The 253,733-nt window shown below is 40.6% G+C and overlaps 11 protein-coding genes, 1 long non-coding RNA gene and 1 pseudogene across 15 annotated transcripts; 7 read left to right on the top strand and 6 right to left on the bottom strand.

Moving 5' to 3' along the window:
* Positions 1 to 4,599: 4,599 nt before the first annotated feature.
* On the bottom strand, positions 4,600 to 11,257 carry LOC137267551 (arylsulfatase B-like). The gene is made up of 15 exons (XM_067802028.1): positions 11,182 to 11,257; positions 10,783 to 10,952; positions 10,328 to 10,439; positions 9,957 to 10,008; positions 9,690 to 9,793; positions 8,733 to 8,839; positions 8,290 to 8,354; positions 7,751 to 7,852; positions 7,312 to 7,375; positions 7,051 to 7,148; positions 6,687 to 6,823; positions 6,324 to 6,382; positions 5,680 to 5,803; positions 5,158 to 5,300; positions 4,600 to 4,964 (listed from the first exon to the last, which is right to left on the bottom strand). Exons 2-15 carry the CDS (start codon positions 10,874 to 10,876, stop codon positions 4,792 to 4,794), a joined length of 1,434 nt encoding a protein of 477 aa, XP_067658129.1. The 5' UTR covers positions 10,877 to 10,952; positions 11,182 to 11,257; the 3' UTR covers positions 4,600 to 4,791.
* Positions 11,258 to 14,463: 3,206 nt separating this feature from the next.
* Positions 14,464 to 17,006, bottom strand: LOC137268325 (uncharacterized). The gene is made up of 3 exons (XR_010955027.1): positions 16,899 to 17,006; positions 16,364 to 16,448; positions 14,464 to 15,926 (listed from the first exon to the last, which is right to left on the bottom strand). It is a non-coding gene; the product is annotated as an uncharacterized lncRNA (long non-coding RNA).
* Positions 17,007 to 22,268: 5,262 nt separating this feature from the next.
* Positions 22,269 to 25,130, bottom strand: LOC137268176 (uncharacterized). The gene is made up of 4 exons (XM_067802708.1): positions 25,034 to 25,130; positions 24,738 to 24,801; positions 24,217 to 24,252; positions 22,269 to 23,501 (listed from the first exon to the last, which is right to left on the bottom strand). The coding sequence occupies exons 1-4, from the start codon at positions 25,047 to 25,049 to the stop codon at positions 23,063 to 23,065; spliced, it is 555 nt and encodes a 184-aa protein (XP_067658809.1). The 5' UTR covers positions 25,050 to 25,130; the 3' UTR covers positions 22,269 to 23,062.
* Positions 25,131 to 39,354: 14,224 nt separating this feature from the next.
* On the bottom strand, positions 39,355 to 45,578 carry LOC137268611 (uncharacterized). Of its 3 annotated transcripts, none has more exons than XM_067803183.1 (4): positions 45,504 to 45,578; positions 44,917 to 44,990; positions 41,122 to 41,582; positions 39,355 to 40,508 (listed from the first exon to the last, which is right to left on the bottom strand). In XM_067803183.1, the coding sequence occupies exons 2-4, from the start codon at positions 44,940 to 44,942 to the stop codon at positions 40,150 to 40,152; spliced, it is 846 nt and encodes a 281-aa protein (XP_067659284.1). In that variant the 5' UTR covers positions 44,943 to 44,990; positions 45,504 to 45,578; the 3' UTR covers positions 39,355 to 40,149. The 3 variants fall into 3 exon arrangements, with proteins under 3 accessions (XP_067659284.1, XP_067659285.1, XP_067659286.1); XM_067803184.1 differs by lacking the exon at positions 45,504 to 45,578 and adding an exon at positions 45,172 to 45,487; XM_067803185.1 differs by lacking the exon at positions 45,504 to 45,578 and adding an exon at positions 45,172 to 45,487 and having other exon boundaries at positions 44,917 to 44,985.
* Positions 45,579 to 53,022: 7,444 nt separating this feature from the next.
* LOC137268640 (uncharacterized) lies at positions 53,023 to 74,929 on the bottom strand. Of its 2 annotated transcripts, none has more exons than XM_067803214.1 (4): positions 74,738 to 74,929; positions 55,580 to 55,633; positions 54,470 to 54,930; positions 53,023 to 54,166 (listed from the first exon to the last, which is right to left on the bottom strand). In XM_067803214.1, the coding sequence occupies exons 2-4, from the start codon at positions 55,603 to 55,605 to the stop codon at positions 53,808 to 53,810; spliced, it is 846 nt and encodes a 281-aa protein (XP_067659315.1). In that variant the 5' UTR covers positions 55,606 to 55,633; positions 74,738 to 74,929; the 3' UTR covers positions 53,023 to 53,807. The 2 variants fall into 2 exon arrangements, with proteins under 2 accessions (XP_067659315.1, XP_067659316.1); XM_067803215.1 differs by lacking the exon at positions 74,738 to 74,929 and adding an exon at positions 56,624 to 56,642.
* Positions 74,930 to 80,357: 5,428 nt separating this feature from the next.
* On the top strand, positions 80,358 to 88,339 carry LOC137267946 (arylsulfatase B-like). Its single transcript, XM_067802402.1, has 14 exons — positions 80,358 to 80,534; positions 80,696 to 80,807; positions 82,628 to 82,679; positions 83,071 to 83,174; positions 83,651 to 83,757; positions 83,882 to 83,946; positions 84,071 to 84,172; positions 85,604 to 85,667; positions 85,813 to 85,910; positions 86,517 to 86,653; positions 86,830 to 86,888; positions 87,004 to 87,127; positions 87,299 to 87,441; positions 87,799 to 88,339. Exons 1-14 carry the CDS (start codon positions 80,438 to 80,440, stop codon positions 87,969 to 87,971), a joined length of 1,437 nt encoding a protein of 478 aa, XP_067658503.1. The 5' UTR covers positions 80,358 to 80,437; the 3' UTR covers positions 87,972 to 88,339.
* A 3,880-nt stretch (positions 88,340 to 92,219) lies between these two features.
* On the top strand, positions 92,220 to 99,617 carry LOC137268274 (arylsulfatase B-like). The gene is made up of 14 exons (XM_067802817.1): positions 92,220 to 92,316; positions 93,548 to 93,659; positions 94,135 to 94,186; positions 94,360 to 94,463; positions 94,800 to 94,906; positions 95,449 to 95,513; positions 96,339 to 96,440; positions 96,844 to 96,907; positions 97,534 to 97,631; positions 97,853 to 97,989; positions 98,150 to 98,208; positions 98,587 to 98,710; positions 99,114 to 99,256; positions 99,445 to 99,617. Exons 1-14 carry the CDS (start codon positions 92,223 to 92,225, stop codon positions 99,615 to 99,617), a joined length of 1,434 nt encoding a protein of 477 aa, XP_067658918.1. The 5' UTR covers positions 92,220 to 92,222.
* Positions 99,618 to 109,336: 9,719 nt separating this feature from the next.
* On the top strand, positions 109,337 to 114,521 carry LOC137268406 (arylsulfatase B-like; annotated as a pseudogene).
* Positions 114,522 to 119,074: 4,553 nt separating this feature from the next.
* On the top strand, positions 119,075 to 127,572 carry LOC137268194 (arylsulfatase B-like). The gene is made up of 14 exons (XM_067802728.1): positions 119,075 to 119,256; positions 119,416 to 119,527; positions 119,778 to 119,829; positions 120,167 to 120,270; positions 121,053 to 121,159; positions 121,279 to 121,343; positions 121,553 to 121,654; positions 122,025 to 122,088; positions 122,683 to 122,780; positions 123,167 to 123,303; positions 123,763 to 123,821; positions 125,404 to 125,527; positions 126,466 to 126,608; positions 127,309 to 127,572. Exons 1-14 carry the CDS (start codon positions 119,160 to 119,162, stop codon positions 127,479 to 127,481), a joined length of 1,437 nt encoding a protein of 478 aa, XP_067658829.1. The 5' UTR covers positions 119,075 to 119,159; the 3' UTR covers positions 127,482 to 127,572.
* A 3,856-nt stretch (positions 127,573 to 131,428) lies between these two features.
* On the top strand, positions 131,429 to 143,023 carry LOC137268185 (arylsulfatase B-like). The gene is made up of 14 exons (XM_067802718.1): positions 131,429 to 131,555; positions 131,703 to 131,814; positions 132,739 to 132,790; positions 133,214 to 133,317; positions 133,590 to 133,696; positions 139,950 to 140,014; positions 140,120 to 140,221; positions 140,480 to 140,543; positions 140,883 to 140,980; positions 141,556 to 141,692; positions 141,951 to 142,009; positions 142,162 to 142,285; positions 142,440 to 142,582; positions 142,813 to 143,023. The coding sequence occupies exons 1-14, from the start codon at positions 131,459 to 131,461 to the stop codon at positions 142,983 to 142,985; spliced, it is 1,437 nt and encodes a 478-aa protein (XP_067658819.1). The 5' UTR covers positions 131,429 to 131,458; the 3' UTR covers positions 142,986 to 143,023.
* A 386-nt stretch (positions 143,024 to 143,409) lies between these two features.
* Positions 143,410 to 192,716, bottom strand: LOC137267784 (uncharacterized). Its single transcript, XM_067802228.1, has 13 exons — positions 192,671 to 192,716; positions 189,827 to 189,957; positions 188,479 to 188,649; positions 187,841 to 187,925; positions 180,504 to 180,664; positions 179,911 to 180,005; positions 179,347 to 179,426; positions 178,822 to 178,920; positions 177,972 to 178,082; positions 167,782 to 167,943; positions 166,350 to 166,493; positions 161,316 to 161,417; positions 143,410 to 144,029 (listed from the first exon to the last, which is right to left on the bottom strand). The coding sequence occupies exons 1-13, from the start codon at positions 192,714 to 192,716 to the stop codon at positions 143,410 to 143,412; spliced, it is 2,007 nt and encodes a 668-aa protein (XP_067658329.1).
* A 2,375-nt stretch (positions 192,717 to 195,091) lies between these two features.
* Positions 195,092 to 235,129, top strand: LOC137267783 (heparan-sulfate 6-O-sulfotransferase 3-B-like). The gene is made up of 4 exons (XM_067802227.1): positions 195,092 to 195,183; positions 196,446 to 196,531; positions 202,200 to 202,608; positions 234,502 to 235,129. Exons 1-4 carry the CDS (start codon positions 195,092 to 195,094, stop codon positions 235,127 to 235,129), a joined length of 1,215 nt encoding a protein of 404 aa, XP_067658328.1.
* Positions 235,130 to 247,897: 12,768 nt separating this feature from the next.
* Positions 247,898 to 250,892, top strand: LOC137267782 (heparan-sulfate 6-O-sulfotransferase 3-B-like). Its single transcript, XM_067802226.1, has 2 exons — positions 247,898 to 248,376; positions 250,292 to 250,892. The coding sequence occupies exons 1-2, from the start codon at positions 247,898 to 247,900 to the stop codon at positions 250,890 to 250,892; spliced, it is 1,080 nt and encodes a 359-aa protein (XP_067658327.1).
* Positions 250,893 to 253,733: the final 2,841 nt, after the last annotated feature.

The following is a 253,733-nucleotide window of genomic DNA, read 5'->3' as shown; positions in this document are numbered from 1 at the left end:
GATAGATGCTTATACTGTTGATCACTGGATTGTACGATCAGGACACGATTAGTTACAGACCGCCACACAGGGGATTTTGAGAATATTGGACTCAGTAGCTAAGGCAACAGCAACACAGATATAGCATGTCTTTCCAAAACTTTCCTGTTTATTTTAGAAACGTTTGATAAAATATTCGCCCAGGCCTCATCAAGAAAACATGATAAGTAAACTATATGTACAAGGAAGATACGTGTTTAATTTTGTCATTCGTTTTTGACTGGACAAGAGGAAACAGCCATCCCAAGACTGAGAGTGCCACCAATCGACATATCGCCATAGGCCGCCTTTGATGGTAGGGAGTCGTAGTCTGGGGTTGTCCGACTTTTCAACGTTCTTCAGAGCACCATATCTCGCCTTTGGACCAATTCCGTCCAATGTCGCCTGAGAAGCAGCTGTCCAAGAGTTACCACCCATGCCCAAGACCGCTACACCCAGTTTTGTCATCGTCAGGTCACACCCTTGAAGACTGTACAACCAATCCCTGGTTTCAGAAGTATTTCCGACCAAACTTTTACGGAATCTGTTGTGAGAATTCACTAAGGAAGGCCAGTTATCGCCCGTGTTTTGAGATACGTCTATCGGCGCAATCGCTTGCGGTGTTGCGGTACAGTCTGGAACCTTAGAAACTGGAGGTGAGCCTGGCTCAGTGATGAATCACGATCTCTTCTTCATCAGCGAGAATGGACCTTTAGGCCCTGATTGTATTCGACAGGTCGACAAAATGGGTGGAGAAAGGTGTCGTGGTCTTGGGTGCTACATCCAATACATAAAGGTGTGATTAATGGTGGTTCAGGGTAATTTGACAGCAAATCAGTACATTAACGAAAACCTTACACGTCACATGCGTCCGATTATTTCCTGACGGTGTAGTTGTTCTAGCACGACAACAATATTTCACATACAACACGCGTTACGCGTCTTCTGTGTTGCCAATAGTCATTGTCTTGTTATGGCCTTCCCGAACACAAGATCTAGAGCTGACAGAAAACCTATATGCGTCAACGTCAAACACGCTGTGGACACCACTGGCCATTGCATTCCATGAAGAGTGAGGAAGAATTCCGCAAGAGCGACTTCATCGACGTATCCAGTCTGTGCCGAGACGACTCGGAGCCAATGGTGGCCATACAAAGTATTGACCTTGACGCCATCTTGTGGACTCAAGTAAACGGGAGAAAAAACCCAAATCAACAATAAAGGCTGCTGTTGTGTTGGCGAACTCTTTGACCATAGATGCTTTAAATTGTCACATTTTATCAATCGAAATTACTGGAAGTACGTAACCCAAATTCTAAAACGGCTATGGTGTTATTTTGAAGCGAGTGGCTGGGATATCGCGACATTAAACGACAGCCTAACCTAGTACCAAAACTACATCCATTGTACTGTGGGTTCTGTATATCTTGTTCACGTGATAGAGGTGACCTTGTCTCTTCCAGATTGCGATCAAGGGCGAATTCTTCAACCTGTATCTGTTAAAAGTCTTCCTAAACATCTTGATAACGCTTATTAATTATACCGATTGTGCAGTGTACGCCGCACATGGTACTATGCTTTGTGATATATATATATATATGGTTTATATATATGGTTTATATATATGGTTTGCTTTAATCTGCACAGAGTTTACATGTTTCAGCTTGTGGATGAGTGAAGGGTCCATATTGTGGCGGTTTTGAGTACTGTGGGTTATTTAACATCTGTTAGATAAATTGAGGTGCTGTTCTAGATTTAACTTAAAACGTTCCGTCGTCACGCAAGAGAACAAGGTTTAATTTCCTGCATGGGTACAGTGTGTAGAGCCTACACCTGGTGTCCCCCTCAGTGACCTGTAAAACCAAACTCATTAACTCACTCTAAATCTAACCGTACCCATAACATACACAAAATACGCTTATCATGCAAACACGTTCATAATTCTAATGGTACGTTTTTGCATTGAAAGGACTGTCTTATAAATCATATGAGCAGACAAACATTTGGAGATGAGGGAAACCAAGCATCTGAATACACCGTGGGGTTCATGGTCTCCGAATCCTTTGGTGTAAATGATAAGAGATACATAGCTGTGAGATTACATCATCTCGTGATGGAAGTGATGTCATGTCGGTTTGTCATGTCGCTTTCCTTCAACCGACAGCCTGATAACGACGTCCGTCATGAAAAAGGAATTGCGTTCTGTTTGTCTTGAATATTCCCTCAAAATGAAAACAGTTGGCGCACATTACCTGTACTTTGTCTTCCATTGGGCATTAAAATAGCTGTTCTGTGAAATACGGTGAACAAAAAATGAGACGACGCCTCCTCTCAACGTTTGTGTGCTTTAAATCAAGAACACTTCTGGAATCGTTGTGCATGTGATGATTGTAATTTGTAATGGTACGTAAAGCGGATCACATATATACTTTCGTCTAACCAAGAGTGGCAACTTTTTCCACACCCACCTTACGCGAGTCGTTTAGTGGAGCCGGGCCCAACATGCCAAGATAGCAGACATGAATGACCCTTGGTGGACACATGGTTGGCAATTCCACATTTAAGAGAGGAAATACATTATCGCAGTATGTCATTCCTACAGTCTATGTATTTGCTAACTTTATCACTGTTTTGTACCTTTTTATAGGGGATGGGGTATCGAGATGCGTTCTTTCCCATTAGATGCTGGGAATAGACCTTTACCTTCTGATGAACCATTACCTTGAAGTTTATTAAACAAATGATATACACATTAAAAGAGATCATTCCTATTCACTCACGGTTTTGATTACCCGTTCTCTTACATTATACTGATGTCTTGTGTAATTTCTTATCTGTTTTAAAGATTACATAAAAGAGTCCCTTTACTTTTGTCAATGAACACAAACTAGATGAAACACAGGTACAGAACATGGAGTCAAACTCAGATCAGGCCAGCTGTTTAATCACAAAGGAGGCTTTTGTTGTAGCCTATATATCGGCCTTTCCGTGTCCTTCACTGGACTGATAAAGAATATCGAGTATCCGGCCTCGACCTACATGTCCAGGTATTTGAAATAGCCAAGTTTGCTCAAGTTAAATCACTTACTTCGAGACATCTTAACGTATTGGCGTAGATTAAATAAAACTCAGATTTAACACGAGTGATCTGATCTCTATGCAATGAACGTTTTAACGAAGAATGTGAAATACATTCCTACCAGATAAGGAAAATAGGCAACAGTGACCGACATGCATTCCAGTTTGATAACGAAATTATGACATGTGAACCCTTTCGCAAGGATTAAGAACAAAGATACATAGGCGAATACAGTACATAGTTCAATATGCTATGGTGGACCTTTGTGGATTTGTTGGCATCCACAAGCACGATAGTGATCTATAGACTTTGATCATTGTAGAACACGGTTGAAAAATACTTTCCCGTAACTTGCTGGCGCCACTCAAACATGGTTTTGCATTTTGGTGACTCTTCGTCAGCAGGAGCTTTTGTAGTCTGACTTCATCAGGAACCCTCAAAGGACAGTCACAGATATATCTGGCTTGAACATGTTCAAGTATTTGACAAAACCACGTTTGGTCAAGTTATTTCAATTAATGTAGATTTAATGGAACAAAAAATCAAAATTAGTAACTGACCTTTATGCAAAGAATGCTAACGAAGAATGGAACATGCATTCCTTTGAGGAAAATGGGCACCAGGGACATACCTACATTCCAATTTGATAACGAGAAAATGATGTGCACCCAAGCATTACGTACAAACACATATAACACAATACACACGTCAGTCTGCTATGGTGGCCGGGTCTATTCTGAACTATGTGAATGCGCTTGATGATAACTGCAAGTGATGCCAGTGATCTACAACCTTTTAGTCAGTGAAAATCACGCTAGAAGACTTGCTAGCACCACTTAACTTTGTTTTGCATTTGCTGCGATGAGAGTAATCGTGTTCAGGTGCCATTTTTGAAACATGATTTTATGAGGCACCTTTGACGGACAACAGCAGGCATGTACGGGGCAAGGTTAAGTTCACGAAGACCAAGTAAATGGATAAAGTTGAACACGTCCTCAAGAGATTACCTACCAGCAATATCAGATCTTAATTGTTAGTCCACATATAAGCTTCATCACAAATCCAACCAAAATAATGTGACAATGCCATTACCTATCATATAATGATATTAAGCTGGACAGTGATATTTATATGGTCAGATGCTAGTCCTAGGGTCCATGTCACAGCTATTTATCATTCAGGATTTCCATTTGTTTTAGCTGCTGTCTGTGACGACCATACCTTTGCCAGTGGGTAGAGGCAAAGGGTCAAAACACTTCATGATTCCGATTTGGGATTCGTCCAGTAGTACGCTGGCACGACGTGATGAAACTAACATTTATAGATCTGTTGTACTCCATGTTGTAAGCAATTGCAGTCAACATTCAAACATCCAGTTTTATAAACAGCAGGAAACATGTGCGTGTATTTCAAATAGTATTCAAACTGTGTATCATTACAAAATAGCGACCGTTTATCTAATGGCATACGACAAGTTCAAAGGCTCAAAAATGAATTAACGCTAACTGTAAAAACTTTTTATTTTTTCTGTCTAAAAGAGACAGCTTTACATAGTATATGAACAGACTGAATAATAGTGAACCTATGTTACAACTTGTGGTATTAGAATTAATTCCAGACAACACTGTGATACACTGTGATCTTAGGGAGAAGTGTAACTAACATATTGCTCCAGACTACACCATTAATAAAGGTCAACACCATCCAGGGCTCCAGGCGTTCCCGAAGTTTGTAGGGTTAGATGCAGGATCATTAGGGGGAAAGAGGGCGGGGACCATCTGCTTCCGGTAGTCCTCAATCTGGGCTCTTAGTCTGTCAACAATGTCCGGCATCTGTGCTGCCAAGTCGTGATGCTCAGTGGGATCCTCTGTCGATGAGAAGTGACAAATAGTCCTGTCTTTGAAAAGGATGACGTAATTTTGAATATATATTGTCTTGGCGTCTGACGTTATTGTTCACTGCTCCGTTGTCTCACAACAGTGAACAAGAAATTGATTAATTTTACAAATAGCCGCAAAAGGTATCGAATAAGCACAGATATTCATATCCTCTACACGTACCACGTATATTGAAGAGGTGCACGGGACTATCGCCTTTAAAATATACAGTCTTCTCATAAAGGTCCCTCTCTGTTCCGTTCATAGGCTTGTACCATCCATCAGGTCCACCTGGGTAGCCCATTATCAACTTGTAGTCTCCAACCCTGTGGACAACAGTTTTTACTTATATGATCTGCTGTGCACTAATTACAGTTGATCGGTATCAAGCTCTGTTAGAAACACTTTGCAATGAATTCAGATGGTCAAGCCTATATATCCCACATCGCATTCTGCTGTTACAGACAAGTGCATAAGTGAACAAGTAATTGACTAATTTTACATAGAGCCGCAAAAGGTATCGAAAAAGCACAGATATTCATATCCTCTACACGTACAATGTATATTGAAGAGATGCACGGGACTATCGCCTTTAAAATATACAGTCTCCTGATAAAGGTCCCTCTCTGTTATCGTTCATTGCTTGTGTTGATGTATATTCGTCTACTGGTTGATGTAAAGGAAGGGTGAAGAAAAAACTGATACCTTATTCCAGCATGGCCTTCCACTGCAGGTTCGAAGTCGTCAAGGTTGTATATGAACTCGGTCCTGGAGGACGGAAGGCCATTCCTGATAGATTCCCAGTGGCTTATACCATCTATCGACGTCTCTAGAACATGGGTGGATTTTGTTGACATTAATGCGATCTTCTCTAACAACAAACAGTTAATATAATTAACCCTTCTTTAAAGCTCTTTGTTACCATATGGTATTCTACAAATATTCACCTCCATTCTTCAAGATATAAAAATCTCATATAACACATACATGTCGAGAGAGGAGAGTATATGACTTTATTACGGAGAGGTGTACATGCAATTTTCTGTATTGCTATGCAAACCATTTCATTAACTCTGGTTAAAGTCGTGGTGGGAAGTTGGTGCTTTATGCCACCCGTACGCTCGTGTTAAAGTCGATGACAGGTTTTCAGGTTATTGTGGACAACTGTAAACCAGTGGAAGAGCCTGCGACCTACATAGCTATTGCTGTGAGGGTCAAGAGAAGATGCATGTTAGAAGCAATCTACAACGATCCATACTTGTCGTCTCAGGTCACACCACGGCCACTTAAAGTTGAACCATTGCTAAGTGCAACGCTAAACTACGAACTAAGGAAGATGTCCAGATTACCAGGAGATCCTCCAGCTGCTGACACCAAGGTGGGTTTCCAGTCTACAGCATGCATCATTCTGTAATAAAATGTGATTGCTTCAGTGTTTGTATCTTTTATCCTATCCAATCTCGTTAACGTACATTTCCTGCGTGTCTCCTCTAAAGTAATAACATTCCACTTATACAATACATTGCTGATGTCAACTGACCTATGGTAAGGAAGGGTTTGTGATTGTGTGAGTGGTGATCTTGCATACCTTCCAGTTTCTTAATTCTTTAACATCTTCCACATCTTCCACTCAGACGGCCTAAATATAAACACTGAAAATAATAACATTCTTGTCACAGATGTCTGACAACAATATGATGACGTCAACGAACCCATTGTAAGTTGTCTTTGTTTTCTTCAGCCCAGCACCATACATGAAGGATGTCCCCCTCGTGCCCCCCTCCCAGATGGTGTGCTTCCCTCCTCTCAGGGGCCAGTTGCTGGCATAGTTTCCGATAGGACCTCCATTCTGGAGTTTATGTATATACATATGTTCACAGTGAATGATTCACTATACGTATGTCATTATTTAGCATTACAATGAAATACAATTAATAACTAAAATCCAGCATATCCTGCACAGTCAATAAAACAGAATCTTTGCCGTCCGGGTAATATTACCAAATTAAAAAGTATTTAACGTTTTCTATGTCCTTTCTTTAGGGTGTGTTGTACATGCATTAAAACTGCCCTTACATCGGATGTGAACAGAATCAGTGTGTTTTCAAACAATCCCCTCTCTTTAAGTGCCTTTGTTACGTTTCCAACTGCTTCGTCGAGGGCAGACACCATTCCTGAAGATATAAAATATCAGAATAAAATCCTGGTTAACTGCAACACCTATAAAACCTAATATGTTTGGATGCAGTCTGGCGATCGTGCCCGGACTTCAGCGTTATCAAATGCAAGAGGGAGTTTAGTGTATTACAGTTTGAAAAAGAATTAAAAGAAACTTACCTGAATATGTTCGACGGCCTTCATTTATAACATTAGGATACATGTTGAAGTACCTTTCAGGAACCTGAATATAATAGAACTGGCGAATTGGAATACGAATATGCATGAGTATCACAGAAACAGACGTGTCTGCTAAATTCTACAACTTTTTAATAAAATATGCCACTTAAATTGAACTATCTGAACTTAAGTGAAATTGCTCCATACATATACTGACTAGTCCCGGCTAATTTATTTGGGGTGTTTCATAAGAACTTAAATTCCTGAAAAGTACAATATCTCTCAGCATTTCTGCATACTTTTCTGAGTCTGCGCGGGGTTTATGAACCTTGCGCCAGAGCATTATGTCTCCTATGGGTAAGAACTTACAGTTTTTGAAACATGCATATAAGATGCACACTTGACTCAGCAGTAGCTAGAAGTAAATCTACAACTTTACCTCAACAGGAGCATGTACATTCTGATAGGGCAGGTACATAAACAGAGGCTGGGAGACATTGTGTTGATGGATGATGTCAACAGCTTTCTGGGCGAATGTATACTGAAACAGAAAGATAGAGCTAGAACTTCAAATACAATTTGTTTTGCCAGGCGGATCAGAATTACGGACCACTGGCCTTACTGATTTAAGATCCTTGGTTGACGTCTCAGTTTGATGAATACCAATGATCTGCAGCTGCCATCTATAATTTTCAGGTACTTCATTTCTTAAGGTCTTTGCAAAGTAAGTTCTTTAGATCGGTAGCACATTCAGACACAGGCAGTGAGAGCAAAGGTACCCAAACGTGTTACGATCAAACTTTTATTTTCATTACCATGTCCCATGAGTTGTGCACAGGGTTTGACTTAAAAGGAGACACCTGTGAAATTTCACAGAACACCAATGGAATAATATATTAGGGCCTTTACATTGTAGTGCAATACGTTTGGGTAGGTGAATATTTACGTAGTGTCGGTGCTTTTGTGCACATAACTCACAGCTGAATACTCTCCCCTGTAATCCCAAGCGGGAAGTTTGTTATCCCGGTAGTCCAAATAGGCACCTGTAAAAGATATAAGTCAAACCTTATTTGCACAAAATATGCCTCTACATCACACATTCTCCTTGCGACATTATTTGCATGCAACTATTACAAACTCCAAAGCACATTCATGATTTACCCGCATTGAAGTCTAAATATGTACCCGGAGAAAAATTAATGAGCACTGGCATGTCATGTGTAGGACATTTGTCGCACTGTCTCATTTCTGTGTACTGACATGGTTAGGGTTCATCCTCTTGTTTAAAGGAGTGTTGTCACATTTATTTACAAAGCGATACGTTGTGAACTATGAGAACCTTGCCGATTCACAAATTGTGTGTGTTAACAACAGAAGTCAGGGATAGGGAGTTGTCTTTCTACATGTTGTCATGTACTTGCCCTTGCTGTGATTGAAGTAGTCCTCCGCTGCACTGTAGTAACCGAAGAAAGTATCGAACCCTCGGTACGTTGGTGTACACTCCCATTTACAGAAACCAAGATGCCACCTTGAAAACGTCATTACAAACGTTTGGAGGAAGTGGCGAAAAACATCATTGTATATGGTGACACCATTTAGGATGTGACACTGTTTCGGAGTCGCCCATATCACTGTATGTAAGGTCATAGTAAGTCCCATGATATTCGGGGTAAATTTACACATTAGTATTTTGAGTCGTGGTATATGTTTTCTATTGATTTGTGGCTAGATTATCCAAAACTACTTGTAGCTGAAGGGGTGATATTAACCTAGCCAGTGTCCATGCAGGAAGCAAATATACTGTAAGTCCCCATGGTCCTCTGAATGGTAATCCTTCAGTTGTTGGCAGTCCATATCATGGTTTAATGTTTTATTGTTCTCTTTAAAAATATCGTTGTATGATAGCATGCTAGTTTTACTTAAATACCTGTGATACACATCTAGTTTTACTTAAATACCTGTGATGCACAGCTAGTTTTGCTTTAACATCTGTGATGCACAGGTACCTTACTGTTTATCGTCAACAGATGTTCAATTAATAGTTTTTCATTTGGTATTCTCTAATAAAATAATTGATTGTTCTCCTCACGATATGGCTGACATGTTGCCGATCTGAAGATAAATATCAACTCACTCACTAAGGTTACTGTTAGGCTCACTATTAAACCATTTCTTAATTGTCAACAGGTTTCATTACCAGGCGGAAATATTCATGCACGTGAGGTTTAAAAGACACATACTACTTTTGGTAGTTTGCCTTCATCAGCATGAACTGGGAAAGATGAGGCAAAGGACATACATACCATTATTACATTCACCCACTGCCAATATCTCACTCTCTAGAAATGGTTGTACTTTAAGGAATTTGCAGGACATACTTGCCGACCATGTGCGTAGCGTAGCCAAGTTTCTTCAACTCTTGTGGCAGGAAGGTGTAGTTGAGAGGCACACAAACAGCCTGACCATCGCTCAGAACTGCGTGCTGCAATGTGTGATATATACAACCCCGTTACATCAGAGCAAACAGTATAAAGTCGTAAATAAATTATACATAAGAGTTCCTTCATCATAGTTTTAAATTTGTTTTGCTCAACACGAATCATTGTGGTATTAATAAGGAACAGTCAATCTTTCCTTTCACCCACCTGCATGCCCACCTTGAATGGAAACATTCCACTCATGAAGGCCGTTCGAGACCTGTAAACAATCATAGGGAATTAAGTAGGGCGATCATGTATTCAGTATTCCACATACCAACAACCATAGCGGACATGTTCCCATCTCGAAAATTCTTCCATTATTTAAAAAACATTATTTAAAAAAATCAGCTTTGTAAATATCGAGGCAGATCATACTACAGTCACCCGTTAACAATTTACATACTACACACTACATACACTACTAATTTACATACATGTTTAGAAATATTTATTTAGTTCAATACGATATTATATGCGACATTTGTTAAAAATTAAAAATTAAATTAAACATTAAAAAGAACGGAATGGCTACTTACGGGCTACAATACGGCTGGACATATGCGCTCTCAAAGATGATTCCCTCTGTTGCCAGTTTGTCGATGTTAGGAGTCTTCATGTTTGGGTTTCGGAAACCAACATCGTACCATCCTTAATGGGATAAAAGTAACATGAAATGGTGAGTCACGTTCGTGACGTCTAACATACAATCACGGCACAGAATCAATCCGCCGCTCTTATCTGAATTAGAGTTGATCTTCAGTAACCTATGCTAGTAGTAAAAATCAACTAACGTGATCGGATGGTCAGGCTCGATGACTTGGTTGACACATATTGTATCCTTTTTGCGTAGAACGATGCTCATGCTGTTGATCACTAGATTGTCTTGTCCAGCTTTGATTATTTACAGACCGCCGGCATAATCGGGTTATTTTAATGACAAGGAAATGAATATAACCATTTCGTCATTTTTCAGTAAACACAACATACTCACCCAAATCATCTGCAACTATGAAGACAATATTGGGGGGTTGCGTTGCGGCATAAGACACAAGAGCCGAGAGGAACACAAGGATGAACTTCTCCATTGCCACGGTCACATGTACGTGATTACACCACAGACGTAATATTCATGTTCTGCAGGTAATCTTCGCTCTCTTATCACTTGGAATGATAAGAATGTACATTGCATGTTGTAAGAATAAGGACAAGTGTGTCAGTACCACAACCTGTCTTCATGCAGTCGGTCTAGACGGGAAATATTCCATTACTGTTTTCTGATTACTTTGCCAATCTGGGTCTAACTGCATTAAGCGAAATATTTATTTAGTTCAATACGATTGTATTATATGCGACATTTGTTTTACATTAAAAGAACGGAATGGATACTTACGGGCTACAATATGGCTGTTTCTGATTACTTTGCCAATCTGGGTCTAACTGCATTAAGCGACCCTACGTCTGTTATCAGTTACAGAGAGAGCTGTATAATGTCGCATCATTGATTAAACGTCAGGAAATGTTATTGTTCCTTGGAATTATTTTCATACTATTGTCGTAAGATAATATTCTTTTCTATGTCTTTAACCAACAGCTTGTGATCAACAGGATCCTTCATGTTTATAAAACAGAAGACTTAATTGTCAACCTAGTTATTTTATTTCAATAATACGCCAGTTTAAGAATGTGTTTGCTGGGAGTGCTACATGCATGAAACACTAACACGTGACAGAACATTATTTCACGATTTTGCTGAAAACTCGGACCACATTTCCAACAATTTAGTCTAAGAGCTGTGATGTTCGCAAGGAACATCACATATTCTCAGTCATTGCTGTTTCCCAGAATTATCACAGGGGACCCACTGCGGTAAAATTCCCAAATGGCCATCAGCAGTCTCCTTTGAGTTGGATGTAGCACAGAAACAATAACTTGGTTAGTGATTTGCTTTAAACATATTTTATGCACAGAGAGAAGGATAGGGAACAAGTTCTCCACCTTAGAATACCCTCTCCTTGGTATGTACATAAATATTATAGATTCCGGCAACTAGACATGACAGATGTGGACAGATAGGTAGTAGAAGTGAAAAAGAGATAGAGCTATACGGAATAACATAGAAATGCTATACAAAGTTTTGTCTTACTGATGAATGATTGCACAAACTTGAACAAATTATATTAAATGTATTTTCACATGAGGATAGGTCTGCACTTCCTTCTAACAAAAGTTTGAAGTCAGCTGAAATACTAGCTGATAAACAAATGCGCTTAACAGATAAAATGAAGTTAACTCTCTGTTGTTTGTACAATGAACATTCAAACAGATAGTGATACGAATCCTCAAAAAAAATCACCACATGTACAAATGGGATCAGTTTTCAGTCCAACGCTGTACAAATCAGAGTTCAAACAACTAATAGAATATCGCAATTTGGTATATTTAATTTTTTTACCACACGAATAATACTGATGTGCATGCTCTTGGCTGTCAGTGACAGTTGATTTAAAATTACAAACACGTTTTGAATTACGGACTGTGGTTGGTAAGTTGTTCCAAGGGCATATTGTAGATGGAAAAAGGATTCTTTTGAACGTTCGTCTTGGAGTAAAAATCGATACATTTAGAGAACTGCGTAGATTATACTTAGATTTAGAACCAACATTCAAAGAATTGAGTTCTCTCAGATATGAAGGAGCCATTTCATGTTGAATTTTATACATCAAACATAGACATCGTTTTCTACGACCAACTTGTAATGTTACCCATCCAGTTATAGAACTTCCCAAGACGTATATATTGGTAGACCAGTAACTATTCTCTCTGCTTGTAACTGAATCTGTTCTAGCTTGTTTATTTGTTCGAGAGTACATCCGTCACACTACTTTGAGGAAATGTCTGCTGAAAGGTCTTCTACTCCTGTCACAGCACAATAAGATGAAGTAACATGTACAAAGGTAATTGATTGTTTTGTTTCAGTCTCATATATTTTCACGTAAGCTGAGAATACATTAAGATATCATACCTACAATGCACAGTGGTTGAACATATGCATTCTCGAAGATGATTCATTCTGTCTTGAGTTTATCGATGTTTGGGGTCTTCATGTCAGGATTCCGGAAGCCAAAACTTTCCTGCCTGGATATACACACAGGCTCAGCCGCATTGTCTGACATGGTGACCATACGCCACTGCTATATTTAGAATAGAAATGACTCTCGACCCAAAGCATTAAACGTTTGATACGGTACTGCGTCAGGTAGTAGGCTGATGGCTAATATCGTTCGAGTGAGTGAGTTCAGTTTTACGTCGCACTCAGCAATATTCCAGCTATATGGCGGCGGTCTGTATATAATCGAGTCTGGACCAGACAGTCCAGTGATCAACAACATGAGCATAGATCTGCGCAATTGGGAACCGTTGACAACTGTTAACCAAGTCAGCGAGCCTGGCCACCAGCTCGCGTTAGTCGCCTCGTACGACAAGCATAGTCGCCTTTACTGGCACGCATGGGTTGCTGAAGGCCTATTCTTCCCTGGGACCTTCACGGGTCTCGTTCGGGCAAAATATTGTATTTGTGTCTCATTAATTAACAAAATTAACATTCTCATTTTCAGTTTCTTTTCTACAGAGTACATGAAGACACTGTGCCAACTGCTTAAGTGAATCCTAAAGCACTGCAACTTTGTTGTCGCCGGTCTTCGCAACAGTCCAACAATACCATAGCTGTATTTGATAATAAGCAAAAACAGTAGGGAGTGGTATGGAAATGGCCTTCACTTATGAGTTTAAAATGACACATTATCCAAACCAAACTCAGAGACTGACCTTTGCCTGTCGTTTATGAAAATTATTGTGACACATATCGTAGTCACTGACTTCAGTTTGAAAATTCATGCCTTACTGTGGATGGCTGAAATAACGATGCCAATAGCACACAAAGATATTGTGGCTTTGATCTTAAAAACCAATGTATGCGTAGAATAGAACTGGGGTATTAGAAATGATGATGTGTGACTGATGGATGCCGCCCCCCAACTGCCAAGATCACAATGCCAGAGAACTGTCATGCTGCAGGAATACTCAGTCTGTGTAGTTTAACTCCGTGTACAGAGAGAGGGAGAGAAGGGGTGGGTGGTGGTTTGGGGGTCACATGAAATAGGCTTCACTGTACGCATGTTGGGAATCGAACCAGGGTCTTCCGCGTAACGAGCAAACCACTATGCTACTCCACCCAAACTGATTGTCACAAACGTCGTGAGGACCAAATTTGTTGTGTTAAATTATTCAGGAGCACACAAAAATCTAAAGTCATGTTTGTTTCGCAATGTTGCATAACTTAGTTACGAAACAAGGAAAAATAAGTACGAAACCCCAGAAAGATCCGGATTGGAGTTACCCAAGCTTGTGGTTACCCAAGCTTGTGGTTACCCAAGCGTGTGGTTACCCATGTTTGTTATGGCGGCTAACAGGTTAGGATGGTCAGTTTTGTAGGGTAGGTGCATGTTATAACGTCCGACAGCTTACATCCGTCTGATGATACACTTCACTGTCTTGTTTAGACTCATTTAGGACCTGACCTGAGATGAATACTGCTTTTTACAAGGAAAGAAGCAACCCAAGCCCAAACAAAAACAGGAAAGAAACAATTAACAAAACAGAAACAACAACAGTATCATAAACGTATTTGTTTATAAGTGAAATACCGTCTGGACATTTTTGTATACATCAGATGGACTGTCAACCCAAGTAGGTGTAACCGACATAGTATTGTGTGCATAATATTTATACCTCCTTGGTAGACCAAGTCCTACTTTGATCCTGGACATAAGATCTATTGACAGGATCAAAATCACTGTATGGAATTAAGAAGTGATATAACAAATTAGTAGATTTCAGCTTAGTAGCAATTCCAGCCGTCCGTCATAGCTGAACAGATATATCATATCGATTTGACCAGTATATTGTATGATAGACAGTAAAGTTGGATCTTGCCACCATCTGTAAATATCATGTATCTCATGGATATATGTCAATGTCGTGTACCGCATTCAGCTATGATCCTATTGATGTGGTTATGCAGACCATCACCATCACCACCATCATCATCACCATCATCATCTTCATCATCATCATCATCATCATTACGTCCCTTGTGCTAATGTGGCTATAGGTCACACCTGGGGCGTACATAGCATGGTCGGCCTTTCTGGTTCTATTGGCATACATCTCAATTACGGACATAATTTTCATGAGTGAACATTCTGGTACTGATGGTCAGTATATAACTGGTGCCTGTTATAGTTTCGAGAAGCGTACAGTACAAGTTGAGAAACGATAAGATGTCCCTAATGCTAATGTGGCTATAGGTCACACCTGGGGCGTACATAGCACGGTCGGACTTTCTGGTTCTATTAGCAGGTATCTCAACTACGGACCTAATTCTCTTGCGTGAACATTGTGGTACTACTGGTCAGTCGATGTCTGCTACAGTTTCGAGATGCGTACAGCAAAAGTTGAGAAACGATTAGATAAATACTGCGATACCAAAGTCAGAGAGATATCATCTTTTTGGGTGAACGCTGAAACGGACGATTAAAAAAACTGCATATTAAGATCTTGACTTGTCCTAAAATTCGTCCCAACAATTTAACAGAAACCACGAAGCAGAAATATTATCCATTCGTCCAGAAACATAGTCACCACAGATTGACGAAAGTTCTGATCCAATGGCTGCCATTCTCATAGATCCTCAAGTACCTTTGCAGTGTTGCAGGACGCCACAATATTGTCGCGCTTGTCGGAGCTCCGCCTTCGTGTAGAACTTTGTATACAATCCAACAACAGTTTCGGAAAAGCAAAGCGTAGTGACCTGTGCTTTGCCAGTTATCCCAGAAAGTTTGCATTCTGGAGACATCCAATTTTTCACAAGATATCTTAAAAGTATAATCTGCCTCGAATCCTTCTTTGTAGATATCGTCTTCTGGACGGTCGCTCTTACCCAGAACCTTTTTCATCACTCCCAATTTCCTTTTATTGTCTTCAGGCCATAAGCTGATATATGTACCATTACTCAAAACAAGAGAGGCGTGTCCGACCTGAGTCTTTCGGGGCATCCATATATATACCACGTGAAAACTGAAAGAAATGACAATATGGGTGAATAAGGAAAGGTTTACCCAAACACACAATAATCTGATTTGATGTGACTAATTTCTTTACAGTTTCTGATAACCCTGGCGCTCTCCAGATATTATTAACCTAGTTGCGTCATTTGCCATTAATCCTATTTTTCAAAGCCCAATAAATTCTGTTCTCCCGAAAAAGATTTACTTGCGGAACGTTTGACATATATATATATATATGTATATATTCATGGGCCTCTTCTCCATCACAGTGTGATGAGTGATCGGTAGCTACAATATTAAACACGATAGGAAAGTCGACTCTGTCCTCAGCACAATAAATTAGGGATTATATGACGAGAGAGAGAGAGAGAGAGAGAGGGGAGAGAGAGAGAGAGAGAGAGAGAGAGAGTATACTATAAGCAGCGTTGAAGCTTGTTGTTTCGATACCCAAAGTGTTCTCCTTACCTTAAAGGAACCATTTCCAGATATTCATGGGCCTCTTCTCCATCACAGTGTGATGAGTGGTCGGTAGCTATAATATTAAACACGACAGGAAAGTCGACTCTATCCTCAGCACAATAAATTAGGGATTATATGACGAGAGAGAGAGAGAGAGAGAGAGAGAGAGAGAGAGAGAGAGAGAGAGAGAGAGAGAGAGAGAGAGAGAGAGAGAGAGAGAGAGAGAGAGAGAGAGAGAGAGAGAGAGAGAGAGAGAGAGAGAGAGAGAGAGAGAGGTGCCTGAGTGTTCGTAAACCCAAGGGTGTTGTGCTTCCGGACATTTGTTTTGTTAACACCTGAAAGGCCCAGATAGACAACAGACGCACTGCGAGAACGAAAGTACGTCGCACTCTCATGTTCACGAGACCAGGAAATGAGACATGTCTGCTAATATCATTATGCGGATACAACGGTATTTTTACTTGAATGTCGTCGAGGCAGTCCCAAAAGAATACCCTTCGATTTATAGAAGCAGGACACCTACCGCCGGCGTTCGCCATCAGCTGACCTAGATTCAGTGACGACTTACTGGCATTTTCGCTTAGTGCAGACAGGATGTGTCTGTGATATTGAATATAGGGATTTCTAAAAACTCGTCTCAGGTCGAGGCGTACCGAACCGAGACGACACGAAAGAATACGTTTGTCCCGATTACATAATTGTTTTGAGAGAGACGTGCCCGAGTGTTCGTAAACCCAAGGGTGTTGTGCTTCCGGACATGTGTTTTGTTAACACCTGAAAGGCCCATATATATTACAACAGGCACTCCGACAGATACACAACAGACGCAATGCGAGAACGAAAGTACGTCGCACTCTCATGTTCAGGAAATGAGACATATCTGCTAATATCATTATGCGGATACAACGGTATTTTTACTTGAATGTCGTCGAGGTGAATGTCGTCGAGGCAGTCCCAAAAGAATATGTTTCAGTTTATAGAAGCAGGACACCTACCGCCGGCGTTCGCCATCAGCTGACCTAGATTCAGTGACGACTTACTGGCAAATTAGGGATTATATGAAGAGAGAGAGAGAGAGAGAGAGAAGAGGAGAGAGAGAGAGTGAGAGAGAGAGAGAGAGAGAGAGAGAGAGAGGAGAGAAGAGAGAGAGAGAGAGAGAGAGAGAGAGAGGAGAGAGAGAGAGAGGAGAGAGAGTATACTATATATTCGTGTGACTCCCACAACGTAGTCGGGGCAATACAAAATTATTTTTTATATTTTTGTTGCCACCTGAAAGGACAACATACATTATAACCAGGCACTCTGTCAGACTGTCAGATAGACAACAGACGTACTGCGAGAACGAAAGTACGTCGCACTCTCATGTTCAGGAAATGAGACATATCTGCTAATATCATTATGCGGATACAACGGTATTTTTACTTGAATGTCGTCGAGGCAGTCCCAAAAGAATATGTTTCAGTTTATAGAAGCAGGACACCTACCGCCGGCGTTCGCCATCAGCTGACCTAGATTCAGTGACGACTTACTGGCAAATTAGGGATTATATGACGAGAGAGAGAGAGAGAGAGAGGAGAGAGAGAGAAAGAGAGAGAGAGAGAGAGAGGATGAGAGAGAGGAGAGAGAGAGAGAGAGAGAGAGAGAGAGAGTATACTATATATTCGTGTGACTCCCACAACGTAGTCGGGGCAATACAAAATTATTTTTTATATTTTTTGTTGCCACCTGAAAGGACAACATACATTATAACAGGCACTCTGTCAGACTGTCAGATAGACAACAGACGTACTGCGAGAACGAAAGTACGTCGCACTCTCATGTTCACAAGACCAGGAAATGAGAGATATCTGCTAATATCATTATGCGGATACACCGGAACTTTGACTTGAATGTCGTCGAGGCAGTCCCAAAACAATAATATCTTTCAATTTATAGAAGCAGGACACCTACCGCCTGCGTCCGCCATCAGGTGACTTAGATTCTCTGACGACTTACTAGCATTTGAACACATATGACATTACGGACGATCTGCACTGTTTCGCTTGGTGCAGACAGGATGTCTCTGTGATATTGAATGTCGGGATTTCCTAAAACTCGTGTCAGGTCGAGGCGTGCCGAGCCGAGCCGAGACAATACGTTTGTTCCGATAATTCGATTACTGACGGGCATACATAAATGCTTTGATAAAATATGTAACTATGTTATTCTCATGCATAAGTAAGTACAGCTTGTTCAGTTTGACCTGATCAAATGAATAATACTGCACTGCGTGACCTTGTCACAACTGGTCGGCTCTGTTATTGTTAAGGGGTGGACCCCAACAAGTCCGGACCGCCGAGACAAGGTCGCCATTCTCTATGTTGAGCAATTGTCTACTATGTCGTAACTGTCTTTTAAAGAGCAGCAACAGATGGTTTCATGTATCATCGATTTGGCTTTAAAAGCAGCGAACGTATAAAAGTAGCTGTACGTTTCTGAAGTAAATGCACCAAACTAGACATTATATGTCCTTAAAAACAACCTGGGTAGATGTGAAAGAAAAATAGTTCAAACGACATAGGATTTCAAACCTATGACACGTATCCCAGTGTTGGGAAAGAAAATGTCACCCCTCCTTCTTAGATGTATGTAATTATACATGAAGATAACATGACATAAATTAGGTGGAAATAATTAAAAACAAAATTTGAAAGCTCTTTATGCGGACACTTCTTTGGGAGTAGAAACAGTCTACGTTAGAAGATATTATTATCTTTCACAGATTAAGGTAAATATGCAGCAGAGAGGGTGCGGGTGATCCTGGCAGTCGGGCTTGTAATTCGAAAGCTCAATACAAGCTCAGTTCCCTTGCCCCTCTTGCCCCATCCTAGACAACGATTGGGATTTCTCCCAGGTATTGCTGCCTAGTCGAACCCACCAAGAACTTTCCGTAGAATACGTAGATTTCCCAACACTGCAGCCTTTTGCATTACCAAGACTGTCAGAAGGGCTGTGCTTCCGGTTGAGAACTCTCCTGAACTGCACCAAGAGATCAGGAGCTACCAAAGCATGGGCACTGAGAACAATGGGGAGTCTGACGGCCGTGTACTTGGAATGTAAGCGAGACATTTCAAAAGCGAGGTATATAAATAAATCCATTGCCTTCATAAAAAAGGACAAGATCACGTTTGTCAGCAGGAATTCTCCAGTGGCTGTGTATGGGACTATTACATTGAAGTTTGAAAGCATCACTTCCCATGACGCCCTGGACATGGACAGGGTCGTACCATGGATGGACCTCGGAGTCAAAATCATAGAAACAAGCAACCATGTCATCATGTCGCTGTTTGTGCCAAGGAAGAGAATCCATTGACAAGGTGTTGGCCAGTTTCTGTATTTTGATTTCACAGTCAACATGTTGTGTTAATATTCTGTTTAAGAATCACAAAAGTTTGAAGTCAGCTGAAATACCAGCTGATAAACAAATGCGCTTAACAGATAAAATGAGGTTAACTCTCTGTTGTTTGTACAATGAACATTCAAACAGATAGTGATTTAACTCTCTGTTGTTTGTACAATGAACATTCAAACAGATAGTGATACGAATCCTCAAAAAAAATCACCACATGTACAAATGGGATCAGTTTTCAGTCCAACTCTGTACAAATCAGAGTCCAAACAACTAATAGAATATCGCAACTTGGTATGAATAATATTTAATTATTTTACCACACGAATAATATTGATGTGCATGCTCTTGGCTGTCAGCGATAGTTGATTTAAAATTACAAACACGTTTTGAATTACGGACTGTGGTTGGTAAGTTGTTCCAAGGGCATATTGTAGATGGAAAAAGGATTCTTTTGAACGTTCGTCTTGGAGTAAGAATCGATACATTTAGAGAACTGCGTAGATTATACTTACATTTAGAACCAACATTCAAAGAAGGGAGTTCTTTCAGATATGAAGGAGCCATTTCATGTTGAATTTTATACATCAAACAAAGACATCGTAATGTTACCCATCCAGTTATAGAACTTCCCGAGATGAATATATTGGTAGACCAGTAACTGTTCTCGCTGCTTGTAACTGAATCTGTTCTAGCTTATTTATTTGTTCGAGAGTACACTACTTTGAGGAAATGTTTGCTGAAAGGTCTTCTACTCCTGTCACAGCACATGCAGATGAAGTAACGTGTACAAAGGTAAACGGACAGTCTTCTAAGTCATTGTGTGGAGGTTCTGTCTACAGTAAGTTATCTGAGTCATATGATTGTTTTGTTTCAGTCTCATATATTTTCATATACATTAAGATATCATACCTACATTGCACAGTGGTTGAACATATGCATTCTCGAAGATGATTCATTCTGTCTTGAGTTTATCGATGTTTGGCGTCTTCATGTCAGGATTCCGGAAGCCAAAACTTTCCTGCCTGGATATACACACAGGCTCAGCCGCATTGTCTGACATGGTGACCATACGCCACTGCTATATCCTTCAAATATGTCACATTTAGAATCGAAATGACTCTCGACCCAAAGCAATAAACGTTTGATAAGGTACTATGTCAGGTAGTAGGCTGATGGATAAGATCGTTCGAGTGAGTGAGTGAGTTTAGTTTTACGCCGTACTCAGCAATATTCCAGCTATATGGCGGCGGTCTGTATATGATCGAGTCTCGACCAGACAATCCAGTGATCAACAACACGAGCATCGATCTGCGAGTCAGCGAGCCTGACCACCCGATCCCGTTAGTCGCCTGTTACGACAAGCATAGTCGCCTTTTATGGCAAGCATGGGTTGCTGAAGGCCTTTTCTTCCCCAGGACCTTCACTTGTCTCGTTCGAGCAAAATAATGCATTTGTGTTGAATGTCTCATGAATTAACAAAATCAACATTCTCATTTTTAGTTTCATTTCTACAGAGTACACGAAGACACTGTGCCAAGTGCTTAAGTGAATCCTAAAGCACGGCATCTTTGTTGTCGCCGGTCTTCGCAACAGTCCAACAATACCATAGCTGTATTTGATAATAAGCAAAAACAGCAGAGAGTGGTATGGACATGGCCTTCACTTATCAGTTTAAAATGACACATTATCCAAACCAAATCTCAAAGACTAACCTTTGCCTGCCGTTTATGAAAATTATTGTGACACATATCGTAGTCACTGACTTCAGTTTGAAAATTCATACCTTACCGTGGATGGCTGAAATAACGTTGTCAATAAGCACACAAAGATATTGTGGCTTTCATCTTAAAAACCACTGTATGCTTAGAATGGAATTGGGATATTAGAAATGATGATGTGTGAGTGATGGATGCACCCATCTGCCAAGATCGATGATCACAATGCCAATCATTGTATTGCATTGTTAATACGTGATTGCAGAGAACTGTCACGCAGCGGGAATACTCAGTGTGTGTAGTTTTACTCCATGTACGGAGAGAGGGGGCGGGTGGTTTGCGGGTCACCTGAAATAGGCTTCGCTGTAAGCATGTTGGGAATCGAACCCGGGTCTTCCACGTAACGAGCAAACCACTACGCTACTCCACACACAAAATCTAAATTCATGTTTGTTTCGCAATGTTGCATAGCTTATTTACAAGGCAGAAAAGTAAATAAAGCAAAATAACTACGAAAGCCCAGAAAGATCCGGATTGGAGTTACCCATGCTTTTGATTACCCATGTTTGTTATGGCGGCTAACAGCAAAGGATGGTCAGTTTTGTAGGGTAGGTGCATGTTATAACGTGTGACAGCTTACATCCAACTGATGGTACCCTCCACTGTCTTGTTTAGACCCCATCACTTAGGGCCTGATCTCAGATGAATATTGCTTCTTACAAGGAAAATAAACAGCCAAAACAAAAACAGGAAAGAAACAATAAACAAAACAGAAACAACAACAGTATCATAAACGTATTTGTTTATAAGTGAAATACCGTCTGGACATTTTTATATACATCAGATGGACTGTCAACCCAAGTAGGTGTAACCGACATAGTATTGTGTGCATAATATTTATACCTCCTTGGTAGACCAAGTCCTACTTTGATCCTGGAGATAAGATCTATTGACAGGATCAAAGTCACTGTATGGAATTAAGAAGTGATATAACAAATTAGTAGGTTTCAGCTTTAGTAGCAGTTCCAGCCGTCATAGATGAACAGATATATCATGTCGATTTGACCAGTATATTGTATGATAGACAGTAAAGTTGGATCTTGCCACCATCTGTAAATATCATGTATCTCATGCATATATGTCAATGTCGTGTACCGCATTCAGCTATGATCCTACTGATGTGGCTATGCAGACCATCATCATCATCATCATCATCATCATCATCACGTCCCTTGTGGCTATAGGTCACACCTGGGGCGTACATAGCACGGTCGGACTTTCTGGTTCTATTAGCATGTATCTCAACTACGGACATAATTCCCTTGCGTGAACATTGTGGTACTACTGGTCAGAATATAACTGGTGTCTGCTACAGTTTCGAGATGCGTACAGCAAAAGTTGAGAAACAATTAGATAAATACTGCGATACCAAAGTCAGAGGGACATCATCTTTTTGGGTGAACGCTGAAACGGACGATTAAAAAAACTGCATATTAAGATCTTGACTTGTCCTAAAATTCGCCCCAACAATTTAGCAGAAACCACGAAGCAGCAATATTATCCATTCGTCCAGAAATATAGTCACCACAGATTGACGAAAGTTCTGATCCAGTGGCTGCCAGTCTCATAGATCCTCAAGTACCTTTGCAGTGTTGCAGGACGCCACAGTATTGTCGCGCTTGTCGGAGCTCCGCCTTCGTGTAGGACTTTGTATACAATCCAACAACAGTTTCGGAAAAGCAAAGCGTAGTGACCTGTGCTTTGCCAGTTATCCCAGAAAGCTTGCATTCTGGAGACATCCAATTTTTCACAAGGTATCTTAAAAGTATAATCTGCCTCGAATCCTTCTTTGTAGATATCGTCTTCTGGACGGTCGCTCTTACCCAGAACCTTTTTCATCACTCCCAATTTCCTTTTCTTGTCTTCAGGCCATAAGCTGATGTATGTACCATTACTCAAAACAAGAGAGGCGTGTCCGACCTGAGTCTTTTGGGGCATCCATATATATACCACGTGAAAACTGAAAGAAATGACAACATGGGTGAATAAGGAAAGGTTTACCCAAACACATAACACCCTGATTTGATGTGACTAAATTCTTTACAGTGTCTGATGACAGCACTGGCGCTCTCCAAAAATTGTTAACTCAGTAGTGTCATTGCCATTAATCCTGTTTTCCAAAGCCCAATAAATTATGTTCTTCGTAAATGAAACGTTTGACATATATATGTATCTTGGAGAAGCTCCATTAAAATCTCAAAAGACACGTGACTCACCTGAACCTGAATGTGTGTTGTCATAATGAAAAACACCAATCTGCTCCCCTCCCATCCCACTCCAACACACACACACACACACACACACACACAGAGAGAGAGAGAGAGAGAGAGAGAGAGAGAGAGAGAGAGTACATTCGTGTGTCTCCCGTAATGTAGTCGAGGAAATGGTGTGATGTTGCTCACTGACGTCTATATCTGCGGTATATATGGTCGAAATACTGAGTATCACTGAAAAGGCAGATCTATATCCAAAACATCTGTAACAAGAATTCTGTCACGGTTCAAGGAGCAGCTCTCAAGCAAGTACAGCGAACTAGTGGGCTCCTGGACCACTCCATCTCGTGTCTCAGCCGGACAAAGGGGTATAATTTAAATGTCTCACATTTAGTATTAAGAACGTCTTCGAATTCTCAACCATACAACAAAATCAATTTTAAATAGTCTATTTTTACTTACCTTTCGGAATGTGAATGGGAGTTTTCTTCTGGGTAACTGCAAAGTGATACATAGAAATAGGTGATTAAGAATGTATGTCTCTTGCAATTTCAAGAGTACATTCTCAGTCGTTGCTTAAGCTTGCATAAGATTAGTTGTGAGTGTCGTTGCTTGTATTTGTTTCACTTGCTCTTTATAACGTCATTCTGTATGTTATACAGTCAGGATATTCGGTGACTGACATCTCGATCTTTTTTCTCATGTTTTTATTCCCAGAATTATGTTTACATCTCGAATTGATCTAAGGTGACCCATGGGTTTCTTGATGTTCGTGCTGTTGATCACTTGGTTGTCTGGTCTATGAATTATGAACAGACCGCCGTCATAAGAACAATAAACAAACAAACCAAAAAACATCGACATACATATTTGTGATTCTATGACACAAGGATACACGAATTCCAGCCACCCCCACACTACTCTCTATGCAAGCATCATTGAAACTCGTTGTTTCGATACCCGAAGCATTCTTATCTTCTCACCTTAAAGGAACCATTTCCAGATCTTCATGGACCTGTTCTCCATCACAGTGTGATTGGTCGGTAGCTGCAATGTTAAACAACAAAGTCAGAGAGAGAGAGAGAGAGAGAGAGAGAGAGAGAGATAGACAACAGACGCACTGCGAGAACGAAAGTACGTCGCACTCTCATGTTTACGAGACCAGGAAATGAGACATGTCTGCTAATATCATTATGCGGATACAACGGTATTTTTACTTGAATGTCGTCGAGGCAGTCCCAATAGAATACCCTTCGATTTATAGAAGCAGGACACCTACCGCCGGCGTTCGCCATCAGCTGACCTAGATTCAGTGACGACTTACTGGCATTTTCGCTTAGTGCAGACAGGATGTGTCTGTGATATTGAATATAGGGATTTCTAAAAACTCGTCTCAGGTCGAGGCGTACCGAACCGAGACGACACGAAAGAATACGTTTGTCCCGATTACATAATTGTTTTGATAAAATATGAAACTATGGTATTCACAACAATCATACACATGTATAATTATTGCGAGTAAATCAAATGAAACTCAGCAAGTAGATGAGTACAACTGATCCAAATGAAAAATGATGCACTCCGTGACCTTGTCACAACGGGTCTATTATTGTGAAGGGGTGCAACCTTGTCAGTTGATTGTCAACAAGTCCGAACGGCCGAGACTAGGTCCCCATTCGACATCTCGGTGTCGAGCACTTGTCAACTTTGTCATAACTGTCTTTTGAAAAGGAGCTATACAGATGGTTTCATGTTTCATCGATTTGGGCTTTTGAGCAGCGAGCTTATGAAAGTAGCTGACGTCTGTACGTTTGTAAAGTAAAAAAGCAAACTAGACAGTATGTGACAAACAAATCACTTAACACATGAAATGAATGTTGTTTTCGGGACAAGGTCTGTAACGAATTCATCCATGTATCGCAACAAAAAAAATAAATAAATAAAAAAAAAAAAAAGAAAAGAAAAGAAAAGAAAAATCTTCCGCTCCCCTATTTAATGAAGTTAACTAGACCTGCCATTTCACCTTCTCGGTCATGCAAATGTAGAGTAGCTCAGGTCAAGCCGACCACGCTCTATATGAGTCCGAGTATCGGTCGTCCCTACAAGCGTAGCACAAACTGGGTAGATGTGAAAGAAACATTTTTCAAACGACGTAGGCTTTTAAACCTATAACACGCATCTCAGTGTTGGGAAAGAAAATGTCACCTTTCCGTCTTAGATATGTTTAAATATACACGAAGATATCATGACATAAATTAGGCGCAAACAATTAAAAACAAAATGCGAAAGCTATTTATGCGGACACTTATTCTGGAGTAGAAACAGTCTACGTTAGAAGATATTATTATCTTTCTCAGATAAAGATACATATCCAGCAGAGAGGGTGCGGGTGATCCTGGCACAATCAGGCTGGCAATTAAGGCTCATGACAATCTCAGGGCAACTACCCCTCTACAGCGAATGGGACTTCTCCCAGGAATCGCTGCCTAGTCGAACTCACCAAGAACTTTCCGGAGAATATGCAGACACTTAATTCCCAACACTGCAGCCTTCTGCATTACCGCGACTGTCATAAGGGCTGTGCTCGCGGGTCAGGAGGTACCAAAAAAAGGGCACCGAGAACAATGGGTAGTCAGACGGCCGTGTACTTGGAATGTAAGCGAGACATTTCAAAGGCGAGGTATACAAATAAATCCATTGCCTTCATCAAAAAGGACAAGATCACGTTTGTCCGCAGGAATTCTCCAGAGGCTGGCACCCGTGAAGAGCCACCTCCTCCTGGTGGGTGCTGGGTAACGCCAAGTGCTCTTCTCCCGTGTGGACCAGGGACAGAATGTGTCCACAGCACTCTATTGCTGGTCGTAAGAGGCGACCAAATTGGGCAACCTGTTGGCCATGGGTTGCGTCCCTGTGTCGGTGGAGGAGGGGATCCTCGTGGTTGAGGGTACTGGAACAAGGGCTAGGTGATCCTGTTGCTCAACACTCCACTTTGGCCCTAACTTCACCTAGACGGGTGGTTGAATAGGCCGGATTCAATTAGCTGGTCACGCCAAGCCCTGTGCTACATTGATATACTGTTGCACCAAATTTTGAAAATTGTCATATGATAAGTTTTAAAGTCTTGGCGAATTTTTGGGACTCTGAATTTCAATACATAAGTTAATATCGATTTTGCCTAGAGTTGTATGTCAGAGGGCGGTGGCTCATGGGCCAGTCTGATGGAATCATTAATGTGTTAACTTTTCTACTGGAGTATATCATCCGGGTATCCTTGGTGCTGCAAGCTGGAGATCGTGGTGGGTGGGGAGCTCGGATGATGAAACAATACAAATTCAATATGGCTTATGAAACCCAAACAAAACAAAACAAAAAACAAAAACTAAACAACAAAAAAACAAACAAAAAAACCCAAAAAAACTAAACGTCCACTCGACAATGATGATGATGAACAGCGACCTTTACAGTCTATCGATTACTGGCCAAGTTTTATAGTGATTGAGACTATTGATAAAATGCCTCTGAAATAAAATCTGTTTGCAGTTTCTAAAGGTATTCAGGGCATTGCATGAGACCTAAAAAACAATAGACGCTTATGTTCCGGTGCTTTGTTAGTCGAATGTAGCAAACCGCAGCAAGCATCCAACCACCTTTCCCTTGAATCGTTTGTAGGTGTACCCGTTTCAGTTTCTGCGCACCGAACTCTTAACACCAGCAAAGGTATTGTACAAGATCGGGATCGATTGTTCGCTGACATGACAGAACTGGATATAGTCACAGAAATAAAAGATCAAGGAGTTACGTTTGTGAAACGGTATATCACCAGTTAAAACTCAGAAATGCATCAGACAAACGCATATCTGTTTTCGTTTCCCTCGCCAACTGCACCCCAATCAGTAAAGGCGGGATACTGCAATATCAGGGTTGATACACACATTCCTAACCCTCTCAGATGTTTCAAATGTCAGAAGTTTGGCCACGGCATGAACACCTGTACATTGTCTGTTACATGCGCTCACTGCAGTGAGAAGACACATGTAACAGAAGATTGTGACAGCAATTTTAAAAAGTGCGCCAACTGCTTTGGAACACACTCATCTTCCTCTAAAGACTGCCCGAGGTGGAAACAGCAGATGGAGATTAATAAGACTAATTTCAGTAAAAACATCAGTTTTGCAGAGGCTAAAAGACTCCTACAAACCCCAGGACAGACCGAAACGTACGTTTCAGTCTCCAGAACGCTATCTGACACAACCACTAAACAGGCCAAAGTCCCAACTACGTCAATCACCTGTCAAACAGATTTGACATGGGTGGAAACCAATACTCCCGAGAGGTTTTCCCCAGAACAATCCACTCAAACAACAGTTGTTATTTCATCCCAAATCCAGTCAGAGTCTCAAGGTGAAACATTCATACCACAGGACAAATCACCCTCTCAATCAACAGCAAACGTTCAACAGGCCATTAAAAGCAAACCAAAACCAAGGTGAGATTCAACTAAAAAACTTCAAAGTAGCAGAGCATCAGAGGGATCAGAAAATCAAGTTCAAGCATATAATAAATATGGTTCACTTGAGGATATGGACGTGTCCGAACACTCCCATTTAAGGGTACATAGCTTGTCGCCCTCTAAAAAGGGGCGGGGTAGATCCCTAATTATCCCGCCTAAAAGATGGTCCATTCCAAAAATATAACACAGGGGAACTGTAGAGGATTATGGACCAATTGTAATGAGTTACTGTTATGAGTCCAAAATTTTGCTCCATCAGCTTTCTGCCTGCAGGAAACCTATCTGAACCAGACAGATACTGTTAATTTACGTCAGTTCGTTGCTTATCATTCTTTTTCACCTTCGGGTGACAGGGCCACTGGAGGGTCTTCAATTCTTGTAAAGCAGGACGTTATCCATAGTCCTCTAATACTCACAACTAATCTCTAAGCTGTCGCTGTGAGACTAACTCTTCACGTTACCTTTACACTGTGCTCTTTGCATATTCCGCCTTCTTCGACACTCCAGCTGTCTATTCTTCAAGCTCTCTATGACCAGCTCCCTAAAACCTGTATCATAATGGGTGATCTCAATGGCCATAACCCGATATGGGGCGGTGCAAATACTAACACTAACGGTAGAATATTGGAAGATGTTAAATCCAATAATGACTTGTATATATAATGACGATTCAAGCACTTATCTGCATCCAGCGACCGGCACATACTCTTCTCTAGATTTGTCGCTTGCAGACTCTAATCTACTTAATCAATTTGATAGGTAAGTCCACAATGACTTCTGTGGAAGTGACCACTTTCCAACTATCTTATCAGATAGTCTATCCACATCTAAACTAAGATCCGAATGTTTCAGCGATATTACTGATCCTATTAAGTGTTTTCCTGACGTTTTAAATGAAATTGCTGATGAGTGTATACCAAAAATCCTCTACAACTCCACAACCATGGTTTAATACAGATTGTAGACAAGCCCGGAAAGCGAGGAAAAAGGCCGAAAATTATTTCCGCCATCACACAACTGTCCACAACTTAAATCAATTCAAAATATTGAATGCAAAAGCAACGACAGTCTTGGGGGAACTATGTCTCCAAAATTAATTCACGTACACCAATGTCCAAGGTCTGGAACATGGTTCAAAGAGTTAAAGGCAAAGGTTCAAAATCTGCTGTGAATAATCTTAAAGATGGTGATAATTTAATAACTGACAATTTAATAACAGGAAAAGACAAAACTTAATTTCCACTCAAATAATGGTGAAGATTACAATGAAGTGTTTTCATTACATGAGCTACAAACTGCCCTTGACCAAGCTCATGACACAGCAGCTGGTGATGATAATATCCATTACCAGCTACTGAAACATTTACCTGAACCGTGTCTGATGACGCTTTTAGATATATTTGACCAAATTTTGACGTCTGGGGAATTCCCACCTTCATGGCGTAATGCCATTGTAGTCCCGATACCAAAACCTGGCAGGGATCATACAGATCCATCTAATTACAGACGATATCTCTAACTAGCTGTGTCTGCAAAACCATGGAACGTAGAGTGAATAATAGATTGATTTGGTGTCTTGAAACCAATAACCTTATAACAAACATTCAATGTTGTTTCAGGAAAAATCGTAGTACCATTGATCATTTGGTACGTTTAGAATCCTTTGTCAAAAATGCCACAGTTAATAAACAACATGCTGTATCAATTTTCTTTGATCTTGAAAAAGCTGTGATACGACCTGGAAGCATGGTATTTTAAAGGATTTACATGATTTTTGTTTGAGAGGCCATTTACCTCTTTTTATACCACAGTTCTCAAAAGACAGAAGAAGTCCGAGTGGGTTCAACCCTGTCTGATCATTACAGTCACATTGCTTAGCAGTAAGATCAATAGCTTATCTAAGGTTTTAAATGATTCAATTGATGGATCATTATTTGTGGATGATTTTAATATAATTTTGTCGCGGGAAAAATATGCATACTATTTTACGGCAACTGCAGTTATGTTCAAACAAAAATATAAGCCGCATAAGGACCCAGAAATGCCTACGTGGCTGGGTAACCAACAGAAGACGGTGTCGTATTGGACAGTAGCAAGATCGTTATACAATTCAATTCATGCTTGAAAACGGCATAAGAATCCATGCTGAAACGTCGCCATTCTGAAAATAAAGAAGTTGATCATCCATAAAACTTGTCCCTTCACCTTTAGCTCAGCAACTTCTAAAATGCCTCTAAAACAGTGTATATTGGTTACACCTACTTGGGCTGTCAGTCCAGATTTGAAGAGGTCATTATGCGGCGATGTCGTATTGGCCATGCAAGATATACGCATGAATACTAATTGAAAGGTGAGGATCCTCCGTTCTGCATCCCTTGTGATGAAATAATCACGGTCAAGCATGTCTTGCTTGACTGTGTCGAATATTCCATCACAAGAGATAATTATTTCAAATCACGAACTATGAAGGACCTTTTTCAGTAACGTACGTTCTCATTTAATTATTGCATTTTAAAAAGAATGAGATTTGTTGAGTGACTTGTAACTAAATAAGTATTTTATGATTGGAAGTTAAATTAGTAACTGCGATTGTTAGTGGCTGTATCCTCGAGGGGGGTTGAAGTAATTATTGTCCTCCCGAGAGGTTACGTAAGTCCCAAAACATTTAAAGTCAAATTCAATCTTCCTTCTTTTTAGCTGTAGTATTTCTGTCATTTTAATTTGTGGCTAATCTTGCAAACAATCGTCAGCAGCTGAAAGGATGGTGTAAATTCAGCTAGGGACCATGCAGGTAGCAGAAGTACCGTAAGTCCCCTTGGTCCCTAGTATGGTGATCTACCTTCAGTTGTTGGCGATCTATGGCCTGTTTTTATATTATACTGTCCAAATAGTGATACTATTATTTTTTAAGTTTCCACGCTAGTTTTAACTACTATAGTCTAGTCTAGTTGTTTTACTGTCCTTTGTCGACAGGTTTTTGGTAATATGCATATATATTTCGTTGTTATGTCACGTATGTTCTCGTCACGATATGGCTGCAATATTGCCGATGTGACGTTAAACATTAACTCACTCACTCAATCTGCAGAGACTGTGCATGGGTCTATTCCACTGAAGTTTAAAAGCATCATTTCCCATGACGACATGGACAGGATCGTACCATGGATGGACCCCGGAGTCAAAGCCAAAATCATAGAAACAGACAACCATGCATGCCATCATGTCGCTGTTTGTGCCAAGGAAGAACATCCACTGACAAGGTGTTGGCCGGTTTCTGTAAATTCATTTCACAGTCAACATGTCGTGTTAAGATATTGTTTAAGAATCACGTTTAGGCGATTGCGAGTGGGAAGTGACTGGTCCCGAGCAGCAAAATGGAAGCCCTCAGTTTCACTTCATATCCAGGCAAAGGAGCCGCAGGATTGCTCTACACATAGCATGTAAACACGATGCACTGGCTTCTCGGAAAGCTTCTCCACAAATGTAGGACTCTGGGCAGACTTGGTAAAGGACTTCACCTGGTTTACTCCCATCACTGTACCGTCCAGCAGTACACTGCTATCAACAAAACATAAATAACATTTCAGAATGTGTCCAACAACCTTGACTCGCGTAAAATAGCGGATTACTTTCATCACGAGTCTTCACATACATCACCAGAGGATCATCCGATAAATAATTATGTGCAAAGGTACACAATTCTGTCATGATGACCCTCCACATTAATCAAACCCCGATCTCCAGAACTGATTGGCATATATAAACGATTAAGAGAGGAACGAGGGTGGTGTGCTCTATTATCAGACATGATCCTTCTGGTCAGGCGGTCAAGATCCTGCGTGTCCTGTTTTGTCCACCATCTACTCCATTATACCAACATTGGTATAGCGCCGATATCCAGTTCGGTGGTATCCAGTTCAGCTGCTCAAAGACGCTTTGTTTTCCCTCGGTCACTGAATGTCCATCACAACGGCACATCGTGTTTTCAATCGTAACTCCCTGGGGAACATACAACCCTTGCAACCATTAGGCTCACACAGTTAATGTGGCTTTTCTGTGCTCACGAGGTTCCCATTCACAGCTGGGTGGACTGGGACGCATAGTCAGAGTACTTTGACCAAGTTTGCTGCATGTTGCTGTACCCGCAACTAGGTGTTTGCACATATTCATGCGGCCACCATCTGGTCATCTACCAACGGATTCGTGGGTTCTACACAGAACTGTGTACTGTCCACTAGGGGCTGTGACAACACAGAGTCTGCACACAAAGTTGACTCCAAGGTTTTTACACCCGATCACAGGGGGCACGATCCCGGCACCTCACTCGGTTACCAGCCTGACACCTTAGACAGCTCGACCCCCGTGAGGTGGATTCTGAACCAGGACGGATTATTCATCTTCTAAACACATCCACTTCAGGTATAAATGACGCAGAGTGAACTGAACAGTGAAATATTTAAACATGTTGAAGGTCTGTTGGGCAGTCACGTCGGAGCAAGCAGCTGACGGTGATTGTTAGGAGCAGCCAAGTTTCTACGTGCTTGCTCGTCCAGCAGAATATATAGAGAATTGTGATGTCATTAGGTTAATGACGTCATAGCATTGCCAGGGCATTTCAGCAAAATCTACTGCCAACGCAATATCGCCTCGAGATATCGTCTGATCTCACACAAGCGATAACTCTTTTGGAACACAGTTTTGCATGATAAATCTGTGTTCGAATCACAACATGCAAATACTGTTACCAACATCCTCGCCATGGCAATCAGCACAGACAGTATTTTAACCCGACGGACCGAATATATTATGCAAGGTGGATGCTGACGGCTGTTAAAACTGCATCGTACTGTTCAAGTATACGCTTTATTACTCATGGTTAGCACAGTACGATGCAGCTTTAATTATCTTCATACACAGAGTTTACAGGTGTACAATATTTATTTATTTACTTACTTATGCGCTGTTGTCATTTCATCATTTATTTAAGATTTTCATAAATACAAGCGAATATGGTCGACTTTCATAATCACCACCTGACTACATTTAGACGACCTTTTTGGATAAACTAACATACACCATAAACAAGTGGTTTTAAAAGCCAGTCGGGGTAGCTAGGTGAAAGTTACTTGCCCACAAAATAATTCACTTGCCCGATATCTAAATGTAGAGACTAAGCAAAAGATTTACAAAAAAAACCCCGTAAAACTACATCATTTATCAAGCCATCATGCTGATTTAAAAGTGCATAATAACTTCACAGTTCGGAGATCGGAGAGAGTGACATATTAAAAAACACCCTGCGCCCCTGAAAATTCACCAGCCACTCAGGCCAGTGACTGTGGAGATTGATGGCCCAGTTGAAGTTTTACTAGCCTATGGCAATTTCGCACACTTCAACTCTACACCTTTACCGCTCGCTGTTTACAAGCAAGCAAGCAAGCAACCAATTAAATACGAGGCTTGCATTGTCTAAGGCTCTTGCCTTTTTTTCGCTGATAACCCACGCATACTATTGTACAACGCTCGATTGTGTAACAGGAGCTTTTAACTAGACTCACGCCGTTTACCATACACAGCTGGTAAACAGAATTCTCGGGGAATGTATGCTAACATGTTGACTCTGTCTCACATCTGACCCCTCCCTTCTCATGCCCCCGAGACGTATCTGCAGTTTCATGGGACAATGTATCCCATTGCTTACCATGACTTTAGATTAATCAGTGTTAGGTAGTTCGAATATAAGGTCAGGATGATTCTGTCGCATTCTTATCCCAAAGGACGACTCATTGCAGACACTCCCTGCCTACGTACAATCCGCAATATGGTGGTTTATGGCTGCAATCTGCACCACACAACGCGCGTCCATGTCACCTTGCAATAAATAACAAAAAAGGTGTCTCATATTGTTCACGACGTAACTCTCTTAACTTGGAGAGGCTAAATTTTGAAGGTTATCTTCCAAATCCTAACAATGGATATTTCTTGAAATATGCTGCATTCAGTGATATGTTTAATAAAGTGTAAACGATTTTTATCGACCTACAATTTTGTCAGGAAATTGGTCAAACGTGCGTAGGCATTTGTCTGAACCAGATGTTGGTAACATTGTGATCGCTTTTACATGAATCCTCAACTGCTAACTGCAACTTCTATATGAAAAACAACAACCCAAAAACATATATCTTTACATGTTTAACGAATTCTGCACCACCAACTAAATGATTTATCATATATTTTTCTAAAAATTTCAAACCGACCTCGTACGTCTCGCTTATACTTGTCTGTTTTTTGAACAACAAACAACACATGGGTACATATCATTATCATGGTGGGCATGGTGGGCGAGCTGGCTAAGGCGCCAGGCTAGTGATCCAGCGAGGTTGAGGTGTCGAGATCCATTCCACCTATGACCGGGTGTAAAAACCTTGGAGTCAACTTTGTGTGCAGACTTTTTCCGTGTTGTCACAACCCCTAGTGTACAGTACACAACACTGTGCACTTAATAGAACCCACGAATCCTTTGGTATATAACCAGGTGGTGGCCACACGAAGACGTGCATACACTTAGTTGCCGGTACAGCAACGTCCAGTGAACTTGGACAAAGTGCTGTGTCACAGCCAGCTGTGAATGGACACCTTGTTAGGATGAGACAGCCTCGATAATCTCGATGCGCCAAGTGGCAGCAAGAGTTGTACATTCCTCAGGGAGTTGAGGCTGAAATACGATGTGCTGTTGAGATTGACATCCAGTGATCGAGGGAAAAATACAAGCGCCTTGAGCATGCATTAGTGCGTGGATATGTGCGCTATACAAATATCCTATATCATATCATTATCCGAGGCCTCAAGAGGATCAGTTTCAGGGGCACGTCTGTGTGTGGGTTTATCAGTTTAACAATCAGCTGTGGTATCTTTGTATCGTAGACAATTTAGCAACAGATACTGATCGGACAAACTGTCTATGCATGTGTACATTAGTTCGTAAGAAAAGGTGTTTTTTTCTGGTTAGTAATGTGTACTTATACCAGTCCACAAAACCTTTCTTCAAAGCTTTGTCAAATACGTATTTTGGGAAGGCAATGAAAATTCGTTCATCCGGGCACAAGTGTATGGCATTTTGGTATTCAGAATGGCGTTAGCATTTCCACAAATATGTGTCATCATTCACCTGGCGAAGGAGAATGAATTAGCTCTGAGACGATGCATAAGGAACATATAGAAGTCGTTTGCCATAAAAACGGATCGTCCTCCGTTGAATGCACCCTCGTATCTTTCAAAACTCTGTGTTCACCTTTCTGTGGAGCAGAATGGTGTCTGTTCCGTTACTAAACCCGATTAATAACAGTCCTCCTCTTTGAAGAAAACTCATTGAAAATTATCGGTGGGAGAGCATATAGTCTAGACTAACATCACTTTGAAAAGTATTGTATATTCATGTGTGAAATACCCACCTCTCCGACAATCCCAGACAGTCAATATCGCTGTTAGAGGTTCAGTTTTGAAAGGTTGTCCCCTCAGCATCATCATTGTGTACAAGAGGTACATATGCTGTAAACCCTAAACACTTTGTTTATCCAGTGCCTCGTATGTATGAGGACAATGAGACTGATGTACTTGTCTCGTTCCGTGGTGACATCAGTGGAAGAAATTGGCTAAACCAGATCACTAACGATAATCTAGTGATAGTCCGATATTGCAAATCCAACGTAAAATTCGAACTAAGACATGAAATTGATATGTGGTCGTTTGAGGGACAGAACCAGGACTTCTATCGGGGCCCTTGCAGTGCGTTAAGAAACTTCCATCACCGCCTTTCCATCGTTCTCAGTACTGTTCCAGCAGTGGAAGTCTGAATACCTCTCCATACCAACAGTGTGGCGTGTACACTCAGAAATAGCCGGATGCCGGGTACACACAAGGGACGACACTCTTTGATTAAAATATCAAATCAGATTATGTGCCCAAAACATAAAACCTGGAGAACAGTCACTGTTGAATATTAGATGTAGGGAGGCATCGCTGGTGAAACTTGGCATTTTCCAAAGTTACTTTACTTATCAGCCAGAGGCATCCGCCATTGATATTAAAGTAAAAGAAAAAGCATGTGTAAAATGTTTTAGCTGTGTGATTGCTTTCCCTGCAGTTGTGCCTGCACAAGTGAAGGGTCTGTCAGAAGAAACATTTTCAAGAGATTCAGATAATCACCTCAGCAATGCCTCTGTGTATCCACATACAGATTAACAACAGGTTATCTCACACGCACATGGTTCACGTCTCTACAATGTGACAAGAGTGTGCTTTGAAATCAATGCCAAGGTACTCGTATCACCGACAAACAGATCATGTTGTTCGATGTCCTGGATTTTCTATATACTGTATATTTTGAAGTCCTCTACTTGGCATTAGGTAAGTCGTCGGATCTATTTTATTTTCTCAACCTTGTGAGCAGAGTGCCAGTGGTTGTGACGTTAATGATTGTGTTTACTTGTATACACAACACTCTTACAGTGATTTCCACTGGTCGCAAGTCAATGTTAATTGTCGGTAACAGTAAGTTGCTGTTTACCAACAGATCCCGGCTATTTAAACTGAATGTGAGCTTATGATGAACACATGTACAATGGAGTCTCTGTATTTATTTCAGACTCGGAGCCGTAACCATTAGTTACTTCTATCTTCGAGGACACAGACGTATTTGCTATGTCAGAGGGCAAAAAGTAAGATTTCCTTCTTTGGTCACATTGCGAGAGACGTCCTTGTAACGTCAGCATATATTTAGACAAACCTGATTCATTTAAGATGTAAATTAAGGATAGATGTAAATTATATTGTGGATAACGTTGTGGATTAGATGGTCAGGTTTTCATACTGTCGATCACTAGTCTGTGTGATTCACAGAGGATCGATTTTTACTTTGTTTATCTGTTATATTGTTTAATGAGTCGATGAAGCAAGCATCTTAACGCCTGGACCTTATGGGCTGAACATTGTTTAACACGTGGTTTTAGAAGACGATACCACTACATGCTTAAAGTTCAAGAAAGTTAACGACGGCCTTCTTGTCCATTTCAGTGTCTCTGATATTGGCAAACTATGTTATATTTCAAGGACCCACGATGTCTACATATGGATGCCAACACCGTTTTTGAAGACCGGCCACGTGTCTCTGACGCTGAGCGATGGCACTCACATAAGCTGGTGGCCACGACACAGGAAGGAACTGAAGGACGCAGGAATTCATCATGCTACGAGTGTAACAGAAACCACAAATGGCACTGATCTTGAAGACGACATTCAAACAATGGGGTATACATATGACGCGGGGTTCAAAATCCCCCTAAAACGTTTAAAGCTACAGAAAATGAAGAGCGCCTGGTCATCTATTCTTTCGAAATGTGAATTTAATCCAATGACAGAAAACTGCTGCTGGGTTGTTTACAGCGTGTTACATGCTGGAGGTGCAGCATCTGCAGATGTGCAGTCTCCATGGCGACCGTGGATGATACGCCAGTATGTGTCCAGTTTAGTTGGGGAATAAGGGAACACATATGATTCATGCGGGCTCACCTTTGGCAAGTGAGTTTGCTCAAAATTACCTCTGTTCACCCAGCAGAAAATGGGTAATTGGTGGGATAAGTCATGTGATTATAACCTTCTAGTGTTTAAGAGGCAGCTTTGGTTATCTGGGGTATTAATTTGCCTTGCTTGACTGTTAGCGCTATGAGCTTAGTTCTGGAATCGCGAATTCCTTAGATACACAATTTAAATACGCTATTCGAACACCTGCTGTTCTGGACGCGGTATGGCTTTCTTGTGAAGGAAAGGTAGTGTTCTGTCAATGTGAACTGATTGTTTCATATGAATATATACTATTAGTTTGTTTACATTTGAATACATTCGTACATGCTCGTAATCCTGCTTCCTTCCGTCAGAATATCAACACCTAAATGATGTTAAAATCACCCATTTGTATGCAGACGTTCACGCAACAATATGGCGTGTTAAGGAGTGTGTGAGGTTACAGGAATGGCTGAAATGTTTCTATTATCTTCATATGCTACATGTTATGTCTTTCCAGAGTTTTAAAGCTGTTCAGTGTTGATGAATGAAAGGCGTTGAAACGTTAAAATGAAATTTGAGGATAACTGTATTGAATTAAAGAGCGAAACATATCTCTTGAGAGTTGAATTGAAATTTATCTCCGAAGGTTCAACAAGTTACTCATATTTTCTAGATAGTGACGTCAAAACTAAACGATTGTTTAGCATAGAGGAAACGTTTCGTAATGAGGAAATGTTTGGGTTTCTGAATCCGGATTGGACAGTAATAGTATTCTGTCTTCTTGAGGCTGCGTGCTTGTCGAGAGTTTTGAATGGTCTTTATTATCTACAGAACGGCTCTTCCAGTTACAGTGAGTGAGTGAGTTTAGGTTTACGCCGCACTCTGAATATTCCAGCGAAATGGCGGCGGTCTGTAAATAATCGAGTCTGGAACGGACACTCCAGTGATCAACAGCAAGAGCAACGATCTGCACAATTGGGAACCGATGATATGTGTCAGCCAAGTCAGCGAATCTGACCATCCGATTCCGTTGGTCGTAACTTACGACATGCATAGTCGCCTTTTATGGCAAGCACGGGCTGCTTAAGCCCTATTCTACCCCGGACCTTCCCTGGTGCCTTCCAGTTAAAGATAGATTTGAATTGTAGAGGTAAGTATGTCTTTATCGTTTCACAGTCCTGCCTCTATTTTATACAAGATATACCAGAACTGTAATAATGTTTGACTGGACAAAAATGTCCATGATAAATGTATTGTACAGTAACCCAGTTACACTTTATGTTAGTCGGTAGATGGGAAAATATTGAAACGTCTGGTGATAAAACTCAATTGTGGCGTGCAGTGTGATTACAACTGGGACATGTTTGAAGCATGCGATACTGTCATTTGTCCAGGTCATGTTTCCACTTGGCCCATCGATAATGAAACTATGCATGTCGTGTTAAGCAGTTGTTAGATCGGTAACAAAAGTCAGTAACAAAAGATGTGTGTTAAGGTGAGACAAGATAATCGGCAGATAAACAGTAATGCAGTCAGAAAAAACTTCCAGCTTTACTCTTGTGGACCTCCATGTTTCCTTGCCTCGGTGTTCTCACCAAGGCCCATACAATTGCGTATGTTCAGAGACCGGTATATTTCTTAGTAGTTGGCTTTTATTCATTTGCGTCCCAGGTGCGTTTATATTACACGTACCTGATTGAAACGTTATATATAATAAATCTTGTTTTTCACTTTTAAAGTGTCATGTGCGTAATATGTCTGTCTCTAGCACAATCCATATAATTGCTCCACGTTAATGGAGGTCTGACCGATAGATCAACGATGTGCATATCTGCATTCCATACATGCTCGGGGCGTTGGGGTCGCTTAGTGGTTAAAGCGTTCGCTCGTCACGCCGAAGACCCGGGTTCGATTCCCAACATGGGTACAATGTGTGAGGTCCATTTTCTGGTGTCCCCTGCCGTGAAATCCATGGACCATTGCTAAAAGCGGCGTAAAACCAAATTCACTCACTCACTCACCCCATACACGCTCATACACAGAAGAACATACAGATCGCCGTCATGTAGAAAAGCATACGTTTCAGCTCCGTCCTGTCTGCCTTTACTGTAAAAAAATCGTAAATCTGACTTCAGGACTATGGAGAAAGTCCAGGAGATATGGCTGCAAAATTACCGATATGACGTTAAAGTTTAACTCACTCACTCCAGGAGAGTCAAACCAGAACACGTATGAAGTCTGGCTAATGGTCACCATCCAACTGCATCTGATCAATGATAATGCTCGAATGAATATGGATGATATTTAAATCTTGTCAATCACTTCTACAACATTCTCTGCATTATCATTATTGCCGCTACTTGGAAAAGAGAAGCGCCACCTGCCGTTAGAATTTGTGTTATCACCCATTCCGACGAAACTCCCCACATTTGAGAACGATCATTTTCTATCATTCGCTTCCAACATCTTCTCATCTTGTAGTACTCCAGCGTATTGTTGGGGAAAGTATATTTCTTGTCTTCTACTCTACCAATCTCTCTTCGGTCTTCAGCTAAGTTGGACGCAGCATGCGCCGTTGACGAAGTGCCGGGCCACCAGCTCACGTACACCATGTAATCAAGTAAAAGTGAATAGTGGCGTTTAGTTTCACCTTGGGCCTTCCATATATACAATACGATTTCGTCTGAAACAGAAAGAGTGTGTCTGACTATTCCATGACATAAATCCGTTCTTTCTACATGTTTTGAAATCAGTGATTTAGTTGATACCCACATGCACATAAGAAAAAATATGTGTCATGTGACCTAGTTGGTATCAAGCTGCACCAGTTCTTTTGTATGAGAGTTTTGTTTGTTCTGTAACGCTACGCTCAGCAATATACTAGTACCAGGTACATGACGGCGGTCTGTAAACCATCGAACCTTGACCAGACAGTCCCGTTATTATAGTAAGCATCAAGTTAGGACATGATGAAATGTGCCAACTGATCCCGTTAGTGGTCTTTTACGGCATGAAGCAATATTTCAGCAGTGGCTTTTCAATGAACTTCAGGGACAAGAAACAATTAGGTTCTTCCAACTAGCGTCATGTCTGCTGAAAGACGTAATATAAAACATTACCTGAATACTGAACATGTTAACATGAGTGCGCACTTCCACAGTTTAGAACTCTCTGATCTCGATTTGTCGAAATCTGGGTGTTTATAAAATCATCACAAGACACGGAAGATAATGATGACACCTACCTTTGAAATGGCTATCGAAGTTTGGCATGTTTAGAGTAATGATGACACCTACCTTTGAAAGGGCTATCGAAGTTTGGCAGGTTTAGAGAAGCTCTAAATGTTGATCCACCACCCAGGTAAATGACCAAGTATCTTCTTAACGTTTCTGGTCTCCAAACGATTGTTTGACTTCTTGGGGCACCGCCCGCATGAAGGACCTGATACACGACCCAGCAACAATTTTGATCCAGAAGAGAATAGTGGCCCGTGGTCCTCTGTTTATTCCAATACGTTGTCATTTTAGCAAGGTCCAGTTGTGTGGAGGGTATGTTGAACGTATAGTCAGGATCCATACCCTCCGCTATAATGTCATCCCGGAGGCTGCAGTTGCATTGACTTATTTTCTTTTTAAAGCCACATTTTGCTTTCCTTCCTTTCGGCCACCAGCTTACATATTCACCATTACTCAGACGCAGAGAAGCGTGACCAAACTGATCGATTCCAACTGGCATCCATATGCAGATGACATTGTCACTGAAAAGGTAAATGGTCAGAATCATTTGATTACCTACCTTCGAAACTTGACAACCTCGAGTACTAAAATGGATTGGTACAATTTTGGGCAACACTAATTAAGATGGGCTAACCTTGTGTTCAGATGCTGGTGAACATGGATCAATGATAGCAAATTATGTTTTTGAATTTTCTGAATGCTGTTATGATGATGTGATTTTGTTAAGTATGTCACATTAATTAACTTTAAGTTATTATGGGTCACAAAAGCCTTGAATGTGGACTTCACCTCCTATCTTGAACTTATAGGCGATGTAATTTCACCTCTTGTGACAGTCAGGTTGGTTGGTTTTATAGTTTTACCAAGTTAGCGGCCCACTTGCGTCCGACTTGACATAATATAAATCGTTACATTGCCAAATGAATAACATAAAAGAAACGACAGCACTATTAATATTCGTGATTCTATTAATATTTATTAATAACCCCTGCATCGTGTTAAGGATTAAAGAACTTTAAGTAATCACTTCCATTTCTGAAGCATAGAAACCTGCATAGTATTCTCTGCGTCTCCAAATTGTAATGGCCACATTTGGAAGAGACCGTCTTATCTATGACACTCCTGCAAGCATTTACCCCACGGTGTCTGAGTGTGAGACGTGACAGAATGACCTCATCATGCCTTTTACGACGACGAATTTTATGACCAGATTTCACGATGATCCAAGTCAGAGAGTCAGTTAAGGAACTGGAGTTACCTCCCATAGTTACTTATACCTCTGGGCTTTTGTGCAAAATTTCCCATAGAAATTAGTTAATATTTCAGATTTGTGACGTCATCTTATAGCATTAGAAATCAGTACTGTCATTAATTGTAATCTTGTTTTGGTTTATCCAAAATCTAATTGAAAATATCCCTGAAACCTAGAGGCAAAGGACGACTAATGAATAGTGATGTCGGTTATTACCGAACAAAATTCCATTTCCGTCTTGTTTCATTAAGTTGCCGATCGCTACAGCAACTGTTATGCGAATGGCATTAAAGGGAAACTTCCTCTACAGGAACATGTATCGTCTGCTCCTTTCAAATATTTCAAAAGACGCAGAGAAGAAAACTGACGAAAAGACAAGCAACTGGCAGCACATCCTTGAAGGCTGTGTATAACTATATCGTCGATGGGATGGCCAAGCCAACAAGTCTTGGTCAAAACTAGGATACCCGATTCTAAACATAGCACCATGTCTATTATGCATTACACAGTTTCAAACCCGAATGCAAGGGTTTGCTAGCTACATATGATCGAACTGCATCGTCCGATTAACACCAACCCTTCATTGTGTGGCCCTGTTGTTCTTTACAGAACACGCGGAAGTGACATCGGCAATTATCTCTACTGTACAGTATGCCTATGGCCGTTCGTGTCGCATATTTGTTGATATTAAAACAAACGGCATTAATTCATCCGTCTGGTTTGGAAACCGTCGACACAAACACAAAACAAGATAATTATGCGTATCTCCATTGCCCTGTGTATGTAAATAATTGTTAACTTTGGAAACGTGCCTTGCGGTGATTGTTTCACAATAGAATAGGTTTTATTGTCCAAGCTGATGCACTATTCCAAGCAAAATAATAATAAATCAGACAATAATTCCAAACATTAGTCTGGGGAAGAACTTACTTTTACCTCAGGAATATGTTTGTTGAGGCATGTCAGTGAACGTTTCAAACATAGGACCGTATAGGAATATCAAGGGCAGATAATTTTAAGACTTTGTTGAAAAAACGTTTCCCCTTTGACTCTGCTCCATTACTGACTGCCTGGCACCTTGCAGGTGATTTCATTATTTTCACCCTTGTCACTGTTGAAATACGTAATTCCATTACTTTCCGTGGTCAGTTAATTTTGTCCTCCATAAAATACGTCCACATATCATAAAATATATACACGTTAATCAGGTGTTTAAAAAAGGACTTTCAGTAAATTATTTTTTCTGCATCCTCATCTTCTGTACGAATAATTTTTTTCGTATTCAGACATGAAATAATACAGTGTGTCACTGCCACTGTATGTCTTAGCCTTTATATGATCAGGTCGCTTTGCACACAAAACATTTCACTTTTCTCCATACATATGTATGTATGTATGTATGTATGTATGTATGTATGTATGTATGTATGTATGTATGTATGTATGTATGTATGTATATATATATATATACATTTACTGAAATAATGTTTCAATAAGAAGGATGGCAGTATTTGAATGGTACCTACGTGTCATGTTTTACCTACATGGTTACGGGAGAAGATTATCATCTGGATGTAGAGATAACCTCAAACAATAACATATCTGACCTCGTCTGCAACAGCATGTATGCTTTTTATACATGTATAGCATATGAGTTACGGTTGCACTATTACACTTTACCGTGTGCGTGTGAGTGGTATATCAATATACAATGTATTGAGTGAAGACACTTTTGAATAATAAGGTAAAATAACAGAACTGTAAACCTTATGTCGTTTTATTATTATTCATTCTTTCGAAAATTACAGTATAATGACGTTTATTCCTTGTTCGGATCAAACTCGTCCTGAAATTGCACGCAAATCTATATGAATTTCCTTTTACCCAGAAGGTCGAGCGAAAATAAAATCGCAGGCACCAATTATTGGTTGGCTGGTTGGTTCGATGTTCAATGCCGCACTCAACATTATTCCACCTGTATATTGGAAAGGGCTAAATTACACAAATTTCAGTGAAAATTGGAGATGGGATTACACAATATGAACATGATGACCGTATTTGAGCACAAACACTTGTCACTGAGGTTGTCAGTCTGACGAATAGCCTGGAATAGCCCGACATGAGTGTTCGGCAAAGCCCGACGTCATTGATCGGAATAGCCCGGCGTAACTGTTCGACAGAGTCCACAAGAGCACAAAATCTGACAATTAGATCGTGTCAAATATTTTTCCTGGAACACGTTTACTGGGCGTAAATGTGATACACATTGAGATGTTCGTTGTGTGTATTATTTATTGTAATGTGTAAACATGGTAGGGATAGGGCGGGATGTGGTGTTAGCTGTTTGGTAATATCCGACACCGCTCTATTTGCTTTAGGGGGCGGTGGGTTAGCCTAGTGGTTAAATCGTTCTCTCGTCACACCGAAGACTTGGGTTCGAATCCCCACATGGGTACAATGTGTGAAGCACATTTTCTGGTGTCCCCCGTCTTGATATTGCTGGAATATTGCTAGAAGGTGGCGTAAACCTAAACTAACTCACTCACTATATACTTTAGGAATGAAGAGGTATATTTGTCTTGTGCAGAACATTGAAAACATACCTTGTGTCAGATTGTGGGCGAATCATATATTATAACCGAGACCAATCAGTGCTGTACCACGACCCACATCTGTGCTGAAATAAAGAAAAAAATAGGGATGCTATACTTCAACTGCAGCATAGGTGATCTCAACTGTATACAATAGGCCAACAGACTGAGCGCATAATGAAAGCATTAACATTTTCAATTTGTGCTAAGTCATTTGTTCACTCATGTCGTGCCTTCGCCATTCTCAGTACTTTCCCTGGCACTCACCGCTGTGTGTACTGCCTCTCGCACGCATTCTGGTTTGTGCTGCCCCTCTCTCCCACTCCGGTGAGTACTGCTTTCTTGCCAGTCTGTGATGCCCCTCTCAATCACTCGTCTGTGTAATGGCTCCCGAACCCATTCAATCAACATTGTGAAATTCCCCTCTACATCACATCACTCCGCTGGCCAATGACCTTCTTATTCGGTCCATTCGCTTATAACATTCGACTCTATCATACATACGCGTCTCTCCTTTCAGCTCCTTTCAGCGTCTCAACACTCAGCATATGACCCTTCCCCTACACCAGCTGCTATCCCGAAGATCAACAGATACTAACCTTTGTTTCAGAACCTCACCAGAGGTCTGAGGACCACGGTATGTGAACGTGCAATCTACTCGTTTCACTTTCGTTTCAATACCCTGCACATTTATTTTAGGAAATGAGACTACTCATTTCTGAGTTACAGTGACGCTGCTCTTTTTATAGAGCAGTGACGCTGCTCTATTCATAGAGCAGTGTCAGCTTATAGGAGCTTGTGCATGAGGTTAACAACACAGCCTTGGTCTGAGTGAAGTAGGTGCGTGTGTTGTGCCCTGAAAACTTACATAGATATTTATGACTGGGCGAAGTGTATGTCACTATGCCCCACGTACAACTTCTCTCTTGAACGCGACCCATGTATAGTTGAATAGCGTGCACTGAGGGTGCAACATTTGCTCTACGAACACCCTTTCCATCTTTGTTATCACTTAAATATCAGGGAAAATATATCAACGTCCAAATGCTTGTCGTAAAAGGCGACAAATGGGGTCGGGTGGTCAGACTCGCTGACTTGGTTGACACGTCATTGCGCAGATCGATGCCCATGCTGTTGATCACTGGATTGTCTGGTCCAGACTGGATTATTTACAACTTTCTTAGTCACGATATGGCTGAAACATTGCCGAGTTGACTAGTTAACTCCCAATCGCACATTCTAAAACACATTAAGGTTTACAGCTAATTTTTACACCCCACTCGTACATTCCGAAACATAGTAAGATTTACAGCTAATGTTTTTAATATTTTGCTTTCCTACATAGAACCATGTAACGCGGATTAATACATCATATTGGTGATTGGAATGTCAACCGCTTCACTCCAGGAAAACGTACGCTGCGTAGAGGCAATGTATTTCCTATACGGCACCTAATCACAAGAATATATACAAATTAAGACAGAATCAAGTCGTAGTGAAAATTTAATTCTTTTCAGTTGAGGATTTGTTTTCAAAAGCAATTATGTAATTCATCAAAACACTTGTGAAGTGTAAAGAAGTGTGACTTGACTACGTGACCTAAACGTGACCTGAACGTCAGTCAGCCATCAGTGTCGGGCTAGTCTTCATGTTGAGAAGTGTTCCCTAAGAAGAAGATTCTAGGGACCATTTAATTAGGAGCTGCAAACTCAACAGCAAAGATGAATGTGAATAACAGGGAACTGTATGTCTCAAATAGTTGAACTTAATGTTCTTTATCGGAGGGCGAGTTACTGTAAATAATTCGGCGACGCATTGTGCAGGATGCCAGTGACGCCTTTTCATCTCGGCTTGGAATTCCCACTTGTCGAGATTCGATGTTTATGTTGAAGACTCCACCGAAAATTGGGTCTGAAAATCCAGCCTACAACCTCGAACGAAGACGATTTCAAGCCTATTGTGTTCAGATTCTGGGAAGTGCTTTTAACCCCTACATAAGAAACCACGGGAGGCATGGCAGTGACAATATGTTTGTACGGGAGGACGCGAATGGATGCGGCTGACAGTGACAGTGATAGAGATACAAGAGCGCCGCTCGTCTTTTGATGTTGTGTGTTACTGTGCAGTCCTAACAGCATACACGCAGAATGTATTCAATCTCTTCATAACATTCACAACTCTTCCAATCAATTGTCCGTCAATTTTGACGAAATCAATAACTTTCACGGGCGACGCCATATTTGTTTACACTCATGAGAAGCCTACTAGACGTATTTGTTTACGTATTTTTATAGATTGTTTTATTTTCGTTTTTAATACAGAAACTTGAGTTATCATAGAATTGAAAATAATGCTGGTAACCACAATAAATGAAATAAATTTTTCTAGTCCCATAGAAGTGTTTTCGTTTTACATGCTCTCAGGTGTGAAAACTTTTGAATGAGAATCATGAATCAAATGAGTGATGAATGTAGTACCAGTAATGTCAAAGTTCACGTATTAGTCAATCAAATCACTCGAAGGTGTTATGACACATATGTGTCATAACACTTTGTTATGAAACACCTTTACGGAGTACCACGTGGGTAATAATAATGTTTAACACCCAATTGTACATTCCGAAACATATTAACTTGTGGAACGGTGCACTGTATAGACTTCAGTCTGCACCACACAAAGATAAAGCAGTAAAAGGTGTTACAAGTAACGTCTCCGCTGTCATTTATTACTAAAGTGACCAACATAGGCAATGAGGCTAAACACCAGACTCATGAATTCCGCCTTTTCTTACAGTCGGGTAAGTCCCCCAAAATTTAAAGTCAGTTTAATCTCTATACCCTTTGTAATCGTAGAATATGTGTGTTTATGATGTATGGCTAGGCTTGTCGAAATTGTTAACAGTCAGTTTAATCTCTCCACCCTTTGTAATCGTAGAATATGTGTGTTTATGATGTATGGCTAGGCTTGTCTAAATTGTTAACAGCTGAAGGGATTGTGTATATCAAGCTTTGGTCCACGCAGGAAGCAAAAGTACTCTAAGTTCACGTAGTCCCTATCATTATGAAGAAACTTCAGTTTGTAGCAGTATGTAGACTGGTTTTATATTGTATCGTCATTTACAGCTGAAATGTTTAAAGTTAATAAATTTTGATTTATCTCTGATAAACTAGTTGCTAGGTATTTATGATGTGTCTTAATTTATTATGAACCTATTACTTGTTTTTAGTCATGATGTGACGGATTTGACTTAAAATCTTAACTCAATCACTCAATCTTACAGTCCCCTCGGGATTTATATGTTTCCCACAACTCCTTATTGGGCAGTTGTGATTGTTACATCTGACTAGTTGTAATCTTGAATCTGTTCACATGAACAAAACATGACATACCTGTTTATGTTTCCATAAAGGGAACTGAATTGCCCTGACTAAATGAGTTGATGCTACTTTTTAAGGTAATTTATGATTTTGACGGTTAATGTAAATTCTTTTTTCTAACAACTACACAAACATTAACATGTACTTGTTTTGGCTTGTCCCGAAGACCAGATTATACTTTGTGTGTGTGTGGATACTTTCACGTTTTACATTTTTTTTATCTTAAATCATTTAATTGTGTTCTTCTCATTATTATCAACGGAATCCAGAAGAAACTCAACAGTGTTCTGAGAGAGACCTTGAACAAGGATGTTCTTTCAGTGATGTATTGTGGACGTGAACCTTTCAAAACATTCTTTCAAAGCTCAATACTATCAGCGGAGTGAAAAGACTGGAGTAAAAACGCTTCTGGCGTATAATGAATATTCATAAACAACACAGTAGCCAATGAACGTTGGAGTATTCACGTCACAACAATCACATAAAAGAACATACAACTTCTATAGACGTTTTCAACGACGTAATTCGGTTGTCAAAAACATTAAAAAGTCATCAGTAACAGTAACAAAAGATGTTAGTATAGAAACTCAGTTACATTTTACTTTGTTGAAACCTGAAACTCAAATAGCTTAGTCGGTAGATCAGAAAATATGAAACTTCAGGTGATAAAAAACAGTTTATTACAACTGTCACGTGTTTGAAGCATGTTATACTGTCATTTGTCAAGGTTATGTTTTCACGCGGCCTCTCGATAATGAAACCATGCATGTCGCGTTACGCAGCTGTTAGATCGGTAACAAAAGTCAGTAACAAAAGATGTGAGTTAAGATGACAATACCACTGGTATTATCTGTCAGAATGAATGTGTAATAGCGTGCGAGGCGTTAGGCATTACCGTAATTCCCTTCTGCCAAATAATTGGCAAGATTCTTCAATTTCCACTCACGCTCACGTACACACACACACATACACGCACGCCACGCTGAGTCAAGGTGTGCATTCGAGCACATATTTCAAATGTTAGCCAAATTTCTTTTAACACATCCTTATCTTCAGATAAACATAAACAGAAAACAAAACAAAAAAGCAAAAACAAAACAAAACAAACAAACAAAAAGAAACCCCGCACACACACAAAAAGCAACAAACAAACAAACAAAAAACCCCAAAACAAACCAAACAAAAAGACCCACCCAAACAACAACCAAGTCTAAATATGTCCCTTGTATGATTTATGAGAGAAGTACTACAGAGGATGAAAACATAAACAAACCACACATTTCAGAGGTCAGGGGGCAGACATGATGTGAACTGAGAATGTATGTTACGGGTACGCCATGAATAGGCAAACCACTCAACACGGATAACATGTATAGATAACGGCGTCAGATATATCCTGTTCAGTGTGGCTGAAGAAACGGAGTAGGGTTCGTGCCAACGTCGTATTGACACTTCTGTATTTTATTCTGTGTGTGTTTTTCTCGGGAACATATTTTGAGTGAGTGAGTGAATTTAGTTTTTAATCAACTATGACTGCAGCTGTCACAGCCTCGAATGCTGAAGAAAGGTAGTTAATGAGTCAGTATAGTTTTACACCGCACTCAGCAATATTCCAGCTATGTGGCGGCGGTCTGTAAATAATCGAGTCTCGACCAGACAATCTGGTGATCAACAACATGAGCATCAATCAGCGCAAATGGGAACCGATGACATGTGTCAACCAAGTCAGCGAGCCTGACCACCCGATCCCGTTAGTCACCTCTTACGACAAGCACAGTCGTCTTTTATGGCAAGCATGGGTTGCTGAAGGTCTATTCTACCCCGGAAAAAATTCTACGTGACGCGGAAGGGTCCCGCTATCCAACGACATGCAGGATGCGCGTGTAAGGCGGCGAATGCAGCTCCCAAGGGAGCCGTGCTGAAATAGGTGATACAATCTGGGTGGACCATCACGGGTCACGTAATTTAAATGTTGGAAGAATTTTCCTTAGAAAATATCGCTGAACATGTTCACATGACCCGTGGAAAAACACATGGTTTAGATTTACGAAGTGAGTGAATTTAGTTCAATGCCGCTTTTACAGTGTTCCCAGAAATTATTGAGAAAATCTTTGTTTTTTTTTCTAATGATGCTAAGATTGGAAAAAGGGCTTTCACTATGCACTTAGCATACTAAATAAGGGAGACAACTCTTGAAGGCTTAGAAGGCAGCTCATTACGTCATGAGTTATCTCCCTTGTCTGCGCAGACGGCTTCCTGTGTTGACATGGCAGAATTTACAGCAAGAGAGAAAAGAAAGCTCATTCTAGATGATTTTGAAAGGGGTGAGGCTGATGCTAAAGTGTTAGCTTGTAGACATGGTATTCCTCTGTCTACAGTATACAGAACTTTGAAGACTATTCAAACAGGAACCGGGATAGAGCACAAAGCAGGGGCAGGTCGGCCTAGGAAATTCAGTGTTGTGGATCGCCGAAGACTTGGGCAGATTGTGAGTAGGGGCAAATTGAAAAGTGTTGAGAACTTCAGAAATGAAATGATTAGCAGAGGAAGTCTCGAGGTATGCAATGAAACAGTTAGGCAGGAATTACAGAGACTTAATTGGGTGAAAAAACGTGGAATTCCGTCGCCGTTGATGAAAGATGCACAAAAGGAAAAACGTTTAAACTGGTGTCGGGCTCATGAAAATCAAGATTGGGATAATGTTTTCTTTTCGGATGAAAGTTCTGTTTGGCTTTTCCCTAATTGTGTGAAATTTGGACCAAAGATACTGTCAAACCTATCTACCAGCGACCAAAACATAGCCCGAAGTTTCACATGTGGGGTGGCATATCGGCTCGCGGAGTGACGCCATTGTGTGTTTTCACGGGAAACGTGACAAAAGGAAGATACGTTGACATTCTAAATGGTCACCTTCTTCCGACAGCACAAACATTGTATGAAGATGATTGGATTTTCCAGCATGATAATGACCCAAAACACACTGCGCGCTACACAAAACAGTGGTTGTCGGGCGAAAATGTTCAAGTTTTAGACTGGCCCAGTTACAGCCCAGACCTAAACCCAATTGAGAATGTGTGGGGAGTCATGAAGGACAGAATAAACCAAAAGGGACTGAGAAATATTGAAGATATGAAGGCCGAGGTGGTCCAATATTGGGATACCCTGTCACACGATTACCTACAAACTTTGATGGGTAGTGTGCCTAGGCGTATTCAGGCATGCATTGCTGAGCGAGGAGGTCTAACAAAGTACTAAAACAAGACTGAGACTGTAAAAGGATGATGTTTTAACATGTTTATGTAAGTAGAACGCCAGAAGTTAATAAACGTAATGAGTTACATGACGCAACATGATTCTCAATAATTTCTGGGAATACTATATATCAATATTCCAGCATTGTCACTGTTTATCATTAAGGAATGTTGCAGGGGTATAATATAATTTCCATTACATGTGCTATACAATTCATCCAAATATTTCAGGAATTCTCGTTTTATTTCAAGTGTCCATAGAATTTACATTTGGTTGCCAAGACAACATTAATTTCCAAATCGGTAGTCATGTATGGGTCTTTCCAACTCCACGATAGAACATACCGCAATATGGTAAAGAGCGCAGACTGACATTTTCCTGCAGGCCATGCTTTCATCAAATGGTACCGAAGTAGGAGAAGATATACCGACCATGGGTTACAAGTATAATAACGTTTTCGAGATACCTTCAGGGCGTTTGGATCTACAGATTTCTGGTATTCTGTCCGTACAACCCCAAACGGGGAAACCGCTGGTGGGTAGCGTACAAATGTTCTTCTTGCAGGAGGCACGCCTTCGGCAGATGTGTGGTCACCATTGGGACCAAGGATGATACGACGATACATGACTAACTTCGTTGGAGAGAGCTCCTGGATATATCGAATTATCAGAAATTGTCTTCCTTTCTGGGAGCATGGTTTGTTGTTTATTTGTAAGCTTTACTGAAAGATGGTTGTGATGCCTGGGAACGATGACACCATAACCTCTGACGACGACGTCAATGGCCGTACAAGATGCACTGATGAATATTTAGGATCCTCCGTTTCCAATCCCTTGTGATGAAAGGCTGCTTGACTGTGTTGATTTTTGTACCAAAAATGGATAAATATGTCATTGCGACAACGGTTCGAGAACTTTTTGATATTGTCAATTATCGTTTAATTGTACTTTATTTAAAAATTGTACTTCATTGACTTGTTTTGTAGATACATGCATTTGGATAATTAGCAACTGAGGTTGTTAGTGGCTGTATCTTCAATGAGGTTTACAAAATCGTAAAATTATTGCCCTTCTGAGATGGTACGGATTCATAGTAAATTGAGACCAACCACTATATTTAATCGTAGTTGTATTTGTTTTATTGTAATGTATGGCCAACTTGCTAGTATGGAAGTCAATGTACTGTAAGTGTTCTTGGTCGTAGTTTGGTGCTCTACTTTCAGTTGCTGGCAACTTATAGCTTGCGTTTATACTGTTTTGTCTTCTGTAAAAAACGTTTTAGATTTCCATACAATCTCTAATGGTGATCATCAATGTTCGTTGTTGATACCATTTTAGTTTGAAGTGTATTGTTTACAATAATGGTAGAACTGTATCGTATAACTTGATTAAGTCCAGTGAGTCTTGTGTCTTAAGTCTTGTAAAGTAGTGCAGTACATGTTATTTTGATAAAACATGAGAATGACCAGAAAGGCGGAACAACTAAGAAGTACCGTGCAAAGCCAGATATGTATTTAGACGACAATATAAAGTATACATAAAGAACTAAAGGCGAGAATGTAAAATACAAAATCACACATGGCATTCAGTCGTTTGCATGTAAATTGTTTATATGTATTCTCACAGTATTGTTTTAGGTGTGCAGTTGTGGGATATATGTGTTTCCAGGGGAGCTGGTAATGGGTATAGCATGATGTAAAAAGTATTATGATTTAACAATGAAGAATCAATTTCTGATCAAAAACTGTGACCACTTGCATTTGTAACCGGGAAGACCTGAAGACAATCTTCAAGAGTGAGTGAATGACCACAATCCACAATCTTTAGGAGTACATATTTCTCACAAGAATGAACTAATACATTCAGCTGGTCAGGTCTGCATCATACCTGCGTAGATCGACACTCACAATGTCTGTGATTTGATTTTCTTATCAAGGTTCGATTATCTTGAACCTGATAAGATGTAAATATCGCTTTATACAAAAATACATATCGTCGTCATATAGACAAACGAAGAAAGATTATGTTCAATTCCATACAGAAACAACAGCGCTCAAACACTTCAGTTCCTATTTACCTTCATTGTCAAACATGTCTGAATCTAATACTGATTTGATGCATGTGTCTGTTTTCTTTTTCAGTATGTATGACAGAGTGCATGAGCTGTTGAACCAGAACATGTATTAAGTCTCGATAATGGCCACAGTCCAATCCCCACTGTTTACGGATAATGGTCAAATGAGTGTGGATGATATTTAGATCTTGCGAAGCACTTCTAAAACACTTTCTGCATTATCAATGTTCCCGCTACGCGAAAAGGGGAAGCGCCACCTGCCAGAAGAATTTGTTTTATCACCCATTCCGACGAAACACCCCACATTTGAGAACGATCCTCTCCCATCATTTGCTTCCAACGTCTCCTCATGAGGTAGTATTCCATCTCATTGGCAGGAAACGTATATGACTTGTCTTCATTTCTACCAATCTGTCTTCGGTCTTCAGCTAAGTTGGACGCAGCATGCGCCGTTGACGACGTGCCGGGCCACCAGCTCACGTACACCGAGTAATCAAGTAACAGTGAATGGTGGCGTTCAGTCCCACCTTGGGCCTTCCATGTATACAATATGATTTTCTCTGAAAAAGAGTGCGACGGATTATTTCGTTTGTGACATCAAACATTCAAGTATCCATCTTTTGGAAAATTACTAAGTGACATCGTACCTGACATCCACATGCAGAACAGTGAAAATGCATGGACTTGGCAGATAGGAATTAAACTATCACATGGCGATGTATAAAAACTAACTATATTACGTCAATACTAAACATGTTAACACGAATGCCAGTTCCATAGTTTACGACTGTCTGTTCTTGGTGTGTCGAAATATGAATACTAATGAAATCCTTGAAGACTTGAAACACGGTGATGACGCTTACCTTTATAACTGATATCCCATGTTGGCATGTTCAGATAAATCTGAAATCCTGATCCGCCACCCAGGTAAATTGTCAAGTACCTTCGTAACGTTTCTGGTCTCCAGAGAATTGTCAGACTCATTGGGGCGCCACCCGCACGAAGAACATGATACACGACCCAGCTGCAATTTTGATCCAGAAGAGAATAGTGGCCCGTGGTCTTGTGTTTATTCCAATACGTTGACATTTTAGCAATGTCTAGTTGTGTGGAGGGTATGTTGAAAATGTAGTCAGGATCCATGCCCTCCTCTGTAATGTCATCCTGGAGGCTGCAGTTACATTTATTTCTTTTCTGCAGAAACCCACATTTTGCTTTCCTTCCCTGGGGCCACCAGCTTACATATTCACCGTTACTCAGACGCAGAGAAGTGTGACCAAACTGACTGACTCCAACAGGCATCCATATATAGATTACATTGTCACTGAAAAAACAAATGAAGAATCATTTGATTTCCTTCCTAGGTTTAAAACATGTCAACTTGAACTAAAAAAGTGGTTAGGTCCAATTGACTCCTGAAGACGTGTTAACCTTTGTTGAAATTCTGGCGAACATGGGTCAATGACTGCTCCTCGCCACAAGAGACGGTTGGGGTAAGCTAGTGAGGGTGCGGATTCGACTCAACCTAAAAAGTACTAGAATTTGTACTTTACTAAGAAAGTGAAATCTCAAATATGACATATGTTGCATTTGACCACTTTCTAAATGGCATCGTGTAATCATAGTGGTTGAAGCGTTTTCTCGTCACGCCGAAGACCCGGGTTCGATTCCCAACATGGGTAAAATGTGTGAAGACCGATCCCGGGTGGGTCACTGCGCATTTGGGTATTGTAAACAAATCTCTGAAAGTATTTAATGTGCACTTTCATTTTTTTGTATTGATGCCTTATTTGAAAATAAAATCTATCTTTAGTAGATTTTCGAGACTGTAAATGAAAAAGAAACTATCTCCTGAGACTACTGCATATGACAATGCACCATGAGCTAAAACGGGGAGGCAAAGGCCGCTTGGGTACACGCTTGAGGAGTGAAGAAATATATTTGCGACTATGCGTAGAACATTGGAAACGTACCCGGCGTCAGCCTGTGGGCGAATCATATCTTATAGCAGGGATCCTGTGCTTCACCTGTAACATAGATGATGGAAATATCAATCCCAACTGTCGCCAGTAGGCCAATACACAGTCATAAAACACTTAAATCTCCAATCTGTGTTTACTCTAGTCTGTGCTGCCTTCGCCATCCGCCCTTCGCAGTGTCTTCGCTCCCATTCTCTCCACAGTGTTCTCCCTCTCAAACCCATTCTATAGTCTGTGACGCCTGTCTCATCCAGTCTTGATTGTACAGGCAGTATAAACCCATTCCAGCTTGTGCTCCCCTCTCCTTCCGCCAGTCTGTACTGACTCTAGCATAATTTTACGGCTGATCGTGCTACATCTCGCACACATTCTGGTCTGTGCTGTTCTCTCATTCAGTCTACAATGTAATGTCCCTTCACATCCACGTCATCACAAACGCTTGAAGTATCCGTTTCAGCTAAACATATTTAGCATATGACCCATCTCTTTCCAGCACTGTCATGCAGCAGGTCAATCAATACTAACCTTTGTTTCAGAATCTTGTTCAGTTGTCTGAAAACCACAATATATGACCCTGCAAATGTATTTCTACGACACCGCCTTGTCAAAATACGTTTACATTGGTGACAAACTGGCAAGATCAACAGTGTCATGATTGGAGTTGAAGCGTGATTAGGGTTTGTGTAGAGTGTCATTTTCATCTGTACAAACTGGTTCTGCATTTAACTGAGTCTTCGTGTAACTGGGTTCGCGCGTAACTGGGTCAACGTGGAACTGGGTCTGCACATACCGAAACATGAGGCTCGTTAACCTATTCAGACTGTTACGGTTAAGAATTTACCGTGACAACAATGTAAGAAATCCCCTTGTGAACCAGAAAAATAGAACAATGACAAGTCGTTTACGTTCAAATTCTGTATTGTTATACAACGAGAGCAAGGTATACAAAGTCACATGTCCATATAACAATGCTGATTATAAATACAATTCAAGAGAGAAAAAGTCAATGGGTCACAAAATACAATATGGCAAACTCACCAAAGTCTTGCTGTGAGAGAGAACAGCTATAGCAGAATGTCAACACAGCGATCGGTGCGACAGCAGATAAGGTAGTTCTGGCTTTGACGGGTTTTGATGTTCACGCGTAGCAGAGATGTAAATGAGTGTCAGTGTCACCCTCAACACGGCAACCAGCCTTTATATATATAAACTAAGTCATTCCAGAAAGTTCGTCAACATTGTAGAATGGTCTCGAGACAGTATCCCGGAAGTGAACATCGAAAACTAGGAGCAGATAAATTCCGAAAACCAGAATCATAAAAGTGTTGACCAGCTATTAAAACGAAATGTGACCCATCATATTTAATATTCAAAACACTAAACATGGTGACCCAATAATAATTACTACTGAATTAATAACGAAATATACAGAAAATACACACCACTAACAAGACAATGACCGACTTTTCATCCGATCCGAATTTCCTCGTGTGAAAGTGAAAATATGCATCGCAATAAAGTCTGGTTACAATGAATTCCAATTTCTTGTTTCGTAAGAAAATGGTATGAATTTCACCGTATTTCTAGATATTTTATGGCGAGGTGTAGGTAGCATTACATTCAGTCGTCACAGGCTGTCCCTGTTTGATGAGGTCGTAAAATGATCCACAATGCATCTGGCTCACTGGTTAAACCTGTTACGTGCTTTTTGCGCTTACTGAGTGTAGTTCTATAACGTACAATGAGATTAACATTGGTTCCGTACCAGACCGTCAAATGTTTCTAGCGGCAGAGCCTCGTTTTGACATTTCCACGATTTCAAGGTTTCTGTTTGTCAGAGCTCGCTGTACGACAGAGCACACTGTACGACGTGTTTGCAAGGATTAGAAGGAGTGGAGTGTTGCAAATTCTTACATGGATCAGTTCATACTGATTGATATTTATGCATCCAGTTAAACGAAATAGTTTCAAAATTCTGGACTGGTTATGGCACTAAGTTGCATAATAGGACGGAACCCAGTCAACACCAAACGAGACCGTTGTGGGTCTGCATGTAACTTGGTCTCCGTGTAACTGGTTCTGTGTGTAGCCTGTAACTGAGTCTGCGTGTATTTGGGTCCGTGTTTATCGGGGTCTGCATGTAACTGCGTGTGTGAGTAAATGGACCTGCATGCAACTTGGTCTGCATGTAGCGTGTAACTGTGTCCGCGTGTAGCGTGTAACTGCTCCCAGCATGCATGCAAAGTCATTCTTGTCAAACGTGTTACCTACCACTTTAACTTGCACTAAGTAAATTCTTAATGAATTGTTTTGTTTTCTTTTCAAGGAGAAAGTATACTGTACAGGACACGAAGTGATACCTCCGGGATTTTATATAATAACCCGTGTATTTCCATACAAAACAACAACATAAAAACTAAAATAATCTTCTGTCAAGAAGGATGACATCACCTGAGGTTTATAAGTCTGTGATATTTATAGACTGGGTTGAATAGGGACCTGTCAACAATGTTTACAGATTGTGTCTGAGTGTATTACGGACGTGTCTGTAGTATTTATATCATGTGTCATTGTTTAAAAGGCGTGTCTGTGGTATTTACAGGCTGTGTCTGTGGGTGACGTATGTCTGGTATTTACAGGTTGTGTCTTGATGACCTATCTCTGGTATTTAAAGGCTTTGTGTGAGGGACTTATCCCTTGTATTTACAGGCTTTGTCTGTGTGACGTATCTCTTGTACTTACAGGCTGTGACTGAGTGGCTTATCTCTGGTATTTGTACAGACCGGAACTGAGAGACTTATCTTTGATATTTACAGGCTGTGACTGAGGGACTTCTCTCTGGTATTTACAGGCTGGAACTGAGAGACTTATCTCTGGTATTTACAGGCTGTGACTGAGTGGTTTATCTCTGGTTTTTACAGGGTGTGTCTGAGGGCTCTGGTATTTACAGGGTGTGTCTGAGTGGCTTATCTCTGGTATTTACAGGCTGTGACTGAGTGGCTTATGTCTGGTATTTACAGGCTGTGTCTGATGGACTTATCTCTGGTGTTTACAGACTATGTTTGAGGGACGTATCTCTGGTGTTTACAGGCTGTGTCGTGGGGACTTACCTCTGGTATTTACAGGCTGTGTCTGAGTGGCTTATCTCTGATATTTACAGACTGTGTTTGAGGGACGTATCTCTGGTGTTTACAGGCTGTGTCGTGGGGACTTACCTCTGGTATTTACAGGCTGTGTCTGAGTGGCTTATCTCTGATATTTACAGACTGTGTTTGAGGGACGTATCTCTGCTGTTTACAGGCTGTGTCTTGGGGACTTACCTCTGGTATTTACAGGTTGTGTCTGAGTGGCTTATCTCTGGTATTTACAGACAGTAGTATATACAATGGTTTTAAAACACTTTCAAGAAAAGTCTCTACAAAGCCTTATTTACTAAATAAGGCTTTGGTTGGGCCCTTAGCTCTTGCTACTATTACCCCTACTACTTAACGTGTGTTGGAGGTAACACTGTGCCGTACGGTACGATCAATAATTCTTCTCTTACAAACCCCCTACCCGGCCCATCCCTCAAGTAGTATAAGTTAGGTTCGTCGGCTTTCATATCCACTTTATCTATGTTGTAAGTTTTGACTGACCATATAGGATCGGTGGCCCGCTTACGGCTATCACCCTCGTGTTCCCCCGGCTGGTATAGATACCTCACTAGGGCCCTATCTGGTATCTGTTTCTCCTTCCCACGCAATGGAGCGGCCGACTCTGCAACTATTGATTTTAGTTTGATAGCGTCTGCCGGTTTCTTACCGGTGAGACGGGTGACTTCATGGTTGATTGCCGACACCACCTTGGGTAACCTCGTGACCCATTCAGTCGATCGTTTTCCAGGGGTGGCCATCTCCCTAGCATACTGATGGCCGAACAAGCGCTCAGCCAAAGTCCTATTAAATCTCTCAACTATGGCTTGGCTGCGATGGGCTCTGGCCGTGCCACGCCTGACCTTTGTATCGTGTTTGGCTAGCAGTTGTGACACGGCACCCATGAACTCCCGTCCGGGGTCAACTTGCAGCTCTGTTGGCCACGTCAGCGGGCTGCGTTTGTATATGCGTTCGAATCCTCTGGCTACCTGGGCCGAATCTTTCGTGGTCAAGGGTTCGGCTTCCTTGTAACGACTGGCTACGTCCACTACGGTTAAGGCATACTTGTACCTCTTGTCGTGGGGTAGGAACAGTAGGTCTGCCTGGTGAACGCTATTAGGTATGTTAATACCGAACCTCCTTCTAGGCACGTAGCGTGGTGCCGGCAAATAGATCTGCCACAGGGCTTGTTTTTCAAGCCACGCTTTGGCTTCCTCCGGGGGTACTCGCGCTATTTTAGCTAGCTTATCTACTGCGCTAGCTCCTTTCCAGTACCCACGCGGGCTGTAGTAAATAGCCTCAAATTTTTTCATGTCCATGCGCGTATGGCTATCCAACGTTTCGTGTCCATAGGCGACAGGGACGTCTTGTTTATAGTCAGTCCGTATATCTTATGTCCATCACTTCTAAGTGTGTTCATTTTATGCCTAAAGGTACGGGTCTTGAACAGGGCTTCCTTGAATCTGGCGTGTTTGATGTGTTGTTTCACCACATACTTCTTAACCCCCTTAGCCTTCCGGATCTCACTATTGTCGGCTTTCAGTATGGAGTACATCTTAGGTCTCAAACCTATGTACTCGGCTATGGGCGTGCCAGCACACTCGTCCTTCATCTTACCTAGGACCTTTTTATTTACCGTACTGTGTATGGCATGGGTCTTAGGGTAGTCGCTGGTGTCGTATAAATCGAGGTGTTTTTTCATGTCCTCGTACACGTCCTCGGTTCGAATTTCTATCAGCAGGGAATCCGTGTCAGTGTACAGCACTTCACACCTGTCGCCGTACTGTTTCTTGAGCTCGTTGTAGTAAAAGTCGTACATCAGGTGTTTGGATAAATCGAGGATGCTCATCCCCACGTAAACAGGCCGGTTGAATTTTATGTGGCTTTTCTTCATGTGTAGGGCAACCAGGTTGTCTGTGAATATCTTACTACGGTTGAATGCCGGACTGACTATCAATCTCCTGAGCTTGTCTTCCTCACTCGACCGAACCAGCTTCACGGTCACGCGTTTCCTCAGGTTCTCCATAGTCTTACCAAACACCGAGTTGTTCATGAGCTTGTAGAGATTTTTCTCAAAATCACTGGTGGCTTTTTTTCGTAGGTCTGTGTTCATTCTGATGTAGGGCTCCATCCGTGGGCTCTGGTCGAACATGAGCACCCTGTGTATTTTGGTCAGCCTCATACCCAACGACAGGTACAGCTGTAGGTTGCGATAGTGAACGATGTACTTGGTCTTATTCATTAAGTTAGGCACGAGTTTTTCAACGTCTGTCACACGCCCACCTAACAAGTTATGTTGGTACTCAGACATCCAGTCTGGGTTAACCCTCATACGTTCGGGGGCCAGGGGGTAGCTGTTGTGTGATGTGTGTAATTCCTTGGTATACTCTAAGTCAACCTCGAGGATATACCCTTTGTTCGAATCTGGTGCAACCCCCATAACATCAACGTGGGGTACCCATTCGAATCCCCCTGTAGGTAGATACTGGCTCATGGCCCAGCCGTACAGGTTGTTTGCGTCGAGGTAGAGAATGTGATTGGTTGGCTTGTTAGGATCGTAACCTTTCACGTATTGATTATTTGCTTTCGCGTATCGTTTGGATGCCATGGAAATCCAACCTCGCAAGCCTTTCTCAATGAATAGGTGCATGTCGTAATCTGTGAGCAATTCCAAATTAACTCCGGTCTTTTTAAGCAAGGCGTCCCACGACAGACCTGGGCTGGTGTAATACCATGCGGGGTCGAGTTTATACTGCTTGAAACACGTCCGCCTAAACGTCTCAAACACGTCGGCTAACAGCAGTACATCTGTCCTCAAGTACAGGTCGTGATAATCACCCAGGTTCTTACAACCCAGTTTATTCCATACGTTAGTCGCGTGCGAGTAATCATCTTGTGAGACGGACGCCTCATTCAGCTTGCTATAAAAGCAGTCGATAGGGGGTAGTCTGGTCTCGGTGAACTTGACCCAACTATCCATGTACTCATAGGGGTACACACCCTTCCTCATAAGCAGGGGTCTAGTCTCGGCGTCTGTGTATCGCTCGGTGATAGGGAAGGTATTGTTGGCCTTGACCAGACTGTCGAGTGACGACAGGAGGAACTGAAACGAGTCAATGAACCTAAGTCCGTTTAAGCTGAAGGAGATGTATCTCTCCATGTTGTTGGGGATGCACGTTATATTACCATCGATTTTCGCGATGGCCTGCATGATCAAGTGTGAGTCGTACCCTCTCAAGTTGTGAAAGACAACGGGGATGTTTATTGTCTTAGGGTTGATTTTAAGCTTGAGGTTGCACGCGCTGTGAGCGGCGCCTCTATACTTACCAGTTATGTGGCAGTGATCTCTCACCGAATCACCGTTAAGTGGTGAGTCACACACGTGACAGTTAGTGCTACTAGCGTGAGCTAGCCTGTCGACTCGGGTCATACGCATGGGAGCGATTCTATACAATGTATTCCTAATAATTTTTTCTTCCTCCTGCAAACACTTTAGAAACCTTTCAGCCGCGTCAGGGCCCTTATACACTACCGGAGCTTTCGTTTCCCCGTCACAACGGACGACAATGTATCCAAACCCACAGGCTTTATGCTCTTGTGTTTTGTGGGTAAAGCTACCACTGGGAACCTCGCCAGCGGCACCACTGGGGGAATCCCCCACCACCAAGGCTTCGAAGTCGGCGTATATGATATAAGGCACAGACATTTGGTTCTTGTGGTTACCGAATTTTAGGATATTATCACCTTCCTTAGGCATGTCGACTCGTATGGCCGTCTGCCCCACACCTTGGCAATCCTCCCGGTGGGATTCTAATAAATCAGCTCGTGTGAAGCCATGTAGGCATCGTTCACAGAAGTGGGTCTTTTCTCTGTGTGCCGATTGGTCATACAACAGCCTGCTAAAATGTTTTATCCATGTGTAGTGATACTTGTCACCTCGCTGGATCATGAATATATTGATAACTTGGCGATCCTTCACCGGGCTGACCCTGTGTACTATTGTTGTGTTACCTTTGTGCCCAAAGACATTTATAGCCAGATTATTCTGTTTTTCTACTTTAGTGATCAGGGATATGGGGGTGGGTTCATCTATACCATCCCAGTTGAGCCCATCATCCTGAGGATAATTAGAAGACCTGTTCGGATTAGTGTCAGCTGGAAATAAGGCTGACCTGATAGCTAACCTCAGGCAATCGTTTCCTCTATTCTTAACGTTTACTATGGCATGTTTGTTCCTATAGTAGGGGGGCAAGGCTAGGTATGATCCGCCTCTGAACGGCACGTAGTTAGCTATGTCTAGATAGACATTATCGATTTTATCTACAGCCCACCCGGACCCCAAGTGTGTGTAGCGTTCTAGGTATTCTCGTATCTGCTGAAAACTGGTATCGATTGATGCGTCAATGGTCTCTGTATGTGTGACAACCTCTTGTTTACCTCGGAAGTAAGGCTGAACATATTCAGTGGTACTCCCAACCTGCTTATCGAGCGACATTTTCACTGTGATCTGAAACTTGATACTTCCTAGGTTATTTAGTTCCTGGTTGACCTTATCAGCTATCAGAGGCTTGATATCTGTAATGTCTATGTTTCTATCAACGTGCATGCGCCAACCTCTCAAATAGTTGCCTACAGCGCGCTCAGTGCGCACGAACTGTAGGTCAATAGCTCTATTCTGTCGTAATAATTCTACAAGCTGTGGTTTTCTCATACGGGAATGTTTGAACGGCATGGTTTTCACGCTGGAGTTGTTCGTTAATAAAATCGATCCTCTGGAGGCGTTTTTTAGCGTACTCGGCCTGTGCCTTTTGTAATTTCTCAGTAGCGAGATCGTGCCGCTTCCTTTCTTCCTGTATTTCAGTCGCGTGGTCATCTCGTAGTTTCGAGAAGAGGAAATTACTCCCGGAAAATGCCAGGGCATTCACTAACGCCCCACCGACCATCATAGCTATCGTGGCCATCCTATATGTATTTCATTATATTTTTAGGTATTATCCCTTGTTTTACTAGGATGTCTTTTGTGGCCATCGCCATACCAAGGTTCATTATGAGCATACCCATATCCTGCAGGTTGAAATCTAGCTTGATAGTTGGTTGTTTAAGCACCATTTTAGTCAACCGAGCGTACCCTACGGCTAGACTGGCGACCACTGTGGCGTGGTATGCGTCGTTGACGAACGTTTTCCCCTCAGACATTATGTATATATAAAAATATTTAAATTATAACATGATATGCGGGTCGACAGTGGGGGTTACCACCTCACTGTTGGGGGGTACCACCTCACTGTGGGAGGGTACCCCCACGTATAACCATGTTATAACCACGGCAGCGCCTACAGCCAACAACAGTCGGGTTGGGTTGGTCACTGTAATAATTTTATGTTGGTTACACCACCGTTTTTTACCGGCAGCTACTCTCTTAGGATTCTTCTGCCTGGTTACTGTTGGGGGTTCCTGTATCACTTCCCCCACTGGTTCCTGTGAAGGGGTCACTTCCCTCACTGGTTCCCTGGTCTCCACCGTCACCTCGGGAGCAGCATCCATCTATACTATTATTATTATTTTTTCTCTCAAATTGACAATGCTTTGCCGTGATAATCGCCGCCGTCACTGGAGCCAACAACATGCCATATTTGTGGTACAGCTCGCAGCTGATAGAGCTCACGGCGTGTTCGATAAAAGGGTCTTTCTCGAGGTCTTCCCACAGGTAAAGTCGGCGCTCTGGTGGAATGGGAAGGAAGTATGACACAATACCGGTGTATATCTGGGTCATAGCCGATCCTATTGTCTTTGTCATTTCTGCTCCGAGCCGGGACTCGTATCTAGCGTACAGCTTATCGATTTCTTCGGCTGACATTTTGTGAATTTTATCCGGAGTGTAGTCTCCAAAGTAATGTTTGGCTTTGCCGCCAACAGCCAACGCCACCAGTTTCTCTCGCTTATCATCAGTGGGGGAGACCCCCACACCCTCAGGTACCAACAATTGTTCGAGCAATTCCTCACACTCCATCTTATAATATAACAAGTAAGATTTAGTTTTAACTATATAATACCCGATGCAGACAAAACACAGAGAAATGAAGGTTAAGTTGCACACGACAAACACTTCAAATATCATAGCTATACTTAGCATTTGCTTAGCTTTAGCTTAGCTTTGCTTAGCTTTGCTAAGCTTTGCTTAGCTTTAGCACACTCTATATGCCACTGGTTGGTCGGTCTTGAGCACGAGCTTAGCGTGTTTAGTTTCAGCGAGCTGTTTCTTCACCCGTTCCCGTTCTAATTTGCTCATCACATCGTTCTCTCTCAAACACTCCTCGAACGAATCCCTGTCCTTGCAGTGAAATAAGGCCACCCATCGCGTCTGCTCCCTGAGGTCTTTCAACACCGAGTTGAACTTCTGCGTTAGCACCCAGACGCTGTGATTTGCATGCCGGCCGGAGAAGGCCAGGTACGATAGCATGTCTCTCTTTTTTGTTATCTCGCGATTAGCGCTGCAGTCGTCCAGTATAAACAGCGTCGGTTCCCCTTTAAATTTCTCGTGAAGAGCTTTCAACCAGTCCTGCAGGCGTGTTCCAGGGTCGATTTTGTGTATGTCCGGGTCCGTCATCACCCAAGGTCGCGCGTACGTTTTATTCATGCTCAGAGTAGGGCACATGATAACGATGTTATCGAACACATCCTTGTAGTAACCCTCCAACATATCCAACACGAAAACGGTCTTCCCACAGCCAGTCTGCCCGCACACTATGGCGCAGTGTGGGTCAGTGGGGAGGTGGAGGTCAGTAGATGGCTTGCACGAATCTCCCATTGTCTATATTAAGTTGCGCGTCCATAATAACGTACAGATATAATTTCAACTTACCAGCGGGTTGAGCCTTCTTAGTAATCTGGATGGTTATCCCTTCGCTGCCGTTATCTATACGGCGCCCGCTACCGTGCAGTTTATCATCATCCGTGGATCGAATGTCCAACCATAGGGCGTACTTGGTGGTCAGGTATTCACCGATCTGCACGGAGCCGAGGTCCAGGTCCTTTGTTATATAATGTGGGGTCCCCCCCACTGTCCCTGGTAGCTTTTTTATCTCATCCCACTGCTGGTGTGGTCTCATGCCATGACTGAACAGCTGGTTGGGCACGCCCTCGATGGTCACTTCACTTCTTGAAAAACTTCTCGCTGTCCCTCCGGAATGGCTCGTAATCCTCCACGGGGACGACCAGGATACCTTTCATCGATCGCGCCGGCACGTTCAGGTTGATATTCCACACAGTGTCGCTCTTATCTCGCACGACTGATCTATGCCTCAGTACGCGATCGTACAGGATAGCCATCTTCCCAGAGTACTGGCTTCGAACCTGCCTGGCCAGCTCCGGGCTAGTGACCATGTCGAACTCCAGAGAGATGTTGTCTATGGCATAACTGGCCTCATCACCGTTCGGCGTACGCACTACTTTGCTATAGTCGTTAAACGTGAGCTCGTATTCGAGCCTATCACCCAGCGCGGCCTGGTAAAACGGCGCGTGTCCCGTGAGCAACTCGAAGTCGAGCGGCACGCAGAATCGATTCCCGTATGCTCGAGCGATGGCCTTTTCACCGTCCGATAGCTTGTCTAGCTGGTCTGGCGTGAAGGCATACCCTATGCGCGACCGGGTTGATTTGCTGATGCCCTGGTACACATCATTGACTCGTTCTCCCTCGCTTTTCCAGAGATCCCCGTAGCAGTGAAACACGTCGCTGTCGTCGATGCTCAGCACCTCGTTACCGCTGATTTTGACGGTCGTTTTCTTGATGATAGCTCGACCCACGTTCCGCACTAGCTCGCGTTTGTCGTTGTCGGAGGTCAACGTGATATTGAACGCCAGTCGAACAGTGCCTGGTACAATGAGGTCATTCTCACCAAGGTTTGGAAATCTAACCAGCAGAGTTTGATTCTGGTCTATCTTGCTGGGATTGTTGGTGATGGTCACCGACTGGCGCACGGCTCTGGCTCCTAATGGCTCTCTCAATCTTCTGAAAGGATCTAATTTTCTGCCGTACATTGTTATATATAAATGAAATATATTTTTAATACTAAATAATGGATGAAGACATACCTATGGATGATATGTGGGGCGATAGTGCCCAGGCATTCGATGATGACCAGGAGACCTCATTCTCGCACGGTGACGCACTCATGGAGGGCGCCGTCGACGATTATTACAACGCAGTTGAAAATAAATCCAAACTCAAGCCGTTGGGAAGGGAATATTCCAGGTTTACCCTCGATAGCAATGGCACGCTGCGTTTGAAGACTCACCCGGAGATCGATCTTGTGAATAAACGCACGAGAGAACCGCTTGCCTTATCAACATTGGGCAGTAAACATGGGAGTAACTTTGTCCGCGATGAACTAGGCTTCATAGATTACGGTGGCGCGCGACCTAAGCAGTATCCTCCGAAGGTCCGTCAAGGTCTGGAAGACATCAGGGACGCCACATCGGTTCAAAACATGACTTATGATATTGAAAAGGTGTTGGACGACTACAAGAACAAGCCCTTCCCGGGTTTCGAACTTACCTTTCGGGAACTGCGGGGGTTGGACCTGTTGATGCAAACCATTCGTGGACAGATCGCGAAAAGCACGGCCAAAATGAGTGAGATAGACGACCACATCGCCTATGAAAAGGAAAAACTCAGTGAAACTGAGGACGAGTCTATGAAAGCCACCATCGAGGAACGAATACGTAATTTGGAAGATGAAAGGCAGGTCTGGTTGGAGACAGCGTCCGGCCACAAAGAAAAGCTTCGATCCCAGGTCAACCGTGTGCGGGAAACCATCAATCAAGTCCTCTACCGAGACACCACGTTAGCAGACAGGATTCGGATATTGTTCCGGGAGCAAGGGATCACCATCGCCAGCATTCTGACTGCATTGGGTTTCATCATATCAACCCTGGTGGTGTCACTGACAGGGGCTACCCCTGTGGGGCCTGCCGGCGGCGGAACCCCAAGTGGTGGTGGTGTTAAAGACTGGATAAAAAAACTCGGGGAAGGCCTAGCTAAACTGGCTGGTAAAGCCGCCGAAGCCCTTCCCGGCATCCTGGGTAGTATCGTCTCGTGGTTGTTGGGTGCTCTGGCTAAAACTGCCACGTGGCTCAGTCAAAACCTGTGGGCAGCCATCGTCGCCGTGGCGGGTCTGGTGTACGTAGCGGCTAAGAAATTTTTAACCAAATAAGCCCCAAAGCTACCCCACCAACCACCAGGGCTGTTTTACTATCGATGTGATTGGTGGCCTGAATATGGGGGTGTGTGGGGGGTACCCCCACATGAACTTTAGACTCCGGGGGTGGCGCCACTATACCCGTTTCACGTGGTGGGATGTGTGGGATATAGGGGGTGTTAATATCGGGGTTGATACCCAACTTTTGATCCGCCGTGGCTATGACTATTTTGTTGTTATAACCCACCACTTTTTTTACTCTCAGTTGCATATCACTTGGAGCCATGTACAGCCCCACGCCGAACACGTAATTGACTTTCGATCTGGCGTATTCTAACACGTTTTGGTAACGGTCGATGGCCCGCGGGAGATCAACTGGAGAATTGATAGCATCCTCAACGTTGGCAACGAACTGTTTCTGAGCGTCGTAAGCAGTTCCCTTACCAAGGATGTTGGAACGCGTCATCGACTGCGCACGTTCAAGCGTATTGTACCAGCACGAGTGAATCCTTTCGATGTTTTTGAGATCATTTTAGTCCAGGCTGTGGCTGCATCAGGATTGGTTTGCTTTATGCAGCTGACATGGATCTTTTCATTCGTTGTGGGGCCTGTAAATGTATGACAGTTTGGGTTGTATGTACCATCTGCAGAACCGGCCATATATGTTCCGGACCTGTAGAAGTACACGAGAACTATACCGAGACCATGGTTCACACCAGGAAGGCGAAAGTCTTTATTCGTTGAAATCTCAAACTCCCCACAAACACGTTCATAAGCGCGTTTATCATAGGGGTTATTCGTCATACTCCACGCTTTATCTTGGGGAAGAGGAGCACTTATTTCCTTCAATATTCGTCTCGTTTGATAATAAATATGAAACAAAATGACTGCCTTACTCAGTTCGTCTATACCGTAGTCTAGTGTCACACCCGACCCTGTCGTCGCACACCACACAGCAAAGTTGAGTTGGTTCTGCCAAAACTGCATTGGGTTTTGATTCCAGTTTACCACCGCCTGCGCGTTATTAACGGTCACGATATAGTTTTCAAAGATATTAATAAAGGTTGCTTTAAACCCCGTACTACCTACCACCACGATTTTCAAGTGTGCTAAGTCCATATTATAATATATAAATTATATATTATAATATGTACATAACACTTCCAGGAATAACGAGCGGTGAGGCCGTTCAGCTGACGCACGCGATCGATAACACGTCAGGCCAACTCGAAGTCGCACTCTGCGATATCACCTACCTACCGCAATGGACTAACATCAACGCCAGCAACAATAAGCTGTTCGTCAGTGGAACTCGCAGCCAGATAACTGACGGCTACTACAGCGTGTGCTCTCTAAACGACGAGGTCTTCAAACCCCTGGGAGCCGAACTCAAGATGAACGACTCAAACGGTACAGTGGTGTTAATCAACAACGGAAGAAACCCCTTGAGGCTCGGCCGACCATTAGCGAGGATACTCGGTATGTCTCCTGACGAGATAAAACCAACAACAACCGTCACAGGCACGAAGTTACCCGACCTAGTACCGTACCGAGAGCTGTACATTCATCTCGGTCAGGTGAGCACAACGTACAACATTCAAGGAGGTCACCCTTCCACTATACTGAGAGCAGTGCCGGTGAAAACTGAGAAATACAACGACGGTAGAACCGAGTCGTTTTCACCACGGCAGTATAAGAGATTAACCCAGGGCAACATACCTGAGCTGATAATATCGGTGTTAGATATAAATCATAATCCTGTAAATATAGGATACCTCAGCTTAACGCTTCATGTAAAATGACCAGCGCACAAGGGCCCGGAGTGAAAAAATGCGTCAATATCGGGATCTCCGACCTCGGAGACACGCGCGGTTTCGACGCTCCCGGAGCAGATGGTAAATCGTACGCCTTTCAACTGAAAAACAACATTTACAAACGCGTTGAAGTCACCTCCGGTGGAACCCTAAGTGATATAGTAGATACCACAAGAGCAACAGTCAACACTAAGTACGCCCTTGTCAACACTGGTAATAACTGGATAATATACCCATTGTTCGGGGGTAAACTGTTCGACTTAGACGATGTTGAGAGCACTACCGTCGCCCAAAACAAGCCATATATGCTCGTCTTCACCGAAGATGACAAGTGGGTGTTGTTACCCGATAACGACTGGTTTCTCAATATTAGACTCGTCTCCCCCTACGTGTTCACGGATAACAAAGACAACCACCTAAACAAAGTCGTGAACAATGGAACCCTGCTCGTGGCTTACGTCCCAACTCAGAGACGTAGCATAGTCGTCAGCCCACTCGACACTATGGCAGCCCACATGCTATCGAGTAAACCGGCCATACAAAACGTGACATTACAGTTGGTGTCTGAATTCGAAGGCGTGGTCAGTATACTAGAGAGTCTACCGGCAAACTCAACACTGATCATCAAAGTCTACCTAGGGGAACCATCAGGGAATGATGTCGAGATCGTGAAGGGAATCAAACTCGGGTGGGGGAAACGACACCAGTATCAAGTTTGCAACGTTTACGTGCGGGTGGGTGTCGGCTCCAACACCAGTCTGCAGGGGGTCAACGTGATCGTGGAAAACAAGATATCACTAACCAAGATCTTCCTGCCTGACAACATACACTTCATGGGTATGAAGTTCACCCCTGAACTATTATCAGAAAACCAGTTGGAAATTATATCGTAATAGTATAACAATGACCAGTCATCGTCCCAACACTACGCTTAACGACCTAGGAGATACGGAGGGATTCGATCAGCCTGGTGAGGAAGACACCTTATATATCCTGCACTTCAAAGACAACGTGTACAGACGGGTGTCGTTATCAGATTTTAAAGAGCCCAAATGGCTGATCAACTTAACACTCACCTCACCTTATATCATAATATGCGAAAATGGGTTTGTCACTAAGATTAGGAACAACGGTATCTGGACCGTGGATTTCATTCCGGAGAGGGAATTACCCATGGAAGTTACTTATACCGGAAAAAATAGTTTAAGGTCTGGAGAAAAAAATAAATTAACATATATCAATAATCCTTATAGCAGAAATCTTGTTAATAGAATATTCCCCCCTTTCACACTCATCATAGAAGTCTTATTTTATTTAAGTAATGAAAACACCTCAAGAGTACACCAAATTTTACCCGGGGTGTCAATACACTGGTTTGACGAACACTCAAACAAATATTGTCGTATTGTTATACAACAGGATACCAACATGGATACTATAACCCGCTTAATAAGCCTCAGTGGGGTTTTTATTACAACAGGAAAGTCTATTAGCTTCTCACCTATTACCCTGAGTAGTGATATATCCCTTATTGACTTCAAATACATTGGAAGACTATTAACTGAAACCCAATTAAAATATCTTTCAAAATATATATTATAGGATGGGTCTGTACCCAGTCGTAGATGAAGTAGCGAAGACGTTGGAAACCGTAGATGGGTTCCGCTTGAGGCAGTTATGTGACGTGAAACGCCAACTAGAACAAGACCGTGACACGCGGAAAGCACTATGTAAAAAGTACCATAGGGCTTTCAATATCGTGGACGGGGCTGACACTACCCTTATGGTAACCAGCATGGGACTAGGGGCGGCAGGTGTTGGGTTGTTAGCTACCATCGTGGCTGCACCTATAGTGCTAGGTATTGAAATAACAGCTGGGGTGGCAGGGGTGTTAGGGTTGGCGCTTAAGTTAGTATCACGCAGACTGCATCGTAAGGCATTGAAACACGACGAGATCAGGGTTCTGGCCGAAGCAAAGCTCAACACAGTGAGTGAGCGTATTTCCACGGCACTCTCTGACAGTAAGATCTCAGAAGAGGAGTTTCGTTCAATCCTCTCTGAACTCAAAAAATATAACGGAATGAAACAAGATATTCGATCCAAGTCTCGTAAGTCTGCTATCAGCGAGGACGAGAAAAAAAAGTACATAGAACAGGGGATACAAAAAGCCCAGCAAGCCTTTATTACGAACACCAAAGTGATCATAGGCGGTTCACGTTAAACTGTTTCATCGAGGTAAACGTGACATAGACCGCCAACTTTTTTGTAGTAGGGGTAATAGTAGCAAGAGCTAAGGGCCCAACCAAAGCCTTAGTTAGTAAATAAGGCGTTGTAGAGACTTTTTTTGAAAGTGGTCCAGAGAAACAGATACCAGATAGGGCCCTAGTGAGGTATCTATACCAGCCGGGGGAACACGAGGGTGATAGCCGTAAGCGGGCCACCGATCCTATATGGTCAGTCAAAACTTACAACATAGATAAAGTGGATATAAAAGCCGACGAACCTAACTTGTACTACTTGAGGGATGGGCCGGGTAGGGGGTTTGTAAGAGAAGAATTATTGATCGTACCGTACGGCACAGTGTTACCTCCAACACACGTTAAGTAGTAGGGGTAATAGTAGCAAGAGCTAAGGGCCCAACCAAAGCCTTATTTAGTAAATAAGGCTTTGTAGAGACTTTTCTTGAAAGTGTTTTAAAACCCCCATTGTATATACTACTCAGACTGTGTTTGAGGGACGTATCTCTGGTGGTTACAGGCTGTGTCTGGGGGACTTCTGGTGTTTAATTACTTCTGGTGTTTACAGGCTGTGTCTGAATGTAATAGTGAGGGTATTTACATGCGGCGTCTGAGAGTAATAGGGATGTGTCTATACATACTTACAGGCTGTGTCTGATGGTAATAGCTAAGTGTTTGTGGTATTTACAGGCAGTGTCTGAGAGTGATAGGGATGTGTCTATGGTATTTACAGGCTGTGTCGGAAGGTAATAAGCATGTGTCTATAGTATTCACAGGCTGTGTCTGAGAGTAATAGGGATGTGCCTATACATATTTACAGGCTGTGTCTGAAGGTAAAAAGCATGTGTCTATAGTATTCACAGGCTGTGTCTGAGAGTAATAGGGATGTGTTTATGGTATTTACAGGCTGTGTCGGAAGGTAATAAGCATGTGTCTATAGTATTCACAGGCTGTGTCTGAGAGTAATAGGGATGTGCCTATACATATTTACAGGCTGTGTCGGAAGGTAATAAGCATGTGTCTATAGTATTCACAGGCTGTGTCTGAGAGTAATAGGGATGTCTCTATACGTATTTACAGGCTGTGTCGGAAGGTAATAAGCATGTGTCTATAGTATTCACAGGCTGTGTCTGAGAGTAATAGGGATGTCTCTATACGTATTTACAGGCTGTGTCGGAAGGTAATAAGCATGTGTCTATAGTATTCACAGGCTGTGTCTGAGAGTAATAGGGATGTGCCTATACATATTTACAGACTGTGTCGGAAGGTAATAAGCATGTGTCTATAGTATTCACAGGCTGTGTCTGAGAGTAATAGGGATGTGTTTATGGTATTTACAGGCTGTGTCGGAAGGTAATAAGCATGTGTCTATAGTATTCACAGGCTGTGTCTGAGAGTAATAGGGATGTCTCTATACGTATTTACAGGCTGTGTCGGAAGGTAATAAGCATGTGTCTATAGTATTCACAGGCTGTGTCTGAGAGTAATAGGGATGTCTCTATACGTATTTACAGGCTGTGTCGGAAGGTAATAAGCATGTGTCTATAGTATTCACAGGCTGTGTCTGAGAGTAATAGGGATGTGCCTATACATATTTACAGGCTGTGTCGGAAGGTAATAAGCATGTGTCTATAGTATTCACAGGCTGTGTCTGAGAGTAATAGGGATGTGTTTATGGTATTTACAGGCTGTGTCGGAAGGTAATAAGCATGTGTCTATAGTATTCACAGGCTGTGTCTGAGAGTAATAGGGATGTGCCTATACATATTTACAGGCTGTGTCGGAAGGTAAAAAGCATGTGTCTATAGTATTCACAGGCTGTGTCTGAGAGTAATAGGGATGTGTTTATGGTATTTACAGGCTGTGTCGGAAGGTAATAAGCATGTGTCTATAGTATTCACAGGCTGTGTCTGAGAGTAATAGGGATGTGTTTATGGTATTTACAGGCTGTGTCGGAAGGTAATAAGCATGTGTCTATAGTATTCACAGGCTGTGTCTGAGAGTAATAGGGATGTGTTTATGGTATTTACAGGCTGTGTCTGAAGGTAATAAGCATGTGTCTATAGTATTCACAGGCTGTGTCTGAGAGTAATAGGGATGTGCCTATACATATTTACAGGCTGTGTCGGAAGGTAATAAGCATGTGTCTATAGTATTCACAGGCTGTGCCTGAGAGTAATAGGGATGTGTTTATGGTATTTACAGGCTGTGTCTGAAGGTAATAAGCATGTGTCTATAGTATTCACAGGCTGTGTCTGAGAGTAATAGGGATGTGTTTATGGTATTTACAGGCTGTGTCTGAAGGTAATAAGCATGTGTCTATAGTATTCACAGGCTGTGTCTGAGAGTAATAGGGATGTGCCTATACATATTTACAGGCTGTGTCGGAAGGTAATAAGCATGTGTCTATAGTATTCACAGGCTGTGTCTGAGAGTAATAGGGATGTGTTTATGGTATTTACAGGCTGTGTCGGAAGGTAATAAGCATGTGTCTATAGTATTTACAGGCTGTGTCTTGGGGTGTAAGTGCAACAGGGACGTGTTCAGTCGCTATGTTCTAGTATATATGCTCCGCTACACCCCATATGCACTCCATGGCGTACTAGCTGCCTCTCACAACCACATGTGTCCCCTCTCCTTCCTTTCTGATACAACCCATTCAGCTGTGACATTTGACCCATTATGACTGCTTCTTTCGTTTCCAGCTAAACTCAACTTCAGCACATGACCGTCTCTTATCCCAACTCTATTTCATAAAGCAATGCATACTCACCTTGTATGAGAACCTCCTCCCTTGTCCGGAGACCAAACGAAATGACTGGAACCTACTACTTTCACTTTCGTGTCAATACCCTATATTTCTAGAAAATGAGCTCACATCCTCCTGTAATCTTTGCGTAAGTGGCGCTATTCTATTTATAGCAGTTACGTAATATCGATGAGTACAGAACCGGATGTTGTGATCGATATTCGTCGGATTGTCGCTAACCGCGCAGGGAAGGAAATCTCTATCACAGAGATGTCATTCTCATGTATTGGTTGACTCATCCAATGGCCGATGATGACGGAAATAAAGGACCGACAGTTCGACGTGAGACAGGGAAACCTCCTGAACCACTTAGTTTGGAAACCATGAGGACAAATCTGTTTGTTAGTGTTTCCATGAAGGTCATACGACCTAGGATGTGATCAGAGAGCGAGAGAGCGTTTTATTTCTGATGTTTTCACTCATCCAGCCGTGTGGAAATTCAACCCACTAATGAGTAATGCTACTATTACCGTCTAACGAAATTTTGCCATGTTTATATTTTACGCTAGCAATCGGCGTCACCGCAGCTTGAAGGCTGCAATTGTATCTGTACCATGGGCCGTTGGGCCTACATTCACACGAATAAAGAAAGATTTAGACATCCGAGAGGGAAATAAGTCACCATACCTGCACTTCAGTAATACGGATTTGAGCAAGGCTCTGGCTGGAATGTCTTTTTCATATTTACAAACTGTTTCTCAGTGCAACGTGGGCCTGTTTATGATATATACACAATGTGTCAGGGTGCAGCGTGAGCGAGTGTATGATTATTATACTTGTATAATCAGTAAGTGTGAGTGTACGAGTGAGCGTAAAATGACCGAGTCTATGATATATACACATTCTGTCCAAGAGTAGGATGGGCGGATGTATGATATATTTCACATTGTGTCCGAGTGTAGGATGTGCATCAGTATGATGTATTCACATTGTGTCCGAGTGTAGGATGTGCATCAGTATGATGTATTCACATTGTGTCCGAGTGCTGGGTGGGCGAGTGTATGATATATACACAATGTATCTGAACGTAAAATGGTCGCGTCTATGATATATACCTGTTGTGTCCGAGTGTAGGATGGGTGGGTGTATGCTAAATCCAAAATGTGTCTGAGTGTAACGTGGTCGATTGTATGATATATACACAATGTGTCTGTAATGTGGCCTACTGTATGATATATACACAATGTGTCTGAACGTAAAATGGCCGAGTCTATGATATATACCTGTTGTGTCCGAGTGTAGGATGGGTGGGTGTATGCTAAATCCAAAATGTGTCTGAGTGTAACGTGGTCGATTGTATGATATATACACAGTGTGTCTGTAATGTGGCCTAGTGTATGATATATACACAATGTGTCTGAGCGTAAAATGGCCGAGTCTATGATATATACCTGTTGTGTCCGAATGTAGAATGGGTGGGTGTATGCTAAATCCAAAATGTATCTGAGTGTAACATGGTCGATTGTATGATATATACACAGTGTGTCTGTAATGTGGCCTAGTGTATGATATATACACAATGTGTCTGAACGTAAAATGGCCGAGTCTATGATATATACCTGTTGTGTCCGAATGTAGGATGGGTGGGTGTATGATACATACCAAATGTATCTGAGTGTAACATGGTCGATTGTATGATATATACACAGTGTGTCTGTAATGTGGCCTAGTGTATGATATATACACATTTTGTCTGAGAGTAAAATGGGCGAGTGTATGATATATATACGCTCTGTGTACGAGAGTTACAGGGCCAGTGTTTATCTGTGGGCTATGTATGTGTATAAAATATAGACTGAACGTCACGGGATGTTTGTATGTGCTCATTTGGTCTGGTTGTGTCATTGCTGGGTTCAGACAGACTAGCTGTTTATCATAACCTACATGTGGGTAGCCGAGGTGGGAGGTTTCGGAGAGGAACACTGACATTAGGTCTGTGGGAGGATGTGATTATCATGCTGTTAAAAAGCGCAGTGTTTCCTGGAAAAGTGCTGCGAGCGGGAAGGCGTACCTGGTATACGTGTTGTGACCTACAAATAGATCAAGACTTCACTCGCCTTTTACATGAGTCAAGTCAGTCCTCGGGAATTGTAATTTCCACTGGGGATGTTTCTTTCAGCATTGTGTCCATTGATGCGTTGAATGCAACCGGGAAGATCACAAGGTGCACATCCTGTTAAAGCAGGACCCTTTTGAAATAGTAATATATTGTTAATTAAATGCAGTAAAGAATGTACTAATTGGTGCATAAATACCCTATAAACATGTATACATACATACATCATACATACATACATACATACATACATACATACATACATACATACATACATACATACACACACATACATACATACATACATACATACATACATACAGGGAGACAGAGAGAGAGGGAGAAAGAAAAGAGACAGACAGGCAGAGACAGACACAGCTACACACAGATACAGACACACAGGGGCACAGAGACAGACACACAGAGACACCGACAGAGATACAGATAGAGACAGAGACATAGAGGCACAGAGTCAGACGCACTGAGACACCGACAGAGATAGAGGCAGAGACACAGAAACATACACACTGAGGCAGACACACAGACAGACCCAGCTATCAAGGTTCCACTACACTATATAAATATCACATGCTCCCCGAGCGGACAGAGGCCTGTGACAGCTGTGATTGGATGAAATAGTGTAAGATGTTTGTGTTTTAAAAGCACAACCATCCAGTAATTAAAACTGACCACAATTTTAAGTATTCAGTGCTGAAATTGTTTATCACCATGACTTATGCTTATGTATGCACCGATATTTTCAAGTAGATGACATTTGGTGTGGAATGAAGGGTTGATATGTTCCACTTCCTGTGCTGGGAAAAACAAGAGGACTAGTTGGACAGAATTTGTGTTTTATTGTAGTTTAAAGGCCAGACTGTAACCCTATGTGTATGGCTTTGCTGTTCATAGCCTGGGTGTGTTTTTTTTTTAAAAAAACATAAGGCTACTATAGAAGTCTATGGAAAAAAAAAACATTTCGTGTCGTGTAACCTGAAGTGCTTGGTTTTATTCAAGAGAGGCAACTTCGATAATCCTTTTTCATTACTTCGTGAAGAGTTGACCCCCTTTGTTTACTTGCTAGCAGACGGCATTTTCAGTGATCTTCGGTATGGATGATTTAGAGAAGGGGAAGTTGGTTTTAGAGTATGAGAGAGAGAGAGAGAGAGAGAGAGAGAGACAGAGACAGACAGAGAGAGAGAGAAAGAGATACACAGAGGCACACATATAGACACACTTAGAGGCACAGAGTCACACAGAGACAGAGACACAAAAAAGACACACAGCCACACAGTCACAGGCAGCTATCAAGTGATTGGTTTCATTCAAACTCCGTTAATCCTTTTTCATTAGTTTGAGAAGGGTTTTGTTATTCCTAGCTGACATTATTTTCAGTCATCCTCAGAATGGATGATTAGAGAAGAGGAAGTTCATTTTAGAGGACATGAGATCAGCTAAAGTGATTTCAAGTAGAACAGGCATCCCTTTGTCAAATGCTTATCGTGTTTTGAAAAAACATATTGCACATGAATATGGCACTGAGGACCAGGGAGGCGTAGGTAGGCCCAGAAAATTGACTGTCGATGACACGAGGCAGCTTGGTATTCCTGTTTCTAAAAACAAATGAAGGCGTTTAGGAAATATGAGCGTAGACAGATATTCTCAATGCACATTACTTCCAACTGCTTACGTGTTTTATTGACAGTTTTGTATTCTCCAGCAGGACAACGACCCAAAACACCGTTCAAAGCATTCTCAGGTCTTCTTTCGGACCCAAAATATAGCATTATATTGGCCAAGCTATAACCCTGGCCTAAATCCAATAGAAAATGTTTGGGGACTTACGAATGGAAGTGTCATTACGAAAAATCTGACAAATATTGCTGCAATGAAAGAAGAGGGGGTCCAGTATTGGGACAGCATGGACCACAACTTTCTACATTCTCTGATCAGTAGTATGCCTGCATCGCTGCCCATGGTGACTTGACAAACTAACTGTTCATTTGTCTTTGAACCTGGAGTTATGTTGTGCTAATATTCACATTTAATACGTGAGTAATGAGCGACCAAAATGAAAAAATACAATCTATATCCTATAGAAGTAATATCCATTTCAGCTCCTCATAGTCACATTGTTTTTACCTAGATCATTGTATGTCAGTCTCAACGGCACGTGGTACTGTTGATCTCAAATCCCTGGGGAACATACAATTCTTGCAGTCATTAGGAGTGCCATGTTAATGTAGCTTTCTCACCCTTATCAGCTCACAGGAAATTGTAAATACATTTTAGAGAAGAAGAGAAGTAGTCTTGTTATTGTCGGAACAAGAAACACGCTCTTCTTTACGAAAACACGACATCATGACGATGGCAGTGTCCTACCACATGCCGGTATTCGGAATAGTTCACTGGACTGAATTGGTCGTGATCTTAGGAAAAGGTATATCGTTTTAAGTATCAGACCCCAGGAATGAGCTCAGAAGTAGTCTTTATCCTGAACCAGCTCAATGCTGAAATTAAGGCAGAATGAAGAAATTTACAAAGAAAGAGAATGTAATCACATTAGTTTTTCCTTTCAGCTAAACTATTCACGAAGTGGCATTACGACATACCCCATCAGCTGTTAGGGTGTTGGTTCACTCTGTTGAAACTAACCTATTGCAGTCTAACGTGAAAATCCAAGTTGTTGTTCATCTGAAACATAGACTACAACCATTTGTGGATTTTTTCAAATCCACAAGTCTGTTCAGGAGTCTTGATACTAACGTATGATGTATATGTTTGTCCTAAATATTCTATGACCACAGGTACATTCTGGACCTCATTTGCTTACTCTACTCTCATTACATTTATTATCTTCTGCCATACCTTTCATATTCTAACCGTTACATAGCAAAAAGAACTATGCAGAAAAGTGATGCTTTGTAAACACTGACAAATATTTTCCTCTTTTAATGATCTAAAAATGATTCATCTGATACTTGCAATTTGCAGTGCATAAAAGGGACAAGGAACCTGTTAATAGCGGATGCTGTGTGACAGTTGGTTCCACATCTGTGAGGAACAAATGCATATTTCAAAGAAGAAGTTAAAAAGGAATTTGTAACAATTTCTTTAATGATTTACATTTTATTTTATATATAATCGCAAAAAAGTTTTACTGACACAAAGCAGTGGTAACAATGTTCTGTGGCAGCAAGAGTGGTCAGGATTTAATACAGTATATACCTGTAATGTTATGTCAAGTGAAAGGTTAGCATTGAGTCGTGGTTTGTTTGAAGCAATGCAGACTTGGTTTGTTTTTTTTTGGTGAGCATCAGAGCATTCCACTGAAATGTCCAGTGTTGCATAAGACTGCATAGATCAGCACCTCTGGATGTTTCTTCGGGTAGGATTTCCCACAACAGAATGCTATATCGACATTCGCTACACCTCATTAAACGTGTCAAAATTTTCCGTCTTTATTGATTACGCTTAAGCAAACGTGACTTTATGAAACAACAGATCACGCAGGTCAAGGTGGAACTGGAGATATGCTTTATCGGCCAAGTCTATAATACAGACACACAGTAGCCAACAGTCTCACTTCTGCTGAACGGACCAGCGTGATGGAGCTTCGACAGCTATGTGCTCTGTTCCTGTTTTCCTTACCATTGTCATCTGCACAGCGTCCTAACATTGTGTTTATTGTGGCAGATGACTTAGGTGAGTTAACACAGTAAACGCCATCACACAGTGACTTAATGTGAAACTCTTATGAAAGACTACGTGACCTTTAAAGAGTCTTATCAGGAAGTACCTACCTTTACATAACGGTGTATAGCATACATACCTTGATGTTAAGGGAGTACTGTACATTTTAACAGGTTGGAATGATGTTGGTTTCCGGAATCCTGACATGAAGACTCCAAACATCGACCAACTCGCCACAGAAGGAATCATCTTCGAGAATGCATATGTCCAGCCACTGTGCAGCCCGTAATTTCTATTTTAAATGATTAATAATATATTAGTATATCATCATCGTTTTACGAAAACTTGAGAAAATGCACCCATTGTGTCTAAACTAAGAGGCAAAAGTTATTTTTACATAAGAATTTGTCATTAATATTCTGAATCGACATTTCAGTTTGAACCAGATATAGCAGGGGTTGAAAGCCATATTCGAGAGATGTTAACGTTCAGGCAAGCCAAACCAGGCGTTAGTCCTTTCAACAAAGGAAGTGCAGAAGCCACATGTATACCTCTATTCAACGTTCTGGAACATGTTCGACTTGTTCAATAGTTATGCGTTAGTGTCGTTGCACATAGGCACCATTGGTTCTTTAGTTGATTCAGTGAAACAGTCAAACTGTCGACCGTCCAGGTAGTGGCTGCCCGCACAGTTTCTAATCATTCTTGTGCCACCAGCGCCTGAAAGCTTTTTATCCGTCTCTCAACGTCTCTCCAATGCATCGCTGAAGTATTGGTACAAAGCAACAACTTTGCATGGTCAACAACTGACTTCACTTAACAATGGCAGGTCTGCACTTTTCACCTAGAATCCATTGGTAACATTCGGCAATACCTGCAACTCAAGCCTTTGCTCGAGCTCTGGTTACATCGAGGCTTGAATTCTGTAACACCATCCTCTCAGGTCTCAGTTTCTCACTTTCCTGATAAGCTTCAAAGATCCCAAACACTTCCGCTGGCATCATCGGCAAGACTTCTAAACGTTCCCATACAACGTCCGTGTAGACAGAATTTTCAAGTCCAGACTGAAAATCAGCATATTACTTTTAATTTCAGCTGTGAACACTCCCGGCTAATTGCGCTGCAGGGCTTTGCGCCTGCCTTAGAGTGTGGAATAGGCCCATTACAAATATGCATATATCATTTACTATAATCTCGGGTGGAATATCAGTTCCAGCAAGGACGACATTGATTGGTATTGAGGGGAAATCGAATGCTTTGACGTATTTTGGTCGAGACTTTGCAAATAGTTGCTTTCTCGTGGTTTGCAACAGAACGATACTGCTGTGATGTTTCATCGGGACAACTCCTCCGCACATATAACTGGAGTTGTAGGGCAACAGAATTTGGAAAGAACGAGGTCAGCGTGTCGCCTCTCATTTGTCACCTATTAAATACTCGTGAGATGAAATGAGGCGACATTTACGATGTCATCCGAATCCTCAACCAACACCAAAATAACTCTGCCAAATCCCTCCATTTTGACTCTCATTGACATATATTGGACTCGTGAGGCGAAGGCGCCAGACTGCCCCAATGCACAAGGTGGACACCCGATACTGACCGTTTGGATCTTGTTGTGAACGCGTTTTATGCGTATAAATGTTCGGGTGGACTGGTGATCATTGCCATACCTTGATAAATCTGTCACCTATTGAATGAATACTCAATGTTATCTTTCACAAGGCCGCATGTAATAACATGCTTGTTGGTATATGCTACAATAGCCGTTAGCTGTATACATAGAAACGCATGTATACGTCTTACTACCTTAACGCTCCAAATCATACTTGATGTTGAAATGAATTATTCTTCCCCATTAAATGTAACTATGAATGCCATTCCAAGAAATATATGTTGCAATGGATAGACATTTAGTGCATCTTAGCACATACACACATATATTGAAATTCACAAAGCAATGATGCAACACGAATGTCTTACTATGCTTTGCAGCTTTGTTTTATACACAAAACTGGAGGCGATTCCAGTAACCATGGCTCCGATGGAGTCAATGTCACTGAACTGTCTGTGTAAATGTATTCAATACTGTGCCATTGTTTCAGATCCCGGACTGCTTTTATGAGTGGAATGTTCCCATTCCATGCGGGAATGCAGGTAGTTATGTCGTTGAGTACATATCGCACATATTCATCAATGCAATCCATAGTTATATTAATTATTAATGGTAATGCTTAATGGTATGACTCACGTACCTTACTGCCCATAGCAGTCATGGTACAAATGGGAAGTCACGTACAAGTGGTAAAAATGACGTTGTGTATGTAGGGAATTTCCCTCTGTCCCTGACCACTAATCTCTCCATTGTCCGACTGGATTTGTTTCAGAAAATATCAGCTCTCAATTTTTTTGGGTCAGATTATTTGCTGTTCAAAACGTTGTACAGAATGTGTTTTTTTCTGCCATATGCAATTTTCTCACATAATATACTACGAGTATCTGTCACTAGTGATGGTGTCTAATATTTTACATTCGACAAAATATTCAGCATCTTGTGGTGGGGCCTCCCCAAGCGGTGTGCGTGCCCCTCAACTATACATTCCTGCCCCAGGAACTGAAGAAACTCGGCTACGCTACTCACATGATCGGAAAGTTGGTATAATATTACACTGACGGGACAAGTGCAAGTCGTCCAAAATAAAAATCTTTCCCGACTTAAGAAATGCTGTCTCTAAATAATACCTAGTGACCCCTAGTGAACATACCTCAGTATCACGAGCAGGCATTTCCAAATTTAAGGCAATACTGACTGTGATCAGGTTTGATGCAATTTCCTATTTGGACTTACTAATGTTCTTAACGTGATTAACTCTGCCTTTGTTTTTGACAGCGTCACTGGACGGACAAGATATACTGTTCTTTTCGCGATCATGTTGGTTCTTCTCTATTTGAATAAAAGATAAATGCTAAAGAGATAAATACTAACGATATAATCGTATTTAATTTATTTCTTATGGGTGTGGAAAGATACATACATGATGCATTTTAAGATGCATTAACTGTAATGCAAATCGCGAACAGTAAAATTATTACCTTTACTTTGACCACTCTGAGCTCTATCACTCCAGATGGCACCTGGGTTTCTGCAAGTGGGAATGCACACCAACGTACCGAGGCTTTGACACTTTCTTTGGTTATTATAACGCGGCTGAGGACTATTTCCATCACAACGTAGGTGCGTGCATGTAACATTCAACTTTCTGGTTGTAATGGCTTATCCGACTATCTGTTGATATATACGAAATTATACAGTTCTAGCACATCAATAAGGTTGCATTTTTTCTGTTATCTTTCACCAGGCAGGTATTTAGACTACAGAGACAATCAACTCCCAGCACGAAACTATTCCGGGGAATATTCAGCTGTGAGTATGAAAGGGAAATTTATTATTACCCCTGTTACTGTATTTGACTTGCATGATATCGACCACATGCATACTGTTGATATTAAGAATGTTAGTAATATACCTACATACCATTGTATTTCAGTTCACATTCGCTCAGAGAGCTGTTGACATCATCCATCGACATAACGTATCTCAGCCGCTGTTTATGTACCTTCCTTATCAGAATGTGCATGGTCCTATTGAGGTATGACAATGACAGGAATGTTCTTGTAGGTTGAGTGTATAGCATATCGAGTTGTAACATTCACGTAACTGGTACTAAACTAGCGTCCAAAAGAAAAACCGCCAAACATTTTTTCCTGGTCTTAAACAAAACATAAGCTAAATATGGTAACATTAATGTTTTATTGCAAAAATCAATCATTTGGCAACAATATATATTTAATGAATAACACGACGCAGCTCGTGATGTAAGATCACATGAATGACACTGGGGTACATTATCCTGTATGCAATCACCAACGCATAATTGACTGGGAGCTTTTACAACTTTCTGGGCAGTACATATTGTTCAATGTCGGTGTGGCTACCTCTAGCACTGATGTAAGCCCGAACCCGGCGTCGAACTGAATAGCTGAGTCTTCTACCGTCTTGATCAGGGATCCACCGCCATTCCTATAGCATGGCAGGTGCCAGCATTCCTCACCAATGGCTGATTTTGGCGTTTCCAATATGACTTACCATCTATTCCCAACGGTGCTCATTTGGGGTCAGATCTTTCAACAGAAGAGCTGGAACTTTCTTTCGTCAACAACATTCACGTCAGTTTCGCTGCTGCCAGTGTGGCACAGTCCTGGTCCCTCTCAGTCTGGCTAGTCGGTGTTGGCACGTCAACGTCATGCCCTTGAAAGGTCGATCGGCACGGAGACCATGAATGCGGAGTCGTCTGGTCACAGTCTGTCTGATGTCCAAAGCTGCTGCCGCTTGACGTCACGGGGACGTGTCGGTTGCTCAAGTGAAACAGGTGTAAAAGCGGTCTTTTCGGGGTTATGACCTTTAGTCTACCATTCGTTGGCCTGTCTGCAGTACTGCCAGTCTGTCGTAGATGTGTGACAAGTCTCCTGATGGTGAATTTGCTGCATCCCAGGGTTCAAGCCATCTGCTTTTGTGTCTGTTTTGTTTTCTCTCTCTCTGTACTTTGGTGTTAACCGAGGCATGTTCCTGGTTGTCTATCGATTAACTTGATGTAAGTGAATAAACCTGGTTAGTTTTTATACCCTAATTTGATACGGGTGACTGTGTTCTCAGTTTTGGTTTTGTTCGCGTAAATTCGTTTTCTTCACAAAATACGAAATGCAAGTGGAAGTAATCACTGAGAAAAGATATGTTGTGTTCGAGAGATGTGTTTTAAGCTATTCATAAACAAACTGACAATTTTAACAATTTATAGTCGTTTTTGTTTTGGTGGCGTTTGTTTTGGTCTATAGTTTATGTTCAGAAGACATTTCTGTTCAGTGAGTCACCTAAATGCGTGCTTAACAAACAATACCTTTTCAATGATCAATTATCGCTACTATGCCTGCCGTCTGTTTGCAGAATGGTGATGTTTTGTTTGCTTCAACTGCAATGATGGTGTGATACATGTATGCATACCGTGACCTTTGTCACATCACAGGTGCCTCAGAAGTACGAGGATATGTATCCGAGCGTCAGAAACGAAGGGCGGAGAAAGTACTGTGGTATGTATTTTATTAATGTGTTTACTCTTGTCATATAACACTTGTCACTGAAGTCTCTTTGAAATACTTTCGCGGACTCACATTTACACATCGTGACATATCTGAAGTGCTATTCGCCACACTGATCTGTTTTCATTCCGAACAGGAATGGTGTCTGCCCTTGATGAGGCTGTGGGAAATGTCACCAAGGCCCTGAAGGAAAGGGGCTTGTTTGAAAATACCCTGATTCTATTCACTGCAGATGTAGGTATTTCTGGTAATTCCAGAAGAATTTTTAATATTCTCTCGAACAAGGTCGACAGCTTTGTCAAACACTGAACAGCAAAGAATTTCCGTCGTTGTTGTTTAATTTGTTTCAGTTGCATTCTAGAAAGTGGTTGTATAGAGAAAACAGGACATTAAGGATAATCAACTTCTTTATTATGACAATGTTGACGTTTCGGTATAGATTCTTACACCGTGTTCATCGTGACCATTGCCAAAATATAGAATCTCATCATCTGTACAGTATTGCCATCCTGCAGTCGTTTACACAGAGCATTTATTGCCCAGCACCAGCTAAAGAATAACGGTTTTTTTTCAAATAAAAACGATCCTAAATATTATAATTTGTATGAAGACCTGTATAAACATACATAAAAGAAACTGCGAGGTTACAAAATAAAACACGCCATTAAACAGCTCCTCTGTATGTATAAGTAACATCAAGCATCTTCATTCATTAATGGGATTAAAGATACGTTACACTGTCCAACGTGCCTGGTTTGTTTAGGGTCAAATCCCTACGCAAGATAGTTCTGTTAAATGAAACCGTTCTCTTTTGGACTTAACCATTGCTCATTCATTCAGAATGGAGGTCCTATTGAAGTTTATGCCAACAACTGGCCCTTAAGAGGAGGAAAACACACCATCTGGGAGGGTGGTACGAGGGGGACATCCTTCATGTATGGTGCTGGGCTTCAAAAGACAAGGACGACATATGATGGGTAAGGTCATGTCTTGATTAGATGAAAAGAAATGATACTCTTTCGAATTATTTTATGATATGTCTGTAATAGACAAATGCATGTATAAAAATATTACATGAGAAAGGTACTAGTGTTTAGTTTAGTTTCCACAAGCATTCAAAAATAAAGTTAAACTCTTTTCTGTGTTTAAACAGGATGATCCACGCAGTAGATTGGAAGTCTACTTTAGTGTCGGCTGCTGGTGGAACGCCAGGTAAGGTCCCATTTGTATTACATTGAATTTTGTCATCTTTGCCATAAACAACGCTCGGAACTACAAAATGTTCGTGATAATATTTTTCACACAATTCACCGTGTATTGGATACAGAAACTGACATCGATGGAATGAGTCACTGGGATTCTATCCGAAATGGTCTTCCCTCGTCAAGGACAGAGTTCATCTACAACATTGACGACTTTGAAGTCCCAAGGGAAGGTCATGCTGGAATCAGGTATTGGATATAGGTTTCTTCATCAAGGTAGAATTATTGAAGAGGCCATCAGAATTGTAAACATGCACTTTTTAGACACATAACCCATGACCTATTTTAGATGCATTATCCCTTCACTCTATTAAATACTGTGAAATATCTGAATGATGTAACGGTGTTTTTGTGTATCAGAGTAGGAGACTACAAGCTGATCCTCGGGTACCCTGGAGGCCCTGATGGCTGGCACAGACCCATGAACAGGACCGAGGACGACAAATATGAACAGACAGTTTATACCGAGGGAGATGAACCAGTTCATCTCTTCAACATTCGAGGTGCGCAATTAATTAGCGCAATGTCATGACAGCATTTGGCGACAACTACGTGTTGAACAGCAAGGCTTCAACGTAAACAGTTCTCTGTTTGGATTAGGCCAGTGATTGTGATCGAGGCATAATGTACTATGCAAAAAACACAGAGCATATTCTCTTCTGAAGTGATGGTACATACCGCAATGTAGCAATGAAAATGGTGGTTCAAGTGGTTTCCTCACACGATCAAGATTCCCAAAATGTTGTGACAGCCAAAGTATAGGCAACAAACAGATAAATGCATACCGTTTACAAGGTTCCTCTCTCTCTCTTATTAACATATCTTCCCTCTCATTTTCATATATTTTGATTCCCATTCAGAGGATCCGACTGAGCACAATGACCTTGCACAGCAGATGCCGGACATGGTTGCCAAGCTGCGTGCCCGGTTTGAAGAGTACAAGAAGACGATGGTGCCAGCCAACTTCCCTGAACCAGATCCTGCATCTGACCCCAGAAAGTATGGAGATGTTTGGAGTCCCGGATGGTGCTAAGCCGAAGTTCCTTCTCACGTCTTTGCGATATAGCGCTATACGTCTGTAAAGTGTATTTAGCAGATGGAAAATAAATGATTGTGTTATTCACAAATTAACATTTTATAACAGTTCTAGTTGGCAGAATGAAATGTTTGTTAGCATATTCATGCCGAAACCATAACGACCTTATTATGGTGTTTATGAATGCCATATATTGTTGATACTGGGTGTTCTGTGAGTAATGAGATGTGAGTATCACTACTATAAGGTACATTCCCTAGAAACCCAATGTACGATATTGCCCAATTGACGCTTTTCTAAATGCCTTTAGAATAGTTCTGCTGCCTGTTCTCCTGCAATCAATCATTAAACACAATCTTATGTTACTATTAGTTTCTTGTTCTGCAGCGGTGTGTGACAATTAACACAATGCTCGTTTAAATCCAGTTTGCAACGTCTCAGTATGCCCTTTCTGTGTTTCTATTTTGTTTTACCAGGATTTACTTTGACCAAGACACAAGACCAGCACACAACATACTGACACTTCAGATGAACAGATGTGATATGTGAAAATTGTTGGTGTAATCATATAAATATTAGTAATGACTGGAGTTATTTTTACATATGATCATAATTACAATTAGTCAATTCCAGTATAATTAAAAACATGTTTTATAAAATGAACAAACACTGAGAAAACGGAGGAAAATATAAAAGATGCCGAATGATGATTCCCCTGGCGGCAAATATTATACTGGCTGTTATGTGGTCTCCTCACACTGGAATACGTAATATTTAATACTAGAGAATTTACCCCATTGCATTCTTTGCCAAAGTCATTTTTTAATATGATTCCTGTAGGCAGAATAACTGTAACTATGAAATATTCAAAATGGCCTCACCAATACTATATCTATGGTAGAAGTTGACGATCACTGGATTGTCTGGTTCAGATACGATTTGTTTACAAAGAACATAGTGCAGTTGTTTTACTGCTGAACAAAACATCTACTCATTATATAGTCTACAATGTACCATCGACTCTTATGGATTTCATATGGGCACGTGGAATGGGTGATGTCCAAGTTGATACTAAACATTAACCGTGAATTAGTTGTAAAATAAACTCAATTTTACTCCAACAAACAATACAGCAATAGATACAAAATAAAAAAAATTGTATTCTAAAGTTTATATGTTTACAAATCAATAAAAATCGCTAAAATGTGATTTACAGTGAATTTGGCCATAGAGACACTGCCGCGAATATTCAGCTTACTGCAATGATTATAGTACTAGTAAATAGTCCGCTAATATGGTTCTCATATCCAGGAACATTGCCTGCTCACGGCGCTACATACATTTCTATCCCCCGTCATATGAAACTATCGCACTTTCTGATACCGTTTCAGCTCCCTGGGGAACATACAACCATGCTACCTGTTAAGCGCAATGGAGTAAACACATATCCTCACGGGTACTTACTTTACTGCTGGGTGAACTGAGACGATGTAGATCTAAGTATCTTGTCCAAGTATACGCAAATGTGCTCACCCGAACCCAGGTGTCTCCATGTTTCCAAAATATATCTAGCAAGTGTTGGTCTAACCTGAGATGCGACGAGCCAGCAAGAGTTAGCTCCCCTTAATACTTCGCTCATAAATCTGAAGCTCAAATTAGCTATTCAAAATTATTTTCAAAGGTCATTTGAAACAGGGCAAGTGAAGTTAAAAAAGTAACTTGTCCTGGCTAAATTTCCGCTTGCCTTGATTTTTATGACATAATCATGATGATGTAATTATGAAAGAATATATTGGCCTGGCATTCGTTTTTAATGTTCAGTGGACGATTTATTGAGAAGTGATAAATAGCAAAGAAAGATAACTATACTTTATTATCACTGTGAAGTGAACATCAAAATAAATAATGGAAAAAAACTGTGTTGAATGATGTGTTAAGTGGAGGCTATCGGAGATTTTTTGTCATATATGCTACTTAATTTTATTAGAGTTCAAGCTGGAACGTATGGAATACTGTAAGGGACATTGTCGCGATCTCGCATTCTCGCGATCTCGACCTTTTGAAACAAGCCTAAAAAGACAAAAGTGCGAGAATGCAACATCGCGAGAGAAAATGCGAGATCGCGAGAATGTCCCTTACAGTATTCCATACGAACGATGAGGTGACATTATAGTTTGTTAAAAGTGTTTTCAATGATCTTATTGACTAAAGATTCATAAGTAGGTATGGTCACAATCCCAAAGGAAATCGATGTGTTTTTTTATATTTACTAGATAAGAACTGAATTATTGAAAATGAACGATACTTAATTCAAACAAAGCTACAATTATAGCCTTTCGAAGAAAAGGCTATTTTGCATATAAAGAAATCTCGCCAATACAGAAAAGAAATACACGTTTTCAACATATGCACATTGTCGCGCACTTGGAACAACAATTGCTCGATTGCGTCCATTTTACCATAGGGTCGGTGGGGTAGCCCAGTGGTAAAAGCGTTCGCTCGTAACGTTGATGGCCCGGGTTCGATTCCCCACATGAGTACAATGTGTTAGGCCCATTTCTGGTGTACCCCACCGTGATATTGCTGGAATATTGCTCAAAGAACGTGGAACTGGGCTCACTCACGATTTTATCATATTAACACAGTTTTTCAGGAAGCAGCCCTCTCCACAGCTCCGTTCCAGCCCCTCTGTTGGTACCGCAAAGTCGACGACACCTTCACCACCATCGCCAATGACAACGACCCCAGCGAGCTCCTCAACCACCTCAACGACCAACATCCAAGAATCAAGTTCACCATGGAGACAGAGACCAACCACCTGCCCTTCCTTGATGTGTCCCTCCACACCACAGGCGATGGACTCAGAACCTCAGTATACCGCAAGCCGACGCACACCGACCAGTACATCCACTACAACTCCTGCCACCATCCTCAGATCAAGCAAGCTATCATCGCCACCCTTACCAGACGTGCCAAAGCCCTCTGCCATCCTGATGCCCTAAACAATGAACTGGACCACCTCAGAAAGACATTCACCACACTAAACGGTTACCCTCCCCAGCTCGCCACCATCAACAAGACCCTCAAGGACCGAGAACCACGCCTCAAGCCTTCTCCATCACCCATCAGAGTAACCATACCCTACCTTGGCCCCATCAGTCATCAAATATCACGCCTCATCAAGACCAAAGCCAGCATCGATGTCACCTTCTCCAGTGGCAAGACCATCAAGACCTACCTAAAAGCCAACGGTAAAGGACCCAGCTGTGAACACCCTAACCCGAGAGGATGCATCTACCAGATCCCTTGCAACTGTGGCCACCTATACATTGGAGAAACGCTGAGACCAATCAATACCAGAATGAAGGAACACCAGACCTCTGTCAGCAAACTCGACCAGAAATCGGCCATCTCTGAACACATTCTCAAGAACCCTGGACATTCAATCCGATGGGAGGACACTAAGATACTATCTACCAACAACAACAACTGGCGCCAAAGGAAACTGCAAGAAGCCATCGAGATCCGGAGACAGAAACCAGCAATCAACCGTGACCAAGGAGTGTACCTACCAAGTGCCTGGGACTTATTGATAAATTAATCTCATCTATCTGTGTACATTCTATCTATGTAATTCATGTATAGCCAATCTACCCGTGTACATCCTTATCTACTTGTGTTTGTACATCATCAAACCCCATGTAAACATGCCCATCAACCCTCATGTAGCCATGTACATCATCCTTAATCCCCAATCATGTGTTATGTAAACATCATCCACCATTGGCTTCCATCCTTATCCCCAATCATGTACATCGTCCTTACCCCCTACGTGTGTTATGTAAACATATCCCATCATCTGTGATGTATTACCATTGGCTTCTATCATTGTTATCATAACTATCGGGTTCCAATCAGCGCTTGTTTATACTGGCTTCCAGCTTTCGTTAATTCACTCCACTTGTTACTTTGTTATTGTTTTACCTGTACATATAAATATAGCTCTGTACCCCATTCTCAATCACCTGATGAAGGAGTAAGCATTAACTCCGAAACGTTGTGTTCTCATATAAAGAAGTTGATATCCATAAAATCTTCATTCTTAATTAGAACTGTAATCGCATTCTTTCCCTTCACGTCGCGTTAAAGTACACACATCCCACATGGCTGTATCTCTCTACCTGATAGCTGAGCGAAGGTCACCTGGTAGATATGACAAGGCGTTATCACTTACTTACGACTGTGGCAATGGAGAAGTTCACATTTGTGTTCTTCTCGGTTCTTGTGCTGTATACCGCAGCACAACGCCCTAACATTGTCTTCATAGTTGCAGATGACTTAGGTGAGTAAATAACGATGTCGATAAGATTTAAAATGTTCCATCCACCGCAAAAAAAACCCCCAAAACTAAAGATGTTAAAATATGTACACAAGGCGATCTTACGTATTCCTCTAGGTGAGTGAGTGAGTTTACTTTTACGCCGCACTCAGCAATATCCCAGCCACATGGCGGCGGTCTGTAAATAATCGAGTGATCAACGATTCAGTTATCAACACCATGAGCATCGATCTGTACAATTGGGAACCGATGACATGTGTCAATCAAGTCACCCAGCCTGACCTCCCGATTCCGTCACCACTCACGACAGGCACAGTCGCCTTTTATGGCATGGGTTGCCGAAGGCCTGTTCTACCCCGGACCTTCATGGGTCTCTTCCTCTAGGCCCAATATTGAATGGCGTGGTGGAGTAGCCCAGTGGTTAAAGCGTTCTCTCTTCACGCTAAAGAATGCTTTCGATTCCCAACATAGGTACAATGTGAGAAGCCCATTTCTGGTGTCCTCCGGCTGCGATTTTGTTAAATAAATAATTTTGTTGAAAGCTATGTAAATTCCTAATCACCCGCCCATATGAAAAACATGTTTGCTTTAACAACTTATTACTATAATTGGAAACAAGAGGACTGACTGCATCACCATATGTATATATAATATACTAAGTCTTGCACATGTAACAAAACCTGAGCCATTTATAATCAAAGGCTTAATAACTCGAGTGTTAGTAAAACATTTTCCACATGAATGGACTGAAGAGATTTGTGCCATACTGTTCCACATTGACATGGTATATGACAATTACTCTGGTCTAAGTAGTCTTCTGTTTAATGTGATTGCTCCTTGACCAGCTTGTTAAAATTGATCCTGGCAAGTATTGGCCCCCAGCAACCCGTAAGTGGCGACCATCGGGACTGGGTTGTCAGGATCGCTGAATTGATTGACATCGTATCCCAATTGTGTAGTTCGGTGCTCGTGATGTTAATCACTGGATTGTCTGAGTCTAGACTCGCTTATTTACAAACCGCTGCAATAAAGACGGAATATTTTTCAGTGCAGCGTGATGTTATAGGCAAACATGGTCATTCAGAATGCCGAGAGATCGGAGTATGATCAGAGTTCGAGTATTACCTAAGGCTTCACGGATGCGTGTTACTTCGAAAGCTAATATCCACTCAAGACACACGATCAAAACCGAGACGGTGAAAACTATATTTTCCACTTGTTTGATTACTGATAGGATGGTACGATGTTGGTTTCCGAAACCCAAACATGAAGACTCCTAACATCGACAAACTGGCAACAGAGGGCATCATCTTTGAGAGCGCATATGTCCAGCCGTATTGCAGCCCGTAAATAATATTTGTTTTTATATCACTCCTCATAAAATCGTATCCCATCTTAGTAAGTGCCTCGTATTTATCATCAAAGCAGATAAAAGTAATTTATGAGAGAGATATGCATAATATCAAATTGTATTTGAAAATTGACTTCCTTAAACACCAAATCTTGAATATCAACTATTATAAAATCAGTTTGGCGATGAGATTCATAATAATATTAGCGCTACTAAAGCCCCTTAGTATGTACAATGATAGATACAATCTCGTACCCAGAACTCACTTAGAAGTGGCTGAATAGGTTTCAATGATTTTACGCTACAGTAGGATAGATAATTATATTTCTTTTCGCGATTTTCGCAACGGCAGGTATTCCGCGGTCTGTTTATTTATTTTTCTCTTTTCTCGTCACTTTCACGCCAAACAAAATATCTTTTAAAGTGATACAATCCAGCTATACACTATTGTTTACGTTCTGTATCTACAGGTCTCGAACGGCTTTTATGAGTGGAATGTTTCCATTCAAGGTCGGTATGCAGGTAAGAACTGTCAAAGATTTCTTTCCACTAGATCTATTCAGCGCTTAACAAACACTATTTAACAACTTAACTGTTATCAAACTGATCCTGATGGAGCCCCTTATAAAGCGCAATCAGTGTAGTGACATTTAGTATTATGTCAAAGGGACTCATTTATTCATTTGATATCGTAGCACGCAGTTCTGGGAGATTCCCAGGCCGCTTGTGTGCCTCTCAACTATACCTTCCTGCCACAAGAGTTGAAGAAACTTGGCTACGCTACTCACATGGTCGGCAAGTATGTGAAGCACTGGAACCCATCTGTTTCTGTGTAGCGCGATGTTGTCCTTCTGATTGCGTGGACGTTGACTTCAAAATTCGTAAATGTCTCTAGAATAAGTTAATCCGTATTAACTGTATGTACATCAGACCAGGGGATAACTACATCTCGGATACCTTATATGCAAGTAGATAAATTAATACACTGAATGCTCGCAGAGCACTGAAATTATTGATAGATGCTCGAATTTAATCTACATATAGTATATCTATTATTCTTATGGAAAAAATCACTCCCAAGTTTCATTATGCTGCACAACACAACGCCATGACACTCTTTTATGACGTTTTCCAGGTGGCACCTGGGTTTCTGTAAATGGGAGTGCACACCTACCTACAGAGGGTTCGATACGTTCTTCGGTTACTACAGTGCAGAAGAGGGTTACTTCAATCACAGCCTTGGCAAGTACACAAGTAGCACACAACAACACTCAAACCACGAAACTTTTCTCATACCAGGTGTCCACTAGTTGCAGGCATATCTTACATGGTCTTCCCTTTTCAGACTCCAAGTTCTTGTCCTTACCAAATAACTGTTTTTAACAGGTATAAAATATAATGATAGCAACACCCTTTGTCAAACATTTTCAATTAAGGCTAAACGAAAAGGTTAATAAACACATATATTAGGGAAGCTCTGAACAATATATAGAGTGTTAATACTTACTATTAATGAACAATATATAGAGTGTTAATACTTACTATTAATGACACACACTGTCAGCATATACGATTGCGCATCAGGAAAACACTTGTAAAAGCAAATTTTAATGTCATTTGTCATAAAACACAAGTATGTACAGGTGTATGCAGTATAGGATCTTACGAAAGCACAATGCAATTTATGGGGCATATGAGTAAACAGTTGCATGCATTAGTTTTATCCATATGTTGCGTCTGAACAAAGGATATATTTTGTGGATAGACTCCGTTTGTCTTTCCAGGTGCCTATTTAGACTTCCGAGACAACAAACATCCGGCTTGGCATTACGACGGAGAGTATTCAGCTGTGAGTTGTGTGCAATGACTCTGTCACCATAAGTGCAAGAAGTATATTAAACAACGATGTCGATAAGGTTTAAAATATTCCATCCATCGTAACAAACAAAACAGGTTACGATGTGCACTAATAATAGTGACACCTTTCTCTTCTTGTATTTTTTTTATCAGAGAATCAGGCTTAGAATTAATCGTTAGTAACTCGTGCTTGCCATCGTATCCCACTTACGTAGATCGATGCTCATACTGTTGATCACTGGATTGTCTGATTATTTACAGACGGCCGCCATATAGATGGAGTATTGCTGGGTCAGGGGTTAAACAATAAACCAACGCTTTTGCGCTGCTGACCAACTTTATGGCTTATTGAAAACCACTGTTTTGTGACTTTCGTGCAGGGGGTATCATGTATTCTTAAAGATCAGAGCTACATAAATGACGCTTGACAAACACTATAGGTATTTACTAACTTCAGCAGAATTTTTCATTGAGCTTTGCATGTGTTGAAACGCACCTACACGTGAATGACCCTGCTGAATGAACCCACAACCACCGGACAGTTTGTAAGAATCAGGCAGCAGTTGACCACGGCGCTCTACGTCCGAAAAAAACCCAACCAAACAAAAAAAACAAAAAAACAAGAAAAAGTGAAGAGCAAAAAACGTACTCCCCTTTTAGTAATATGTCAGCAACACCATGGCACCCATATGCGACTGCACGCATTGCACCCATGACGAAGAATCACGCTCCAACCTTTGTAGTAACATGCATTTGGCTATCCAAGACGTGTACAATATAATACTATATATTTCCAAACGTTCTGTCTCTGTTGCAGTACACATTCACAAGAAAAGCTATTGACATCATCAACGAACACAACGTCTCCCAGCCTCTGTTTATGTACCTGCCATATCAGAATGTGCATGCTCCGATTGAGGTGAAGACTTGTGTTAACTAGTTTCTCTTGAACACAAAAACGTGCATCTTACATGTAGTTTGCTCTCACTATGAGAATTCGTATTTTAATGAAAATTAAAGGATTTCGTACTAGAATACATAAGGTCAAAGCCGCTACTTAGGGGAATGGAATCAGGGAGTTTTGGGGGTTAGACATACAGACTAGAGGGTGCACTTGTTTTCAGGATTGTGTGATATGGCGTTGAAGCCTGACTATATTTGGACAGCATGAAGTATGTAGCAATTCTTAATATGTTCTTGATGAAGACGTAACACTTTCAGTTACTGCAAATATCTGCACAAATCATTAGATATGTCATTTGCTGCGATACTCGTAAGTCATGCAGATTCATTTTCTAATTGACCAATCGCATAATATTCAGGTTCCAGAAAAGTACTACAACATGTATCCTAATGTGATAAACCCAGGCCGCAGGACATATTCAGGTACCTTACATTTGTTTTCACTTCTCACATTCCTCCGCCAGTTCACCATTCCATTTCGGTAGTGGGTCGAACTGTAGTCGATGGCCTGATTGCGTCAAAAGACGTTAATAGTCATTACACAAGGTGTTGTCATACCTATAGCCTGGTATTGCGAGGGATCTGTCACCACGGAGTTAAATAATGTGCCAAAATTGAATCCATGTGAAAGTGTGAATACAATGAACAACTCATCAGGGCTGGCCTCCAGTTGTCAGTGTATTGTAAACTGCTCACGCCAGAGCAAGCTGTGAGTGGGATGTTTATTTACCTGGTGACTGACACATGTCCCTCATATCGGACTATGTGGAGACCGCTAATTTAGTTATAAGGTCTCGTTTGGTCAGTAATTTACTTCCAGGGACCATGTAAAAACGTTTACTTAAGCGGTATTGTTTACTTATCCAGTTTAACAGGACTCAAATAGTGATGATTAATGAAGAACTTTGCACTGACTAAAGAATAGTGTCTACTTATCCAATGTGTTTAGTTAAGCGGATTTTAGTTAGGCGGTTTCCACTGTATATTAAAAAATGACAAAATACGTGTATCATTGCAGGACTGCATGCTGATATGATATATATTTTCAGGAATGGTTTCTGCCCTCGACGAAGCAGTTGGAAACGTTACACAGGCACTTAAAGAGAAGGGGCTGTTTGAAAACACACTCATTCTGTTTACAGCTGATGTAAGGAGAGTCGTCTTCATTGTTTGTCAGCTGAAATGCTCAGAAGGTGTACAGCAAAATAACAATGAATTCATAAAAATCTCGGGTGAACATCCTAACGGCATTGGTTTGATAGTGTTGATTGTGCAGCAAATATCAATTCATCGAATCTATAAAATTTGTTAAACTGCTAACGTCTGTGTCCTGTATTAGTCACCGTGATGAGTTTCATTTCATTTCAGAATGGTGGACCTATTATTAGTTATGCTTGCAACTGGCCCCTCAGAGGAGGGAAGCACTCGATCTGGGAAGGGGGCACCAGAGGGGTGTCCTTCATGTACGGTGCTGGACTGAAGAAAACAAAGACAAGTTACAATGGGTTCGTTGGTGCATCAATGCATTGCTGGACAAAGTAAAGACAAGTAGAATGTCAATACTAAAATACCGATGCTACGAATGTTCATCTGCGATATGACGTTAACACGGTTAGTCAGTATAGATACAAACACTGCAGTAATCACAGACTCATGTCAATACAGAATGATACACGCTGTGGACTGGAAGCCCACCTTGGTGACAGCAGCTGGTGGATCTCCTGGTAATGACCACACTCTGCATCTATTTCCCTGGGTTATTTTGTTCCGAGTTTTGCTGTTTTATAGACATTCGAGTATTCGAGCTGTTAATATTCGAATCAAGAGAAGACAAGAAAGTAACTATTGTCATGAAAATGAAACAACGATATATGTTGATAAGTTTTGGTGTTTTGCAAGCCAGGAGTGGACTGTCCACACTTACAATTTGTCCTTTTCTTTGTTACAATTTTCTGAAATAACCCAAAATAAAGAATAGGCAAGGAAATGTGGAGTTTGTCATACAATGACATAATCTGACACGAAATATAATAATATTATTTTATTATGTATTCCTTTAGACGATATTACTTATATTGTCACGAGTAGCCGCATCATTGTAGAGACGTCGATCGATGGCATAAGCCACTGGGAATCCATTAGGAATGGCTATCCATCGTCAAGGACCGAGTTCATATACAACCTTGACGACTTTGAACCTGCAGTGGAAGGCCATGCTGGAATAAGGTATCATGTTCAAGAGGCTTACTTTGTAATATCCGATTTTAACCGAGTATACATCAAGACAAGACACGAACACTTTGACATTACCTCTGTGCCAATAAATTAAGATCTACCTAACCAATTACAGTGGAAGCTGTCTAAACTGGGACTGAAGGAGTGATCCGGTTTAGACAAGGTGCTGGAGTATATAGCTGATGGTAAATGTACAAGCCATGAATTGGGCTGAGACTGTATGCCGGCACTGACCACTTTGCGGAGTGGTCAGATGCCGGTTTTGAAAGCTTCCATTGTATTGAACTTTATATGACGTCTATACAGAATGATGATTAACATTTCTAAAACAAATAGCATACTTTTCACTCAACGAAGAGAGCAGCTGTAGACAAATGAAGTTTGTTGTTCACAGGGTTGGAGACTACAAGTTGATAATGGGCTACCCAGGTGGACCTGATGGTTGGCACAGGCCAATGAACGGGACTGAAAGGGAACTCTATGAGACCATCGTATATTTCAAAGGCGACAATCCAGTGCAGCTCTACAATATACGTGGTAGGTGCTGAAGATATAACACATGTCTATTAAGACAAATATTTTGCTGAAAGAATTGTTACGTTACAAAACGAATTCAATATTGATCGATATCGATAGACACTGAAGAGGGAACAAACACAATAAAAAACAATAACAAAACAAAAAAAAAAAAACACACGTCAATGTCAACCCTTCTCCATCAACAGATGACCCCACTGAGCATAACGACCTGGCAGCACAGCTGCCGGACATAGTTGACAAACTAAAAGCCCGGATTGAGGACTACCGGAAGCAGATGGTTCCCGCCCTCTACCCACCTCCTGATCCTGCCTCTAACCCTAAAAACTTCGGAAACGTCTGGAGCCCCGGCTGGTGTTGACCTCTCAATTAACTTGTATCACATAATGTTTAATTTCGGTTGAAATTCATTAAATAGAGTAGCATGATACAGTACTGCCTAAATGAAGGTAGTATCCCTGAAAAATGTGACAGTGATGTGAAATTATTTGTGATCGTCTCATATGAAAAATAAAAGAGTCTGCTTTGAGAGTCCATGTTATAATGCTCTCCTGTGGCGGAAAGCCTTCTGGTAAATGAAAATATGATGATTAAATTAGTTTAATTAAGTTTGAACTATCTTGAAACTAACCATCAAGAGTACGCGTAGGGATGTGGCCATCACGAAATAAACTCTGGCACCGTGGACCGTTTCGCTTTGAAAACAAGGGATCATCTGTCCACATACCACCATTCAGGTTGTGAGTATGATAAACGTGTCATTATATCATTCTTCGAGGACAGGCTTCCATATGCATGGTCAATTTATGAAGCCAATTTTGTTTGTTGTCCAGATATGTGATATAAGTTATATACTCGAATTCGACAACACACTGGATTTACACACGATGACTTGCACGAGAACATATGGGACAAGGCAAAACAGGTGTGTATGGTGTGCCATCACCTTCGGCTACATACACTGTAAATGTGCAAGTGTTTTCACAAGTCTAACATAAAACGTTTCTAAAACTTCGATGATGCCTTGACTTTAGAAACCTTTTGACACATGACACACTAGAAAGGTAAAGGTAAAATTTAGGGTATATATTGTAGAATATTCCATGCTGTTTGGAGACCGGGTGTATATTACATCCTTCCTTCTAAGTTAAAGAGATATGTATAGAACGTACAACTTATAGAAATATAAGAAAACCCAGATGTTAAATTTCAGAACACATCCAATTAGTAAGCGACCCGTGAAGGTCCCGGGGTAGAATAGGCCTTCAGCAACCCATGCCTGCCATAAAAGGTGACTATGCTTGTCGTAAGAGGCGACTAACGGGATCGGGTGGTCAGACTAGCTGACTTGGTTGACACATGTCATCGGTTCTCCATTGCGCAGATCGATGCTCATGTTGTTGATCACTGGATTGTCTGGTCCAGACTCGATTATTTACAGACCGTCGCCATATAGCTGGAATATTGCTAAGTGCGACGTAAAACTAAACTCACTCCCTCACACACTCCAATTAGTAAGACAACTCATGTATCAGAAACGATAATGTTTTATAATGTAACCTCATGCATTTTGAAGACAAATAAATCACCTCTACAAGCGGCTTCGTAAATGTGTCGGAAACACAAAGAATGTGACACTATTTTAGACGCAACACCATCATTCCACTCAACGAAGAGATCAGTTGTAGACAAATGAAGTTTGTTGTTCACATGGTTGGAGACTACAAGTTGATAATGGGCTACCCAGGTGGACCTGACACATTTTTAGTGTTAACGTCAGTTGTTCTGAAGTAGGTCATAACTAAAGGAAGTAAGTAGATGTTGGTAACACGGTCAGTATATATATACGTAGTTTAACGATATTTCCTGACCTGTTGGCGATTACTAGCCCGGCTCCATAGATAGTTTGCCCTCCTCCCCCTAGGGATAAAAAAAATTAAAATAATGTATCAGATTCGAGATTCGAATCCCCAATCCCCAATCCCCAATCCCGAATCCATTTCTAACTTCACGAGGATGAATATCACTAAAGAAATCAATTTCTAGGTAAACGTTAATTTCGGAGTTTATTGTCATTTTCAGGTCTTTAAGAAGACAGAGAATTGAAATCGCAAGATATCTCTGAGAACAAATATACTGACACTGTTCCAAATAAGGGCGAGTCTAGTCAACGTATTATGTTAATATTTTCCACATGATCTGCCTTGGTCTCAAATTCAAGACTACACTATACATTTACACAGTGTTCCCAGAAATTATTGAGAAAATCTTTGGTTTTTTTTCTAATGATGCTAAGATTGGAAAAAGGGCTTTCACTATGCACTAAGCATAGTAAATAAGGGAGACAACTCTTGAAGGCTTAGAAGACAGCTCATTACGTCAAGAGTTATCTCCCTTGTCTGAGCAGACGACTTTCTGTGTTGACATGGCAGAATTTACAGCAAGAGAGAAAAGAAAGCTCATTCTAGATGATTTCGAAAGGGGTGAGGCTGATGCTAAAGTGTTAGCTTGTAGACATGGTATTCCTCTGTCTGCAGTATACAGAACTTTGAAGAATATTCAAACAGGAACCGGGATAGAGCACAAAGCAGGGGCAGGTCGGCCTAGGAAATTCAGTGTTGTGGATCGCCGAAGACTTGGGCAGATTGTGAGTAGGGGCAAATTGAAAAGTGTTGAGAACATCAGAAATGAAATGATTAGCAGAGGAAGTCCTCAGGTATGCAATGAAACAGTTAGGCAGGAATTACAGAGACTTAATTGGGTGAAAAAACGTGGAATTCCCTCGCCGTTGATGAAAGATGCACAAAAGGAAAAACGTTTAAACTGGTGTCGGGCTCATGAAAATCAAGATTGGGATAATGTTTTCTTTGCGGATGAAAGTTCTGTTTGGCTTTTCCCTAATTGTGTGAAAATTTGGACCAAAGATACTGTCAAACCTATCTACCAGCGACCAAAACATAGCCCGAAGTTTCACATGTGGGGTGGCATATCGGCTCGCGGAGTGACGCCATTGTGTGTTTTCACGGGAAACTTGACAAAAGGAAGATACGTTGACATTCTAAATGGTCACCTTCTTCCGACAGCACAAACATTGTATGAAGATGATTGGATTTTCCAGCATGATAATGACCCAAAACACACTGCGCGCTACACAAAACAGTGGTTGTCGGGCGAAAATGTTCAAGTTTTAGACTGGCCCAGTTACAGCCTAGACCTAAACCCAATTGAGAATGTGTGGGGAGTCATGAAGGACAGAATAAACCAAAAGGGACTGAAGATATTGAAGATATGAAGGCCGAGGTGGTCCAATATTGGGATACCCTGTCACACGATTACCTACAAACTTTGATGGGTAGTGTGCCTAGGCGTATTCAGGCATGCATTGCTGAGCGAGGAGGTCTAACAAAGTACTAAAACAAGACTGAGACTGTAAAAGGATGATGTTTTAACATGTTTATGTAAGTAGAACGCCAGAAGTTAATAAACGTAATGAGTTACATGACGCAACATGATTCTCAATAATTTCTGGGAATACTATACCATCAAGCGCTCATGTATATTGAAGGACGGCGGGATAGCCTGGTGGTTAAAGCTTTCGCCCGTCAGGCCAAACACCCAGGTTCAGTTCCCCACATGGATACAGTGTCTGAATTCATTTCTGATGTCCCTTGCGTGATCGCTATAAGCGGTGTACCAACTAGCTCACGCTCACCCACTTGTATATTGCACATCACCTACACGCCTATGTCACTTACATCGCATACAGCAGAGGACCTGTGTAGAAAAGGGATTGACTTGCCGTCAGCAACCCATGCAGAAGCGACTATCAGGATGAGATGGCAGGCTCATGAATATGAGTAAGTTAATATTAAGCGTCGCATCGCTAATTCAATGATATACTGTGATGCTAAATATAAACTCGCTCACACGCGACCCGTGAAGATCCGGAGTAGAACAGGCCTTTAGCAACCCATGCTTGCCATAAAAAGGTGACTATTCGTGTCGTAAGAGGCGAGTAACGGGATCTGGTGGTCAGGCTCGATGACTTGGTTTTCACATGTCGGTGTCCAGTTGCGCAGACCGATGCTCATGCTCTTGATCACTGGATTGTCTGGCAAAGACTTCATTATTTACAGACCGACGCCATGTAGCGGGAATATTGCTGAGTCCGGTGTAAAACTAAACTCACTCACTCGCTCACACTCATCAAGAGAGCCACATCGTGACGAGAAGAAATTTGACATTCATAAGAAATCTGTATATTTTTATACTGGTCATCCAGGGGTAATGAAACATCTAAAGCATCAAAAAAGCAGGGAAGATTAAAGTTATGGCACTGTTCAGGTAATACACAATACAGGCTATAGATCGCCTGTAACTAAAGATGGATCACAATTTTAGGGTCCATGGGGACTTCAAGTACGATACCTTGCTTCAGCTAATGGTGCTATTTTGGTTGTGACTGATTTTTTGGTAGATTTAAATTTAGTTTGAATGTTATGGGACTTGAAAACAAGTCCCTGCTGATAGATGGCATTCTATCCAAGAATGATGCGTTTGGTTAATCACTGTATTGTCTGCTCCGGGTTAGATGGCTTCCAGGGCGCCGTTGTATGACTTTAACATAACGGCGCCAAAATCAAAATCACAAGCAAACCATTTCGCACATATGATTGCCTTCCCGGTAAATAGTTTGAAAACATCCCAAATAACCATAAAGCTTTCATTTTCCCTGATGATAAAAATGATCCAACAAGCGTCCATGCAGGTAACAAAGTTACTGTAAGTCGCCATGATCCCTTGTATGATGTTCTATCCTCAGTTGGTGGCGATGTAGAGCCTGAGTTTTATATTGTATCGTCATCAATAGTAAACAAAATTAGTTAATGATTATCTGATTGTTCTACTGTACTTCGTTAACAGATGTTGTATTATAATTTAGAGTTAATTATTGTATATGTATAATATGATTTAGTCATGATATGCCGATTTTGACTCACTCACTGAAGGCATCTTGAACAAAAGTGGAAACTTCACTCTTGGGAGAATGAAACATCTATTGAAAACAGGTCGCACAAATAAGTCTTATAATACTAACAAGGTCTTGCACGGCCCATTTCAACGGTGGTGAACGATGCTGGGTACGTGATCACAATTTTCGATTCCTTATACTGTGCAGAATTAAGTTAGAAAAACTTTGTAAACAAGCCTTCAAAGATAACGAATTCTCATGCCAGGTTTTGGACGTGGAATTGCCATGCTCCTGCTGGTAGTCTACTGTTGCACCTTTCATAAGAGACAGTAGGCGACCAGTTCACAAGGCCACAAGTGCATCAAAAGGGAAATGACGTTTGCTCGACCCAAGTCAGGATGGCCACATATGTCACCTCTAGGTATTCGCTTGGTACAACTGCACCTAAATGGCTAAAGTATCTGTAGGATGCAGGTATTGACGTCATGGAGTGACCACCTAGTTCACCTGTCGTCAATTCCATGTACAGAGAACTAGAAGACGTCCCAGAATGTGGAGTCGGCCACCATGTCGGTACAACAATGACGTACAGATGACGCCAGTTGTTTTAAAGTAGGTCATAACCAAAGCAACAAAGTGGATGTTGGTAACACGGCTGTATACATATAGTTTAGCGATAATTCGTGACCTGTGGGCGACTGCCATAGAGAACTATGTGTGAAACACCTAGTGAAGGTGAGCAACATGGAGTTAGGAACGAATTCGGGATTCCAATGCCGAATATGATTTGTTTTTTCGTTTTCGGGATTCGAATCCCGATTCTGAATTTATTTTCTTACTGGGGATTCAAATACCAAATCTGAGTTTTTTCTTGTGCAGATTCGGCAGTCGGCGTCCGGCATTCGGTATCTGAGTTCTTATTATGCATTTCTTTACTCAAGGTCACACAGATATAGAAACGCTTTATCACTCTCATTCTGGTCTAGACACTGGGGGGTCTTCTTACACGCAGATAATAGCATAGGTGCACATTTGTGATTATCAATCAAGCGTGGTGGTGGTTTGGAGGACGGAGCTTATTGCTATGTTGCTGTTTTTCTTGTTTCTGACGTCAGCACAGCGTCCAAACATCGTTGTCATTGTAGCAGATGACCCCGGTGAGTGTATGACCTAGGTGAGTGTAGATATTACAGGTAGTTGAAAGCTGATATGAAGTCAAATGAAAGTGTTCACAGAAAAAATATGTCATTTGAAGTGTTTCCTTAGTTTACGCATTTTCATATAGTGGTGTACGTGTATAGTGTAATATTCCAGTTGTTTCAGTGCTGTCTGTGTCTATACAGATTAGATTGATGATGGTTTCCGGAATCCTGACAAGAAGACCCCAAACGTCGCCAAACTGGCTACAGAAGAAATTATCTTCGAAAATGCATATGTCCAACCTCTGTGCACCCCGTAAGTTTACTTATTATTTCAAATGAATTTCAGGAAAGCACAAAGGCCGACACCACGGTATTTACATGACAAATCACACACTTAAAAACCTTATACAGTCGTTATCTCAAACACTTACGTATACATTTTACACGGTTTACACAGTTTCATGCCTTCCTGAAGTTTATTCTAGGTGGCATATCAAATCATACTTCATATCATGTCTTTGTCACAGATCCAGAACATCCTTTACGCGTGGTATGTGTCCTTTCTGCGCTGGAATGCAGGTAATATGTCTTGTATACGCGGACAACGTACAGTCATCAATGAATTATCTGGCTTCATCCCATATTCAATTATGTATATATAAAACAACATTGAATTCAGCATAGGGCACTGGGCCCCCGCCAAGCTGCGTGTGTCCCCATAAACTATACCTTCCTGCCCTGGGAACTTAAGGCACTACGCACATGATCTGAAACTAAGCATAATGTCACAATGAAAGTACAACTTGAAAAGCGGAATACAGCAAACTGTGTAACATGAAAATCAACAATGCAATCGTAAAGGCACAAAGAGAGGAACAACCTCAGGAAAGAATTATCATTCTTAGGTAACTTACCCAATGCACGATCGTTTTATTCCCGTCACATGTGCATTCTGAACTGTACTCCCCATCTTGCGCATTATCACTCCAGATGGCATATTGGTTATTGCAAGACTTCACGCCAACGTACCGAGAATTCGACACTTTTTGTGGTTATTATGACGCGGGTGAAGATTCCTACACTCACATCGTTGGTGTGTATTATTCAGCTTGTGGTGTTTCATGAACCTAAATTTCAATATCCTGTCGAGCTTTGGTTTTTACATTTTTGAGCTTATAAATCCCGATGATTCGAATCGCTGGGAACCAAGTAATATATTCGACTTATAAAATCGATGTATTCAGAACATAGGTGTGCCTATGACAGTAGAAAAAACGACCGACATGTACTTCATATCATTTTCCAGGCGAAAGCAGAATAATTGGTTGTAAGCTAGTAATTATTGAATGACGAATGACGTTAGTTTACACACATGCAGGAAAATCACACCATTTTCATTAAAGCTGAGTGAAGGATTCGCTGAACTGTATTATTGGAGTGTGCTCTAGCTAATGAAAGGTGAAATACTATTTCTGACCGTGACATATGGCTTCATGCTCTATCCAGATAGTTATGTTTTATCAAACAGCTAGTCATGTCATTTTCAGTTATGATAAACCGTTCATGTTGCAGAATGGATGCACGCTCGAAACGTGTGCAAGCAAATGGCCTCTTAGGGGAGTTAAGCACTCAATCTGGGAGGAGGGCACGAGGGGCATATCCTTCATGCATGGCACTGGACTCCAGAAGACGAGGACCACATGCAATGCTAACGACATAGAACATAATCAGACCAACTTCAAGAATTCTAATTTTGTAAGCGTTCCTTCATAATCACATGGTTTGTGGGCTAACATGTTTCATAGACATATGGTTAGTTCGTAAACATTGTTTTCGCAAAGCATATAGTCTTTGATACAAATCATGTTCCTGTCAACATAACAGTGCTTTATTATTACACAGTTGTTATATTCTAGTTGTATTTTATGATTTTGTTTTTGCAAATGACACCGTTAACGTATTACTAATGTCATACTCCTTACACGGTTACCTCATTGACCAGAATCAACCAAACAAGCCAAGTCTTGCAGTCAGTGTTAGACAGACTGGGTTCTATTCATGTTTAAGTAAACACAGCTTCTACCGATTAACAGCCTGAGGATGATCCACGCTTTGGACTGGAAGTCTACTTTAGTATCTGCTGCAGGGAGAACGCCTTGTAAGGAGGTTCGCATTTACATTTCTTGAGTTTAGTCAACGATAAACAACTATTTGGGGGGCACTAAGGACATAATCGACGTTTTGAATTTAGAAAAGTTTCGAAAAAGCACAGTGTTGTTAAAACAATTTGTTCTGTATTTGGCATAGAAACTACGATTGATGGAATGAGTCACTGGCATTCTATTCGAAATAGCCTTCCTTCATCAAGAACTGAGTTCATCTATAACACCGAAGTTCCAGTCGAAGGGTATGCTGGTATAAGGTATTTCCCAAATGATTTTATGATTACTTGCAATGCCACATTGATTACTGCTACAACTATATCTAATGATGCGTTACTTGTTACGTAAATGACATATTCATTGGTAATAAACATGTCACTTCTCTCTATTGATTTCTCATCTAAAACGTAGTTCTAATATGTATCTCCTGTGTATCAGAGTCAGCGACTATAAGCTGTAGCTGGGATACCCTGGAGCTGCTGATGGTTGGCACAAACCAAACCATTTGACCTCAAACACTGTGGAGACGCATGGGCCCCAGGCTGGTGCTAATTAGCTGCACATTTGTTGATAGACTTATCACTTAAATGATACATGTTTTCTAAAGGGCAATTCGTCTTTACATTAACATAATGATTACAACAAAGTTGATGAAGAGGGCAGGCTGTAAATCCTTTACATTATGTTGGAATGTCAGAAAGTTATGAATTTGCTGTATGTGATCTAGAACTTCTTTCCAGCGGACTGGATCTACGGTCATAAGATGACGTTTGACTTTTGCAACACAATTAGTTGCTGGGAAAAAGAGGATTAGCATTCTGCTGCTATCTACATTTTGACAATTCTCTAGGAAGTAAACACATCGGAAACTAGGAGCAGATAAATTCCGGAACACCAGAATCCTAAAAGTGTTGACCATCAGTTAAAACGAAATGTGACCCATCATAATTATTATTCAAAACGCTAAATATTGTGACCCAATTAATAACAAAATATACAGAAAATACACACTCGTAACACTATCTACATTTCGACAATTCCAGTGAGAATAAAAATCAATTTGAAAACATGCTTCAACGTAACGCCTGTGCAAACGCCAACGGACTCGATCAAATATTGAAGATACTGAGGGATGCAAGCAATGGCATGGACGGCAACGCTAATATTGACAGGATGTGATGTGCATTTTTTCACATTGAAAAGAATGAATTTTGATCGATCTTATAACAATTTGTGTCGACGACGTTGCAGGGCTGTGATGTAGTTGACAATAGCCCCTTACTGAATTGTCTGTTTACTTGAACGTGTAGCTGTCCTGTGCCAAGTGTGAAATATGCATGATGTTTCATAACACCCACAGTGGTAGTGTAGACTCTGAAGACACTGAAAGTATGCACACCGGCTCTGAACTATGGACTGTATCTTATGACCCTAAAATAGGTAGTTCTGTGTCAAGCTTGCGAAACACTGCATATGTCTGCAATGAAATATGCATACTTTCGTTATCTGGCAGGCATGTATAGGTGAACCATTCTTAACATTCCATGGTTCATGGTTCATAAAACATTCTTTTGAGCTGTGAAATAGGCTCTTGCTCAAAATGATGCGATCGTAGATTTGCTGAAATTTCAATAAACATGCTCAAACGCCCCTCCTTGATTGAATACGCTTGATACCGTAACATACCATAGGATGTAGGTCAAAGTAGAGATAGGCTTTGTCAGTCACGACCAGGACACTGAAAGGTTTAAATACAGGGAGAGTGAAGTCAGCGGTGTTATTTTTTTTATTCCAACCAAATGCGATGGAGGTTCAACAGCTCCTTGCTCTATTTCTGTGTGTCCTACCGTTGTCCTCTGCGCAGCGCCCTAATATTTTGTTTATTGTGGCAGATGACTTAGGTAAGTGGACAAAGTAAATGCCTCTGGGAAACAATTCAAGAAAAATGCCTTCTAAAAGAAAATGCCAAATGTCAATTTATACGTCTTAACCTAGCGGGTTATAGTCTACATACACGCACACTAATCGGACTCTTTGTGTCTATACAGGTTGGAATGATGTTGGTTTCCGGAATCCTGACATGAAGACCCCAAACATCGACAAACTGGCCACAGAAGGAGTCATCTTCGAGAATGCATACGTTCAGCCACTGTGCACCCCGTAAATCGCTCTGTTATTGTCAAGTCACAAACATCACGCGAATCCATTTATATGTTACTTGTACATTGCAGTTTAATGCTGCTTAAACTAAGTCATCCATTTAGAAGAGATAAAGTGTGGTAAAACCAAAACCAGCTAAAGGTGACAAATGAAGATGTTGTTTTGTGTACCAGTGTTTTACGGCGCACGTAATTAAGTGACATTGTTACACACATAGTTGCTTTGAGACTTTTCCATGTTTCCCATGTTAGCCTGAAATGCGATATATTTTGAAAAATACCCCCCTGATGTTTTGCATGTATTTGTAAAATTACGGTAATAAAAATGAGGATGATGATGATGATGATGATGATGATGATGATGTTACACACGTGTCTACACCCCCACTGTTTCAGATCCCGCACAGCCTTTATGAGTGGAATGTATCCATTCAACGCAGGCACACAGGTAATTATGTCTTTGAGTATAGCAAAGGTCGAAAGGTATTTTGCGAGTTGTCCTGATTTTCACCACAATGTTTGTTAAAGCAGATCGTTGAATACCCCATTGTTATGTACAGCTACTTCCGGTTTTCTTTAATAATTCACGTTGTGGAATAAAGTAATTTTCATGTTGTCACCTGAGAACATATGATTGTTTATTCAGCAACTTATTTCATTTCATGACACAACTCAAAAGGCAAATCCTCAAGTGACAGCCAAATTTCTATTCTCGTTGAAACAATTGTATATGTATGATTATGTATCCCGTGTTGCGCACACACTTTGAGGGTCGTCATGGCTAATCGTGATAACGTGCATACATATGTGATGACAAAATCCGTGACAGTTACTAAATGGCACTGTGGAGCATCCTCATCTGTTATATCATTCCAGATGGCACCTCGGTTTCTGCAAGTGGGAGTGCACCCCAGCGTTCCGAAGTTTAGATACATTCTTTGGATATTATAATGGGGCTGAGCACTATTTCAATCACTCTGTAGGTAGGTATCACTTTACTTGAATAACTGAAAAAACAAAACTTAGGTGTTGTGAATGAAGATTGTTGCTATTGATTGCTGACAGATGCATTTTGATCAAAGCTATTTTCACTTTTTGTTAGGCGGGTATCTTGACTACAGGGACAATGAACTTCCGGCGAGGAACTATTCTGGGGAATATTCTGCTGTATGTACGCAAATACAATTCGTGGGGTAACTGTTCACTGCATTTAAATCAATCACGAACACGTGTCTGAAAATCTGAACTCTTGTGATGGATTTAAATCCTCATTCGTTTAGTGGTTTGAAATTTGCATACGTTCGTGTTATCATTTCAGTTCACGTTCGCCCAGAGAGCCGTTGACATCTTTCATCGACATAATGTATCAAAACCTTTGTTTATGTACCTCCCTTATCAGAATGTGCATGGTCCTATTGAGGTAAGGAACATCAAGGAATGGACCACGGACACAAGTTCAATTCCTTTTTTGAGCAGCGCGCCAGTGTGATTACCGTCAATAGATATTGTAGTTAAGATAGTCTTATCTATAGTCAGAAATGCATGAATCATTTCAGGGGCACAGATGACCCTGTCTTCTCTGGGCGCGTATGGTCATCATAACATATATTGGATTCTAAACTCCTGCTTTGTGCTTGTTTCACAACAGCGATAAACTGGAACACTTTTTCTTTATTACAATGTAATAAATGAATTCCGTTTTTCAATATATCCACCTCAAATTTGCGACATTATAGGAACCGAAGAAGTACGAGGATATGTATCCGAACATCATTAACGACGGAGGAAGAAGGTACAGTGGTATGCACATTCACGTCACTTCTCCCAAGAAACATTTACGCAGTGTTGGCTCATGCTCAGTCCCAATCCCAATTCTCTACATTGTCTCCAAGACAGCAAACTATTAAGGATCTCTTGAGTATACTAATACTAAATTATTGTTCTTGTGAGTTTCGTCACATTAGAGAGATGTGTCCAGTTCATCCTGTGGGTTCATATTCATTTGTTCTACGTGTCAATGAAACTGTGGCGAACGATGTCGGCTCAAACTACATATGAAATACTGTTCAAATGACTTGTCAGGAATGGTGTCTGCCTTGGACGGAGCCGTAGGAAATGTTACCCAAGCCTTGAAGGATCGGGGCTTGTTTGAAAACACCCTAATTCTGTTTACAACTGACGTGAGTCAATTTCAACTCCAGGCTTAACAGGGAGAAACATTCATTATTTTACTAAAATGATGTGTGTACCATGCTTGCGTACTCGGTATTTTCACTAATTGGATTAGGTTCAGAATGTGACAGACTGACTTAACGTCATTGTAGTCAACAGCGAAAATAGATCCGATATTTCCTGTTCATTACTATCAAACGTGTACATGTATCATGAAAGGAACCTAAAAGCATTGAACATAAAACTGCTTTGAGTCTACATTCAACCGCGATGTACGTTGATGAAGTTAAGGAAGTTTTAAATACAATTATTATAGGTTGCTTTTTTCCATGAAGTCATTCTACCACCAAACACAATGCTAAATTTGCAGAATGGAGGCCTTATCGACCTATATGGGAACAACTGGCCCCTAAGAGGAGGGAAACGCACCATCTGGGAGGGGGGCACGAGGGGGACATCCTTCATGTATGGAGCCGGCCTCCAGAGGATAAAGACATCATGTGATGGGTAACACCAAATAAGACCGTAACTCGTGACTTAATAAACCTATTTTCGCTATGTGTATAACTGATAATGATTTAAATTACATTATATGACCCTAAGTAGAATATAAATATAACAACTGATCAGAATAACGGTTTGAGAAAAGCTAATCTGTAATCTCCAGTCACTGATCTACATACAGATCATAGACATTTGCGTTTCCGACATAAAGACCCGGATGAACACAAGAAACCATTTTCCTACGGGAAAAGATCATTTCAACACGCAGCTGCCAGTCTCTGGAACAACTTGGCCACTCGCATCAAGATTGCAGAATCATTGGACACATTTACATCATCACTAAAAACCCACCTTTTCGTCTTGGCTGTTACTAGACTTTCTACGTTTCAGTGTCTCTCTGTATATCGCTATAATTTAAATACTTTGTTCTCCTATAGTATTGTAGCGCCATGAGCGGGTATTAGTATATGGATGTAGCGCAATATAAATACCCACATTATTTTTATGATGTTAAAAATGTATGTGTCATGTTTCCATAGCATGTCAATATTGCTACACTCTTGTTACTTTACCAGTGTAATTTCCTTGCATGCTAGTATATTCAATTCAACTTCAATTAGGAGATAAACATTATGTGTTGGCCACTTTCCGGGTGTTATTGGGTATTTAAAGCACGGAAATATTTCATTTGAAACCTCCGGCAATAAGCAAAACAGTAAACCGAAGGGTTTTCTTGTCTGCACTCGTTTACATGGAATATGGGTACAACAGTGAAGTGTCATCAGCTGGCCGTTTCAGCTGGTTCCCAGGGTAGCATTTGGAGTTGCTCATTTGTGACGTCATTCTAGCTTTACGTCACAATATGATTTGAATGACCACTGTTGATGACACAACAAATCAATTGTTTGCGATGTTTCTACGTGTTGATACGCAGTGAACAGTCTTCCAGACGCTGGAAATCTAATACCATTTGATCATGTTTTTCAACCAGCCTGATTACAGATCACAGTGACTTTTGGTTTACAATAACATTTCGTATTACATTCGATATAAATTTCTACTTAATAGACTCTTTTGTACATATAATGTATCTGATTAACGTTCTGTAGATAATCTTTCAAGGATTTGGTCTTTGGAAGTAATAATCACTTCTGCCTCTTTGCAGGATGATCCACGCCGTCGACTGGAAACCCACCTTAGTGTCTGCGGCTGGGGGAACTCCAGGTAGTGAGATGCTCCTATTTATACCTTCAAAGAATCGGTGAGATGACAATCCGTTAGTTTGACAAAACGATGCTGCAAATAATCAACATTGTTGCCATCAAACTTCCGTTTTGTCTGTGGTACAGAGACAACCATTGATGGAATGAATCACTGGGATTCTATTCGATACGGTCTCCCTCATCAAGGACAGAGTTCATCTACAACATTGATGATTTTGAAATTCCACTCGAGGGACATGCTGGCATAAGGTATTATATAATGTTTCACCCTCGTATAACATACTGTCAAATTAGCTGTATGAATCTCAGGCAATTATAGACTATCATTAATATAGTCATTTGTCGGGTAAGGCAAGAAGTAAGCGTTTCATGTGTCTACTTCCTTGTGTGTCAGAGTAGGGGACTACAAGCTGATCCTCGGGTATCCTGGAGGTTCTGACGGTTGGGTCAAACCCAAGAACACAACAAAAGCTGAAAAAACTGAAAAGGGAATTTACATCAAAGGAGATAACCCCGTCCATCTCTTCAACATCAGAGGTAAGCAGTGATTAACAAAACAGTAATGGTAAATATATTTCCTTCGTGTCGAGCAGGAAATCGTTGTGAGCACTCGGTTTTTACAGTAATCGTTATCGATGATCCATAGTGCTATACCTGGGATCTGTTCATATCGTGGGCACTTGAGGACCTGAGATAGATGCATTTAGTTCATAAAGTTCTCTTCCATCCTTCTAATCAATATCCTGATTCATATCCAGAGGATCCGACTGAGCACAACGATCTTACACAGCAGATGCCGGACATGGTTTCCAAGCTGCGCGCACGGTTTGAGGAGTACAGGAAGACGATGGTGGCAGCCTATTTCCCCAAGCAAGATCACGCGGCGGACCCCAGAAACTATGGGAACGTTTGGATCCCAGGGTGGTGCTAATCATATGTACTTACGTCAGTGCATGGGGCATTCTGATATAAAATGTGTAAAATGTTTTTGTCGTGTGTGCATAATAAACTGTTTCATTTTTTTCTGCATGAAAAAACAATTATGACAAATGTTTAAGTAAACGCTGACTGTGGAAGGCTTAGCGCTGGTGATCTATAGACGACTGTTTCGCATAGGCATTGTTCAATATAGACTCAAACATGAAAGGTATATGCTAAAGGTCTTTTCTGTGATTTTTTAGTTGTTTTACTTTCCTTCGTCAACAGGTTTTTAATAATTTAACCGAGGTTATCGTGAATTTATAAGTTCTTCTAGTCAATATGTGGCTGAAATATAACCCATGTGACTTCAATCATCCACTTACTCAGTGACCGTCCTCTTAAATTCAGTAATAATCTATGTATGCTTTGTCCGCCACTATATCATTTTCACGTCACATGTAAATACCATTTGATAAACATTCAGTACATGCTGATCTTGGGACAAAGGTTTGCGCCTGATATGCATGCCATTGTGTGTTACGTGTCGACCTCTACATGAACACAATGACTGAAGCTACTTACCTGCATGCAAATGAGTTCAACGTGTGAATGCAAGTTTCTCCGTAGCTGTAACTTTCACACCACACCATTAGATAGTAGTACATGTACTGACAACCAAGTACTATCAAGACAGAATTTTATAAACGTCTGCTCCATATTAACTGAAACAATGTACTGCAATAACACCACTGCTTAACAATATATGACTCTGTCATAACATATTCTCCACATTTTCATCTCCACCGTTTCACCATTTCAGCCAACTCCTTACCATGCGTCAGTAATAGTGTTGACTTTACCATCAATATGTCTGATGTCAAAATAGTATTTCATGAAAACAATACCCCCGGACATTCGCCGTTTGGTTTCTTTGATTACACCAAGCAGTGAAAACAAGGGATTGTGACCTGTGTACCTTTGTGTTACGAGCAAAGTTGTACTAAAACACCACTACTTAGTGCAAATCGAACAGAGCGGGAGTTTGTTTGATTATTGTATCATATTGTATTTGATGTTTGACTGAAATAGAGCAAATATGCAGCTGTAACATCCCATACGTAGAAATGACATACATTCCGTTTTATTTTCTTGGAATTTTGAAACGTTTGCTGGAACGGGGCTGTGTTTGATATATGCCATGATCTAAAATTGTACTTGTGTATATTCTCAGTTCATTACACGTGCAGTCAGCTTGACTGCAGTGAGTCTTTTCAAGACGCGGCTGGCCAGTCCATGGAATGATTGATGACATGGCCGGTGTAATTTGTGAAGCCCTCGAGATGGGCTGTCAAGATGATAACTTGTATAGGTAAAGTAAATCTGGGGTTAAAAAGCTCAGACCATCTTGTCATATTCAATCATCTGAATCTGTCAATAGTCCATTCAGTTGGTCAAATGTGCACACGTAATTGACGTCTTGATGTAGTCATCAATTCTATGTATTTCGTATAAGGCATAACAACGACATTCTTCAATTTCTCTTCTATGCCATATTTTGCAGTTCGTTTCTCTATGCAATGGATCAAACGTAGTTGATATGACAAATTCTGCTGTCATCGGTTCCTGGTATTCACCAATTTCACCTCAGTACATATATTGTGTAACTACCGTCAGACTATGAAGATGCACTCCAGTCAGTAATGACATTGTCCAACAAAGTCCACGGGCACATCACAGACATAAGACATGAGACACGAGTTTCTTTTTCAAGGTCTTTTGCAATTTCAGTGCTTAGTCTTGACTTTAGCATTAGGAATCTTTACTAGGAAAACGTCATCAGAAGATGACAAACCCCGGACAAGGGCATAACGAAATAAACTTACAACCAAAGTAGCACCAGGCACCACCTGCAACCTTGATTTTGAGTTCGCACAGTTTCAGGAAAGAATATCTATTAGTCCGCACAAACACACGACTATGGACAAGACAAACTTGCCCTCATGGAAACAGGAAACGTGGTTGTCACCCCGCTGGGGCTCACGGAACGAAAACAAGCATCCAGGGTACATCAACCCATGACCCCCTCGTGACCAATGAACAACTTATCTTACCTCACACTGCACTACATTGTAACCCTGATGTTTTCAATACACACGGAACAGGACATTGAACGATATGTTTTATGTCAACACGTACTGTAATGTGATCTCTACAACACACGTGCTAGATGCACAAACAATAGCTATTTAATTATGAATAATGGTGTTGTAAAGAAGAAATCACTCTGTACATTCTTAATTGACAAGAAATCAGGCTGAAGCAGATAAATAAAAACACCTTATTGCCGACCTCTCTCCATCAACAGCCTATGAACGGAACAGAGAGGGGGGTTGACTCGCTATGTTTTAAGCTCAAAGGTGATAGCCAGTGTATCTGGACAATATACGTGGTAGATACTGAAGCAAATACCACCTGCCTCTTCACACAAATAACGTTGCGAACACATTACGCCATAAGCAGACTTCGCGTTGGTCACGTTTGATAGACATCGACTTGGCAGCACAGGTGCCAGACATTTTTGACAAATAGAGAGCCTGGATTGAAGACTGCCGGATGCAGTCATCTTCCCTGCCTCTGATCATGCATCTAACATTTTAAACATTGGATAGCATTGTGTTTCTTCTTTGTCTGATCTGGCCCAGTGGTTATTCCAGGATGAAAGACTCTCTCCATCATAAGACATTACCTTCGGCAGGCATGCGGGTACTACTACTACTACTACTACTACTACTACTACTACTACTACTACTACTACTACTACTACTACTACTACTACTCTAAATAAAGGTACAACGCTCTCAAAAGTAGTTATTATTTCATTCATAAAGTTCAAAGTTAAACGTCGTTTCAAATTGTCAAGACATGATGATTCAGCACGAATTCCAGGTTTTAATACGATTCAAAGTCCATATAAGCGCGCTGTCAGGCAAAAGGTAACAAGCTCATCATCACATTCAGGCCATCCTGAGAGTGAATCAAAAGATCTGTCACAACTGTCATCGTGTTTGTGCAACTCCAGGTCCAGGCTCAGCTCTCCTACTTGGCTCAAGAGGGATGGGAGTATGTTCATGAAGTTACGTTGTAGTTGTTGACACAAGCTTACTACACCTCCTGTCTTTCATTTTCAGCCAGTGGTACACTGCCTCTGTGCAATCATATTCAGATACACTTTTCTGTGTTGACCTGCACATTGGGGAGTATGATACAATGGATGGCTTTATTTTGTTTCTCAGCTCAGTTTTTAAATTTTATTGTCTCAAGCTTAGAGAAGCCTCTTTCACAGTCAGCAGAAGAAGCTGGTAGAGTGAGTTTCGGGTCTTTCAACATCAGCACATTTTCACATTTGTCTCCATACAACTCCCAAATTGTGCTCCATGACATCTGATAAGGCTTGTGGCTGTACTATGAAAAATCATTGGAATATCATTTATCATAAATAAAGAATACTATATATAACAACCAGCAACGTCATACAATAATAAAAGGCGCTTTAATTTTCAAACAGTTAACAATATCACTTCACCTAGTCCCAGCAAATAAAGTTTGATAACATTTGGTATATCAGCCAATAACTCTTATTGTATCATATTGTATTTGATGTTTGACTGAAATAGAGCAAATATGCAGCTGTAACATCCCATACGTAGAAATGACATACATTCCGTTTTATTTTCTTGGAATGTTGAAACGTTTGCTGGAACTCGATATAAAATTTCTTTCGTGCTTTGAATTTTCATATTCTCAATCAGATTCCCTTTATTCTTCCACTTTTCTTCTTCTCCTTGTTAACAATAACGAGGCCTTTCAATATCTGCCTGGCGTTTCGGCATGTTTGTCAATATGGCGTCATTTGCAGATGATGAAATATGCGTCGGCTATTTTGATAGGTGCTTATTTCTTAACTCTTCCTATCACGACTCGTCTTAGAAACGGATTAGCATTTCAGTTTCATTTGTAGTTTCAGTGAGATCAGAATTGTCGGCTTGAAAACAAAACAAAAAATACTAAATTTATTACAGGCTGAACATTTACACTAGCAAACCGGGCTACAGTCATTCTTTCATTAGCCAGTGGAAGTTTTATGTAGTATTGGGCTACCCGGCCAGTGGTTATTTAGAACTTTGGGTGTCCAGAAACAAGGCCCACATCCATGGAGTTAAATTCACAGGAAAACATAAGTAACATGGTAATCTGAAAGTGTACGTTATGACCAAATTGTAGTCCGTTGCGTTCCACGCTTGCGAAAGACTGCACATGTCTACAATAAACTAATCAACATATTTTCGTTATCTGAGAGGAATGTATAGATGAACCGCCGTAAACATTCCATGATTCACGGTTTATGAAACGGATCTTTAAACTGTTAAGGTAATATCCTGCACACAACATTGCGATCGTGAACATGCTGAAACGTCAATAAATGTACCCAAATGTAGCTCGGTGATGGTTTAAACTTGATCATGACATATACCAGAGAAGTATGTCAAGGCTGAGATAACATTTGTCGGTCACGTCGATGACGCTGAAATGTCTGTATACAGAGAGAATAAAGCCAACTGTCTTACTGTTTCAATAGCAGACAAACGTAATGCAGGTTCTACAGCTCGTCGCTTTGCTCCTGTGTGGCCTACCATTGTCAGCAGCGCATCGTCCTAACATTCTATTTATTGTGGCAGATGACCTAGGTGAGTTTATACTGTGAAGGCCACTAGAACACAATGCAGATTCAATATGTACTAAAACAAACTGGTCCATGTCAATGTTACATCATAACCTGGCGGTGTGTAGTCTCAATATCCGGATATTAAGGGGTCACTTTATTTACATATAACCTTTTTAAACAGGTTGGAATGATGTTGGTTACCAGAATCCGGACATGAAGACCCCAAACATCGACAAACTGGCCACAGAAGGAATCATCTTTGAGAATGCATACGTTCAGCCACTGTGCACCCCGTAAACTGTTGTGATATTGTTCATTCTTCGTTGTCACGAAATACCAAAAATACCACGTGGATCAGATACACACACATCCATACGTTAAGTATAAATTGCAATTTCTAACTGCCGAGGTCAATGTCGTCAAACAAATATCAGAGACAACTAAAGTTGACAACTGAACAGGTTTTATGTGGACTTGTGTTTTTACCTGTCTATGTGATTATGTGATAGCAGTACACACGTGTCTACGCACTCGTTGTTTCAGATCCCGTACTGCTTTCATGAGTGGAATGTATCCATTCCACGCAGGCACGCAAGTAATAATGTTGTTTGATGTAACATTAGACAAGTCGAAAGTCTTTGGACGAATGCGAGCTGTCTTTAGGAATATTGTCCAGCTCTGCGAATACTAATATCGTTATTCACTTGCTCTTTTCGCGCTTTCAAATGACTCTTCTTGAAACAAGCTCCTATCATGAGATGCTCTGTCCTGATTTTCAACGAACGTTTTCTTAAAGTATTTTGTTATAGACTATATCACTGTGTACATCTACTTATGGCTCCCGTTGTTAATAATTCACATTGCTGCCTGTACTAATTTTCGTGTTGTCAGATGCAAATATCGCAATTTAGTAAAAAGATAAATGTTTTTAGCATGCGACCATTCACCGTGGCCAAGCAGCGTGTGTGCCTCTCAACTATACATTCCTGCCCCAGGAACTGAAGAAACTCGGCTACGCGACGCACATGATAGGAAAGTAGGTACTGCGTTACAGAGAAGGTAGAAATGAACATTGGCATTCACTGGAACCAGTGAAAACATCTTTGGACATAGCTCCATAATGATGCCAACCAAAAAGGTTGTCTCGTGGACTAATTCGTACATGTTTGATTATAGTCGTAGTAATATCGCTCCTGGGTATCACTGAGCAGTGTCTCAGATATTATGAAAGTGAAAAAAAGAAAAGCAACGAAATACAGTGGAGGCTGTCTAAACCGGCACTCATCAGGACTGAAGAAACAATCCAGTTTAGACAACCTGCCGGATTGTAGAGCTGATGATAAATGTCCAAGCCACAGACGGGACTGAGATTTTATGCCGGTTTCGACACTTTGACGGATTGGACAGATGCTCTGACAATGCCATGACGTCATGAACTTGATGACGTCACAATGCTATGGCATCGTAGCATTGCAAATCTAATGTCAGTGCTGATGATGTACATTTTTCATTGGAAACTAATGAAGACTGATTTTGGATGATATATAGAATCTCACCCTCCTGTCCACTGATATCAATTACACTCGGCTATTTGTTACTTTATGAACTCGTGTTGACATATTTGATATCAGTAGACACTTGGGTGAGATTCTCCATATACCCAACTGATTCTACATAAGCAAAGTTCCTGGATGCACATGAAATTTCATGGACATTATAGCTAGGCATGACAAAGTTTTGGTATATGTGATAATGACAAAATACTTGACAGTCACCTAATGACCTTGTGGAGCATCACCATCTGTAGTGTCATTTCAGATGGCACCTGGGTTTCTGCAAGTGGGAGTGCACCCCAACCTACCGAGGCTTCGACACTTTCTTTGGTTACTATAATGGGAATGAAGGCTATTTCAATCATTCTGTCGGTACGCATTGTTCTATGTTGTGATTTCACTCCTTGTGAGCGATATTTCGTGAATTTAAATATTTGGTATGCATTGTTGGCAAATGCATTTTGATCAGAGCCACTTTCACTTTTTGTCAGGCGGGTATCTTGACTACAGGGACAATGAGCTTCCGGCAAGAAACTATTCTGGTGAATATTCTGCTGTACGTATGTAAAGAAACTTTGTCGGTAAGCCTCCGTAGTATTTGTAGCCAATACGAACGTGTTCTTAAATGTATTTTACTCATGGTAAGTATGCACTTCAATGTGCCATTACATTCAGTTGACATATTCACATTTTCGTATTACCTGTTGTAACAAACCTAAATCTTCGGTCGTTTAATGGTTTGGCTCTTGCTTACATTCGTTTCAGTACACCTTCACCCAGAGGGCCGTTGACATTATCCATCGACATGACGTATCACAACCACTGTTTATGTATCTACCTTATCAGAATGTACATGAACCTATTGAGGTAAGGGAGATCAGAGAATTGAAAACGTTTACTGGTGTATTTCCATCGGATTTGTTGTTAGCAGAGTGTGTAGAGTGTCAGTGTGATTACTACAGAAAGACATTGTTGTTAAGATAGTCACATCTGTTGTCACAATTTCACAGAGCTACAAATGGCCCTGTCTTCTCTGGACGCCTATGGTCATGGGTTCAATTGCTAGTTATATGTACTTGATTCTTTGTTCCTACACTGTGCTTGTTAGTTTCACAAGAGCGATGAACTGGAACACTTTTCACGCGGGCGTTACCCTTAAACATGTCTTTATTTGTTTACAATGTAATGAATTCATTCCGGTTCTCAATATATACACCTCGAATCTGTCACATCACAGGTGCCTAAGAAGTACGAGAATATGTATCCAAGCGTCATAAACGAAGGGCGGAGAAAGTACTGTGGTGTGTACGTTCAAGTTAATATTTCCAACAAAACAATATGCATTGAATCTATGTTAGTTTCAGTCCCAGTTTTCTGTTTTATTTCTGACCAAGCAAGTTATCATAGATCGATTATCGAGTTTATTAATATTCAATTCTAGCACGACAATGTGTGGTGCTGGTTTCTGATTGGCTGAGAGCTCATCAAAACCGTTCTTAAATGACAGTTTAAGGACCGCTATTTAAAGTCACCGCGTATGAACACAATGAACAGGTTGACTTTTTTGTTTGTACCCTTTCAAAAGTACATGTCCAAGTTAAATCCAGAAAACGAAGCCCTCTTTCAGCAGCCGCGTCACGTGTTCGGTTTCCATATTACATTTAGCGGTGTTAAATCAACGATAAAGGATCGCAGACTTCAAAGCAGAGTAGCTTTACCTTCTAATTATTGTCACAATTATTCCGCCACTCTAAAGAGTATTACCCAGTTAAGCAAGTGGGCTTGGCAAGAGTATGAAATCCGCTCAATGTATCCAATGTATCTGCGTGGCGCACAATATTCGACTATCTGACGTACTGTTCAAATGGCTTGGTAGTTACTTTCAATGCATACAGGAATGGTGTCTGCGCTGGATGAAGCGGTTGGAAATGTTACCCAAGCCCTGAAGGATCGGGGCTTGTTTGAAAACACCCTAATTTTGTTTACAACAGACGTGAGTCCATTACAACTCCAAGATTATCAGGAAAAAACAACGCAAATAAGAGAAATGCTTTGAGTTTCTTGAAGATGGTAATTTCATGATCAGTAATTGGATTAGATTCAGATTACGACAGTGTGAGTTACCCTCATTGAAAATATATCTCTTATTCCCTATTCATCATTTTTAACATTAACACGTTGCACAATAGAAACATAAAACATTCTTCAAATGACTGCTTGAACAATCAACTGAACCGCTCTGTGTGCATGTTTGGTAAAAATAAGATACAAAAGATATAAATTTTGGTTCTTCAAGGTGCTGGAATTGTTCTTGGATGCTTTTCGTGAAATTGCCAAGTAACTGTTACTTTACTACAAAATACAATGTTAACCATACAGAATGGAGGCCCTCTTGACGTATATGCCAACAACTGGCCGTTGAGAGGAGGGAAGCGCACCATCTGGGAAGGAGGAACGAGAGGAACATCGTTCATGTACGGTGCGGGGCTCAAGAGGATAAAGACTACATATGATGGGTAACACCATATAGGACACTTGACTAAATAAACCTATTTTTGATATCTGTGTAAATGATGGTGATCCAAATTGTATCATAAAATTATAACCCTAAATGGAAGCCTGCCATACAAACAGAATTGCTGATCGGAACTGGAATTTAGGAAAAGATAGAAGTACATCAGTATTGCTACAAACTCCATGTAGCATCCGATAGCGTAAGTTACCCTGCATTCTGTTTATTCTGTATGTGGGCCAGAGGCCAAAGGTACATGACGCTTCTTCTTTTATTTTCAGACGCTAGTTACTTCACCATTGTATTTTCTATGCTTTCTGGCGTGTTCAATAATGCACTGCACACCTTATATTAGATATATCCCTAATGTATTTTTTTGTACTTAAACTTTATCTAACTGAAGTTTTGTAGTCAAGCCAAGAATGTGTTCTTGTAAGTAGGGTTCGCTTCTACTTCTTTTTAGGATGATCCATGCCGTCGACTGGAAACCCACTTTAGTGTCTGCGGCCGGGGGAACTGCAGGTAGTGAGATAGAAGTAACAAAACTCTTTCCACGTGTATAGGAAACCTCTGCAGTGTTACAACTGTACGTATATAGACCGGACCATGCGATACGATGACAGAGATAGTGTTTGTGAACCACTGTGAAATAGTGACGATAGCAGATGTTCGCGAAAAGGTGACCGCATCCGGTCACACGGGTGGCTAGCCCAGCTAATTGTTCACCTGAAATAATTCGGGAACGCATTGTAAAAGTCTAAACAGGAATAGCATCGGACATCTGTTTTGTCAGTTGATGCTATGATGTCGACCTATGAAGAACAAAAAGAAGGTTTATCCATAAAAGATATTGGTCATAGTATAACAACATTAAATGCCACTAAAAGACATCAGCAATATTGATGCCTTGAATGCTGTATCCTTGATCACATAACTTCTGACCAAGAGCGGTATGACGGTCAATGGAATCTTAAAAAATAAATCAAGCTCTATTGTGCTTAAAAAGCAGTGAAATGTGAACACCACACACTGGAGCTGTTGGAATATTAAATGTCTGATCGCCATTCTAGAAGTTGGTGAAAATGTTGAAAATGAAACATTCAACTTAACGGATTTCATCTTCTTGTTTATTGCGTTGAGCGATGTTTCGATGTAGATTCATAGATCGTTATCACTTTTACCTTGACTATTGGAAAACTGAAATCATCGCTTTGTCACTCTGAATCTTTAAGCGTTGATAAAATATATAACTGTTCAGACGCTTTCATTTGTCTTTTTAATTTCCGTCGAAGGCAATTGGCTATTTGACGATTACTGAACGATATTAGTTCATCGATGTGCTGGACGTTTAAGTTAATCTTACTGGCCAAATTGCATTGTTTTGTTTTTTCCAACCCATGCAGATTTACATGTTAGAGGAAAAGTTCTGTACAACTGGTGCAACGGGATGCCTACTTCTTGGCTAAAGGTTTCCCCCCTGAATTTCATGAAGATGTTAATATCAATGAGTCCTCTTCATATTTCACGGGTAATGAAGGTTTATACCTTCAAAGAATCGGTGATATGAGATTTGGTGTTGTATACTTTCCGATAAATCTCCACTATACACTGGATGCATCTACGGTTCGATAATTTTGTTACATCCTTTTGATGGCTACACATTCTCACAGAAGCCAACAAGCTAAAAAACATGACGCCGTTACAACCAAACTTGCCATTGTCAGCAAAGATAGCGGTCGCAGCAGCGACGGTTTGTTTGCGGTGCGACTCAGATTTGGGGGAAATTGACAGGTCAGAAACTTAAAACAGAAAGAAAAAAATCTATGCAAGAACCCTTACCTCTTTCAGAGTACTTTTGTGTCATTTGTGTTGCCATGTTTAATCAGTTAGATACTGTTAGTTTAGGAAGCGAAAGTGAGTTGTGACTGGTACGTTCCACTTTCCAGCGCAGACACCTGATTGGATGAAAAAAGCCCACCAAGGGAGTTATAAAATCGAACCGAACCGTAGATGCATCCAAGGTTAAGTGGAGATTTGCCGTAACCTATGTCATGTCAGTCATCAGTACAGTAGCCATATACCTTTCTTTTCCTTTTGGGAACAGAGACAACCATTGATGGAATGAGTCACTGGGATTCTATTCGAAACGGCCTTCCCTCATCAAGGACAGAGTTCATCTATAACATCGACGACTTTGAAGTTCCACTCGAAGGTCACGCTGGAATAAGGTATTATGATGTTTTACCGTCACATTAGATGACGTGGATCGATGCTCTGACTGTTGATCACTGGATCGTCTTGGTCCAGTCTCTTTACGAGCTGCACTATACAGCTGAGGTATAGTCGAGCGTGGCTTTAAACGAAAAACTAACCAACTAACCAACTAACCAGCCAACCACCGCATTAGATCAAATGCAAAATGCTACCTACTCACCTGTACGGTTTGTTGTGGCGATTTGCATACTTGCTTTTCTGGTTAATAAATTGCCGTGACAAAAGGTACAGAAGGTTAAAGTATTCCATAATATATTGAGCAAAAAAGAACAAATCACATTACAGATTTCTAGTACAATGCAGTTGAGTCGCAAATATAAGGTAATGGATCACAAATATTCACTCACCAGAGTCTTGGCATTTACAGTGAGAGCAGAAATATTAAATGGAGCTTGTTTACAATGAGAGTGGTCAGACACGAAATGTCAGTCTTCAATGCCGGTTAGACGATGTTGACAGACAGACGACGAGGCAGACATGTGTATCCAGTGAGAGTCCATGCGTGTCCGTCAACACCGCAACCTGCCTTTATACATACTGAATCAGATTCTTGAACCTTCCAGCAAAGCGTTGTTGTATCATCATTCACTCAGAATTTTCTCGATCGGCTTCGTGTTTACCACCAGTGAAAACAGATTCTTATACAAGAGGTTGCCTCAAGGGAGGCAATTCTAAAGCGCTGTGTGAAAAGGCGTGCCGCTAAAATACTGTTACCACTGAACATATATGATGCGAAATGTGACCCGTAATAACTTTCACCTAATCAATGATTGTGAAAATTAGAAAAAAACACACCCTCGTAACACTTGCATACCCAATTGAACACAAATTTGAAATAAGATATCATTAATCCAATCATACCCAGCAATGTGCCTGCATCCTTGTGTATCAGAGTAGGGGACTACAAGCTCATCCTTGGGTACCCAGGACGTTCAGACGGCTGGCATAGACCACAAAATGCAACAAACGATGAACAATATGAAACGACGATTTACATCAAGGGTGATGAACCGGTCCATCTCTTCAACATAAGAGGTAGGCATGGCTACACGTAATTATTCAATGGCAAAATCTCACATTTATGTCCCTCATTTGTACACTCCGTTCCAAGTATTATTATTATCGGTGATCCATAATGGCATATACTTGATGAATTCATACCATGGAATTTTCAAGACCTGCCGTACACTCATGGAATCGCCTCACCATACTCCTTAAATTGCCTTACCATAGTCACATAACTGTCACACCACCATCACCCACAATTCATACTGTTACCATTGGATGCAGACTAGAGGGGACTAGTTCAAGAGTACTGAGTGAGTGACTTTAGTTTTACGCCGCTTTTAGCAATATTCCAGCAATATCAAGGCGGGGGAAGCCAGAAAATGGGCTTCAAACATTGTACCCATGTGGGAAATCGAACCCGGGTCTTCGGCGTGACGAGTGAATGCTTTAACCACAAGGCTACCCACCGCCCCGTTCAAGAGTACTGACAAAAATAGATACATGTTAAAACATTTTGGATGCATACTGCTTTCTTCCTCTTTTGACCTGACCATAGTTAAGTGACTCCTGCACCACCATCATCCATTATGCATATTGTTAATGCTGGATAAAGACTAGATTGGATTGACTGAAGTGTACTGACAAAATGGATGCATGTTCAAACATGATGCATATTGTTCATAATACTTTCTTCCATCTTTTAACCTATATTCTGATACGCATCCAGAGGACCCAACTGAACACAACGACCTTGCACAGCAGATGCCGGACATGGTGGCAAAGCTGCGTGCCCGGTTTGAAGAGTACAAGAAGACGATGGTGCCAGCCATTTCCCCCAAGTGGGATCCTGCATCTGACCCCAGAAACTATGGGAAGGTTTGGACCCCAGGGTGGTGCTAATCACACGCACTCATGGACCTATATGGATGATTCTAGAATGGTATAAACTGTTTATGGCGTATGTGTTTAATAAATAAGCATCTGTCGCTAATCAGTGTTGCTGCTACTGCATGACGAAGTATGTTATGAAAGAATAGTTACGGTAAATGTGTAATGAAATAAATGTGTAATGAAATAATGACTGCTTAAGATTCAATGGTTGTCCTTTCACATTGAAAAATATTCCAGGTATATCTTAACGCCCACTGCTTTTACTCTAGGTCACATGAAAATACTAATCATTGGTAAACGTTTAGAACATGATGACACTGGGACAAGGTGCTGGATCTCATGTGTATTCAGTAGCGTGTTACGTGTTGACATCACATTAACACAATAACTGAACTCAAACGTCCACGTGCAAACGGATTTTATGTGAAACTAGCAGGCAAGAAAGTAGTTGGTATGCGGAAATACTTGTGTGGGTGGGTGAGTAAATATATAACGTTACATCTGCCATGCCGTGTGGAGAACAATACATATATTAAAAACCCAAACAGATCCATACCATAAAGTCCGATCGTCATTGGACAGGAAAACTACTCTATGTTGAAGAAGATCTCTTTCTTTCAAAACAGGCATCAAAACTGTTAGGCTCATTAATGGACTAAATCATGGCATGGTTTTAACATCCTCCAGAATGGCTGTACCATTGTTGATCAGACCCTGATTGGTCCATTTGGGGATCAATATTTATTTCACCCCATCGTTGTTAATGAAATACGATTTTTAAATTGGGAGAATGAATTTAATAAGTGAGATTTGTTTAGGTTGTCCTCTCGAAGATGGCTGACATAGGTCTTGGGGAGGGTTACCCACAGCCAAAGCTGTTAACGTGTATTATATCCAGCCGTGGTTTTAAAAGAAATCATAGGATATTTGTTCTTTTAGTTTGGCTAACATTATCATTAACTGCCAAGACGAGAAGGCGTCATGTATATCATGCTGGGGTAATATTGGTTCTGAACCCGTGGTTCCTAGTGAAGGGATCTACCGGTACCTTTAGCTGTTGGTGCAGCAATATCTTGTGTTTATCATGCTCTGTTGTCGTTTGGTCTATTGCTTAACCCCGCACACAGCAGATCTGAGCATATAGGTATGTAAATAGCAAGAAACGTATGGACAAGGCAATCCAGTGATCAACAGCATGAGCATCGATCTATGCAATGTGGATACGATGACATGTGAAAACAAATCTGACCACTCGATCCCGATAGTGAGTGAGTTACTATTTAGCGCCACATCGGTAATATCTCATCCACATCGTGTCAAGGACAGTTTATGAATTAATGATGAAGAAATTTATAAGATTAAGACCTGTCGTTGATGGACAATAAACTATTGGAGTATCACTCAGGTACAACTGGCATATTATTATAAAACATATCATCAAGGACACCAATAAAATATTAAAAGGGCTGTAGATTGCCAGCAACTGATGGAAGACCACCGCACTACTGACCGATCCCGTTGGTTGTCTCGTAGGAAAAGCAGTGATTGGTCGAGACCTTTTACCGGGATCTTCATGGGTTCGCGCACTGTTAAATATAGTGAATCTATATATAGTTACACGCTACTTATAAACATACTTTTTGATTAACTTGTTGATTTTCCTATATAGAGGACTATTAATTAACTAATTGTATTTTACCTTTTAAGTCACCATGCGGTTTCAATACTGCCGATGTGACTCTACACGTCAACTCACTCTGTCCAAGCTCACATTATGGAGATGTGCACTTGTAACACCACATTGTTAAAACCCCAAGTACTTGGTAGCTGATGGCTCCTCAGTATAATGATGACACCCAATGGGAAATAATAAGAATTCAAGCGAACAAGCCTCCACCTTTTGATAACGCCAATGAATATTTTTATATCATTAAATTTTCTGTTCCTTTTTTGACAGAACTGTCATTGACACGATTCAGGAAAACCATGCTTAAAATGCGGATCTTGCCTCTGGAAAGACTCGCTTGCATCCGAAGTCATACTCCCCATTGTTCTCGGTGCCCTTGGGTCGGTACCCCTTGATCTCTTGGCGCAGATCAGCGCAGTATCCGGGTTCTCCACCGGGAGCACAGCCCTTCTGACACTCTGGGTAATGCAGAAGACCACAGTGTTGGGGAGTCTGCATATTCTGAAAGTTCTTGGTGTGTTCGACTAGGTAGCGTTTCCTGGGAGAAATCCTGTTCCCTGTCTTGGATGCGTGTGGAGAGGACAAGGGCTGCTGATGAGTCTTACCAGACTGACTGTGCCAGGATCACCTAAACCCACTCTGCTGCATACTTTCTTTAACCTGTTAAAGAACTTAATCACACAATCAATTTCTATAGCGCAATATCCACGTTGAATGACATGCTCAAAGTGCTTTGAAGTTGGAACGTTTTAGAGATATGCGAACCGGACGAGATTGGTCCCGAGCAGAGTTTTAAAACTTGAGAAGTTTTGTCACCTTTTCAGGTTTTCAATTTGACAGCTGCTGTGTAAGAGAAAATCCGTTCTTCACAGGCCGTATTTTCTTTGAATGTGCAGCAGTTCTTGGTCTGTAATCTCATAGATCTAGATGGAAAGTATGGCTTCAGGCGTTCTTGTAGATAGACTGGTGCTATACCCTGGATGCACTAGAATGTTATGCACAAGGATTTGTATGTGATTTTCTGTTGTATAGGCAACCGGTGCAGACATCGGAGTATTGGTGTTATATGCTCTCGTTTTGGGGACATGGGTACAATTCTTCCTGCTGTGCTTTGTACACTATGTAGGTTGTTTATTTTTTTTCTGAGATCCTGTTTGTAGAACTTTGCAATAGTCCACACAGGATAATACCAATGACCTCACCAACTTTTGCTTGTAGCATCTTTTGAGATCAGCAGCTTGCGGATCTTGGTGATGTTACAGGTGTGCACGTAATATAACTTGGTTAGTTGATGTTAGTTGAGATCGGTCTTTGACTGTAGAACGGGTAAGAATGGTCTTCTCGCGTCTGTTCTTTGGTTTCTGTTTTTTCCTCATTGAGCTTGAGCATATTTATGTGGAAGAACAGCGGTTTACAATATTGAACACTGCACCTGTCAAGTTCATCTAACACAAAATGTTTGCTAACAAAAGGTACGTACTGCGATCTCCGCAAACAGACCTTGATGACCGCTCTCCATTAGCTCATCATTAGTCGGACTACAAAAAGACTGCGACGTTACATTATAAATACAAAGTTCAGAAAATGGTTACGTTCTGTGGTTTTGTTGAAGAGAGCTTGCACGGTTTCTGAAATTTTACGCTTGTTTTTCTGGTCTTGATAGTTAAATGCTGTCGGAGCAAAGCTGAATATTTTCCAGTGCATCGTAATATAACAATCTCTTAGTGATTTCAAAGAAGGGAACATCTCGTTAGCACATACGACCATGTTTCAATGGGGTTTATGTAAGCATACAACCCTGGTTCCCGTTCGACAAAGTGATCATAGCGCTACTATGAGCATAACTCCCATAGACTCACGACAGTCGTAGCGGTACAGTCGCCTTGAGGAACTGGGGTCTGCTAAGTGACATAGTTTTGGTATCTGACAGGAATGTAGATGTTAACATGTGCGTCATTGGAACTATGCAATGTCTGACATACTTATGCCTACTTGCATTGATGTGACATTGCTGGAATATTGCTTGAAGCGGCGTAAAATCAAACACAAGAGAATATTAACAAACAATAAGTAGAGAAATCTACACATCAAAGGCACTGAAATATATATAGTAAATTCCATGTAAGGTTCTTACTATTGTAGGTGTTTCGACATACGCGAATATCTCACAAAGAAACTACAAATCTATGTAGGTTAGGCCTGAGATTTTGATATGCCTTATCAGTCTTTTCTACAAGGCCGGAATCTATGTATAGGCTGACTATGAAAAAGAGTCATTTCGGCTGCATGAGCAAATACAATGGATGTTCCACAGTGGGCTGCTTTGTTTCTGTGTTTCGTTCCACTGTCATTCGCACAACGCCCTCACATCGTCTTTATTGTGGCAGATGACTTAGGTGGGTATTGACATAAGGTAACTATACAGTAATTTAATGGGAAATACCCCTGCAGAATATGCCACACTTAATGTCATTTTATTCTAAACGCGAGATTTTAATACGGTCGTTTTAGCTGAATTTTGGGGACAATGTGTACCTATACAGGCTGGAATGATATTGGCTTCCGGAATCCTGACATGAAGACGCCAAACCTCGACAAACTGGCCACAGAAGGAATCATTTTCGAGAATGCATACGTTCAACCTTTGTGCAGCCCGTAAGTGGAATTTTAATACCTTAAGACTTCAGAAAAAATAGGAACAAAGAGGTCAGATACAGCAGCTAGCAGATATGATACATACTTTTAGAATATATGAAGAATGTTTGACAGAAACAGGAGCGGATTACACGAATATTTGTGGCGTTCCCGTCGTGATATTGCTTGAATATTGTGTTACGGTTATGAATTTTCCGTGACAAACAATTCAAGAAATCCCCTTGTAAACCAGCAAAACAGAACAAAGACAAGTTGTTTACGTTCAAATTCTGTTATTATGCAACGAGAGCAAGGTATACAAACACACAAGTCAATATAACAATGCTGATTACAAATACATGTCAAGAGAGGAAAAGCTAAGTCAATGTGTCACAAAATACAATATAGCAAACCCACCAAAGTCTTGGTGTGAGAGAGAATCAGCTATGGCGGAATGTCAACACAAGCGTGTAGCAGTAACTCCAGTAAAATATGAATGAATGTGAGTGTGAGTGTCGCCCTCCACACGGCAACAAGCCTTTATATATATATTTACTAAGTCATTTGCTAAAGTTCGGGCACAGACGAACATCGGCAACACTGTAAAATGCCCTAGAATAAGTCTCCCGGAAGTAGACACATAGAAAACTAGGAGCAGATAAATTTCGGAAAACCAGAATGCTAAATGTGTTGACCAGCTATTAAAACGAAATGTGACCCATCATATGTAATATTCAAAACACTAAATGTTGTGAGCCAATAATAATTATTACTTAATTAATAATAAAATATACAGGAAATACAAACTCGTAACAATTGGTACATTTGGCGTAAAACCGTACTAACTAACTTACTCACTCTACACAAGATTTTGTTTCATCTGTATTGTTGTATCATTATTTACCGATTAATCTTATACGAGCATCAGAGCACTTCTTGTTTCAGATCACGAACCGCTTTCATGAGCGGAATGTTTCCCTTCCATGTCGGCATGCAGGTAATTATGTTGTTTAGCCTATTGGGATGTTAACGCATCCATCATTGTTATATTGTAGATCATGACACGAGGAAAGTCCCTAAATACGTGCTTGTATCTAGGAACAGTCTTCTACACCTTGACGTTTCATCTATTCACTCATTGTGCCGTTGGTACTTTTGCAAAACATACTGTTTGAATGGCATTTTAGAACGTTGGTAGGCAGCAGAAAACTCAAGATATGTCATTGACAGTTTCTTCACTCCCAACAAAATGAATTTGAGTCATCAGTAAAGATCATGCAAATTCTGTACTTATCTCACTGACTTAAAAGTTGCTGACTTCTGGTTTTCATCAGTAATTACCATCCTCATCCATAAACATGGCTAAAAATATGCCGTCATATATCGCCTTCGAATTTCTTACTGTGACATTCGTATCCAGCATAAGGTACTGCTCCCTGGTCAAGCCGTGTGTGTGCCTCTCAACTATACATTCCTGCCCCAGGAATTAAAGAAACTCGGCTATGCTACGCATATGATCGGAAAGTAGGTATAATGCACTCAAACTATCACAATCACCTGTAATGCGTTTTGTACTAGGGAGGCTCAAGATTACCCATCTAAAGACACTTCGCCGTTAACGTTGCTTAACTTCACCTGACGTGTCCTGAACGCTGCGCAGATGATCACACGCCACCACAAGCTCTACGTTAGCTCTGTTACCTAGGTTTCTGCAAATGGATGGAGAGGGAATGGTTGTGTATTATTTGGATCACCACAGTGGACATGCAAACATCATATATACGCTGTTATTTCAGATGGCATCTAGGTTTCTGCAAGAAGGAGTGCACGCCGACCTATCGGGGATTTGACTCATTCTTTGGTTATTATAATGCAGCTGAAGACTATTTCAACCACAAAGTGGGCACGTATTATTATTTTGACATGTTTAAGCGTTGGACCTGATTTTAAATGACATAAACATCAAGGTTGGAACATGACAGGTTATTGAGAATTATTTTTAGGTCTCTTTTGACTTATCAAAAGCTTAAAAGATAACTGCATTAAGGTTTGACTTGTTAAAAGAAGAGGAAGAGGGAGGAGGGCATTGCATTGCACTTACATTGTAGATACATTCTAGGATGTGTGTGTGTGTGTGTGTGTGTGTGTGTGTGTGTGTGTGTGTGTGTGTGTGTGTGTGTGTGTGTGTGATGGGGTGTAGGGGTGGGGGTGGGGATTCATTTAATTTTTGGGTCGGTATAAAATACTGAATTCACTGTGTATACACTGTTAAAAATTACGTACATATTGTAACTTCATTTTGAATAAATAATTATGAGTGAGCGCGGGGCCCGAAGTATTGTAAGAACTGTCCCCTCGAGAGGGAAATTCAATGTAAGCCCCATTTCAATTTACCCGTTAGTCTTCATCATCCGATTTTTGTCGTAGAAAAATAACATACGGCTAATTACGGTAACAATCAACAACATAAGGTATAGTGTAAATCGAGCTAGGGTCCATGCAGGGAGCATTATGGAATACTGTAAGAGAATGCGAGATCGCGAGAATGTCCCTTACAGTACTCCATGGCGCATGGATTCTCTAAGCACCCTTGGTCCCCAGCATGGTGCTGTACCTTCAGTTGTTGCTGTCCTGTACGTTCTTAAATTGCATTGTCCGTAATAGAGTAATTTCCTTCAAGTACCTTCTTTCTCTGTCTGTGATATTCTATTATTAGTATTTAAATGCCCTTTCTCGACAAATTTACTTACAAAAATTTATTCCATATCGATATGGCTGAAAACGTGATGTACATTTCAGTTATCTTCAGTTGATTTCATTTAATTTACAACAGAAAGTGTTAATGAATGACTGACTGAATGAATGAATTTCTTTATTTCCTCCAGAATTTACATCCGAAGATTTACAGCATCTCTGATGTTACTCAGAGCAAACACATAATGTTGATATATAGAATATGAATGCTAGAATAGAAATATGAATGCTAACGTCATAAGCTGTGTAAATAACTATTCAATAACATATGTACACAGACTGCCGGTTATTGCTGCACAGAAAAGAGAGGACTGTCCAACACATTCTTGAGATGAAATACATATTTACAAAATAATAGTGACACACTTTCCCAAGTGGTCTGGCTAACAATTCCAGGTAATGTTTGAGCCGCTCCCCAGAATAATGCAAGCATTTCATTTTCATCCAAAAGTTCAATTTCAACATAACTGGCAACATCCAGTTGGTCAATGAGGGTGGAGAAGAATTCATTTCGTTCAGGTACATAGTACTCACAGTGTAAAAGTACATGTCTGTCATAATCAAATGCATGTCTACCACATCTGGAACATTCGCTAGATATAATTGGTCTAGATGCTATCTTTAGAGAGTATTGGATGCAATATCTAAGATGTGGATATGCTAGCGCTAATCTCCATAGTATATGAAACGTAAGTTTTGAATGTGTTAACCTGTATCTCTTAGTAATAATTTGCTTTTCCACCTATTTTCCTCATACATGGATATTGCGTTACATACCATTCTTCTCCATTCGGTTTTGCAGGGGAATGTTCCAGTACTGATAAAGATCGAAATGACATTATGAAGGCTGTACTTAGAGGCAGTTGATATCATTGCATCACATATACTGGTGCTAGTATTTGTATTATTAATATTGGCTGTCGCTAGGTACGAACATACTATATGTTTCATGGTAGAAAAACATGAGTTTGTGCAAAGCCTTCCGAGGAGCAGTAGTCTGCACTTGTCAATGAATCCTGTTAGTGACCACATTCCTAGGTTAGCTATTGTAGTGTCTGTTGATGATTTGCGGTCTAAACCTTGAATGACTCTAGCAAAATGCCTTTGAGTATTCTCTAACTGAATGGTATCTTTGGCACGTATGCCGCTAAGCAACTCGCATGCATAGAAGCTAGTGGAGAGAATCATTCGGTGCCATATTTTGACACATACAATGGGATGGAGATCATAGCTATTTAATCCTACAGATTTTAGCGAGCTGACTGTGCGTCTTGCTCTTTGGCAGCATCGCGTTATCATGTTTGTACATGTTAGTTTTGAGTTCAGAATTACTCCCCCATACGTAACACTATCAGATATTTGTATGGGAACAATGCCAAGCTGGAACGTAATGGGGTTTTGTTGGGATATCAGTCTACTAAATACCAGTGCGTGACTTTTGGTGGCATTGTATGTTAATCTCCAATCAGAAGCATATTGCGTAACAGTGTTGAGAGCAACTTGTAGTCCTTTCGGTGTGGCGCTGACTAGTGTAGTATCATCAGCGAGCATGATAACTGGAATTTTGATCCCATATATAACAAGACCACAGTCTTTTCTCCTAAGTTCACGGATCAGATCATTGATGTAAACAAGAAAGAACCATGACGACAGCACTCGTCCTTGCCCTACACCTTGTTTGATAGGATAACTATTTGACATTTCACCACTGTATGTGACATACGCATAGCTATTGCTGTAACTTTGATAGAGAAGATTCCACAGCTTCCCCTTTATACCTAGTTCATATAGTTTTACAAAGAGACCAGCATGCCAGATACGATCGAAGGCTTTTTCATTGTCAAGGAAAGCTGCGTAAACAGGTGATTTGTTAGATAGATAATAATTAATACATTCATGTAATGTAAATACGGACATAACAGCTCCATGTTCTTTTCGGAATCCGAATTGTAAAGGGTCTGGAAAAAATGGACAGTGTGTGTTGCACCATTGTTCCAATCTTTTTAAAATTACTTTTTCAAGTAATTTTCCCATACACGATGTTAAAGTAATGCCTCTATAGTTTTTTGGATCTGATTTTTCTTTTTTACCTTTATATATAGAGATTACCATCCCAAGTCTATAGTTCTTTGGTAGATATCCCGTTTCGAGAATCATATGAAATAGAATAGTAAGCTTTTCAAGAAGGCTATCGCTTGCAAACAACAAATGTTCATTACATATGTTATCTGGACCCGGACTTTTATTCTTACATAGATTACGTATTTGCAAAGAGATTTCACCAGGATCTATAGTTTTGTATAGCTTTTCGTCTGTGTCAGTTTGTTTATCCTTATTATCCATGATTGTCTTTAGTTTTTCGCTTATGTGACTTTTGAAATGCTCATTAAAACTTTCAGAGTGGTAGGGCAGCGACAGGTCGGCGTAGTAGTTGCCCCACAGTTTGCATATGCCAGACGTAGAGGTTTCTGTTTGATCACGGTAACAGAGCTTAGTCACTGATCTGGTTTGACGTTTTTGTTTTCTAACAGTTTTATAAAAAGTGTTAATATCTGCTTCACAGGATTGCGCTAGTTCCGTTCTCACCTCTTTGTTATATCTTCTTTTAGCGATCCTATGCTGACGCCTGAACTCTTTTTTGGCAGTTTTATATTCAACATATGTTGTGGAGTTACGATCTCTTGGCTTACCATCAGCAGACCAGAGTCGCCTGGCAGCTCTCATTTCATAGTGAACATTATGTAAGCCGTATTTTTTCCAGTAGGGGTTTAGGTGGGAGTTGTAGGAAGAAACCGGAATGGTACGTCCAGAGGACACAAGTAAGGCATCGGTGATGGCAGCGTTATATATTTCCACACTTTTGGGAGAAATGGTACCTGCTGGGGAATTTATATCTTTCAAACATAGGTCCAGCTCAGATTTATATCGGTCAATGTGCTCGTTGTCTGCCTTTGTCCATTTAGTGCATAGTTTTGTCCTTACATTTACGTCACTACTACACCTCGTCCGGAGGAGTGATACGTAGCACGCTAGGTGGTCCGATGTACCGTAGCTGCAGTGATCTAGAACAACACATGCTATTACTGACGTTTTCAAGTGAGATGGTATCAATATGTAGTCAATAAGTGACCTATGTAAATTGTCTTTGCTCCTATGGGTGAAACCTGGTCCTCGAGTGCGTACCGTGGACACTGCATTTATCAAATACCGTTGTTTAATTGCGTCAAGGAGTGATTTATCTCGGGGGTTTGGGTTATCTTTGCTCATATCTGAGTTTAGATCACCCAAAATAATTACATCGCCATTTTCACTGAAGTAGTCGTAAGCATCTATGAGTTCATTAAGGGCATCGACATAACCAGATTGAAGTACATTGGTGGATGGGAGGCGGCATGATAGTATATAACTCCTATCAAAGAAAGGTGATTTTACAGCTACTCCAACAACGAAGTGACTACAGATATGAAGTTTTTGTATTTCCCATTTTGACTGCTTATTTGCAAGAATGGCAATTCCACCAAAACCTCTTGTGTTGTTCATATTGTTTTCACATTTGTAATCAACTAGCTGAAATGATGACAACACATCAAAATGATTTACATTATGTTTGTGAAGCCAGTGTTCCTGAATAGCTAATACATCTATATCATTAGGGATTGATGCATAGATCTGATCTGTGTTGTAGAGCAATCCTCGTACATTCCAGGTAAGAAGGGTAAGAGCCATGAGAGATAACAGTGTACACATGTGCATCATAATAATTAGTTTGGTTGTAGAGTAAGAACCTATTAAGTCACAAACGATGGTGACGACTGTCATCTGGTACATTGTTACCTGTGTTATCATAGCGTCTGTTCCGTGGTATGAAGTCTCTGCATACAATGTCTGGAGGCCAGAATGTCTCATTACACATGACACTCTCATAATCAGCAGAGTCAATATTCACTTGTATGGTGAAGGTCTCAGATTTGTCGTAGTGCCGCCTCTGCTTCAACAGTTTAGCATATGTTGCGCGCACATTGCGGTGACGACAGTAGTCAAAGATTATCTTCTTAGTTTCATCAAAAGTTTTATCGGCACGAATGTTTGAAAGAACTATCCGGCTGGTCCTGACACGAAATACACCCTCCAGTGAAGAATATGATTTAGACAGAGATCTGATATTCTGTGGCTTTTCCTTTGTGTTCTTCGTGACATTGCGTTGTTTGACTTGTTAAAAGTCTTTTCTAATTCAATGTAGGGATTCATTTCCCTCTGACACGCATACAGGTCACTCATCCGCTTAGCTGAATCCGACTCCATGGTCATGTATGGTGGAGCTTGCAAAAGCAGCCTAATATTATTTAACAATAATATAGTCTAACCACTACAAAAGTCTGAGTCTGCGCATTGGGTCTTTTCGAACCTCTGTTGACTGCCTTTTCTTAATCAACGACGCATCAAACTCTCTCTTCTGAGATGTTCTCGAGTACCAAACGACTATTCTATTTTCAAAGCCATATCAGCGGATCTTTAGTTATTATATATTTTCATGTAAAACATCCCAAATATAGACAATATACACTATTTTCGGATTCATATTTATTCACACTCGTGGCTAATAAAAGCATATCTTCTACAAATTCACATTAATATATGTATATGATCTTGCTACTGGCCAATTCGACATTGTTGCCCAGCAACGATGGAAATTCTGACACTACTCCTCTGTGTGTGTGATGGTGATGACTAGGCGGCCATTAATACATGTACTTGGAGGGGGAGGGTGTGGGCATGTGCCTAAGAATATAGGAAGAGGGAGGAGGGCATTGCATTGCACTTACATTGTAGATACATTCTAGGATGTGTGTGTGTGTGTGTGTGTGTGTGTGTGTGTGTGTGTGTGTGTGTGTGTGTGTGTGTGTGTGTGTGTGTGTGTGTGTGTGTGATGGGGTGTAGGGGTGGGGGTGGGGATTCATTTAATTTTTGGGTCGGTATAAAATACTGAATTCGCTGTGTATACACTGTTAAAAATTACGTACATATTGTAACTTCATTTTGAATAAATAATTATGAGTGAGCGCGGGGCCCGAAGTATTGTAAGAACTGTCCCCTCGTTGCTGTCCTGTACGTTCTTAAATTGCATTGTCCGTAATAGAGTCATTTCCTTTAAGTACCTTCTTTCTCTGTCTGTGATATTCTATTATTAGTATTTAAATGCCCTTTCTGGACAAATTTACTTACAAAAATTTATTCCATATCGATATGGCTGAAAACGTGATGTACATTTCAGTTATCTTCAGTTGATTTCATTTAATTTACAACAGAAAGTGTTATAATTATCAATTCGCCGATTTACACTTCTCTAAACTTTGTTAAGAATTACATAGTATTACTAATCTAGGATTTTATGATTTCTGTAGATGGATATCTAGACTACAGAGACAATGAACTTCCAGCACGAAACTATTCTGGAGAGTATTCTGCTGTACGTATAGATTGGCTGTTTTTATGAATTGGTAAAATAAATCAAAATGTTGCATTGAGATGTGTATTGGTGTAACCGTTATGTATATCCGTATTATCTTTTCAGTTGACGTTCGCCCAGCGAGCCATTGACATCATCCATGAACATAACGCATCACAGCCGCTGTTCTTGTACCTTCCATATCAGAATATTCATGCTCCTCTTGAGGTAATTGAGAAAACTTACATCAGGCATTCTTTTTTGTCATAGAGTGTGTCAGGGAAGTACACAGCGTGACTACGTCGCAATACCCAGTGGTACATATAATTGGTTTCGTCGTGTGTTTCCAATTGTAACATACCAGTTGTTGCTGTTTGCTGACAGTTCGAGACTGTGACTCATGGGGTGATGATGGGACTCAACCTGTTGGCAATGCATTTGTATGAGTCCTCTCTGAAATGAACGTACCACAACATTTAATTTCAGGTGCCAAAGAAGTATGAAGATCTGTATCCTAATGTGATCAACGAAGGGCGAAGAGTGCTCTGCGGTATGCATGTCTGTATATGTATGCGTTACTTGTTTAATTATTCTATGGTGTCTAGTATAGCTAGCATGGACTTGTGTCACATCTTCTTTGCACAATGTCTCTGAAATGCTCATATTCTGTATCCTAAAAACATATTTACCATGACTCAAATCAATTTAGTTGCTTTTGTTGAGCATGTTGCTTGACCCTTGAGCAAGGAAGGATCATTTAGTCGGGTGACCTCTTCACGGATCAGGAATGAATACCTTTGTGTTCTTTTGATTTCTTGGCCCGCACAAGGTGCGCCGATATATATGTAATATTGCTTAAATCACTGACCCACTACAGTTTTTCATGCAGGAATGGTGTCTGCCCTGGATGAGGCAGTGGGAAATGTCACCAAAGCCCTGAAGGATCGGGGCTTGTTTGAAAATACCCTGATTCTATTCACCACAGATGTAAGTGGTTCAAGTATGAAAATGGAAGAGGACAACTTTGAGTCGATTTTGGGCACGGCGATACGCTTGAATACATCTCGACATACGTGGGGTGTTCAATAAGTAGTCAGCATAACTATGTTCCCGATCACCAGTGATTAAAACGCTTGCATTTCATTTTGAAGAAATCATCCTCAAAACCATATCCAAATTTTCACATGTCTAGGTAATGTGATTAACGAGATACTAATCAATACAACACATCGCACAGCAAGATCGCATGTATAAGCGTAAAACATAAACCAACTGCATTTGTATCATTTTCTAGGTGAGTCTGGCACATGTTGAACGTCCGTGGTTTTTGGTATAGATACGTAATTGATTTAGCCTTTTTCAACACAAGTTATTCATATTACTCTGCTCATAACGTTTGAGTTCTTTGTTACTAGTTAGCACACAGGTTGTGAAAGATTACTGAAATAGACACCAGATTCTTTGCATGTCTATGTTATACATGAATTCGACATTTGTTTAAAAGAAAACCAACAAGCCAATATGTATTATTTACACCAGCTATGTGTTTGTCTGTCATTCAGAATGGAGGTCCTATTGATGGTCATGCGAACAACTGGCCGCTGAGAGGAGGAAAACACACCATCTGGGAAGGGGGTACGAGGGGGACATCCTTCATGTATGGTGCTGGACTTCAGAAGACAAAGACGACATACGATGGGTAACACAATACAGTATATATGATCATTTTGCAGATAGGTGTGCCAGTGATTATGTCCCCGACTAAATAAATGATCACCCTGATTCACATTCGGATGTCAGTCTGCAATCTCACTGCTGTATATGTTACAAGACAGATTAATACGGAGGAAATTTCATACCACTTATTGATTATTTAGCACAGATTCCAAAGTCAACTGAGATATTTCATTCGTGTGGACATTTTCATTTGAATCACTTTTAAATGTATCTTACATAGGATGATCCACGCCGTCGACTGGAAACCGACTTTAGTTTCCGCAGCTGGGGGAACTCCAGGTAAGAACGTATCACCCAGTCTATTGCAGTCATGGAAGACTCCAAAGAACCAGTAGAGATACTTATTATACATGGTCAGTTTCATTATATCAAAATAAACATCAAGGCAGGACAAATAGTGTTTACCACCTTGCTTTGTGTCTGGGATACAGAGACAACAATTGATGGAATGAGTCACTGGGATTCTATTCGAAATGGTCTTCCCTCGTCAAGGACTGAATTTATCTATAACATCGATGACATGGAAGTTCCAGTCGAAGGGCATGCTGGGATAAGGTATTTTACAAACATTTTTTCCATCGGTAAACGAAACAGACTATCAGAGCTGCCTGTATGGTTTCTTATTCACTGACATAATTAAGATGAAACGCCAAATGAGAATGAGCACAGTGAAGACGTACCCCTCTGTGTCTCATTCCTTGTTTATCAGAGTAGGGGACTACAAGCTGATCCTCGGCTATCCGGGTGGTCCTGATGGTTGGCACAGACCAATGAATAGGACTCAGGATGATATCTATGTACAGAGAGTCTACCTCAAAGGAGATCAACCAGTACAACTCTTCAACATCCGAGGTATATATAATATATGTCTGTTTCTTAACCGATTCCGATAATCTAGTTGGTTTTACTGTGCCTTGTGACAGGTTTTTATACTTTGCATTTATTTATGGTGAATTTAGAACTTGTTGTATTCACTATATGGCTAAAATACTGCCGACGTGACTTTAATTTGTAACGCACTTAGTCACTTCAAGTGGTATTAAAACCTTGTCGCATGTTAACAATTTCGATGTCAATCCTAGAGGACCCAACTGAGCACAACGACATTGCACAACAGATGCCAGACATGGTTGCTAAGTTGCGTGCCCGGTTTGAGGACTACAAGAAGACGATGGTGCCAGCTAATTTCCCCAAGCAAGATCCTGCATCTGATCCAAGAAAGTTTGGGAACGCTTGGAGTTCCGGATGGTGCTGATCGGATGTAATGCTGGAAATATATAGACCAAATTCTAATGTATACTAGTATTTTATACGTCCATCCTCTAACCGGCATCACTACTTCTTGAAGGCGTGTGTCATCACATCATGGCCACTCGTGAATTGTTAATTGTTCCTGTATGCTTTCGGTATCATGAACTTTTGGACTAAAATCTACAAACTACTGCAGTGAAAGGATAAGGCATCCGTCTCCTTATTATGGGACATAAATGGCTCTAGAATTGTACTTCAGTAATATCGACACGGTAGGTCCAGGAAAGGAATTCACACGCCATGGGGTGTGAATAAACGAGACAAACTAATGCCAAACCTTAAACGCAAAAACGCAAACGCATCGAAAAAGAGACAACGGACTATATGTATGGGGTGGAGAATTTTTTATAACACACATTCAATACATCTTATAATCGACAAAATTTGCGCAGACATTTTGGAAGTTTCATTTTCTTGATCTTCTTTTCTGCTTTCAACGATTTCTTAACGATGTCGTCAAATACTTCGGATATCCCTCTTCCGGTTTTGGAGGAGATTTCATGATGAGAGTAACCAAAATCTACACTCACAAAGTCCCATAAATACTTTTGGTTTTCGAACCACAGATCTGATTTGACATCAGCTTTTGTTCCAGCAAGCACAATCGTAACTGGTCCTCTTGTTGAGATGATGTCTTCTTGCAGTGTCATGACTCTTTCAAAGGAGAGAGCATCGTCCATGGCATACACCAAGAGAAATGCATCAGAGTTCAGGATCTGATGTTGGTTTGATGCATTACAATCACCTGGGGCGTCCCAGATTTGCAGTTCGATGCGTTGTCGTCTTACTTTTAAGTTTTTTGAATGGACCTCCTCCTTTGGAATCTGGTGTCGGTCAGCAAAGATATGATGAATGTACTGGTTCAGAACTGATGTCTTGCCACATCCTGGGCCTCCCATCACTGCTACTCTCAGGCACAGAGTCTCCTTTCGTGATGAATTGCTGAGAAACATCCTCCTTACAGTGACTGTGCAGGTGATACTCACAGCTGGAAGTCATGAGCCTTTTATACTAATACGTTCATATTTGTCACACATTTGGTGTTAATGTTACTATGGACCTTGACGTTTTTTACCAACGTCATCAACGTTTATTGAAACTGAAAAATCTCTAAACCTAAAGGAAGTTATATGGAATTCAGTGACAGAAAACCTGTTGTTAAGGACGAAATATGGAAACAGTCACATCTTTCACACTGAAAAGGAATATTATTCGTTAGTGACGTCAGAACACTCATGTTTTGGACTTATAACAACATTAAGTATAACTGGAGGCAGGGGTGGAGCTGCTTAACCTTTACAAATATCTAAAGACAGAATACTGACACAAGGGTTAAACAAGAAAACCATCTTATGGCACATAATTTGCCACTGTCATATCTGAAATTAAGAAAATCTACCGTTCAGAATCTGAAGGCGGGTGATTATTTATTAACTGATAAAACCGAAGTAGCAAATTGGTGAAACTCTCGCCAAGCATTCGTCTTCATTCACCCCTTTATGACCCTCAGTATCAGAAATATCAACTTTAGAGGAAAATAATTGACTTCAATTCAGACTACATTTTCACTACATTTCACCAACTTCAAGGAATAATGCTATTATAGCCCCCTTGGTCGTTATCATACTGATTCTTCAGATTACAGACCCATACCTTTAACAAGTTGTGTCTGCAAAATCATGGGACGAATGGTAAATAACGGATTAATTTGGTATCTGGAAATCCCTTGTGACACACATTGTAACTCACAACTCATTCCCTTCTGCGCTAGTTGTTTGGGCTATGCAGGTTACGGTGTGTAGGGAGTTGATCATAAAGATCTTGCAGATCAGGAAGCTTAACAATTTACGAAGACAGAATGCACAATGAACTTTGATGCACATCTTGCCAGATAATGGATGTATGGCCTGAAATATACACGTGGACGATTTTCATTTTCAAACAGAAAACCGGCTGGAAACAAACACTAATTACTGTGTGTTACAATCCATTTGTTAAAATTAATGACCTACGGTGATTTATTGAACATCTTGAAAACCGTCAAAATCAAAAATGACACCTCATGCACGTGTATGGACTAAAATGTTGTGCGTGTGCACCCAATTCATTGAGGTCTGGAGTCGTTATAAAGAGAAATCGTAGTGCGTACATAACACGTCTGTCTTCGAAACGTTTGTCTCTTCCTATCACAGTTGAACGTTCAGGTTCCCGTACTGTGTATGAAGAGTAGATTAGGCATTATGTATGGAACACTTACAGCGTGATCGTTTTTGGAAAATTCTGTGAAAATTGTAAACAGTCGTGTTCGGATAATCTAAATACTGTTGATGACAAAACAATACCTTTGTCCTGAGCAACGTCATATATCCGTAACCCATAGTTTAACTAGCCAAGGATGCCTTCCATAACAGAACATTGAACAAGAAGGCTAAGTCATCAATATCCCCTGCAACGGTGGAAGACACTGAACTGGGCCAGACAGGCCCGGAAAGAGACGAATCTGCCCGGACGGACGGAGTCCATTTTAATATTCCCCGCCAAACGCGTTGCAGGGGATCAAAAAATGTTTCACAGACATAACGGCTTTCTATACAAACGACGCATATGACATTGTGACTGTTCAAAAAGAAACTTCAAAGACATGTACTTCTCATTTATAATATCCCCGTATCTGCGCTGAAGTTTGACAAACCCGTACCTATGTTCAAAAAACACGAAACAGATACTGACGTCAACACACTTATGCAAACTGTCAAACTCATACAGACGTTATCTTTCACACCTAAATCCAGGGCGTGTTAATCTCCGTCATAAGCCATCACTTACACTGAATAGCATACTGATGAAAGTTGTTACGTTTCCGGGTTAAAGGTAACTTTACTTGTGAGCGACATCTTTTGAGCACCACAATCTACTTGTATTAGAGACCACTGGCGCGAAGCCTGTCTATCTACATCCCACGCTGTACCAAGGTCAGTTGACGTGGGTTTGACGTCGCCAGAAAACGACCATGTCATTAAGGAAAATACAAAGCGGGTCGGCAACCACTGGGAATCACCTGACGACTGTTTACGACGTCTTGTTCATCACTGACGTCGAGTGGTAGCAATGATGTACTGGGGCGAGACAACATGTGGCCCTCGAGTATTGATAGTCTGAGTAATGTTAGCGTCGGTTTACAGCCATGTGGATTGCCAGTCGAGATCAGTCAACCAAGCACCTCACGTACCAAGAATTAAAACTGAGGAACGAAAGACTGCCTCCAGTAGCTTTTCTGGAGGAACACTCTCTTTCTATACACGTAATTTTGAAGCATTCAATAAACTAAAAGCTGGGCTTTATGTACATGTCTTGTTGAACCTCTGGTGTTCTGACATTTAATGCAATTATTGACACATTTTCATTTCGGAAAAACATACGACAGAAGACACGAGTTTCATTCATGGACAAAACCACGCAATCTTAGCTTTAAAGTGACAGGGGTGTGGTTCTACGTCATGACACGCTGGTTGTTGTTGGGCGTGTCAACAAGAATGGTCTGAGCAAAGACAAGCTGATTCCAAAGGATGGTAATACTTTACCATGGTGGGCAAAGGAGAACACGTAGGGATGTGACCAAGGTCAAAGAACATACGAGCTCAGACCAGTAAACTTGCTCACTTGGAGCGTAAATAGTCTGAAAAAAATTGTAAATACCAATCTTGTTAATTTGTTAAATACATTGGACATTGTTGCTTTGTATGAAGTTTTGCCATAACAGAAGAAGATGTCTGTGACCTACTAACTCATGAAACTCCACGTGGTTAAGGCTTTTGATGTAAAAGAGTACACTGCCCGAAATGAAAGCAACGGTCGTCGTGCCTGTAGAACCATAGCACTGGAAAGCATCCTCGTTTAAACTGAAGGCATCCAGGTAACGGTAGTAGGCGTCTCGGTAGAAATAGTCGCATTCCGGAACAAGCAGAATGGGGCCTCGTAGAAGATGTAGGCGTTCCCGATTATTTAGAAAAGAGAACGTTTATAATCTCCAAAAGGACAAATATAAGGGATTCTATAGAACTGCTTATATCAAGCGAAAAGTGAATTTCTATTCGCATGTAATACACAATGCTCGTATGTTTAGTATGATGTTCCTGCTCAGATTTGACATCAAACAATACTGACTGCTGTATATTCGTCTGTATGTCGATGCAAGGAATATCCGATCTCCACGTAACTGTTTGATGATTGTACCAATGTTTCTTTATATCGTTGAGGTGTGAGGTTTCAATATGTGTCGTCGGAAAACTAAATGGTAAGTTAAAGTGATGGTGGTACATGACAAAAAAATCCAATATTACTCTGAGTCACCGATTGATTATTGGTCTGGATTTGGGCCACGTCAATTGATAGGCCTTACTGATCCTGTGTTTTTCTTTGTGTACATGTGGCAACAAAGAATCTTACTTCTGTTTCACCTTGCACTGCTTTTGGACCATTTCTTCCCTTTCAAAATCTTTGATGGAGAAAATAAATTGCCCCTCGCTTCCCCTTTTCTTTCACAATCGGGAAGGAACAGCTGTTTAGTTACTGTCAAAATTTCTGCTTGTCCAGCATCTCCAAAAAAAATGAGAAATGTCCGCCCCCGTTTTAACTCCGTACTTGCTTAAAGGCTTTCACCTTCATATAAAAATGTCCACCCAACTTCTATTCGCCGAGATGTTTTTTTTTTTTTCGTTTTTGTTACCTTGAAGAAAGTCAAAATGTTTCTGACCCCACTTTCTTCGGTTTGAAATTTTTTCATGAAGTCTGTCAAACAATCCAGACAACCGTCGCAAGCCTATCCCCGTATGTAGGAACATATGTAGAAACCTCGTCATCCTTCATCTCAAGGATTATCTCGATTCCAAACATTAAATGATAAATATTATATGTGAATCAGAGAACAGTAGAATGCCATCGATGACGCGTTAATGAAACATCAAACAGTAGGAAATTAATTACTGCATGGAAAAAATTATGGTCAGAAAATGTATGTATATCTAGACTTTAAACATTACGCATTACTATTCTGTCGTGATTTTCTTGTCAAACATATGAGAATCTTCAAAACAAAATATCCCACGCACGAAGCAAGGAATCGTACAAAGTCAAAGTCAGACAAACAGTTATGATAACAAGGATCCATGTGACAGACGGTCCGATGGCTTGCGACACGTTGAGAAGGAGGAAAAGAGCTTCGTTTGGCGCAACCGTATAGTTTAATTTAATTTGATTAGACTTTCAAGTCAACATAACTCTTTTCTATAGATATAAATGCATGTCAGGATACACGTACGAAGCATAAGTTGTTTGATGAATCTAGGACAGTTACCCACCCAGGACAGTTGCCACCTGGACAGTTGCCACCCAAAACACTCAAAACATAATTCAGTTTCTTTACCAAGTTTATTGAGTCTGACATGGTAATCCATCACACATGTTAGTATTTTTATTGCATTTGATTCATGCATTATTAGTTTCACAAAACATTTAAGATTTCACGAACCATCTTTATTCTCACAGCACTAGCAAATAAATGTCCAATTACATTTTTCTTGACATGATATGACACACGTGTTAAAGTTTATCGGAAGGAACTCATTACCTCCTTATGATGTGGGCCAAGTCTCTATACTCTCAACAACTAGTTTTGTGTTCTATGGAAAGCTGGGAAAATTCTCTATTAGAACTGCCTTCTGTTCTCTAGTAGAACTGTCATATATATAGTATTACCAGAAATTATTGAGAATCATGTTGCGTCATGTAACTCATTACGTTTATTAACTTCTGGCGTTTTACTTACATAAACATGTTAAAACATCATCCTTTTACAGTCTCAGTCTTGTTTTAGTACTTTGTTAGACCTCCTTGCTCAGCAACGCATGCCTGAATACGCCTAAGCACACTACCCATCAAAGTTTGTAGGTAATCGTGTGACAGGGTATCCCAATATTGGACCACCTCGGCCTTCATATCTTCAATATTTCTCAGTCCCTTTTGGTTTATTCTGTCCTTCATGACTCCCCACACATTCTCAATTGGGTTTAGGTCTGGGCTGTAACTGGGCCAGTCTAAAACATGAACATTTTCGCCCGACAACCACTGTTTTGTGTAGCGCAGTGTGTTTTGGGTCATTATCATGCTGGAAAATCCAATCATCTTCATACAATGTTTGTGCTGTCGGAAGAAGGTGACCATTTAGAATGTCAACGTATCTTCCTTTTGTCAAGTTTCCCGTGAAAACACACAATGGCGTCACTCCGCGAGCCGATATGCCACCCCACATGTGAGACTTCGGGCTATGTTTTGGTCGCTGGTAGATAGGTTTGACAGTATCTTTGGTCCAAGTTTTCACACAATTAGGGAAAAGCCAAACAGAACTTTCATCTGAAAAGAAAACATTATCCCAATCTTGATTTTCATGAGCCCGACACCAGTTTAAACGTTTTTCCTTTTGTGCATCTTTCATCAACAGCGAGGGAATTCCATGTTTTTTCATCCAATTAAGTCTCTGTAATTCCTGCCTAACTGTTTCATTGCATACCTGAGGACTTCCTCTGCTAATCATTTCATTTCTGATGTTCTCAACACTTTTCAATTTGCCCCTACTCACAATCTGCCCAAGTCTTCGGCGATCCACAACACTGAATTTCCTAGGCCAACCTGCCCCTGCTTTATCCCGGTTCCTGTTTGAATATTCTTCAAAGTTCTGTATACTGTAGACAGAGGAATACCATGTCTACAAGCTAACACTTTAGCATCAGCCTCACCCCTTTCAAAATCATCTAGAATGAGCTTTCTTTTCTCTCTTGCTGTAAATTCTGCCATGTCAACACAGGAAGCCGTCTGCTCAGACAAGGGAGATAACTCTTGACGTAATGAGCTGTCTTCTAAGCCTTCAAGAGTTGTCTCCCTTATTTAGTATGCTTAGTGCATAGTGAAAGCCCTTTTTCCAATCTTAGCATCATTAGAAACAAAACAAAGATTTTCTCAATAATTTCTGGGAACACTGTACACTTTCATACACGTTTCGCACAAGATAATTTACCAAGAAGATGTTTCTTAGCTAACCAACTTAATTTACAATTATTTATCACGTCAAACAAAAATAAATGTGAAAGGTAATCCGTGGTTTTCGCTAGATAAAATGCATTAGACAATGCTGGACTCTCGTATGTTTTCGAAAATCCCCTAGTATGTACAATCTATTGACTGAATGTTTCAAACTGTGTCGTGCCCGTTCGCCATTCACGACCTTTACCTTAACATGCCCCGCACTGAAAAAAGCCAGTGAACCCATTGGCATAAATAAAATATGTCTAATCAAATCGCTCACTCTTTTCAGTGCGGGGCAGGTGAAGTCGAAGGTCCTCACTGGCGAACGAGCTTGACACAATTCTGTTTGCGATGAATAAATGTACTGGAACTCATTATGATAGTTTGGTGTAAGTGTCTCCGAAAGAATGGCGATTAGCGTGCTGATGGGTGCCATCCATTCAACATGATTTGGTGCACGTCGTTTGTGTATACAGTGAAATAGAAAATATCTGAGTTACCGCTACGAATTCTGAGCAGGGATTGTGGCTTGGAATCTAGAAATCACGATTGTCGCGAGCCTCCGAAGACCAAAGCTCCCAAAGTACTGTTTCGATTTTTCTGCTGTATGTTTCATTTTCTAGGCACGTCTATTGGTTTGAAATGTGTGCATTCTTTTGATAGGATAGACACAGTGCTCATTGTTGTATTCGCCCAGAAACAAACTTGGTGTGTTCACCTCCTTCAATCCCTTTCCTTTGATATAGTGCTGAGACCCGTTAGTGACTGTACATATCTTGATGGCAGTTTTTGCGTTACAAGCCCACGTGGAAGAGAACATTGCTAGAAATGCTAAAACCCATGATTCCATCTATTGTACTTCCATTAAAAAACTAACTATCCTTTACATGAAACTGTTTGTGCTCACAAATCTAAACCAGAATAATTTCTTGATGTATCTGATGGTATGAAATAAAACCTACGTATCATCGTTGACGAATACATCACAAAGACCTCACATACGAAAACAGGGTTCGACGGTGATTGGAAACAAGCCATGAAGGCACGGAAAAGCTGAACATTGTTCTCGCCTTCTTATGACTCTACTTATGTTTTTATCACAGAATCAGTATTTCAAATCATCATCTATGATGTTCGTTTAATTATTGGGTTTTGAAAGAAAAATGAATTAATTGATAAGTGTTGATGCTTACATTTGAGCATTATATGAAGCGATAGGATGTAATTACAGTGTACACACCGAGACTGTTTGTGATAGTGCCCCTCTACGGGCCAGTAAACGTAGTCAGAGGATATAACCCATGTCAATTATGTTACATATATCGGTATTTTCAATCGGAATGTATTTGGTATTTTATGTGATAACTAAATCTGTGTACAATGGCGGCTGAAGAGGTAATGTAAATCTAACTAAGGTTCCATGAAGGTAGCAAAACTACTGTAAGCCCCAATGGTACCTATTGGGGTGATCTACCTTCAGCTCTATCCAGTTTGTATATTGTATTGTCTTCAGTAGTGATATCATGTTCAAGTTGCATGCTACATGTACAGGATATCAGTGATATGCTATTTACTGTCCTTTGTTAAACATTTTCTCTTTTATGAGAGCATAGAGTTCATAGTCACGGAATGAAAGACTGCCGGTCTCATATTTTCAACTTCAGACAGCGCCAGACATGTAGTTCTGCTGTGCCAGAGCAAACCACATTGATAAGATATTAAGATAACGTACCGTAGTGCGGATCTGACCATCCACAGTGTACATAGCGTTACATATTTAATGAAATTCCTGTCTTGAGAAATATATCTTTTTACTACCGTAGCGTGTGCTCAGAAGTGCGTATGGATTTTCAAACGGAACTTACCACAGTAGAAATAACATCTCAGTTTGAAAAAGAACAAGTCAGTATAACAAAGTAATGTTACTATAGTACAGATATTATTTTGATATTTGCAGGTGTATATATCCAGCTGCACTACGTCATCCATAGATTCCCCGCTATCGAAACAAGGTCTTCTCACTGAATTGCCAAAACTGTGTGACACAGTGCTAATATTTATTTATTTATTTATTTATTTATTTATTTATTTCATTTGGCGGGATGTATTTCACTTTTCGATTACCTTTGCCGACTGAGAAAGCGTTGGCTCTTCTCTGTGTGTGTGTGGATTTCACGTCATTGGTTCATCTGTTTGTCATAGTTTGAAAATCTCCGTCAGATTCCCCGCCATCAAAACAAGTTCTGCTCTCTAAATCGCATATAGAATTTGACATTTTGCCTGTTTACCTACTAGTCTGATATATTCCATTTGTTTATAGCACTAAAGTGACGCATTTCCTGTGTCGATTGACTTTGTGCGTAAATGAGAAGGCGTGGACTCTGCCATGTGCTTCACTGGTTCATGTCAGTGTGAAAAACATTGTTTAGAGCGAGGCGGGGGATATATCAGTAGGTTCCGTCACTCCCCACGTACTTCGTACCTACGTAATACGACTTAGAATATTTTAAGAACCGTAGACTAGATTCCTTTCATGTTTGGTACAATAAAGTAAAAGCCAGGTCCCAGCCAGGTTTGGTGACCTTTACCGTCACTTCAAGGTCATATGAGGACTTTAACATTTACCCGTGTCAGCAAGATATCTCAAGAAGTGTTCACTGGCTTTTTTCACATTCATCATTAAGCTTTATCCAGGAAAGGCGCAGGGCCCGGTCAATTTTTGATGACCTTCAGGTAATTTTCAATGTCATGGCTACACTTTGAAGTTTTCAGCATCCTCCCCGGAATTGGCAGCAAGATGTCTCAAGAGCAATTTTTTTCATGGACTTTCAAGACTTCATTTGAATAAGCAATTTCTTTAGTACAATTCTTTGCTCATTACATACACTATGACATGCATATCAAGGTAAAGTCAATCTTCAAAATATTTGTGTGTTTGAACAAGCAAAGAAAGAGATATCAAGAGACGTTGACCGATCATGCTTTTGTTGACTTTTAACTTGACCTTAAACTTTCAAGACTTTGACAGTTTGATTTGATACACTGCGGCGGGGGATGATGTTACCTTTGTGACAATGCTTGTTTGAAAACCATATAAACGGAAAATCACTAGATCATTAGTGTGCTTCCTTTATTAATTTAATACTAGTTTAACACTAGTTCTAAAGTATTTTGTAAAGCCAAACTGGATGGACAAAATGTAGAATAAAACAAATGAATTCACATGCGTACCAACTTTGAGGTTTTGTTAATTATCAAAATTTGACGAAGACCGTTGAGAAGAACAGACCCAAGTATCATTCCTACTGATATATACTGGAAGTCAAAAGCGAAAGATTCCATGTCTGAATTGATTTGTTACTTGTTTCAGATTTGGTCTAAAGGTAAAAAGAGATAATAAGCGTTAATAATTCCTGTTTAAGTGAGTGCTGGATAACGTTAGAGGCCAACGTGGTTTGCTGTGGACCTGTTTGATAGCGCTTCGGTTACCTGCACTTGGCAATCTATTTGTTTACTTCCTGTTCGTGAAAGTTCTTAGTGAATAGCGAAATTGTCACTCTGTGCTCGAATGTTTCCTACACTGTGTCAGTATATAAACTAGCGTCCAAGAGAAACGCCACCCAAATAAAAATGATTGTTGATTTTCAAACTAATGGTCTGTCTCTTAGAAAATTGCTAGAAACATCTCTCTAATACAACATGCCTATTTCCAAAGAACATTTGCACATGATTACATGATTTTGTATTTTGTTAAAAAAAACCCAAACATTTTCACGCTTAAAATGGAAACTGTTCACAAAGTTACCCGTATCAAATAAGGGTATAAAAGCTGACCGGGTGTATTCTCTTAGATCATATTAATCTACTCACAACCAGGAAAATGCCGCGATTAACAACAGAACAAATGGAGAGAGCCATAGGTATGCTACAGACACACGAGCATTTGTCTAGGACCATGGGATGATGCAAATCCATCATCGTCAACGCGTCACGCGCCTACTACAAACGGTCAGTACGACAGACATGCCAAAGAGTGGTAGACCAATGGTAACAACCCAACAGGATGGCCGGTATTTAGGGGTGTTTCACCTACCGAACCGATAGGTCATTATGAGGTCCAACAGTCTTGGACATCCAGTCATCAGACGGACTGTGGCCAGACGACTCCACCATCATGGTCTCCGTGCCTATTGACATTTCAAGGACATGACGTTGATGTGCCAACACTGACAGTAGAGGAGTGACGAAGAGTGCTCTTTAGCGTCGAAGGCAGGTCCAGCTCTTCGAGATCTGTCCCCAATTGAGCGCCTTTGGGACCAACCGGGACGTCCTACATGGAAACCACAAAATCCACCACTGACGGAAAACGCTTTGGCAGCTGCCCTGTAAGAGAAATGGCGTCGGGTCCATTAGCTCACCTACGTTGGGTTCAGACCTGCATCAATCATAGGGTTGGCCACACCCGACATTGAACAACATGCACTGCCCAGAAAGTTGTAAAAGCTCCCAGCCGATTCTGCTTTGGTGATAGAATACTGGATGATGCACCTATGTCACTCATGAGCCATCAAATCGTGTGCTGCGTTGTTTCTCTTCTTGTCACCATTTCACTATTGTTGCTGAATTACTACTTTTCATAATGAAAGATTTAATGTAACCGTAATTTGCTTTTGTTTTGGTTTAGACAGAAAGAAATATATTCAGTGGCGTTTCTTTTGGACGCTAGTTTATAAAGGCTGGTTGTTGTGTTTAGGGTAGGGATGCACACATATGGACTTACGCCCGAAATAACTGGACTTCTGTACCTCTGCCTATCATCGACTGTTTGCCAACAACATCATCTGAATCATCTGACCTAGAAGACTGACACTTCATGCCTGACTGCTCTCCCGATGGAAACAAGCTTCCGTTAATATATCTGAGCTCAATGTAAAGCACCAAGATTATGGTGAGTTAATATTTCATATTTGTGACCAGTAACGTTGGACTTGTGACTGAACTGCGTTGTACTAGAAGTCTGTATCGTGATTCATTGTAACTTGTTCGTTGTTTGCTCAATATACTATTGAATATTGTAAGTTGTAAGTTGACTTGTAAGTGTTATGTATTGCTGGTTCAGAGGGAATTTCTTATACCTCTTGTCACGGCAATGTATTAACCGTAATATTGATATGCAATGTGGTTTTCTTAAGGAAAAGAAAAGAAAAACCCAAACAAGAAAAAAGACCCAAAACGATACAGGTGTTCAATGAGTGCAATTAGAATATTTTACTAGATGGATATCGTACAAGGATCAGGCACATGTTACATAATGGGTCACTCTTTCTCAGGGAAGGAAAAGGCTGTGTTTTTTGTTGGGTTGAGTTCCACCAAATACTAGTACTACAAGTACAAAAGTGCTAGAATCAACAGTGACTTTGTGTGTTGGCGGTAGAATTCAAACAAACAATGACACTAAAATCTGGACTCTACTGAGAAAGCTTAGTCACAAATATATCGCATTGTGTTGGATTTGATCTCTTTCTTAAATGACACTGTAGTCACTGTCTCGCGTTGCAAAATATTTACTAACTTATTTCATTGAGCCCCTTTCTCTTGAAAACTTGAAGTACAATGTATTTGTACACCAACGATTCTGATATGGTTGTGACATGAAACATTAATAGTTAGACCATTCTATTACAGCATTATGCATCAACAACGGTGTTCTTGTTTTACTTGTGTTCCTCCTGTGTTGGAACTAGCGTCGCCCATGACCAATATGTACTTCTGCAGTGCTAATTTCCACTCACCAGGTGCATGCTCCAAACACATACAGACAGACATTTATTGTTACCCTGGACAACCCAAGCTGTAAGGAACTAGCAAGAAATTGTCACACGCCGTATCCCATCAGGTACCCATTAGTGAACAGAGGCATGACTGCCTAAGGTGAGACAACATGTCACGTGTGCTTTGTCTTGGGGCAGGATTGTCCAAGAAGCTCGCAGAAGTCAAGCTGCTGAACGCGGTAACCCATTCAAGGAGTCCCAACGTCGCTTTACTTCAACTGATCTGTGACTTCATCACTGCATACAGGAGACACAAAACTACGTGTGACCATGACTATAAACTACCCCAGCAAGTTTGGCCGAATTGCGACGTTGTTTCGGTCATATTGCCCTAGAGGTAGTTCAATTGACACAATCCATTGTGATGATGTAAAATTTGCCTTAAACGCCTTAATTATTTTTCACAACCTTAAACCGAATTTGAAGATAATCTTTTGACTGTGTTGATGTCACTGTTTACCGTGGTAATGGACTGAAGTGTTAGTAATCTTGAACAGTCTTGATGCATATTTTTTTCCATTACGATGATAGCATATTTGCTTTCTTAGCCTTAAGGCTGCAATATAGTCCTTTCACCTACTTTACGATTGTGTAAGTCAAACTAGTGATTATATCTTTATTATGGGAAACACAATATTCTCATTACGTGGACATAAGCGGAACACAGATTGATCGTCAAGCATTTTAATCAAACAATCCAATACATAAATTGATGCACAAACTGATTACAGAAAACAGCTAAAATGTGTGGCAGATGCGAATAAAGACGACTGAAATACCCGTTTCATATCGATCACAAAAGCCAGTTATTTTCACAGTACGATCAGTTTCAATGCAGGTGATGTTTAAACCACTGGCTGAACCACAGAGTAAATGATAGTAGTATTCAATAAAAACTACGAATTGATGAAGTGAGTGAGTTTAATTTTACGCAGCATTCAGCAATAATTCAGGCTTATGGCGTCTCTCTGTAAATATGGACCAGACAATCCAGTGACCAACTATAAAAGCATCGATCGAATTTGAGAAAGACTACGTGTGTCAACCAAATCAGCGAACCTGACCACCAGATCCCGTTAGTCGCTTTTTCTAACAAGTATGGGTTACTGAAAATCATAATCACGGACTGTAATGAATAATATCTCAGATCACTTTGAATTCAACCATACTGCAAATATGACAATTTTTAAAAGAAGGTTTTAAGTTTCTTCATTCCGCCTTATTACATGCCCTCAAAATAACAAAATGCATCGATGGGATCATCAGAATGTACATGGTTACAAAATCGCGACTGAGAAACAAACACCAGACCAACATAATCGTCATAACGATTGGACGTCTTTTTTTCATGTCAATGCATGACAAGACTCTGCGTGAGAATTCTCCTCCACTGCCAATAATTTAATCTTTGTGAAAATAAAAACGAGTACCGGTATTTCTGGGCTGACCCACTACCAACCCTCTTTTACTTATTCGTCATCTGCACTCTCTACATTTGTGTGACCATTACCAGGTCTGAGAATCGTCAGACCCTCGAAGTCAGTCAGTCACTTAATTTCCGTCGCCAACAGCAGAGTTGGCGATAAAGATCCCTCACTGTGTGATGCAAAACGTTGGAAGAAGCCTGGAAAAAGTACAGGAACACCTGCCCTTTCATGAGATCCCTTATTTTTTCATTTTGCTTTTCTTCGTAAGGCTGTTAACATGGCGTTTGCCTCTGCTGTGAGGCAGCATAGAGCTGTTATCCGGCAAGCGAGAAGAGATCGTTCTGAATTAATTGACAGTGGCACAAGTGACTGCACCACCATCATTGGGTCTATCGGTGAATAAGGATTTGTATGTATTATATATACTTTTTAATTGCTTAATTTTTTGTTTATATTGTAACTCATTGGTTTCTGATTTTCTAAATGTGGTTAATGTTGGTTGACCTGTGGTCTCTCTCACTGCCAAGGAGAAGAAAGAATGCCGGCAGCAGAAATGATTTAATTCTGAGCCGTAGAAGTGGAACAAGTGAAGATTTTGTAAATATACAGATTCCCATAAAGACGATTAAACGCACAGCTATAAGCAAGGTTGGATGTCGATGTCGTTGAAATATTGCCTGTGTGACTATAAATCTTAACCCACCCACTCACTTTACACGGCAACTGCTGATGCTTAAATTACATGCCTGATAGTTGTAATTGCACACAAGTTACCATATATCCATATCCTGTCTCGTGCCTTCAGGGTATTAAACATGTGCCCTCTAAATATTCATTTTTAATTGAAATCAGTGAACGATTGTATATTTATTTTTCGGTCAAATACTATACCGTCTTCCCTTGATTTCTCAGCCACGTTGGTATCACTGATAACATGAAGGATAAGGCTGCAGCCAAAGCAGCACCAAAACAAATATATGACACTAATTCTTGTTCCATACAGTGATTGCAAACCAGTCTTAAGATGTTATGTCTCCTTTTCAAATGAAAAACAAATGAATCACCTAACAATAAACTACATGAAGTAAAACAAACTATCGCTTGTATCTATTTGGGTAATAAGTCATCATATAATGCTGTCATGAATATTTGCTGAAAGATGAAATATTCCATATTATTTTTTTATCTAAATGTCGTTTCCTGATTGGTTAAGCGCACTGGCAATGTACCCCGCTGCCAATGGCAACTGATTCGGTACTTCGTGGTAGTGCTTTCAAATCGAATAACATTGAGTCACACATGATGCTGACGTTTTTCGAATGAAATCGATAGAAGGGCGATAACTCTACATTTTTTTTGTGTGTGTGTCGTCTGCAAAATCCACCGATGTCTACGAAAACAATTGCCATGCATTCCAATAAATAAATTTTGATTAAACGTTTAAGTATAGCCCCTGTGAATATTAAGAAGGGGAATTACACCCCGGCGATTGTACTAAGACAATACCTGCGGGGAAAAAACAGAAGACGCAAAATTCGAATCGCTTGATCCACACGGGTTGGCTGAAGTGCACGATCCGATAATCATGCTTCAAACGGGTCAAAATTAACATAGGGGTGTTTGGTAAGATCGATACGTTGTTCACTGGTCCCTCGACTGAACAACTTCTTTTATCTCCCCTTATGACGAAGGAATCATCGTCAAATATTTCCTGCTAAAACTGTATTGAAAACATTTTCGTCAAAAACAATAACAGTTACTATATTAGGGCTCTACGAAAAATTGTTTATATAAAGTCTGAAATTATTTCTTTACAAGAAAAAAAGAATCCGCTGATATGAACTGTAAATATATATATATATGTTGTGATGCAACTGGAAGATTGAAGTAGCATTTGAGATTGTCAATGGCTGTACCCCTCAAGGGGGATAAGTACGGTAAGTAAAATTATTGTGTTCCCGATAGGGTATATAAGACCACGGGTTTTGAAAGTAGATTTTAAAATACTGTGTTATAAATGCTAGAATATTTTAAGTCGTGGTTAGATTTGTCTATAATTTCTGAAGTGATGTTCTTAATCTAACTAAAATTTGTTCAGGTGACATGGTGACACCTTCAGATCTATCTTCCTATTTTTATTTTGTTTTGTTTATACAAATTGGGATTAATTGCTTATTTCTATTCTAAATTTATGATATTTCGTTATTCTCGTTCTCCCTGACAGGGCTCATTTTAAGAAGATTGTTTCCATGAATAGCTTTCACAGTCACGATATTGCTGAAACATTGCATTTAATATGAACTTGCTAAGAGGTTGCACTTTAAATAGATTGTTTTGATATATAGCTTTCAGAGTCACGATATTATCAAAATACCTTTAAAGTTTACTTGTTCACAGCTTGGTAATGTCTGTTTATCAGATCTGTCAAAGTGAAATGTCAACACTTCCAATCCTCTACTAACACGAAATGTGGTTACTGTTGCTTTTCAACTGCAGTCTGAGGAATTAATGTTCCGCAATATCAACTGTCTGTTGTTAGGCGGATGAATTTATTTGTTTTGTTTTTTATCTGCTTTTGTCCTTAGCATTTCGCCTTTTTATCCTTAGGCACCGATTGTATTTAAATGACCATGATTGATAATTTAATTGGTATATCCTAAAAGGCAACACAATATTTTGCGGCACAATGATGACTTGAATCCGAGTCAATATCGTCATAATTATTCTTTCTCATTATCATTGTTGGTAACAAATAACTGGTCATGCATTTATGATTATAACGAGAAACCAAATAGTCCATGTGTTGCCAGCGGAAGAGTCTCCTACCCTTGGATAGGTAGTCCTTGGCCATCGATCCCCATGCTGCAACACAGTCTAGTGCCCTGGGGATTAAGGCCACTGCAATAAAGCCCCGAAATACTGACCATGGAGTATATTGTCCGCCCTTACTTAATTGGACTGAGACTGCACCAATGCACAAGGGGTCATCGCCTGCACCAATGTTAATGTTCAGCTCCAACTTGAATTCAGCTGCTGCTGATTGCCGCATATGATAACACTGATAACACAAGCTAACACTAATAGCTGTCAAATACCCAAGGCAACGAATGCATCTCGCAAGGTAAGCTTACACTTCACCACATGCTACATACGAGTCGATAAGAAATACACTAAAACCTATCAAAGCCAAACCATCGATCTCTGGCAACGTGCTTTCAGAAGATCTGTTACAACAAAGAATACCCCGAGTATAATTTACAAAACGTCGTGCGCTTTGACCAACCATCAAGGTATTGGTGCAGCTGAAGACGTTTTATACCTAACTGTCTTGTACCAAATTCTGATGTTAGCTCGTACTAAACGTCTCCGCAAATACCACACAGAAAAGGACATTCTGACGGTACATTAATATACAGTTTGCAGTAGGACAGTCGATAGAGAGTGCAGTGATAAGGGTCCTTTGCTGGGCATTGGGCTGCAATAAAATTGAAAGACACAGTTCAGCGAATGCTTATCATGTTCTGTTGTTTATTTACGTCACACTTAAATTGGAAAATATTAAAATCTACGGTTATAATATTTTACAGCTCTCTCAACTTGAAACATGAAATAGGAGGACTCTATAAATTTCTGTTATGATATTCTACTGATGACCGATGACGAATATCAATATGTTGTTGACATGGAATAACATATGTCATATTCTCGCGAAACTCTAATTGAAAGAAAGATATTTAAGATGACCTTGAAACCTGATGAGTGGGGCTTATAATATCAATCAATGGACATTCACGTCAATACCTGTGTACTTAGAGAGTATGTGTCTGTAAACAAAAACGTTTTTGAATTGGCCTCTATCACTGAGTTCGATATTTTCATGATTACAGATTTAACCTGAATTACGATATATATCAATGGAATTATTGTAAAATATCTTACGTGTCTGGCATGTCGTCCCTGCGTATGGCGGTTTACAGTTGCATTTGCAGGTGTCTGTATCCAGCCGTCCTCCATTCAAGCACCGCTTCCCGCCACATGGCGCTGAAAAGAGATTTGTAGCATGTGTCATGAAATTTCAGCATGAGTAAACTTATGCCGATAAATATCGTCACCATCTTCACGCTAATTGGTGAGTTCGGTTGTTAAATAATTGAATTCAGTATGTGTTTTGTGAGGATCTAATAAACTTAAGACAGAGTGAAAGTTTAGACGCGACGTTTGTTTCGAATTCTTGATACAAGATACTGTTTTCCTGACTTTGTCGCGAACATCTTTTATGAACACTTATCAACTGGTATTCATTGACTTGTTCTAATGGTATATAGCTGTATACAACCCGCGATACGATATATCGGGATACTGCAGGTTTAGTCGTGACGATATATTGCCAAAGTCTTGTGACGTTGCTATACAATACGGATCTCAGTATGAGAGTGGCGATACGATACGTATCGCGATACTAAAATCTTTAATTCTGCGACACACCTAAAGATCAATACAAAACCATTTTTAAAGTATTCCTTCAAATTCCTCCAGCGTTCAATGTTCATGCGGAAACGAAATAATTTAGTTTATGGACGAACTTTGTCAGTATTGATAACATGCGGGTGATACGTCTGTCACAGTTCTTGGCACGAGACGTTCCGAGAAAACGTTTACTTATGAAGGGAAAATAAGTAAGCATATATTCTAATCCTCAAACAAAGGTAAGTCATTTTTCTTGACAGAGATCGCGATTCAGCAATATTCAGAGTAAAACATCGATGTATCGTGGCTCATTTGAAGTATCGTATCGGGATATACAACAATGTAAAACTTTGCATCGATCTATGAATCGATGCATCGATGCGTATTGATGAATCGGCAAACCACTAATGATCGGGTGAGAATCATCATGCATGGATTCATCCTCATGAGTGAGTGAGTGAGTGAGTGAGTTTACTTTTACTCCACACTCAGCAACATTCCTGCTATATGGCGGCGGTCTGTAAATAATCGAGTCTGGACCGGATAATCCAGTGATCAACAATATGAGCATCGATCTGCGCAATTGGGAACCGATGAAATTTGTCAACCAAGTCAGTGAGCCTGACCACCCGATCCCGTTAGTCGCCTGTTACGTTACATGAGCATGGGTTGCTCGTCGACTGTATGCTTTCATATAAAACAGTATTTAACACCAATTATAGACTTTTAATAGACACCCCTGGTTTGTGTCAAAGAGTGAAGTAATTTATCAAGTTTCCCAGGGTGGGATGCATCGTTTACGAACATGAAGTAAGCAACTGAGGTGTCCGGTGTCCGGTGTCCAGTTTTCGGAGGCGAAGGAAGACACATGTAATCTGTCATTCAACGCAAGGATCTTTTGCTCATCGACACGAAGGAGGCTGTAAACACAGATGCATGACACTAGACCTTGTGTATTTGGACATATATACACACGATTAAGTAATTCCTACTACTGCTTGTCGTAAGAGGCGACGGGATCGGGTGGTCAATCTCGTCGACTTGGTTGACACATGTTATCGGTTCCCAATTGTGCGGATCGATGCTCATGCTGCTGATCACTGGATTGTCTTGTCCAGACTCGATTACTTAAGTCAAGTATCTGGACTATTGCTGAGTTCGGCGTAAATCTAAACTCACACGCTCACACTTATTACGATTGAATGTTGGTTTTGAACTATAAAGTCGAAGAAACACGGCCAGCTGTTGCTCGAATGTTGCTCCTGATCAAATGATATGGTTAATACCAAAACAGTGTACATGTTTCTGCTCAAGATAATAAATCACGGTTATGACGCCACATGGCCGTATCAAAACAATAAACCAAAATAAATCATATCAACTTGCTGTCGAAGGACTTCAGAAATACAAGAATATCATAGATTGGGTTTAAACCTAGCATGCTGTAATAATATTTAGTACCGCAGACAGCAATGCAAAATAAAAACAGACTACATATCGCCTACAACTGAAGGCAGATTACCATACTAGGGACCATGGGGACTTACATACGTTTGCTTCCTGCATGGCCCTAGCTGGATTTACAGAATCCCTTCAGGTACTGGCGATATTTTGGAAACTTAGCCGATCGTTACAATAACGAATATTCTACCATAAAAACGATGGTAGATATACTGAAGGCCATTAGAAACGCATCATTGATAGATTAGCATCTTTCCTAGGTGCGGTGTGGCATCCATGACCTTTTTGAGAACGATGTGATAAATAACCATTTAAGAACAGAATGAAATGCGTTATTAAGTTGCACCGCATTTATTGATCAAGGCAACGTGGGTTAAACAGGGACGGGCTAAATCAAAAGTTCACACAGGTAAACGACATGAACGAGGACAACGTCAGTATCGGGTGTGTCCACCAACAGCCACATACCTCCTCCTGAGAGAAAAGATGACCCTCCTCAAGAAATCCTGGGGGATTTGTTGCCATACCCCGCGGAGAAACGCTTCCAGCTGCTGCAAGTTGAAGGACGGTCCATATCGGCAATTCTCCCCATCACATCCCAGACATGCTCGATGGGTGCCAAATCGGGGAAGAGGGATAGTCATTGCATGACACTGATGCTGTTCTGTTGCAGGAAGTCCATGGTAATCAAAGCGGTATGGCGTTATCTTGTAGCAGAATGTGCAGACGTTGATGGTTCCTCATGTAACGGACAAAGACATATCTTAAAACGTCCTGAGTGTACGTTTGGGCGGTATCACGGCCTCGAACGACATGCAAGGGTGTCCTGTCAAACACACTGATCCCGACCCAAATCATCAGACGTCCTCCGCCTATGCGATTTGCCACCACAATACAGCAACTGGCGTAACGCTCACCGCGTCTACGTCACACACGCTAACGTCTATCGGCATGACAGGTGGAATTTGGATTCGTCACTAAACAGGACTCCTTCCTACTCTCTGCGCTGTTTATTATACCAAGCGAGACGTGCCTGACGATGTCTACTTGTCAGAATTGGACCAACATGAAGTCGACGTGCACGTAGCCTTCTTCTCGTAAATGACGTCTCACGGTCAGACTGATTCAGCTGCTTCTCCCACTGACTACTGAAGCTGCCCTCGCTGCTGTTTGAAACCGGTTCCTCAAATGGGTGACCTGGAAGCAGTGGTCATGATATGGGGTAGTGACGCGTGGTTGTCCCGGACCTTGACGATCACGTGTGCTGCCCGTTTGTCGAAGACGTTGCGAGAGTCTAACAATTGTCGATATGTGTCAGTCGAACTGTCCGGTCACTGCATGGATGGCTAATCCAGCATTACGCAAACTCACTGCTCGCTCTCTCAAGAACGGATAATCGAGGCATCGTTACAAATTGAAGAATGGAATTAAATACCAAAAACACGTGATTCTTACAGGAAAATTGTCAAACTTTACACCCGCTTCAATTTTGGATCAGCTGGGTCAATATTCCATGCTTTATAAATTACATGACATTTTGTGATTATGTGATCATCATGTGTCACTTGAGAAATGAAGTTAGAAAGTTGTGGTCCATCCTGCCCTAATATCGGAGCACTTCTTTCATTTCAGCAAAATAGAGTTTTCTTATTGACACTTTCCTTCGTAAATCCCAAAAGATTTAATACTCAATTTAGATCTAGGCTATAGCTTGGTCAGTCTGAAAATGTCACGTTTTGGGTCCGAAACCAGGTCTGTGTATGCTTTGAGCGATGTTTTGGGGCCTTGTCCTGCTGGAAAATCCGAAACATTCGATAGAACGCGTGAGCAGCTGGAAGTAAATGTCCCTCGAAAATACCTGTGTACCGCTCACTGTTCATGTTGATAGTTCACAATGTCTCCGCACAGACAGCCACAGTTCCTCTATCAATCATATGCAGCCTTAAGTTTTCATAACTCCTTCGTTTGTTTTTAACAACAAGAATACCAAGCCGCCTCCCCTGTCACCGACAGTCAATTTTCTGGGCTTAGCTGCGCCTCCCCGGTGCTCAATGCCATATCCATTTGCAATACTTTTCAAAACACGATAAACAGTGGACAAAAGGATTCCTGTTCTACTTGAAATCACTTTAGGTGATCTGATGGCCTTTTTATAATACTCTATAAGCAACTTCCTCTTCTCTAAATCATCCATACTGAGGATCATTGAAAATGTCGTTGGCTAGCAAGTAAACAAAGGGAGATAACTCTTCACAAACTTATGAAAATGATTAAAGGGGCCATTCTCTCGTGAATGAAACCATGGTCCTGGTTGTTAAAACTAGAAAGCCAATTAAACAGATTCCTAAAATTCTCAAAACTTCTATTTCCTCTAACAGTGTTACGAGAGTGTATTTTCTGTAAATTGTATTATTGATTAAGTAATAAGTATTGTTTGGGTCACAGTGTTTAAAGGTGTGAGTGATTGTTATTATGGATCGCATTTCGTATCATAAATGTTCAGTACTTTTCATACTTTGACAGCAGGCTTTAAGGTGTGGCGATTTAGAGTTACCTCCTCTTGACTAAGTGTTTTGATTAGTTGTGTGTACTTCCGGGGGACACACATAGATTAACTGGAGTAGATGTATCTGCCTGTCCCCGTCAACGCTTGACCTACATAACCGCTGCCCGACCGTTCGCTGTGTTGTATTCAGTAAAACTATTTCTCACTCTCACATCAAGACTTTGGTGAGCTGACATTACATTTGTGACCAATTACTTTAGATCTGACTCAGTTACATTGTACATGAAACCTCTATTGTGAACCTCTGTATCTTGCTTTCTGTTTAATACAAGTTATTGAAAATTGCAGACTTCACAGTGTTATATTTTGCTAGTTCTGAGGGGATTTCTTATACCTTTTGTCACGACAACTTGTTAACCGTAACCACATGAAAATCTGAGGGGATTTCTTATACCTTTTGTCACGGTGGTTACCCGTAACCACATGAAAAAGAACGTTGTTAGAAGATCGTTTATGGCGGGATTGGTACACGCACTGACCTTCGCATAGTCCGCACATGACTGGGCAGTAGTCTGTTTTAATGTTGTAGAACTGCTCGCAGTGGGCGCAGGTGATCTGACTCCCACCCATACTTCCACACAGAGACTTGTCGTTGCCATGGTCACCATAGTTCTTACACTCCGCTGGAAAACGACGAGATTGGAACAATTTAGTTATCGTAGTTAGAACTAGGTGATACACGTAGGACAATAGTGTTGTAATGTCGCATATAGTACGAAAACACAAACATTGGCATTAGAGACGAAAGCTATGGTGGCTGATTTGGGCCATCGCTTTCTCGCCTTATACTTCGGAGGCGAGAAAGCGAGAAGGCGATATCAAAAGACGAGAAAGCGATATCGCGAGACGAGAAAGCGATAGCACTAGAAGAGAAAGCGAGAGAGCGATAAAACAAGGCGAGAAAGCGAGAAAGCGATAGAACGAGAAAGCGATACAGCCAGTCGAGAAAGCGATAGAGCGATAAAGGGATAGAGGGAGAAAGCTATACAGCCAGTCGAGAAAGCGATAGAGCGATAAAGGGATAGAGCGAGAAAGCGATACAGCCAGTCGAGAAAGCGATAGAGCGATAAAGCGATAGAGCGATAAAGCGATAGAGCGATAAAGGGATAGAACGAGAAAGCGATACAGCCAGTCGAGAAAGCGATAGAGCGATAAAGGGATAGAGCGAGAAAGCGAAAAAGCGAGAAAGCGTTATTTACGCATATAGTACGAAAACGCAAAAACTGACATAAGAGGCGAAAGCTAACCCTATCTAAACTCGTCTGTCTGTACACAACCCTACTGGGGACTAGTCGATTCACTCAAACGCGGTATCCCGACTTCTGTCATTAGAACTGAAGATCCGGGATGACCTTCAGTCTCCCATGCTTGTCGTAAGAAGCGACCAAAGGGATCGGTGGTAAAACTGACTTGGCTGACACATATAATCGTTTCCTAACTGCTGCGTACGTAGATCGATGCTCATGCGGTTGATCATTGGACTGTCTGATCCAGACTCGATTATTCCCAGACCGAGCCCATATAGGTGGAATATTTCTGAGTGCTTAGTAAAACTGAACTCACTCACTCACTCACTCTATGATAGTACCGACTTTACATAGCTAGAACTTTACCGATTGCGACATTAAAATACAAGTGACAATTCAATTCACGTGCTGGACCCTCCACTGTTGACTGTCGACAATATATATCAGTGGAAAACGAAAGTTTGTTTTTTTTCTCCTGCGTGCTCTTGTTTGAGTAGAAAGATACTGTATTTCATCCGTCAAACATGTGTTTAAAAATTCTTCAGAACAATCATTGCTTCAATCATTAAATTTTCTTTAATTTGACAACGGACTACATTGCTCACTAATCAACTATATATTAACTTATGAGACAAAATTAATGATATAGTGATTTGCTTTGTACCTTTTGAGGCTCTTTTTCCAGCATAGACGCAGCCAAACTCCGACGTGAACTCTCTCCACGTTGTAGAATGTACAACAGCTGTGGGTTGCACTGGTGAAACCTGGCCTGGCCGAGTGATACGCTGGGCTTCTGTTTGGGAAGCAACTGTAGTATTTGGTGTAGCTGAAACAAAATAAGGCTTGTTATTCGGTTAAATAAATCAGGGAAAAATCATGCAAAGTATTTAGCTTTTTTAATAAGTTTTCAACAGTTTGATTTAAGCATATTGAACCGAACAACTATGATAAAAGTTAAGAATTGTATACATTCAGACATTACCCTTACATATCATACTTGACATAAATTTCAATGATATATATTTATTCTGTAATTCGGACAAATGGCCCAGAATACAAAAAGAACACTTGTCACGTGGTGAATAATACAGCAAAATTTCTGTTTCTATTTACATAGAAACACATTTTAAAGAAAATTTGCAAGTGCTCATAAAGTATCCTCATCATTTGTATTTAGTATATTACACAACAGTTTCACTGAATATTGATTAACACTGGATAGGTTTGGCAAGTATGTTAATCTCAGATCATGATACTTTTTACAAACGTGACGTGGAATTCGTCCTTTATAACGTTGCGATCACATTGCAAACAGAGTGATTTATATACATGACCATTTTTGTTTGTATTTATGTTATTAATATAAAATCATGAAGAGATATTCAAAATTTATGTAAAGCCGTTATCAACGACCTATGCGAGAGACACATAAATGTCAATAATCTTCAACACCACTTACATCGGTGAACAACACTAAACACATTTCTCGTGTTAGGTAGGAATAGGTACAAAATCGCTATTAAATCACTCACTCACTAAGGCACCCCTGTGTGATCAAGGTGTGACCATTTGCGCATGCAGTCAATACCAGAATGACAGTTGTATTTGCAATATCAGCCGCAGCTGTAATCCGCACGTTTCCAACGTGCCAACGTATCGACGTAAATTGTGCGATAAGAACGTATTTATGTAATTTTGAAGTGTTACATCCACTTGATAAACGCCAGATGAATATCGACGGGCAACAGCTGACCGACATTGGAAAATTGTTCACTGGTGATGTTCTGATTGATTGAAATAATCGAAGATAGGTCGCAGTTATCAAACGACCAAACAATCGATCGGTGAACACAAACGATTTTATAACAACAGTTTTAGCCTTTGAAATGGTTGGTGATGGAACATATCATCGGACCCCGAAACGTGTTTATTTCTTAGAAAACTCACTTCACTAACTGAAAAGTCATGACTAAATATTTGTTGAGGATTCCAGGACGTTTATGTTCATGATATATTAGTCATAACTTTAACGAAGGATAGGAAAGTCTGAAAATGGCAGTAACCAGTTTCTGTTTTCTATAAATGTTTGTTAGTTCTGAAGCAATCATCAATTGTGAGACTACAACTAATACCCAACACGATTGCTCACAGGTTTGGGAAACCGACAGATCGAATGAATATTAAATTTTCAAAACATTGGCTGCAACACGTTCGACGCCAACGTGTGGAGGACCATGTGTAAGGTGTTGACACATACATCATGTTCTACCTGTTTGTTTTAGCTGATTCAGTGTTTACAATTTCCGCACTGTTGACGGTAAGACACACTTCTCTCTTCCTTTTTACTCTGAATTACGAGATGAGCTTGCATATGACTGACCATGATCTCAATGAAAGTGATGTGTTGATAATGAAGTCGTATATATTATATAAAATGCAAGACAGATCTATACACATGACAGAACATTTTATGTGGCACATTGCTGTCCATGTATAGACGCTGTGTTTTTATATGATCACTTGAGGAAGCAGCTTTTGGTTTTATGCATACGTTGATTGTATGGTTACATTTTTGTGACAATAAATCAAAACCATCTAAATAGAGATCCTGAATTGTCAGATACTCTTATGGTAGGAAAATAAGGTTACTTACATTTACCCCGAGGCAATCAATTTATGTTGTAAGTAACCGTTTGTTTATCGTATTTGAGTGGCATATTGAGATCAGATTGGGGCACCTTTTATGGATGTACTCTCTTCATTCATGTACACTCATCTAATCATTTATTCATCAATCCTAACAAATGTAAATCGTCGTGCACACGCATACACACACACACACACACCACACACACAAACACACACACAAAACACACACACCCCCACACATGCACACTCACACAAACACACACACACCCCACACAAACACACACACACAAAACACACACACAAAACATACAACACACACACACACACCTGCAGGCATCTTGACAACACATAATGGATAACTAAAATGAGTGAGTGAGTGAGTTAATATTTAACGTCACCTCGGCAATATTGCAGCAATATCGTGACGTGAACAGTTAACAATGAACAGGACTATATGTATATTATAAAAAAAACTGTCAACGAAGGACAGTAAAACAATTAGATTATCACAATTTGAAATGAAACTAGCGTGGAACGTAAAAACTAATATCACTATTTAGACGATGCAATATAAAAACAGGCTATAGATCGCCAACAACCGAAGGTAGATCACCACACTAGGGACCATGGGGACTTACAGTACCTTTGCTACCTACATGGACCCTAGTTGGATTTACACCATCCCTTCAGCCGTTGGCGATTGTAAGAAATGCTAGCCACAATTAAAATACAGGAATACTACGTCTAAAAATCCTGGTAAGTTCAAATCTACTTCAAATGTTTTTGGACTTACTTATCCTCTCAGGGGGACAATAATTTTACTGCACTTTAACCCCCTTCGAGAATACAGCCACTAACAATCTTAGTTACTAATTCAAACTTCCAATCATAAAATATATATCTATTTACAAATCACTTAACAAATCTAATTCTTTTAAAAATGCAATAATTAAATGAGAATTTACGTTACTAAAAAGATCCTTCATAGTTCGCGATTTAAAATAGTTATCCCTTGTGATGGAATACTCAACACAGTCAAGCAAAATATGCTTGACTGTAATTCTTTCATCACAAGGGATGCAGAACGGAGGATCCTCACCTTTCAATAGGTACTCATGAGTATACTTTGTGTGGCCAATGCGACATCGTCGCATGATGACCTCCTCAACTCTGGACTGACAACCCAAGTGGGTATAACCAACACAGGGTTTTAGTGCATGTGATTTATTTATGCCCACTTGGGTGTCCCACTTCTTCTGCATCGGATAAAAGACCTAATAGTGGTTTTATAATCTGAGTATGGAATAAGAAGTGGTGTCTCAGATTTGTTGAGTGCTGCCTTGGCAGCAAAATCGGCCATCGTGTTACCTGAAATTCCGACATGGCTGTGTAACCAACAAAAGACGATGTCATATTGGCCAGTAGCAAGATCATTATACAGTTCAATAATTTCAATTAAAAGTGGATGTTTACAAGAAATATTTTTAATAGCCTGAAGGCAAGAAAGAGAGTTGGAATATATTATATACTGTTTACATTTAGGATGTCTTTGAATATATTTAAGAGCTGTTAATATGGCGTTAGCTTCAGCTGTAAAAATAGAGCTGTGGCCTGGTAACCTAGAAGTTATTGTTCTGGATCCAATGACAGTGGCACAAGCTACTGCGCCACCGTCCTTGGACCCATCTGTAAAGAAGGATTTGTAATTGCCATATTTACTTTTTAATTGATTATATTCCTGTTTATGTTGTAAGTCATTTGTTTCTGATTTTTTACATTTTGCCAGTGTTAGATCACCTTCTGGTCTAACCAACTGCCAAGGAGGAGAAGAAAGAAGACGGGAAGGAGCTATAGATTCTAGCTCAATGCCAGCAGCAGATATGAAAGATTTTACTCTTACACCCAAAGGCGGAACAAGAAAAGACTTTTTATTGTATAGATCCTCATGAAGATAATTAAAAACACTGTTAAATGCATGATTTGATTCATTAGAATATAGTTTTGTTATCTACTGTAAGGATAATGTTATACGTCGTTGGGTAAGGGATGGCTCATCGGCCTCAACATAGAGACTATCGATGGGAGAGGTTCTAAACGATCCAAGACAGAGTCTTGGCCCTTGGTGGTGGATAGAATCTAATACTTTTAGGTTACTGTTACAGGCACCCCCATAGACGATGGAGCCATAATCAAGTTTGGAACGGATTAGTGATCGATATAGATGAAGGAGGGTAGCTTGATCCCCTCCCCATTTAGAATTGGAAACGACTTTCAACAAGGCAAGGGCCTTCAAGCATTTAGTTTTAAGGGATTTAATATGTGGAAGAAAGGTTAAGTGAGCATCAAAACTTAGACCCAAGAATTTAGCCTCCTTGACGACCTTGATGGGCGTGCCATCAAGAGATAGTTCAGGGTCTTTATGTGGTTTGTATTTACGGCAGAAATGTACGCAATTAGTTTTCGTTCTAGAGAACTTAAAACCATTTTCAAGACACCATTTATTTATCTTGTTTAAACACAGTTGCAGTTGCCGTTCAATAGTATGTATATTTTTACCACGACAAGATATATTAAAATCATCCACAAATAACGATCCATCTATAGAATCTTTTAAAACTTTAGATAAACTATTTATCTTTATACTAAATAATGTAACAGACAAAATACTGCCTTGTGGAACACCCTGGTCCTGATGGTAAAGATCAGACAGGGTTGTACCCACTCGAACCTGAAATTGCCTGTCTGCTAAAAACTGAGATATAAAATTAGGTAAATGGCCCCTCAACCCAAAGTCATGCAAATCTTTTAAAATACCATGTTTCCATGTTGTATCGTAAGCTTTTTCCAGGTAAAAAAAGATTGATACAGCATGTTGGTTATTTACAATGGAATTTTTAACGAATGATTCCAACCGAACCAAATGGTCAATAGTACTTCTATTTTTTCGAAAACCACACTGAATGTTCGTGATAAGATTATTCGTCTCTAAAAACCACACCAGTCGATTATTGACCATGCGTTCCATGGTTTTACAAACGCAACTCGTCAATGAAATAGGCCCATAGTTTGATGGATCAGTATGATCCCGGCCAGGCTTAGGTATGGGAACAACAATGGCATTACGCCACGACGGAGTAAAGTGTCCAGTTGTCCAAATATTATCAAAAATATTTAAAAGTGTTTCAAGACATGAGTTGGGTAAATGTTTTAAAAGCTGATAGTGGATATTATCAGCTCCTGTTGCTTTATCATGAGCTTGTGCTAAAGCAGTATCAAGCTCATGTAGTGAAAATACTTCATTATAATCTTCACCATTGTCAGAATTAAAATTAAGTTTCAATTTCTCTTGTTGATTTTTATATTTTTGAAATTGAGGATTATAATTAGATGATGAAGAATGGGCAGCTAAAGTTTCGCCCAACTTATTTGCAATGTCAGATTTATTGGTTATTATATTGGAGCCATCTTTCAGATGATGAACACTAGATTTGGAACCTTTACCCTTAATTTTCTGTATCATGTTCCACACCTTCGTCATAGGCTCACGTGAATTGATCTTTGAAACAAAGTTCTTCTAAGACTGTCGCCTATTTTGCTTAAACGTACGTCTAGCCTTGGCACTATTTACTTTTACGTTATTTAAATTGTGAACGGTAGGATGCCGGCGAAAGTATTTCTCTGCTTTCTTCCTACACTTCCTGGCCTGTTTGCAATCGTCAGTAAACCATGGTTTACGAATGTGTGGTGTCGCAGAGGACTTAGGAATAGTTTCATCAGCTATTTGATTCCGTTTATCAGAGAACAACCGAATAGGGTCAACAGCATTAACAAAGTAATCAGATTCTAATTCGTCAGTACAAAGTGTCCTAAATAAATTCCAATTAGCCTTCGCAAAATTCCACCTGGTTGCCGGTGGGTCATCAGTCGGATTTATAGCAGAGAGAACTGTGGGGAAATGGTCACTTCCACAAAGATCGTCATGGACCGACCATTCAAATTCAGTATAAATATTTGGGTCACGGAGCGACAAATCAAGTTCAGAGTACGTACCTGTACCAGGATGCAAATATGTGGCTGATCCATCACTAAATATGCATAACTTATTATCTGCAATCAAGTCTTCTAGGATTTTCCCCCTGGCATTAATAGTATTACTTCCCCATAGAGGGTTATGCCCAGTTAGATCCCCCATGATGATACCGGGTCTCGGGAGTTGGTCAAACAGATTCTGAAGATCGGACTGTTGTGTGGGAGAAGATGGGGAGATGCACAAGGAGCAAAGAGTGAAAGTTATGTGTAAAGAAAGACGAACTGCGACGGCTGGCAGGTTGCATTTTAGGGGCACAGGGCTATGAATGACACCCTGTTTCACCAAAATGGATGCGCCACCTGTGACTTTGTTTCCCGGAGGTGAAAACGAGTGATATGAGTTGTACTGACGTATATCCAATTTATCCTCATTTTTTAGATATATCTCTTGTAAAGAAAAGGCTGGTGGTTTGAAATCCTGTGATAGTAATTGAAGATCATTAAAATTGTTCCTAAGACCCCTACAATTCCATTGTATTATGTTCATAAAATTATTTATGGAGGTTCAACAGTAGAAACTGAGTGCGCGGAAGCACTACTCCTACAACCTGTGTGTGAAGGAGCGGTCTCCACAGAAAGGGGTTCAAATACATTTTAAACCGACACTGGCTCTTCTATATGTTGAAGAGACCTAGTCTTCGTTTTTAACATTTTCTTTTCTTTCGCAGTCGCAGGTAGGTTTTCTGTCTGTGGCTCTTCAGTCTGGGATGCTGAGGAGCGCTGACATGTTTGTGACGTCTGAGTTGTGCCATCCAACATTATCTGAGCTTCACTGACCCAAGATATCACAGTTTGACAAGAAACTGAAGAAGTGTGTTTAACAACAGAAGTTGGTGTAGGAGAAGAAACAGTGGCTGAATACGTTATGCTGGTATTTGGTCTTGTTGGAGCAGGAACTAATTTCTTAGCTTCAAAGTATGAAATATTATGTGTACATTTCAGTTTGAGGATTTTACTTTAATACTCGAATTTTGGGCAGGACATAGATGACGCCAGATGCTCACCACTGCAGTTTGCACACTTTATGGCATTGGTACATTCGGTACTCTCGTGACTACCACTACAGCGTGAGCACACTGACTTACCAGTGCAGGACCTCGCACCATGTCCCTGTCTCTAACTATTCCTCTGCAAGTGTTCAGGGTTTTATGTTCCGAGACAACAACCTGTTTGTTCACAAAATGTTTTAGCCCTAGCAGATTGACTGATTGCTGCCTCCGTACACACTCTATCAAGAGAGAACCATTCCTGATACGTGTGACATTTTTAACCTCCCCGCAGATACCTTGAATACCCTTGGAGATGGCAAAAGGGTTGATGTTTAAAGGACTCTTATCAGCACTTTCTATCACTAAAACCCTTGGCCAGGAATCCTTGGCATATGAAGATATCTCTTCATCAGAGGAAGAAGACATATGTCTGCGTTTTGATGTTTTGACGGAACAAGATGGAGTGTTAGTAGCCATGGTAGATAAATATAATTCGGCAACCCTGCCCCCCACCCGCCATCGAGTGTCAACAAGGACGGTAATACGGTGGAAACCAGACTGCAGTACCAGGGCTACAGGGTTGTTATACTCCAGAAGATACAGACTTGAAAAGCCACGATATCTTAAAGAAAATGTGTCAAGCTGGTTCTGCCTGTGACACAGTTCCAAAGAGCCCGGAATTCAGAGGTCTATATATCCAGATTGGCTCATGAGCCACCGCCTTATGGCATAGGACTCTAGGCAATTAAATATATCAAATTTGTTTGCTAAATATCAAAACGACCAATACCCATAAATATATATGTGCAAATAGTATGCTATGCACAGGGCATGGCGTGACCAGCCGATTGATAGAACCGGGCCAGTTCTACCACCCGTCTAGGTGAAGTAAGGGCCAAAGTGGCGTGGTAGGCACCAGGAACATAAGGTCCTAGTCCAAGTGCCCCCAACCACCAGGACCCCGTCCTCCACCGACACAGGGGCGCAACCCACGGCCAACAGGTTGGTGGACCAAATATTCCCCCGGGTCCACAACGGGGGGTTGGCAAGCACTTAACGTTACCCAGCACCCACCACGAGGAGGTGGCTTGCCACGGGTGCCGGATAACTAAAACTTGCAGATGGTAACAAATTTGGAATTGTCGCCATCCAACCCGACGAGACACAATTTAGTGTCAGCATCCTAGATCACAGTCTCTACCACCGAGAACATCTCGCGAGTACATAACTTGAACACTTGAACATGGCACAGCTCTTCTCGGAGCCAATTCGTGTCTTGCAGAATTAATTTTCATATTAAAGATCAATAAACTTGGCAATTATACGTACAAGTGTAACAGGGACACAAAGATAGAGAAGTAGCATGTAACTTAAAACGTATAATGCATGACAATACAATAAATCGCCAGCAACTGAAAGTAGATCACCATAACAGAGACCACGAGGACTTACAGTACCTTCTCTACCTGCACGGACCTTAGCCGGATTTACGTCATCCCTTCAGTCGTTGGTGGTAGTAGGTAAAATTAGCCAAAACTTAAAATCACAAACATATTGTGAAATATTAAAATATTCATTAAGCTGGATGTTTTGGGACCTACGTGCCCCCACAAGATGAGAACTGGACATAGTGAATTTTGGTATGTTCACATATTGCTGTTGAAATAATCAGGTGATAATTCACGCTGAGCAAGCAATTAGAACACGAGTGAATATGGATACGATTCTGAAATAATCCCCGTCTTTTCTTCAAGTGATTATAGAATTCTCGGTAAATAATCAAGGGAATTATGCTCATTAACTGATAACATCATTTTAAAGGTACAGCATAGGGAGACCAGTTTGCACATGTATCGGCAAGTGAATCTTTAACCAGAAAAATGCGGCAACATATGAAACAGGTCTACATCGAAGTTTTTTTGTCACAGGAAAAATGTATTTATGGTCGTCATATCTCTACCATCAATTATGTATGTATGTATGTATGTATGTATGTATGTATGTATGTATGTATGTATGTATGTATGTATGTATGTATGTATGTATGTATGTAGGTAGGTAGGTAGGTAGGTAGGTAGGTAGGTAGGTAGGTAGGTAGGTAGGTAGGTAGGTAGGTAGGTAGGTAAGATTTGAATATGAATCATACAGACTAGATTTGGATGTGGGAAGGGTCATTGATGAATATAATATTAAAGGAAATACACCCTCTAGTGTCATACACAGGGATATCAGTACCTCTGGAATATACAGATAGAACATCCTAGCTGTGTAAACATACCCGGTATATGCTCTTATACTATGTATTAGCTGATTCATACTAGAGCATATACATAATATTCATTACGTTAACACTTTCAGTTTAAAAATTTGGGCTGATTTGATCCAATGTGAGTCAATGGATCTCCAGTGTCTTAATGCTTCCGACACCTTTGGACACATTGCATCAGAAGTTCTGACATTCTACCACCACACGTGTACGCGTGGTACTCGAGGCTGAAAACGGATCGCATTTATGTCCACAATATGCAGTTAAGCTCCCCACATTTCTCAATGCAATGACGAGAAAGTTCTACAACAACGACAGTTTGGACAGTTTGGTGTATACAAAGTAAACCTCAGTTAATATTCTTAGTGACCCGTGAAGGTCCGGGGTAGAATAGGCCTTCAGCAACACATGCCTGGTGGTGTATGTCGCTCATTTGCTTTTGTCCTCTTTGGAGACATCACACGTGGAGGTGGAATCGGTTTTGTCGCGTATATTTGATAGACATTCAGTTATGTTTATAGCAGCAAGGTAAAATAGGACCAGAAAACCGTTAATATTCTTAGTGACCTGTGAAAGTCCGGGGTAGAATAGGCCTTCAGCAACACATGCCTGCCATTAAAGGCGACTATGCTTGTCGTAAGAGGCGACTAACGGGATCGAGTGGTCAGGCTCGCTGACTTGGTTGACACATGTCATCGGTTCCCAATTGCGCAGATCGATGCGCATATTGTTGATCACTGGATTTTCTGGTCCATACTCGATTATTTACAGACCGCCGGCATAGATCTTGAATATTGCTGAGTTCTGCGTAAAACTCACTTACTCACTCACTAATATTCTAAGTAGGGGGACACAACTCACCACATATCCCACACATATAGGGACACAGTTGGGGAACGTTGTAGTAAGTCCTGCAATCCTTGGGGATCAGACTACGACCACAGTAAAAGGAATCCTTCTCCGGGCAGTTCACTGGAAGTAAAATAAAATCTGTACAGTGAAGAGAAAGGATAAAGGTTAAGTATGTTGTTCTTGTACAGTCTGAATGTATGTCGACATTGTGTAAAGACCTTCAACACACAAGACTGTGTTGATAAGCAATTGCCAATGACAAACCCTGCTATGGGTTTATAACAGGGGTAAAAGATGTGCTCACCTGTCCGGAAACACCTGTTTTCATTACTGTTCGATAGTGATTCATAAACTCTTGTTAATGGTGGTGTATGTCGCTCATTTGCTTTTGTCCTCTTTGGAGACATTACACGTGGAGGTGGAATCGGTTTTGTCGCGTATATTTGATAGACATTCAGTTATGTTTATAGCAGCAAGGTAAAATAGGACCAGAAAACCGAAGTGTCATCTGTTCCGTAACGGTGACACTTGTTGTGTAAAAGGTGTACGTTGTGTGAATAGTTCATTGGCTGGCGATTTATTCCAGCTTTATGCTGCTGGTCTGTGAATAATCGAGTCTGGATCAGATACTCCAGTGACTAACAGCATGACCATCTATCTACGGGATACCGTATACGAGATACGAAGACATGTGTCCAACCAAGTCAATGACCCTGACCACCCGATCACGTTAGTTGCCTCTTACGACAAGCGTGGGTTGCTGAAGACCAATTCTGTAAGATTAGTCCTCTGAGAGAGGACACAGGAATGGACATGACACATGACACATGACACATGACCCATGACATCCTGCACTTACACTGCTGACACGTAGGACCCGAGTAAGGCTTCTGACATGTGCAAGTACACGTGTTTGTGTCAAGATTGCCGCCGTTGAAACACGCCTTCCCTCCACAATCTGAAACAGTATGCATCTATTTTATAAATTGTTTTGTCAGCAGAAAAGGACACTTAATATTCCTTAGGTTGTGTATACCAATGTCTTGCATTTTAGGTCCTGTATCCTGAGTTATAAGTATCCGTTTACATATTGTCGTAGTCTGTCGTACAGACCCTGAAGTATATATATATCCAAGAAAGCCCACGCAAATCTAGGAAATGTGGCAAGTCTAGATTCCCTTTGCGTCAGAGATGTCTCAGGGCTCCATTTCATTATATTACTTTTTTTAACTATGAACGATTTTTTCAGTAAAATATGTTCATTTTAGAGACCAGCTGTTAGTCTAATCTTGTCCGTGTCACACAACCTATACAAACAGAAAAAATAATAACAATGGATCCACACTTATGGTCTCCGATTGTCAGAATTAACAATTAGACTTACCGCAGAGTCCATCCTTACAAGTATTAGGACAGGAACTGCATCTGGGGCCTTTTGTGTACGGCTGGGAAATTCGGTTTTGTCTGACGAAGAAATGCGTACGTGACTGTTAAAAACGATTGTTGTACCGTCGATTGTTTTTCATGGAAAATGTGTAACAGTCAACTTTACTGAAAATCAGACAAAGAATTATCACTATACACAAACTGGTTTAGAACTACTGTTTAGCCTCTGAAACAGTGGAAGATGGAACATATTGACGTTGTCAGGGCCTGAAAACATATTTATATTTTAGAAAACTCACTTTACTAACTGAAAAGTCATGACTGAATACTACTTGAAGGCTTCAGGACGTTTATGTTCATTATATATATATATATATAATAGCAACCTGGATAGGAAAATTGACGCTAACCAACTTTTTTTGATGATGGTTCGCTGGTTATGAAGCAATTACCAATTGTGATTTTTCAACCAATTCCCAACACTTGCACGCCCTCGCCTCACCTTCTCTCTCTCATCCATCATTAGAATCAATACGATCTATCCGTACAAGAGGAACCTCACCCTGATCCGTAATTGCATACGTAGTATCTTCCAAATCTGGTGTTGGGGCAATGGGCATACCCGCATCCTATCAAGAACGTAACGTTCTGGACGATCTGCAGAGACAAAATGTGGCACATGACACTACACAGCGTCAGAAGAATACACACCTAGCACCATTACGAATAATGAATAAGATCCGGGATAGAACTGATCTTCAGTAACCTATGCTTGTCGTAAGAGGTGACTAACGGGATTAAGTGGTCAGACACGCTGACTTGGTTGACACAGTTCATCATCTTCCACTTGCACAGATCGATACTCATTCGGTTGATCACCGATTTGTCTGATCAAGACTCGTTTACATACAGATCGACACCATGCAGCTGAAATATTGCGGCGTAAAACCAAACTCATTCACTTACTCACAAACACATAAGAATTTGCAGTTCCGAATTAGAAACACATCTACTTGATTTGATTCCATAAATTGAGCGCTCTTTTCCATACGTATGATATGCTGTGCAGGCATTCAAACCAGGATCGTAATGAGCAGAAATTTGTCTGCTTGTCTAGATAGATAAGAGATGCAGTAAATATATCCAAAACTGTACCTGGGTATAGTGTCCGATCTTCTTCCATCCGTCTCTCCCCAAGTAACCATTCGGGTTCTGGCCAAATCGATACAAACTGACTTCGTTATACCATGCCATTATGGCGCTCTGCCAGTTCAGATATCCTCCAGCAATGTTTTGTCCAATTTCAAATCCATAGTCTGAAAAATAAGCCCATAACAGATAAGAATTTATATGCGTCATGACATAACAGTGATCAAAATCCATATGCTAACAATAAATGTGACATCTACGTGGAAACATGTCCAAGGCGTTTATCAAGGATTGAAGTTGCATTGTGTTAACTTTCATCAGCTGATGACGACAGTGACTCGCATGACAAAATTCCACGATATGCGAAACGTTGACACTGTTCTAACCCTCTACCCTTTGACGACATAGTCATGACCTAAGACAAACAATCCATTCTGACACCCACTCACTTAAAGCGAACTATATGAATACTGTTTGCTTTTGTTTCCACGTCATCCTAACCAACAATCCATTCAGCCTCATATCAATATAATGGTGTCATCGTCAAATAACATTACAACTCATTTTGCAATTGGAGTTTGTAATTATTAGTCTCAAGACAAAGGGTCCAACTCCACAAATGGCGGCGGTCTGTAAATCATCGAGTCTGGACCAGAAAATTCAGTGATCAACAGCATGAGCATCGATCTGCGCAATTGGGAAACGATAGGAGAGTTTCGATCACTTAACACTATCATCGCTTTTTGGGGACCCGGTATTATTGTTTGACTGCTCAAAATGGAATAATAGTGTTTGATGAACAATGTCTACCTGATCAAAAGCCGGATAGTACACCATTGAGATAAACTCAAATACAGCAGGAAATATACGCTATGACCGGGTTTACGAATGCTTGCAGATAATTTATACCTTCTGGCAACCTCCGGGGTAATAACACCACACATAAACTTCAAAGGTGTCCACATTTGTTTCACTAACGCAAACGGATACGATAACTAGCCATGTCAAATTACATACTCTGTGGGACATGATAATGACAAATAATTTTATCGATTTTTAGCGATTATGACCAGATAGCTCAAACGGGTACATTCATTGAGTATAGCATAGGCATGTTGGCATGTGAGTGCTTTTTGTGAAATTCTTCTTCATTGTCCGGTTGAAAATAATGTTACATAAACTCAGATTGCGAGTAAATTTGACACAAGTAAATGTGATGACGCATTGCCGTAAATTTCCTTTCGGTATGTATCATCATAACTGGGCCAAGACAAAAGTACATATCACCTATCCCCACGTCATATCTCTTTCTTTTGTAGATACGAGGTAAACACTTTCTTCTACTGCTATCTGCCGGTTTCATGCTTCATACATGTATTCAGATTATTCGTGCCTTTATTCGCCGTATATGACTTAACCTCACATCAGGTTCAGACCAGTTGATAAGTAGTTAGAGTGGAGTAAACTGAATCTGCACAACATTATAACAAAAGTGGATTTAATTTGTTCGTCCTAGATTTGTTATGTAGGCGAATTTCGAACCGTGTGCTGTAACTTGATCGTGAATGTACCTCGGGACGCCACTGCGCAATGGTGTCTTAATGTAACACAGATGCTGTGACATCGGCTGTTGCACTAAATGAAGAATAATACAGACCGAGCCACATGCGCTTACCAGAGAATGCCAAAATGGCAGACCAAAGATGATCAGTTTCCAAATGAATACGACAAGTGGGACTACAGTTAAGTTACAGTTTTGGCGTTTGCTTAAAAGTACTGTAAGATAAGCTATTTTATTCTGCAATCACTTGCCCGTCGTTTATCTACAAGGAACACGTGTTGACAGTCATTATCACTGCTATATGACTGCCCATTCGTTTTCATTTTCTGTTTGTATGAACCTTTACATGTGGAACCTAATGCGTTTGCTCATACAGAAAATGTTCAAATACATATAAATTTACTCATTCGTTTATTTTCTCTTACCACGGTCTCTCGGTTGATGGTCAAGATCACACAATATATACTGACAAGCTCAATCGCGCATATAACTTTTGATTGACAATGTTCATCAGTTTGTTGAGTGAGACGTAAGTGGTTTGCGTACCAGCGCACTAACGTTCACGTGTCTGGGGGGATGAAACTAGGAGGTATTTCAGCTGTTACACCATTCTGTAATTTCCAACGGCAGTTTCTAGAAGTTACCAATGAATTATGAAAAATCGCCGAAGACACAGTAAATACGGAATTACATGTGATGTAAAAAGTATCAGCTGTTGCACGATTTTTCGAAAAGGATAATATACACTGAAGAATACCTTTAGCTATATGGCAATTCACTGACAACACAAGTTGTGAGTTGTGTAAGTTGTCAATACCACCTTGTTGATTTGTATCAACAGCTCCAGTAAATGCATATGCACAAAGTTCTAAGGAGGGACCATATGCTTGCATGCATTGATTTGGAAATAATGTAGTTCGATATTTGGACAATTAATTCACAAATGTGTTTACCAGTGCGTATGTTGATGACGAGGTGTGTGATAACTTATCAGACCTTTCAAGAACTTGACAGGATGGTTTGGAACGCCTAGCATCAATTCTAAAAAACCCATACTCAGATGGATTGCATCTTTCAGACGCATTTAATCTTTTTTTCATCTTGTCACGAGCATATACAGGCTGTCGCTGTATAGCTTGCATGTTTAATATAGTCATGGGCCTGCTCAAAACGAAGGGATATATATGTTGTGAGAAGGATGTCTCTGACGGGGAAACTTACAGCAATGCAACATCACATTTACTTGTGTGGCACTAGCTTCCTCGAGCTGGGTTTATCGATCGTCAATTGACACCTGACAATCAAGACAGAGGTAAAACATACCAATTGTACACCCAGAGATCGCACCCGCCTGTAATATCCGGTCATAATCGCTACACGACAAGAACTATTTTTATTTCTCACAAAATATATATTTTGATATGACATTGTTTGTTGTACGTTTGCGTTAGTGTAAGAATTGTGGGCAACTTTAAAGTTTATGTATGGCGTTATTATAGCAAAAGTTGAGCGGATGGAGAAATAACATGTTTGAGGCACTGTGAGACTATGAAGAAAGGTCAAATACAGTGCAATAGTATTCCATTTATGTACTGCCAAACACTGTTTACATTAGTGACCTGAACTGACTTAAGAAACAAGTGTAGAAGTGAGCACAGCTCACATAGCCCCGCTTCCCACTTTGAGACATGGACATGGCTGATATTGATAATTATATAATGTGACAAGGATCAACAGCTTACAAGACTTTCTCCTTGAATCTACTAAACTTTATTGCTAGATAATAGTTTAGCCATGTACTGATTACAGTTACAGTAATAATTTATGGAAACATTATTTTTTGTGTTTTCAGTGGAAACCCAACATAATTTAAACTTGACTGTCTCATGTTGCATACAATGAAGTGGACGTAGGTGACGATTGTTACCGACAACATTGTTACATGTTGCACACACACAATGAAGTGGACGTAGGTGACGATTGTTACCGACAACATTGTTACATGTTGCACACACACAATGAAGTGGACGTAGGTGACGATTGCTACTGACAACATTGTTACATGTTGCACACACACAATGAAGTGGACGTAGGTGACGATTGCTACTGACAACATTGTTACATGTTGCACACACACAATGACGTGGACGTTGGTGACGATTGTTACTGACAACATTGTTACATGTTGCACACTCACAATGAAGTGGACGTAGGTGACGATTGCTACTGACAACATTGTTACATGTTGCACACACACAATGAAGTGGACGTTGGTGACGATTGCTACTGACAACATTGTTACATGTTGCACACACACAATGAAGTGGACGTAGGTGACGATTGTTACCGACAACATTGTTACATGCTGCACACACACAATGACGTGGACGTTGGTGACGATTGTTACTGACAACATTGTTACATGTTGCACACACACAATGAAGTGGACGTAGGTGACGATTGTTACCGACAACATTGTTACATGTTGCACACACACAATGAAGTGGACGTAGGTGACGATTGCTATTGACAACATTGTTACATGCTGCACACAATGAAGTGGGCGTAGGTGACGATTGCTACTGACAACATTGTTACATGTTGCACACACACAATGACGTGGACGTAGGTGACGAATGTTACTGACAACATTGTTACATGTTGCACACAATGAAGTGGGCGTAGGTGACGATTGCTACTGACAACATTGTTACATGTTGCACACACACAATGAAGTGGACGTAGGTGACGATTGTTACCGACAACATTGTTACATGTTGCACACAGTGATAATAATCACATTTTGCAAATAAATATGACATATCTGTCAGTCATAACGTGCGTATTAAGTTTGGCCTGTAGAGTGTTGGTGATATGCTGTAAACCATCAAACACATGTTTACATGGAAGCAACAACAAAACAAATTCTTAAAGAAAAAAATATAGCACAAGGCGCATCAGTGGATAATGACTAACATATGTGTAAAGTTTGGCGAACCTAGCATATACACTTTAAGAGATATGCACCTGACAATAGCATCAAACACACTTGGCACTAGGTCGTATTTCCAGCTGAAAAAACGTCCATCTCGAGTAAATAACACACGCACGAGAATTGCGATACGGGCCCCTGAACCACAGATTCTACGAGACCTGGAGACACATGTGATTGGCGTATGCATGGACGCAGTCTGAGGCAAATATAATTCAAGTCCACGCAAGTCTAGAAAATATGGTCAGTCTAGATTTCAGTTTCAGGAGAAAGTCACAGGGTAGATATTTCCTTTGCTTCCTTAACTGACAGGTTATTTTTCGAATATTTGTAACTCCGGCCAAAGGTGATGTTATGCTGTCGAGAATTATGGCGTTTTGTAATTCTTTAAGTGGTTGCCTGCCTGATAATTGATTGTTAAATGTACATATGATCTTTATGAAGGATTATCTCAACTGACTCGGATACTTTGGACATGTTTCTCCCACACTTTCCTTACTCGTAAACCGAATTTCCCTATATGTCTGTAAGAAAATACTTTAAAGGGGATGGCTGGATTTGGCTACCATAAAGTAGAGACCGCAGCATTATGGTTGCAATGCGTTGAAACAGGACAGAGCTTGACAAGATACAAAGAAATATACTTGTCATTCAAACCTTTATCGGATGTTTGTGGAATGTAATTATCCCCCGCAACGCGTTTTGCCGGGGTATTAAAAAGCACCCCGTCCGTCCGTGAGTGCGTCCGTCCGTACGTGCACATTTATCGTTTCTAGACCAGAACTTTAAAACCATTCAATATTTCTTCGCCAAACTTGGCGCATAGATAGATTTGGTGGTGCATTAGTGCCTTTAGGTAGTTCTCAATAAAATATGTTTCGCGTTTCCATGGCAACAAGTGTGACTGAAATTGGAGGTAATGCGATGGATATTGATGACTGTGCCTTCTTGTTTTATAATTGAAGATACTTCCTTACCTGTAACCCCAATATATGTTTTGTTAGTCTGAAAATCTTCAAAAGTACCTGGTCCCTTTATCAACAGAAATTAGGTTCTTTGTTTTCTATCAAAATGATATATTTTCAAGACACTAAGCGTCAGCCTTAATGTGCCTGTGTTGGGAATCAAACACCGGCTTTTGGCCTGACAAGCGAACGCTTTAACCACGAGCGTACCTCATCATTCTTTGATACTGTTCAAGAATGTACATTGGTACATGTATTATACCTTCAAGATTGAACCCAGTTTAGTCACCAGATATCCATCTGTTTTTTATATTAGTGACATGTATCTGTAAAACAGGCATACACATAAATATTTGCAATCTTCTTTATAGTTTTCCATTTATGTAGCAATTTTCAGTTTATATTTCCAGGAAATTCTGTACGAAGGTAGAATTACAGTTTCACCCATTTACAGATGATACGTTTTGGTACTTTAAGAGTACACATTATATTCCATGATAATGGGATGTCAAAATGATATACTGTTGTAATGTTTCCAAGTCAGACAGCAAAACGTAAAAGAAAAATTGAACAACATTAATCTGTCAGGTAGTAAGTTTTCAATATTATCGAACCTGCTTAGTTATCTAAGATTATAAACTAATTGTAATCACTAAAATTTTCTATAATCTACCCAAGAGATGGAATCAAAATAGGTTTACAGTATACTTATTCGGGTAACTGAATTTTGAGAAATCGTCCGTATTGGACAATAACTGTATTCAAAAAGAGGCCATACCAGGGATGTGCATGTTTACACATTTACAACAGTAAATCATTAATGCACTGGAATCATCATTTTGAAAGCACAGTTAATGGCATTTGTGCAGATATGATCAGTCGGATAACTCATACAAGTGAGCACTAACATTAGGGACATACAAATTAGGTAAAGATAAGAAGTGTACTTTAGGTCAGTTATTTAAACTGTATTGTAATTTCCATTGCAAAAAAGCAAAAACGATATTACCTGTTGATTAGAAAGACCCACTGTCACCACCCAGGCGCGCACGCACACGCACAGACACACACACGCGCGCGTGCGCTTCATTTCAGGATTTAGCATTGCAGAGAGGGCTTGGCTGATAATAACTGTGAGACAGACTAACACACTCCCAAGCATATATGCCGCTCTGACCCATGGACACCGTATATGAACCTTTCAAACAGACATTATGTGAATGTCAAGAAAGACACGCACGTTGATGAGTATCACTTCAACATGTGTTTCTTATTATCTCAGTGCATTATGGAGTGGTCGTACGCGCTAACGAACCCCATTTGACAGTTATATCACACAACCACAGAAGTACATGTTAAAATGTTGTCAATCTTGTAACACTATATTTACCCATTACCAACTGTTCACGCGTGTACTAAATACATGAGAAACCTTCCCCTGGTCATGCGAGATTTCAAAGGTACTGAAGTGCATGTCCTAGAATCACAACATTTACAATTATTGCCCATGTCAGAAAACCTTGAGTGCAATGGCCAGACACCTGTGAAATACATGCAAATGTAGAGTTGAATGTTCGTATATTTCAACATCAATTTAACCCATGTAAATCTGACAGCCAGATGATACGTCGCTTTCAAACATTGTTCAGGATGACGCATATATTTCCTAGCGTTAGTAAATTTGAGTAATACAGTCATTTTGTGTGGTGGTTGACCTGGATGATCTTGATCTAAACACTTAATATGACAATGAACTTATGGGAAATTAATACATGACATATTCACTGTTTGTTCGTGAGGATTATGGATTTGAGGAGGAATGTACCGGGTATGCTTTTGACATTGTCGTGTTCCATCTTGCACTGCCGAGCCCACTTCTCTGATACAGCAGCTAGCTTGTGATCCCACACCTGCGACAGAGTACATGATAATGCATGATGTATGTTCTGTACACACATACGCCTCCATGTATCATAACAAGCAAAATTAAAAAATGCCCGCAGATTCGGAGTGGGTTAGGCAAACTCTAGCGCTGACATTCTATATATTTACGATAAGGACACAGTGTTTTCAAGTGAAAATCTCACTTGACAAAATCTTGACAAAACATTTAAAGGGCCTCTGCTGAAAAATTATTATATCTCATTGATAACGGTGGGTTGTGACATATGTGGGGCCTGGCGGTAGGGTTATAATGCTGGATATTTGAACACAACAAATGTTCTTGTTTTTAAAAAAAATATAATTACATATTCAAATAACCGTTGTTATTAACTACATGATAGCTTTCACATAATTACGCAAAAAGAAGTCATTATTTCGTTTGAATGATGTAAGCGGCTTGGCGCTAGAACCATACCCATGAATTCCCATCTTTATTTTCTAGAAGGTAGACGACAGATAGATATTGCATCACTACAAAATGGCTATCCAGTACGTAGCCTACGAACACATCAGACTTACAAGTTTCCCAAGATCCGTAGCAGGTGGTTCTACCCTCCCTCGTAGTTCATTGTGGAGCGTTACAATATCAACCCGGTCTTGCGCAGTAACACCGTATGACATCACTTCCGAGTTGTCTTGTAAACACATGGTATGCCCTCTAATGGTAGAATACTCCGAGGTACACGTGTGCTGAGGTCCAATAAACAAGTACAGTGTTAATGTGTGCAACGTTTGGATGGTACTCTGTAGTAGGGCTTCTCTGTCGTAACATATGATGGTGTCTACTCAAGACAGTTAGGATTATCCTTTACTCCCCCAAATATATAATACTGTAAATAATCGAGTCCGATCCAGTGATTAACAGTATGAGCATCGATTTACGCAGTGGGTATACCATGACATGTGTATACAAAGTCAGCGACCTTGGCCACCCCACGCCACCCCATACCATCCCATTAGTCGCCTCATACGACAAACATGGGTAAGTAAAGATCAGTTCTAACGCGGATCTTCACGGGTGGTATAATTAGAATTATACCTGCATTATTTCAAGTAATGTCGTTTTTATTTGTAACAGTAAATATAGTATCTGTTGTGGCAGCTGTAGCAATAGTGGCAGCAGCACTTACATTAGCAGTAGCAGCAGGGAAGAGTCGATGTTGTAGCAGTTGCAGTAGTAGTAGTAATACTAGTAGTAATAGTTGTGGTAGAAGTAATAGTTGTGGTAGTAGTAGTAGTAGTAGTAGTCGTGGTGGTGATAGTAGTTGTAGTAATGGTAACAGTAGTAGCAGCAGCAGAAGTAATAGTAGTGGTAGTGGTGGTGGTGGTGGTATTAGTAGCAGTAGCAGTAGCAGTAGTGGTGGTGGTGGTAGTAGTAATAGCACTAACAGTAGCAGTAGTAGTGGTGGTGGTGGTAGTAGTAGTAGTAGCACTAACAGTAGCAGTAGTGGTGGTAGTAGTAGTAGGAGCAGTAGTAGTAGTAGTAGTAGTAGTAGTGGTGGTGGTAGTAGTAGTAGGAGCAGTAGTAGTAGTAGTAGTAGTAGTAGTAGTGGTGGTGGTAGTAGTAGCAGTAACAGTAACAGTAGCAGTAGTGGTGGTAGTAGTAGGAGCAGTAGCAGTAGTAGTAGTGGTGGTGGTAGTAGTAGCAGTAACAGTAACAGTAGCAGTAGTGGTGGTAGTCGTAGCAGTAACAGTAACAGTAGCAGTAGTGGTAGTAGTAGTAGTAGGAGCAGTAGTAGTAGTGGTGGTGGTGGTGGTGGCGGCGGCGGCGGCAGTGGCAGCAACAACAGCAGCAGCAGCAGCAGCAGCAGCAGTAGTAGTAGTAGTAGTAATAGTAGTTTGTTATTGTTAAGTTTATCGACGTTACCTCTGTCCGTTTTGGACGACCAATGCTTTTCTTCGGAAGGACAACGTCATGGGGGGAGTCATTCAGTTCCCCGGTACTGTCTCTGTTCCCCGAGAAGGCAATGTCGGACACAAGGTTGTCGTGACCATCCTCTGGAATGCAAGCATAATGTTGAATAAAATACCAAGCAAGTCCGTCACGTAATATCAGTGTCTACCCTAGACATGAAAATTTAGGAGTCACCATGACTCCCTGGTGTGACCATTCTCTGGAATGCAAGTATAATGCTGAAAAATGTTAACGACCAAGCAAGCCCGTTTTGTAAAGTCACTCTGCCCTAGACAACAATTTAGGAGTCACCGTGACTCCCTTCAGATTTGAAGGGTCATCATGCGACGTTGTCGTATTGGCCACACAAAATAGACTCATGAATACCTGTTCAAAGCTGTGGGTCCTCCGTTTTGTATCCCTTGTGGTGAGGGGCCAAGGTCAAGCATATCCTGCTTGACTGTATTGAATTTTCTATCACAAGAGATAAATATTTCAATGTAAAAACTGTTAAGGATATTTGTACAAATATTAGTTTTCATTTAGTTATTGCGTTTATCTTAAAGAAATTGATTTAATTGATTTATATGTTTTGTAGAGTTTATAACTGGTATAGTTTAAATTAGCTGATATTGTTAGTGGCTGTATCATGAAAGTTGATTAATGTCCTGAAAGGGGATTAATAAAATTATTGTCCAACTCAGTGGGTAGGAAAGTCCCGAAACATTCAAGGTAAATTTATTCGTACCACCACCTTTTCCGGCGCAGAATATGTGCCTTTTTAAATGTATGGCTAGATTTGGCTGCATTGCTAGGGTTGATGTAAATCCAGCTTTGATTTTGTGGTTTTTGGAGACGAGATTCTTGAGAGGCATTTAGAAGTTGGTGAATATAATAAGACGAGTATAGGGATGACAACTTCTTTTTATTGTCTAACACGACGTTTCTGGGCATCTTGTCCCTTCTTCAGGTGATAGAGACAGGAGTACAAGACATATTATATATACCAGTATTTACAGGAAGAAGATAAGTACATGTATATACAAACAAATCACAGAGGACAGATCAAATGCAGTTATAAAAACAATGATAACAGGCATAACGTGAAGCCGGGTGATATACACAGCAGAGTGATATACAGATAGTTAGATTTACAGGAAGCCAGAAGTGTAAATGTGTATACAATCAAAGAGGTAAGTCAAACAGACGTTACATAAATAATAATGATGGGGAGATGTAAACACAACAGAGCTGATTAAATGACATAAGGGGTGGCTTTTATGATGTTCCAGGCAGTGGGGTTAATCTGGGGTTAATCCTCTGACGCTGATGGCTTCTAGTAGTTTTCGTTTACGCCAATCGTGAACATCTCCCCATCATCATTGTTTATAATGACAGGTCGCAGTTTTAGAAGTTAACTAAAATCCTGATTACAATTCATTTTACTATTACAACATATGGGATAGTCAGTGTCTTTGTTCCAATCGGAACACCTACCATTTTCGCATTGTCTTCCATTATAGCATTAACAATGTAAATATCGAACTGGTTGTCGTTACTCAAGATATTAAGACGTAAATGTCTCACGGCAAATACCATCACGTCTGTCTTCCTTTAGTAAGACTGAGCCCCATAAATAAAGTTATCAAGTAAGTATATCTGAAACAAATCCATCAGGAAAACATTACAGTGCTGAAGCCAGTCAGACTTGCAACATATGTTCAGTTGACCTTATTTTCAAAGAGCTTTCCTAGGCTCTTGAAGACCGACTAACGACCGTGTTTGTGACTTAGAGATGAAGAGTTTCGCAAGACACCAAATCGGACCCGAAAATACGGGACTTATTATATATAACCCAAATAACATACAAAAATAATGATGTATATGCGTCACCGACCGAACTTCGGGCTGACCTAACTTACACGTGCCCTGATTCTGTCAGGGGTAGTGTAATCCTCCATTACTCAAATAAGACTTTTTGTGGACCAAGTAGAGAAGAAAATCAAATTAATTACGTGCCATGTCGTCCCGGAATGACCAGGTGTCTGAAATAAACTTCAAACAACCTTTGTGGAGTGGTACACATGAATAAATCAGCCTACGTCGTACGTTACGTCTATAAGTTCACGGCGCGGGCACGTCAGAGAGAAATAACAAGGTATAATTGTAACATTGACGTATGTAAAACGGCTGTATTGAGATAACCTTCAGGCAGTTTCGGTAGAACATGACAAGCCGCCTGTTCGTCCGAAAAGAAATATGTTTTTTCCGTGCAATATGCGAACATGGTTAGAACATTGTTCCTTATATATCACGTCAAGTCAGTCTAACGGGGGAAGAAAACAGTAATACAGGTCTTAGATATTTGTATCTTTTGAGAAATCCATGAACTCCTCAGGCATGGTGTTGAGAAAAAGAAAAAAATATAGTCGGGCGAACCGAGATTCGAACACACAATCTTATGTTTGTGCGCTAATAGTTCTCCTCTATACTATTACACCGTTGGAACACCAGAGTAACAGTTGATGTTTACATTGGTAAACATTGGCAAAGAACGACGATTACTGGTGCAAAATGGGAAACAATATTCAAACAAGTTAAACCTAACAATAATCTGATAAACAAGTATACTCATAGTCTTGGTCCAAGGCTATACCGAAGGCTAAGCCAATGCATGTACAGTGGAAGCGGTCTAAACCGGCACTTACTGGGACTGAAGAAATAATACGGTTTAAATAAAGTCCGGGATTTTAGAGCTGATGGTAATGTACAAGCCATGGATGGAACTGAGCTTTAATGCCGGTGTTGACAACTTGCCGGACTGGACAGATGCCGGTTTGGACAGCTTCTGCTGTGTAGCCATTCTATCCTTTAAAGAGGCACGTTTAGATAAGATGACACTTTGTTAGTTGGATATTTATATTTTTTCAGAAAGTATCATGTAAACTATCAATTATTACATTAGTCTAGTACGCACAGTATGCAGGTAAATTCGTTACCGAGTATGGAAAAGTTAAAAAAAAAGGATTGTAGGTTAATCCGATTGATGGTGTATCCTATAGTTTGCGAAATAGTTTGAGTGTACGTTGAAAACATATTGAATTAAGACATGATACAAACATTCGTTTACTCATTTTCCATGGTTGGGATGTTGTAATAATCATCGCAGGAAGCTGGGCGCGCGTTGCAATGTGAGTAAATCAGAACGTATAAATCATTGACAGTGAGCGTTTTAGACTCAGGCTAACATAACATCTGGACCACAGATGTTATTTCTATAGCTTCCAGTAAACAAATACACTAATAACATACATACAGTCGAAGAGCTCAGAATCTAAAAATACTAGAAATACGAATATCGACCAAGCATACATGACGTGCTTTTTTGTTCCAGTATTTTGAGTGATTGACTGAGTAAGTCGGCGTGGCGATCAGATGCTGTAACAACACAGCTATTCTACCGCCCCTGGATTCAGTTACCAAATAGATGTAGTCTGAAGTTCATTTTCTTTTAAATTGTGCCTTTTACCATGATCTTAAACGTAATTTTATGAATGAATGTACGTCTAACCCAGATGATAGTGATCATTTGAAATTAAGTATGGTAATGAATACTGCTGAAATCAGGGTTCTTGAACTTTTTGCTGATACTATTAACGATATGTTCCTCAGGAGGCAGCTACATTCTTAAAATATTTTACCTACGTACTTTTCACGTATGCAATGAACACAATCCGTCCAGGTAGACTCTTGTTAAGTCTATTTAGTAGTGTCTGGGAACCCAGTGTTATGACTGGATAATATATTTTTCCTAAGTAACTGAAATCCTGTTTTATCTGTAACATATCATGTGACACATAAATGAAATATTTCTGTCTGTCTTCTGTAATCCTGAAAATACGTTAATGTGTAATTAAGGTGGAAGTCACCTTGTACGTCTGTATGAATGTGCACGCTAAACTGCCAGGCATACATACGTAGCAGATATGCAAGGGGTCACAGGGCAACTGACTTTAAGAAAGTAATCTGTCCTAATTTTCCACTTTCCCTGGTCTTTATGGCATTACCATAGTGGAGAAATTATGAAAGAATAAATCAACTTGGTATTTGACGTTAATGTACAGTGGGCTATTTATTGACAAGTGATAAATAAGAAAGAAAGGTAACTGTAGTTTGTTATCATTGTGAAATTTCAAAGCTACATTTTGAGCAGATGAAAATGAACTCCAAGTTTATTTGCAGTTTGAAACCGTAAGCACAATTTTTCATGCAGCGAGCAGAGAAGTAAGATGCCATTATTTGATTGCCCGAAATGAAAACTGAAATGTCCCGGGCGTCGGACGATGGGATTTTTGAAGCCCTGATATGACATCGGCACAATTCATAATGGTAGTGGAACTAAAAAGACTGGTATTGATATCAGTATATCCCAAGTGAGACACGCTTCAGTTAACTATATTGGGTAATGGGTGCTTGTCAACAACGAGGCAGACGAGGAACGAGGCAAAGGTGGCTAAACAATACTCAAGGAAAATAGAATTATTTTTGAAAGATTGAGTTTATAATGAAGAAACGTACGCATGAAACGTACATTTACAGAGGAGTCAGTATACAACTTATGCTATAACAAACAGACTGTTTGTATACATGTGATAGCGTTGATTCCTGATGATTAAAATCAGGTGTAGACTAATATGGTACATACGTCGAAATGTTGTTGCTGACATAGAGCTGTTTTAGATATAACACCGCTTGTATCACACTTTCATCATAATGTGCATGTATCATCCTACATAGGTTTGGCAAGAAAGGTAAACTGATAACAAGATTGTTTGAATTTGTGTTTATGGAGTAATGTGATTGAGACTTGAGGCTGAGTGGACTGCCACCTCTTCACACACACGCACGCATACACAGTGACACATATACATACACTCATACACACATGCACACATATAAACACACGCTAGCACGCATGCACGCACATACATACATACATACATACATACATACATACATACATACATACATACATACATACATACATACATACATACATACATACATACATACATACATACATACATACATACATACATACATACATACATACATGATAAATTGAACATTCGCATGCTTAAAATAAACCGAAAGGTGTCAGTTTATATTTGTAGTAGTTATTATTATTGTGTTTCTCTACTGTTTTCTAGAAAAGTTCAATATCAAGTCAATCGTAAAATGGTCAACAGGGAGCAGCAAAGACACAAGTACTGCATAACTCCCGCTACTGCTATGGCAACGATGAGAAATAGTTGGGCGGAGGTTCTGAGGTAGATGTACTGTTCTCTCATGAGGCGTGGAAGCGTTCAGAAGAAAAATAATAGACCTAATTATTTACTGTCTGGAACGGTTTCAACTATAAGGTTGCATTTATTCTCCACCCAAATAAGAAAATAAAGGAAGCATTGGCACTGTGTATTTTAGCTGCATGGTGGGCGTTGCACAGTAACTGTTGTCTCACATGCGACCTTTTCTGGCTGAGTGTGTTCCGTAGAGCTGTGTCTAGGTATTATATGCATATATATATATGATGTCAAACCTATTTTCTAAATGTCTCTAACATAAAACGTATGACTCTGATAACAGACATCTTGCTGCCCTGTCATGGATTCAATTTTCGTTTTTTGATAGTATTACAGTATGCAGTTTTGTCAATGAATAAGAAATGAAAATATCTATTGTGAATGAAAGTATATGTAGATTTTAATAAATTTTAAACTATGAAGATACTGAAAAACATTTCTCATATTGTCGTTACCCAATATACCGGTTCTCAGAAGAAATATTGCAACCCGTGTCGCATGAAAAGCGTCTTACGATATACCGGTAAGTCGGTAATACCGTAATGTTCAATAATAATACAAGAGTCATCAAGACCCTTGTTGTTAAGGGATCACTATCAAAGCCTTCTTGGTTCGTTGTTATATTTATAACATAACTCTGTGTGCGAGAGTTTTCAATATATGATACCACTGAATGTCAGCAAATCAGCGACAAGCCAGTTCCGCTTCTCGTTTCTTCGTCTCATTCATCATTGTGTATATGATTACAGAAAGATCCAAGCGTGCGAAATGACAAATGTGGACAAGGATACAGATATTATTTTATCAGTCATTCGTGCATCGCATTTCGTTTACTCATTTTCCATGGTTGGGATAGTTTAATAATCTGATGGGATGTCACATGTTTAAGCACTGTTATAATTATCGGTCCAGCATGTGTTTTATGCACGAAAATATGTATGAAATGATAAAGTATAATCTTATTTCAATTAGTTATATTTTATAATCATATATATTTTGCTTGAATTTTTATCTACGAAATATATACGTTATCACGGTTTGATTTTAGTGTCTACATTGGTTATCAGGTAGAAACCGTTCAAATATATCTGTCTCTAGAAATACCTGGATGAGCGGCTGTGGAAAGGCTATACTTTCTGTATTAGGTGTGTGTTACTGTTTGTCAATGGTTGCGTAGACAACCGTGACCTCCTGAAGTGTTCCGAAGCTTTTCCCGTTTGTTTCCGCAGCTGTTTAGGCAAACCTGGGGAAATGCGCGCTCAGATTAGCCAAGACAAAGCTCGGGCAGTCATCTGTCTGCAATCGTCCGTAGATTGTAAGTTCATGTGCGACTTGGCGGAAGTGTCAGTCTTAGAGGTACGTGGCATAAGGCTGAGGTCGTCATCACAAGATATTCGAACAGATTTTGATAAGCAAGACGTCAGGAGATAATTTTATTGTTTTGTGTAATATAGTTAATATAGTTACATAGTTACATAGATCACCCCCCCCCCCCCCCCCCACACACACACACACACCTCTCACCCCGCAAGTGTATGCTAGCTACAATGTTTCGAACAAGGAAATGTCAAAAAAGAAAAAAAACGCGAACGAGAGTGAGGGAGATGAGACTTAACGTCACATCGGTAATAATTCTGCTATATCGTGACGAGAACATTTTTGGCATTGAAATGGAATATGTGTATAATCTAAAAACCTGACGTCAAAGGGCAGTAAAACGACAAGGGTATCACAATTAGAGCTAAAACTAGTATGGAAAGTCCAAATTCATAGCACTATTAGGACAATACAGTATAAAAACTGGCTATAGATCAACTTACACCTTCTTGGAAAAGGAATGAACGGTAAAAAGTATTATGGTTGATTGTTTTTTTTTTTACTGTTTTCACACCAAACTCAACAATCTGCCAGCTATATGAATACGGCGGTCTGTACATAACCGTTCCTGGACCAGACAATCCATTGATCAATATCATGAGCATAGCTCTACGCAATAGTGATAGATGCAAGTATCAATGATGTCATCGAGCCTGACCATTCGATCTCGTTAGTCGCCTCTTGCAAAAGATTCATAGGCCCAATCACATTTTATTAGCCATCTCTGGTCTGACTTTCCTAGAAAACGCTTTAGTTTAAACTGCCATTAATTCTCGACCTCCAACCCATGATTTCTAATGAATGAATTACAAAATTACAATATGTATACATGACACATTTTATGGAAAACAAGCTCTCTTTCATTCTTATTGTTAGCCATAAAACGTGTCATGTATTCGTGTTCGTCCAAAAATGACTTTCAAAAACAGCATTACTACATTCCATCATGGAGTAGCCGAAAACGAATGTGGAATTCTGGCATCTGCCATATCTGGCATATGTCCGATGTTTGATTCTAGTCAACTCAAATGCACTTCTTATCAGATGTGTCGCAAAAATTGTGACGTCGCATCAAAACTACATAAAATCTTCTGTGACAGTGTAGGTCTACACTGACAAAAACGTTCATTACCCACATGCCGAGTAAGTAACAGGCATGGTGTTACGGTTTCCTAAAACGGTATAGCTTTTATAAAACGGCAGCGGCAAACTGTAGAAAAACACTGCAAATTGATCTACAGCCATATGAGCGGACAATGTTCCTTTAATGAGTCAACGCCGTTTGACACAGGTTGGCGAGCCCAGCATGTGTTCATCGTTATGGGGCAATGGACGGAGTTGCTCGAGAGACCTGTTTTGTGAGCTTAGTTCTCCGGAATGTCTAAGTGCTCACCCTCGGCACAAAATCTTTCATCCCACTTGGTTATATATAGCTGAGTCACGCGAAACAGGTAAATAATCCTGTTTGTGTGCTCGAAGAAACAAGCTTAAACTAAAGTTGGCTGAAATTGAGTGTATCTTCTATCCGTGAGCCGCAGGCACACTGGACCACTTTTCATCAGTGTGACTTAATCACCCCAGACACAACTTTAAACAAGTCGGTTGCACTCGTCAGCAGTTTCGGCATTTTCTGCTGTGTTGATACAAAAAAATATTAAAACATACCAATCGAGTCGCTGCTATATTCAGGTTCAAACACTGAGACAATAAATCAATGCAACAGCTTCTATTGATTTATTATTATATTATTCCCCATGTTCATGTTTCTGGATCTTTCTTGTATGTTTATTGTAATGTAATTCGTAATAACGTATTGAGTGAGTGAATATACTTTTGGGCCGCTCCAAACAATAGCGTATATGAGGGCTGACATCCAACGGTGAGCATGATACCTGGGACTTCGGCCTGGCAAGGAACTCTTTAACCAATTCAATAGCCAGGGGCGAGAACCAAAGGTGCCACTGTGGTATATGTATCAGTAATCATCCATTGGGAAATATGGCCCCAGTGGGAATTAATTTAAATTTATTACGTATGAAAAATATAAATTGGGTATAATATATTTCTGCCGAGCAATATTGTTAAACAATCGCATTGTCATCATCAGTTATTAACTTCATATATAGTGTTTTGGTATTAATATTTGCCGTCACGTAATTCAATTTACATTACGCATCAAGTTACATGTGTTAATTAATTGTCTCAATAAGAGCGTTACTAAATGTGTTCAGATTGACTGATATGTATGGATAATTGAAATATAAATAACCGTCCTTCAAACAATTGTACTTTACATATCTAACGTGAGGTAGAAAGGTAAGATGGTGATATAAAATTGTACCCTTACATATATAAGATGATTTAATTATATAGATAAAATATCATTTTTAACTTTGAAAAAATAGACACAGGGTACATGTGAGAAAGGTAACTCACCTTTGGTAGTTCTGCGTGGCTTGCCGTAAACGCAAAGCACAATGCTATAGGACAGGTAGAGAGAGAGGAATACCCTGGTCATCTTGCTGCGCCGGTCCGTCCGGGACAATGACAAGTGTCTGGTTGTTGTCTATTTCGTATAGCTACAGTTTTACAACCCTCGCCTGACCAGTAACACTTCATCATTAGCCATATAGATGAGAAACATCTTTGCAATTTACATTACATCAGCTGACCCGGAAGCACAAGACCAACATTCGTACGTTTCCGGAAACAGTCGGATTACCACTCCCATTTGGTTTCTGTTAGCCGTGTTTCTTGATCAACACATAATATATACAGTCTGTGAGTCATGTCACCGACTAAATGAAAGAAAGCATATATTTAGCCTTCCAAAAGAAATATTGAACCGAACTGTTTTTCTGTCTTTTGTTTTTGTTTTTTATTTGAGAATTAATCACGTCAATCCTACATATATGGGGTCACTTAGTCCACACGCACTTGGGTGCATACGTTACAAGTGTATTTTCAGGAACGCTCGTAGATTAACAGGTCAACATGTTTACAAAAAAACACATTGTTTACAAAGTTAAGCAACTGGCTAGGTTTGTGTTTCAGGTGTGGGGCTAAAGTTTGAGCAACAGGTCTGAATGCGTTTCGCTGTGGTGATCCTATATCTCAATATATTGATACTTCTGTAGAAATTGATTCCTGCATACAATTAAGCTTTTATTAAAATTAGGAAGCATGAAATATGATTGCAGTAGTCACATCTAGAAAGGATCGAAATATTTTGTGTGTGAGTTATCTTCTCTATGGAGACATTCTCATGTATCATATACCTCTGCTTTCTGTGAGTCTACCTATATATATATATATATATATATATATATATATATATATATATATATATATATATATATATATATATATATATATATATATATATATATATATATTATATATATCTCTTCCGTCGTGCATGAAGCCTTATACACAGTTTTTCCAATTGCTGTATCAGGAAACTTAGAGAGAAAGAGTGATTTTGATGTAAGTTTTAATATTTCACCCATGTTGTGGTTTGATAAAACAATTAAAACTGTCATCGATGCACCGAAAAAACAACTAGCAGGTCAGGCATTATTCTCCTTCAAAGAGGTGGGGCAAGTGATTTTTGCTTATATTAGAGATCCTCGTAGGTAGAGTTAACGACACAGCCAAAAAGCGTGATTTCGTAGATTAAATAAACGTTTAGTGATGTATTGTAGAGACAGTTTAATATACTGTTATTATAGTGAGACTTCCTCATCAGTTTCCTCGGACATACTATCAACAGGAGAAGTTCTGAACGCCCCAAGAGTCTGAGATTGTGATGATGGGTTGTGTTCACCAATTATAAAGTACTTTTACAGGCTCAACCATAGACGATTTAGCTATAATCCATTTGGAGAGGATCAGTGATCTTTGAAGTTGCCAGAGGGTTTTAAGACTACCTCCCCGTTTTCAATAAATAAATGTCCTTCAAACAAATGTCCTTATATACTCGTATCTAATGTAAGATAAGATACTGATAAAAAAATACACTTTTAAGAACTTTATTTGGAGCACCAAGCAAACGCAATTTGGAGTCTTCGTGATGTTTATATTTCCTACCAAAATATAATTTTGAACATTTGAATCCATTTCTAAAAAAACGTTTTACTTAGACAAAACTGAAGGTGCCTTTCAATACTATCCATATATTTGCCATGACAAGAAATGACTAAAGACAAACTACTGCCTTGAGGGACACTGCTCCTGATTATAATGATCAGACAAGGTAGAACCCATGCAGACTTAAAACTGCCTGTCAGTTAAAAACTTGCATGTTCAGGCAAACGGCGTCGCAATCCAATTTCAATGTAAATCTAATTACAATTCTCATACAGTCATATACGTATTTCTTTACATTGAGGAACACGCACCACTAAGGTACTAAGGTGATCGTAAGTCACTGATGTGAAGAATGGGAGCTATGGTTAACCTCAGTAATGGTTGTTTGCTGAAAGGAGCCCCGGTTTGGTAGTGGTGCAGCTATTGCATGTCTTGTCATATCTTACAAGTACACGCATGTTGGTTCAAATTTGCCGACCTGTTTGCTGTTTAACATCGAAGTATTCTATCTACATCTATATAACGGCGGTCTGTAAATAATCCAGCAATCCGTTGATTGACACAATCATATTTGTCCATGGCATATGTCATACGATGACAAGCAACAGTCAAATCAGCAAGGTTTCCTTCGAGTTCCTTTCCAGCGAGTTCATCTTAAGACAAATATGTGTTGCTGGCAGTCAGTGTGTTGGTACAGAAGGGTTTGATTGTAGATCATTCCCAATGCTTAAATTTCGTGAAAGACAATTAACAGATCGATAGAATATGTGACATCGTTAACGGCCGGGCTCTGCATAAGATGAATCGTACAGTGACACTGGGTCTAGATGATTATCTGTCATCAAGTTACATGTAATCACTATGCGCCTTTCAAAATAAGCTTACCCGCTTCTCGAGCGACCTTGAGCGTAAAGAATCTGCAGGAAACGATCCCAAAGCCGAGATATAGTGCTCTGATGAACGTTGAAATGTTGGGCAACTGCAAACTGCGGCTCCCCAACTTCAACTTGAGCTGCAATGAATAGGATCCTTCACCATAACAGTAACCAGATTCTCATGACACAAAATATACTGTCCTTATATTAGAGTCATATACAGTTAACGAAAGCGACAGTTTTTTTCTTTTAGTGCTAATAATAACTAATGCCATGAAAGACAAGTGACCACAGTGTTATAATTCACTATGTCTGGTAGCATTACGCTACTTCACCTTGGCTAACTGCTCAGTTTGATCCCACTAGTTGGACAGAATTTGAGATCCAACCAGCTGGTCACGAGGCCTTCTCTGCTTGCATACGCCAGCTGACAGTGCCTGATTTGGTTTCACGTAAACGTCAATACTTCATTGCCAAATCATCCTGCGATAGAACATTTAGTCACACGCTGTATATGTAAGAGGATGCTTATTGGGAAGATGAACTTACGACGTTCAAAGTTTCAGGTTGTACTTATAACTTTGATCACGACTATCACATTCCTCTATATTTTACTTAAACAGTTGGACGTGCATTTTTCAGTGTCATATACAGCTTCTGTAGTGACGAATGTCGACGACCACTCCATCTCCTCGTTGGATGATTATAAGAAATACATGCTAGGAAAGCTTACATGGCATTATTTCCCTAAAGAGGATTTGATCCGAAATTTCAATCTCAGTGCAAACGGAAGTGATGTGATTCTATTTTTGCGCATACAGAAAACTGGAAGTACTACATTTGCGAAACATATTGAAAAAGACCTCAATGTCTCACTTTGGTGTCATTGCAAGAACAACAAGTGTGGTTGTGTTCGGAAATGGAAGTCCAACGTTCTCTTCGAAAGGACCTCAAACGAGTGGCCTTGCGCAGTGCATGCCGACTGGACCTATCTTCATGAATGTGCAGAGACGGCAATGAACAAACGTCACGGCAGGACAATCAAGCAAAGGTACAAGTCGTTATCTCTTTTTCTGATGGCGAATTTTTTTCTGATATCTCAATTATACTGAAAACAAATCTTTCAGTGAAACAATAAACGTATGCTTTATTACAGATACATAGAGACTGTACTGCTATGCTTGAACTATGAGTACTGCTTGTTTTTTATACATGCTATGTGTGTCCTTATGTCCTTATGTCCTTACGTGCATAAACCCCTCAAACTTGGCACAGTTACGAATGGAATCATAGAAGGGATATCGATATTGTAACGCTTACAAAAACAAGTGTGAAAATTAAGCAAAGCGACGCATTGTGAAAAGAACATTTTTTGGCCATTTGACGCCCTTTGAAATATATTTCGTCATTCCATACACAGTTAATGTGTAGCATTGTCAAAGTTTTCGATGAATGGTGCGGATCTGTAGTTAGTGAATTGAACTCAATTTCAAACTTTCCTTAGTTAAAGGGCTTCGAACACATAAGTATAACAGCAGTTTGAGGGTGTTTTGTCTTCTAGAGATTACGACAAATGATTCATGCTGGATTTGGAAATGATATTATCTATCCTTACGGTAGGTGTCGGTGTCAAGAAAACAATCATATTTGCACAGCAAGACAAATTCTTTGCAGAACACCCTCGGTGAAAAACGGATTTAGACATGACACCGTTTGTTTCTCACTCTCATTATAATGTGCATACTCTTAAAAGTAGGGGAACTGTACTTTCAATGTACGACTGTCAATTCAATTCTATTCAGTTTATTACTCAACACCACCAACGGTGGTACATGAGAATACAAGTTCATATAAATATATATATATAAATATATATTTGACAAGATGGGAGATAAAGAGCAAAAAAGAGCAAAAAGTTCAGGTATCTTTGTAGACTTAAATATTACATTAATGTATGTAGAGCCCTTAAACCCCGACAGGTCTTAAGTCCCGACTGAACATGAATAATCATTAGTGGGCGGAGCTTATGTGACCAGGTCGTACGTCTTTCTTACGCACAACTTCTCAGTTGAACAGCATTCGGTTTACTTCTGCTCAGTCGTGTTAAGTTGATAAGCGTGCAATGAGAGTGTATTTCAACCTAACTACCATTTCAATACTACGGAAAATAAAGACATGTCCCAATGTTTGTTAAGAAATCGATCGTAATTATGTAAGGTACCGTTGATAATTTACCGCTGGGGCGGGGTGATGATGTTCTTTATGACACCAAAGTAAGTCTACCAAGTGACCCCCAGGGTTGGCATGGACAAAATCAATGAAAGCACTCCTTGTACATGTTTACCACTGTACATTCATGAAACTGTATCAGTTATGTATCGTTGTATGAAAGAGTTTGACATGGAAATTGAGTGTTGTTGTTGTCAAGTCATAATTACAGTTTATATAATCAGTCAGTGATTCCAGGAAATTCATAAAACCAAAGAATATATAAAATATATACATTTTCCTCAGCACTGAGCCTGTTTTGTTTCCACTAAGCAGTATGGGTGAGCATGTATATGAAGAAAATTTGAGAGCATGAATTCTACTCCTTTAGCATGGGTGGTTATAAAGTGTTTGATCAACATGAGACCCAAGTCCAGTGTCCCCCATCGTGATATTGCTGGAATATTGCTAAAAGTGAAGTAAAACCATACACACACTTTCAGCAGTGTGGTGGGTTCTTTGCAGACTTTCCCAGTGTTGGAGCTGAATTTGGTGTTTGGTGATCAATGCTTGGGTTATGTGTCATGTTCTTTAACAATAAACTTGAAATATAGGTGTGCTTATACATCATGAGAAGCACGTTTTTAAGGACACCTTTAGTACATTTTACAAGAGGTACCACATGCACATGTGACTCTTAAGACATCAGAAGTTTACATGTTTGGGACAGCTTTTGAAAATGTGAATAAAGTGTAAAATGAGAGGTAGTTGTTTATGATGCCTCATATCATACGAGTCACATCACAATCGAGGATATCAACTGTAAATATTTGCATTGAGGTAATATCTGTGGCATCCTATAAATGCAGCTGAACACTGACAGCTGAATCATGTTCTTGGTGAACATGTCACAGTGGACATTTTCTGTCCAGATCATGGTGTTACTTGTCTGTGTATTCAGACATGTTGTAGAGCGTCAGCTGGCCAGGTAAAACATAACCATTGTCACATTTTCCCATAAAATGACAAAAGAAATCAATTTTGTTGAAGGTGTTTTATTACAAAACAAAACAGTGCTGCATATCTTCCCAAGTAGTAGACTTGAAGAATACCATGTTAAACATAATGATATGTAGTACTAAAGTCATTAAGTTGGTATAGACACATACCTGTCGAAAAGAATCCAACAAACAAGTAATGCCATTGGCTAACCAACAATGAATGTGTCAGTATATGGTATTTACAATTCTATGACACTGAACATTATACCCTTTGTATTTGCAAGAGCTTAGCTACCACTATAAAACAAGCCCCAGGGCTATAAAATAATCTGGTATTTTGTTATGAACTCATGATAGGAAGCTACCTGTCACAAAAAGGCCAACAGAAACAAAATATGGAGCACATTCTAATCCTGCTGATTTGATGACTGATTGTCAATATGAGGAGAAAACTGACAGAGGATGTCTGTACAAGGGGTGTTTACATTAGGTACTGATGTGGTAGCCACTGGTGGTTCATACAACTGCAGCCATCAGTACCTAAGAACTGTGACAGTGATACTGCATGTCATGGTGACATAAATAATCTGGTGAAATAAATAATACAAGTAACTGGAATTACTTGTAGTTTCTGGGATACCCATCCTTAATGATGCTGTACCTTTCTTTTTAATTGACTCTACATTATACATGAATCATTTGTCCCATGCACTTGGAATAAAGCATGCAAACCCTACAGTTTATGGAGTTTCAATATTTCCTTTGTACAGATGATAGTAAATTACATTCCAAACTTGTGGTCAATTTCTGAATGTACTGGGTCAAAAGTTCTTACTTTCCGAGGTTTTTAACTATTTCTATTTGTCATACACCCTTGACCAGAAATGGAACATTGCCCTTAACACCTACAGTTTATGGAATTTTGAAGATGTTCTCTAAGCTTATTACAGTAAAGAGCATTTCATACTTGTTAAGAAGTTGTGATTCTACCTAGTCAATAGTTCAAATTTTGAGAGATTATGAACAATCTTATTTGTCACATCACCTTAACAATATATCGAATTAACGCCTTTAAAATTTACAGATTACGGAATTTGGACATGTTCTCTGGGCTGATGATACCAAATTGCATTTCAAACTTGTCATTAACTTCCCACTGTACTTGCACAAGACTTCTATTTTTTACAGATTTTTAACTTTTTTATTCGTCACACGACTGTCATCAAAAATGGATTAATGCCTTTAAAATCTACAGTTTAGGGAATTTGGACATGTTCTCTGGGCTGATGATTCCAAATTGCATTTCAAACTTGTCATTAACATCCCAGTGTACTTACTCAAGACTTCTATTTTTTACAGATTTTTAACTTTTTTATTCGTCATATGACTGAGACCAAAAATGGAATAATGCCTTTAAAATCTACAGTTTAGAGAATTTGGACATGTTCTCTGGGCTGATGATACCAAATTCAATTTCAAACTTGTCATTAACTTTTCAATGTACTTGCTCAAGACTTCTATTTTTGACAGATTTTTAACTTTTTTATTCGTCACATGACTGTCATCAAAAATGGATTAATGCCTTTAAAATCTACAGTTTGGGGAATTTGGACATGTTCTCTGGGCTGATGATACCAAATTGCATTTTAAACTTGTCATTAACATCCCAGTGTACTTGCTCAAGACTTCTATTTTTGACAGATTTTTAACTTTTTTATTCGTCACATGACTGTCATCAAAAATGGAATAATGCCTTTAAAATCTACAGTTTAGAGAATTTGGACATGTTCTCTGGGCTGATGATACCAAATTCAATTTCAAACTTGTCATTAACTTTTCAATGTACTTGCTCAAGACTTCTATTTTTGACAGATTTTTAACTTTTTTATTCGTCACATGACTGTCATCAAAAATGGATTAATGCCTTTAAAATCTACAGTTTGGGGAATTTGGACATGTTCTCTGGGCTGATGATACCAAATTGCATTTTAAACTTGTCATTAACATCCCAGTGTACTTGCTCAAGACTTCTATTTTTGACAGATTTTTAACTTTTTTATTCGTCACATGACTGAGACCAAAAATGGATTAATGCCTTTAAAATCTACATTTTAGGGAATTTGGACATGTTCTCTGGGCTGATGATACCAAATTGCATTTCAAACTTGTCATTAACTTTTCAATGTACTTGCTCAAGACTTCTATTTTTGACAGATTTTTAACTTTTTTATTCATCACATGACTGAGACCAAAAATGGAATAATGCCTTTAAAATCTACAGTTTAGGGAATTTGGACATGTTCTCTGGGCTGATGATACCAAATTGCATTTCAAACTTGTCATTAACATCCCAGTGTACTTGCTCAAGACTTCTATTTTTGACAGATTTTTAACTTTTTTATTCGTCACATGACTGAGACCAAAAATGGAATAATGCCTTTAAAATCTACATTTTAGGGAATTTGGACATGTTCTCTAGGCTGATGATACCAAATTGCATTTCAAACTTGTCATTAACATCCCAGTGTACTTGCTCAAGACTTCTATTTTTTACAGATTTTTAACTTTTTTATTCGTCACATGACTTTAAAATCAATGGCAAGTGGGTGCATGAATTACCCTAACTAAATGCTAAATCTAGAAATTCAACAGTGCCGCTGCACTCAGTTCATAATGCTTCACTTGAGAGCAAGAGTAGACATCAACTGAATTCCAAGCTGTCTGCAAATTGTTGATCTGGACGATCAGCCCAACATGGGATGAATGGTGAACAACCTGTGAACATATGAAGTTAATCATTAACAAAAACATTTGGTTTTAATGTCATGATAACCTGAAGGGAGGAAAATATAAGAAAAATATAATGAATTTAACATCAAACATAAAAATGTCTTATTGGACAATTACGGCTAAAATCTGTCAGAAGCCTTTGAACTGTCAAATATATTTATTCTCTGAATGGAAAAATGACAAATACGTCATTAGCCATGCCACTACAGAGCCGAGGAATTGTCTGATTGTTACTATGGCATATAGTATTGGTACTAAGGGTTCACAGAAAGCTGAGCATATACTGCCTCACCAGTGGAAACGTGCAAGTCAAATACATCTTTTCTGTGTATCTGTCTCAGTAATAATTACATCAACAATAATTTCCTTTATATCAGGCATCAGGAAGATGCTTCTGCATCTGTGACTAAAACTTTAGATATGACCATAAAAATCACATTTGATATCTCATATCAGATCACACATATTTTATTTGATATTTCTCAACTACCTTTTCCTGAGATAGGGAATATTGAGTTTGACTTATTGTTCCCATATCAAGGCATAAATGATTGTGATTACACTGCCATTTAGGAAGTGATCAGATGTAATGTATGTCATATTTGGGATTACACTTTCTTAGTAAAGTACAAATTCTACTACTTTTTTGGTTGAGTCCCACCTGGGACTTGAACCTGCACCCTAATCGCCAGCACACAAAGTCAGCTGTCTAGACAGATCAGCCACTGCGACTTCCTTACTTTTCTTTCTTGCAGGTTGTGCCTGAAATGTATCAATATCAATCATTAGGATCAATTGTATTTCACCTGTTTTTGTTTATTTTTTGTTGTTGTTATCAAATGCCACACTCAACAATATCTAAGCTATATGGAGAGGTATAGTAATAAATAATGTCATGTTTACCATTCTTTTTTTTATCTCACATTATGTGATTAATGTTAATAATGTTATAAAATTTACTGAAAATGAACAAGAGTAGAGAAACACATTCAGTGCAAAAGCCACAGATACTAATCCATATTTATTGACATGTTCATGTACCATGACTGGCTTAGCTATGGATGTGAAAAAATACATTTTAGGTACAAGGACATACTATTCAAAAACTGACTCTTCCTTAATTGTATATTGTTCATTATATACAACAACAACAACAAAAAAAAAGAAAGTGGGAACATCACAGAATTTGATAGTCATATATATACATAAACTGAATCATGGTGAAGTCATTTATACTCTTAGATAAATGTAAGTTTTTGTGCGCTTAATGGTCACTTTAAATATAATTCAATATTCGTTGAGTTTGAGTGAAAAGAAACATTGTCAAAAACAGCAAAAAACAAGGGTGTTGAAACACACCAGCACCAAGTTTGATTCAAACTCCCAAACACAACAGCCTAGTGCATGAAGAAGACAGACTTCCTTACAATGCACAGGTATTGGCAACAGGGCACTGGCAGTATATTTAGTGATAACATTTTTCTATCTCAACCTATATAATGTGTTGACTAAAGAAGAATGACTATTAATCATATATGTCCATGATAGTCCTGGCTGAAAAATGTGTTCCAAATTAAACATGATTTGTACATTCCAAACCTTAGTACAAAAATACATGAGCATGATGATTACTGTTGACTTCTGCACTCCAAATAAGTTTAGCAAGCCTTAACTTACATAGCATGTGCATGTTGATGCTGCTGCACTACTTACAGTGTTGGACAATGACCAAAATGTGTCTATGATCCAATGCACCAGCCTACAGAAAAAGTCTGTTTGTCCTGCTGGATTGCTGGATTCAAATATCATTGCTTCCAAAAAGGAGGACTATAAAAATACTTTACATCTAACCTATACACTTGTTGTTCTTCCAAATTATTGATGTTTTATATCTTGGAAAAGTGGTAATCAGCATCATGTCACAACCACAATGAAACAAGGGTCATCAGAAGCTGACATATTCCCCTGGCCCCCAAATATTTAAAAGAATAGTTACAGGGGGTATGGTAGGTGAGCTGGCTAAGGTGCCAGGCTAGTGACCCAGCGAGGTTGAGGTGTCAGGATCGAGCCCAACTGTGATCGGGTGTAAAGAACCTTGAAGTCAACTTTGTGTGCAGACTATTTGTGTTGCAGACCTCTAATGTACAGTGCACAACCCACAAATCCGTTGGCATATGACCAGATGGTGGCCAAATGGATACTGGCAAACTCCAGTACAGCAACATGCAGTGAACTTGGACTAAGTACTGTGACTATGTGTCCCAGTGTGCTGTTCAGATTGACATCCAGTGATCGAGGGAAGCAATACCAGTGCCTTGAGCATGTACTAATGTGTGGATATGTGTGCTATATAAATATCCTATATCATGTCATATCATATCATATCATGTCATGGCATGTCATATATCATATCTTATCATATCATATCATATATCATATCATATCATATCACGTACCGTACCGTACCGTACCGTACCGTACCGTACCCCGTACCGTACCGTACCCCGTACCGTACCGTACCGTACCGTACCGTACCGTACCGTACCGTACCGTACCGTACCGTACCGTACCGTACCGTATCTCACTTAAGGTTAAAAGTATAAATTATATCTGTAATCAGCAAAGTCACCATTTCAAGATCTGTATCATATATGTGTCAAGATCTGTTGAAAGATATGAAATGGTTTTTGAGTTGTGCTACCATGGTTTACTGACAGATATTTAGAAGTTTTTTGAGTTCTGCTCCGGAAACGAAACACACCTATAACGTTTGAGAAACTTTTTGTCCTAAATGTTTCCACGGAAACCGAGATAATAATAAATCACAAGAGTCATCAGAAGATGACATATCCCCCCAGCCCCCACATATTTGAAAGGACAAATCATCTGACAGTTACTTAATGACTTTTTAGACTAAGTTTGAATTGTTTCCATGGAAATCAAGAAAAATATAAACGCCATATATCTGTAAACAGAGAGGCACCACTTCAAGATCCTCCATTTGATAACTCACACACACCTGTAAACAGCAAAAGGCACCACTTTACATTCTGACTGTCAAAAAAAATTATGCAGAAAAATACTCAACGGTTTTTGAGTTCTGCTCCAGGAACGAACACACTGCACCATTTGACTAAGACCAAAACGTTTCATAGAAAACCAAAAAAAATGCCAAAAATCTGTCACTAGCAACAGGCACAACCATAGGTTGAGATTACTGTATCTATCAATTTTGGTCTAAAATTATGAAACGTTTTTTGATTTATGCTCCGGAAACGAACTCCACCCTTCCTTTTGAGACAAAGTCTGAATTTTTTCCAGGAAAAAAATGACAAAAATCTGTAAATAGCTAAAGGCACCACCAAAATGTATTTTTGGTATATCTACCACTTTTACTGTATAATATTGAACAGTTTTTGAGTTATGCTCTGGGAAGAAAATCATTATGGACAACCAGACGGACAGACAGAAGAGATGTCGACTATAAAAGGCAACTGAATGATACTTCAATACTTTCTCCTGTCCAACATATCCAAAAAGAGGAGATTTGTTGCATTGAAATAGCTGTTAGAGACAAATTAGGTCTATTATAACCCTCAGGTAACATTATTTCAAAAATGCTTTGCAAAATGTATTTCTGCATTAATGAAGAATCTTTTATAATCAAACAGATACCATGGGATTTCACTCATTTGTCACAAAAGAAGGGGGGCATGTGATAGTTCCAAGCAAAGGCATATTTCGAATATCGAATAAAAACTGGTAACTACACAACTTCCTGTTCAGTAATGGTCAGTTGTTTGCCTTCCTACACTGACACAGCAGAGTCTACTACATTAAAGGAATATGATTTTGATACTCATGACCTCATGTGATTGAGATTTAAAATTGCTTCAACAAACCCACATTTCACACATTAGTCAGTTTTTTAAAAAAATGAAGAAAACTTAAGGAGTTTATTGGTTACTCTTCTCAAAGTGAAAAAAAAAACCCCCAGAAATACAAATCTAATGATTGAGGGTAAGTGAGTCATTAAATTTGATATTGAGACAGAGCCTGGACCAGAAGACTTACTAAACATGGTATGTACCTACATGTCCAGTTGTGACAGCATCTACAAGGTGGTAGAGGATATCAGTGCAAAATGAGGGTGCTTGATTACATGCTGCCAGCATCAGACTAACTTGGATGTGAAGGCTTCTGATTATGCTGATTGTGCAAAGATACACCTCCCCTGTCACAACAAGTCTTTCTACAAGTTGAAAATGGTGTCAATATCATGTTAAATGTCAAATAGGAAATTAACAGCCATGAGACAACATACTTGAGTAGTATATACAATGGGGGTTCTGGCTCACTTTCAAAAAAAGTCTCTACAAAGCCTTATTTACTAAATAAGGCTTTGGTTGGGCCCTTAGCTCTTGCTATTATTACTCCTACTACAAAAAAGTTGGCGGTCTATGTCACGTTTATATCGATGAAACAGTTTAACGTGAACCGCCTATGATCTCTTTGGTGTTCATAATAAAGGCTTGTTGGGCTTTTTGTATCCCCTGTTCTATGTACTTTTTTTTTCTCGTCCTCACTAATAGCAGACTTACGAGATTTGGACCGAATATCTTGTTTCATTCCGTTATATTTTGTGAGTTCAGAGAGGATTGAACGAAACTCCTCTTCTGAGATCTTACTGTCAGAGAGTGCCGTGGAAATACGCCCACTTACTGTGTTGAGCTTTGCTTCGGCCAGAACCCTGATCTCGTCGTGTTTCAATGCCTTACGATGCAGTCTGCGTGATATCAACTTAAGTGCCAACCCTAACACCCCTGCCACCCCAGCTGTTATTTCAATACCTAGCACTATAGGTGTAGCCACGATGGTAGCTAACAATCCAACACCTGCCGCCCCTAGTCCCATGCTGGTTGTCATAAGGGTAGTGTCAGCCCCGTCCAAGATATTGAAAGCTCTATGGTACTTTTTATATAGTGCTTTCCGTGTGTCACGGTCTTGTTCTAGTTGGCGTTTCACGTCACATAACTGCCTCAAGCGGAACCCATCTACGGTTTCCAGCGTCTTCGCTACTTCATCTACGCCTGGGTACAGGCCCATCCTATAATATATATTTTGAAAGATATTTTAATTGGGTTTCAGTTAATACTCTATAAATTAATTTGAAGCTTACAAGGTGTAGATTATTATTTATGGTAATAGGTGAGAGACTAATAGACTTTCCTGTTGTAATAAAAACCCCACTGAGGCTTATTAAGCGGTTTATAGGACCCGTGGTATCCTGTTGTATAACAATACGACAATATTGGCCTTGGTGTTCGTCAAACCAGTGTATTGACACCCCGGGTAAAATTTGGTGTACTCTTGAGGTGTTTTCATTGTCTAAATCATTAAAGAAGACTTCTATGATGAGTGTGAAAGGGGGGAATATATCAAGACTTATGTTAAAAGAATAATTGCTAAATGTTAATTTAATTTTTACTCCAGTCTTTAACCTATTTTTTTCGGTATCAGTAGTTATCATGGTTATCCTCTCCGGAATGAAATCCCCGACCCAGATACCGTTGTTCCTAATCTTAGAGATCCACGCATTTTCGTCTATTGTGATATAAGGTGAGGCGAGTGTTAAGTTGATCAGCCATTTGGGCTCTTTTAAATCTGATAACGACACCCGTCTGTACACGTCTTTGAAGTGCAGGATATATAAGGTGTCTTCCTCACCAGGCTGATCGAATCCCTCCGTATCTCCTAGGTCGTTAAGCGTAGTGTTGGGACGATGACTGGTCATTATTATACTATTACGATATAATTTCCAACTGGTTTTCTGATAATAATTCAGGGGTGAACTTCATACCCATGAAGTGTATGTTGTCAGGCAGGAAGATCTTGGTTAGTGATATCTTGTTTTCCACGATCACGTTGACCCCCTGCAGACTGGTGTTGGAGCCGACACCCACCCGCACGTAAACGTTGCAAACTTGATACTGGTGTCGTTTCCCCCACCCGAGTTTGATCCCCTTCACGATCTCGACATCATTCCCCGATGGTTCCCCTAGGTAGACTTTGATGATCAGTGTTGAGTTTGCCGGTATACTCTCTAGTATACTGACCACGCCTTCGAATTCAGACACCAACTGCAATGTCACGTTTTGTATGGCCGGTTTACTCGATAGCATGTGGGCTGCCATAGTGTCGAGTGGGCTGACGACTACGCTACGTCTCTGAGTTGGGACGTAAGCCACGAGCAGGGTTCCATTGTTCACGACTTTGTTTAGGTGGTTGTCTTTGTTATCCGTGAACACGTAGGGGGAGCCGAGTCTAATATTGAGAAACCAGTCGTTATCGGGTAACAACACCCACTTGTCATCTTCGGTGAAGACGAGCATATATGGCTTGTTTCGGGCGACGGTAGTGCTCTCAACATCGTCTAAGTCAAACAGTTTACCCCCGAACGATGGGTATATTATCCAGTTATTACCGGTGTTGACAAGGGCGTACTTAGTGTTGACTGTTGCTCTTGTGGTATCTACTATATCACTTAGAGTTCCACCGGAGGTGACTTCAACGCTTTTGTAAATGTTGTTTTTCAGTTGAAAGGCGTACGATTTACCATCTACTCCTGAAGCGTCGAAACCGCGCGTGTCTCCGAGGTCAGAGATCCCGATATTGACGCATTTTTTCACTCCGGGGCCTTGTGCGCTGGTCATTTTACATGAAGCGTTAAGCTGAGGTATCCTATATTTACAGGATTATGATTTATATCTAACACCGATATTATCAGCTCAGGTATGTTGCCCTGGGTTAATCTCTTATACTGCCGTGGTGAAAACGACTCGGTTCTACCGTCGTTGTATTTCTCAGTTTTCACCGGCACTGCTCTCAGTATAGTGGAAGGGTGACCTCCTTGAATGTTGTACGTTGTGCTCACCTGACCGAGATGAATGTACAGCTCTCGGTACGGTACTAGGTCGGGTAACTTCGTGCCTGTGACGGTTGTTGTTGGTTTTATTTCGTCAGGAGACATACCGAGTATCCTCGCTAATGGTCGGCCGAGCCTCAAGGGGTTTCTTCCGTTGTTGATTAACACCACTGTACCGTTTGAGTCGTTCATCTTGAGTTCGGCTCCCAGGGGTTTGAAGACCTCGTCGTTTAGAGAGTACACGCTGTAGTAGCCGTCAGTTATCTGGCTGCGAGTTCCACTGACGAACAGCTTATTGTTGCTGGCGTTGATGTTAGTCCATTGCGGTAGGTAGGTGATATCGCAGAGTGCGACTTCGAGTTGGCCTGACGTGTTATCGATCGCGTGCGTCAGCTGAACGGCCTCACCGCTCGTTATTCCTGGAAGTGTTATGTACATATCATAATATATAATTTATATATTATAATATGGACTTAGCACACTTGAAAATCGTGGTGGTAGGTAGTACGGGGTTTAAAGCAACCTTTATTAATATCTTTGAAAACTATATCGTGACCGTTAATAATGCGCAGGCGGTGGTAAACTGGAATCAAAACCCAATGCAGTTTTGGCAGAACCAACTTTGCCGTGTGGTGTGCGACGACAGGGTCGGGTGTGACACTAGACTACGGTATAGACGAACTAAGTAAGGCAGTCATTTTGTTTCATATTTATTATCAAACGAGACGAATATTGAAGGAAATAAGTGCTCCTCTTCCCCAAGATAAAGCGTGGAGTATGACGAATAACCCCTATGATAAACACGCTTATGAACGTGTTTGTGGGGAGTTTGAGATTCCAACGAATAAAGACTTTCGCCTTCCTGGTGTGAACCATGGTCTCGGTATAGTTTACGTGTACTTCTACAGGTCCGGAACATATATAGCCGGTTCTGCAGATGGTACATACAACCCAAACCGTCATACATTTACAGGTCCCACAACGAATGAAAAGATCCATGTCAGCTACATAAAGCAAACCAATCCTGATGCAGCCACAGCCTGGACTAAAATGATCTCAAAAACATCGAAAGAATTCACTCGTGCTGGTACAATACGCTTGAACGACTCGATTCGAACGTACGTGTGGGCGCTGTTGGGTGCGCAGTCGATGACGCGTTCCAACATCCTCGGTAAGGGAACTGCTTACGACGCTCAGAAACAGTTCGTTGCCAACGTTGAGGATGCTATCAATTCTCCAGTTGATCTCCCGCGGGCCATCGACCGTTACCAAAACGTGTTAGAATACGCCAGATCGAAAGTCAATTACGTGTTCGGCGTGGGGCTGTACATGGCTCCGAGTGATATGCAACTGAGAGTAAAAAAAGTGGTGGGTTATAACAATAAAATAGTCATAGCCACGGCGGATCAAAAGTTGGGTATCAACCCCGATATTAACACCCCCTATATCCCACACATCCCACCATGTGAAACGGGTATAGTGGCGCCGCCCCCGGAGTCTAAAGTTCATGTGGGGGTACCCCCCACACACCCCCATATTCAGGCCTCCAATCACATCGATAGTAAAACGGCCCTGGTGGTTGGTGGGGTAGCTTTGGGGCTTATTTGGTTAAAAATTTCTTAGCCGCTACGTACACCAGACCCGCCACGGCGACGATGGCTGCCCACAGGTTTTGACTGAGCCACGTGGCAGTTTTAGCCAGAGCCAGTTTTAACCACGAGACGATGCTACCCAGGATGCCGGGAAGAGCTTCGGCGGCTTTACCATCCAGTTTAGCTAGGCCTTCCCCGAGTTTTTTTATCCAGTCTTTAACACCACTTGAGGTTCCGCCACTTGGGGTTCTGCCGCCGGCAGGCCCCACAGTACCCCCTGTCAGTGACACCACCAGGGTTGATATGATGAAACCCAATGCAGTCAGAATGCTGGCGATGGTGATCCCTTGCTCCCGGAACAATATCCGAATCCTGTCTGCTAACGTGGTGTCTCGGTAGAGGACTTGATTGATGGTTTCCCGCACACGGTTGACCTGGGATCGAAGCTTTTCTTTGTGGCCGGACGCTGTCTCCAACCAGACCTGCCTTTCATCTTCCAAATTACGTATTCGTTCCTCGATGGTGGCTTTCATAGACTTGTCCTCAGTTTCACCGAGTTTTTCCTTTTCATAGTCGATGTGGTCGTCTATCTCACTCATTTTGGCTGTGCTTTTCGCGATCTGTCCACGAATGGTTTGCATCAACAGGTCCAACCCCCGCAGTTCCCGAAAGGTAAGTTTGAAACCCGGGAAGGGCTTGTTCTTGTAGTCGTCCAACACCTTTTTAATATCATAATCTTGCATATCTTGACGGATCTTCGGAGGAAGCTTAGGTCGCGCGCCACCGTAATCTATGAAACCTAGTTCATCGCGGATCAAGTCACTCCCATATCGACTGCCCAGTGTTGATAAAGCAAGCGGTTCTCTCGTGCGTTTATTCGCGAGATCGATCTCCGGGTGAGCCTTCAAACGCAGCGTGCCATTGCTATCGAGGGTAAACCTGGAATAGTTCCTTCCCAACGGCTTGAGTTTGGATTTATTTTCAACTGCGTTGTAATAATCGTCGACGGCGCCCTCCATGAGTGCGTCACCTGAGAATGAGGTCTCCTGCTCGGGCCCTGTATCATCCATAGTATCATACCACGTCTCCATAGGTATATCGTCAGCCATTATTTAGTATTAAAAATATATTTCATTTATATAACAATGTACGGCAGAAAATTAGATCCTTTCAGAAGATTGAGAGAGCCATTAGGAGCCAGAGCCGTGCGCCAGTCGGTGACCATCACCAACAATCCCAGCAAGATAGACCAGAATCAAACTCTGCTGGTTAGATTTCCAAACCTTGGTGAGAATGACCTTATTGTACCAGGCACTGTTCGACTGGTGTTCAATATCACGTTGACCTCCGACAACGACAAACGCGAGCTAGTGCGGAACGTGGGTCGAGCTATCATCAAGAAAACGACCGTCAAGATCAGCGGTAACGAGGTGCTGAGCATCGACGACAGCGACGTGTTTCACTGCTACGGGGATCTCTGGAAAAGCGAGGGAGAACGAGTCAATGATGTGTACCAGGGCATCAGCAAATCAACCCGGTCGTGCATAGGGTATGCCTTCACGCCAGACCAGCTAGACAAGCTATCGGACGGTGAAAAGGCCATCGCTCGAGCATACGGGAATCGATTCTGCGTGCCGCTCGACTTCGAGTTGCTCACGGGACACGCGCCGTTTTACCAGGCCGCGCTGGGTGATAGGCTCGAATACGAGCTCACGTTTAACGACTATAGCAAAGTAGTGAGTACGCCGAACGGTGATGAGGCCAGTTATGCCATAGACAACATCTCTCTGGAGTTCGACATGGTCACTAGCCCGGAGCTGGCCAGGCAGGTTCGAAGCCAGTACTCTGGGAAGATGGCTATCATGTACGATCGCGTACTGAGGCATAGATCAGTCGTGCGAGATAAGAGCGACACTGTGTGGAATATCAACCTGAACGTGCCGGCGCGATCGATGAAAGGTATCCTGGTCGTCCCCGTGGAGGATTACGAGCCATTCCGGAGGGACAGCGAGAAGTTTTTCAACCCCGAGATTGAAAAGGTGGAAGTGACCATCGAGGGCGTGCCCAACCAGCTGTTCAGTCATGGTATGAGACCACACCAGCAGTGGGATGAGATAAAAAAGCTACCAGTGGGGGATTACATAACAAAGGACCTGGACCTCGACTCCGTGCAGATCGGTGAATACCTGACCACCAAGTACGCCCTATGGTTGGACATGCGATCCACGGATGATGATAAACTGCACGGTAGCGGGCGCCGTATAGATAACGGCAGCGAAGGGATAACCATCCAGATTACTAAGAAGGCTCAACCCGCTGGTAAGTTGAAATTATATCTGTACGTTATTATGGACGCACAACTTAATATAGACAATGGGAGATTCGTGCAAGCCATCTACTGATGGGGGGTACCCCCCCACACCCCCCAACAATAAACAGTCGTTGCCCCACCTCCCCACTGACCCACACTGCGCCATAGTGTGCGGGCAGACTGGCTGTGGGAAGACCGTTTTCGTGTTGGATATGTTGGAGGGTTACTACAAGGATGTGTTCGATAACATCGTTATCATGTGCCCTACTCTGAGTATGAATAAAACGTACGCGCGACCTTGGGTGATGACGGACCCGGACGTACACAAAATCGACCCTGGAACACGCCTGCAGGACTGGTTGAAAGCTCTTCACGAGAAATTTAAAGGGGAACCGACGCTGTTTATACTGGACGACTGCAGCGCTAATCGCGAGATAACAAAAAAGAGAGACATGCTATCGTACCTGGCCTTCTCCGGCCGGCATGCAAATCACAGCGTCTGGGTGCTAACGCAGAAGTTCAACTCGGTGTTGAAAGACCTCAGGGAGCAGACGCGATGGGTAGCCTTATTTCACTGCAAGGACAGGGATTCGTTCGAGGAGTGTTTGAGAGAGAACGATGTGATGAGCAAATTAGAACGGGAACGGGTGAAGAAACAGCTCGCTGAAACTAAACACGCTAAGCTCGTGCTCAAGACCGACCAACCAGTAGCATATAGGGTGTGCTAAAGCTAAGCAAAGCTAAGCAAAGCTAAGCTAAAGCTAAGCAAATGCTAAGTAGAGCTATGATATTTGAAGTGTTTGTCGTGTGCAACTTAACCTTCATTTCTCTGTGTTTTGTCTGCATCGGGTATTATATAGTTAAAACTAAATCTTACTTGTTATATTATAAGATGGAGTGTGAGGAATTGCTCGAACAATTGTCTGGGGATGATGACAAGCGAGAGAAACTGGAGGCGTTGGCTGTTGGCGGCAAAGCCAAACATTACTTTGGAGACTACACTCCGGATAAAATTCACAAAATGTCAGCCGAAGAAATCGATAAGCTGTACGCTAGATACGAGTCCCGGCTCGGATCAGAAATGACAAAGACAATAGGATCGGCTATGACCCAGATATACACCGGTATTGTGTCATACTTCCTTCCCATTCCACCAGAGCGCCGACTTTACCTGTGGGAGGACCTCGAGAAAGACCCTTTTATCGAACACGCCGTGAGCTCTATCAGCTGCGAGCTGTACCACAAATATGGCATGTTGTTGGCTCCAGTGACGGCGGCGATTATCACGGCAAAGCATTGTCAATTTGAGAGAAAAAATAATAATAATGGTATAGATGGATGCTGCTCCCGAGGTGATACCCCCCACAGTGAGGGAAACCCCTCCCGAGGTGACGGAAGTGACACAGGAACCCCCAACAGTAACCAGGCAGAAGAATCCTAAGAGAGTAGCTGCCGGTAAAAAACGGTGGTGTAACCAACATAAAATTATCAACCCCCGACTGTTGTTGGCTGTAGGCGCTGCCGTGGTTATAACATGGTTATACGTGGGGGTACCCTCCCACAGTGAGGTGGTACCCCCCAACAGTGAGGTGGTAACCCCCACTGTCGACCCGCATATCATGTTATAATTTAAATATTTTTATATATACATAATGTCTGAGGGGAAAACGTTCGTCAACGACGCATACCACGCCACAGTGGTCGCCAGTCTAGCCGTAGGGTACGCTCGGTTGACTAAAATGGTGCTTAAACAACCAACTATCAAGCTAGATTTCAACCTGCAGGATATGGGTATGCTCATAATGAACCTTGGTATGGCGATGGCCACAAAAGACATCCTAGTAAAACAAGGGATAATACCTGAAAATATAATGAAATAAATATAGGATGGCCACGATAGCTATGATGGTCGGTGGGGCGGTAGTGAATGCCCTTGCATTTTCCGGGAGTAATTTCCTCTTTTCGAAACTACGAGATGACCACGCGGCTGAAATACAGGAAGAAAGGAAGTGGCACGATCTCGCTACTGAGAACTTACAAAAGGCACAGGCCGAGTACGCTAAAAAACGCCTCCAGAGGATCAATTTTATTAACGAACAACTCCAGCGTGAAAACCATGCCGTTCAAACATTCAACGATGTCGATGAAGCAATGAAAGAATACTACCTACTAACTGGTAAACGATTGGAACCGCTCAATAAACCCACACTCGCTCAGTACTACACACCATCCAAGGGGCAAATGAATCGTGAACTGGGCTTCATAGTGTTGGGTATAGCAGCTACTGCGTTGGTTGCGAAGCAATTAAACTAAATACCCATATAAGTATGCTAAACATGAGACCCGCTCCATACCGATGCGAATACATACTTATGGGGAAGACCGAGGCCTGTGGTAGGAAATGCAGGAATCAGGGGTTCTGTTGTTTCCATATGGGAAGTCCTAACTACACGTGTTCTGTGTGTGGTATCGGGGTTAAAGGGCACTACTGTCTATGTAAAGCTCACGGAGCGAACGTAGTCAGACATCAACTCATCTACGAGAATAAAAAGGGCTACATAAAAGAACGTAGGCGACTTCTCAAGATAGACTCCAATTAGACATTGGTTCTCTTAGGTGTAAACACTATGACTACTGTACGTGAGCTTAAGCGGGTCGCAAAACAGAGAGGTGTGACCGGGTATTCTCAAGTGCGGAAGTCAGCATTGTTGAGATTACTAGGTTTAGAAGCTCAAGCGAAACAGCTTGGATACACGGGTACACATGATACCTCGCTGAAAGAAGACTTACGAGAATTGGTCCGAATATTGGACGAAAATCCTCACCTAGTTTTGATTGGCGGCTCTCTTAATACCAAATAAAATATTTACAATACTATATCCAACAGTGCGAGTACTGGATTCACTATATTTTTTATCAACTCCCTTTACTGTGACCCAATTAGACATTGGTTCTCTTAGGTGTAAACACTATGACTACTGTACGCGAGCTTAAGCGGGTCGCAAAACAGAGAGGTGTGATCGGGTATTCTCGAATGCGGAAGTCAGCATTGTTGAGATTACTAGGTTTAGAAGCCCCTACGGTAAAACAATTAAAAGCTCAAGCAAAACAGCTTGGATACACGGGTTATTCAAACCTGGGGAGAGCCGGGTTAACCGCATTGTTATCACATGCCCCCGTAGCAAAACCTCCCACTGTAAAACAACTGAAAGCCGAGGCACACGATTTGGGTTTAGGCGGGTATTCCCGTATGAGAAAACCACAACTTTTAGAACTATTACGACAGAATAGAGCTATTGACCTACAGTTCGTGCGCACTGAGTGCGCTGTAGGCAACTATTTGAGAGGTTGGCGCATGCACGTTGATAGAAACATAGACATTACAGATATCAAGCCTCTGATAGCTGATAAGGTCAACCAGGAACTAAATAACCTAGGAAGTATCAAGTTTCAGATCACAGTGAAAATGTCGCTCGATAAGCAGGATGAGTATGTTCAGCCTTACTTCCGAGGTAAACAAGAGGTCGTCACACATACAGAGACCATTGACGCATCAATCGATACCAGTTTTCAGCAGATACGAGAATACCTAGAACGCTACACACACTTGGGGTCTGGGTGGGCTGTAGATAAAATCGATAATGTCTATCTAGACATAGCTAACTACGTGCCGTTCAGAGGTGGGTCCTACCTAGCCTTGCCCCCCTACTATAGGAACAAACATGCCATAGTAAACGTTAAGAATAGAGGAAACGATTGCCTGAGGTTAGCTATCAGGTCAGCCTTATTTCCAGCTGGCACTAATTCAGATAGGCTTTCTAGCTATCCCCAAGACGATGGGCTCAACTGGGATGGTATAGATGAACCCACCCCCATATCCCAGATCACTAAAGTAGAAAAACAGAATAATCTGGCTATAAATATCTTTGGGCACGAAGGTAACACAACAATAGTACACAGGGTCAGCGGGGTGAAGGATTGCCAAGTTATCAATATATTCATGATCCAGCGAGGTGACAAGTATCACTACACATGGATAAAACACTTTAGCAGGCTGTTGTATGACCAATCGGCACACAGAGGAAAGACCCACTTCTGTGAACGATGCCTACATGGCTTCACACGAGCTGATTTATTAGAATCCCACCGGGATGATTGTCAAGGTGTGGGGCAGACGGCCATACGAGTCGACATGCCTAAGGAAGGTGATAATATCCTAAAATTCGGTAACCACAAGAACCAAATGTCTGTGCCTTATATCATATACGCCGACTTCGAAGCCTTGGTGGTGGGGGATTCCCCCACACCCCCCAGTGGTGCCGCCGGCGAGGCCCCCAGTGGTAGCTTCACCCACAAAACACAAGAGCATAAAGCCTGTGGGTTTGGATACATTGTCGTCCGTTGTGACGGGGAAACGAAAGCTCCGGTAGTGTATAGGGGCCCTGACGCGGCTGAAAGGTTTCTAAAGTGTTTGCAGGAGGAAGAAAAAATTATTAGGAATGCATTGTATAGAATCACTCCCATGCGTATGACCCGAGTCGACAGGCTAGCTCACGTTAGTAGCACTAACTGTCACGTGTGTGACTCACCACTTAACGGTGATTCGGTGAGAGATCACTGCCACATAACTGGTAAGTATAGAGGCGCCGCTCACAGCGCGTGCAACCTCAAGCTTAAAATCAACCCTAAGACAATAAACATCCCCGTTGTCTTTCACAACTTGAGAGGGTACGACTCACACTTGATCATGCAGGCCATCGCGAAAATCGATGGTAATATAACGTGCATCCCCAACAACATGGAGAGATACATCTCCTTCAGCTTAAAAGGACTTAGGTTCATTGACTCGTTTCAGTTCCTCCTGTCGTCACTCGACAGTCTGGTCAAGGCCAACAATACCTTCCCTATCACCGATCGATACACAGACACCGAGACTAGACCCCTGCTTATGAGGAAGGGTGTGTACCCCTATGAGTACATGGATAGTTGGGTCAAGTTCACCGAGACCAGACTACCCCCTATTGACTGCTTTTATAGCAAGCTGAATGAGGCGTCCGTCTCACGAGATGATTACTCGCACGCGACTAACGTATGGAATAAACTGGGTTGTAAGAACCTGGGTGATTATCACGACCTGTACTTGAGGACAGATGTACTGCTGTTAGCCGACGTGTTTGAGACGTTTAGGCGGACGTGTTTCAAGCAGTATAAACTCGACCCCGCATGGTATTACACCAGCCCAGGTCTGTCGTGGGACGCCTTGCTTAAAAAGACCGGAGTTAATTTGGAATTGCTCACAGATTACGACATGCACCTATTCATTGAGAAAGGCTTGCGAGGTGGGATTTCCATGGCATCCAAACGATACGCGAAAGCAAATAATCAATACGTGAAAGGTTACGATCCTAACAAGCCAACCAATCACATTCTCTACCTCGACGCAAACAACCTGTATGGCTGGGCCATGAGCCAGTATCTACCTACAGGGGGATTCGAATGGGTACCCCACGTTGATGTTATGGGGGTTGCACCAGATTCGAACAAAGGGTATATCCTCGAGGTTGACTTAGAGTATACCAAGGAATTACACACATCACACAACAGCTACCCCCTGGCCCCCGAACGTATGAGGGTTAACCCAGACTGGATGTCTGAGTACCAACATAACTTGTTAGGTGGGCGTGTGACAGACGTTGAAAAACTCGTTCCTAACTTAATGAATAAGACCAAGTACATCGTTCACTATCGCAACCTACAGCTGTACCTGTCGTTGGGTATGAGGCTGACCAAAATACACAGGGTGCTCATGTTCGACCAGAGCCCATGGATGGAGCCCTACATCAGAATGAACACAGACCTACGAAAAAAAGCCACCAGTGATTTTGAGAAAAATCTCTACAAGCTCATGAACAACTCGGTGTTTGGTAAGACTATGGAGAACCTGAGGAAACGCGTGACCGTGAAGCTGGTTCGGTCGAGTGAGGAAGACAAGCTCAGGAGATTGATAGTCAGTCCGGCATTCAACCGTAGTAAGATATTCACAGACAACCTGGTTGCCCTACACATGAAGAAAAGCCACATAAAATTCAACCGGCCTGTTTACGTGGGGATGAGCATCCTCGATTTATCCAAACACCTGATGTACGACTTTTACTACAACGAGCTCAAGAAACAGTACGGCGACAGGTGTGAAGTGCTGTACACTGACACGGATTCCCTGCTGTTAGAAATTCGAACCGAGGACGTGTACGAGGACATGAAAAAACACCTCGATTTATACGACACCAGCGACTACCCTAAGACCCATACCATACACAGTACGGTAAATAAAAAGGTCCTAGGTAAGATGAAGGACGAGTGTGCTGGCACGCCCATAGCCGAGTACATAGGTTTGAGACCTAAGATGTACTCCATACTGAAAGCCGACAATAGTGAGATCCGGAAGGCTAAGGGGGTTAAGAAGTATGTGGTGAAACAACACATCAAACACGCCAGATTCAAGGAAGCCCTGTTCAAGACCCGTACCTTTAGGCATAAAATGAACACACTTAGAAGTGATAGACATAAGATATACGGACTGACTATAAACAAGACGTCCCTGTCGCCTATGGACACGAAACGTTGGAAGTAATGATGGAAGCTATTGATGGGATAAACACATACGCGTATGGACATGAAAAAATTTGAGGCTATTTACTACAGCCCGCGTGGGTACTGGAAAGGAGCTAGCGCAGTAGATAAGCTAGCTAAAATAGCGCGAGTACCCCCGGAGGAAGCCAAAGCGTGGCTTGAAAAACAAGCCCTGTGGCAGATCTATTTGCCGGCACCACGCTACGTGCCTAGAAGGAGGTTCGGTATTAACATACCTAATAGCGTTCACCAGGCAGACCTACTGTTCCTACCCCACGACAAGAGGTACAAGTATGCCTTAACCGTAGTGGACGTAGCCAGTCGTTACAAGGAAGCCGAACCCTTGACCACGAAAGATTCGGCCCAGGTAGCCAGAGGATTCGAACGCATATACAAACGCAGTCCGCTGACGTGGCCAACAGAGCTGCAAGTTGACCCCGGACGGGAGTTCATGGGTGCCGTGTCACAACTGCTAGCCAAACATGATACAAAGGTCAGGTGTGGCACGGCCGGAGCCCATCGCAGCCAAGCCATAGTTGAGAGATTTAATAGGACTTTGGCTGAGCGCTTGTTCGGCCATCAGTATGCTAGGGAGATGGCCACCCCTGGAAAACGATCGACTGAATGGGTCACGAGGTTACCCAAGGTGGTGTCGGCAATCAACCATGAAGTCACCCGTCTCACCGGTAAGAAACCGGCAGACGCTATCAAACTAAAATCAATAGTTGCAGAGTCGGCCACTCCATTGCGTGGGAAGGAGAAACAGATACCAGATAGGGCCCTAGTGAGGTATTTATACCAGCCGGGGGAACACGAGGGTGATAGCCGTAAGCGGGCCACCGATCCTATATGGTCAGTCAAAACTTACAACATAGATAAAGTGGATATGAAAGCCGACGAACCTAACTTATACTACTTGAGGGATGGGCCGGGTAGGGGGTTTGTAAGAGAAGAATTATTGATCGTACCGTACGGCACGGTGTTACCTCCAACACACGTTAAGTAGTAGGAGTAATAATAGCAAGAGCTAAGGGCCCAACCAAAGCCTTATTTAGTAAATAAGGCTTTGTAGAGACTTTTTTTTAAAGTGAGCCAGAACCCCCATTGTATATACTACTACTTGTTTGAAAGTCATAAATGAAAAAAGTGTTTTTTCACAAGAAAACTATGTCTATTCATATGCAAAAAGGGTCAAACAGAAAGAATGAATCATATGCAACATTGTTTACTTCAATTAAAAAGGTTTGAGACATGTTGTGCCAACAACAGTGAACACATTTCATACTCACAATACTCACATCTTGTGACTTTACACTGAAAAGATAAACTCAGACACCCAAATAGTGGCAGAGGTGACTTTATCCTAATTTGTTGTCAAATTTATCGGTTCTATGAATTTAGAAACCAGGTAACAATGACTCGACAATGTGGGCTCTTGTCACTGATAGACCACAAAACAAAGCTGTGTTCAAATCTGGGCCACTAAACAATCCATTCCATTTAAAGTAACTATAGCTTCACGCCCAGTACTATGAAATCTGTCACTATTTGCCAACTGGTATCCATGGTAAAATATCAACAGGAAAGCATAAAAGTATGAATTATTAAAGTGTGTACTTGCCTTTACAGGTTGCTTAAAACTGAAGTGTTTTCCCACTAACTTCCACAGCAACATTATGTTTCATTGAAAAATATCCTTTCTTAACAGGCTGTTAACATGTTGCTGAAAAGTTATCACCATATTTTAGCAGTATTTACGAAAATATTCCGCGCAATAAGATTAGTCATGGTACTTACTGAGCTATTCACCAATATGGCCTGTCAGTTCATGGCAGTACAAATAGGTGTTTCCTCACAATTTACTCTATCGCCATTTCAGAATTCCTTGTCTCATTTGTGAATTAATGTATGTTTGTATCATGATACAGTAACCTCTGATATTTGATTGTGTGACTAGTTGATTGATTTTTGCGCTAGACTGATAGGGAATGGAGCAATTAATCACTTTTGTTAACATGCACTATTATGTATGGTATAGATTGTTATTATGTTGATTGTGTGATATTGCCCTGACTAAGGTGAAAACATTTATGCAGTTCATAACTTTTTCTTTAATTTTCCTCTTATGTTACATCGCACAAGATTCTTGAGCTGTCCTCTAGTGTTGTGAAAAAACACTGCAAACAAAACAGAAATTGTTAATTCAATGCCCCGAACTGTGCACACTGATACTGATATACTGGCGATAACCGTTAGAAAGCAATTACTATTTGACAGCCATATCGGCATGGAATGACCATCTCAATTTTGCTGTGTCCACTGTCAACAATGGTCACCCGAAGTATCAATCTGAAACATTCTAAACAACCTTGAACTTGGGGTCAAATCATGGATGGGTGGAGTCAATACAATGTGCAGATTGTGGACCAAAAGAAATGTCAGTAAAGTTCAGCGTCTTTCATCTGATCTTTAATGAAAGCTATCACAAGTCACCCTGAAGAAATTGAGCCCAGACAGAACAGCCCATTTACACAAAACACTGTATTCTCCTCTTCCATTATATGCCGGGAGGATAATAATGAATAGTTTTTCTCTGATGATACATCTGTATATCCGAAATGGGATCCCAAACTTTCGACTCCAGAAAACCGTTAGCAAAACCCACTCAAACCCATCAATTCATCGAGCAAATGACGTTAGTGCCACATCAGGTTTTGCATGTGCAATCGTTCATGTGATCTTTGCATCGAAGTTTTCCTCACTTGCACATGTTTGCATTGGCCTCAAGAAGTGAAACAAGAGTCATCAGAAGATGACATATCCATCCGGCCCCCACATGTTTGAAAGGACAAATAATCTGAGAGTTACTCATTGTTTTTATAGACTAAGTTTGAATTGTTTCCATGGAAATCATGAAAATTATAAATGCCATAGATCTGTAACCAGCAAAGTCACAATTTCAAGACATGTCTGATATATCTACCAAGATCTGCTGAAAGATTTGAAATGGTTTTCGAGTTGAGCCCTGGGAACAAAGCCCACCCCTCCATTTTGAGAGAAGTTTGAGAGTTCTGCTCTGGAAATAAAACACACCTTTCACTTTTCAGGCAAGGTCCAAAATGTTTCCATGATCACAAGATCCTATACATAGCAAAAGGCACCACTATAGGTTCTGATTGATATATCTACCAAGTTTTGCAGAAAAAACACTGAACGGTTTTTCAGTTCTGCTCCGGAAACGAATACCATCCCCCCATTTCGAGACTAAGTCTGAAACGTTTCCATGGAAACCGAGAAAATAATACATCACAAGATCCTGTACATGGCAAAAGGCATCACTTCAGGTTCTGACTGATATATCTACCAAGTTTTGCAGAAAAATACCGCAGGGTTTTTGAGTTCTGCTCCGGAAACGAAGCCCACCCAATCATGAAACTAACACCAAAATGTTCCACGTAAAAAAAAAAATATATAAATGCCAAAAATCTGTAAATAGCAAAAGGCACAACCATTGGCTGAGATATTACCATATCTATCAAGTTTGGTCTAAAAATATTGAATGGTTTCTGAGTTATGTTTCGGAAACAAAATGATTACGGATGGACGGACAGACAAGGCGTCAACTATATCACCCCACATTACATGACGGGGGGATAAAAAACACCTTTAAACCACAGTTCTAACGATATTTTAAATGGCACGACTGTGCAACATGAATGTGCCGTTGGCATGTGAAAAGCGAGATCAGTTATTGACGTCGCAAGAGCAATGGGATGCAGATATCGTACTGTGTATGACTTGAGAGGTCATCTACAAAAAAACTGGCACCGCTTCTGATTGCAAAAGGTCAGGTTGTCCATGTGTGACGACACAAGCAGAAGACCGTCAGATCATCCTATGTCACCTACGTGACAGATTTCTGCTGGCTACACGAACCAGGGCTGAGATGTTAAAAGGTCGACTGTCCTCACGAACCATTTGAAATCATATGCAGGCAGCCAGTCTCCATTCTCAACCTCCATATTGTGACTTGACATTCTGTATACCCATGTTTTGGAAAGGAGGTGTAGCCTAATGGAACTGATTGTGGCACTGTCAGTGTATCGAGTACATCACTCAGTTCTCAGCGATGAAATAATAACAATTTAATCACCTTACCATCTCTTGTTCTTTCATAGTGCCCTAAAGAAAGAATATTTCTTTTTTGACTCAGCATGCTTAAAAACTTCTCTCCACACATTCTGCAGAAGTCATCAGACTAGAAAAGAAGCAACTAAATATTAGAAATTAGTTGTAATTACTGCATGGATACAAAATTTCAAGAACACAAAATTCTTACACAAAATCATCAAATCACAAATGTCAGATGATTCGGTCAGCACTGAAGGCTGTACACAATGCATGTCAAGAACAGGCCCAGCAAAAAGAAGATGCGTTTCATTTCCTACCAGTCCCAGAGTTGCTTAGGGCTGGATGAAGCTCTCCTGGGGCTGCTGGCTGCAGGTCCAAGGTACACTCTGACTGTCTGCCTGACATGCCAAGAAAGTGGCCAAAGTGGGCTGGGATGAGAGAGAAAATGAATGAAATGTTGAGTCAAGAGGGCATTGCACATGGTAAAAGGGATGCGGTGGGGTCTCTGCACAAGACAAAGCAACCAAGAGGGTACAGAGAGGGTCCTAAAGCGCCGAGAGTGCGGAAAGTGGTGACTGAAAAGAGAGAGAGAGTGAATGAAATATTTGGTCTACAGAAGACTGCACAGGCTCCAAGTGATCAGGGGAATGGCCTGCACCAGCCACAATCAACCATGAGGGGCCAGGTAGGGGCAAGACTTCAACCGGAGCTTAAGACCTTTTCAGAGTTAAAATATTTAAATATTTAAACTCAAACAGGGTCTTAAGTTCCGACTGGTCCTTTTCTGAAAAGGTAGGGCAACATGAAGATCCTTTTCATGTCCTACCAGTCTCTTGGGGTGCCTGGGGCTGGATGGATCTCCCCTGAGCAGCTGCCACCACCTGTCATCTGCCCGCTGACTGTTCGCCATGAAGCGCCGAGAGTGCGGAAAGGGGTGACTGAAAAGAGAGGGAGAGTGAATGAAATATTTGGTCTACAGAGGTCTGTACAGGCTCCAAGTGATCAGGGGAATGGTCTGCACCAGCCACAATCAACCATGAGGGGCCAGGTAGGGGGCAAGACTTCAACCAGAGCTTAAGACCTTGTCGGAGCTTAAGACCTGGTAGACGAGGTCTTAAGCTCCGACAGGGTCTTAAGTTCCGACTGGTCCTTTTCTGAAATGGTAGGGCAAAATGAAGATGCTTTTCATGTCCTACCAGTCTCTTGGGGTGCCTGGGGCTGGATGGATCTCCCCTGAGCAGCTGCCACAACCTGTCATCTGCCCGCTGACTGTTCGCCATGAAGCGCCGAGAGTGCGGAAAGTGGTGACTGAAAAGAGAGAGAGAGTGAATGAAATATTTGGTCTACAGAGGTCTGTACAGGCTCCAAGTGATCAGGGGAATGGTCTGCACCAGCCACAATCAACCATGAGGGGCCAGGTAGGGGGCAAGACTTCAACCGGGACTTAAGACCTTTTCAGAGTTAAAATATTTAAATATTTAAACTCAAACAGGGTCTTAAGTTCCGACTGGTCCTTTTCTGAAAAGGTAGGGCAACATGAAGATCCTTTTCATGTCCTACCAGTCTCTAAAGGTGCCTGGGGCTGGATGGAGCTCCCCTGAGGAGCTGCCACAACCTGTCATCTGCCCACTGACTGTTCGCCATGAAGCGCCGAGAGTGCGGAAAGTGGTGACTGAAATGGGAGAGAGAGTGAATGAAATATTTGGTCTACAGAAGACTGTATAGGCTCCAAGTGATCAGGGATTACCAAGATTGTCAAGAAGGGATAAAAATAATTCCATAAATACTACGAAATTGTTGATATTTAAGTGATTTCCAGTTATGAAAGAAATATAAATGACATTTAAGAGTTAATAAGTGTGCTGTCTTTAACAACAACCTCTACACAATGGTATTCTAGAGAGAACTGGCCTCTTGCACACATATTAACTGGTGAAGGTTTTGGTATAGTGGTTATTTTTTATGCTTTATATTTAATTTGGCTTCATACCAGAAACTATTAAATTTACACTTTAAAAGAATTTATCTGTCTATTTCAGATACAAGACCAAAATTGCAGAAGAATGAGTTGTCATTCTAGGAAAAATTGGGGATATATATATTTCCTTTTATTTTTCAAAATGTGAACTAGCACATAGCGTGACTAGCATTGCTTCGGCCTGGGTAACCTGCCTTACATCAGTGCACTATCAGAGTTGACCCACTTTTGACATGCGTGGAAATAGCCTAATTAGGTGTGGCAATATGCATCGCATAAGTATTACGTCGGCTGACAATATATTTTACTGTGTATGGAAGGATTGCAATGAAAAGTTAGGACTGGGCTGAGACATGGCATAGTCTAATGTCAGCCAGTGGATGTTTTCGAGATGGCTTTGGAAATCGCTTCAGCTCAGCCAATGCTACCTGCAGGAAGCTGCGTCTAAAAAAATCAAAAGCACATCATATTGAATAAACGGCACATATACTAAATACTTACACATATCTCATATGCATCTTGTGGTTGAGACATTGCATAACGCAAAGAGGCCTGTCATTGAGACATGTATTCTATCCTTAGTTCAACAGAAACCATTGTTGCCCATATGTGACGTAGCACATAAGCCCCGCCCACTAATGATTATTCGTGTTCAATCGGGACTTAAGACCTGTCGGGGTTTAAGGGCCGCACAAATGTACACAGCAAGATTTTTAAGATTGCGCGTTTTTTTAGAGGAGAACAGTTCGACAACTTTCCACAGGGATACAGAATTCATGTACGAAGGTAAATATTCTTGTCTAGACTGTAATAAAGCATCCCACTTGAACAGATAATGAAATTCATCTCCCACTGCATGAGAATTACTTAAAGAGCACAGACGATAGGAACTTTTAACCAACGACCAATTTCTATAGGGAGGTGATGATTACTCGTTCTGAATCTTAAAATCGGGAAATAGATATGTCTTGGCAGAAAGAGATATCTCTCAAATTCTATATTATTTTTTAGAATACGATAAAAAGACGATTTTGAACTCTTTATCATGGAGGTATGCCATTTCTGTAAAAATCGGTCTTTGAGGATCTGTTCAATCTTAAAGGAGAGAAACGTAGTTGTACAGAGAAATGGATTATCAAATATTTCGGATAAACCACAGTCATAAAGTGTCTTTCTTACAAACTCAATCCAGGGAAATAAACTGATTTCAGAACGAGCTAGTAGCATAATAGAATATATGTTGTATGGTAGTTTAGCCTGGTGGGTGTTTATTACCATTTTGTGACAAAAAATGAAAAGTGTTTTGTTTAGCTTAATATACAACGGGTATCGACCAAATTCTGCGTATATCATGTAATTTGGAGTTGAATTTCGAAGACCTGCAGCAAGCTTCACAAACTTAATGTGTATTCTTTCAATTAAGTTGATGTTTTCGAACCTCCAAACTTCACATCCATATAACAAAATTAGTTCAATCATTACATCGAAAGCTGAAAGGGTGCATTCAAGTGGTAAGTTTCTATTAAGTGATTTTTTCAAAACAGAAAACATAACCTTCGTACCCGCAGATGCAAGTGCTTTAATTGCGTGAATAAATCTTCTATTACGATGAAGGGAAATACCAAGGTAACAAGAGGAGTCTACTACCTCAAGAGGCACGCCGCCATCGTAAAGGTTTAACTTAGATGACTTTGCAGGATCACTACCAAAAACAACGACTTTAGTTTTGGATAAATTGAGAGATAGCTTCCATTCATTACAGTAACAATAAAATGCATTGAGAGATTATTTTAAGATCATAAGGATCATAACTGAACAAGACGGTATCAACAGCGTACAATAGTATCACAAGTTGAAGCCAAAGAGTTACACAGAAATCTGAAACGTACTGCAATTTTACACCCTGATACCCACTATTTACTAAGTATGATTCAAGATCATTTATAAAAAAGGCGAACAACAAAGGGGAGATATTCTCTCCTTGTCTCACACCAGAGTTACTTGGGAAAAATACGAGATCCTGTTGTCGAGGAGTATGGTTGATTTAATATCTTTGTACATGTTTTTAATAAGTGCAAGGAACCTGCCTGAGACTCCGTTATTAAGCATTTTATGTCATAAACCAGCTCTCCAAACAGAATCAAATGCTTTAGAAAAGTCAATAAACACACAACATAGTTTTTGTTTGGCATTTTTGAGAAGGTTGAATAATAATGACATTATGAAGATATTATCCATGTTTGAATAATGTTTCCGAAAATCGGCTTGATCGGGTGTTATAATATATGTCGAAATTGGAACATATATGGGATTGAATCGATCTTGATACAATAATAATGGATGTTTTGAGAAGGCATCACCACATGGATTTAATTCAAAGAAAAGCTGTTCGTTCAGTTATCCCCCTTGTTAGGTGACTGGAGTATGACATGAAAATTTTAGGTTTACAATTCTGAGTCGAGTGTATGATTCGACCGTGAAAACCCTGACCATACGCAGATGCAAGATAACTATCGGAAAAAATGATCTACAGTGATTTATCGGCCTGCCTGAAAAACGTCAAGATTTATAATGACAGCCCATGCACGTGTAGAAGGCTCCCACGTTGTGCAGGTGCTTCCTATGCATCGTTTTGTGTGTTGTTATAACTGAAATGATGCTGCATACACAAGATGTATGTCATTGTAACGTTCCTGAATGGGTATTTTTCTACCAGACTTCGAAGTTCAGGTTCCCCTACATTTTTGAAGTGTATATTCACTTACATGGTGCTTGTGATTAAATTGAGAATGCATAGGTACTGACTTGAGCTGAAACGAATTCAAGTAACCTAGATTATAGGGTCATTTGTACATTGAGTCTACCTCTGAGACAGGAAAGGGAGGTGGAGGCCAATATGAATGTCTTCGCAAACAGATAAGACGAAAATATTGAAAACTATAATAGGACAAAATATTGAATAATGAGATTGAATCTGTTTGGACTGTCATCTTCATTAAATTACAAATGTGACCATATATGGTCTTAGGATCTTTATATATGTCTGTTTATGGTACCTTTTGTGTACCTCTGATTATGGTAGGTTTATTGTGACATGTGAGTTAAAATCTTCGCAATGTTTCAGCCATATTGTGACTAAAAACAGTCCAAACTTAAATACTTTATAATATTAAATATGTCTCCCAAGGACAGTAAAACAGCTAGAGTATCACAGTGAGAGATTTGAAACCAGCACGTAACTCAATATCATGTACTATTTATGAACTTAAACACAACACGCACTGTATATCAACAGCAATGACGGTTGATCACCATACTAGGGGGACGTACAGTACGTTATCTACCTGCTTGTAACATACTTGAATAAACATGTTTCAGACATCTGTACATGACCATGGTGAGAGACCCTCTTCGAAGGTTCGTCAGCGAGTGGCAACACGTAAGAAGAGGAGCAACCTGGCTAAATGTTCGGTATACTTGCAATGGACATGCTGCAACAAACGAAGAACTTCCTCGGTGCTTTACGAGAAACTGGATAAACGTTTCACTTCAAGACTTCATCGGCTGTTTTACAAATCTGGGAATAAACAGACAAACCCGGATGTTAGCCGACCTGAGGAAAGTTGGTTGTTATAACAGTTCCGCTTCAGGTCTCACATACGAAGAAAGACATTATCGCATGCTTGCAAGTGCGAAAGAAAACATACGTGGCATGGCTTTTTTCGGTTTGACGGCTTATCAAGAATTATCTCAGATATTGTTTGAGCACACATTCAACTTGAATTTCGTAACAAAATTTGAGGATGTTCCAGCCAATAAAACATGGAGTGGCAAGGCAAATCTGTCGAATGCAAATCGTGACGAAATACTTCATATAAACAGGTTTGACGTCATGCTTTACCAGTATGCCAAGGATTTGTTTTTCCAAAGATTACAAATGTTGGCTGAGAGAACAGAGGACACATCGCTCCGAAGACTGATTGAGGCTAGAATAGATAAATATTAAACACCAACGTGACAATCATGCCATTACCCACAGTTTCAAGTATGCCCAGTAAGCAGTTACAAACAAAACCACACTGTTCTTTACTAACATTAAGAAAAGCTCAGGTCCTGAATCAGCCTTGACTGTAACATGACATTGAAGACTAAATCATTGTACACATGCTGACGTCGTTTCAGAAAAAAAGAACCTTGTCAACATACATGTCAATAGTTGCGTCCGTGTATGGGACATTGAATTTCAGTGAAACAAAAATGTGATATTTTGTTACTCGGAAATGGGTGAAAACTCATAGGAAGGCATTTCCGAATTTGCACCAGATAGAATTAGTGAGACATCAATCGTTGGGGAAATCTGCATGTTGTCTTGAATCATGAACAATCACATGCAGGTAATCAACAGTATATATTTGTGTTACACACTGACTTAAGGGCAGTTGAGTAGCCTACTGGTTAAAGTGTTCGCGCGTCATGCCGAAGACGCGGGTTTGCTTCCCCACATGGGCATAATGTGTGAAGCCCATTTCTTTTGTTCCCCATCGTGATATTGCTGGAATATTGCTAAAAACGGGCTCAGGGAACATAAACATCGAGTGTAAATTAACCCATGGTCCCCTCGTGACCAGTGAACATCTTGAAGTCTCAGCTTTGGTGAGGTATAATGCCACGTGTTATTGCACACAACATTCAGTACTACATGTGCAGACCATCCAGAGACCGACAGGTCGATGATGTTGTTCTAGTTGTATCTCCGGATACTCCTCGTGGTTTTTGGCCTCTAGGTAGAATACTGAAGGCCTATCCTGGAAAGGATGGTCACGTGCGCGTTCTTGATTCTAAGGTTGGCTCTACTATCTTCAAAAGACCTATCACAAATCTCTGCCCTCTTGAATAGAGTTGAATTGAATGCTGATTTTGTGATGATGCTTGGAACAGCGGATGTACATGCTCCTAGATAGTTTTACTTATGTTTCTCCCTTTTAGCCAGTTTTAATGTTAGACACGGGCCTATCATGGAGGGGGCATGTTGTGAAGACATTTTTGGGTTTTCACTTAAAACTGCTCTTCCAAACGCACCTGGGGCAAACTGGTGGTGTTCGCACGAATACTCCCGGAGATGGGTATGGGTGCACGTGAAATGCGACGTAGTTTTGGGTGGTCAAGGATACACCGGTCATTCGTGCCCCATTCGTTCGTTGCTATTCGTTCGCTGAGTCTATAAGGTCCCATTCGCTTGTAGTCATGAGGAATGATTGCCATCTTAGTTTTATAGGTTCAGTTGGTTATTGTGGCGTTAGATTGTATAAGTGGTCATACAACACACAGGGATATTTAGCGGGTTTCATTTCATATTTCAATTTTCATCACTTTAGGAGAATCACGTTTAGTTTCTTGTAAATCATCCAGTTTCCTCACGTGTAGTAGTAATCACGTGTAGTTCGTTATTTAGGCCAAAGGTAAGTTTCAAAATTTAGTTCAATAGTTTTTCAGTTTCATCAGAGACCATCTCTGGTTTCATTTATTAGACAGCTCTGCAGGTGTTTATTTACACTGCGCAGCAATGCTATAGCAGTATTGTATAGATAACAGTGTTTTATTGCCGAGAGGCATTTAGGCACGGGTACACGGATGGTAACTTCTTTATTATACAACACGACGTTTCTGGACTGCTTCTTGTCCCTTCTTCAGGTGAATGAAGCGTCGTGATATACAAGAAGGACGTTTCCAAAGTTTCCATCCATATACTCGTGTTTTACATTATTATTATACACGACATCTCAGTGCAGAACATCATTATACTCACCATCCATCACACGTGGTTGTCCAGATCATTGTACATAATGTTCTACACGTCACTGTACATATTTTACAGATTAAGATAAAATGCTGCAGAGCAAGGTAGGGTGCTCCTGACACAGTTAGGAAGCTTGTAAGGCTTGCCATCAGCTCTAGTAGTGAAAACGTTCGGTCGTCACGTTTATGTCCCGGCTTCCATTCCCCGCATAGGTACAATGCGTGGAGCCCATTTCTGGTGTCCCCCTCCGTCTTATGGCTGGTATATTCCTAAAAGCGGCATAAAACCGCACTCGCTTATCAGCTCTGGTACCCCATTCACGCACACCAGACGATGCTCCCATGAAGACCTTCCTAGTCAAATCCACCAAGAATATGGAGGCTCCTTAATGCTGCAGCCTTCTGTACCAAGAGATAAGTAGGTACCAAGCCAAGGGCACTGAGAACAATGGGGAGTCGGACAACTTAATAATGTAAGCGAGCCATTTCAAAGCCGAGGCCCAGATATTTTGAAACGTTTTCTGAATCCTGTCAATATTTCTATAAAAAAAGGAACAGAAAATTCACTGTAAATAATATTTCCGGAAAAAAGAAGGTCACAAAGGAGGAAACAAGTCGGAATGACATTTTGTGGTTTACTAGTAACTTCATCATACCACGCTGGTCTGCTCACAAGTGTCAGTACCATACATGTACTTATGAAGTTCTCCCACGTTAGACAACTTAGGATGAAATTTCCTGAAATACCACCCACCCATTCTTCAACTGCATACTGTGTCGGGATTGTACGGGCGTGTGGATATACAATCAAATCCCGATGAGTCGAACTCCGGCGTCTCGAATATTACGCATAACTCGAAGTACCTGTCGGTCCGGAACATTCCCTATTTAACTTTTCATCATTTTACTTCCGGTTCCACGATTTCGTTTCACAAATACACACGATGACTCGAGAAGGAAATTTTGTCGCTTGAGATTCAAACAGTCGTCTTGTATAAACAAACCGACGTCAGTGAGAAGTTAACTGGTGTAGATAACTGATCCAGGTCACAAATCAGCCCGACTCACACCTTTCCGCCATAGACGGGTGAGTTCAAAAGAGAGATTAGTGATTTTACGGTCCACTTCAGGAATGCAGCTCTTGATCATCTGCTCAACACAAGCGTTGATCTGCGCAACTGGGAACCGATGACATATGTCAGCCAAGTCAGCGAGTCTGACCACCCGATCCTGTTAGTCGCCCCTTACGACAAGCACAGTCACCTTTTATGGCAAGCATGGGTTGCTGAAGGTCTATTCTCCCCGGGACCTTCACGGGTCAATATAATATGACATATATTATTAGTTATTGTCACTTGGGCATATAGGAGATTACCGTTTGTGTGATGCAGGTTTTAGTCATGGTCACTTCTCAGAATCTTCTCCTGACGGGGGAAATATCAGGAATATATTATAAAGATAGAGGAAAAAACACTCCCTCTGAGACCTCCCGCACTCGCTAGCTGGGAAAACAAAGCAAATATAGAACTCATTTGTTTTGAATAAACGTAATCTATAAAAGGATATTACATGCCAACGGAGACGTCGGCAGGGATGTTACCACTGGATTGTGTGAGTGGTTTGGGGGTATGAACGGTTTTAGAATATTGATGAATCATATTTACACCATGTGATATTTATCGTTTTAAGTGCTAGGTTTCAAACGGACCGTGGATAATTGTTATAACTGTATTTTTCGGCAAATAATATTTTGATATGATTTGAATAAACTAAATCAACATTATTGAGAACTATGCAAGAAATAATGAAACTTGTAAATAGACGAATTCTTAAGAGAATACCTTAACGGAACTATAACTAACCCTATTGGTAGATGCGTGTTCAGGACCCAAAGTATATCTCGTTTGTAATGGATCCACATCTGACATCTTTTGATGTATACCACTTGTGACACAATGTTTCCTTCTCAAAATCAACAATACTTGACTCTGCTATGGAACTATGTCACAGTGAGAGTAGAGTCTGTGATTTTTAGCGACAGAAACTTTGCGATGTGATGCACATGGTATACGCCTATAACATACCTTTTGAACTTTTACCTCGAGAACGTTTGTACCCGAACGATTCCGAATGCTATTTTCCGAACGACAGCTTACGGGTGATGCAAATGGAATACGCTATGTGTCAACAGTGAGTAAACGGCCGCTGAAAACAGCGTTTTTGTCAATATTCAAGGACGTCAGCTTACGGAAATATAGACTAGTGGTAATCATGTCATCAGAAATCGCTAAGCGTATATACTGCAGATCAAAATCTGTGTTTTTTGAGGGATCAGTGTCAGTGACCAGGGAATCTTGCAAGTCCCTTCAAACCCTAAACGTTCGGTTGTCTCGCGTTTGATTAGACGGTCGTAGGTTGCTCAAAGGTCACCTGACGTGACCTCTTACTTGGGTTTGTTACACTCAGGAGAGACGTGTAACGAATAATACTGAGACTAAGTTTACTTAGACTGATCAGAAGAAGAGATTGCAGCTGAGTTAAAAGATGAAGGTGTTTTGAAACCCCTTGCAAGGAGACAAGATTCAGGCACTGTGAAGACTACACTAATCTGTCTACTTTTGAAATGACGACTATTCCAAGTAAATTAAAGCGAAGTATGCTAAGTTTGGCAACGTACTTACCTCGGTTCGGTTTGCAAAAACAATTTGATAAAGGGGTGGGGAGAGCAGCACTGCATCCCCAGTCTGGATCCACCTTTGGGCTGCTGCTGGGTTATGGAGTGTGCATAAGCTCCACTCAGTGTTATGTCGTCTTCATCAACATTGTCACTGAGTAGGCCATATGCACAGTGCGTTTCATAGCAAGCGCCTGTATACGCAAGCTCTTTTATTTTAAATGCATTGCATATTTTTCTTTATTTTAAGTTTATAGTTATTTTTTACGTGCAGATACACTTTGAACAAACCACTGGGTTCATTTCATTTATTCATTCGTTCATTTTTGAATATACTAATTTATGTGAATGTATTGTAATGTGTACGTGTACAGCGTTATCAAAAATAAATTTTACATACACTGTCTCATGGTTTTTGTCCTGCAATTGGATGTTTCGGGTGCACTTACCTCAGTATTGCAAGTATGATTACACATCGTCCACTGACATACCACTTCTGTTTCTAAATTGAACTTGTATAATGTATTATTTTTGTGATTACGGGTAAATTTGCCTCCAATCACGAGAGACTGCTGGGATGGTGTAAATCCAGCTAGCGTCCGTGCAGGAAGCAAACGCACTGTGTGTCGTCATTATTATGGTGGCTGGTTTGGGCCATCGCTTTCCCGCCCATACATTATGGTGATCTTCTTGCAGTTGTTGCCAATCAATAGCCGTTTTTAAATATTGTTTTGTCCTCTTTGATACTGTCGTTTTTTATTACATGTTAGTTGTACCTAATCTGTCATACCCTAGTACTCACTGTTCATCATCAGCAGAGATTTCATTTTATAGTTTTATTGGTCTGTAGTGTGACAAATCATTATTCGCGCCACCAAATGGCTGAGATGCTCAATTTCAACCTGTACATATTTGCAGCTGCTGACATGTTAGAGGACGATGCGTATAGAAATATTTCAATATAGTGAAAGGTCTGTATTCATTTGAATTCATGATGAATTCATTTAAAAACGTAGTGTCGACGTCTGTTGGTATGTGTAGCAATGCCGGCAACAAAATCCATTCATTTGGCAAAGGCCATTATATGCAAGCTCTTTCATTTTAAATGCATTTTGTATATTTTGTTTTCAGCGTAATATTTATGACTAAATGAATTACGAATGGGAGTGAGTGAATGAGTTTAATTTTACGCGTTCTGGCGGCGTTCTGTAAATAATCGAGCCTAGACAATCCAGTAATCAACAGCATCAACATCGATCTGCGCAGTTGGGAACCGATGGGATGTGTCCATTTACCCGAATCTTCACGGGTAAAGTATGGATGGGAACAAATATATAAATGTGCATGTATGGAAGTGTATGTATGAGTGTGTATGTATGTTTACAGACACACCACTAAGTAATTTGTGTCATTACACTGGAAGTGAGTTTATTTATTTTATATCGTATTTCGGAGGTGTACGGTTGCATGGACACGTCAGCCATTTTTGTGCTGCTTCGGTCAGTTTGTTCAATATGTTAAGGTAATTTCGAGGGTTTAGGGTAAGGGATATCATCCAATAAAGTGGATAGATGTCCAGTGTAACACGTGTACTATTTTTGTTTGTTTTTTTCTTTCTCATGTTTAATACTCTCTTCACACGACAACGTCGTAGAGTACACGATGAAATAAATGGTTTGATGTGAAAATTTGAGTTATTAGAAATTGGCCTGGTAGTTGCACTAAACCATTAAACCACTTTCACAATCTCTATTGTCTCAGTAATGAGTCGATGGTTAACTCCCCGTCGTGGGGACACCAGCCATTCTCATGTCACACTCATTCCCTCGTAAGATCCACATTTCCTTTTCAATGTTCCCTACACACTATACCGAACACATTTACCCGATGATATGTTTAAAACACGTCAACCATGCACATTGTGAATTCGACGTTTGACGTTTGACGCTTGACACCTTATAAATGTAATGCAACCATTTTCTATTCGCGGTATATTGGCTCATTCCACACCCTACGGTATCTCATAGATAACGGAATGGGACATGTGTGTGAAATGACGTAAGACCTCACCTTTGATTAATGATCTTAGTCATAAATCTGCAGGCTGATAATCGGAATTCCTGTCAGAACGTAAGGAATTACCAACAAATCCACATTATAGGTCAAAATGCACGCACCAGATCCATTACAACTGTTGTCAACATTTTGAAAACATATTCGAAAATTTGAAGTGTCAATATCCAGCTCGTAAAACATGACGAAAATATGATCGTGTGCTTGAGAAAACCTGAAAGAAGAGTAATCTCCCTTTGAATGAAAATGCTGATGTTGAAATATTTTACGTGCAGATACACTTTGATCAAACCACTTGTTTCATTCAATCATTCATTCATTTTTGAATATACAGATCTTCGTGAATGTATTGTCATTTGTAGGTGTATAAAATTACCAAAAATATTTTTTACATACACTGTCTCGTCGTTTTAGTCCGGCAACATGATGTTTCAATACACTTACATGTACCTCAGTATTGCAAATATGATTGCAAATCGTCCACTGACATACCGCTTCAGTTGTATTTTTTTGTTTCTATATTTAAGCCTTGTAAGATTCCAAGTCAATTTAAACTTAGCAGATTTGTATAATGTATTTTTTGTGTGTGTGATTACGGCTAAATTTGCCTCCAATCACGAGAGGCTGAAGGGATGGTGTAAATCCAGCTAGCGTCCATGCAGGAAGCAAGCGAACTCTAAGTCCTCATTATGGTGATCTTCTTGCAGTTGTTGCCAATCCATAGCCGTTTTTCATATTGTATTGTCCTCTTTGATACTATCGTTTTTTGATTACATGGTAGCTGTACCTTATCTGTCATACCCTAGTATTCACTGTTCATCATCACCAGCTGCTCTGCAGAGCTTTTAATATATAGTTTTATTGATCTGTAGCATGACAAATCATTATTCGCGCCACCATATGGCTGAGATGCTGCCAATAAATATTAACTACGGTATATATTAACTCACTCACTCACAGAAACGCAATTTTCACTTGTACATATTTGCAGCTGCTGCCATGTCAGAGAACGATGCAAATGAATGATATAGGAATATTTTAATATACATGAAGTATAGACAGTTCAAGAGATATAGTGAAAGAAGTCTTTACAGCTGGATTCATTTAAAAAAAGGTAGTTTCTGTTGGTATGTGTAGAATTGTCGGCAAAAAATTCCATGTTTAATACACCATTTGGATGAAGAGATTAATTGTATGATTACATGAGATATGAAATAGGAATGTGTTCCCTTTTGAGCTGAGAGGTTTCCACCTATTCAGTTGTTAATGTCAACACATGCCTGAACCTTTGAGGAAGGCACCTGTATCATGTAGATACTGATTCACGCACGTCTATAACTCAAAAGGTCCATTCAGCGTGTGCGAAAAGGGATCAATTAAAACTGTCACATCCACGAATGTAAAAGGAAATTAGTTAATTCCAAAATGCCACATGCCACAAGTGGACATGTAGTATGGGAGAAGAATATTGATTCATATCAGCACAAACTGCTTCCATGAGCAGTAAGACTCCTACCACACATTTTAATTTAGAAAGATCAGGGTAAGGGAGTATGACAAACATTGTTTCCCGTTGGGTCCAGCTTACAGCGTTCACAGATACAGCTACTCAATTTATATACGCTTCAAAGTGAAACTTTCCGAATAAATCTAGATATTTGGAAACTTAGTGTTACGAATTTTGATCGCAATAACCGTTTGGAAATCGATGATTTTGCACACAGATTGAAAACAGTGAAAAATTGCAAAAAATCAACTGCCGTCGTTTTGGGCCACTTACCCAAAGGCATGGTATGCGCGTGCAAAAGTCACAACAAGCACTATAAAAAAGAACAGGGTTCTTGAATTTTCTTCACTTTAGTTAAAACTCTCAGCAACAGACTGAACGAACGTTAGAGGGACAACGCCATCGGATGATTGTAAGCAGGCGAGTCCAGATCAGAGGACTGATGCGAGGTTGTTACTCTCTCCTCTAGCACAAAGTTAACCAAGGCCATGGAACCGCTGGGAGCAGCACAGCTCAGCACATGACATTCCCAGGTCCGGTAGGCCACGTAACCCGCGTGTCACCACTCTTACGCAAGACTGTTCGTCCGGTTGCGCCACCTACGCCAAAGGACGACAACCGCTGCTTCCACTTTATCACCAGTACCGTGATTGCGCATGATCTTGGACCAAACTGTTCGGAACCGTCTACGATATGCAGGTATGCGACCTAGACGCTCTGTTCGAAGCGTGATTTTGTCCAGACAGCATAGCCAGATTGCGATGGTGTCGAGCGCACGGGGTATTCCCTCAGGGACGACGGAAACACGTATGGTCCAGCGATGAATCCCGGCAGATGCTCCGCAGACAGGATGCAAGTGTATGTGTCTACTGCCAAAGATGTGAACGCTTTGCAGCAAATTGCGTAAAGGAAATGGACAGATGACAGATGTAGCCATCTCATATACTCACAGCCGCTCGATATATCGACCAGATTGTCCTTGCTCAAGTGGATCGTCTTGCCGACCCCGAGAGGGATCTGATCCAAAAGGGCAACGCCAGACCAGGGCAATAACAACACCAATGTCCTCCCCTAGTCTTCCATATCCCGCATCTGAAACCCATTTGAACGTCTGTGGAATCAGATCGAACTGCACCCGTTCTGCAACTCAGGGCCTAGCGTTAAAATACACGTAAGCTAATATTAATGTATGGCACTTACGACAATCTTAGCGCTAAGAGGACTTCGAAAATCAAGGCCCAGTGCTTCAGATATTGAACTTTTTCGGAGCCTTTTATATTATCTATGATACTTTCAACAGCCACGAGAAGATCTGGTTCTTTGGCAACCCAAGCTAACGGGAACGGGCGGTAAGGCTGGCTGAGTTGGTATATTGTTGAATGAAAGAAGGGTTAAACAATTTAATTCAATTCAATGCTTTATTGTTTTCAAGGCCATATGACCCATAATACATCGTTACATGTTGTATACAATAATTGCTAACATGCGTATCAGAGGTATTATGTGAAACACGTTATACAGATATTTTCCCAACAGCAAGTGGGCAGGTATAATCAGTAGAAATCAATAATGATTTTAAATTATCAATATTTTTGCTATGAGTGGAGATATATGGAGCATCGGTACGAATTCCTTTGTACGAAGGACAATGATATATAATATGACATTCATCTTCGGTAACGTAGCTAAGAGAACACATAAAATCATTATCTTGATAATCGCTTAGGCCTTTTCTAATACACTGTATGCCTCATAGATTAAAACAGCAACTAAATAAGAGATGCGCTTTTAATATTTTTAACATTGTATATCCACAATTGAATGTTTTATCAAGGAATAAAAATTGTAATGACGCTTTTTCAGATAGCTCAGAATGCCAATCTTGCCTGACGCAGTCAATCACTCTTTCTTTAGAAGCATTTAATAACATATCAATATCCCCTGCCCCTTGTTCAATCCATACATGACCAAACCAGTAAGTAAATAATAGTTGCATTATATTAGTTGCCCAATTAGACCGTTTTCTATTACAGGATTGTTTCATAATAAGATACGATTGGTGAGGATATCTACATGACGGCATGGAGATTAATTTCAACCAATATCTAATACAGTTCTTATATGAGTTCACGTATAATGGATATCTCCCACATTCGCCATACAGAGCAATATTTGAAAATGATTTACTAACATTTAATAAATATCTACAAAATGATCGGTGAACAATTTCTAATTGCTTCATTTCTTTGAGTCCCCATATTTCGCTACAATTTTCGCATCGAACATCTTAAAGGCATCTGTAATGTCCATATTAAACCTGCGAATAAGACATTTCAATACAAGCTTAGGGGTGATGCCTAAATACTTACATGCATTTACAACTTCTATTTATTCTTCATTACAAGTCCACTTTTCATACAGTGAAAATTTCTCCCGTTTCTGGAGACAATCACTTTTGTTTTGTCGATATTGATCTCCATGCCCCATTTCAAACAATAATTATGTAGGAAATCTAGTTGTTTTTGCAACTTCAGAGGGGCATCAGCAACTAATACTAGATCGTCTGCAAATAGTAGTGATAACACATTATACATTTACCTCTGATACAAATACACCATTGTCAAAAGCTTGACTCATATATCCCGGGGTTAAACAACAAACAAAGAATGCCTTTGAGAGATGAAGATGCCATGGGCAATATCACTTTATCGTGGAGACTTGACGTCATGGGCAATGCTATGACGTCAGGTGTCGTCTGTGATGTTCCGTTCTACATGCAGCGACGGCGGGTAGTCAGTCTGTTTGAAAGTAGATTTGGCGTCAGTTTCCTCAATTTGACGACTTCGGTAATAAACTGAATAATTATTATATTCGTGCTCATAACGGTACTCGGGGCTGAATATTGTTATAGCCTTCCCTCGGGAAATATTCAACATCAAGGCACTCGTGTCGTAAACATAGTATGTCATGGGCATTAATATAATATCCTGTACATGTTGTTCTGATGTTACACACGCATCTGTTACCTGTTACTGATAAACACGCAAGATAACCCTGCGCACGGCGCGCTGTACGTGTTAACGTGCAGCTGCCGGCATACCTACAGGTTATCCGAAAACAATGCGTATTTCAATTAATATACAGGGAATATAGACATAGCGATATGGTCGAAAGAGTCCACATATACGATTTCATACAAACCTTTTGTGTATGTATGTGCAAGTATTATATCAGAAAGAATCAGCATACATTTGGCTTCATTTCTGTGTGTTTGCTACGTCATTGAAATATATATGTATACGAAAAGAAATATGAGCATATTGTCTCATGATATATTCATAATGAAATATAATGGTGAGAAGTTTCTGCTGATTCGATTATCAATGTCAAAACATTTCACTGCATGATAACTTTTCAGGTTTGCATCTGTGTCATGAAGATATTCTGGATTAAGTATTTGGCTAATAATGTCCGCGAGCGTCTTCGAATCGATTGAAACTTAAGCTGTCACATCCGCGAATGTTACAGGTAAGTAGTTAATTTCAACGTGACAACAACTCTGTCATAAACACATGCATATGTAGCATGGATGCACAATATAGATGCATGGATGCATATCAGATCAAGCTGTTTCAGAAAGACATCATGAAGATATTCACTCATATCGGTATATATAATCTCCGTTAGCGTCTGCGTGAGAGTAAATCCAATTTAATTCTTTATTGCATGAAAGGTCACTCATAAGAGATTCATATTAATGATGGCAGACATAATCAAGGTCTAATAGAAACGAAAATGTGTTGTAATTCTTTTGAAGTGTTATTTCTAGGTAGACAATGTTCAGGCATCTTAGATGTAACGACAGTAAGATGGGAATTCTCTACATTCACTATAAAATAAAGCACTAAATTTTGGCATTCACAAATCAAAATTGAGAAACGTTGTACAGGCAAGCAAATACGTGTTGTTTATGGAATAATACTTTTTAAAGCCATATATTTAGAGTCTGATATAAATAAATACAATCGGTTGTATTTGAGAATCACATGAGTTGAAATACATGTACATACTCGGTGGAATAATACCGAGGATAGGAACAGAGTGTTGATGTAAAGGGGCGTTAAAGATTCATTCAGATTCAGCGTGTGAATCAACTTTGACTTGAGCTGTCACATCCTCGGATGTTGAAGAAAGGTAGTCAGTGAGTGTGTGAGTTTAGTTTTACGCCGCACTCAGCAATATTCCTGCTATAGGGCGGCGTTTTGTAAGTAATCGATCATCCAGATATCCAGTGATCAATAGGATTAGCATCGATTTGCGCAATTGGGAACCGATGTGTTATGTGTCAACCAAGTCAGCGAACCTGCCCACCCGATCCCGTTAGTCGCCTCTTACGACAAGCATGGTTGCCTTTTATGGCATGCATGGGTTTCTGAAGACCTAATCTAACCGGACCTTCACGGGTCAAAGGTAGTTAATGGATAGTGATAACTAATCCCTTGCCTTAAACACGTATGTGTAGCATGTGAACGACAGCTGGGTGTAGGATATAGATGCATATCAGTTCAAGCTGCTTCGACGAGCAACAACAGCAGAATGTACTGAAATCAGAATCTCTGCGACACATTTGACGGATCAGGATGAGGAAGTTGTACAATCATTTCTGTCCCTTGCCCGGAAAACGCACGACAACGAAGCATCGAACCTTTCTAGCATTCTTGATCATGACAGCTTCAGTTATAACAGCATTTCATATCAGTGTAGTGAGCGTTTATGATCTAGGAACGCAGGTGAAAAGGTCATGGTCAAACATACAACGCACAAATGTCCAATACAGTTCTCAACCGGGTGAACACGAAGCGTACAACTCTACACAGCCCACCAGGAATGATTTCCAGAACCAGAATTTGATGCGAAGATTTAATATCAGCCCATCTGGAAGTGATGTCCTTGTGTTCATCCGCATCCAAAAGACGGGGAGCTCTACACTATCATTTCATCTGATTAAAGACATCGACATTAGCCCATGGTGTAAGGGCGATAATAACACAAGTAACAACTGTTACAAGCTGTGGAGACATAATGTCCTTTTCCAAACACACAACACACACTGGCCGTGTAGACTCCACGCAGACTGGACGTATCTTCATGATTGTGCTGCCTGGGTAATGGACTTGCGTCACAACCGACAAACAGAACGAAGGTATAAGTCCTTTATCATAATTGGGTAAGTTTCCCATCATTACAGCGGAAGCTGTCAAAACCGGTGTCTGTCTAATCTGGAAAGTTGTCAACACCGGCGTAAAATCTAAGTCCCTTCTGTGGCTTTTACATTTATCATCAGTTTTACAGTCCAGCACATGTCTCAAACGGGTGATTTCTTCCGTCCTAAATGAGTGCCGGATTAGACAGCTTCCACTGTATAAAGGAAACTGGTATATCATGTGAGTGAGTTGAGTTTTACGCCGCTCTCAGCAGTATTCCAGCTATGTGACGGCGGTCTGTAAATAATAAAGTCTGGACCAGACAATCCAGTGTTCAACAACATGAGCACCGATCTGCGCATTGGGAAACGATGACATATGTCAATCAAGTCAGCGAACCTGACTACCCGATCCCGTTAGTTGCTGAGTGCGATGAAAACTGTCCTGTATAAATAAAACATGAAGGCATGGAGCTTGACATTTCTATTCTTGGTGCATGTTCTCTACCATCAATGTACTTCTGTTATGACTTCAGTGATTGTTTAATAGAAATTATTCCTTAACGCCAGAGGGTGTGGTAAACAAAGTTTTATTTGGTAACGACTGCTGTTTGTGTACAAACATATTTTAAGGAAGTGCCTTGGCACCTTTACCTTGTGGGTTAAGGTTCCCGGTTAATCCAAGATCGTTGGATATGGTTGGTTTTAGGCTGGGTTCATTAGAAACCCACCCATGGCCAGTGTGATAAATCTAAAACCACCTTACCCGCTGTTGAAAATAAGTTTCAGGAACTGGCAGTTTTGCATTTCGCATGGCTTCCTTCCTGATCAAACCGTCAATGTTCCTGGCCTCAACTAAGCCTAGGGACTAGTTATTGTGACTGAAAGATTGTAGGTTGGCTCAGTTCTTACAAAACGATTTGCTTCTTGAAGACCAACATTCCAATTGCCATGCTCGTTACATCTTCACAGCTTGACCTAGATATTACTGTAACTTAGTACTTAACTTTGTGTGTAACTTTGTTCAAACGTCCAGCATTGAGAGACATCTTCATTTCACATTGTAAGCGGTTCTCGGTAACAGTGCTAGTTAACAATCAGTGCAATTATATTACACAGTCGCCAAGGTTCCAAAATAAGCATCAGCTGGAGATCCAGTGTGAAAGCATGACCCTTAAGCAACTCATAATGTACTTCTGATAAGAGAGATGTACGTCTTATGTGGTCTTAGAGATCTTTCAAGACTTCCGCCACTATGGTGGGTAGGCTTGCGCTGCTCGTAAGGATTCCAGATCATATGTGAATTTTAAGCTTCTAAATACAGAAGGTTCAGACCATTGGTTGAATATATAAAATCAAACGGTTTTTCCGATACCTTAGTGTTATGAAAACAAAACATGACCTTCTTATGGATCTACATAAAGCACAATTTTATAAATACTAAACACAGTTTTACAAAAAACATCAATGTCAGATATCTTTGTCACAACAGCGAGAAAGATGGGGTAAATATTAGATTTTCAAGAACACAACTAAAATTATTTAATGCATGCACTAGCATTCATCTGTTATGTATCGATTCATATACAAGATACATCGTACCACATGGTTCGTATACATAGTTTGACGTAATATTTAGGAATAGAAAAGTTATATATTGAGAACAATCCCTGTACTAATGGGATCTTTAAGGTTATTGTTGACTTGTTTATGAGTTTGACATTGGTCGTAAAAGAAGGTAATCAACATATGACACAATTCACTACTAGAGACTGGAAGCAATGCTCATGTTTCAATAGGGTTTAACAGGTACGTGAGATAGAACACTTCAGCAAGCTCGGCCACGTCGGTACGTATTGCGTCAGGTTTTAAAACACAAGTAAAAGAATGTGTATTCTTCTGAAAATACTTTCAGGTACATGTACATCACGATGGTAAGAGACCCTTTACGAAGATTCATCAGCGAATGGAAACATGTGGCTCGTGGAACAGCGTGGTCCCAGGCACTTGTATGTAATGGTCATTCGGCAACAGAGAAGGAAGTTCCTCGTTGTTATCGCGGTAAAAATTGGGCATTCGTCACCTTGGACGATTTCATGGACTGTCCATCAAATCTCGCAATAAACAGACAAACCCGGATGTTAGCCAACCTGAGCGTTGTTGGGTGTTACAATGCTTCCGCTTCCGGTCTCTCATACGATGAAAGACATTATCGCATGCTTGCAAGTGCAAAGGAGAACCTGCGGAACATGGCTTACTTTGGTTTGACGGATTATCAAGAGTTATCACAGATCTTGTTTGAACACACCTTCAATCTGAAATTCGTTACGAAATTCGAGAACAGTCCATCCAATCAAACACATAGTGGCAGGCATATTCTACGTGATGTTCATCGTGAAAAGATAGTGTATCTTAACAGGTTTGACTTTCTGCTATATCAGTACGCGAAGGACTTATTCTTCCAAAGATTGCGGGAACAAGGACTCTTGGCTAATAGATTCGACAGAGGTAATTAGAACACAGGGTTCTGAAAAGTCAATACATAACTGACATATCGACGTTTAGAAATACGGACGTTTCCGAAAGACAGAGCTGACAAATCTGGGAATCGAAGCTAAGACAATGGGATAATGTCTTCACAGCATTTTGCAACACCGGGTGTCACGAAGATTCATGTGCGTGTACAAATACCCCGTATAACTGTCTGTGACACAATGTACCTAAAAGTACTTAAAAATAAAGTTCTTAAAGTTAAACTTCTTAGTACAGTGCGGTATTCAAGGAGGAAGGACTGTGAAGAGACATGTTATTTTGTCATTGCGATGATGAGGTTTAAACGGGCGAGGAAAATTGTGGTCTGACGATTGATTATCGCCATACAGCTGGAATATTGCTGAGTGCGGTGTAAAACTAAACTCACTCACTCACTCAATGTTTGGGGAGGTATTGTTATAGTGACGCGTGTGGTGTATGATTGTTACATTACATGCCTGGATGTGTTAAGTCTGGCGGGATCGTGACGAAATCCTTCGTCACTTGGTAAAGTGTGGCGAGGTATATAAGTGTAGAGCGTAGAAGTGCAACGTGGGTTCACTGAGGGTTAGCGAAGGATTGTCGTTCCGCCACAGCATTTAAATGGAAGGACGTATTGTGACGAAAGGTCACTCCAGCATCGGGGGACACCACTGTGTGTCCATGAATTAGGATGAATACTGACTGCCATACTGTAGGCATTGCTGAAGTATCGCCTTTGTAACATGAAGATTGGACAGCTGGGAAAAAGAACAATGTACAGCCACCTTGAGGCGTGCACGAATTGGAGATACATTATTATTGGTGGATGGAAGTAACATGAAGGGAAGTAACACTGAGTTTGTTTTCCGGTACAAGGAAGTGGGCCCACATTCGAAAGTAAAGCAACCATGTATCATTCAAGTATAGCCAGGTATTGTTAACAAAATAAATTCAATGTGTTTCTTGAAACAAAAGACTGATGAAAATATTTAAGATGAAAACGCAATCAAAAGTCAGGGTTGAAACCCCGCGAAACTGTCAGATTCAGACCTCCTGAATATTAATGAGGCATTCAAGCATTTCACAGGATATTCACTGATGTAAATGTGTGTTGGAAGTTACAGTTATAGCTTCCATTTGCAATGACTCTGAGAAAACATTGACTGTGGGGAAAGGGAACAAATAGACCGATCCAGTCCGGGCCGATAAGCCCCGCCCACTTCGGATTTTTTTTACGTTTAGGGGGACAACCTCTGACAATGGCGTCACCGCCGGCGAAACTTATGTACATTCAGAGCGGTGTTGATGAATTCTGCTTGTGGTCCTGTTTCGAGTGGAGAGATCACACAACAATTCTAACAATAGTTTTAATGCTGACAAAACAAGTATCACAGTGTATGGTTAAAAGTCTTACTTTGTTAATCACATAACAGTTCCAATTGCTCCTGTTCCATCTCCTTCCTCTGAATGTGATCACATATATCCAAATAATTGTCATAAACTATGCCGACAGGGCACTTTCAAGTAGACAAAATGAAGACAGCCGACCTGGCCAACCTCTTCACTCCCGACCTGGGAACTGATCACCTTTCTTTGTGTTACCCTGCTTAACCAAGTCAAACCTAAGCTGTAGTTATATAATCTTATTGTATTTTCCTTACCTCACCTTAATTACCGTATATTACCGCGTATAAGCCCACTTTTGAGGACAAAAAAAGCAGTCTGTAGACGGGGTTCGGCTTATCAATGAGATATAATTTTACGAAAGTATTTTTCAGGTCGTCAGGTCCCTGTCAGGATGAGCGGACAGATTAGCGGTACACCTGCCTGACTTGAAGTTAACAATGATTACAGCTTTATACACCTATTTACACACAATAAATCCACCCAAAGAGAAGACATAATCCTGTCCGATCGTCATTTGCAAAATGACATGTGCCACTACAACAGCTGTTTCCGGTGACGTCACATACGGTGAAGAGTAAAATTGCTCACCACGGTTTTGACACTACACACACGGAACACAAGTAAATAGTTATATAATCTTATTGTATTTTCCTTACCTCACTTTAATTACCGGTACATACAATGAAAAGTGGTCAGTGGTAAGCAGACCTTCTTAGCTTCATAACTTCAGATTTTATAAACATATTTACAGATATATGTATAGTATAACATATAAGCTATTCTCACTACATACTCATAACAGTACTCTGGTATCCGTAGTTTATAAATGACATTTAAAGAGGAAAGATTTGCGTATATCATTTAATGTATCTTATTTGACAGACTGTAATTAGCGAGTGAAAATGAGTTACATGCCCGATGAAAAATCGTCTCGGCCAGCGGCTGTATGTAGGAAGCGTATTTTCTTTCGAAATGATTAATCTACCTGGCACTTCACGTCCGTCTAAGATACTAACAGGGAAGTGAAACTGAAGTATGTTGTTTCATTTTTTTATTCCTACATTCCCATCGGAATTTTATGATAACCTTGAACACAACCACATTTTCAAGCTGCTGGTCGTTTCGGTATCTATAAATAGATTGTCAACACTGAGCGAGGAGCCTTCCGTTCGATCTTTTATCCGATGTTCAAATTTAGTTCAATCATTTATGTGAAATCATGAGTTTATACCTTTGAGTAACAAAGCATAAAAACTATGTCCATGTATCTGGACATACCCAGAAGCAAATATTCAGCAGCTAATCTTCAACAAAATTTCAGTAAAATGTCCCTCTTCAAATCTGTACACCATCCTAAAATGACACTGAATATATGGAAACATATTTTTTAATCATCCTTCAATCTATTTTTCTGTGTGTACTTTGTTGTGAAATCC

Source organism: Haliotis asinina, chromosome 16 (assembly GCF_037392515.1).
Source record: "Haliotis asinina isolate JCU_RB_2024 chromosome 16, JCU_Hal_asi_v2, whole genome shotgun sequence".
NCBI lineage: Eukaryota > Metazoa > Mollusca > Gastropoda > Lepetellida > Haliotidae > Haliotis > Haliotis asinina.
This window is presented reverse-complemented; position numbering and strand designations above follow the sequence as displayed.

Bases quoted from the DNA above. Each gene is read 5' to 3' on its own strand.
- LOC137268194 (XM_067802728.1), top strand. From the start codon at position 119,160: ATGCAGGTTCTACAGCTCGTCGCTTTGCTCCTGTGTGGCCTACCATTG. The intron at 119,257-119,415 runs GTGAGTTTATAC...CTTTTTAAACAG, and splicing joins TATTGTGGCAGATGACCTAG to GTTGGAATGATGTTGGTTAC. The intron at 119,528-119,777 runs GTAAACTGTTGT...TCGTTGTTTCAG, and splicing joins GTTCAGCCACTGTGCACCCC to ATCCCGTACTGCTTTCATGA.
- LOC137268185 (XM_067802718.1), top strand. From the start codon at position 131,459: ATGGATGTTCCACAGTGGGCTGCTTTGTTTCTGTGTTTCGTTCCACTG. The intron at 140,015-140,119 runs GTACGTATAGAT...TTATCTTTTCAG, and splicing joins ATTCTGGAGAGTATTCTGCT to TTGACGTTCGCCCAGCGAGC. The intron at 142,286-142,439 runs GTATTTTACAAA...CTTGTTTATCAG, and splicing joins GAAGGGCATGCTGGGATAAG to AGTAGGGGACTACAAGCTGA.
- LOC137267784 (XM_067802228.1), bottom strand. From the start codon at position 192,716: ATGGCTACACAGCAGAAGCTGTCCAAACCGGCATCTGTCCAGTCCG. The intron at 179,427-179,910 runs GTGAGGTTCCTC...TTTCTTCGTCAG, and splicing joins GTATGCAATTACGGATCAGG to ACAAAACCGAATTTCCCAGC. The intron at 144,030-161,315 runs GTAAGATATTTT...CATGACTTCCAG, and splicing joins AGGGACGACATGCCAGACAC to CTGTGAGTATCACCTGCACA.
- LOC137268176 (XM_067802708.1), bottom strand. The intron at 24,253-24,737 runs GTGAGAAGATAA...ATCACTTTGCAG, and splicing joins CTGGAAATGGTTCCTTTAAG to TTACCCAGAAGAAAACTCCC. The intron at 23,502-24,216 runs GTAAGTAAAAAT...CATTTCTTTCAG, and splicing joins TCCCATTCACATTCCGAAAG to TTTTCACGTGGTATATATAT.
- LOC137268274 (XM_067802817.1), top strand. From the start codon at position 92,223: ATGGAGAAGTTCACATTTGTGTTCTTCTCGGTTCTTGTGCTGTATACC. The intron at 97,990-98,149 runs GTTCGTTGGTGC...ATGTCAATACAG, and splicing joins ACAAAGACAAGTTACAATGG to AATGATACACGCTGTGGACT. The intron at 98,209-98,586 runs GTAATGACCACA...GCATCATTGTAG, and splicing joins AGCAGCTGGTGGATCTCCTG to AGACGTCGATCGATGGCATA.
- LOC137267946 (XM_067802402.1), top strand. From the start codon at position 80,438: ATGGAGCTTCGACAGCTATGTGCTCTGTTCCTGTTTTCCTTACCATTG. The intron at 80,535-80,695 runs GTGAGTTAACAC...ACATTTTAACAG, and splicing joins TATTGTGGCAGATGACTTAG to GTTGGAATGATGTTGGTTTC. The intron at 83,758-83,881 runs GTGCGTGCATGT...ATCTTTCACCAG, and splicing joins CTATTTCCATCACAACGTAG to GCAGGTATTTAGACTACAGA.
- LOC137267783 (XM_067802227.1), top strand. From the start codon at position 195,092: ATGGTCAACAGGGAGCAGCAAAGACACAAGTACTGCATAACTCCCGCT. The intron at 195,184-196,445 runs GTAGATGTACTG...TTGTTTCCGCAG, and splicing joins AGTTGGGCGGAGGTTCTGAG to CTGTTTAGGCAAACCTGGGG. The intron at 202,609-234,501 runs GTACAAGTCGTT...AACATGTTTCAG, and splicing joins GGCAGGACAATCAAGCAAAG to ACATCTGTACATGACCATGG.
- LOC137268611 (XM_067803183.1), bottom strand. From the start codon at position 44,942: ATGATTCGCCCACAATCTGACACAAG. The intron at 41,583-44,916 runs GTATGTTTTCAA...TTACCTTTTCAG, and splicing joins CGCCCACAATCTGACACAAG to TGACAATGTCATCTGCATAT. The intron at 40,509-41,121 runs GTAGGTGTCATC...TTTCTGTTTCAG, and splicing joins CTTCGATAGCCCTTTCAAAG to ACGAAATCGTATTGTATATA.
- LOC137268640 (XM_067803214.1), bottom strand. From the start codon at position 55,605: ATGATTCGCCCACAGGCTGACGCCGG. The intron at 54,931-55,579 runs GTACGTTTCCAA...TTGTTTTTTCAG, and splicing joins CGCCCACAGGCTGACGCCGG to TGACAATGTAATCTATATAT. The intron at 54,167-54,469 runs GTAAGCGTCATC...ACTCTTTTTCAG, and splicing joins ATGGGATATCAGTTATAAAG to AGAAAATCATATTGTATACA.
- LOC137267551 (XM_067802028.1), bottom strand. From the start codon at position 10,876: ATGGAGAAGTTCATCCTTGTGTTCCTCTCGGCTCTTGTGTCTTATGCC. The intron at 10,009-10,327 runs GTAAGTAGCCAT...GATTGTTTACAG, and splicing joins GTCCAGCCGTATTGTAGCCC to GTCTCGAACGGCCTTCATGA. The intron at 4,965-5,157 runs GTACGTGTAGAG...TCTCATCGACAG, and splicing joins GCACCTCTTCAATATACGTG to AGGATCCCACTGAGCATCAC.
- LOC137267782 (XM_067802226.1), top strand. From the start codon at position 247,898: ATGACAGCTTCAGTTATAACAGCATTTCATATCAGTGTAGTGAGCGTT. The intron at 248,377-250,291 runs GTATAAGTCCTT...AAATACTTTCAG, and splicing joins AACCGACAAACAGAACGAAG to GTACATGTACATCACGATGG.